This window comes from Leptodactylus fuscus, chromosome 4 (assembly GCF_031893055.1).
Source record: "Leptodactylus fuscus isolate aLepFus1 chromosome 4, aLepFus1.hap2, whole genome shotgun sequence".
NCBI classification, from domain to species: domain Eukaryota; kingdom Metazoa; phylum Chordata; class Amphibia; order Anura; family Leptodactylidae; genus Leptodactylus; species Leptodactylus fuscus.
In genome coordinates, this window is record NC_134268.1 from 102,194,002 (window position 1) to 102,482,359 (window position 288,358).

Genomic DNA, 288,358 nt, shown 5'->3' on the forward strand with positions numbered 1-288,358 from the left:
GAGTCTTAATGCTTAGGCAGTTAGGGATCCACAGTTGGCTGATCAATAGATATAAGAGTGTTGTTTTTAAAGGGGTTGGTCACTTTAAGACCAATATTGAGAGACAAGTGTTATGGTTCATGTAATGAAAAGTTATACAATTTTCCAATACACTTTCTGTATTAGTTCCTTAAATGTTCTAGATCTCTGCTTGCTTTTATTCATTCTGCTGACTTCCAGTTCATAAAAATCAGTCCATGGTCATGTGATGTACAGTCCATGGTCATGTGATGAACACACAGGTGCACAGCTTGTTGTAGTCACAGCACAGTAATCAGACATTTGCCTGGTAACGACCTGTGCACCTGTGTGCTCATCACATGACCATGGACTGTACATCACATGACCATGGACTGATTTTTTATCAACTGGATGTAAGCAGAATGGATAACAGCAGGCAGAGATCTAGAAAACCATGAGGAATCCATGGTCAAAATTGCAATTCAGCGTTTCCAAATGTAAGATAATGCACTCAGGGAGATGGAACTCTCTATCTGAGTATTGTATTGGTAGTTCTGTGTTAGTCAGAAGAAAAATCTAGGGTTCCTGATATCTGACAACCTAAAGATTATAATCTTTTTATAATTAGTGTACAGTGCAGCCAGACAACATGGAAGGCATGTTTGACACTTGGCTGGATAGCTAGAGGCAGGGTCTGTTTTTGTAAGAAGATCAATAAACACATACAGATAATTTAATTTCCCCCTTTACTTCCCCCCAGGAGTGCCCCTGCCTTGTCAGACACCAATATTAAATAAGAAAAAACAAAGAATACTTCCCTAAGACCTGGTTCACATCTGCATTTGGTATTCCGTTTGGGAAGTCCACTTGGGAACCCCCAAACGCAAATCTATACACATAGAAAAGTGGTTACCTGGGAAAACACGTGGACCCCATAGACTATAATGTGGTTTCCACACGAAACATGCAGAGAGAAAAGTGCTGCTATAAGATACACTCTGAGATGAAGAATGAAACATGGTGCATTGACTTTATGAGCTTATATTTATAGATAACAGTAATTCTGAACAGTAGAGCTGCAATATGTGGAATGGGAGAGGGACAAGGCAGGAGACAGAGCCTCTATCAGAAGACACTAGGTGTGTTTCAAGCTACTTCAAACTCCCATTAGACAATGTGCTAAACCAGTGGTTCCCAAAGTTTCTGAAGACATGACCCACCTTTGTACAAGAATTTTTCTGAGACCCGCCTCTACCATACTTGACACATTTGACAAATAAATGTCCCTGCCTGTATGTGCTCCTTATTCTGCTGTATTCTTCCCCTTATTGTGTGTTTCACCACTGTAGTCTATAGACTATAGTCTTATTTTACTGTAATCTTTCTCTTATTCTGACTTTTAGCACTATATTCTGTCTTTTATTCTATTCTGCTAACAGGAAGTTTGGGGCCTCAAAGCGGCAAAATTTGTGGGCCTCCTTCCGGATGGATCCTATAGTTTTCTGTTCTGTGGCTTCCACACAGTATATATAATAATCCCCTCTGCTCCTTGCACAGTATAATGCTCCAGTGTCTCTACACAATATAATGCTCAACACTGGTCCCGCACAGTACATTGCTCCAGAGCAGCCCCACATGGTATAAAATGCTCCTGAGCTGCCTTGCAGTATTATGCCTCACAATGTCCGACACAGTATAATACCCCACAGTGGCCCTACACAGTACAACCTTTTCCGCACAGTCCCTACAGTAGAATCTTTCACAGTGTCTTCACATAGTCTAGTAAAGGATATAATGCTTCATAGTGTCTCCACAGTACATTGCTCTCGAGCAGCCCCACATGCTCCTGAGCTGCCTCACAGTATAATGTGTAATGGCGCCTCCACACAGTACAATGCTCCACTTTGTGTCCCACACTATAATGCTCCAGAGCAGCCCCATATGGTATAAAATGCTCCTGATGTTATGTCATCAGCACATCCCATGATCACTGAGGTCCAATTACAGGCCTGAATGGTGACCCCAACATGCATGACATCAGCATGACAATGCCAGATTCCCAGGAGAGGTGATTTTAACTATTTGTTATCCATAATTCACCTCCCCTGGGTCCACCATTAACCATTGTGCAGTGCTCTGCAACCGATACAGCTGCTGATTTCTTTGAGAAACATTTTACTAGGCTATGAGCATAGCTTAGACCTAATTTAGCAAAGCTATAAAGTAACCAATACTGAAAAAAATGGCACCTACAAATTTATACATACATTTGTAGACCATGGCTGGACATTTACTTAGTACCAAAGTGAATGCTTATAACCTAAAAATATACAGATCAGTAACTAACACCAAGGTTTCTAGACATTGCAATTGTAATATTATTTAACAGAGGTACAAAAAATGCAATATCTGCCAATTAATTCCCTTGTCCAGAACTCTCCAAGTTATGAAGACCAGAGAACAGCATGGATTCACATTTCCAGGTTTAGATTTGTAAAAGAATTTGCGTCTGCAGAAATAATCAGTGACAGTTTTTTGAAGTAAAGCTCAGACACACCATTGCCTTCTTAAAAGAATAGTGTTTTAAACAAGCAGGAAAAACAGCGAAGCACAAATTAAAACTTTAAGAAAAAAAAGTGCAAGTAATTGGCAGCGAGACGCTAGTTATCTCCAGAATAAAGGAAAGAAAGGCAGTGGGCTGGTTCTGCAAACTGTCATCCTGCCAGGCGAAAAAAGCAGCAATGCACATCTGCAGTGGGGTTCTTGCATAGTCTGAATCTGTGTGACAGGTATTTTCTTATCCAATAGATACATTGTGTGCCAGACAAGGAGCACACATTATAAATAGCACAACTTGGAGGTTGTGGTTTAATATTCCTACAATTGTGTTGTGTTAATTAAGATTTACACACTTCCTGTTATTTAGATCTTGGCTGTTCTATTCCATCTTGTCCCCTCCAATAAAGAATGCTATGTGCCTGATACATTTCCTATTATCGATTAAAAGCAGATAATAACCACGCTGTAATTAGAAATGCTAAGAATTACATACACTTAGACACTTCTGTGAGACGGTAAGCACTAGACTGAATCGGTGTAATTTACAATGACTAGATTACTAGAATGATTGATCCTACGATGTACTGTGAGTGACACGTCTGGAATCAGGAAGGAATTTGGTTCCCCTAAGATGAAGATAATTGGCTTATTCCTCATGGGATGTTTTGTCTTCCACTACATCAATAATATTGCAGAACAATATGTTGAACAAAGTGGACATATATTTTTTTCAACTTTACATACTAGAGATGGACAACTCACGCTTCATGCTACCTCATAACACCAAATACCGTAGAATGAATAGGATGATGCTGTATCTTCATATATATCATCACTCCTGCATCAGTGTTTGCTTACTGTATACAATAAGTGATTCTATTCTTACACATTCTTACTTGCTGAGACAATTTCTATTTTTTATACATCAATGAGTTTTGTACATCTGGCACTACTACATGTCATTCCTGGCTCCTAGACATTGCTAAAGTCTGATGATAGTCATGTGTCAGGATGTTGCAGTTTTATCCTTTTCCATTATTACTAGAGTTGAGCGAGTTGAGCCAATCTTGAAATTTCAGGATCGTTTTTAAAATCCGATTTCCGATCATTTTCCAATTCGAACCTGATCCTGATCCTAATGCAAGTCAATGGGATTTTTTTTTAAATAATCGAAGATCGGATTTTAAAAACGATCTTATTCACTACACAGCATGGAATCGAAAAATGGTTTAAATTTTTTGACTCCATGCTGTGTAGAGATTAAAAAAAATTCCCCGGCTACTTAGCCCCCCTGGTGTCAGCTTACTTGCACAGACTCACTGCAGTTGCCCATTGTTCGTGGGCTCTGGTCTTCTCTCATTGACATGCCTTCAGAGCGCCGTGCGCGCCCCCACCTCCCTAGGCTAGTGTTAGAGATGATGGGAGTAGGCGGGGCTGGTTGTGGCTTGGGAGAGTGTGGGCGGGGAGATGTGAGTGCATCATTCATTGTGGGAAAAGCTATTGTATCAGATGAGCGAATTAATAATGGAATTTGTCTAGCAACACCTGGTTTCGATTTACCCTCCTAATTCCTATAGAATTGGCAAGAGTTTGTATGTATTTTCCGATGTATGGGGCCATGAGCAAAACTCAGGACAGATCCTGTTCTTGTCTGTTTTGTGAACCATGTTCACTGACCCCAAAGAATGAGGACATTGAAGCATGTGTATGCCACTCTTATTAATAATAATAATACATTTTATTTATATAGCTCCAACATATTCCGCAGCGCTGTACAATTTGTAGGGTTCAAATACAGACAGAAAGATACATTACATAGAAAGTTATTTCACACAATGGGACTGAGGGCCCTGCTCGCAAGAGCTTACAATCTATGAGGTAGACGGGGTGACATAAGAGGTAGCAGGGGTGGCATTGCTTATACAGAGGTCAGATGACTGCGCATGCCCACAGGCCACAAGAAAAATGGCCGCTTACTTACTGTGTAAGTGGCCATTTTTCTTGTGGCCTCGGGCATGCACAGTCGGCTCTGCCCGAGGCCTACAAGTTTGACCGCCTGTACGGGAAGAAGACATTCCTGAAGAAGATGGAGGCGTCGCTGGAGAGTTCTCTCGCAGCATTGGGGACGCCCCCACTGCTGTTTGAGCACTGGGGTCCGGCCCCCAGTGCTGCGAGAGAACTCATTTGCATACCGATGAAAATCGGGATTTCTATGGAATGGCGACGCGGAGAAGACATCTAAAGGTAGGAGAAGAATAGCCTTTCTTAAAGGGGTATTCCTATGAACATAATCATTTCTATATTTGTAGATAATTAAAAATTAAACATTTTTGCAAATATAAATGGTTAAAAATTCTGCAGCATTTTAAAGATTTCCTTCAACCATCTTAGTGCTGACAGTCTGTTGTCTTGATCGCTTGCCATGGATACGACCACTAATGCAGAAACTTTCTATGGTCTGGGACTTGTCAGGAACCCAGCTATGATTTTTTTATTGTACCTGGGTCATCAGGCGGGGACACTACATGTATAAGAGATATCTCGGCTACAATAAGGAAATCATGGCTGATTTTCTGACCTTAGAAAGTTCCTGCATTCATGGTTGTATCCATTGGCAACCAATCAAGACAACAAAAACCTGTGATCACAAAATATTTAGAGAAAATCTTTAAAACTCTGCAAAATGTGTAATTAATTATATTTGGAAAAATGTTTAACTTTTAATTATCTACAAATTTAAAAATAGTTATAAACATGGGAATACCCCTTTAAGGCTATTCCTACTTGTCAACCAGAAAAAAAAAGTGTTTTAACGGTAGAATCCCTTTAAGCCCCCATAAGGCTCTGTGAACGCAAAAATTTAAACATTCTGGCTCTGGAAAGGCAGAGGATCAAAAATGGAAATGAAAAGGGAAAGAACGAAAGATTGTGAATGACAATCTGTTTTCCCTTAGCCCAAACAGCAGCACAACTGGGGTAATCCTGCCCCTATGAGCTGTTAGGACAGGTGGAATATTTAATTACCTAACAGCAATTAACCCCTATAAGAGGTCAGAGGACCAACTCCCCTTTGTGTTAGTAGCAAGTAAAGTTTTAGACATCTATTTAACAGAAGTAATATGACATCCAAACAAATAGTACAATTACAGCATAGGGAGGGAGCCTTGTGCTGCTGTTTGGGCTAAGGGAAAACAGATTGTCATTCACAATCTTTCGTTCCCCCTACGCCCAACAGCAGCACAACTGGGGATTTAGCAAGTATCGCTTTCCCTTAGGGCGGGTGATTCTGGCAAGCTGATGCCAATACCGAATGTCCAAATGCTGTGGACTCCCTTGTTCGCCACTCAAGTCTATAATGTTTGGCGAAAGTTAGCTGAGAACTCCAAGAAGCCGCTGCACATATCTGTTCCAAGGAAAGAAAACGTCTCTCGGCCCATGATGTCGCCACTGCTCGGGTGGCATGGGCACGGATAAGGTCTGGTACCGGGAGGTCCTGAGCACGTAGGGAGCAGATAATGGCTTCTCTAATCCATCTTGATAGAGTTGGTTTGGATGCTTTGGTCCCTTTGGTGTGGCCAAACACATTGATCAGCAAATTCTCTGACTTCCGAAAGGACGCAGTCCGCTCTAGATAAATCTGCAATGCTCTCACCAAGTCCAACTTGTGCATCCTTTCCTCCCACTCAGAGGTGGGAGAGGGAAAAAACGCTGGTAAGACGATTGCCTGGTTAACATTCTGAGGCGTGGGTACCTTTGGCAAGAATCCTGGGACAAACCTCAGTTGCACTCTGTCTGGAAAGAAGGTTATAAATGGCTCAGAGGCCGCTAGGGCTTGTAGCTCACCGACCCTCTTGGCGGAGGTTATTGCCAACAGGAAAGTTATCTTGTATGCTAGGTACTTCAAATCCACCTCAGATAGGGGCTCAAAGGGGGGCGCACAGAGCCCTTGCAAAACTGCGGCCAGGTCCCAGATCGGGACCGGTGGCTGCACCTGAGGACGGAGTCTAGTAGCCCCTCTTAAAAATTGCTTAATCAGAGGATCTAGTGCTAGCCGGGTCTCCAGGAGTGCGGACAGAGCTGAGACTTGGACTTTCAAGGTAGCAGGTGCTAGCCCCTTCTCCAGGCCGTCTTGTAGGAACTCCAAGACTGCATTCCTATCAGGGTCGCGCTGGTTACTCGAACACCAGTTCTGAAAGATTCGGGCGACCCTCTGGTAGCTCTGGTTAGTTGACTCTGCTCTTGAGTGCGCCAAAGTTCTTAGCACTCCCTGGGATAATCCTCTTCTGCCAGCTAAAGGCTGGCTGACCTCCAGGCAGTGAGGTTGCATCTGTTCAGGCCTTGATAGGGCCGGCTGTTCCGGGTTACCAGAGTTTACACTGGTGGAAGCCTCCAGGTGTTCCTCCGTCTCATGAGAGTGAGGACGGTGAACCATGCCCTTTTTAACCAGCATGGCGATCTCCTTGCCAAGTTCCGGTTCTGCCTGCGTTTTGTCAATACCTTCCGAATCCTCAGTTGACGAGGGTAGACGCACTTCCGTCTGATCCTCCCTGGTATTGACAGGGCATACAGCGCTGGAGGATTGTCTTCCCGAACTGGGGAGCGACGTCCCTATATTGCAGCGCCGTTTGAGGTGGCCATCAGATCCACCTCGGGGAGACCTCATCCTTTGATAGGATAGTGGAGAGCATCCTGGTCTGGGGATGACCTGGCTAAGGTCCTCCGCATTTTGGTGAGTCAGTCCCACCGACTGTAACCTGGAATTTGAACCGCTGGCCGCTGGGGAATACATAGATCCAAATAGATGAGGATCCTGGCGTCTGGTGACGTGGAGAGGGTTCTCGTCCTCTGTCCGGGATGACCGTAAACGGCTGTGAACAGGCTGTCCGTCCTGGTTCTTTACTCCCGAATTTGTGGAGTCCACGTCAGAAGCTTCACCTGAGCTCTGGTAATTTCTTGCCAGCTGGGTAAGCGCGTTCTCTTCAGGTAACGCCAGGTGCTCTGTACCAGGGTCTCCCCCAGATGAGCTCCCCTGGACCGGGAGGCATCTGTGGTCAACAGGGTCTAGGTAAACCTGACCGAGGACCTGCCATCGTGAAGATGGGTCTGCCGGGCCAATCATGGCTGGGCACTGATGGTTCACTGGATAGGCTCTTTTAGTCCCTACAGCGATTCCGGACTCGCAGCTTCTTGACATAGAGAAGGTGCCTCCAGGTAGGAGAGTCCCTGGTGAATCCCCGGAACTGGATTCGATTTGATGGAATCGTGAAAAATCTTAACGGGTCTTCTTTGATCCTGGCTCTGAGAGGCCTTCTGTCCCCCTAAAGGGCTCCCCAGCCCTACTAGGGAGCTGGGGGAAGACCCGTGGATACTACTCCCCTGGAGATAGGGGGGGCTGAAATTCTGCCATCTGGGAGGGTGGAAACTTGAAGACAAGGTTTTCCATCTGGGTGTTCGTCCCATTGATCTAAGGTCCTGGGCCGAGCTGTGAGAGATCCTGCGAGTGTACCTGGCCTGAAGGTTCCCTAAGGAAGCCGCATCCCGAGACGGAAGCGGTCTATGTCAAAGATGAACCTGAGTCCTTCGCCCAAGATTCTGGAAACCACGAAGCCTGGAGGGAGATCCTTCTGGACGGGTACTCAAAGATGAAGTTGTTTGGGGCCCTAAAAAGGGCAAGATGTTCTCTCGGCCGGTGGAGCCTAGATGTAGCCAAGGACCCTGGGACCTTTGCGTCGGGGCCCTAGATGGACGGGCCCGCTTTCTCCCAGGATGGCAGACCACTAATGGGTCAGGGATCCTTCTTACGGTCACGGAAAGTACCGCGTCCTCTACCTCGGCCCTGGGGAGCGGAGCGTCCACGCCCCCTGAAACCTCTGGTGGAGGACCCTCGGCCTCGAAAGGCAGTTCTTCTCCTTTCTGGCGGCTGCGGCAGATTTTTAGTTTTAGTGTCCGCCAGATCCTCCATGATTTTGTCCAGGGCTTTGCCAAAGAGCCTACCGGGCTCAAAGGGCAGGGTACAAAGCCCTAGTCTGGAGGAGTTGTCCACCCTCCATGGTTTAACCCACAACGGTCGCCTGGCCACAGTGGTGAGGGCCATAGATTTGGAGGCGAGTCTTAGTTGCGACCTGGAGGATTCAGCCAAGTGGTCCACCAATAAATTAATATCGGACATAGCCGATAGGAGGTCGTCCCGGTGGACCCCCGTGTCTATATCCCTAGCAAGGGAAGATAGTTCGGCCTGTAGGGCAGAGACCACCTCATTAGCCGATATGGCCACGGAGGCCTGCGACGAGGCGACAGAGTATGCCCGCCTCAGGGACCCCTCTACGCGGCGGTCCAACGGGTCCTGCAGACTTGAGCCGTCCTCGGCTGGCAGGACTGTGCGGCGGGATAGTTTGGCAACTGCCACGTCTACTTTTGGCGGTGGTCCCCAGGCCCCCTGCTGGGACTCAGATATAGGAAAAAGTGCCCTGAACCTAGCGGAAGGTGTAAATGCTTTCTCGGGACGCCTCCACTCGCCTTCCATTACCTGGACCAGGTCCGCACTAGCTTTAAAGGACTTTGCCCTCCTGCTTGGCCCTTCCCCTGCCTCCCGATCACATGATCTGAGGACTCTGAAAAGTCTACCCATCTTTTCGAGGGGAAACACCTCCTTCTCCACCACCACCGGGTCTTCCTCTGAAGACTCAACCTCCCCGATGTGAAGGCGTTCTAGGGGCGGGAGGGAGGGCTCAGAAGGCTCCAACCGAGGCCTCTTGGCGAGGTGGGAAATGGTCTCATCCACTTTCCTCATGGACTGGGACACGAAGTCCTTAACCCAGGAGACCATCTCTCTGATTGGGGTAGCTTCGGAGGGAGGCGCTCTACATCCCTGGCAGTACCTGTATTCACAGGCGTCAGGGAGGGGGATATTACATCGGGCACAAGACAGATGTCTCCTCTTCGCAGTGGTTTTCCTCCGAGGGAGGGTCGAAGAGGATGAGGAGGACATACTAGGAGGAAAGAAGCAGCATAAAACAGAAAATCCGGACCTCAGCAACAACAGTAGCCACAACAGCAGCAGCCCCTCCCCCCAGCACCACCACCACCAACCTTGATAACACGCAGTTGAACTTCCAGCTCTTGAGCTTCTCCTGAGGCAGCAATGCTTCAGAAGTACCTGCAACCGGAGCGACAGGTACCATACTGTGGTGGAGGGGGGGTTTAAATAGGTCGGCTGGGGGAGGGACAGGGGAGGAGCCACGCCCCCTTCACCTGGGTCCGAGCTCCACCTAATTTCATAACAACTCGCCCCCCCCTTCGAGCAAGCGGGGGGGGGGAGGGAAGACACACTAACAGCAGTTGCTTACCTGCTGTTCATTGTTTCCTATGATCCTGCGCAGCCTGCCGCGGCACATACCTTAGTCGCGCGGCCTGCGCATGCGTGGTTTCCCCGGAAGCAGTCCCCAGCTCGGACGGAACCTGGGAGCTGAGAAGTAGTTCCCAGCCCCCGCCGGCAGACAAAAGGTTCCTACCTGCCGGAACCTGCAGCGCCCGGACGTCCGCGATGCCGCCTGCAGAGCGGAGGATTAGATACAATGGTCATCACCCAGGATACTGGAAGCAGAAGATCCCGGGGACCATCAGGTGACACCCACTTGCTCCAGCAGGGAACCCGGACCGGCGCAGGGAGAGAGCCACGCAGCAAGGTACAATCTTTAGGGGGGGAGAGGGGACCCCTATAGGAGGCCAAAGCACCTCTCCCCCGTCCACCTGTCCTGTCCCACAGGACAGAAAAAAACACAAAGGGGAGTTGGTCCTCTGACCTCTTATAGGGGTTAATTGCTGTTAGGTAATTAAATATTCCACCTGTCCTAACAGCTCATAGGGGCAGGATTACCCCAGTTGTGCTGCTGTTGGGCGTAGGGGGAAAGGGGAATGTAATTGGACAATGTCGTGTCAGGGATTGGTGAGTATGCCTTTCTTTTTTTTTTTGTTTGTTTTTATACTCCCCTTGGTTACCCCTGAGTTTAGCCCAAGTTGTGAACAACCTCTTTATGCTAATACAAGTGTCTGTTTTGTGCGCATATCATTTGGTCAATGTAACCATCATCAAGATTAACACAATTAACCCTTCCCAATACAAAAGAAATAACTCACAATTTTCTTTTTAGAAATGTTGTTTATTCTGAGACAGAATTCTCTTTAATATAGGAAGTAATATAGGAATTTTTTGTAGCCAGTGAAAATATAAAGTAATTTACAGAATTATCACTTACAAATATATTAATTGTAATATGTTTTAATTTTTCATTAAAGCTTTAAAAACAAAAATTGCTCTTACAGATGAAAATGAGATATTAAATTACATTAATTCAATATTATTATCTTGTATAATAGTATGCAGGAGATTACAGCATATTTAGTCCAGTTCCATAAATTTGATGCAAAAAATGTTTTATTTAGTCCACTGGTGCTAAGTTTAATAGTTTAATTTGAACTATAGAGCTCAATCCAATGCCAAACAATAAAAAAAATAAAAAATCAAACAACCTGTAATCTATAAATTGTCTTTAGATATTTATTTTTATTACTTATTTGTATTTATTTCTTTATATATGTAGTCCTATTCCAGTTCAGTTACCAATACTGGTTTAAGCAACTCTACCATAAAATATTTAGCTGTAAAGAGAATGTCCTAATCAATATCAGTGCACTGCTCCCTTTCTTCTAGTCTATGTAGCTGTCTGCTTGCTCTTTGCTGTTGTTCCTTTAGTTCAGTATAGGAACGAGAAAATGTGTGAAATATGGAGGTGACGGGAAATGCCATAAGTAATATTCCACTAAGTATGCTGCTCAGTGCCACGACCTGTCCCGGAATGCTTCGTGGAACCATGTCACCATAGCCTACCGTGGTCATTGAGATTACTGCCCACCAGTAACTTCCAGGGATACTGGTAAACTCTTGCTTGGCACCAAGTTCATTCTCTGCCAAATAAACAAGAGGAGAAAACAAGGCCATAGCAACACACAAAAAAAGGAGGAGGAGTCCAAATTCTCTAGTGCACCTTCTTACTGTGAGGCCCAGTGTCTGTAATCCAAGAGAATGCCTAGCTAGCCTCATGACATACAAGATGCGCAGAGCTCGGAGCACACGAAGGACCAGGCCCACCTTCTCCAAGTAGTTGTTTCCTGTTCCTCCAGATTTTTCAGTAGAAAGTGAATCCACTATTAGAGTTATGTAGTAAGGCAAGATGGCCATCATGTCAATGATGTTGAGTGGCGTTCTTAAGAATACACACTTGCTCTCAGCCTGGATAAAGCGTAGGACGAATTCAAGGGAAAACCAAGCCACACAAACTGTCTCTAGTACAAAAATATTGTAGCACTTCTGTGAACATTCTCCCTGAAAAACAGACAAAAAAGAGAACTTAGTGTTTCTGAACCGTAATAACCCCACACAATACAATCTTTACATCATTGGTAAATATTCAAATTGGTTCCCATCCTAGAATTTATATGGCAGTTTTTGTGTAAATATATTTCCATTCCAAAACTAAGAGCTAGGCAATCTTTTGTTTTCCTCTTCACGTCTCCAGGATTTTTCTTTTACTTTATCCTTTGGTTAATAGGTATAAACAGTTTTGTTTTTTAGTTTTATGTTTCACTATGTAGGTTAACGCATTTTATTTACTGTTTGGCAAGTACTTCAGTTTTCTGGTCACAAAACACCCACAAGACTGTGCCCCTCCTTTGGCCATCATTGTGGGACTCTCTATTGCCAGCCTTCTTAATGCCTGACTAAATCCATGCCGGGAACTACAAAGGTCAGGATTGTGTATTGTCTTAAAGTAAAACTCCACCTTTCATCCCTAGGCTGGCTGATTAACCTTTTCTATGCATAGGGTTGTGTCAACAAAAAGAAAAAGAGTTCCATACACTAGGATCTTAACCTGCACTACTTAGATTTGGTTAGACTACATGGTGGCCAGGAGTGGACATTCATGGGGTTAGAACTATGGTACAAATTTCGAACTGGTCCCCACAGAGGAAACCTTATTTCGGCTGTCTCCAAACCTTCAATATATGCACTTATCTGTGCTCTCCAGCTGTTATACTCCTATTCTAGAGCAGTTTGAGAGATATAAATGTCATGCCATGGATGTAAGGTGAAGTAAATGGATGTCATCAGCAGAAGGTAGTTCTAGTAGAATATCTTACATGTACTTTATGGTGGTTGCATTGGTACAGACAGAAGCTGTGTACAGTCACCATGAGAGCTCAGCTGTCAGTCATTGTTAAAAATAAACAGAAAAAAAACACCCTCCACATATTTGTTTTTTTCATCCAAACTATAAAGCTATTTAACATGCTAAGGTTATTTAACCTACCACAATTGTGTTTTTTGCTTATTACGATACCCCAAATTGTAATAAACAGTTGTATGTACTCTAGAATGGTATTAATAAAAATTACCATTTGTCCTAAAAAAAAAAAAAAACCCCAAGACGTCACACAGTACAGTTTACAGACATAACTCAATCAATCCTTTTTAAAGTCTTTTTACTGTGGAAAAATATCCTGATCCAAACAAGAAAATGACCATGTCAATTATGTAGCAAGGTTATGTTATCCAGGACATCAGGTAGTGAAGGTCCTAATTCTGAAGCAGTGTCTCCTGGCATCTCTGGAGTTTACTCTCCTGCAATCTGGTAAGAGCAGCTCAGGACCTTGGGGAGGAGACAGAGGCAGTTTATAACCACTGTCTCTTCCTTTACCCACTATATAGCAGTGTGTTGTGTGACTGCCGCTATTGGACCTGACAATCATGTGAACGTCAGGCACATCTCGAAGTAGTAGAATTGCTGAATCTTAGTAGACCCAAATCATAGAATACAAATGGAGTAAAAAATGATAGGCTACACGTTTTGACGCTGGTCAACCCTCCTCCCGCCACTCCTCCCATTCAAACAACTAACACGGTGCTGATTCCTCCCATCAGCACATCCACCACCATCACACAGTTTTTCACCACCAGCCGACGCATATCTACAAAAAGAAAACCCGACTGCGAGGATGTAAGGGAGGACGAAACAAACGTACAAGCATAATGCAGGAACCAGGGGCGTAACTACCGTGGTAGCAGCAGTAGCAGCTGCCACAGGGCCCGGGCCATTAGGGGGCCCGGTGACAGCCGCTACCGCTGCGGTTTTTTTCAATAGGCAGTTACGGGCCCTATTCACTTGCTGGGCCGGGATCGGCAAGTGACACCGCGGGCCCCACAGAGGCTATCATTATACTCGGGGGTCTTTGCAGATCGGGAGAGGTAATAAACATAAAAAACTGTTACTTACCTCTCCGCGATCCTGCCAGGCCTCCGTCCTACTGCTGTCTGACGTCTCTGACGTCACATGAACCCGGCATGCTTCCCGGGTCATGTGACGTCCGACGTCATTAACGAAGGACGCGAGAGGAGGACAGTACAGCACAGGAGCCGGGGAACAGGTAAGAAGCAACAGTGGGTTTTTTTTTTTTTAATGTTTTTATTCCCGATTTAGTCTCCGATTATTATACTCTGGGGTCTGAAAAGACCCCAGAGTATAATAATTGTTTATGGGTGTCCACAGAGGGACACTATTGGGGTTAACACTGTGTGTGCAGGGGACACTATAGGGGTTAACACTGTGTGTGCAGGGGACACTATAGGGGTTAACACTGTGTGTGCAGGGGACACTATAGGGGTTAACACTGTGTGTGCAGGGGACACTATAGGGGTTAACACTGTGTGTGCAGGGGACACTATAGGGGTTAACACTGTGTGTGCAGGGGACACTATAGGGGTTAACACTGTGTGTGCATGGGACACTATAGGGGTTAACACTGTGTGTGCAGGGGACACTATAGGGGTTAACACTGTGTGTGCAGGGGACACTATAGGGGTTAACACTGTGTGTGCATGGGACACTATAGGGGTTAACACTGTGTGTGCAGGGGACACTATAGGGGTTAACACTGTGTGTGCAGGGGACACTATTGGGGTTAATACTGTGTGTGCAGGGGACACTATTGGGGTTAATACTGTGTGTGCAGGGGACACTATTGGGGTTAATACTGTGTGCAGGGGCAAGTAAGTAAGGGACATAATAGAGTGCGGAGGAGGGGGTCAGTCGAGGTCTTCGGCGTCAGTTGGGATGGGGGGGGGGGCCCATGTCAAAAGTTCGCCACGGGGCCCCGCCATTCCTAGTTACGCCACTGGCAGGAACCTACCATAAACACACCACAACCCACCACCGAGGTATTCAACCTCTCCACCCATTCCCTTAGTTCCGCTCAAATCAGTTTACTCAGCAAAGGACTCTCCTTTTGCCCCACAGCCAGACCTGATGACTCAACTTTTTTTTGGATCTAAATACATTTACATGGCAACTTACTTTACTGCGACATTTTAACCTTAATCCTAATAACCCTGAAACCATACCTTCTATCATCAATCCCACTGAAGCATCCCATCCCTTGCCTATATCTGTGGACGTACACCCAGTCTCAGATTTCAATCCCACTCACTCCAAGGGCCCAGCGATAGAGACCTTTTTCTCTCTAGTACATAAAGACCTACAAAACCTAGCCAATAATCACCAACCAGTCGATCAGAATCTCACGCCATCTGAACTTAAAGCTCTAAAAGAACTAATATCTAACTGTGATATAGTTATCTGTCCCACCAATAAGGGGGGCGGAATAGTCATTCAAAACAGGGAAACTATACTGCAGAAGCACTACGACTACTAGAAGACCCTGTATTTTACAAGTGTCTTTCTACTAACCCCCTTCACAGCTACAATATGGAATACAGACTTTTAATATTCGGAGCCAGGGACCATAATTTACTAAATAAAAAAAGAAGTCAAGTTCCTACACATTATGGAACCACCACTTCCATTCTTCTACCACCTTCCCAAAATCCACAAATCACTCACATGCCTCCGTGACTGTCCTATAATTTCGGGAATAGGTTCACTCACCAGCAATCTATCCCACTTCATTGATCTCCACCTTCAGCCTCTAGTCACCAGTCTCCCCTCCTAGCTGAAAGATTCAACTCAACTAATCAAAGAACTTCATAACTTGAACAGCCAACATTCCCCAGATACCCACTGGACCCTGCTAACTGCAGATGTGTCAGCTCTTTACACTAATATTCCACATAACAAAGGCCTAACTACTATTGACTATTTTCTATCCGCCAACCAAAAAATGCCCATAGACCCAAAAACAATTCCTTCTAGATAGCATAGACTTTATTCCAACCACAATATCTTTTCATTTCAAAACAAAAACTATAAGCAGATAAGGGGACGCAATTTGCGCCCTCATATGCCAACCTCTATATGGGACTTTTTGAAAAAACTTACATTTATGAATCAGCTTATTTCAAAACTCACATTATTCTGTTTAAACGCTACATTGATGACCTCTTTTTTATTTGGAAAGGGAATGAATCATCAGCTCTGGAATTCTTCAGTACACTTAACTACAACGATTTTGGTCTTTCATTTACCCATCAATTTTCTACCACCTCAATAGAATTTTTAGACTTACTTATCTCTTTTACCCTCACCGGCACACTTTCCACATCCACATTTTTTATTTAAGCTATCTAGAATTTGACAGTGCTCATTACGGTCCCTGGCTCTGCAACATACCCTACAGCCAGTTCAAAAGGGTTCGTAATAACTGTGATAATGACTCTGTTTTCCATGAACAAGCCGTTATTTTAAAGAACAGACTCAAAGACAAAAAATATCCAAAAACTCTAGTTCAGAACACCTATCTGCGAGCATCACAACTTACTCAATCTATGTGTCTTCATGACACACCAAAGGTCCCCTCACTTCCAAATAAACCTCAAGAAGCGCACAGGAACCTCATTACTACTCTCAGTTCTGAACACCAACAGATCAAAAGATTCTGTCCAAACATTGGAATATACTTCACAGTGATCCCATTTTTACATACCATTCTTCCTAATTGCCCAAAAGGGCTACAACCTTAAGAAATATATTGTTGCCCAGTAGACTCCGGGAACTGACACACCCCACTGAGCCTACACCTACGGTTACACCGGGAGTGTTTAGATGTGGCCATGCCCAATGTTTAAGTTGTAAAACCATTTGTCACAAGGCCACTACTTTTGAATCTAATGTCACAAAAGAAAAATTCAATATATTCACAAGGCTAGACTGTACTACCAACTATGTGATTTATTTACTTGAGTGTCCCTGCAAACTGCAGTATGTTGGACGTACTATCCAACGATTCCACTGCAGGATCAATGGTCACAGGGCTAACATTAACAAAGGTTATCAAAAACACACCGTTTCGACCCATTACAGTACTGCACATAACTGCAATTATAATGGTACCAAAATCATGCCAATAGAACATCTCTAGTGACGTTCCCAACAGATTTCTTCACCTGCGACAAAGGGAGTCATTTTGGATTTACTGTCTTACTACATTATACCCCCATGGGCTCAATGATGTAATCGAATCCTCTTTCTAACCCAGGGGTGGGCAATTAATTTTCCCATGGGGCCGTATAAGAAATTGAAACTATGCTAGAGGGCCGTGCCACTGCAAATTTAGCTCCACCCACTTCTACGTTGATTCCGCCCATTCCCAATCATTTTTCCATGTGCTCCCACACAGTATAATCCTCCTACAGTCACCCGTACATTATATGTCCCCACATTATAATGTTCCCTTCCAACTGCCCCACAGTATTAAGTCCCTCTCCTGGTGCCCCAGTATAAACTGGGAGAAACTAGAGGGGACATGAAACTGGAGCAGCTGGAGGGGGACATTAAACAGTGGGGGTAGTTGGAGAGGGGTAATAAATTGACAGCTGGAGCGGGACATGAAACGGGGGGCAACTAGAGGGGGACATTAAAATCGGGAAGCTGGAAGCAGACATTAAACCGTAGGGGTAGCTGGAGGGTGACATTAAACTGGGGGCAACTAGAGGCAGACAGGTCCCCCTACAGCTTCCTCCACAGTTTAATGTCCCCCCAGTCTGTGCCCTCTTCATCTACCCCCAGTTTCATGTCCCCCCCTCCATTTCTCCCTCAGTTTCATATCCCCCTTTATTTTCCCCATTTCATGTCCCCCCCTCCATCTCTTCCCCAGTTTTATGTCCCCCCCTCCAACTACCATCTCTGCCCTAGTATAACATTCCCCTTCCATCTCTGCCCCTAGATTACTGAGACACACACACACACACACACACACACACACATAGACACAGACAGACAGACATAGACACACACACATATAGACAGGCACACATATAGACACACACACATACAGACACATATAGACAGACACACACACATATAGACACACACACATATACACACACACATATATACACACACACACACACACACACATACTCTCCACCCTGCAGCTCACCTTACATCTCTCAGTACTTTATGACACGCTCCACATCTCCATCTTCGGCCGGCACTAAGACACGCCCCCTAGACACGCCCCCCTAGACACGCCTCCCTAGTCAAAGATGTGCGGGTCGGACTGAATCAGTCAGAGGGCCGGATATGGCCCGGGGGCCGGACTTTGCCCAGGTCTGTTCTAACCCGTCATCTTCAGTTTTACAACACTCACAATACATACATTTATCATTTACATCACCACTTCGGTCTGTCATACCACATTATTCATATTACCATTTCCGCTTTCGCTACAACACAGCACTCATAGATTTATTAATTCTGGATTTGTGTGCATATGTATGTATATATGTATGTATGCAGTTATAGGCTTGTGTGTGTGTATATATACTGTACTTTTGGTACACACTTTACCGTCATTAAAAATGAAAAATTAGTACCATTAAAACAAAATATGCACAAACGCACTAACATGTATCTGGTGATTAACCCCTTAGCGACCCTTGACGTAACTGTACGTCATGGGTCGCATGGGGATGTATAGAGCGAGCTCACACGCTGAGCTCGCTCCATACACGGCAGATGCCGGCTGTATAATACAGCCAGGACCTGCCAATAACAGCAGCGGTCGGTGCCCGAGCCGATCGCTGCTGTTAACCCTTTACACACTGCGGTCAAACGCGACCGCAGCGTGTAAACAGCGCAGGCGGCATGGGCGCCGCCATGTTTCCCCGATCGCCGCCCTCCTGAACGTCACAAGAGGGCGGTGATCGGTTGCTATGACAGCCGGAAGCCTATTGAAGGCTTCCAGGCTTGTCTCTGCACTAGATCTATTAGACGATGCCAGAGGCATCGTCTAATAGAAGTGCTGCGATTTTCCTATTCACTGCAATACTGTAGTATTGCAGTGAATAGTATGAGCGATCAGACCCCCTAGGTTTCAAGGTACCTAAGGGGTCTGATCATAAATGTAACAGAAGAAAAAAAAAAGTTTTTAAAAGTATTAAAAAAATAAAAAAAATATAAAAGTTCAAATCACCCCCCTTTCCCTAGATCAGCTATAAAAGTAATTAAAGAACATTAAACATAAACATATTAGGTATCCCCACGCTCCAAAATGCCCGAACTATTAGAATATTAAAACATTTATCCCGTACTGCGAACGGCGTAGCGGCAAAAAAAATAAAAACAGCCAAAAAGCGTTTTTTTCAACACTTTGCCTCCTATAAAAAATTGAATAAAAAGTGATCAAACCATCAGATCTTTCCCCAAATGGTATCAATAGAAACGTCATCTTGTCCCGCATAAAAAGACACCACAACCAGCTCCATACATGGAAATATGAAAAAGTTACAGGTGTTAGAACATGATGACACATAAATTTTGTTCTATTTTGCAAAGTTTATCATTTTTTTAAAAGTATCAAAACATTTCAAATACTATATAAATTTGGTATCACCGCGTTCGTACTGACACGTAGAACACAGGTAACATGTCATTTGTACCAAACAGTGAACGCTGTAAAAATTAAACCCATAAGAAAATGGCGCAAATGCATTTTTTCTCCAATTGCACCTCATTCTGAATTTTTTTCCAGCTTCCCAGTACATTGCACAGCATATTGAATGATGCCATTACAAAGTACAATTTGTCCCGCAAACAATAAGCCATCATGTGACTCTGTGAACTGAAAAATGAAAAAGTTATGGCTCTTGAAATGTGAGGAGGGAAAAACGAAAATGCGAAACCAAAAAATGGCCTGGTCCTTAAGGGGTTAAGTGAAAGACAGAATTGCAGAATCTTATCTCCTCTCCCACAAAAAAGAATACTGGAAAGTGATTAAATGACCTTAAATCCCTTACACAGATATGTCAGCAGAAAACCAATAATGTTATTGCTCTTTCAAAGGTAACTGATTTTAACAGGTCTAAGGATAAGGCCCCACATGGCGGAACGCAGCAGAAAAAAACAACATGTTTTTCTTCCCTTATTACATCTATAGGGGATAAATGAGCGTTTCCGCCGATAAAACTTGCAATGCTGCCTTTTTCACAACGTTTTTTTTTTTTTCCCCAGAAATGTGGATGATTAGCCAGAATCTCTTTCATTTTGCAGTCTCTGTAAAATTCAGCGTTTTTTCTGCAGCTTTTCCACAAAATGAAAAACGCTGCATTCTGTAACGTGGGGCCTTGGCTAAAGGTCTTGCCAGAGAAAGCATAAGGACAATATGGTTTAGTAGGTGAGTAGATAGTTTGATTTGGTAACATAAATGTACACATATAAAGCTATTACATTACGTGTGCTGCATTGAGAACGGATTATGGGTTATGAATATTTATAATGACTTCCACATTTGCAATTAGAAAGGATTTTTTCTTGTAGAAAGAGACAATTGGCAACTATCTCATAGAGACTGACTCCAAACTGCAGTATGAAAACTAGGGATAAATGGACTCTCTCTTGTTTTCCAATGTTACTATGAAATATGGCATTTTTGAGTTCCAAAGTAACTGCTAGTTTGACAGAAGTCAATGGAGAATGCAGTCTATGTGCCGACTAGGTGTGTTATGTTGTGTTACCAAGTATGTAAGAAGCAGAGATTTCTTAAATGCTGCCATTTTTTTATTTATTTCAAAGTGTTAATTTCTTTCTTGGATTTTTATATTATCGACCAAATAGAAACTTTACAACTAAAGAAAAATGTGCAGCACCTTTTTTCCATAATAAGTACAAATAAAAATGGTGGGCTTGCATTTTTTCTCTCTCTGTCCTCAAAATGTCAGCTTTGTTCTTTATACACTCTGAGTTAAAGTACTATATCTAGAACCAAAAATGTCACACGTCAGGCTTAAATGTGACCTAACAGTTTTGAGTTTAGAAAACTAAGGTGAGTCTTGAAGCTGATGAAAATTGGTAAGACGGAGAAGGTCACAAAAAAAAATCACTGATATACACCGTGTATGGAATAAAAGTCTCGTTGCTGCAGTATATCAGTATTGCTTTTACACACTGCACAGAGCTGATAAATATATAGTGAAACCAAATGAATAATCTGTCATCCTGACACTGACTTGATGAGCTGGATACAGTCAGCTATGATGTGGGGAGTCTCAGCGCACACTTCTGGTACTGAAGCCTATACTTCTATATGGAAAATTGGCCACTCAAATAACGCACTGCCCTTCAACAACCCTGCGGTACCCAAATGTGTAGAGTTATTTTTCAATTTTAGCCATTTCACACAGGAAAAAAGCAGTAAAAAAATCAATAAACAATTTTTTTCAACCCACCATGGGACAACCATGTGATAGTTTGACTGCTTCTACTGTATAATACAGCGCCTGTCATTGAATACTAAAAGGAATTCTATTTGGCCGTGTATTTTGCTGATATGGGTGACAAGGACATAGTTATGCCTCTATACAAATCACTGGTACGGCCACACTTAGAATATTGTGCGCAATTTTGTGTTCCAGTATACAAGACAGACATAATCAAACTAGAAAAAGTGCAAAGAAGGACAACCAAAATGATTAGGGGAATGGGTGGATTGCAGTACAATGATGGATTAACAAACTTGGGGTTATTCAGTTTAGAGAAAAGACGTCTATGGGGAGATCTAATAACAATGTACAAATACATGAACGGTAGAGATGAGCGAGTAGTACTCGATCGAATAGTATCACTCGCTATTCGAATGGAAAAGTTCGATGCAGTACCAGCATTGATTGGCCGAATGCTATACAGTCGGCCAATCAACGCTGGTTCTTCTCCTACCTTTAGAAGTCTTCTCCGTGCAGCCTCCCCGCGGCGTCTTCTGGCTCTGAATTCACTCTGCCAGGCATCGGGTCTGGGCAAAGCCGAATGCGCATGCCTGCTTGTAGTGGGGGCATGCGCAGTCGGCTCTGCCCAGGCCCGATGCCTGGCAGAGTGAATGAAGAGCCGGAAGATGCCGCGGGGACGCTGCACGGAGAAGACTTCTCAGAGGATCCAGCCCGACCCTCACTCGTGGACTTGGTAAGTATAATTTGATCGAATGTTGCCTACCCCTGAAACAAGCATTTTCCCCCCACAGAGTATATTAGGATTCGATATTTGATTCGAGTAGTCGAATATTGAGGGGCTACAAGAAACGAATATCGAATCTCGAACTCCTAGGCCAGTGACAGTGGCAAGGGAACATCCTCTATGTCTGGAGGAGAGGAAGTTTCACCAGCAACATAGAAGGGGATTCTTTAAGAACAGTGAGGCTCTGGGACTCTCTTAACCAGGAAGTGGTGATGGCGGATTCATTGAACAAATTCAAAGAGGGCCTGGATGCCTTTCTCAAAGAGAAGTATATGACGGGTTATGGACTCTAGATTTTAAGGACACGTTGATCCAGGGTTTTTATACTGACTGCCAGATTAGAGTCAGGAAAGAATTTTTCCCCCTGAAATGGGACAACTGGCATAAGCTCATGGGGTTTTTTGCCTTCCCCTGGATCAACACTGTAGGGATTGTAGGGTTATAGGTTGAACTTGATAGACTGATGTCTTCATACAACCTCACCTACTATGTAACTACTGTATGTATTGAAACCTAGTGGCACCCTTTGGTTACATCACTAGAGCACCAACAGGTATACACCGCTAGAAAGTAGACAGTGTGCTGGATTCAGCGCACTGTTAGCTTTCCCGGTATGTGCCCTGCTGGAGGAGATATTAGTGCCATTAGTTTCTGCACTGATATCTCTCCACTGTAAGAAGGACGTTGCACATAACTCAGTTTCATTGCTGGGCTGTAAGGACCCCCCCCCCCCATTTGTACTTTAACATAGCCTTGTACTGTCAGAGGGGGCATTCCTAACCCCCCAGCAATGACACTAAACTGTGAGGAACAGTGATGATGCTAGGTGGTAAGGAATGCTCTTCTGACAGTGGGGAGATATCTAACTAATGGTACTGATATCTCCTCCCCCTGGGGCACATACCGGAAAAGCCGAAAACCGAATTCAGTGCACTGTTGGCTTTCTAGCAGTATATAAAACCACATATTCGTGAGGATATGAAAGGTCCTCTTTAAATACTATAAATACTAGAGTTGCTATTGACAACAGCATCTTAGGCGGTTAAATACTGGGATTGCAGGTAGCTTTGATCCTTACCATTGCAGCAGGCTGTCAGATGTGTGTAACAGTGGAGATGCTCCTGATGATGTAGACATACATCAATGATACTTCATGTTATGTAGAAGCTCCCAGTAACTGAATGTACAGCACCGGTTGAAAGGGGGCTGAAGCACCAAAATACTTATCCAGTTTCACAGTAAGTATATTTTAGTTATATCTGGAATCTCAACAGCCTAAATAAGTGTGTATGTATATTGTTACATTTTTTTTATTTTTTTTATTTCACAGGTAACATGTGGCTTAGAATATGAGTCCATAGTGAATATTTATAAGTAAGGAAACCTAATTCAATGACAAGGCTACCTGTTCTGATTTGTGTTTCTCTAAGACCACAAATCTTACTTTGGTACAGCAGTAAAGACATTGCCCTGATACAATGAAGATACAATTGTTCATCACGGCAGTTCTAATAAATTCGATACCAGTATATCTACTCCACCTGTAGGGCTTGTGTAAAGTTCCAGTAACATCACATTTTGATCATTCGATTGACAGGTCTATACGTCTAACAGGTATGCTAAATACAGCCACAAACTAATAGCAATGGAAGAGCATTACTTTATATAGATTTTAATGTTGACAAGGGAATGTTAGGGCTCGTTCACATCTGCGCCCGGTCTCCGTTCATGCAGGTTTCCGTTTCCTGCACAAAACTGAGCAGGAGACGGAAACCTGCAGGACTCTCATACCCATTCATTTGAATGGGTTTGAAAGATGTCCGGCCGTGAGCGCCGGTGAGCGTTTTATGCTCTCCGCCACGAAACCGTTTTTTTAAAATCGGACACAGAGTCGGACATGCAGTACTCTGTGTCCGATTTGAAAAAACCGGTTTCGCGGTGGAGAGCATAAAACACTCACCGGCACTCACGGCCGGACCCGGTCTGACAGATTTCCGTCTTCTGCATGCAGAACGGACTCCGGGTGCTAGTGTGAACCTAGCGTTATCTGTTTTTTTTTGTTTGACACAAATGCATAGGAGACTACAGTTTTTGGGTATGGCAAAGAAACAGGGCAAAACAGATCCATAGTTTTTTCATGCCTCATACGCCTATTTTATTCTAACTGAACCCTATGTTTTATGCCACACGTAAGATTTATCTCATCTTTGGACATTATTTTGAAGGCAGTTAGGGTGCCTTCACATGAATTAACGCTCCGCGCATTTTGCTACATTTTACATGTGTAAAAATACATGTGTAAAATGTAGTTAGCCATTGAGTTCAATGTTTTTTTTCATATAATGCACATCTTTTTGCGTGCGCAAAAAGACGCGCGTTAAAAAAAAAGCCATTGAACTCAATGGCTAACTACATTTTATACGTGTATAATAGACAAAAAGCATGGAGCGTAGGGGCCACACGGTGGCTCAGTGGTTAGCACTGCAGCCTTGCAGCGCTGGAGTCATGGTGTTCAAATCCCACCAAGGGCAAAAAGCCATCTGCAAGGAGTTTGTATGTTCTCCGCGTGTTTGCATGTATTTCCATCCCATATTCCAAAGACATACTGATAAGGAAAAAAATGTACATTGTGAGCTCTATTTGGGGCTCACAATCTACATTTAAAAAAAAAAAAAGCATGGAGCGTAACTCCGTCTGAAGGCACCTTTACACAAGAGACTGTTTTTACGGATGGGAAAGGGGGTGTGGCTTATCTGTGCTATCATTTTACACTGCATTTATGATGCGCCTGAACTCCACTATATGGACAGAGTAAACAAAACCCAAAATATCTGATAGCAATGGAATCACAATTTCAAGATTTATTACAACCTTGCACCATTTCAGTAAATCAAGTGCATAGAAATACACTTTAAAGGGATCCTATCAGACAGACACAATTTTTTCTAGGTACCACGTTGGAATAGCCTTAAGAAAGACTATTCTTCTACTACCTTTCATCATCTTCTCTGCGCCGCCGTTCGCCTACAATCCCGGTTCTTGTCGGTATGGAAATTAGCTCTCTCGCAGCACTGGGGGCGGGCCCCAGCGCTCAAACAGTGCTGCAAGAGAACTCTCTCCCGCGCTGCCTCTATCTTCGTCAGCAGTGTCCTCTCCAGCCTCTTCTTCTGGCGGTGGCTTGTAACTTCTAGGCCAAGGACCCTGGGCAGAGCAGACTGCGCATGCCCACAGGCCACAAGAAAATGGCTGCTTGCACAGTATTGTAAGAGAGCTAATTTGCATACCAACAAGAATCGGGATTGTAGGCGAACGGTGGCGTGGAGAATGCGTCGAAAGGTAGGAGAAGAATAGCCTTTCTTAAGGCTATTCCGACGTGGTACCTAGAAAAAAAATTGTGTTTGACTGATAGAATCCCTTTAAAAAAAATAGGTGGACACAGCTAAAAAGGGGCAAATAATAAATTCCCCACTATATATGGATGTCTGTTCATTGGCATCTGTTTTTAGCATATCTGTTAAATGGATCTGCTAAATAGAAAGTCGAAATGTAAAATGTCATTTTATTAGGGAGTTCACTAAATTTTTCATAGAAAATAGCCTCGAACATATCCTCCTAGGAACTCTCTGACTGAGAATTGGCAAGGAAAATCTGTGTTTATTGTGTACTATACACACTATGCTATGTGAGGAGGGTGAACTCTGAGAAGTCTTCTGTTCACTGCAATACAACCTGGTTATAAAAGCAATGTACAGCCTATCTAATCTTGGGAAGATCTATGAAAAGTATAGAATCTGTGTCAACCCCATGCAAGGGAGGAAAGATTCTGGAGAAGTCAGCAGCCGCGACTCGGAACCAACTATTAAGACAAAAGGGGATACCGAGCCGATCCTCATGTAATATGTCAAGGGCAATATGATCAATTGGATAGACAGATGTCTGCGCACCTGTAAGAGTTGTGAGCAGTGGCGTAACTACCACAGTAGCAGTGGTAGCAGCTGCCACAGAGCCTGACACCTTAGAGGGCCTGAGCCCCCTCACTAGTTAATATGATTAAAAAAAAAAAAGAAATAAAAAATAAAGTTTACTTTCTGAGGCCAGAGGCTACCTACGGTGATGTCGGGTTCTGGGCGGGGAAGACTCAGCGTGTGCCCTGAGAATGGGAGAGCGGCGGAGACATTGTGCAGGAAGAAGATAGTGCCGGGGGATTCATCTTATAGAGTGAGCAGCGCTGAGTCCTTTTGGAGAGTGGAGACTGGTGAAGTTAACCCATGCATGCAAGGTAGGCTATACAGCCTGCTGCAATTTCTCCTAATAATTAATTATAAGTGTGCTGTCTGGGGAAGAAGGGGTTACAAGTGCCACATTCAGTGTCTGTGAAGAGTGTTTTAAGTGAGAACACCCTTCACTGACACTGAATGTGGCACTTGTAACCCCTTCTTCCCCAGGCAGCAAACTAATTACAGTATTATGTATAACAGTACATAATACTGTGTACAGAGGCCACTATAGGGTATAATACTGTGTGCATGGGCCACTATAGGGCATCATAGTGTGTACAGGGATAACTATGGGGCTTGATACTGTGTGCAGGAGCCACTATAGGGAATAATACTGTGTACAGGGGCCATTATAGGACATAATAGTGCGGGCAGGGATGCAGGGGAGAAGGGGCAGTCGGTCGCGGTCTTTGGGGGGGCCCCACCATTTCTAGTTATGCCACTGGTTGTGAGGCAGTCGCAACAACCCAAGGGCATCAATAAAGAAGGATCCTGGGAAGTTGAAGCAGGGAGAAGGCAGCAGCTGATGTACGTCCCAGAGACGTGGAAGATACCAGCAGGAAATGGACCAACCCGAGCCGGATTAAGGCCAAAGGACAGTGCTCACCCAGAGTATTCAGATAAACTTCTTTATTAAATAGCAGAGAATGGATGTTTGGTCCTTTGTCAAGTGCAAAATAATTCTCTTGGACCTGAGGTCTACAGTGTGATCACAGGGCAAACTACCTCCCTCGTACCTGGAACAGGTCTACAGTTTGAACACAGGGTGAGTAGGGTTCAAAGCACACTCTACTAGCCTCTTGAGGAAGCCCTATGTGGCGAAACGTGTAGGAGTGGCTTTGTCTGCATGTCCTTTCCATCACTCCGGGTCTGTTAACTATTTAAAGCATGGCTGCAGGTAACCCATGCTTATTTGAGTGTTTATAACTTTGGCTGCATGACTCTATATCTGGCTTTTTTTTTACATCTAAGCCCTGCTGTATTATTAATTTTGGTTTTAATCTGGATTACCAATAAATTTATACTTTTATAGAATGTAATTTGTGTGATAGAGATTTCTTTCAGACCGATACTTTTTCCAGTTTTGTCTTTACATATAGCTGGGTCAGTTTTTGTATTTGAGAGCCATTTACATTTAGCATCACCCTACAAATGTTACCTCACTCTGCTACCAGTCATGTACATTTACCACTAATTTCCAGTTACACATGTACTTACATTGCTTTTAATGGAAAACTACAGGTGTACCAAGACAAATAGAAATAAACGCACATGACTGGGAGCACAGTAGGACAGCACCCCTATATTACGTTTTGTGCTATATGACTTGAGTACAGGGGTCATCAGCCTTACAATTATTTTGCAGCACTTTGAGGACCTCATCTTTGATTCTTTAATTTAAATCGGCATGCCAAACAAAAAAGGTTGCTTACCCCTGCATTAGACCTATAGGAGAAACAAGCCCTTTACGAGACGGTGAAATATAAAATGACATTTATTGGTAACTAAATAGTTTGGATTTAAACAGAACCTTCAAAACTATTCTGTGCAAAATATTTTATGGCAGAAGTGGATTTTCGAGCAGTAGTATCTTTTTCATAATATGACAAGTAGGAACAGAACTAATGACATTTTCCTTATGTAACATTATTTTTGTAATGGAGTCTAAAGTAAGCTTTTCCCTTCTCTATCCAGACTTTGTATCTAGCTAGCTACAGACCATTAATATTTTGTTTGATGTTGAACTGTTGCCTGAATCTCTTTTATGAGATGGCTATTTTTTTTCTTTTACCATATAAGTGAACATGCCTGAGAGAAGAATTAACACTGTTGTAAATCTATAAAGAACCATAGGAACCACAAACATTTTATTAGTTACAATTCTTCTCATGCATAAAAGATAAAAACGGATGATAAGATTTTTACATTTTACTGGGAACACATGTATCTGCAGGATATTTAACCCAAGAGCGAGATGTGAGATCCTCTGCTTTGATATTTAACTTCCTGGTTATGGCGGTAAGGTAGAAAGAAATAGCAAGTCAGTGTAGGAAGAAATTCTGCCTCATGGTACTAGAATGAATGACAGTATTGCATTATCATAATAGGAGCACTTTGGCCATTGGCTGCTTCATATAGTGTAATCTAAGGAGCATATTCTTGCAGCTTGGCAACACAGTCAAGGAATATTTTTCTTCATTATTATAATGGAATTGTCTTCCATAAAAGAAAAATGAATGACTCATGTTTAATTTACATCTATCTATCCTTCCACATGGGTGCCACATAGCCTTCCATATTAACTTATAATTAATATTCAATTGGTGGTTACTGTTAGGGTATAATACGATTATTTGAGATGAACTGACAGATCAAGATGGTGGCAGGCAGCCATCTCTCCAGATACGGCAGGTCTGATATTTACATCCCCCAGTACAGTATTGCAGTCCAATTAACCTTTATTAATCCATAACTGTCATAAGTCTGACCTCTCCGTATGCTGATTACGGCGTGCAATGCAATATTCACAACAGGCACTTAGGGGAGTAGCTAATATTATTCTACCACACTGTCTCTGAAAATACAAAGAAAATCTCTAGGGCAAAATAACAAGGCCAACTAATCCTGACTGACTGTAGATAACTGGAAGAATGTAATATTATCGTGTAATTTAGAGGCACAACAAAAGTAACACTACACACCAGAGACTACAAGCAGGATATACACATTCTCCTCTTATTTTTCCTGCTAGCAAATGTTATATTATGGACTCTACTGAATAATCAACAGATCCATTATCTTTATACTGTGCTTACATTCTGCATTACTGAGCAATAGCAGAGCATCTTGCAATTCGCTAAGAACAGCCTCAAGAAGAAAGAATTTGGAGAGAGACAATACTTGTCGGCTCCACGGCTTCTTATCTGAAGTCCATATGTGTGCATTCACACGGAGTAATGCGGCACTGATTCTGGCACAATAACTCACGTAACAATCAGTGCTACAAAACAGAATCCCATTGACTTCAATGGGTTCCGTTTAACGTGCGTAACACATTGAAATCAATGGGAGGCTTTTTAACCCATTGATTTCAATGTGTTATGCGCGTTAAACGGAATCCATTGAAGTCAATGGGATCTTGTTTTGCAGCGCTGATTCTTACGCGAGTTATCGTGCAAGAATCAGTGCCACGTTACATCATGTGAATGCCCCCTAATGTCTAGCAGCTGCTATCAGGTATCCCCTATAGTAACTTTGACTAGCTTCATTCTGAGGATAGTCAAGCTGTTTACAAAATCATATTCTGCACATTTCATATCTTAGTGCTTACTCCAATAATTGGTTGCCCATGTGAGAAATTTCGCATTTGCTTCATTAATAATTATGGATGTGTTGAATAGTAGACCTTCAGCAAGTTTGATTCTTGTCTTTATATTTTCATTGCTTTCTGCTTTCATTTCTAAAGTGTCTCTAAATAATGTCCACATTAGAGATGAGCGAACAGTGTTCTATCGAACTCATGTTCGATCGGATATTAGGCTGTTCGGCATGTTCGAATCGAATCGAACACCGCGTGGTAAAGTGCGCCATTACTCGATTCCCCTCCCACCTTCCCTGGCGCCTTTTTTGCTCCAATAACAGCGCAGGGTAGGTGGGACAGGAACTACGACACCGGTGACGTTGAAAAAAGTAGGCAAAACCCATTGGCTGCCGAAAACATGTGACCTCTAATTTAAAAGAACAGCGACGCCCAGCTTCGCGTCATTCTGAGCTTGCAATTCACCGAGGACGGAGGTTTCCGTCCAGCTAGCTAGGGCTTAGATTCTGGGTAGGCAGGGACAGGCTAGGATAGGAAGGAGAAGACAACCAACAGCTCTTATAAGAGCTAAATTCCAGGGAGAAGCTTGTCAGTGTAACGTGGCACTGACGGGCTCAATCGCCGCAACCCAGCTTTCCCAGGATCCTGAATGGAATACACTGTCAGTGTATTCCCGTATACCCGATATATACCCCGATACCCGTTCCAACGGTGTGCCCCCCCACCTTCACCCCAGAAATACCCTGCAAGTCCCCTAGCAATAGAATTGGGGCTATATACACCCACAATTTTTACTACTGGTATACAGTGCCATTGTCTGACTGGGAATTCAAAGAATATATTGGGAATACAAATACCTCATTTCTTGCTACTGCCATATAGTGCCAGTGTCTGACTGGGAATTCTAAGAATATATTGGGGTTACGTGCACCCACAATTTTTACTACTGGTATACAGTGCCATTGTCTGACTGGGAATTCAAAGAATATATTGGGAATACAAATACCCTCATTTCTTGCTACTGCCATATAGTGCCAGTGTCTGACTGGGAATTCAAAGAATATATTGGGGTTACGTGCACCCACAATTTTTACTACTGGTATACAGTGCCATTGTCTGACTGGGAATTCAAAGAATATATTGGGGTTATAAATACCCTCATTTCTTGCTACTGCCATATAGTGCCAGTTTCTGACTGGTAATTCAAAGAATATATTGGGGTTACGTGCACCCACAATTTTTACTACTGGTATACAGTGCCATTGTCTGACTGGGAATTCAAAGAATATATTGGGGTTATAAATACCCTCATTTCTTGCTACTGCCATATAGTGCCAGTTTCTGACTGGTAATTCAAAGAATATATTGGGGTTACGTGCACCCACAATTTTTACTACTGGTATACAGTGCCATTGTCTGACTGGGAATTCAAAGAATATATTGGGGTTATAAATACCCTCATTTCTTGCTACTGCCATATAGTGCCATTGTCTGACTGGGAATTCAAAGAATATATTGGGGTTACGTGCACCCACAATTTTTACTACTGGTATACAGTGCCATTGTCTGACTGGGAATTCAAAGAGTATATTGGGAATACAAATACCCTCATTTCTTGCTACTGCCATATAGTGCCAGTGTCTGTCTGGTAATTCAAAGAATATATTGGGGTTACGTGCACCCACAATTTTTACTACTGGTATACAGTGCCATTGTCTGACTGGGAATTCAAAGAGTATATTGGGAATACAAATACCCTCATTTCTTGCTACTGCCATATAGTGCCAGTGTCTGACTGGTAATTCAAAGAATATATTGGGGTTACGTGCACCCACAATTTTTACTACTGGTATACAGTGCCATTGTCTGACTGGGAATTCAAAGAGTATATTGGGAATACAAATACCCTCATTTCTTGCTACTGCCATATAGTGCCAGTTTCTGACTGGTAATTCAAAGAATATATTGGGGTTACGTGCACCCACAATTTTTACTACTGGTATACAGTGCCATTGTCTGACTGGGAATTCAAAGAATATATTGGGGTTACGTGCACCCACAATTTTTACTACTGGTATACAGTGCCATTGTCTGACTGGGAATTCAAAGAATATATTGGGGTTATAAATACCCTCATTTCTTGCTACTGCCATATAGTGCCATTGTCTGACTGGGAATTCAAAGAATATATTGGGGTTACGTGCACCCACAATTTTTACTACTGGTATACAGTGCCATTGTCTGACTGGGAATTCAAAGAGTATATTGGGAATACAAATACCCTCATTTCTTGCTACTGCCATATAGTGCCAGTTTCTGACTGGTAATTCAAAGAATATATTGGGGTTACGTGCACCCACAATTTTTACTACTGGTATACAGTGCCATTGTCTGACTGGGAATTCAAAGAATATATTGGGGTTACGTGCACCCACAATTTTTACTACTGGTATACAGTGCCATTGTCTGACTGGGAATTCAAAGAATATATTGGGGTTACGTGCACCCACAATTTTTACTACTGGTATACAGTGCCATTGTCTGACTGGGAATTCAAAGAGTATATTGGGAATACAAATACCCTCATTTCTTGCTACTGCCATATAGTGCCAGTGTCTGACTGGTAATTCAAAGAATATATTGGGGTTACGTGCACCCACAATTTTTACTACTGGTATACAGTGCCATTGTCTGACTGGGAATTCAAAGAATATATTGGGGTTATAAATACCCTCATTTCTTGCTACTGCCATATAGTGCCAGTTTCTGACTGGTAATTCAAAGAATATATTGGGGTTACGTGCACCCACAATTTTTACTACTGGTATACAGTGCCATTGTCTGACTGGGAATTCAAAGAATATATTGGGGTTACGTGCACCCACAATTTTTACTACTGGTATACAGTGCCATTGTCTGACTGGGAATTCAAAGAATATATTGGGGTTATAAATACCCTCATTTCTTGCTACTGCCATATAGTGCCATTGTCTGACTGGGAATTCAAAGAATATATTGGGGTTACGTGCACCCACAATTTCTACTACTGGTATACAGTGCCATTGTCTGACTGGGAATTCAAAGAGTATATTGGGAATACAAATACCCTCATTTCTTGCTACTGCCATATAGTGCCAGTGTCTGTCTGGTAATTCAAAGAATATATTGGGGTTACGTGCACCCACAATTTTTACTACTGGTATACAGTGCCATTGTCTGACTGGGAATTCAAAGAGTATATTGGGAATACAAATACCCTCATTTCTTGCTACTGCCATATAGTGCCAGTGTCTGACTGGTAATTCAAAGAATATATTGGGGTTACGTGCACCCACAATTTTTACTACTGGTATACAGTGCCATTGTCTGACTGGGAATTCAAAGAGTATATTGGGAATACAAATACCCTCATTTCTTGCTACTGCCATATAGTGCCAGTTTCTGACTGGTAATTCAAAGAATATATTGGGGTTACGTGCACCCACAATTTTTACTACTGGTATACAGTGCCATTGTCTGACTGGGAATTCAAAGAATATATTGGGGTTACGTGCACCCACAATTTTTACTACTGGTATACAGTGCCATTGTCTGACTGGGAATTCAAAGAATATATTGGGGTTATAAATACCCTCATTTCTTGCTACTGCCATATAGTGCCATTGTCTGACTGGGAATTCAAAGAATATATTGGGGTTACGTGCACCCACAATTTTTACTACTGGTATACAGTGCCATTGTCTGACTGGGAATTCAAAGAGTATATTGGGAATACAAATACCCTCATTTCTTGCTACTGCCATATAGTGCCAGTTTCTGACTGGTAATTCAAAGAATATATTGGGGTTACGTGCACCCACAATTTTTACTACTGGTATACAGTGCCATTGTCTGACTGGGAATTCAAAGAATATATTGGGGTTACGTGCACCCACAATTTTTACTACTGGTATACAGTGCCATTGTCTGACTGGGAATTCAAAGAATATATTGGGGTTATAAATACCCTCATTTCTTGCTACTGCCATATAGTGCCATTGTCTGACTGGGAATTCAAAGAATATATTGGGGTTACGTGCACCCACAATTTTTACTACTGGTATACAGTGCCATTGTCTGACTGGGAATTCAAAGAGTATATTGGGAATACAAATACCCTCATTTCTTGCTACTGCCATATAGTGCCAGTTTCTGACTGGGAATTCAAAGAATATATTGGGGTTACGTGCACCCACAATTTTTACTACTGGTATACAGTGCCATTGTCTGACTGGGAATTCAAAGAGTATATTGGGAATACAAATACCCTCATTTCTTGCTACTGCCATATAGTGCCAGTGTCTGACTGGTAATTCAAAGAATATATTGGGGTTACGTGCACCCACAATTTTTACTACTGGTATACAGTGCCATTGTCTGACTGGGAATTCAAAGAGTATATTGGGAATACAAATACCCTCATTTCTTGCTACTGCCATATAGTGCCAGTTTCTGACTGGGAATTCAAAGAATATATTGGGGTTACGTGCACCCACAATTTTTACTACTGGTATACAGTGCCATTGTCTGACTGGGAATTCAAAGAATATATTGGGGTTACGTGCACCCACAATTTTTACTACTGGTATACAGTGCCATTGTCTGACTGGGAATTCAAAGAGTATATTGGGAATACAAATACCCTCATTTCTTGCTACTGCCATATAGTGCCAGTGTCTGACTGGTAATTCAAAGAATATATTGGGGTTACGTGCACCCACAATTTTTACTACTGGTATACAGTGCCATTGTCTGACTGGGAATTCAAAGAATATATTGGGGTTATAAATACCCTCATTTCTTGCTACTGCCATATAGTGCCAGTTTCTGACTGGTAATTCAAAGAATATATTGGGGTTACGTGCACCCACAATTTTTACTACTGGTATACAGTGCCATTGTCTGACTGGGAATTCAAAGAATATATTGGGGTTACGTGCACCCACAATTTTTACTACTGGTATACAGTGCCATTGTCTGACTGGGAATTCAAAGAATATATTGGGGTTATAAATACCCTCATTTCTTGCTACTGCCATATAGTGCCATTGTCTGACTGGGAATTCAAAGAATATATTGGGGTTACGTGCACCCACAATTTTTACTACTGGTATACAGTGCCATTGTCTGACTGGGAATTCAAAAAGTATATTGGGAATACAAATACCCTCATTTCTTGCTACTGCCATATAGTGCCAGTGTCTGTCTGGTAATTCAAAGAATATATTGGGGTTACGTGCACCCACAATTTTTACTACTGGTATACAGTGCCATTGTCTGACTGGGAATTCAAAGAGTATATTGGGAATACAAATACCCTCATTTCTTGCTACTGCCATATAGTGCCAGTGTCTGACTGGTAATTCAAAGAATATATTGGGGTTACGTGCACCCACAATTTTTACTACTGGTATACAGTGCCATTGTCTGACTGGGAATTCAAAGAGTATATTGGGAATACAAATACCCTCATTTCTTGCTACTGCCATATAGTGCCAGTTTCTGACTGGTAATTCAAAGAATATATTGGGGTTACGTGCACCCACAATTTTTACTACTGGTATACAGTGCCATTGTCTGACTGGGAATTCAAAGAATATATTGGGGTTATAAATACCCTCATTTCTTGCTACTGCCATATAGTGCCATTGTCTGACTGGGAATTCAAAGAATATATTGGGGTTACGTGCACCCACAATTTTTACTACTGGTATACAGTGCCATTGTCTGACTGGGAATTCAAAGAGTATATTGGGAATACAAATACCCTCATTTCTTGCTACTGCCATATAGTGCCAGTTTCTGACTGGTAATTCAAAGAATATATTGGGGTTACGTGCACCCACAATTTTTACTACTGGTATACAGTGCCATTGTCTGACTGGGAATTCAAAGAATATATTGGGGTTACGTGCACCCACAATTTTTACTACTGGTATACAGTGCCATTGTCTGACTGGGAATTCAAAGAATATATTGGGGTTATAAATACCCTCATTTCTTGCTACTGCCATATAGTGCCATTGTCTGACTGGGAATTCAAAGAATATATTGGGGTTACGTGCACCCACAAATTTTACTACTGGTATACAGTGCCATTGTCTGACTGGGAATTCAAAGAGTATATTGGGAATACAAATACCCTCATTTCTTGCTACTGCCATATAGTGCCAGTGTCTGACTGGTAATTCAAAGAATATATTGGGGTTACGTGCACCCACAATTTTTACTACTGGTATACAGTGCCATTGTCTGACTGGGAATTCAAAGAGTATATTGGGAATACAAATACCCTCATTTCTTGCTACTGCCATATAGTGCCAGTTTCTGACTGGGAATTCAAAGAATATATTGGGGTTACGTGCACCCACAATTTTTACTACTGGTATACAGTGCCATTGTCTGACTGGGAATTCAAAGAATATATTGGGGTTATAAATACCCTCATTTCTTGCTACTGCCATATAGTGCCAGTTTCTGACTGGTAATTCAAAGAATATATTGGGGTTACGTGCACCCACAATTTTTACTACTGGTATACAGTGCCATTGTCTGACTGGGAATTCAAAGAATATATTGGGGTTACGTGCACCCACAATTTTTACTACTGGTATACAGTGCCATTGTCTGACTGGGAATTCAAAGAATATATTGGGGTTACGTGCACCCACAATTTTTACTACTGGTATACAGTGCCATTGTCTGACTGGGAATTCAAAGAATATATTGGGGTTATAAATACCCTCATTTCTTGCTACTGCCATATAGTGCCAGTTTCTGACTGGTAATTCAAAGAATATATTGGGGTTACGTGCACCCACAATTTTTACTACTGGTATACAGTGCCAATTTCTAACTAGGAATTCAAAATGCGCAAGGCTCCCGGAAAGGGACGTGGACGAGGCCGTGGGCGAGGTCGGGGGAATGGTTCTGGGGAGCAAGGTAGCGGTGAAGCCACAGGGCGTCCCGTGCCTACTCCTGTGGGGCAGCAAGCATTGCGCCACTCCACAGTGCCAGGGTTGCTTGCCACATTAACTAAACTGCAGGGTACAAACCTTAGTAGGCCCGAGAACCAGGAACAGGTCTTGCAATGGCTGTCAGAGAACGCTTACAGCACATTGTCCAGCAGCCAGTCAGACTCTGCCTCCTCTCCTCCTATTACCCAACAGTCTTGTCTTCCTTCCTCCCAAAATTCCGAAGCTTTACAGAACAATAACCCAAACTGTCCCTGCTCCCCAGAGCTGTTCTCCGCTCCTTTCATTGTCCCTCAACCTGCCTCTCCACGTCACGATTCCACGAACCTAACAGAGGAGCATCTGTGTCCAGATGCTCAAACACTAGAGTCTCCTCCATCTCCGTTCGATTTGGTGGTGGATGACCAGCAACCCACCCTCATCGACGATGATGTGACGCAGTTGCCGTCAGGGCATCCAGTTGACCGGCGCATTGTGCGGGAGGAGGAGATGAGACAGGAGTTGGAAGAGGAAGTGGTGGATGATGAGGACACTGACCCGACCTGGACAGGGGGGATGTCAAGCGGGGAAAGTAGTGTGGATGTTGAGGCAGGTGCAGCACCAAAAAGGGTAGCTAGAGGCAGAGGCAGAGGTCAGCAGCTTAGGCGAAGCCAGGCCACACCCGGAATCTCCCAAGATGTTCCAGTTCGTACCCAGCCCCGAAAAACTCCCACCTCGAGGGCACGTTTCTCGAAGGTGTGGAGTTTTTTCAAGGAATGCGCCGAGGACAGATATAGTGTTGTCTGCACAATTTGCCTCTCGAAATTGATTAGGGGCTCTGAGAAGAGCAACCTGTCCACCACTTCAATGCGCCGTCATTTGGAATCCAAGCACTGGAATCAGTGGCAGGCAGCAACGGCAGGACAAAGGCCGCCTGCCGTTCACGCCACTGCCACTGCCTCTGCCACTGCCACTGCTGACTGTGCTGGCGATGCACTCCAGAGGACGAGCCAGGACACCACTTCATCTGCCTCCGCCACTTTGTTGACTTCTACCTCATCCTCCCCTGGTCCTGTCTTATCTCCTTCTCCTGCACCATCAAAGGCACCATCAGGCGTTTCTTTACAACAACCCACCATCTCTCAGACATTGGAGCGGCGGCAGAAATACACTGCTAACCACCCACACGCGCAAGCCTTGAACGCCAACATCGCTAAACTGCTGGCCCAGGAGATGTTGGCGTTCCGGCTTGTTGAAACTCCCGCCTTCCTGGACCTGATGGCAACTGCGGCACCTCGCTATGCCATCCCTAGCCGTCACTACTTCTCCCGGTGTGCCGTCCCCGCCTTGCACCAGCACGTGTCACTCAACATCAGGCGGGCCCTTAGTTCCGCGCTTTGCACAAAGGTCCACTTGACCACCGACGCGTGGACAAGTGCATGCGGACAGGGACGCTACATTTCACTGACGGCACACTGGGTGAATGTAGTTGAGGCTGGGACTGCTTCCCAAACTGGCCCGGTGTACCTCGTCTCCCCGCCTAACATTCCTGGCAGGGACACGAGAAGAACACCCCCCTCCTCCTCCTCCTCTACCGCCTCCTCCTCCGCCACCGCCTCCTCCTCCGCCACCGCCTCCTCCTCCGCTGTTAGATTGACCCCAGCTACGAGTTGGAAACGTTGCAGCACTGGCGTTGGTAGACGTCAGCAGGCTGTGCTGAAGCTGATCAGCTTGGGGGACAGACAGCACACTGCCTCCGAGGTGAGGGATGCCCTCCTCGATGAGACGGCAATATGGTTTGAGCCGCTGCACCTGGGCCCAGGCATGGTCGTTTGTGATAACGGCCGGAACCTGGTAGCAGCTCTGGAGCTTGCCGGACTCCAACATGTTCCATGCCTGGCCCACGTCTTCAACCTAGTGGTGCAACGTTTCCTAAAGAGCTACCCCAATGTTCCAGAGCTACTGGTGAAAGTGCGGCGCATGTGCGCCCACTTTCGCAAGTCGACAGTAGCCGCTGCTAGCTTAAAATCTCTCCAGCAACGCCTGCATGTGCCACAACACCGGCTTTTGTGCGACGTCCCCACACGCTGGAACTCAACGTTTCAGATGTTGAATAGAGTGGTTGAGCAGCAGAGACCTTTGATGGAATACCAGCTACAAAACCCTAGGGTGCCACAAAGTCAGCTGCCTCAGTTTCACATCCATGAGTGGCCATGGATGAGAGACCTTTGTGACATCCTACGGGTCTTTGAGGAGTCCACAAGGAGGGTGAGCTCTGAGGATGCGATGGTGAGCCTTACAATCCCGCTCTTGTGTGTTCTGAGAGAATCCCTGATTGACATCAGGGATAACTCAGATCACACAGAGGAGTTAGGGATAGCATCCGATCCGTCACAGCTGGAGAGTAGGTCCACACATCTGTCCGCTTCACTGCGTTTAATGGAGGAGGAGGAGGAGGAGGAAGAAGAGTTGTCCGATGATGTGATGGTGATACAGGAGGCTTCCGGGCAACTTCGAATCGTCCCATTGTTGCAGCGCGGATGGGTAGACATGGAGGATGAGGAGGAAATGGAGATTGAACTTTCCGGTGGGGCCAGAGGAGTCATGCCAACTAACACTGTGGCAGACATGGCTGAGTTCATGTTGGGGTGCTTTACAACCGACAAGCGTATTGTCAAAATCATGGAGGACAACCAGTACTGGATCTTTGCTATCCTTGACCCCCGGTATAAAAACAACATCTCGTCTTTTATTCCGGTAGAGGGGAGGGCCAATCGCATCAATGCTTGCCACAGGCAATTGGTGCAGAATATGATGGAGATGTTTCCAGCATGTGACGTTGGCGGCAGGGAGGGCAGTTCCTCCAGTAGGCAACCAAGTTCTCACCGGTCCACACAAACGAGGGGCACACTGTCTAAGGTCTGGGACACCTTGATGGCACCCCCTCGCCAAAGTGCCGCCACGGAGGGTCCTAGTGTCACCAGGCGTGAGAAGTATAGGCGCATGTTGCGGGAATACCTTTCCGACCACAGCCCTGTCCTCTCCGACCCCTCTGCGCCCTACACGTATTGGGTGTCGAAGTTGGACCTGTGGCTTGAACTTGCCCTATATGCCTTGGAGGTGCTGTCCTGTCCTGCCGCCAGCGTCCTATCTGAGAGGGTGTTCAGTGCAGCCGGTGGCATCATCACTGACAAGCGCACCCGTCTGTCAGCTGAGAGTGCCGACCGGCTCACTTTGATAAAAATGAACCACCACTGGGTAGAGCCGTCATTTTTGTGCCCACCTGTGTAAAGCACCCCAACATGAAACTCCATGTCTGTACTCAACCTCTCCAATTCCTCCGCATCCTCATACTCATCCACCATAAGCGTTGCACAATTCTGCTAATACTAGGCTCCCTCCACCCTGATTTCCCCCAACTCTGCTGGTTAGAGGCTCCCTCCACCCTGATTTCCACCAACTCTGCTGGTTAGAGGCTCCCTCCACCATGAATTTGCCCAAACTGGGCTGTTTAGAGGCTCCCTCCACCATGAATTGGTCCAAACTGGGTTTTTTAGAGGCTCCCTCCACCATTAATTGGTCCAAACTGGGCTGGTTAGAGGCTCCCTCCACCATGAATTGGTCCAAACTGGGCTGGTTAGAGGCTCCCTCCACCATGAATTTGCCCAAACTGGGCTGTTTAGAGGCTCCCTCCACCATGAATTTGCCCAAACTGGGCTGTTTAGAGGCTCCCTCCACCATGAATTGGTCCAAACTGGGCTGGTTAGAGGCTCCCTCCACCATTAATTGGTCCAAACTGGGCTGGTTAGAGGCTCCCTCCACCATTAATTGGTCCAAACTGGGCTGGTTAGAGGCTCCCTCCACCATGAATTGGTCCAAACTGGGTTTTTTAGAGGCTCCCTCCACCATGAATTGGTCCAAACTTGGCTGTTTAGAGGCTCCCTCCACCATGAATTGGTCCAAACTGGGCTGGTTAGAGGCTCCCTCCACCATGAATTGGTCCAAACTGAGTTTTTTAGAGGCTCCCTCCACCATGAATTGGTCCAAACTGGGCTGGTTAGAGGCTCCCTCCACCATTAATTGGTCCAAACTGGGGTGGTTAGAGGCTCCCTCCACCATTAATTGGTCCAAACTGGGCTGGTTAGAGGCTCCCTCCACCATTAATTGGTCCAAACTGGGCTGGTTAGAGGCTCCCTCCACCATGAATTGGTCCAAACTGGGCTGGTTAGAGGCTCCCTCCACCATGAATTTGCCCAAACTGGGCTGTTTAGAGGCTCCCTCCACCATGAATTTGCCCAAACTGGGCTGTTTAGAGGCTCCCTCCACCATGAATTGGTCCAAACTGGGTTTTTTAGAGGCTCCCTCCACCATGAATTGGTCCAAACTGGGCTGGTTAGAGGCTCCCTCCACCATTAATTGGTCCAAACTGGGGTGGTTAGAGGCTCCCTCCACCATTAATTGGTCCAAACTGGGCTGGTTAGAGGCTCCCTCCACCATTAATTGGTCCAAACTGGGCTGGTTAGAGGCTCCCTCCACCATTAATTGGTCCAAACTGGGCTGTTTAGAGGCTCCCTCCACCATTAATTGGTCCAAACTGGGCTGTTTAGAGGCTCCCTCCACCATGAATTGGTCCAAACTGGGTTTTTTAGAGGCTCCCTCCACCATGAATTTGCCCAAACTGGGCTGGTTAGAGGCTCCCTCCACCATGAATTGGTCCAAGCTGGGTTTTTTAGAGGCTCCCTCCACCATGAATTTGCCCAAACTGGGCTGGTTAGAGGCTCCCTCCACCATGAATTGGTCCAAGCTGGGTTTTTTAGAGGCTCCCTCCACCATGAATTTGCCCAAACTGGGCTGGTTAGAGGCTCCCTCCACCATGAATTGGTCCAAACTGGGTTTTTTAGAGGCTCCCTCCACCATGAATTGGTCCAAACTTGGCTGTTTAGAGGCTCCCTCCACCATGAATTTGCCCAAACTGGGCTGTTTAGAGGCTCCCTCCACCATTAATTGGTCCAAACTGGGCTGGTTAGAGGCTTCCTCCACCATGAATTTGCCCAAACTGGGCTGTTTAGAGGCTCCCTCCACCATGAATTGGTCCAAACTGGGTTTTTTAGAGGCTCCCTCCACCATGAATTTGCCCAAACTGGGCTGTTTAGAGGCTCCCTCCACCATGAATTGGTCCAAACTGGGCTGGTTAGAGGCTCCCTCCACCATGAATTGGTCCAAACTGGGCTGGTTAGAGGCTCCCTCCACCATGAATTGGTCCAAACTGGGCTGGTTAGAGGCTCCCTCCACCATGAATTTGCCCAAACTGGGCTGTTTAGAGGCTCCCTCCACCATTAATTGGTCCAAACTGGGCTGGTTAGAGGCTTCCTCCACCATGAATTTGCCCAAACTGGGCTGTTTAGAGGCTCCCTCCACCATGAATTGGTCCAAACTGGGTTTTTTAGAGGCTCCCTCCACCATGAATTTGCCCAAACTGGGCTGTTTAGAGGCTCCCTCCACCATGAATTGGTCCAAACTGGGCTGGTTAGAGGCTCCCTCCACCATGAATTGGTCCAAACTGGGCTGGTTAGAGGCTCCCTCCACCATTAATTGGTCCAAACTGGGCTGGTTAGAGGCTCCCTCCACCATGAATTGGTCCAAACTGGGTTTTTTAGAGGCTCCCTCCACCATGAATTTGCCCAAACTGGGCTGTTTAGAGGCTCCCTCCACCATGAATTGGTCCAAACTGGGCTGGTTAGAGGCTCCCTCCACCATTAATTGGTCCAAACTGGGCTGGTTAGAGGCTCCCTCCACCATGAATTGGTCCAAACTGGGCTGGTTAGAGGCTCCCTCCACCATGAATTTGCCCAAACTGGGCTGTTTAGAGGCTCCCTCCACCATTAATTGGTCCAAACTGGGCTGGTTAGAGGCTCCCTCCACCATGAATTTGCCCAAACTGGGCTGTTTAGAGGCTCCCTCCACCATGAATTGGTCCAAACTGGGTTTTTTAGAGGCTCCCTCCACCATTAATTGGTCCAAACTGGGCTGGTTAGAGGCTCCCTCCACCATGAATTGGTCCAAACTGGGCTGGTTAGAGGCTCCCTCCACCATGAATTTGCCCAAACTGGGCTGTTTAGAGGCTCCCTCCACCATTAATTGGTCCAAACTGGGCTGGTTAGAGGCTCCCTCCACCATGAATTTGCCCAAACTGGGCTGTTTAGAGGCTCCCTCCACCATGAATTGGTCCAAACTGGGTTTTTTAGAGGCTCCCTCCACCATGAATTGGTCCAAACTGGGCTGGTTAGAGGCTCCCTCCACCATGAATTTCCCAAAACTTGGCTGTTTAGAGGCTCCCTCCACCATGAATTGGTCCAAACTGGGCTGGTTAGAGGCTCCCTCCACCATGAATTTCCCAAAACTTGGCTGTTTAGAGGCTCCCTCCACCATGAATTGGTCCAAACTGGGCTGGTTAGAGGCTCCCTCCACCATTAATTGGTCCAAACTGGGCTGGTTAGAGGCTCCCTCCACCATGAATTGGTCCAAACTGGGGTTTTTAGAGGCTCCCTCCACCATGAATTTGCCCAAACTGGGGTGTTTAGAGGCTCCCTCCACCATGAATTTGCCCAAACTCTGCTGGTTAGAGGCTCAATCCACCCTGATTTTCAAAACAAATGTTGGTGCCAACCTCAACTTACTACAAGGGCCAAATTCACTGCTGGTGACAAGCTCTCCTCACTGCAAGTGCCAAATACACATGTTTCAAGGTGTTTTCCTACTGTCAGAGAGGTGGTATTGAGTGTGTAAAGTGTGTAGTTGTTAGGCTGTGATGTTGGGGTAATAGAGGGTCTTTGGTGTGTTAGATGCCCCCAGACATGCTTCCCCTGCTGTCCCAGTGTCATTCCAGAGGTGTTGGCATCATTTCCTGGGGTGTCATAGTGGACTTGGTGACCCTCCAGACACGGATTTGGGTTTCCCCCTTAACGAGTATCTGTTCCCCATAGACTATAATGGGGTTCGAAACCCGTTCGAACACACGAACATTGAGCGGCTGTTCGAATCGAATTTCGAACCTCGAACATTTTAGTGTTCGCTCATCTCTAGTCCACATTAGTTCCTGTGGCCCTATCTATATAGTTCTTTAACCAAGAGGGGGACACAATTGAAAATTTAGTAAAAGTACTGGTATGTGATTATTCATATCACCACCACTAAACAGCAACTAAGAGATTACCATAATGTCTCTGCATGTACTGGACAGCAGTCAAGTCACAAGACAAATGGCTGCATATTGAATCTATTAACATAATGAATGAACCCATCTAGCATTTGTGGTAGTGAGCTGTCCACATCAACATCATCTGTGTGATTTATGTAGTTGCTTATGTTTTTTTTTATATCATTAGTCTCCCGTTATAGTATATATGTGATTATAGCCAACAATTCATTTTTGTGTGGTTTCTGTATTTCTAAAATATCATTTTCTGTATCACAGGTGTAAATGACTGCAGTATTTCTCCCAGCTGGAGCTGCACCATGTTGAGATCCCTTCATAGAGAAGCTTGTATATCATTTTCTGATACCAATGTCCTGTTGAAGTTCCATAGCTAACTTGCTTTTGGGTTCTGTACTGTGCAAATGTTAGTGACACTGTAATACAGCAATAAAACGGCAAAGTATAATAATAACAGATATTGCTGGGATTGTAGAAAATAACAGGCTGAAGAACAGAATACACAACACTGTCACTCATGAATGTCTCAGCATTACTGGTACTGGGGTACCAATGAGTCAGTATTGCGCTGTTCTTTTTAATATATCTGTTAAATACTTTTACAAAATGTTTTCAAACAAAAAAAACCTCATGTTCAGATTATAATAAACTATGTCACCATAAAAGAGGGTAATAATATATTAAAGGAGGATTTGGATAAGTTGGATGCAGGGGCATAACTTGAGGGGGTGCAGGAGCACCGGGGCCCAGGAGCCTTAGGGGGCCCATAAGCACTGGCATCAGTTTTGAGATTTCAGCTTCCATCTGGTTCCCTAACTACACTAAGGTTAATGAAACTTCTTAGCACCTGTAACCATCACTATCAAGAATTCACTGAAGAGATGAGGTAGGGGGCCCCGGACTAAAGATAGCACCAGGGCCCACAAGACTTTAGTTACACCACTGGTTGGATGGTTGGACAGAAAAGAGGCAAATGAGGTTATGCATGTTGGAAATTATGTCAAATGGCCACCTTTAAATAATACATGATAGTGGATAAAAGAGAAAATATTGGGTAAAATTGATATGAAAGCTGACTTGGGGGGGATACATATGGGCAAAAACTGAAATGCAAAAAGCAGTAACAGGTAGCTGATGCGAAAGCAAATAAGATCATGTAATGCTTCAAAAAGCACATATAGGAACATAATGAGAACAATTTTTTTTTAGTTCTATGAAAAAATAATTTGTCAGCACATTAAATGTTGTGTAGTTTTGGGCACTAGTAAAAAAGCAGCAGCTAGCAAAGGAGGAGCAGGTTTGGAGGTGGGCAATTAGGTTTAGACAACGAAAGAAAGTTTTACCATTATCAGATGATTTTATTATACATACAGAACATTGAGACTATGGACCTTTGTGTTAAATATAACCAACAATACATTAAAATTAGAGATGAGCGAACAGTGAAATATTTGAGATTCAATATTCGTTTCGAGTAGAGACTCAATATTCGAATATCGAATCCCATTATGGTCTATGGGAAAAAATGCTCATTTCAGGGGAAACCACTATTCGACTAAAGGAGAGTCACCAAGTCCACGAATAGCAGGAGAGTGTTTCGGAGGAGCGCTGTGCAGTTAAAGTGCACGGACCCCATTATAGTCTATATATATATATATATATATATATATATATATATATATATATATAGTTTAACTGCACAGCGCTTGCAGTTGCGCTTATAAAAAGTCAGCTCCCTCGTAACAGCAAGCAAATCAACGCTGGTTCTGCAGCAGGCTTGTCCTTGCTAGTCAGGAGAGCTGGCAGCTTGCTGTTACGAGGGAGTTGACTTTTTTGTCATAGGAATGCATTGACCAGCGTTGATTGGCTAGTGTTTAGCATTCGGCCAATCAACGCTGGTTCTGCTGGAGGCTCGTCTGTGAAGAGGCGGAGTCTAAGATCGGACCACAATGTAGACTGCTGTGGTCCGATCTTAGACTCCGCCTCCTCACAGACGAGCCTCCGGCAGAACCAGCGTTGATTGGCCGAATGCTTTACACTGGCCAATCAACGCTGGTCAATACATTCCTATGAGAAAAAGTAAGCTCCCTCATAACAGCAAGCTGCCAGCTCTCCCGACTAGCAAGGACGAGCCTACTGCAGAACCAGCATTGATTTGCCGAATGCATACACTGTATAGCATTCGGCCAATCAACGCTGGTTCTGAATCGAATATTTACTGCGAATAGCTAGTAGTATTCGATCGAGTATGAATATTTCGAATACCATTGTATTTGATCGAATACCTACACGATCAAATTCTACTCGCTAATCTCTAGTTAAAATATTATAATTTATGGGTAATAGCTGACTGGGCAGCAGTTCATGGATTCAAAGATTGACTGCCATAGTTCAACTTTAAGCCCTAAAATAAGAAAAATTGTCCATCAAATCACTGTCTCACAGGGGTTGTTATGCATTCTCCTGGATTACCTTGACGCTAGGTTCACACCTGCGTTCAGCTGTCCGTTCTGTGGTTTCCGTCTTCTGCATGCCAGAAGACGGAAAGCACAGACCGGGTCTGGCCGTGAGCGGCGGTGAGCGTTTTATGCTCTCCGCCATGAAACCGTTTTTTTTTAATCCGGACACAGAGTACTGCATGTCCGACTCTGTGTCAGGATTATAAAACCCGGTTTTGCGGCGGAGAGCATAAAACGCTCACTGCCGCACATCTTTCTCACCCATTCAAATGAATGGGTGAGAAAGAGTCTTGCAGGTTTCCGTATCCTGCTCTGTTTTATGCAGGAAACGGAAACCTGAAGTACGGAGTGCCGGGCTCAGATGTGAACGAGCCCTGACATAAAGGGGTTGTCTGGTTTAGAAACTTAATGTTCAAATATTCTGCTAAGGAATTTTAAGTTAATGAAGAAAGATCTCCCATTCAGGACATTCATCTAGTGCAGGGAATTGCAACCTTCAGCGCTCTGGCTGTTGTAAAACTGCAACTCCCAGCATGCTCCAGTGACTTCTGTGAGAGTTCTGAGAATTATCTCCCACTTAGACTACACTCTTCTCCATTGCCTCCCTGCAAATACTCTCGCTCCCTTCCAGTCCAACTTAAACTGTGCTGCTCGCTTATTACACCTCTCTCCCCATTCTTCATCAGCCTCTGCTCTCTGCCAATCCCTTCTTGTTACCCATTGTCAAGCGAATAGAGTTCAAAACACTAACGCTGACGTACAAAGCCATCCACAACCTGTCCCCTCCGTATATCTCTGACCTAATCTCCCGCTACCTGCCCGCATGTAACCTCCGATCCTCCAAAGACCTTCTACTCTGCTCTGCACTAATCCGCTCTTCGCACAACCGTCTCCAAAATTTCTCCTGTGAATCCACCATACTCTGGAGCTCATTACCAAGACACATAAGACTGACCCCCACGATTACAGGCTTCAAGAAGGCCCTGAAGACTCACTTATTCAGGAAGGCCTACAACCTCCAATAACACTATCACCACACCACTACCTGAACATTCTCCCCCTCACCTTCTGTCTCTATCCCTCTTCCCTCATAGATTGTAAGCCCTCGCGGGCAGGGCCCTCTATCCCACTGTAACAGTTGGTCATTGTTAGTATCATATCTGTTTGTACATTTTGTGTACGATATATAAACCCTCAAATGTAAAGCACCATGGAATTAATGGTGCTATGTAAATAATAACTAACAGTAGTGCAAGTATGCAAGCTGGGCACTGCAGTTTCACAATAGCTGGAGTGTTGAAAGTTACTAATCCTTGATGAAGTGAGTAAAGTAGGGCAACTACAGAGAGCATATCTGTCTCTAGAGGTTCCACCTTGTCTATCTTTTACACAGACAGTCCATGGATTTCAGTTACAATCATATAATGTCTGTTCCCTCTGGGGGGCACAGCAAGACAATTGAGCATTTGCTAATCAGTTTCCTCATTGATTAAAAATGAAAACTGGGGTCCCAGTGCCAACACAACACGTCATCAACTTATCAATCACAAGGCCATCCAAGATAAAGATATGGCAAAAATAGGAACACTTACAATAACAGAATTATTTTTACTATGTAATATTTTACTTCCTGTTCTTCACATAAGAAAATGAAACAATAGCCTGTATCAAAAAGTTCTCTATTTTTATTTTCTTTCAATTTCTCCATACAAGTTCCCCTTCAAAACAGATGTTCTGCTTACCAGGAACGGAACATTTGTGGGATGTACGTACAGCACATGATAAATCTTCATTGTGGTAAAACTTCTTTAATCAAAAATCAGAAAATAACAAACTTTTTTTTTTTTTTTTTTACAAACGTATTCACTGTTCTCGTCGTGCTATTGGCCTAATAATTACATGCCAACACCAAAATGGAACTTTCTAGTTTGTATTCATCATAACATGAAGAGTCACTCCTAATGTCAACTTATAAAGTTATCTATAAGCAAGATCTCTCAGATATATTTCATGTATATCTGAGGCTAGGTTCACATCAGTTGGAGACAATGCCACTGAAAATTGGCAGAAAGAAACGTTCTGCATGCAGGACTTTTCTCTGTGCCAGAGTCGGTATAAAAACGGCGGACACCCAATGGACTCCTGTGGGGTCCTCGGGTAACTGCTGTTTTAGTGACCCGAACAACAACTCAAGTGTGAACCTAGCCTGAAAGTAAAGGCAGAGGCTAAACTGCACACAGTACATTTCTGGACTAGAAATTGTTTTATACCCTTTCAGTTATCTAACAAATTAAAGTCAAATTCTAAAGGTCATTTCTATAATACAATGGATGTGGACCCAAAGTGCCACTACATGAATTTTACTTAGGCCTACAACTAAAGGCCTAGTCTAAGTTTTCCTCATGTGCAGTTGTTCATCCTCTAACCTCTGTATAGAGATTTGGACAGCAGGAAAACCAAGGGTTCACTATATGTTGGAGTTTTCTGTGGACATTAACAGCTGACCCACATATGTTGAGATGCCAATGCATGGCACCAAAAGAGGTAGGCAAAGATATGGAACAGGCTGAGGTTACAGAAGTCATAATGCTAATACAGGCATTATGTCAAGACAGACAGCACTAGTTTGGATTCATGTAAAAGGACATAGGTCAAATCTAAGAACCAACATTGCTTGGGCACCTTCCTATTGGGAAAGGTCTCTTATATTGAGTGTGAGATGATTGGTGCATAATGACCTAGGTTTGCTGGATAAGAGGTGGGAGCCAAACTTATCTACCAGAGGAAAGTGTAGAGTTGACTTAAGTCTCTACTCATTCTTCTTCATACAAGCATCTGCTTGGATTCAGGATTTTAAAGAAATGTCCATGACCAGAAAAGAGGCAACTAAGACACTCCGAGGGTCCGATCACATGATGTAACGCGCCGTTGATTCTGACACGTAAACTCATGTCAGAGTCAGCGCTGCAAAACAGAATCCCATCGACTTCAATGGGTTCCGTTTAGTGCGTGTAACACATTGAAATCAATGGGAGGCTTTTTAACCCATTGATTTCAATGTGTTACGCGTGCTAAACGGAACCCATTGAAGTCAATTGGATTCTGTTTTGCAGCGCTGACTCTGACGCGAGTTCATGTGTCAGAATCAACGGCGCGTTACATCGTGTGAATGGACCCTGAATAAGCAGAGGAGAAAATTGAAACAGGTGAAGAAAAGTGACCACCTGGCCTGAAGTGGTTGTAGAGCCTGTGCCATCTGCAAATATGCCAAGTTCTTAAAGTTGTGTAGATGATGACTGAATGCATGGCTTCCTAAAAGGAACATTTTCACTCCTCCAAAGAAAACTTAATGGCCAGAAACTCACAATACCCAATAGAAATGTTTCTCTTTGCTGAGAAGAACTAAAATTGAAAAAATTACACAGGTCTGATTTTTTAACCCATATAATTGCTCTAGCTCCAATGAAAGAGGCATCAACCTCTAAGAAGAGCTGATTCAAAAGACTGCAGGATTGTAAAAAGGCTCTTTTTAGTTCTTGAAAGGACACTTAAGCTCAAGACTTCCAGTTCTTGGCATTCCTCCACCTCTCAGTAAGAGCAGAAATGGGAACAGTCAAAAAAAAGAGAAATCAGGAATAATTTGCCAGTAGAAGTTGGTGAAGCTCAAAATCCTGGATGGCACAGACTTTGAAAATAAGGCTACACAAGTACTGCAGAAAGGTTTTGTGGGTCCATCTGTAATACTTAGTCAGAGATGATATAGTTAAGTAATGGCAAGTGGGAGATCTCAAACATGCACTTCTCAAGCTTGGTGTAACATCTAATATTCCAACCATTGTAACCAACATGCTTGTGATGAGACATAAGGTCAGGCAAATACATCAAAATGTCATCCGCTATATCTATATAGGAGATCGCAAAACATGTTGTTCATAAAGTCTTGAAATATGCTGCTAATAAGCTTGAAGATCAATTGCAGCGAATTTTCATTCTTTACTGTCTTCTTCTCTGAACCACTACAATCTATGAAAGGAGGAAGATCCATTCCTATGCTGAACAAAGGAGAACCCATGTGAGGAAAACTTCCATGTAAATCCTCTATTTCTTTCATAAACACAGACATAGCTTAAGTCTCCACCATGGACAATGGGTATACATGACCCTCGGCGAGGCAAGGTTCTAGGAAGCAAGTCAATTGGACAGTCATATTGCCAAAGGGGTAATAGAGGCTCAGCCTCTTTTATCTAAGAAGCTATCGTATTGAGGAAGCAATTCTGATAACGTCTATAAGACTGTAGATTTAGGCTGGTGTTACACGACTGTATTGATTTTACGGTCTGCAAGTTACTGATCAGCAACACTAGTTGCTGATCAGCAACATAAGACACCGTAGACGCCCGTGTCCTGCCGCTCTCGCCCATAGAGTTCTATGGGCGAGTCTGTGCACTGTGCTGTGAATTCACAGCCTTTGTGGACCTGCTCTATAAAGTGCAGACCTCGGTCACAGCCCGGCACACCACGGATAAATATCCAGTGGTGTAAGAGGCCGCTCTGTATATAATGTGTCCGCAAATAGTCCACAATTGAAAATCCTCAATTGCAGAACATTTGCAGACTTACATTATGGCCGTGTAAGACCAGGCTTAGATACAGGACAAACTCTGGGGAGAAAGTGGCAATGATTTTAAGATCCACATAGGATATTCTGTTCAGTGTTACAGCTGATGACTGGGGCATGCCGTCATAACCACGGTAAACCCAGGAACAAATAGCAGAAAACAAAGATATATTCTTCTACACAAATGTAATGAAGAACCTTAGGTTCTGTGGAATATTGGATAAACTCAGGAAGGTGTACTCCATTGACAGAAGTCAATGGAGGACTTCTCCAAATGTACACGTGAATCCAAGAAATGATAATGTTCTGATGTATAAAGCTGCCAGCAACACCAGTCCAAGGCGGCCTTTTTTTTTTTTTTTTTTTTTAGTGGATGTTTTTACAGGAAAGTCAGTTTTGGAAAATGCTTTGCATCAACTAGGATAGGATCTACTAAGATTCAGCTAAGCCTAGGTGTTAAGGATTTCCCACCTTGAGGGATAATTCTTAGAATAATGTGCCTTACCGCTGCTGTAGAGGAACAGATGTTAAAACTGCTATATTAATGTTTCTCCTCCGAAAGTTTTATTTGGTCTTGTTGCATGGACTCCTCTGAAGATGCAAATACGGTTCTAGAAGTGGCTAGATCAGGATGTCCTTTTCTCCCAAGAGGCCTCTTTAAGATGTTCTCTGAATCACAGGTCAATATGGGTGACCAGAGAGGTCAGGTATTCCAGAGTGTCCAGAAAGACTCAGCTGTCAAGTTTGTCTTTAATCTGCTCAGTCAAGCCTTCTTACAAAGTTGCCACAAAGGCTTCATTGTTCTAGGTGTGCTCAGAGGCAAGAGTGCAGAACTAGATAGCATTCTGGTTCATAGTCATAATACCCTGGCAGAGACAGCAGTGAGGATGCAACAGAAGAGTCATGACCAGGTTCCACAATGACTACAGAAGGTTGCCAGGAATGCCTGAAGATTGTCCTTCACAGGATCAGCGTGATCCCAAAGCGATGTGGCCCAAGCCAAAGCTTCTCCAAACCAGAGCGGCACAATAAATATTACCTTGACATAGTATGAAACAAACTGATGCAGTTGCAGATCAAAGTGGAAGTGCATTGGCTGATAATAGGCAGGACTTGGGATCACTGTTGTAGTAAGGCAGAAATAGCAACCACAAACTGGTACGACTAGAGCAACTGGTCCTGGTTATTTTGCTGGCATTTAATCTCCTTGCCTAAAACTTGCAACCCAAGCTTGATGGTGCCAGCGTAGTCTGTGGTCTGAGTAGTTAGTAATACAGAGGGTGTGTCACTATGGGGGATGCTCCTTCCTGGAAGCACTGGAACTTTTCGGAAGAAGACTGAAGTGGTCTGATGCCTTTACATGGCGGTTGGAAGCCAAAAGGTTTACTAAATCATAAAAAAAAATAAAAAAAAATAAATAAAAAAACACACATATTGGCTATTGCCGCACCCAAAAGAATCAAAGCATTACAACTGTAATGTTATTTTACCCGTAAGCTGAATGGTGAAAAAAAAAAATTATACCAGAATTGCCATTTTTTATCTGTTGGCCACAGAAAAAGCGTTATAAAAAGTATTGAAAAAAGCGTTACTTTCCCCAAAATGGCATAAAAAAACCCACTACGTCTTCCGACAAAGAGTAAGACCTTTCTAAAAACAAAACAAAAAAGAAAAAACTTGTGGGTTTTGCAATGTACTCATAGAAAAAAATTATTACAAAGAGGGTTTTTACTTTGCAAAAATAATAATACTTAAAGAAAAAAATAACCCAAAATTTGGTGTCACTTTAATCACATAATTTATCACGTTATTTAAACTGTACAGTGAAAAAGTTAACATAAAAGTTAACCAATGGGGTATGTGTGCCCAAAAATAGCATCAATACCCACCACCATGTCTCGCAAAAAGCCATGCCCTCATACAGTTACATTGGTATGAGACAATGAAAAATGGAAAAACATGGATGGGTCATCAAGACCTAGAAGAGGCCGGTCAGGAAGTCAGTACATCAAAAACACCACTGAGGAGTCTAGCTAAGTTAGGAACCAAAATTGCTCAGACACCTTCTTTTATTTCATGCTTCTTATATAACGCCATTTTTTTAAAATTATTTTTCTCATTAATTGTTTGTATAATAAAGAAAATTATAGAGATTATAACTAGTTCAATAGTTTATAATAGCATACAATGTATACCATCAGTGCATCACAAATGGCTTAGAACGATGCAAAAAGCAAAGGTCTTCACAGCGAACCATTACAAATAGAGGCTGGCTCAGATTGTGCATAGACTCTGTCTGATGTTATATTGTAAAAGCATTTTCCTTTTAATGTGATCGCCCTATGACTGGGATACCTTTTAAGCAGCATGTTGTGATAGCTTGGCAAGTAATATCCATTTGTTTTATGCCTTCACTATTTACATTCCTGTATTAATAGAAAGAAACCTGGACTCGTAAGCACTTATTATAAAAACATGATTTATAGTCCCATCCATTTTGATTATCTCTTCTCTAGCTTCGTCTTACATCTCTTCGGCTATACACGGTCAAGTATATACCACTGCCAGCAAATAGTCTGCCAAATAACCTTTCTTGAATCTTTCCGACTCATTGACATTACTACTCTGAATAATATGAGAAAACTGAAATGTTAGTTCTTGTGGGCTTTTATTTGATTGAATTGAGGGAATTTATAATAAAAGGTCTATAATGTGTTGTATATGCGGTAAATATGTAGAACTGCCATACAGCCTGCAGCTCCGGCCATCCTCACCAGGTCATCAACCTACCCTTTCCATCAATGGTGGAGTTATCACCCTGTCACTTTCATCAATGGATTTTTCCAATATAATCTGCTTTGGAGAGGGGTAAATAAAGTGTGTAATTTAAGTCAATGGCATGTGATTGAAATGAATAATGTGTTGGTTATTTTAATAGTGGTCCACAGACAGAGAATCAAGGCACGGGGTTGTTAATGGATTTTCTGGGAAGTGAGAATGGGCATTGGTGTCTAAAAGATTATTTGTACTCCACTCTAAAGCTCCACAAAGAGAATGGATTTGGATGTGATTTTATTTGATAGAATAAAAAGGTCATTAGCCCAGAATCCTATTTGTTAGCAGCTGTCAAGAAATGTTGGGGATCATAAGTAGAGAACCATAAAAACAGCAGAGTCTGGGCCTGTACCTGGTGGTCAACAGACAGATGGTGGACCCACTGGGTTGTTAATGGGTTTGTTGTTGGAAGAGACTGCGTAGTGGTGTCTAAGAGATTATCTGTTCTCTACTCTTAAGCCCTCACAGAGTTATAGCCTTTCTTAAGGGGAATCTGAAGTCTGCAATTGTAAAATTGTTCTTATCAGCATCTGCCATGAAGACAGGCTGGGGATAGTTAGCAAAGTACCAGGATGACAGAGGAGCAGCTGTAGGGTAGGGTCTGGTGGAACCAGGCACAGGGTCATTGCAGACAGTTTACAAAGGCCAGGCACAGTGTGTCCTGCCACAACTATTTTGATGGTGGCAACAAGGAGAGAAGTTGGGCACAGCAAAGACCATTATATACAGATGTGTTAGAATTCCTGGTCACTAGGCTCCAAAATCAGTGGACATCCAGGGGATGGACATTGAGATAGTCAACACATATTAGCACCTGTATCTGGGTGTGCTCCTCAATAATAACACTTTCAGCGTATCATTTGCGGGCTCTGTTTCCTCCCCTCTTTCCCTTGCTGTTGGGGTTCCTCAGGGCTCGGTCCTAGGCCCCCTGCTCTTTTCTCTCTACACAGCCCCCATTGGACAAACCATCGCCAGATTTGGCTTCAGGTACCATCTTTATGCTGATGACACCCAATTATACACATCTTCCCATGACATCACCCCCGCACTCATACAGAACACTAGTGACTGTCTCTTTGCTGTCTCTAATATGTCCTCGCTCTATCTGAAACTAAATCTCTCTAAGACTGAACTACTACTGTTTCCACCATCTAACAGATCTGTCCCTGATATATCCATTGCAGTCTCAGGCCTTACTATAACTCCTAGGCAGCAGGCCCGCTGCCTCGGGGTCATTTTTGACGCAGACCTTTCTTTCACCCCTCATATTGAATCACTCGCACGTTCATGTCACCTCCACTTCAAAAATATCTCCAGAATACGTCCTTTCCTTACCAGAGATACACTAAAGACACTTATTGTCTCTCTGATTCATTCTCGCCTTGACTACTGTAACTCCTTACTAATCGGTCTTCCCCTCACTAAACTCTCCCCTCTACAATCTATTCTGAATGCAGCGGCCAGGCTCATCTACCAGGCTAGACGCTACAGCGATGCCTCCGGTCTGTGCCAGTCGCTACATTGGCTGCCCATTCAATATAGAATAAAATATAAAGTTATCACCCTCATCCACAAGGCTCTCCATAATGCCGCACCTCCCTACATTTCCTCCCTCATCTCTGTCTACCGCCCAACCCGTGTTCTCCGCTCACTCAATGACCTAACACTTACATCCTCTATTATCAGAACCTTCCACGCTCGTATACAAGACTTCTCCCGAGCTGCACCACTTCTCTGGAATGCTCTACCCCGGACAATCAGATTAACTCCCAATTTCTACAGTTTCAAACGCAAACTAAAGACGCATTTTTTCAGACAGGCCTATCACAATTCCTAATGCAAACCCTTCTTGATGCCTTTTCAGCCTAACATATTTGTCCATGCTCTATCCACATGTTAAAGGACACTACTAGTGACGGCCCATAAAGCTTTGTTTGTGTAATGGCTGCAACCTCTATTACAAAATTGTCTGAACACTGTATAAGAAATGCCGCCCCTCCTACCTCTTGTGTCATCCCCTCTACCTCATAGATTGTAAGCTCTTGTGAGCAGGGCCCTCAGTCCCATTGTGTGAAATGACGTTCTTTGTTTTGTATCTGTCTGTATCTGAACCCTACAAATTGTACAGCGCTGCGGAATATGTTGGCGCTATATAAATAAAATTTATTATTATTATTAATAATAAGCTTGACTGGGCAGATCACATGGACGCACTACACAGAAACAGCCAGATCAGGCCTTTGGAGTCCAGGGGGCACTTCTTAGGGCCTTTTTCAACTCTGTAGTGGCATCAGCCATCTTCTCCAGTGTGGCCTTCTGGGGTAGTAGCATATCAGCCAGGTATAGGAAACAACTCGACAACTGATTAGAAGGACCAGCTCTGTCCTGTAGAGCCCCCTGGACCCAGCACAGGTGGTGGGTGACAGAAGGATACTGTCCATGGTGATCTCCATGCTGGAGATTAACTCCCATTCCATGCATGAAACTGTGATAGCACTGGGCAATACAGTCAGTGACTGACTGCTTCACCTTAACTGTCAGAAGTAGCACTATTGGAAGTCTTTCCTCCCGACTGCGGTTAGGCTGTACAACCAACAACGAGCTTAGCGGAGATCATTCCATACAGAGAGCTGAAAGAACTTTAAGCTGTGATATCCCTTCTACTATTTTTTTTTTACCGTTACCTTTTTATCTGTAGCTACAGTCACTGTAATACCTCTACCATGGAGCTTTTGTATTTTGTATTATTATTGTATTATCTATGCTGCTGTAACACACTCAATTTCCCCATGGTGGGACTATTAAAGGATTATCTCTTTCTTTTCTTTCTAGAATCCATCCCATGAAATGTACTCTACAAAATGTGGATCCCTAAAACATTATTCACTAGGGAGTCTAAAATATTATTACACAAAAAGGAAGTGATTGTAGGACTTTTTTTCTTCAAGAAAATAGACAAAGCAAAGACGTGATACTATTTATGTACAGTGTTTTTCTTCATGCCTCAGTGTAGATCGATACCAACTATTTCTGTTTTTGGCTAATAATCCACTAGAAGAGTTTGCGCCACTGGCCATGACTACTGATAGGGGGATTACTATTGGAGTACAATTATACAGTTGGGATACATAAACATTTATGAGTCGGTATAAAGTGCTATGAAAATGTTACTTTGTGAATATTGTGGGATAAACATGCTCTAGCACTGTCAATATCTTCCATGTAATCACACTATGCATGTACATTTTATTTTACTCTTCCTTCAAGCGTTTGCCATCACATTAATGTATCGTATCATTATCTCCTGCAGCTCCATGTAAGCTAATTTAATATCTATTTTCATACAGTTTTATCACTGCCTATCACAGCATAGCCTTGATTCTTTTTTTCTCTTATGTAATTCTATTTCCACTTTTTCTGTGACTTTTGATCATATACCACTGGGGTTGAGCCGATCTTGACTTTTCAGGATCGATTTTGAAATCCGATTTTTTATTAATCCTCTGGCTACTTAGTCCCCCCTGGTGTCCACTTACCTGCAGAGATGGCTGGTCCGGTGCCCGGTGTTCTCGTTCTTCTTCGCTTCGCTGCCCCCCAGGTTGGGAGAGTGTGGGCGAGTACTGGAAGGGGAGACGTCACGTCTCCCTGCCCTGTACCCGCCCACACTCTCCTAAGCCACAAGCCCAGCCTTCTTGCTAGCTCTAACACTAACCTGGGAGGCAGGGGCAGTGAGGCGAAGAAGAACGAGAACACCGGGCACCGGACCAGCCATCTCTGCAGGTAAGTAGCGACTAGAGATGTTAGCTAGTCTCCCATTAGAATGAATGGATGGATGGATGCAGCTGGCACGCAGGGGGTTAAGGCTGTGTGCCAGCTGCTTCCATTCATTCCTATGGAACCGCAGTGGAGCCTTCACACTGAGTATACAATACTCAGTGTGAAGGCTAACATTGTTAGCTTTTCCCACAATGCTTGGCCAGTAGCAAAGCATTGTGGGAAATAATCACCAATCTTGATCTCACCTAAAAAGATTGTGTTCGGAATTCCGATTGCGATCGTGAAATTTTCTCGATCACTGATCGGAATTCAATTTTTTCCGAACACGATCGCTCAACCCTATACACCACATTTTTAGTTGCATTTCAGAAGAGGCTTAAAGAACTTAATCTGTATAGCCTTGAAGAAAGGGGGAACATTGCTGAAACCTTTAAATATGTTAAAAGTATAAATAAGGTTCAAGAGGGAAGTGTTTTTAACCCTTCTCGATGGTGTATTATACAGTGGACATCATTATCCGACAAAGCCAGCATGCACTCTGGAAGTCTCTGTGAGCACACTCTGCTGTGTGTGAGAGCAGGGAAGGCTGATGAGTTATCAGCAGCAGCAGCCCACCTGCTCTCACACACACACAGTGCTCACTGAGACTTCCAGTGCTCGTTGCTGGCTAATTAGCATATGAATAAAAGCAGGCTCATTCAAAAACTACTGAGGCCATTTACATACAAAAGGTAGGTGTGGAATAGCCTTTCTAAAGGCTATGCAAGTATAGGTTTAGTTAAAAATGAGTTTTCCCAAAGATAGAGCCCCTTTAAATGGTACTATGTTAAATTAGATAAGGCTGCTTACACTGTGCCTTCTTCTTTTTTACCCTGATACCAAGGCTTTCAGTACACTTAGATATCGAGTGCCTAAGTAGGTATACAGAGGCTTTGTGCAAACCCATTATCTTGCTTTCATTTGTATTGGTTTTATGTTTACTGTGGATTTTGCAGTACTTATCTGAGCCCTAACCACAGATGAGCGTAAAACTAGAGATTTAGTTGTCAGGAAGTGTTTGTTTGCTTTACTGAGTGCATAAAATGTTTTTATTCTTGCTTTCCATTTACACTCAAAGTAATTAGAGTTATATTGACTTAATTATGTCATTTGCACATTGTGAATAATAGGAGGAGGTAGGTAAGTGCTTTTTTTTTTTTCTAAATGCATTATAAAAAAAGAATGTCTGTTTGTACAATAGCTAAGAGAAAGATGTACAATAACAAGTATTTAGTATACTTAGGCTGTACAGGGAAACAAAGGATTGGCAGACTGTGTCCTTGTACTGAATGCAATAATCTATCTGCTGGAAAAAGCTCCGTGTACTCTGCATTCCAGTTCCCGGGTTCTATAGATACATTAATGCATCTCTCCTCTGCCGGCTTTGGCCACTCAGCTTCACACTGGGCATGGATCGCTGCAGGAATTTGGCAATTAAAGGTTGTTGTGAGACAAGCAGCTATAGTTTTCTTGGCAAACAATATAAAGAACATTTTATACAGGTGAATATAGAACTGCAATTACAATTATATTCCCTGCAATGAACAAAAACCTTATTTTATAAAGTTAATTTTATACCACTTTTCTCTGTATATTACTCACAGAGGACTAAAGGAGGTGAGCTTAGCATTCAGAAACCGCATCTCAAGAAATTGTAGAGACATATTTTCAACTTTCTACTATCATTTCACATATGTTATTATACACTGTTCTACACTATAATGCTATACTATGTTATGTGCGTTTTGTAAAATTTTAGGGGGCGTTCACACTTGCGCCTGTGTTTGCCCGCCAGGTCTCCGTCCCCAGAGAAACTGCATAGGGGGCGGCTTCCTGGCGGTCAGTTTTAAAACCCATTAATTTGAATGGACTTTAAAAGCAAACCACCGGTATCCGTATGCAGCCTCTCCACAGGGAATACATTTTTTTTGGCCGGACACAAAGTCGGACATGCAGTTTCTCTGGGAATACGACGAGACGCAGCGGGCGGACACAGGCGCAAATGTGAACGCCCCCTTATTTTCTTAGTCTGTAAAAGTCAACTTAATTACTTGAGATTAATTTTTCTTGATGAGACAACCTGTATAAAAGGTATCTGTGTCAGAGTCTCTGTTGCACTGTCTGTTGAAAATCACTGGATGGAAAGTCTCCTTCAGCCGGGCACCTGGAAATGGACCAGGCAGACCACCTTTGTCTGGCTGGTGAACAAGAAAACTGGAAGCCGGTTGTTCTTGTTGGCAGATCAAATAATATTTTCTACTTTTGGTCTGTCTGTGCCATCCACAACCTTTTTGTCATGTATGCGTGTCATCATTTAATGCCAACACCTCCCAACAACTAAGTCAGAATGTCCTACAATGGTGGAAATTTGTCAAAACAACCATTCTACTTCTCTCAGACCAATAAAGCGCACATCAAAGTTAGTGAACGGGGAAAAATGTCATTCAGTGCATTGTAGAAATATGGCTAGTGGTCAATTTCTCACCAGAGGTACACTACCCAAAATAAGCCTCTGAGAAGAGGGCAGTGGGGGAAGCACTTTTATGCCCTCTAGTGGCAAAGCCCAGTGCCTAATCAGGCCACACCTGTAAGAATTTACACATCTGCCTGAGACACAGCTGCATGCCAAGTTTTGAAAATCTAACATTTCTGTCCGGGCTTATGTATCTTTTTTTGACAATAAATTCTTATGTGTGTGTTTGCTACTCTCAAATTGCAGACTAGGAATCACAACCCCCACCCCTTAGATAAACTCTATATAACAGTGCGAGGAAATTAACATCCATGTTCTCTTCAAGATTGTTTGCTCTAAGAACAAGCAGAGAATCTTGCAAGCTGATATTGTGGATACATTTTGGTTTCTGCTTACTTTTATCACTGAAATGGGTTATCTGGTTTCTAACACTAATGGCCTATCCTTAGGATAGCATATCAATATTAGATCTTCATGGGTCTGATGCCCAGGACTCCTGCAGATCACTGCAACAGCGCGACTTGCAATATTGTTTACATATCACAAGTCGCACCGGTCACACGTTATACAAACTGTAGTGGTGAGTGTACTGTACTGCAGGGCTGCCCCATAGATTTTAGTCAGGCCATCAATGTTAGAAACCAGATAACCCCTTTAATTTCCTGATTTAGTGCTCTTTTAATAAGATGCCTATGAAATTGTGGCTGATGCTTCAACTAATTCTTTCTTATGACACAAATGGACTCTCTTTACTCATTTTTGTTGAACATTGATTTTACAAAGCTAAACTACATATACAGGCATAAAAAAAACCTTTTAATAGCTATAGAAAAGTTTCCAGAAGTATTGAAATATTCTCTGTTCTGTTCATCTATGCTCTTTACTTTCCTGCTCTTTGAAGAATATGCAAAACTTTGAATCAAATACAAAGGATGATACCATGAGATATTAGAAGCATATAAAGCATTGTATAATCTTATTGTCTTATATTGTTGCATCAATTCAAGAAGTCACATCTGTTAGAAGCAGATAAAAAGCAATTTCTATACAAACGGCATATATAAAGAGAGGATAGTCTTAGAATCCCAGACAATACTCGGAGTGCTAGAAGATGTCTTCTTGAATTGCTATGCATTTCATTTATAAACTGATCGCTCTTGGGGAAAGAATAAATAGCCTTTAGATAAAGGACATAGAAGTTTCATAATAGTGCCTATGACATGGATAATCCTAAAGAAATCCAGAACAGTGGTCAATGTCTAGAGACTCAATAGCAGAAAAGTACAAACTTATATTCATATATTCTTCACATATATCACTAAAAAGCATCCCAATGGCTTTCATTCTCTGTATGATAGAATCATAGTTAATGTGGATCCAGTTCACATGAACAATCTATTAGCAATTATGTGTTACAAGATGCACACTGAAATCATAGGGCCTTCTATGTAATACATGGATTTAATTGGCTCTTTCAGACAAAGAGCTTCTCCTTTTATTGGCTTTCCACTTTTGACCCCCCCCCCTTCCCCTCAATACATTCACATGTTCTACAAGTGAACTGGATAAGTTTTGCTACTGATATACTTTGCACACCTGACTATGCTCTACTCTATGGATATGGAATAAAGTCGAGCACGGTAGAGCGCTGCGGTGGAGGCAGCACAAATTCTAAAATGTTTTTTTTAAATTGTAGTTTTTTAGTATTTAAAAATGGATACCAAAATAAATTATGAAAATGGATTCCCTATTTTGTTTCGGTCAATTTGATACCTATTACACAGTTTCAGATACGCCCACAGACATGGTGTAGCTAGCAAAGATTGGGTTCCAATCTTTGGACTTGGGTTCTACCCAACGCATTGCATCCCCTTTCCTGCGTTCCACACAGTATAACGACTATTTATGTAAACTATAATGTCTCAAAGTGGCCTACTGACAATATAATATCCCATAGCGTCCCCTCCTCACAGTATAATGTCCCATAGTGTCGCCTCCTCACAGTATAATGTCCCATAGCGTCCCCTCCTCACAGTATAATGTCCCATAGCGTCCCCTCCTCACAGTATAATGTCCCATAGCGTCCCCTCCTCACAGTATAATGTCCCATAGTGGCTTCTCCACACATATATTGTCATATAGCAGACCCTCCACATAGTATAATGTTCCATAGTGACCCCTCCAAACAGTATTATATCCTATAGTGGCCCCTCAGTGTTTGTTGCAAATATTGCAAAAATTTTGCCAGAACCTGAAATTTTTGGGGTACATCACCATTGAACTATAATTATACTCTGTGGTCTTTTCAGACCCCAAAGTATAATGATGATGAGGCCCAGGGGAGGTGAAAAATATTAAAAACAGTGACACCGGTCTCATTCCCTGCTGTTTTCAGCCCCATTCAATGACGCCATAGACATGGGTTAAACTAGCATCATTATGTGTCGTGAAGCCGGCCTGACCCACGTGAGGTCTATGACATCATTATAGAGGCCAAAGACAGCATGGAGTTGTGTTCAGAAAGGTGGGTAACACTAGATTTTATGTTCACTTACCTCCCCTGAGCCTCTGATCATTATACTCTGAAGAGACCTCAGAGTATAATAATAGCAGTATTTGTTCAGGCTCACTCGCTTTATTTAGGTATTTTGTAATAATGATGAAATAAAGATTACATCTCATTTTCTAATTATAAAAGTGGCCATTCATTTGTTGTTTTTGTGTATTTAGTTGTTGCAGGAGGAATCTTATGATCTGTGGGAGAATTTATTTTGTTATATGGCTTGTATGATAAATTAGGGGCGTCTTTCAACATTTCTGCCAATTGGCAATTTCTGCCGTTATTCTGCAAATAAAGCTACAGCCACCAAACCACCATTTGTACAGCCTGTCCCCTCACCGTCTGTCTCGGTCCCTCTTCCCTTCTAGACTGTAAGCCCTTACGGGCAGGATCCTCTATCCCACTGTTAGTATTAGATTTGTATATTTTGTGTACCGTATGTAAACCATCAAATGTACAGCACCATGGAATTAATGGTGCTATATAAATACACAATCAAAAAAATTAAATTTTTGAGACATTTGTCTCAAATTGCTGAAACTTAGGCCATGCCAACTTGCTGAATGCAATGTAAAAAAGGGTTTTTTTCTGTTTATTTTTTCAACACAATCTGTTCTAGAATTTATGTACATGAATATGAACGTGATCGCGGGCAAACCTAGAGCCCTGCGATTGTGCCTAAGAAAAATGTGTGAAACTTCTGTTCCAATTATATTGTAAACTTAATCTACTGTATATATAGGCATCACAACTCTGCAAATGCAATGATACATTTAGTACACTGCAGGAGATTGTATAATGTCATGTGCATGTGATAACGCAAAGACTCAGGTGCAATAAAAGCGGATTTAGTGCCTGCAATACAGACAGTGATGTTACATTTAAAGGTCAGGTCTGACTCCTGTCACTTTTGCTTTGTAGGTGCGGGGTATTTGAACTCCAGGATATTGTTAAATAAGAATGAATCAGGGCGGATCAATAAGGCAAATATAATGAACTGGTTTATTGCTAACATGATATTACAGATGTCCCAGTGCTTGCATGTAAGTAAAATCATCTTAACCATTATGTGTGGTGCAGCCATCATTAATTGTGTGACTTTCAGTGTTAAGTGACATACAAAACAATAGTAAGACATTTCAGACTTTTTAGCACAAATGTATTGATGGGTCTTGACATGAAACAGAGTCGATTTCCCAGTTAGACACCACTTAATTGGCATTGTTCATTTCGCCATGTGCTCTTTTAGTATTTCCTCCTGAACTATGGCCCTCTGTGGTAGACACAAACCTTGTGAAAAGCAATAATTCAACAGTAGAGATGAGCGAACAGCGTTCCATCGAGTACATGTTCGATCGGACATCACGCTGTTTGCAATGTTCGATTCAATACGAACACAGTGTTGCAAATGCACTTAAAAGTTAGATTCCCCTCCCACCTTCCCTGGCGCTTTTTCTGCACCAATAACAGCGCAGGGGAGGTGGGACAGGAACTTAGCTCAACTAAGTTAAAGGGCCTAAAACTCTGCTAGTAAGAGGCTGAAGTAACCTAAAGGGCCTCAATCTCTGCTGGTAACTCAGCTTAAGGGCCTCTAACTTAATTTGAAAGGGCTCACGTTAAGGGCCAGAAAAGTGAATTTTGGAAGGTCTTACCACATCTCACACCCACCCACACACATCCACACTGACAGTTAAGGGTGGGTACTGTTGGATTTCCCATTGCCTATTCCATCTGTGGTTGTCATGGGCAACGTGATTTAAAGGGGTGCTTGTTAAGGTTTCATTAGAGTAAAATTTGGGTTTCTGTCCATTCAATTGGGGAGGAAAGAAGGTTTCCAGGTATTTTTCCACTTTCATAGTGGGTTTTTTGAGTGTGGAAAGTGTGTAGTTGATAGGCTGTGATGGTTTGGTAAAACTGTGACTTGGGCTTGTTAGATGCCCCCAGACATGCTTCCCCTGCTGTCCCAGTTGCATTCCAGAGGTGCTGTCATCATTTGCTGAGGTGTCATAGTGGACTTGGGGACCCTCCTGAGTCGAATATTGGTTTCCCCCTAAATGAGTATTTATTCCCCTATAATGGGGTTCGATGTTCGATTGAACAGTCGAGTATTGAGCGGCTACTCAAATCGAACATTTCACCGTTCGCTCATCCCTATTCATCAGTAAAGAGGTGAAATATATCATGCGAAGTGTTGTTTTTGAAGATATTATATCTATGCTTTGAATTATTTACCTCTCCTTAGGATGAAGCCTCAAGCTGTGAAAATTAACTCTTTATGCTGCTGCGGAAATGTTGGCAAAATGATTTCTGGCTAATCTCATCCACACATTGCAGAAACAAATGTGCAGCAGGGATAGTTGTATTTTGTAATACGTGTATTTGAAAATCTCAGCATGTCAATTATACCTGAGGAAATATTGGTGGTTCCCATATAGGGTAAAAAGTACACAGAGGAAAGCTCAACAAAAACGCATCTTAGTGGTGAAAGTCTTTTGTCTTGTTTAGTCGCCAATGGATACAAGCATGAATGAAGGAACTTTCTATGCTCTGAAACCCAGTCAATATTTCCTTATTGTGGCGAGGTTATCTTACCATTATCATTACTGGGTTTCTGACAAGTGCCAGAGGATAGTAAGTTTCAAAGTTGTGTCCTCTGGCAACCAATCAAGACAGAAATTACTATTGACCGTGGCATCTCAGGGGTTAAACGTCCATGATCAGTGGGTAAATTGCAGCACAAACTTTTATATTACCTTCTACTAAAATATGATGCTGTGGTTTGTGTTATAAAAATAGATTAGATAGATATGCCATTTATCAAATTATGTATTTTACACTTTAGCTAAAAAATATGAAATTCTGTTTAGCAGACTTACCCGATCTTCCTCGTCTCTGAAATCTGGCATGGTGCTAATACAGAGGCTTACTGCTGTGATTGCCACAAAAGAAACAGACAAACAGGCAAAAATCTTGCCAGGAATCCCTGAGTGAGGGTTCTCCACCATGTCCCTGAGATGCTTCATACACTGAGCCAAACGCCCACTATCCTGTAAGGCACTTTGCGAATTCTCCTTGGAGGTGCCATATTCCCCTTCATACATCTTAGCCTCAGCTAATTCCTCCTCCTTTTGCTGCAGCTTTCTAAGACAGCACCACTCCAATTGTTCTTCCTCTATCCCCCAGTAAATAAGTTCTTCCTGGAAAGAAAGGGCACACATCTCTCTCAGTATTCTTAGTTTCCCAGCTGCCAAGAAAGTCATAATAGTCCTAAAGGCACACGGGTTACGATCAAAGAAGAACTCATTGCAATTGATGTCATAATCGTCACAAACATCCATGATTTCATCATAATTGTTACAAGCTTTAAGTTTTCCCAGCCGTGTCAATGGACAGTCTTCTAGTGTGGTCCATGGGATCCGGTACTTTATGCCCCCTACATTGATGATGACATGTCGCATTCTATCCTCCACTTGGCCTCTATAACATCTTTCCTCTCCAGGCCGAAGGAGCTTAGCTGTTTTGTAGAATACCCCTTTCCGGGTCCGCACTTCACATAAGTTCTCCAAGTTCTTAAACCTAAAGGAGGTGAAGTCGGCCTCTGCTTTCCCTGCCAGTAATGCCATTTCCTGATACATTGGCTTTCTTCATTTAGGCACCTACTCTTTCCAGAAGAAACAGCAAATGCTCTTTCGAGCAAAACAGCTCCAGATCTGTGAGAAAAGAAGAAGAGATTGTAATCTTTGTATTGTGAAATTAATGTATACAAGACATGGAACAGAACATCTAAAAGCAATAAACATCAGATGCAGTTCAGCGTGGCATGTGTTCACAAAACTCATGATGGCTACACTAGGGAATGATCACAATTTGTGGCTCAGACAATATAAGAGTGGAACTACTCCAAAATTAGATCAGCATTTCAGACACTTTCAGCAGATCTTGTGTCAGCGCTAACATTGCTATGGTACATTCTTGAATATTTGTGATTAAAGTGGTTATGGAGCTGAATTACTTTTAATTAGACCTATGTCTTTCATGTTATTGATAGACACACGCAGCATAGGAAAGGAAAGGTAGCAAAATATGACTAAGGTAAATACAAGAAGCTATCTTCACATGACCATGTCTACTTCTTGGCCGTTTTTTTATTCCCTGTTCGTTTCTCCATTTCTGATGGCCAAGTATCGTCTGTTTTTCATCCCTTTTTAGAAAAATGGATCAATTTTATTGGTTATTTATTTCTAACTCAACTGATCTGTTTTTCATGAACGTAACTCAATCTGTTTCTATGTTCATTGCAGATGGACCCATCGATTTCTTTTGGGTCTGTGTGTCCATCAAATTGACCAAACATAGAATGTCCATATAACGTTTATAGTCATTATTTTAAGAACGGCCATTTTTCAATGTCATATGAATAAACCCTAAGAAAAAATGGGTTACATAAGTTATTGTGAGATATCAATATGCCACAAAGTGTAGTGTCCTTAGCAGGACTTTTGATATAGCACTGGCATAGCCTATTGAATTAGGGTGCATTCACACCAGGTTTGGTTTTTTTTACATCCGTTTAATAGATCCATTTGTCAGATGCAAACAGATGACCATTCATTTACATTGTTCATAAAAAACCCTGATCTGTTCCTGTCCATTTTTTGGAAGAACATGGAGCTATTTTTTTTTCCCACACATTGTTTTCTATATAAACAGATAGCCATAAGCTTATAAAACAATGAGATTGCACCCTTAGAAAGAATTCAAAGCTTGTTCTTTTTGTTTTATCTCTTTGCATGGAAATGTTAAACTTCAATGTAGATTAATAGAAGAGTTGAACAGAATTCTGCAACAAATCTGCGTTGTGTAAATACATACTTACAGTATTGCAAGTTTGATTCTAATTTTTGCAGTAGGCTTATGTACAATTTTTAACCCTGATAGGCCTGTTTCACATCTGCATTGGGGTCATTCCGTTCCCCTCTCTGCAAGCAGCACTTTTCTCTGCATTTTTCATGTGGAAACCACAAAGACCCCATTATAGTCTATAGGGTCTGTGGGTTTCCTAAGGTAACCGCTTTTTTATGTGGATTAGGTTTCCATTCAGGGGGGGGAGGGGGTCCACAAGAAGACTCCCCAAACGGAAACCCATGCACTGATGTGAACTGGGTCTTAGCACAGAAATTTACGGCTACAGTCTTTCCAGTATGAGATCAATATAACGAAACAATATAGTTCAGCACAACAGATGGAAATATACATAGCTCAAAAATATACTATATATATATATATATATATATATATATATATATATATATATCTTATATACATTTATGATCACTCACATTGACTAATGACTACAATGGACTTTACAAATTAATTCCTCAAAGCCAAAAATGACAGTAATTGGAAATTTTGTTGAAAAAATTTCTGCAAGTGAAAATCTGTTCCATTCATCTGAATGGCACATGCAGCAGTCCATGTGCTTGCAACCAAAATCAATCCCATTATGATGAATGGACCTGATTTACAGTTGCAGTAGTTTCTGCAGCACAATGTACAGCATATGAAGTCGTCCTATTGCTAAATTTGAGCTGATATATTTGAACAGTACGGATCACAAATATGTTCCAGTTAGTAAATTGGTGTTTAGCGTATACTATTCTGCGAATATTGAACTCACTATTTAATGAATTGTGATATCTGGTCTTAGTATAATACAGATCTGTAAGCTGTATGGCAGCTTAGTAAGAGAACACCACTGATTCCTAATCTTCTTAGGGAATTACTGTATGTATTTTGTGTATCTTACTGTATATTTCTGCTTGTTACACATCAGTATTTTGAACATTTCCATATATTTACACCAGTGTTTTATAATTCAGTATGTGCATAAAGAAATAACAGGGTACTAGGTCATATCCTTTAAGAAAAAAAAAAGACCAAACTGTAATAAAATGCAAACCATAAACCATCCATTAGGAAAATAAGTGACACTTTATCACCTTACGTTGTACTTTTTTATATTAAGGTCATACATTAAAGGTACATTTATCCACTATACCATTTTTCAGTACTATAGCTATGCTAAATGTGCAAATTCACTTCAAAGACCCATACATAACAATGTAACTAATATTTGCTCCACACTCAGGCGGTATTTTATGCATAATCTCTCGATACACCAGTTAACACAAGTAGCAGAGATGACAGAATATGAATCGGAGCTCTAACAATATAGGGATGCAAATACATTATATGTGTCAGGCCGAGAACCTGATTTTTTATGCAGTTCTTACAACTACTCATGTTATATTTTATCATGAATAAACTTGACTTAAATTACACTGTATTTCACTAAATCTATAGCCCTTTTGGTCATGATAGGTATCAACAGAAAAAAACAGTGATTCCATAAACAGAATAATATGTACATTTATATTTTTCATTTATTTTATATTTATGACATTGTATTTTTGGCATCTTTGAATCTGAATCAGATATTGCAGAAAATATCTGCTAGAAGCATTTCTGGCAGATGTTACATCCCAAACAATGCTTGTGAATGTTGAATATAAGTTGGTACCATGGCAATCGCGCTATTATAAAGTACCATTGAAAGCCACTTTTATAAAGAGAGATTTTTTTTCCATATAAAATGAAATTGCTGATGCTAAGACAGGAACAATGTCTAGTGGTTAGCACGGTAGAAAGGAGGTCAAGGGTTTGATTAACCCCTTCAGGACATGATCATTTTGAAAATATTTCATTTTTCATCAATTTTCAAGGAGTCATAACTGTCTGTTTGTTTTCTGTCAACATGAACCATAAAATGTCATTTTGTTTTGCAGGAGAAGTTGCAAACAGTAAAAAAATAAAATGTGGATGCAATCTGTAAAAACACCCCACAATTCTGCCATTGTTTTTTGGATGTTGGCATTTACTGTGCAGTAAAAATTACATGTGCCCTTCATGTGCAGGTCAGCATGACTAAAGGGGGGCTGAACATGGGATCATTTTATTGTCTATACAATATAATGCAATATTTCTGTATTGCATATGTTATCAATTTACCTGTGTATTATATGACGTTTAGGAATCTTCAATATACCACTGGCTATCTAGACAAATTATTAGCGCCCTGTTATAATGTTGTGAGTCACAAATCTGTTTAACCCCTTCAAACTGCAGCCAATTTTGTTTTTTTGCATTCGCATTTTTTACTCCCTGCCTTTCGAGAGCCATAAAATTTTTAAATTTTTCCATTCAAAGAGTTGTATAATGGCTGGTCTCTTCTCTTACACTATACACTGCTGTACTGCAGTCTATGCTAAAATTGCTATTATTATTGTGTTCTACTATAGGCATATCCTTAATAGCAGTAACATAGCACTAGCAGGCCTGGAAGCTCTCAGACGGATCCCAACTACCTTGGTAATGGGACTACTTGAGTGACCTTGCTATTGCAGAATAGTTCCATTGTTGATATTACTCATTACTCCGATATGACCATGGCATCTGAATGGTCACTTTCGCTGTCAGTTTAGAAAGGGGTTAATGGAGTTCATGATTAGACCTGGTGGCTGTGGCGCCCACTCAGCTCAGAAAATGAGTGACTTACCCTTATACATTCAATCTGCATTACACCATTGGAGAGACCAGCACAAGTTTTACCCCTGCGATTTCCACTGAACCCAAAAATAGAGTATATATGGTAACATTCCAATGGGAAAATTACCAAAGAACTAGACCAGTGAATGAAGATTTCACTTTTCATAGCCTGTGTGCTAAGTTATAAGATAGCCTTAAAAAATTTTTTCTATAAAAAGAAGTCCTATAGTGATAAGAACCTGATGCTCGCTGCTTTTTACAATGTGCCCCTTTTGATTAATTTGCCCCCCACTGTTATCTAAGCAAACCCTCTTTCTGGTGTTTTTAATTTGTGTCTCTTGCTGCTAATTCTAATGTTAGCGTTAGTTTCCATCAATGCAGTATACAGACGGGTTACTCTGGCTTTGAGTCACTTGAGCATGTAAAAAGCGTCTGGGCACTTGTACTTCAGCACAGCCTGGAGCCTGCTCTTATTTATTGCTAATATATTTTCAAAACACTTTTTTCCTGAAAACTGTTGAGTCTAAGAGAAGATGTAAACCAAATCTGGTTAATTGTGTTATTAATGAACAGGATTTAAAGCTTGGCTTCTGGAAATTTCCTTACTAAGATATGCAGTAAAGTGCCAAAGCGCATATCATCTCACCTATAGTAATGTGTATAGGGTACTATGAGACATCTTTACTTTAGCAACTTGTTTCTTCAGGTTACTAGGTACTATAACTAAATTAAATGAATGTAAGAGCTAATATACACAGATATGTAAGAAGTATCCATGAGCAGACATTTTTGTAGATCACAGAGTCATTTTGGCAGAGTCGACATTTTTGAAATATTTAAACGAGAACAAACATTTTCCTTAAACCTTTTGTTGTAATGAAGGTTAACAACTTGTATACTATGTCATATAGTCTTGCAATCATATGTAAGAACAGTGGTTCCATTTATGAAATCTATCCACACTCCTGGGCTGTCAATCTATGCTTTTGGTTTGAAAACAAGTTTAGGCTAAGGCCTCACTTCGTGAGTCACAGTGAAAAAGCGATGCGGAAAAGATTGCAGTGGAAATGCATTGTGTTTTTTTCCCGCAGTGCTTTACACAGAAAGTCCACAGACTTTTCTTCTGTCCCTATTATACCTATACAGAAAATGCAAGTGTTTCCAAAGATATAATGGACATGCTGCCACTTCCAAAAATCCAACGTTTTTTGAAATCGCAGCATTTCCGCTACAGAGTTTTTTCTGCAATATGTGGATGTATTAGCCAGAATCCCATGTACTGCAGGTACTGTAATATGTGTGTATTTAAGCTACATGGAGCCCCATGCTATGTTCATATCAGAAGCTCCGTTCTGACATAAAAACCGCAGAAAGGTAGACCAGGACATTTCCTTTTTTTAGTCCACTGAACAAATAGCCATCATTGAAAACAATAGGAGACAAATTTGGGATGGCTTTTGGAGAAGAACACTGCATCTATTTCCTCTTCAAATTCTATCATGTGAATGTACACTCATACTGTGGTTTTTGAAATAAGAAAAAGCACAGAGCACTACGAAATAACATTCAGAAGTTGTGTATATATATGCTTAACAAAGGTAGATCAGTATGTCTTTCAGTAGGGAAGATAAAGATTTTACAGGAAAACTAAATAAAGTGAACAAAGTCAAAAGTGGTTATACTCAGGTCTCCATGTGTAGACATGCAAAACAGAGGGAGCCCAGGACATCACAGCAGACCTGCTGATTTTTTTTTTTCTTTTTTTTAAATAAGCCGTTAGCTGTTGGAGTAACTCCAATAGGTAACGGGTTCTATTTACTGCAGCACCGTTTGATGATGGATGTGACGGCACCTGGTCCATCCTCCCCAGTCCATCTTTTAACAGTAATGAAGCCAGCAATTGCTGGCTTCACTACTTTACCCAAGCAGGAGCTGCCTGCTGTCAGGGCCCCTGTCTCCTGGCACTTGTCATGATGACATGGGGCAGGAGAAACTTCTATCTCCTGCCCGCTGTTCCCAAGCCCTGATACCTTATGCTGGCATCTATCCTAATGGGCTACAGGACCTTTGATGAGTGTCATGATGTCATCAAAGGTCCTTTAGCCTGCTAAGATATGATCAGAGTCTTGTAATAGTGGAGCTATTCCGGATTGTACAGGTCAGTGTAGAATGGGGGGAATGGGTTGCAGGCTGCCTGTGAGTAAGAGGGGGTGCAGACTGTGAGCAAGAGGAGGGAATGGAGGTGCAGACTGTGAATAAGAGGATGACATTGGGGGGTCCAGACTGTGAGCAAGAGGAGGGAATGGGGGGCTGCTGACTGTGAGCAAGAGGGGCACATGGGTGTGCAGGCTGTGTGTGGGAAAGAGGAGGGAATGGGGGGTGCAGGCTGTGTGTGAGCAAAAAGGGTGACATGGGGGCGCAGGCTGTGTGTGAGAAAGAGGGGGGTATGGGTGGTGCAGGCTGTGAGTCGGCAAGAGTGTGGTGAAATGGGGGGTTCCCCCCTCCACATTACCCTCTTGCTTGCATACAGCCTGCACCCACATTCCCCCCTTGCTTGCACACATTCTGCACCTCCATTCCTCCCTCTTGCTCGCACACAGCTTGCACCTCCATTCCCCCTCTTGCTCATACACACGTTGCACCCCATGTTACCCTCTTGTTCACATACAACCTGCAGACCCAAGTACACCTCCTGGGGAAGGGGGGTCATGTCAAAGGTTCGCCACAGAGCCCCACCATTCCTAGTTATGCCACTGACGCAAAAATTCTAGCAATGGGCAGAAGTATGTTCGCCTCAAAATGCAGACTTTTTTTTTAAAAAAAATACATCATCCTATTAACTCTGTACCTTACTGACATGAATGACACATTAGCAGATTTATAACTTCTAGTAAGCTGCACCTTTTCAACCATGCAGATATGTTAGGAAAGCTTACACTGCTGAATTACAGAGATCAGAGGCTTCAGCCTATGCTGTTAAAGAAAAGTTAGCTATATAGACTATCTGAAAAAAGTACCATATTTTGATTTTTATTGTCTGCATCCATTATGCATAGTGCATGTCATGAAATTTCATGAGCTGTGTCTCGAACACTGCCAAGTCTAAGGACAGTATGAGTAAAAACAGTCCTATAACCTAGCAACACTGATAATCAGGATCCTCAATACTGTTGTACTGCAGCAACCCACCTGTGCCAAATTATCAGACTAATCACAATAACGAATAATACCCAATAACACGATAAAAGCCATATAATTTAGCAACTAAATTGATATTATTTATCATATAAAATGTTCATAAAACAAACAGAACAAAATATCTACTATGTAAAAGAATAAACAAAGACGTGTGTGATATTGGGAGACAGTATGAGCCTAACGCAGAGAGGATACAGATGTCATCTGCTTTCTGCTCAAAATTGGTCGATTCATTTGTCATGTATGTCAAAAACGCATGAACAACATTACCACACTGGAGAACACTGACTGCACATGTATGTAAATAACAGATGTGTGAAAGAGGAGTAACTGTTGGCAAAGACATTTTCTTTAGGGTGAACACAACCAATCTGATTATTGTATTCCTATCTATTATTAGCATTTTAGGTGAGTGCAAGTTACATTATGTGGAAATAGGAGGAATTAATTTGACTCCTGGAGTGCTCTTAAACAGACCAAACTTGCTGTACCGTATCCATATTTGTTAACAACAGGATGAAATGGTTGCGTGCTTTTATTTATTTATCGTTGCCTGTAATAATGTAGTTGTCAAGGTGAAAGCTCTGAACATACTTCTGTCTGGAGAATAACTGATGATGGATCTGAATCTGATACAGTGTTTTCTTCCTAATGAAAATTGTGCTAGACTTCAGCTGACAATGAATGATTATTGCTACCAGAGGGGAACTTATCTTGTACATGGAAGGCTCCAACTGCTTGTATTAGTTCATTATTATTGCAAGCAAGACAGATGCTACACTCAGAGTCTTTCACTGTGGTCACAAAATAACGTGCTCATATAATCCTCTGTACAACAATTGATACACAACTTATTTTATGTTCCAGTTTGACAGTCTTTATAAGGCATTAGTTCAGTTTCCTTGCTATATTTACAATGATTGTGAATTTAGAAGAAGCTACTGCTGCCAGGGCTAGGAGACAACTTAATCTTTTCTTTATTAGTATTCTGATTAATTTCTGATGCATTGTTTTGAAAATCATTCCAATTATGTTTTCTTTAGAGTCCTAGCATAGTTCATTTTAATTCTTGGATGGCTTCGCTCTGTACACAATTTCCAAGGTTTGTACTTTGAATATCAAAACAAGAATAAGAAATTACATACAAAAGATTCAAGCAGTAAGAATGTACTAATATTAAATATTAAAGGTCTGCATGGCCAGACTGCATGATTTGAGGGGGTTTCAGAATTCTTTGGGTTGTTACTAGAAACAGTCAAGAAGCATGTCTGCAAGCATACCCTTAATGTAAAGGAAGAGTTTGTTTTGGAGGCTACTGTACAATACTTAAAGACTTCTCAGATCAAGAAAAGTCAAGAGTGTTTAGTAGAGATGAGCGAACAGTGTTCTATCGAACTCATGTTCGATCGGATATTAGGCTGTTCGGCATGTTCGAATCGAATCGAACACCGCGTGGTAAAGTGCGCCATTACTCGATTCCCCTCCCACCTTCCCTGGCGCCTTTTTTGCTCCAATAACAGCGCAGGGTAGGTGGGACAGGAACTACGACACCGGTGACGTTGAGAAAAGTAGGCAAAACCCATTGGCTGCCGAAAACATGTGACCTCTAATTTAAAAGAACAGCGCCGCCCAGGTTCGCGTCATTCTGAGCTTGCAATTCACCGAGGACGGAGGTTTCCGTCCAGCTAGCTAGGGCTTAGATTCTGGGTAGGCAGGGACAGGCTAGGATAGGAAGGAGAAGACAACCACAACAGCTCTTGTAAGAGCTAAATTCCAGGGAGAAGCTTGTCAGTGTAACGTGGCACTGACGGGCTCAATCGCCGCAACCCAGCTTTCCCAGGATCCTGAATGGAATACACTGTCAGTGTATTCCCGTATACCCGATATATACCCCCGATACCCGTTCCAACGGTGTGCCCCCCCACCTTCACCCCAGAAATACCCTGCAAGTCCCCTAGCAATAGAATTGGGGCTATATACACCCACTATTTTTGCTACTGCCATATAGTGCCATTGTCTGACTGGGAATTCAAAGAATATATTGGGGTTACGTGCACCCACAATTTTTACTACTGGTATACAGTGCCAGTTTCTGACTGGGAATTCAAAGAATATATTGGGGTTATAAATACCCTCATTTCTTGCTACTGCCATATAGTGCCAGTTTCTGACTGGTAATTCAAAGAATATATTGGGGTTATAAATACCCTCATTTCTTGCTACTGGTATATAGTGTCATTGTCTGACTGGGAATTCAAAGAATATATTGGGGTTACGTGCACCCACAATTTTTACTACTGGTATACAGTGCCAGTTTCTGACTGGGAATTCAAAGAATATATTGGGGTTATAAATACCCTCATTTCTTGCTACTGGTATATAGTGCCATTGTCTGACTGGGAATTCAAAGAATATATTGGGGTTACGTGCACCCACAATTTTTACTACTGGTATACAGTGCCATTGTCTGACTGGGAATTCAAAGAATATATTGGGGTTATAAATACCCTCATTTCTTGCTACTGGTATATAGTGCCATTGTCTGACTGGGAATTCAAAGAATATATTGGGGTTACGTGCACCCACAATTTTTACTACTGGTATACAGTGCCAGTTTCTGACTGGGAATTCAAAGAATATATTGGGGTTACAAATACCCTCATTTCTTGCTACTGCCATATAGTGCCAGTTTCTGACTGGTAATTCAAAGAATATATTGGGGTTACGTGCACCCACAATTTTTACTACTGGTATACAGTGCCATTGTCTGACTGGGAATTCAAAGAATATATTGGGGTTATAAATACCCTCATTTCTTGCTACTGCCATATAGTGCCAGTTTCTGACTGGGAATTCAAAGAATATATTGGGGTTACGTGCACCCACAATTTTTACTACTGGTATACAGTGCCATTGTCTGACTGGGAATTCAAAGAATATATTGGGGTTATAAATACCCTCATTTCTTGCTACTGGTATATAGTGCCATTGTCTGACTGGGAATTCAAAGAATATATTAGGGTTACGTGCACCCACAATTTTTACTACTGGTATACAGTGCCAGTTTCTGACTGGGAATTCAAACAATATATTGGGGTTATAAATACCCTCATTTCTTGCTACTGCCATATAGTGCCAGTTTCTGACTGGGAATTCAAAGAATATATTGGGGTTACGTGCACCCACAATTTTTACTACTGGTATACAGTGCCATTGTCTGACTGGGAATTCAAAGAATATATTGGGGTTATAAATACCCTCATTTCTTGCTACTGGTATATAGTGCCATTGTCTGACTGAGAATTCAAAGAATATATTGGGGTTACGTGCACCCACAATTTTTACTACTGGTATACAGTGCCAGTTTCTGACTGGGAATTCAAAGAATATATTGGGGTTACAAATACCCTCATTTCTTGCTACTGCCATATAGTGCCAGTGTCTGACTGGGAATTCAAAGAATATATTGGGGTTACGTGCACCCACAATTTTTACTACTGGTATACAGTGCCATTGTCTGACTGGGAATTCAAAGAATATATTGGGGTTATAAATACCCTCATTTCTTGCTACTGCCATATAGTGCCAGTTTCTGACTGGGAATTCAAAGAATATATTGGGGTTATGTGCACCCACAATTTTTACTACTGGTATACAGTGCCATTGTCTGACTGGGAATTCAAAGAATATATTGGGGTTATAAATACCCTCATTTCTTGCTACTGGTATATAGTGCCATTGTCTGACTGGGAATTCAAAGAATATATTGGGGTTACGTGCACCCACAATTTTTACTACTGGTATACAGTGCCAGTTTCTGACTGGGAATTCAAAGAATATATTGGGGTTACAAATACCCTCATTTCTTGCTACTGCCATATAGTGCCAGTTTCTGACTGGTAATTCAAAGAATATATTGGGGTTACGTGCACCCACAATTTTTACTACTGGTATACAGTGCCATTGTCTGACTGGGAATTCAAAGAATATATTGGGGTTATAAATACCCTCATTTCTTGCTACTGCCATATAGTGCCAGTTTCTGACTGGGAATTCAAAGAATATATTGGGGTTACGTGCACCCACAATTTTTACTACTGGTATACAGTGCCATTGTCTGACTGGGAATTCAAAGAATATATTGGGGTTATAAATACCCTCATTTCTTGCTACTGGTATATAGTGCCATTGTCTGACTGGGAATTCAAAGAATATATTGGGGTTACGTGCACCCACAATTTTTACTACTGGTATACAGTGCCAGTTTCTGACTGGGAATTCAAAGAATATATTGGGGTTACAAATACCCTCATTTCTTGCTACTGCCATATAGTGCCAGTTTCTGACTGGTAATTCAAAGAATATATTGGGGTTACGTGCACCCACAATTTTTACTACTGGTATACAGTGCCATTGTCTGACTGGGAATTCAAAGAATATATTGGGGTTATAAATACCCTCATTTCTTGCTACTGCCATATAGTGCCAGTTTCTGACTGGGAATTCAAAGAATATATTGGGGTTACGTGCACCCACAATTTTTACTACTGGTATACAGTGCCATTGTCTGACTGGGAATTCAAAGAATATATTGGGGTTATAAATACCCTCATTTCTTGCTACTGGTATATAGTGCCATTGTCTGACTGGGAATTCAAAGAATATATTGGGGTTACGTGCACCCACAATTTTTACTACTGGTATACAGTGCCAGTTTCTGACTGGGAATTCAAAGAATATATTGGGGTTACAAATACCCTCATTTCTTGCTACTGCCATATAGTGCCAGTTTCTGACTGGTAATTCAAAGAATATATTGGGGATACGTGCACCCACAATTTTTACTACTGGTATACAGTGCCATTGTCTGACTGGGAATTCAAAGAATATATTGGGGTTATAAATACCCTCATTTCTTGCTACTGCCATATAGTGCCAGTTTCTGACTGGGAATTCAAAGAATATATTGGGGTTATAAATACCCTCATTTCTTGCTACTGGTATATAGTGCCATTGTCTGACTGGGAATTCAAAGAATATATTGGGGTTACGTGCACCCACAATTTTTACTACTGGTATACAGTGCCATTGTCTGACTGGGAATTCAAAGAATATATTGGGGTTATAAATACCCTCATTTCTTGCTACTGCCATATAGTGCCAGTTTCTGACTGGGAATTCAAAGAATATATTGGGGTTACGTGCACCCACAATTTTTACTACTGGTATACAGTGCCATTGTCTGACTGAAAATTCAAAGAATATATTGGGGTTATAAATACCCTCATTTCTTGCTACTGGTATATAGTGCCATTGTCTGACTGGGAATTCAAAGAATATATTGGGGTTACGTGCACCCACAATTTTTACTACTGGTATACAGTGCCAGTTTCTGACTGGGAATTCAAAGAATATATTGGGGTTACAAATACCCTCATTTCTTGCTACTGCCATATAGTGCCAGTTTCTGACTGGTAATTCAAAGAATATATTGGGGATACGTGCACCCACAATTTTTACTACTGGTATACAGTGCCATTGTCTGACTGGGAATTCAAAGAATATATTGGGGTTATAAATACCCTCATTTCTTGCTACTGCCATATAGTGCCAGTTTCTGACTGGGAATTCAAAGAATATATTGGGGTTACGTGCACCCACAATTTTTACTACTGGTATACAGTGCCATTGTCTGACTGGGAATTCAAAGAATATATTGGGGTTATAAATACCCTCATTTCTTGCTACTGGTATATAGTGCCATTGTCTGACTGGGAATTCAAAGAATATATTGGGGTTACGTGCACCCACAATTTTTACTACTGGTATACAGTGCCAGTTTCTGACTGGGAATTCAAAGAATATATTGGGGTTACAAATACCCTCATTTCTTGCTACTGCCATATAGTGCCAGTTTCTGACTGGTAATTCAAAGAATATATTGGGGATACGTGCACCCACAATTTTTACTACTGGTATACAGTGCCATTGTCTGACTGGGAATTCAAAGAATATATTGGGGTTATAAATACCCTCATTTCTTGCTACTGCCATATAGTGCCAGTTTCTGACTGGGAATTCAAAGAATATATTGGGGTTATAAATACCCTCATTTCTTGCTACTGGTATATAGTGCCATTGTCTGACTGGGAATTCAAAGAATATATTGGGGTTACGTGCACCCACAATTTTTGCTACTGGTATATAGTGCCAATTTCTAACTGGGAATTCAAAATGCGCAAGGCTCCCGGAAAGGGACGTGGACGAGGCCGTGGGCGAGGTCGGGGGAATGGTTCTGGGGAGCAAGGTAGCAGTGAAGCCACAGGGCGTCCCGTGCCTACTCCTGTGGGGCAGCAAGCATTGCGCCACTCCACAGTGCCAGGGTTGCTTGCCACATTAACTAAACTGCAGGGTACAAACCTTAGTAGGCCCGAGAACCAGGAACAGGTCTTGCAATGGCTGTCAGAGAACGCTTACAGCACATTGTCCAGCAGCCAGTCAGACTCTGCCTCCTCTCCTCCTATTACCCAACAGTCTTGTCCTCCTTCCTCCCAAAATTCCCAAGCTTCACAGAACAATAACCCCAACTGTCCCTGCTCCCCAGAGCTGTTCTCCGCTCCTTTCATTGTCCCTCAACCTGCCTCTCCACGTCACGATTCCACGAACCTAACAGAGGAGCATCTGTGTCCAGATGCTCAAACACTAGAGTCTCCTCCATCTCTGTTCGATTTGGTGGTGGATGACCAGCAACCCACCCTCATCGACGATGATGTGACGCAGTTGCCGTCAGGGCATCCAGTTGACCGGCGCATTGTGCGGGAGGAGGAGATGAGACAGGAGTTGGAAGAGGAAGTGGTGGATGATGAGGACACTGACCCGACCTGGACAGGGGGGATGTCAAGCGGGGAAAGTAGTGTGGATGTTGAGGCAAGTGCAGCACCAAAAAGGGTAGCTAGAGGCAGAGGCAGAGGTCAGCAGCTTAGGCGAAGCCAGGCCACACCCGGAATCTTCCAAGATGTTCCAGTTCGTACCCAGCCCCGAAAAACTCCCACCTCGAGGGCACGTTTCTCGAAGGTGTGGAGTTTTTTCAAGGAATGCGCCGAGGACAGATATAGTGTTGTCTGCACAATTTGCCTCTCGAAATTGATTAGGGGCTCTGAGAAGAGCAACCTGTCCACCACTTCAATGCGCCGTCATTTGGAATCCAAGCACTGGAATCAGTGGCAGGCAGCAACGGCAGGACAAAGGCCGCCTGCCGTTCACGCCACTGCCACTGCCTCTGCCACTGCCTCTGCCACTGCCACTGCTGACTGTGCTGGCGATGCACTCCAGAGGACGAGCCAGGACACCACTTCATCTGCCTCCGCCACTTTGTTGACTTCTCCCTCATCCTCCCCTGTTCCTGTCTTATCTCCTTCTCCTGCACCATCAAAGGCACCATCAGGCGCTTCTTTACAACAACCCACCATCTCTCAGACATTGGAGCGGCGGCAGAAATACACTGCTAACCACCCACACGCGCAAGCCTTGAACGCCAACATCGCTAAACTGCTGGCCCAGGAGATGTTGGCGTTCCGGCTTGTTGAAACTCCCGCCTTCCTGGACCTGATGGCAACTGCGGCACCTCGCTATGCCGTCCCTAGCCGTCACTACTTCTCCCGGTGTGCCGTCCCCGCCTTGCACCAGCACGTGTCACTCAACATCAGGCGGGCCCTTAGTTCCGCGCTTTGCACAAAGGTCCACTTGACCACCGACGCGTGGACAAGTGCATGCGGACAGGGACGCTACATTTCACTGACGGCACACTGGGTGAATGTAGTTGAGGCTGGGACTGCTTCCCAAACTGGCCCGGTGTACCTCGTCTCCCCGCCTAACATTCCTGGCAGGGACACGAGAAGAACACCCCCCTCCTCCTCCTCCTCTACCGCCTCCTCCTCCGCCACCGCCTCCTCCTCTGCCACCGCCTCCTCCTCCGCTGTTAGATTGACCCCAGCTACGAGTTGGAAACGTTGCAGCACTGGCGTTGGTAGACGTCAGCAGGCTGTGCTGAAGCTGATCAGCTTGGGGGACAGACAGCACACTGCCTCCGAGGTGAGGGATGCCCTCCTCGATGAGACGGCAATATGGTTTGAGCCGCTGCACCTGGGCCCAGGCATGGTCGTTTGTGATAACGGCCGGAACCTGGTAGCAGCTCTGGAGCTTGCCGGACTCCAACATGTTCCATGCCTGGCCCACGTCTTCAACCTAGTGGTGCAACGTTTCCTAAAGAGCTACCCCAATGTTCCAGAGCTACTGGTGAAAGTGCGGTGCATGTGCGCCCACTTTCGCAAGTCGACAGTAGCCGCTGCTAGCTTAAAATCTCTCCAGCAACGCCTGCATGTGCCACAACACCGGCTTTTGTGCGACGTCCCCACACGCTGGAACTCAACGTTTCAGATGTTGAATAGAGTGGTTGAGCAGCAGAGACCTTTGATGGAATACCAGCTACAAAACCCTAGGGTGCCACAAAGTCAGCTGCCTCAGTTTCACATCCATGAGTGGCCATGGATGAGAGACCTTTGTGACATCCTACGGGTCTTTGAGGAGTCCACAAGGAGGGTGAGCTCTGAGGATGCGATGGTGAGCCTTACAATCCCGCTCTTGTGTGTTCTGAGAGAATCCCTGATTGACATCAGGGATAACTCAGATCACACAGAGGAGTTAGGGATAGCATCCGATCCGTCACAGCTGGAGAGTAGGTCCACACATCTGTCCGCTTCACTGCGTTTAATGGAGGAGGAGGAGGAGGAGGAGGAAGAAGAGTTGTCCGATGATGTGATGGTGATACAGGAGGCTTCCGGGCAACTTCGAATCGTCCCATTGTTGCAGCGCGGATGGGTAGACATGGAGGATGAGGAGGAAATGGAGATTGAACTTTCCGGTGGGGCCAGAGGAGTCATGCCAACTAACACGGTGGCAGACATGGCTGAGTTCATGTTGGGGTGCTTTACAACCGACAAGCGTATTGTCAAAATCATGGAGGACAACCAGTACTGGATCTTTGCTATCCTTGACCCCCGGTATAAAAACAACATCTCGTCTTTTATTCCGGTAGAGGGGAGGGCCAATCGCATCAATGCTTGCCACAGGCAATTGGTGCAGAATATGATGGAGATGTTTCCAGCATATGACGTTGGCGGCAGGGAGGGCAGTTCCTCCAGTAGGCAACCAAGTTCTCACCGGTCCACACAAACGAGGGGCACACTGTCTAAGGTCTGGGACACCTTGATGGCACCCCCTCGCCAAAGTGCCGCCACGGAGGGTCCTAGTGTCACCAGGCGTGAGAAGTATAGGCGCATGTTGCGGGAATACCTTTCCGACCACAGCCCTGTCCTCTCCGACCCCTCTGCGCCCTACACGTATTGGGTGTCGAAGTTGGACCTGTGGCTTGAACTTGCCCTATATGCCTTGGAGGTGCTGTCCTGTCCTGCCGCCAGCGTCCTATCTGAGAGGGTGTTCAGTGCAGCCGGTGGCATCATCACTGACAAGCGCACCCGTCTGTCAGCTGAGAGTGCCGACCGGCTCACTTTGATAAAAATGAACCACCACTGGATAGAGCCTTCATTTTTGTGCCCACCTGTGTAAAGCACCCCAACATGAAACTCCATGTCTGTACTCAACCTCTCCAATTCCTCCGCATCCTCATACTCATCCACCATAAGCGTTGCACAATTCTGCTAATACTAGGCTCCCTCCACCCTGATTTCCCCCAACTCTGCTGGTTAGAGGCTCCCTCCACCCTGATTTCCACCAACTCTGCTGGTTAGAGGCTCCCTCCACCCTGCTTTCCCACAACTCTGCTGGTTAGAGGCTCCCTCCACCCTGCTTTCCCACAACTCTGCTGGTTAGAGGCTCCCTCCACCCTGCTTTCCCACAACTCTGCTGGTTAGAGGCTCCCTCCACCCTGCTTTCCCACAACTCTGCTGGTTAGAGGCTCCCTCCACCCTGATTTCCACCAACTCTGCTGGTTAGAGGCTCCCTCCACCCTGCTTTCCCACAACTCTGCTGGTTAGAGGCTCCCTCCACCCTGATTTCCACCAACTCTGCTGGTTAGAGGCTCCCTCCACCATGAATTGGTCCAAACTGGGGTTTTTAGAGGCTCCCTCCACCATGAATTGGTCCAAACTGGGCTGTTTAGAGGCTCCCTCCACCATGAATTGGTCCAAACTGGGGTTTTTAGAGGCTCCCTCCACCATGAATTGGTCCAAACTGGGCTGGTTAGAGGCTCCCTCCACCATGAATTTGCCCAAACTGGCCTGTTTAGAGGCTCCCTCCACCATGAATTTGCCCAAACTGGCCTGTTTAGAGGCTCCCTCCACCATGAATTGGTCCAAACTGGGGTTTTTAGAGGCTCTCTCCACCATGAATTGGTCCAAACTGGGCTGTTTAGAGGCTCCCTCCATCATGAATTGGTCCAAACTGGGGTTTTTAGAGGCTCCCTCCACCATGAATTGGTCCAAACTGGGGTTTTTAGAGGCTCCCTCCACCATGAATTGGTCCAATCTGGGCTGTTTAGAGGCTCCCTCCACCATGAATTGGTCCAAACTGGGGTTTTTAGAGGCTCCCTCCACCATGAATTGGTCCAAACTGGGCTGTTTAGAGGCTCCCTCCACCATGAATTGGTCCAAACTGGGGTTTTTAGAGGCTCCCTCCACCATGAATTGGTCCAAACTGGGCTGGTTAGAGGCTCCCTCCACCATGAATTTGCCCAAACTGGGCTGTTTAGAGGCTCCCTCCACCATGAATTTGCCCAAACTGGCCTGTTTAGAGGCTCCCTCCACCATGAATTGGTCCAAACTGGGGTTTTTAGAGGCTCTCTCCATCATGAATTGGTCCAAACTGGGCTGTTTAGAGGCTCCCTCCATCATGAATTGGTCCAAACTGGGGTTTTTAGAGGCTCCCTCCACCATGAATTGGTCCAAACTGGGGTTTTTAGAGGCTCCCTCCACCATGAATTGGTCCAAACTGGGGTTTTTAGAGGCTCCCTCCACCATGAATTTGCCCAAACTGGGCTGTTTAGAAGCTCCCTCCACCATGAATTTGCCCAAACTGGGCTGTTTAGAGGCTCCCTCCACCATGAATTGGTCCAAACTGGGGTTTTTAGAGGCTCCCTCCACCATGAATTGGTCCAAACTGGGCTGTTTAGAGGCTCCCTCCACCATGAATTGGTCCAAACTGGGGTTTTTAGAGGCTCCCTCCACCATGAATTGGTCCAAACTGGGCTGGTTAGAGGCTCCCTCCACCATGAATTTGCCCAAACTGGCCTGTTTAGAGGCTCCCTCCACCATGAATTTGCCCAAACTGGCCTGTTTAGAGGCTCCCTCCACCATGAATTGGTCCAAACTGGGGTTTTTAGAGGCTCTCTCCACCATGAATTGGTCCAAACTGGGCTGTTTAGAGGCTCCCTCCATCATGAATTGGTCCAAACTGGGGTTTTTAGAGGCTCCCTCCACCATGAATTGGTCCAAACTGGGGTTTTTAGAGGCTCCCTCCACCATGAATTGGTCCAATCTGGGCTGTTTAGAGGCTCCCTCCACCATGAATTGGTCCAAACTGGGGTTTTTAGAGGCTCCCTCCACCATGAATTGGTCCAAACTGGGCTGTTTAGAGGCTCCCTCCACCATGAATTGGTCCAAACTGGGGTTTTTAGAGGCTCCCTCCACCATGAATTGGTCCAAACTGGGCTGGTTAGAGGCTCCCTCCACCATGAATTTGCCCAAACTGGGCTGTTTAGAGGCTCCCTCCACCATGAATTTGCCCAAAATGGCCTGTTTAGAGGCTCCCTCCACCATGAATTGGTCCAAACTGGGGTTTTTAGAGGCTCTCTCCATCATGAATTGGTCCAAACTGGGCTGTTTAGAGGCTCCCTCCATCATGAATTGGTCCAAACTGGGGTTTTTAGAGGCTCCCTCCACCATGAATTGGTCCAAACTGGGGTTTTTAGAGGCTCCCTCCACCATGAATTGGTCCAAACTGGGGTTTTTAGAGGCTCCCTCCACCATGAATTTGCCCAAACTGGGCTGTTTAGAAGCTCCCTCCACCATGAATTTGCCCAAACTGGGCTGTTTAGAGGCTCCCTCCACCATGAATTGGTCCAAACTGGGGTTTTTAGAGGCTCCCTCCACCATGAATTGGTCCAAACTGGGCTGTTTAGAGGCTCCCTCCACCATGAATTGGTCCAAACTGGGGTTTTTAGAGGCTCCCTCCACCATGAATTGGTCCAAACTGGGCTGGTTAGAGGCTCCCTCCACCATGAATTTGCCCAAACTGGCCTGTTTAGAGGCTCCCTCCACCATGAATTTGCCCAAACTGGCCTGTTTAGAGGCTCCCTCCACCATGAATTGGTCCAAACTGGGGTTTTTAGAGGCTCTCTCCACCATGAATTGGTCCAAACTGGGTTGTTTAGAGGCTCCCTCCATCATGAATTGGTCCAAACTGGGGTTTTTAGAGGCTCCCTCCACCATGAATTGGTCCAAACTGGGGTTTTTAGAGGCTCCCTCCACCATGAATTGGTCCAATCTGGGCTGTTTAGAGGCTCCCTCCACCATGAATTTGCCCAAACTGGGCTGTTTAGAGGCTCCCTCCACCATGAATTGGTCCAAACTGGGGTTTTTAGAGGCTCCCTCCACCATGAATTGGTCCAAACTGGGCTGGTTAGAGGCTCCCTCCACCATGAATTTGCCCAAACTGGCCTGTTTAGAGGCTCCCTCCACCATGAATTTGCCCAAACTGGCCTGTTTAGAGGCTCCCTCCACCATGAATTGGTCCAAACTGGGGTTTTTAGAGGCTCTCTCCACCATGAATTGGTCCAAACTGGGCTGTTTAGAGGCTCCCTCCATCATGAATTGGTCCAAACTGGGGTTTTTAGAGGCTCCCTCCACCATGAATTGGTCCAAACTGGGGTTTTTAGAGGCTCCCTCCACCATGAATTGGTCCAAACTGGGGTTTTTAGAGGCTCCCTCCACCATGAATTTGCCCAAACTGGGCTGTTTAGAGGCTCCCTCCACCATGAATTTGCCCAAACTGGGCTATTTAGAGGCTCCCTCCACCATGAATTGGTCCAAACTGGGGTTTTTAGAGGCTCCCTCCACCATGAATTGGTCAAAACTGGGGGTTTTTAGAGGCTCCCTCACCATGAATTTGCCCAAACTGGGCTGTTTAGAGGCTCCCTCCACCATGAATTGGTCCAAACTGGGGTTTTTAGAGGCTCCCTCCACCATGAATTGGTCCAAACTGGGGTTTTTAGAGGCTCCCTCCACCATGAATTGGTCCAAACTGGGCTGTTTAGAGGCTCCCTCCACCATGAATTGGTCCAAACTGGGGTTTTTAGAGGCTCCCTCCACCATGAATTGGTCCAAACTGGGGGTTTTTAGAGGCTCCCTCCACCATGAATTTGCCCAAACTGGGCTGTTTAGAGGCTCCCTCCACCATGAATTGGTCCAAACTGGGGTTTTTAGAGGCTCCCTCCACCATGAATTGGTCCAAACTGGGGTTTTTAGAGGCTCCCTCCACCATGAATTGGTCCAAACTGGGCTGTTTAGAGGCTCCCTCCACCATGAATTTGCCCAAACTGGGCTGTTTAGAGGCTCCCTCCATCATGAATTGGTCCAAACTGGGGTTTTTAGAGGCTCCCTCCACCATGAATTGGTCCAAACTGGGGTTTTTAGAGGCTCCCTCCACCATGAATTGGTCCAAACTGGGGTTTTTAGAGGCTCCCTCCACCATGAATTGGTCCAAACTGGGGTTTTTAGAGGCTCCCTCCACCATGAATTGGTCCAAACTGGGCTGTTTAGAGGCTCCCTCCACCATGAATTGGTCCAAACTGGGGTTTTTAGAGGCTCCCTCCACCATGAATTGGTCCAAACTGGGCTGTTTAGAGGCTCCCTCCACCATGAATTTGCCCAAACTGGGCTGTTTAGAGGCTCCCTCCATCATGAATTGGTCCAAACTGGGGTTTTTAGAGGCTCCCTCCACCATGAATTGGTCCAAACTGGGGTTTTTAGAGGCTCCCTCCACCATGAATTGGTCCAAACTGGGGTTTTTAGAGGCTCCCTCCACCATGAATTTGCCCAAACTGAGCTGTTTAGAGGCTCCCTCCACCATGAATTGGTCCAAACTGGGGTTTTTAGAGGCTCCCTCCACCATGAATTGGTCCAAACTGGGGGGTTTTAGAGGCTCCCTCCACCATGAATTTGCCCAAACTGGGCTGTTTAGAGGCTCCCTCCATCATGAATTGGTCCAAACTGGGGTTTTTAGAGGCTCCCTCCACCATGAATTGGTCCAAACTGGGGTTTTTAGAGGCTCCCTCCACCATGAATTGGTCCAAACTGGGCTGTTTAGAGGCTCCCTCCACCATGAATTGGTCCAAACTGGGGTTTTTAGAGGCTCCCTCCACCATGAATTGGTCCAAACTGGGCTGTTTAGAGGCTCCCTCCACCATGAATTGGTCCAAACTGGGGTTTTTAGAGGCTCCCTCCACCATGAATTGGTCCAAACTGGGGTTTTTAGAGGCTCCCTCCACCATGAATTGGTCCAAACTGGGGTTTTTTAGAGGCTCCCTCCACCATGAATTTGCCCAAACTCTGCTGGTTAGAGGCTCAATCCACCCTGATTTTCAAAACAAATGTTGGTGCCAACCTCAACTTACTACAAGGGCCAAATTCACTGCTGGTGACAAGCTCTCCTCACTGCAAGTGCCAAATACACATGTTTCAAGGTGTTTTCCTACTGCCAGAGAGGTGGTATTGAGTGTGTAAAGTGTGTAGTTGTTAGGCTGTGATGTTGGGGTAATAGAGGGTCTTTGGTGTGTTAGATGCCCCCAGACATGCTTCCCCTGCTGTCCCAGTGTCATTCCAGAGGTGTTGGCATCATTTCCTGGGTTGTCATAGTGGACTTGGTGACCCTCCAGACACGGATTTGGGTTTCCCCCTTAACGAGTATCTGTTCCCCATAGACTATAATGGGGTTCGAAACCCGTTCGAACACACGAACATTGAGCGGCTGTTCGAATCGAATTTCGAACCTCGAACATTTTAGTGTTCGCTCATCTCTAGTGTTTAGTACTAAAGCCAACATCTTTATAAATGCAGATCTTGACTGTAACCTTTGATAAAACTTGGGATCAATACAAGATTTTCAAATCAGTGGACCAGATTTACTAAGCCTGTCTGATAAATTTGATGCACCTATAGAGTGCCCGGTCACTGACTAAGTATTAAAGTGGCTTACATAGTATGGCATGGTACAGTGTTATCTAATGTTATACCACCTCAGGGGCATAACAAGCATAGTCTAGGCCGCATAGCAAACATTTGACTTGGCCCCCCAACCCCACATGACATATTGCTCTCTTTCCTGACATCACACAGTAAAATGCCACCTTTACAGGCCCCCACATGGTAAAACACTCCTTTTACTGCTCTCCACACATTTATATACAATATAGTGTCCCACAGTGGTCCATCCACACAGTATCATGTCCCATAGTGGCCACATACAGTATAAGGTCCCATAGTGGCCACTCCATGCATTATAACGTCCCCCAGTGGCCCCTCCACACGGTATAATGTCCCATACTGATCTCAATACAGTATAATGTCCTACAAATGCCCCTACAGTGTTCGTTACAAATTTTGCAAACGACCCTGAAATTTTTTGGTTCACCAACCACAAACATTATATTGTAAAATGTATAGCAGGTGGAGGCCCATGGAAGGTGATGAAACATAAAAAAAAACCTGTGTTACTCACTTCTCCTAGGCTTCAGTGTGGATCTTTGGTCCTCTTCAATGATGTCACATGACGCCATAGTGATCCACATGACTACTGAGGTCCAATTACAGGCCTCAGTGATCTCTGTTGTCATGAAAGAGGCTCAAAGACCCGCAATTGTGTCCAGGAGAGGTGAGTAACACTGTTTTTTTTAATGTTTAATCACCTTCCTTGGACCTCTGATCATGATACTCTAGGGTCCAGTCATAATAATTGCAGCTTCTTTATGGACATGTTTGGTTCAAATGAAATCGCTGGGAGAACAGGTTCACCAAACAAATAGTCCAAGTGCTGCGGCCTTACTTTACCCTGTCTCAGATAGTTATCTGTACTATGGGGGCTGACAGACTATAGTAAAGCCAGCTCACATAGCTCGCATATTTATGACATTTGCATTGTTGTCATTTTTGAATAAGAAATTGCACAAAATATCTGCTAAAAGTTGGTACCATGACAATCGCACTATAATAAATAACCATTGAAATCCACTTTTATAAAGAGAGATTTTTTTCATATACAATGAAATTGCTGATGTTAAGGCAAGAAAATTGTCTAGTGGTTAGCACTGTAGAAAGGGGGCCAAGGGTTTGATTAACCCCTTAAGGACATGAACATTTTTCATCCGCTTTCAAAGAGTCATTACTGGGTTTTTTTTCCATCAACGGGAAAATGGGAAAGGAGGAGAAGGCGGAGATAGGGATGGGTGCTGGTTCTGTTCACATGACTTGCAGTTGAAACCAGCCTGGAATCCCCAGGCCTAGCATAAACCCCCCACTCTCAGAGTTAGGTAGATAAGACTCCCTGCAGAACCCCTTTAAGTCATGTCTCCTCTCAGCTAAGCCTTCCTTATTGAGCAAGACAAGTGAGAAAGCGTGTTGGCACATTTACTTGAGTAGATTTCCTCAAATGTGTTTACAAAGCTACTCAATTTGGTGACATATAATCAATGTGGATATGGTTAAAGAATCCTCTGAGCATACCATTGCATGTTGTGATATCATAGGAACAGTAATGTCAGGGATATCACATGAAATGTCTTCTTTAAGCCCCCCAAATGGGTGAGGATGTCACAGGAAAGGGGTATTACAAAAGATACACCCTGGAACCTGCAGATGCTGACTTCATTTTCCAGGGGACTTCATTGGGAGGGGAATTTTATCATCACGGTTTCTTTTAGGTTTCCACAAAAGTATGTGGTGTGGTGAAATAACAGTAGGAAATTTCAGTGGCATAATTAACATATTCCCTGAAAAATAAAACTTCAACTGTATAAATCATGGCAGACAGTGGACCAAATACTTTGCTATCTCTTAGAGCCCTGTTTTTTCCCCCCTAAAACTAGCCCGGACATCACAATAGAGACATACATTATCTTTGGTCAAGTACAGAGCATATGTCTTTCTCCTAAGGTTGTCTAACAATATATACCAGCTTACCCAATGTTTTTGGGCTAGCAGAAAAGATAGAGCTATATATGGTTAGTGGATGTTCAATAATTTTGTCAATTGTGTCGTGATTAAAAGTTGGCTGCACAGATTGCTCATTTATCTTCATTGCACTCAACCAACACTATCATTGTTTTGATATAGGAAACAGTTATCCTAACATCTGTACAATATATACACATTTTATAGATGAACACTCCTGTGAATACTGAATAACTGAAAATTATAGCTTCATGCAAAATAAGAGATTTTGTGACTTTAGAGCTTAATCTGGAAACCACTTGATCAAGGGATTATTTCATAGAAAAGAGAAACATCACTACTTTCAGTCATCAGATAGGCCATTGGTAAGAAAGACACTTTTTGCTGAGACCCCACGTAACAGACCATGGTAGAAATGTGCTGCAGTTTTTCCCACACCATTTTTCTGGCCATTTTCCACACAAAGTCTTCAGAAATTTCCTCTGCGGACTTTCTGCCCCAATTATACCTATTGACATTCTAGGACTTTCAAAAACACGGCTTTTCCACTGTGGATATTTTTGCTGCAACACGTGGATGGGATTAATCAGATTCCTATCCACTTGCAGTTACAGCATTTTTTTCCCACGGCATTTCTGACTTTGTTTCTAATTAGTGATATCTCAGGTTCTGTTACAGCTATATCAAATGGCTCCAGATTTATACCAGCTAGAAAAACGGTTCTAGTATCACAGATTGAAGAATCTGTGATAGCAGAATCATTTTTCTACCTGGTGTAAATCTGGAGTTATTTGAAGTGACCATCCCTACTTTTGGTAAATGCATCAGCTCTACATGTTGCACTGAGTATGGCTGTACAGACAGTCTCTCCCTAGCAATGTTTAGTTGGAGCCTGTTTTCTAGTAAAACTAAGCAAAAAATAAAAAATAAAATGCGAGTTATACTTCCAAGGATTAACCACATTGACTGATAGTCACATACAGTCCTATGAAAAAGTTTGGGCACCCCTATTAATCTTAATCATTTTTTGTTCTAAATATTTTGGTATTTGCAACAGCCATTTCAGTTTGATATATCTAATAACTGATGGACACAGTAATATTTCAGGATTGAAATGAGGTTTATTGTACTAACAGAAAATGTGCAATATGCATTAAACCAAAATTTGACCGGTGCAAAAGTATGGGCACCTCAACAGAAAAGTGACATTAATATTTAGTAGATCCTCCTTTTGCAAAGATAACAGCCTCTAGTCGCTTCCTGTAGCTTTTAATCAGTTCCTGGATCCTGGATAAAGGTATTTTGGACAAACAATTCAAGTTCAGTTAAGTTAGATGGTCGCCGAGCATGGACAGCCCGCTTCATATCATCCCACAGATGTTCAATGATATTCAGGTCTGGGGACTGGGATGGCCATTCCAGAACATTGTAATTGTTCCTCTGCATGAATGCCTGAGGATTTGGAGCGGTGTTTTGGATCATTGTCTTGCTGAAATATCCATCCCCGGCGTAACTTCAACTTCGTCACTGATTCTTGAACATTATTCTCAAGAATCTGCTGATACTGAGTGGAATCCATGCGACCCTCAACTTTAACAAGATTCCCGATGCCGGCATTGTCCACACAGCCCCAAAGCATGATGGAACCTCCACCAAATTTTACAGTGGGTAGCATGTGTTTTTCTTGGAATGCTGTTTCTTTTTGGACGCCATGCATAACGCCTTTTTTTATAACCAAACAACTCAATTTTTATTTCCAAAATGAAGCTGCCTTGTCCAAATGTGCTTTTTCATACCTCAGGCAACTCTATTTGTGGCGTACGTGCAGAAACGGCTTCTTTCTCATTACTCTCCCATACAGCTTCTATTTGTGCAAAGTGCGCTGTATAGTTGACCGATGCACAGTGACACCATCTGCAGCAAGATGATGCTGCAGCTCTTTGGAGGTGGTCTGTGGATTGTCCTTGACTGTTCTCACCATTCTTCTTCTCTGCCTTTCTGATATTTTTCTTGGCCTGCCACTTCTGGGCTTAACAAGAACTGTCCCTGTGGTCTTCCATTTCCTTACTATGTTCCTCACAGTGGAAACTGACAGGTTAAATCTCTGAGACAACTTTTTGTATCCTTCCCCTGAACAACTATGTTGAACAATCTTTGTTTTCAGATCATTTGAGAGTTGTTTTGAGTAGCCCATGATGCCACTCTTCAGAGGAGATTCAAATAGGAGATCAACTTGCAATTGGCCACCTTAAATACCTTTTCTTATGATTGGATACATCTGGCTATGAAGTTCAAAGCTCACTGAGGTTACAAAACCAATTTTGTGCTTCAGTAAGTCAGTAAAAAGTAGTTAGGGGAATTCAAATCAATAAAATGATAAGGGTGCCCATACTTTTGCACCAGTCAAATTTTGGTTTAATGCATATTGCACATTTTCTGTTAGTACAATAAACCTAATTTCAATCCTGAAATATTACTGTGTCCATCAGTTATTAGATATATCAAACTGAAATGGCTGTTGCAAACACCAAAATATTTAGAACAAAAAATGATTAAGATTAATAGGGGTGCCCAAACTTTTTCATAGGACTGTATATAGACAGATAGAAAGGCATCCAAATGGCAGCACTCCAAAATAAGTGAAATAAAAGAGAGTGGGTGCTTATTCAACCAAAAAAAAAGGGCCTTTCTCAAGTCATCTACTATTTTAACACTAATTATGGAAAGCTACCCGATTCATTGTTTGGATTACTACTGAGACTGTTGTCTGTACTCTGGGGCTGGCAACCTGCTTATTTAGCTACTGTTGTGGACAGAACAGGGACCGTAGGTCTGTAAACAAGGTATCCGCACTCACTGGTTGGGGAGTAGGAAGAAGTCCCAGCATCTGGCCTGATGGTAGCTGTTAATTGCACTTGATGAAGGGCCCAAAAAGCCCAAAACGCATCATGCCACTCTGCTGTTTATGTTTCCAAAACAAAAAGGTTTTCCACTTGAACCTTCTGGACTTCTTCCTAATCCCCAACCACTGAGCATGGATACCTTGTTTACGGACCTACAGTCCCTGTTCTGTCCACTGCAATTCCCAGGTTCCTCAGTACCTACAGGTTGTCCCGCCGCCACTCTCACTTGGGAATTCTGGTTACACACACTCTACAGGGTTGTGACTGCTTCACAACCCAAGCAGGTGAGAAGCCATCTTTGAATTACACAAACTGCAAAAAAATCAATGGTACAGCACACTCTAAAATTATATGTGGTGCTAGCGAAAAAAGGTCCTTCGACCCAAATATATTAGTGAAAATAGATTTTGCTGCACACACTGTTTTGTGATCAAAGGAATATAGAGATTTATTTTACAATATAGTTAACGCCTTTTGACACAATGCAAAATATTGGCATAGAAAGACAGGCTAGATCAATTGGATATGACGTTTTGGTCCTTAGACCTTCATCAGACGCGATCTAGTGTGGTAGCAGGATCAGTATAAGTGTCAAGGCATGACACTTATATTGATCCTGCTACCACACTAGATCGCGTCTGATGAAGGTCTAAGTAGCAAAAAAGTCAATGGTACTGCACACTCTAAAATTATATGTGGTGCTAGCGAAAAAAGGTCCTTCGACCCAAATATACTAGTGAAAATAGATTTTGCTGCACACACTGTTTTGTGATCAAAGGAATATAGAGATTTATTTTACAATATAGTTAACGCCTTTTGACACAATGCAAAATATTGGCATAGAAAGACAGGCTAGATCAATTGGATATGACGTTTCGGTCCTTAGACCTTCATCAGACGCGATCTAGTGTGGTAGCAGGATCAGTATAAGTGTCAAGGCATGTCAAATGAATGGGTGAGACAGACTCCTGCAGGTTTCCGTATCCTGCTCTGTTTTATGCAGGAAACGGAAACCTGCACAACGGAGAGGGAAACGCAGATGTGAACGAGCCCTTACTTGGGCATGGTGAGTTGCCTTCGGATCAGCCCCTGCAGCCTCCTGGCTGTCCCAAGTATATTTTCTTAAAGTAGACCAAGCTGCCGTCTGACATTCTGATGTTCACCTCACTGCACTGTTTGTCTGGCCTTTTCTCAGACTATAATCGACAGTGTGCAAAGAGGAGTCTAAAAACGCATCGAATATTCGATGTGCTTAACCCCTTGGTGTTCGGCCACTTACACGAATACCTATGGCGGGGAGGTAGTTGATCGAATACTACTCACTCATGTCTAGTTTTCTGTGATAAGATATTACAATATAGTAGTTTAATCAATTGCAGAAATTCAGGTAAACTCTGCGACATCTGTATTTCCACTTGATGCCCTTAATTCTAGAGAAATTAATATTTTGTAACAAAAGATACTCAGAATATTTATGTGAATGTTTATCTGTGTTTACATGTATAAAATGTCTGGAACCGTCTGCTATTTTGTGATTAAGAATTCTGAGATATATCTGAGCTCTGCTGAAGGTGGGCTTCATTTTGTCTAAATTATCAGCCTCTCTACCTACAATCATTGTTAATCTTGAAATGTTTTGTATGGAGTGTTCCAGCACAGTAGTGTGTGTGAATGTACAGATATAGGTAATGTAATATACTAACGCTTCAATGTGTCCATGAATACACACTGACATACATAGACCTGTATCCAAACCTGCAATATGGATTTGTGTTTGATGTTTTCAATAAGAAAAGTCTGAAAAGTCAACCAACCCATTGCACCATAAATTAAGTATATGTTCCATTAATAGACCATTGATTTATGATCAATGTTTGGATTCTCTTAATTCTAATGGCTTCTGAGTATATCAGTTTTTATTATAGTGCAATATTATCAGCTTGCCAAGATTTGAAACAGTAAAATAGCCTATACTAGCGCTACTAACACCTTTTTGTCAGTGGTTATGATGGTCTTATATACCTTGTTCCAAATTACTATGCAAATTATATTTTTCTCTGATTTTCCTAATGGTCGATGCAAATGATAGCCAGTATAATGTTCCTATCTTCAACCGTTAGAGTGCAAATCAAATTTTATTGAACAAACCTCCCAATGATTCATCAGTAGGGTTAAGCGATCGGGATCGGAAAAGATCGGACTCCGATCGGCGATCGAGCAAATTTCACAGCTGGAAAATGATTGGAAATCGGATTTTAAAATCGATCTTGAAATCTCAAGAGCCATCAGTCATCAGTCTTGAGTCATGAGTCATCAGTCTTTCCTGCTCTCATCTCCGTTTACACATAGCACACAGTGCTCAGTGAACTTCCAGAGTTCTCCGAGTTGGCTAATTAACATATCGATAAAAGTGGACTAATTCAAAAACAGCTGGGAGAATTAATGAATAAAATGTCTAGAATAGCCTTTCTAAAAGCTATGCAAATATATGCTTAGATAAAAAATCACTAGAGACAATGATAGATTCCCTTTAACCCATTAATAGCACTAAAATACATTAAAAAAAAAAAAAAAAGTTTTTTTTTTTTGCTCGGAAAACCCCTTTAAAGTTTTTGTGAAATATCTAATATTTTCATACCTTGTCCAAAGCATTGCACTATTTAACACTTTTTGGCAGCAGGCCACAAGAAAATGGCTGCGGGCATGTGCAGTCAGCTCTGCCCGAAGCCCGACGGCAGAGCTGACTGCGCATGCATAGGAGTTTGAAGCCAGTGCTGGAAGAAGACATGGAGAGAGGCCGTTCCAGACAAAGATGGAGGCGTCGCTGGAGAGTTCTCTCGCAGCATTGGGGACGCCCCCAGTGCTGGAAGAGAACTCATTTGCATACCGAGGAAAACCGGGATACCGAACGGCAGCGTTGAGAAGACATCTAAAGGTAGGAGAAGAATAGCCTTTCTTAAGGCTATTCCTACATGTCAATGAGAAAAAAATTGCAATTTAACCCCTTCCCGACATGCGCCGTAATAGTACGGCGCATGTCGGGTCTGTAACTATGACGACCACCCGGTAGCCGGGCGGCTGCCATAGCCGCCGGGTGTCTACTGCTTTCAGCAGTAGACAACCGGCTCTAATGCCTCCGATCGGTCCCTGGACCGATCAGAGGCATTAACCCCTCCAGCGCCACGGTCAAAGGCGCCACTTTCCCGGCGGCGAATGGGCGCCGCCATTTTGCCCGGGATCGCTGGCTCCTGGAGCATGCTCCAGGGCTGACCCCCCGTTGCCATGACAGCCGGGAGCCTGAACAAGGCTCCCAGGCTTCTCTGCAAAGCCTCTCTTTTGCAGGCTGGTGTATACAGCCTGCAAAAGAAAGGATGATTTTTTGCAATGTATTACAATGCATTAGCATTGTAATGCATTGCATTAGTGATCAGACCCCCTGGGGTTCAACACCCCTAGGGGTCTAATAAATGCAAAAAATAAATAAATAAAAAAAAAAAGTAAAAAAAAATATAAAAAGTATTAAAAGTTCAAATCACCCCCCTTTCCCTAGAACACATATAAAAGTAGTTAAAAACTGTGAAACACATACATGTTAGGTATCCCCGCGTCCGAAATCGCCCGCTCTACAAATCTATAAAAATATTTTTCCTGTTCGGTAAACGCTGTAGCGGGAAAAATAGTCGAAAGTGCCAAACCGCCGTTTTTTCACTGTTTTGATTCTGATAAAAATTTGAATAAAAAGTGATCAAAGCAATAACATTTCCCGAAAATGGTAGAACTAAAAAGTACACCCGGCCCCGCAAAAAAAAACGCTCTATGCATCCCTGTAAACTTACGTATAAAAAAGTTACGGCCGTCGGAATATGGCGACTTTTAGAAAAAAAATTTTTTAACACAGTTTTGGAATTTTTTTTAGGGGTCAAAATGTAAATAAAACCATATAAATTTGGTATCCCTGGAACCGTACCAAAACACAGAATATAGGGGACATGTCATTTTGGCTGCACAGTGAACGCCGTAAAACCAAAGCCCGTAAGAAAGTTGCAGAAATGCATTTTTTCTTCAAATCCAACCCATTCTGAATTTTTTTCCTGCTTCCCAGTACATTATATAGAATAATTAATGGTAGCATCATGAAGAAAAATTTGTCGCGCAAACATTAAGACCTCATATGGCTCTGGGAGCGGAGAAATAAAAAAGTTATGGGGTTTAGAAGGAGGGGAGTCAAAAACGAAAAACGAAAATCAAAAAATGCCATCGGCGGGAAGGGGTTAATGATAAAATCCCTTTAAGGCTAAAGCCTCACGTAGCAAAACACATAAAAAAAAAACGTAGAAACGCATTGAGGTTTTTTCCACAGAGTTTTCCTCTGTGAAATTTCTGCCCCTATTATACCGAAATATCTAGCCCTTATAGGATTATCTGTAAGGAAGGAAATAGAATTCAAAAGATTGGTAAAAAGTATTACCATAAAAAGAGATTGAAATACTAATAACTGTAAACACTGTGCTTTATCTTATACTTTCACGTGTATTTTAGTGAGAGAAAAGAATACAAAGTAACATACACATGGTACATTATGACACTCCAGAACGATGTACTATCTAACAAAGTTTGATAAGTGTCATAAACTTGTTTGAAGACATTAAGTCCAAACCAGTGCACTCTGTGCAATCTACATGTAACATGGGACTGCTTACTTCAGTTACAATAATACAAAAGTAGCAATGTTTTTCCAAGTGGAAATCGTATACAGTAAATGGCACTAGGAAGCTCTATTCCAGAGAATGAACCAGTAATAAAGTTGTACCTGAGATCATTTACTGTATACCGTAATTTGGATCAATGTCTGTAATAATGTTTACATTGCTTGCTCTTGTTTAAGCATATGTTGTTTTTTGGGCAGTTCTGGGAGCAGATGGCAACTTTGCTTGAGCAGAACATTTTTCTTTTCATTGAATCTTTCTAATAGCAACAGCCAGGCCAGATACTGTATGTAAAATGTATTTTAATTGATGGCCAAACTTGCAAACAGCTATAACTTTCCCTCTACTGTACAGTCAGCCACTGCATATTGTAGTGAATAGTTCATCATTATCATGTCACTGGTTGCACACGTGACTAGGCCCCAAAGCCAGTGGGGCTCACAATGCCCCCTTCCCACATTATCACTGTCCTAAATGTAACAGCTACCTTCACCCTATACAGTAGTGATGCGGCATTTCTTGTATCTCCTCCTGCCTACAGATTGAACTTTATGGTGCGGCTGGTTCTTAGAGTAGGAGACGGGAAGACTATAGAAGATACACACTGCTGCATGTCACCATTTGTAGAAAGTAGTTCTATAATTCAACACAAAATACAGTGGTAGTGTAGCAATGAGGGCCTGGATGGTATGTGAGGAAGGGGTATTTGTACCTGTTGGGAACAATTACCTATGGGGTGGGAACTATTAACATGTAAAGGACACAACTTGTGGGGGATTAAAGGGTGCCCCTGGCTGTTAATACTGCATCAATACAAAGATGCAATGGGTCACCTAAGAAATGCAATGCGTTCCACAATTAGTAAGCTATGTACTGTATATGTGAAAGTTGATATTTGCTATTGTGAGAACATTAAGTAACTTAAGCATAGAGAGCATTTAGATGACAGATGTTAATGGGAGCCTGTCACATACAAAATACAGTCTAACCTGAAGCGAGAATTTTATAGAGCAGGTGGAGCTGCGCATATTGATATAAAGTTTTGTGTGGAAAAAATTATTAAAACAAGAAATGTATGTCTTCAAACAACTGCTTATTCTGGAGATAGGAGTCTAGAGGGCAATTGGCAACCTTCCTCATTGCTGTCACTGGGCAGGGCCTCCCATTGCATAAGCAGAGGTTTGAATAAATACATTTCTTGATCTACTTAATCTTCTCCCACAAAACTATACACAAAGGAATAACTTAAAGCACCTGGGCCTCAAGTGCAAAATCTGTATTCGAGCCCCTAAATACTATGCGCTATTTAGTATGTGAACCTTTGGGGTGCCTTCAGGTTCCAGGACCTGGTAGTGCATGTTAGCTCAGCACCCATATTAGCTACGCCCCTGACTATATATCAGTCTGCTCAGCTCTTTTTAATCTACAAACATGTTGCCTACAGATTAAACTGCATTTTTTAATATTTTTGTTCCTTTTATAAGACTTTATGTGACATACAAGCTCCATACACATGGGAATCATGAATCTGTGCAGAACTCTTCCTTTCTACTGGCACCACATTATTAGCAAATCAGTAAGAGGAACCGCCTATCTTTTCTTCAAGGGATGTGAAATGGGATAGAACATATGCCAGAATCTTCTTAAATTTTACTCTGGGGACACCTCTACATACACCTCTGATAACAATTAACCCTTTATTCTTATCCACCTTGGTTATTTGAGGACTGTACGTGAATTTCAAAGTCTGATAATTTGTTTCTCTATTTTGTACAGAGACACAAGATAACTTGCTACTTGATTTAAATAGCATTGTGTGGATTTATGATGCTGTTATTGATAGGGCAGTCAATTATATGACAAAGGAACCTGCACCTAACACACTGGTCACTCTGCTTACATGTGTCAGAGAGCACTAGTGAATTATGAGTACTTCCTCACTGACATGTGTGATCACAAGCCTTATAGAGTGAAGAAGCAGTGTGTTTCATCTCTGACCCGATACTGGTACTTGCTTTCATCTTCTCCTGTGTAAGCTTCTTGAGCAAACATTACAAGCAGGGGCAGAAAGCCAAATCCAATTTTAAATGCTTCTTGTAACCCTTTTATATGTCTATTATTTATAGGCAAAATTGTTATGGCACTATATATAACCACTAATCTACTATATGAATGGGATGAATCATGAAACATCTGCTTTCTAAATTCTACATTCAGAGCTGCAAGTTGTACTGAAACATGCTGAAACTACAGTTCAAGGAGGGGTTCTAAAACAATGCATCTGGAATTTCAGAAAAAAATGATCCAGAAAAATTACAGATTTTGTATTACGAGACATAGACTGCACCTTTAATCTAGAGATCCAAGCAACTCCCTGATGTACGTTGCATGATCTAAAATGATAATGCTACATCAAGTACTAATGCTACATTGAGGGGGGGGGGGATGGATTATATTTTGTTTTTTAAACGCAAAATCTAAAAAAAATAAATAATGCATGAAGTGAGATTCTTTTCGTATTTCTTTTTGTGAAAATGTTTCACATATGCAGAACATAGTCATAGAAACCCAATTAACCTTGACAGTAGGCAAATTGGTGTCCTATTGGCCCATTATCTGACGGCATACATTTTACTGTGTAGAAAATCATAATCAGCTACATATTACTATGTAGGGACAGCCATTAGTATAATGTATTTAGCACTATATATCTATTATATATATATATTTATGTTTGTTTTAACATGGAAGCCAATAAGTGACAAATGCATATACAATGAGATTACTACCTTTGATTTAAAATATATAGAACAGTTTTTCCTAATAGAATAAATAGGCAATGGTATATAAAATAAAATTCTGTTTTCTATATTTTACTTGCTTTCCTGCAAAACAATTTTCCCAATGTCCTGTTTCTAGTCATTTTGTCGGTAATGATAATATTAGTGTTCTCAAAGGCAATAGCTCTTATCAGAGAATATGTTACAATAAAAGTGACAATGCAATTGTGCCTGAATTGGTTTGATTGTTATCATATGTAGATTTGTCTCATATTTTCAAGAAAATGGAAAACAATGGCAAAGGAAAGAAGATGAGTGCCGTTTCATGGAGAACGGAGCAAGGAACGCTCTGTGCTTTGTTTGTTCCATGTGACTCAACTTTCTTTATAACTGAAGCTATTATGAAGTGTGTTTCTGACAGTATCACTCACTTATCTCTATGGGAATGCACATTAAATTGCAGAACTCCCAAGATTTAAGCATACAAGTAGAAATTTTATTGTGAAATTAATGGAATTCAGTCTAACCTGAGGTGTGGAGTCTAAGGGAGCCTTCACACGGAGTAAACGCTCCGCTCATTCTGAACGTAAACTCATTCAGAGTGAGTGGCGTTAAAACAGATCCCATTGATTTCTATGGGTGCCAGCATATGCACGTATCACATTGAAAGCAATAGGGGAAAAAAAGCCTCCATTGATTTCAATGGGGAGCGCGCGTATGCTGACACCCATAGAAATCAATGGGATCTGTTTTAACGCCCTCACGCTGAATGAGTTTTACGTTCAGAATGAGCGAGCGTTTACTCCGTGTGAAGGCTCCCTAAGGGTAAGTTTGCACAGAGGATTTTGCCATGGATTTGTGGGCACATTCTACCTCCCATTGTTTTCAATTGGAAAAAAAATAAGAGTCTCGCTTAATCTTGCCCCGGATGCCACAGCTGATTCAGCCAGAGATTTCTCGAGACTCCCTGTTGATTAGGCCCATTCATCTGCATAATCATCTGTTGTGGATTGGCTGTGGTGCAAAATGAAGTGGGATTCCTCTTCATTTTCCACCGTGTGAAATTACCCTTAGGTGTCTTCTGTTCTTCAACCTCAACTCCAAGATGAAGTTATTAACTTTGCTACCAAGGTATCAATTCCCAGAACAGTCTCCAGAAGATGGGTGGATAGCTGATAGTGGGCTGACCTAAAGGCCTACTACAGTCATGACAGATCAAGCAAACATAAATAATCACAGAAATCTGAACAAGAAAATAGCCCGGATCTCCATAGGCCTAATAACCAAATGGTGAAAGGGAAGCAGTTCCTTTTTAAGGTCTTCAGAGAGTAATGACTTATGCGATGCCAGGTGTTCATACTGTGCATTGCAAGTACAGAAGAGCCCAGATGTTACCTTAGCAATTCGGAGACCAACATCTTTTCACTAACTGAATTCACTCAATTCAGTGCATGCTCGAAGCAAAATACACTCAAATAACAAAAACAATAATACACAAAGGAATAACTTAAAGCACCTAGGCCCCAAGAGAAAAATCTGTAATAGAGCCCCTAAATACTATGTGCCATTTAGTATAGTAGCATATATATTTGAACTTTTGGGGGTCCCTTCGGGTTCCAGGACCTGGTAGCGCATGTTAGCTCAGCACCCATAATAGCTACGCCCCTGACTATTTATTTATCAGTCTGCTCAGCTCTTCTTAATCTACAAACATGTTGCCTACAGATTAAACTGCATTTTTAATATTACAGATTCCATTTAACACTTATTTAAGACTTTACTTGAGGAGGCCTCATGGTGAGTACTTCAATCCCTCTTTTGCTGTGGAGAGACATATAGCTAAGTGATATATGAAGGACATTCTGTAGCCACATGTCTTGTCTATTATGATAGGACTTCCAACTGGCATTTTTCAGCACAATAATGCTTACCTGGTCGCCAAATATATTGCTAATAGAGCATTTATAAGAGCAGCTGGCATACCAGCTTCAGAAACCTATGAGTGTGCAGGATCTTCAGGCCCAGCTGCATCAGTGAGCAAATGTGCCACAGGATACCATACAGAGCCTTATATCTAGGCTACTGGAGGCTCAACAGGGTACTACAGCCTTCTGTACAGTTTTCCCCAATAAATGTATCCTTTTTCTCTAATAGTGTAATCACTTACAAATATTTTATCACATTCACACATATAAAGTTGAAGTCAATTCCTAAAACTCTTTCTTTGGTGCGTTATTTCCATATCAATGAGTGCATTTTCTATTACAAATAGCATCAGTATCTCAAATCTGAAGTTCACACAGGGGAGACAGAGGGGGCGGATTATGGCGCGAAATCCACATCATAATCCACCCCCTCACAATAGTGGTCTATGGAAACCGCTAGCGTTCGCCCAGCGATGAAGCTGAGCTGTGAGACCAGCCCCTCTGACAGCACAATGGTATTGGTATCCAAAACTAACAGCACCAATATCTCTGGGACACACTGGAAAATTAAACTTTGCAACTATGTACAACACTTCCAACCTTAAAGGATATGAAAAATACTCTTATGGCTTTGTAGGACACTGTGATCAGTATTATCATGAATCCTTTTCGATAACATATATTTCATATTCATTCTACCTATGTACCAACGCATTTTTACTTTTTTCTTATCCAGCCTTACTTTCCACAATTCATCCATTAATTTCCTTTCTTTATTTCCCATTTCAATTCCTGCCTCCACCGCTCCAGGTTTCTTTTGTCTGTAAGGAGAGACTTTCTCATTGAAGATTAAGAAATAAGTGTGTGTGAAGTTCACTGCAAGGCTCCAAGCCTCCAGCATTTGCTAGTATCGCAGAATGTGGATTAGATTTAATGTGTACAATGTCATATACAATAGGTATTTTCATTACTACTTAAGAAATAATCTTGAAAGAGCAACAAATACATAATTTCATCCCAAACCTCCAACCTCAAAACCCCACACTTGTAAAAGTCTTGGGAAAAAATCAATTTCTGGGGTGCTGTGAAATACAGTATTTTTTGCACTTAGTCTTTTTATATCAGCAGTAAGCATGGTATAGAATTGATGCTAATAATAATAGCAATAATGCAAGTGCAGATAACACTTAACTGCTTTGCTGGTGCACTGACCTGCAAGACAGGGAGAGGTAATTTATATTACAACCCCACAGGGAAGAGGTGAGGGAGCACACAGCCTAGCATAAAGCGCAATTATAGGTACCGCAGCCTGAACAACACGCAAATAGATTTTAAAGGCACAGCTAGAATTAAATTGAATTTCTTGCAATATATGCATAGCCAATCAATCACTTCCATGAAAGCAATATATTCCAAGAGTGCAGTGCAGAACATTGTATTCAGCACATCAGTCCTTGTCCCAGTGCCGCTCACAATCTCATTTACCTGCTAAAAACATACAAACATGTATACTGACCACCCAGGTTTCAAACATGTATCCTATAATATTCCTCAGTTGAGAGCAGACTCCCTCTTTTTTCTCCCATGTTAATATTTATAACATCTGTTTTTATCTCTAGGTATCAGTATATACAGTATATACTGCAGTCACATTTAATTTTCAAAGATCATGTTTATAGTTTAATCTGCAGAAATACCAATAGATCACAAAGACGTGAAGTATCATTTCAAAAATGTTTTATTCATATAATATATGATCTTATTTTCTAAATTAGGAAAGGTTTTCTAATTGAAAATAGAATAATCAAAACCAGAATTCTGGGTCAAAGTGTTTTAGGCACTCTCTGAGCCATCCTCCACAAGGGGATGTAGCTTGGCAGGAAATGGTGTGTCACGTCATAATTAGAGATGAGCGAACACTAAAATGTTCGAGGTTCGAAATTCGAATCGAACAGCCGCTCACTGTTCGTGTGTTCGAACGGGTTTCGAACCCCATTATAGTCTATGGGGAACATATACTCGTTAAGGGGGAAACCCAAATCCGTGTCTGGAGGGTCACCAAGTCCACTATGACACCACAGGAATTGATGCCAACACCTCTGGAATGACACTGGGACAGCAGGGGAAGCATGTCTGGGGGCATCTAACACACCAAAGACCATCACATCATCGGACAACTCTTCTTCCTCCTCCTCCTCCATTAAACACGATGAAGCGGACAGATGTGTGGACCTACTCTCCAGCTGTGACGGATCGGATGCTATCCCTGACTCCTCTGCGTGATCTGAGTTATCCCTGATGTCAATCAGGGATTCTCTCAGAACACACAAGAGCGGGATTGTAAGGCTCACCATCGCATCCTCAGAGCTCACCCTCCTTGTGGACTCCTCAAACACCCGTAGGATGTCACAAAGGTCTCTCATCCATGGCCACTCATGGATGAGAAACTGAGGCAGCTGACTTTGTGGCACCCTAGGGTTTTGTAGCTGGTATTCCATCAAAGGTCTCTGCTGCTCAACCACTCTATTCAACATCTGAAACGTTGAGTTCCAGCGTGTGGGGACGTCGCACAAAAGCCGGTGTTGTGGCACATGCAGGCGTTGCTGGAGAGATTTTAAGCTAGCAGCGGCTACTGTCGACTTGCGAAAGTGGGCGCACATGCGCCGCACTTTCACCAGTAGCTCTGGAACATTGGGGTAGCTCTTTAGGAAACGTTGCACCACTAGGTTGAAGACGTGGGCCAGGCATGGAACATGTTGGAGTCCGGCAAGCTCCAGAGCTGCTACCAGGTTCCGGCCGTTATCACAAACGACCATGCCTGGGCCCAGGTGCAGCGGCTCAAACCATATTGCCGTCTCATCGAGGAGGGCATCCCTCACCTCGGAGGCAGTGTGCTGTCTGTCCCCCAAGCTGATCAGCTTCAGCACAGCCTGCTGACGTCTACCAACGCCAGTGCTGCAACGTTTCCAACTCGTAGCTGGGGTCAATCTAACAGCGGAGGAGGAGGCGGTGGCGGAGGAGGAGGCGGTGGCGGAGGAGGAGGCGGTAGAGGAGGAGGAGGAGGGGGGTGTTCTTCTCGTGTCCCTGCCAGGAATGTTAGGCGGGGAGACGAGGTACACCGGGCCAGTTTGGGAAGCAGTCCCAGCCTCAACTACATTCACCCAGTGTGCCGTCAGTGAAATGTAGCGTCCCTGTCCGCATGCACTTGTCCACGCGTCGGTGGTCAAGTGGACCTTTGTGCAAAGCGCGGAACTAAGGGCCCGCCTGATGTTGAGTGACACGTGCTGGTGCAAGGCGGGGACGGCACACCGGGAGAAGTAGTGACGGCTAGGGACGGCATAGCGAGGTGCCGCAGTTGCCATCAGGTCCAGGAAGGCGGGAGTTTCAACAAGCCGGAACGCCAACATCTCCTGGGCCAGCAGTTTAGCGATGTTGGCGTTCAAGGCTTGCGCGTGTGGGTGGTTAGCAGTGTATTTCTGCCGCCGCTCCAATGTCTGAGAGATGGTGGGTTGTTGTAAAGAAGCGCCTGATGGTGCCTTTGATGGTGCAGGAAAAGGAGATAAGACAGGAACAGGGGAGGATGAGGGAGAAGTCAACAAAGTGGCGGAGGCAGATGAAGTGGTGTCCTGGCTCGTCCTCTGGAGTGCATCGCCAGCACAGTCAGCAGTGGCAGTGGCAGAGGCAGAGGCAGTGGCAGTGGCGTGAACGGCAGGCGGCCTTTGTCCTGCCGTTGCTGCCTGCCACTGATTCCAGTGCTTGGATTCCAAATGACGGCGCATTGAAGTGGTGGACAGGTTGCTCTTCTCAGAGCCCCTAATCAATTTCGAGAGGCAAATTGTGCAGACAACACTATATCTGTCCTCGGCGCATTCCTTGAAAAAACTCCACACCTTCGAGAAACGTGCCCTCGAGGTGGGAGTTTTTCGGGGCTGGGTACGAACTGGAACATCTTGGGAGATTCCGGGTGTGGCCTGGCTTCGCCTAAGCTGCTGACCTCTGCCTCTGCCTCTAGCTACTAGAGATGAGCGAACAGTGTTCTATCGAACTCATGTTCGATCGGATATTAGGCTGTTCGGCATGTTCGAATCGAATCGAACACCGCGTGGTAAAGTGCGCCATTACTCGATTCCCCTCCCACCTTCCCTGGCGCCTTTTTTGCTCCAATAACAGCGCAGGGTAGGTGGGACAGGAACTACGACACCGGTGACGTTGAGAAAAGTAGGCAAAACCCATTGGCTGCCGAAAACATGTGACCTCTAATTTAAAAGAACAGCGCCGCCCAGGTTCGCGTCATTCTGAGCTTGCAATTCACCGAGGACAGAGGTTTCCGTCCAGCTAGCTAGGGCTTAGATTCTGGGTAGGCAGGGACAGGCTAGGATAGGAAGGAGAAGACAACCAACAGCTCTTATAAGAGCTAAATTCCAGGGAGAAGCTTGTCAGTGTAACGTGGCACTGACGGGCTCAATCGCCGCAACCCAGCTTTCCCAGGATCCTGAATGGAATACACTGTCAGTGTATTCCCGTATACCCGATATATACCCCGATACCCGTTCCAACGGTGTGCCCCCCCACCTTCACCCCAGAAATACCCTGCAAGTCCCCTAGCAATAGAATTGGGGCTATATACACCCACAATTTTTACTACTGGTATACAGTGCCATTGTCTGACTGGGAATTCAAAGAATATATTGGGAATACAAATACCTCATTTCTTGCTACTGCCATATAGTGCCAGTGTCTGACTGGGAATTCTAAGAATATATTGGGGTTACGTGCACCCACAATTTTTACTACTGGTATACAGTGCCATTGTCTGACTGGGAATTCAAAGAATATATTGGGAATACAAATACCCTCATTTCTTGCTACTGCCATATAGTGCCAGTGTCTGACTGGGAATTCAAAGAATATATTGGGGTTACGTGCACCCACAATTTTTACTACTGGTATACAGTGCCATTGTCTGACTGGGAATTCAAAGAATATATTGGGAATACAAATACCCTCATTTCTTGCTACTGCCATATAGTGCCAGTGTCTGACTGGGAATTCAAAGATAATATTGGGGTTACGTGCACCCACAATTTTTACTACTGGTATACAGTGCCATTGTCTGACTGGGAATTCAAAGAATATATTGGGAATACAAATACCCTCATTTCTTGCTACTGCCATATAGTGCCAGTGTCTGACTGGGAATTCAAAGAATATATTGGGGTTACGTGCACCCACAATTTTTACTACTGGTATACAGTGCCATTGTCTGACTGGGAATTCAAAGAATATATTGGGAATACAAATACCCTCATTTCTTGCTACTGCCATATAGTGCCAGTGTCTGACTGGGAATTCAAAGAATATATTGGGGTTACGTGCACCCACAATTTTTACTACTGGTATACAGTGCCATTGTCTGACTGGGAATTCAAAGAATATATTGGGAATACAAATACCCTCATTTCTTGCTACTGCCATATAGTGCCAGTGTCTGACTGGGAATTCAAAGAATATATTGGGGTTACGTGCACCCACAATTTTTACTACTGGTATACAGTGCCATTGTCTGACTGGGAATTCAAAGAATATATTGGGAATACAAATACCCTCATTTCTTGCTACTGCCATATAGTGCCAGTGTCTGACTGGGAATTCAAAGAATATATTGGGGTTACGTGCACCCACAATTTTTACTACTGGTATACAGTGCCATTGTCTGACTGGGAATTCAAAGAATATATTGGGGTTATAAATACCCTCATTTCTTGCTACTGCCATATAGTGCCAGTTTCTGACTGGTAATTCAAAGAATATATTGGGGTTACGTGCACCCACAATTTTTACTACTGGTATACAGTGCCATTGTCTGACTGGGAATTCAAAGAATATATTGGGGTTATAAATACCCTCATTTCTTGCTACTGCCATATAGTGCCAGTGTCTGACTGGGAATTCAAAGAATATATTGGGGTTACGTGCACCCACAATTTTTACTACTGGTATACAGTGCCATTGTCTGACTGGGAATTCAAAGAATATATTGGGAATACAAATACCCTCATTTCTTGCTACTGCCATATAGTGCCAGTGTCTGACTGGGAATTCAAAGAATATATTGGGGTTACGTGCACCCACAATTTTTACTACTGGTATACAGTGCCATTGTCTGACTGGGAATTCAAAGAATATATTGGGAATACAAATACCCTCATTTCTTGCTACTGCCATATAGTGCCAGTGTCTGACTGGGAATTCAAAGAATATATTGGGAATACAAATACCCTCATTTCTTGCTACTGCCATATAGTGCCAGTTTCTGACTGGTAATTCAAAGAATATATTGGGGTTACGTGCACCCACAATTTTTACTACTGGTATACAGTGCCATTGTCTGACTGGGAATTCAAAGAATATATTGGGGTTATAAATACCCTCATTTCTTGCTACTGCCATATAGTGCCAGTTTCTGACTGGTAATTCAAAGAATATATTGGGGTTACGTGCACCCACAATTTTTACTACTGGTATACAGTGCCATTGTCTGACTGGGAATTCAAAGAATATATTGGGGTTATAAATACCCTCATTTCTTGCTACTGCCATATAGTGCCAGTTTCTGACTGGTAATTCAAAGAATATATTGTGGTTACGTGCACCCACAATTTTTACTACTGGTATACAGTGCCATTGTCTGACTGGGAATTCAAAGAATATATTGGGAATACAAATACCCTCATTTCTTGCTACTACCATATAGTGCCAGTGTCTGACTGGGAATTCAAAGAATATATTGGGGTTACGTGCACCCACAATTTTTACTACTGGTATACAGTGCCATTGTCTGACTGGGAATTCAAAGAATATATTGGGAATACAAATACCCTCATTTCTTGCTACTGCCATATAGTGCCAGTGTCTGACTGGGAATTCAAAGAATATATTGGGGTTACGTGCACCCACAATTTTTACTACTGGTATACAGTGCCATTGTCTGACTGGGAATTCAAAGAATATATTGGGAATACAAATACCCTCATTTCTTGCTACTGCCATATAGTGCCAGTGTCTGACTGGGAATTCAAAGAATATATTGGGGTTACGTGCACCCACAATTTTTACTACTGGTATGCAGTGCCATTGTCTGACTGGGAATTCAAAGAATATATTGGGAATACAAATACCCTCATTTCTTGCTACTGCCATATAGTGCCAGTGTCTGACTGGGAATTCAAAGAATATATTGGGGTTACGTGCACCCACAATTTTTACTACTGGTATACAGTGCCATTGTCTGACTGGGAATTCAAAGAATATATTGGGAATACAAATACCCTCATTTCTTGCTACTGCCATATAGTGCCAGTGTCTGACTGGGAATTCAAAGAATATATTGGGGTTACGTGCACCCACAATTTTTACTACTGGTATACAGTGCCATTGTCTGACTGGGAATTCAAAGAATATATTGGGAATACAAATACCCTCATTTCTTGCTACTGCCATATAGTGCCAGTGTCTGACTGGGAATTCAAAGAATATATTGGGGTTACGTGCACCCACAATTTTTACTACTGGTATACAGTGCCATTGTCTGACTGGGAATTCAAAGAATATATTGGGAATACAAATACCCTCATTTCTTGCTACTGCCATATAGTGCCAGTGTCTGACTGGGAATTCAAAGAATATATTGGGAATACAAATACCCTCATTTCTTGCTACTGCCATATAGTGCCAGTTTCTGACTGGTAATTCAAAGAATATATTGGGGTTACGTGCACCCACAATTTTTACTACTGGTATACAGTGCCATTGTCTGACTGGGAATTCAAAGAATATATTGGGGTTATAAATACCCTCATTTCTTGCTACTGCCATATAGTGCCAGTTTCTGACTGGTAATTCAAAGAATATATTGTGGTTACGTGCACCCACAATTTTTACTACTGGTATACAGTGCCATTGTCTGACTGGGAATTCAAAGAATATATTGGGAATACAAATACCCTCATTTCTTGCTACTGCCATATAGTGCCAGTGTCTGACTGGGAATTCAAAGAATATATTGGGAATACAAATACCCTCATTTCTTGCTACTGCCATATAGTGCCAGTTTCTGACTGGTAATTCAAAGAATATATTGGGGTTACGTGCACCCACAATTTTTACTACTGGTATACAGTGCCATTGTCTGACTGGGAATTCAAAGAATATATTGGGAATACAAATACCCTCATTTCTTGCTACTGCCATATAGTGCCAGTGTCTGACTGGGAATTCAAAGAATATATTGGGGTTACGTGCACCCACAATTTTTACTACTGGTATACAGTGCCAATTTCTAACTAGGAATTCAAAATGCGCAAGGCTCCCGGAAAGGGACGTGGACGAGGCCCGTGGGCGAGGTCGGGGGAATGGTTCTGGGGAGCAAGGTAGCAGTGAAGCCACAGGGCGTCCCGTGCCTACTCCTGTGGGGCAGCAAGCATTGCGCCACTCCACAGTGCCAGGGTTGCTTGCCACATTAACTAAACTGCAGGGTACAAACCTTAGTAGGCCCGAGAACCAGGAACAGGTCTTGCAATGGCTGTCAGAGAACGCCTACAGCACATTGTCCAGCAGCCAGTCAGACTCTGCCTCCTCTCCTCCTATTACCCAACAGTCTTGTCTTCCTTCCTCCCAAAATTCCGAAGCTTTACAGAACAATAACCCAAACTGTCCCTGCTCCCCAGAGCTGTTCTCCGCTCCTTTCATTGTCCCTCAACCTGCCTCTCCACGTCACGATTCCACGAACCTAACAGAGGAGCATCTGTGTCCAGATGCTCAAACACTAGAGTCTCCTCCATCTCCGTTCGATTTGGTGGTGGATGACCAGCAACCCACCCTCATCGACGATGATGTGACGCAGTTGCCGTCAGGGCATCCAGTTGACCGGCGCATTGTGCGGGAGGAGGAGATGAGACAGGAGTTGGAAGAGGAAGTGGTGGATGATGAGGACACTGACCCGACCTGGACAGGGGGGATGTCAAGCGGGGAAAGTAGTGTGGATGTTGAGGCAGGTGCAGCACCAAAAAGGGTAGCTAGAGGCAGAGGCAGAGGTCAGCAGCTTAGGCGAAGCCAGGCCACACCCGGAATCTCCCAAGATGTTCCAGTTCGTACCCAGCCCCGAAAAACTCCCACCTCGAGGGCACGTTTCTCGAAGGTGTGGAGTTTTTTCAAGGAATGCGCCGAGGACAGATATAGTGTTGTCTGCACAATTTGCCTCTCGAAATTGATTAGGGGCTCTGAGAAGAGCAACCTGTCCACCACTTCAATGCGCCGTCATTTGGAATCCAAGCACTGGAATCAGTGGCAGGCAGCAACGGCAGGACAAAGGCCGCCTGCCGTTCACGCCACTGCCACTGCCACTGCCTCTGCCTCTGCCACTGCCACTGCTGACTGTGCTGGCGATGCACTCCAGAGGACGAGCCAGGACACCACTTCATCTGCCTCCGCCACTTTGTTGACTTCTACCTCATCCTCCCCTGGTCCTGTCTTATCTCCTTCTCCTGCACCATCAAAGGCACCATCAGGCGTTTCTTTACAACAACCCACCATCTCTCAGACATTGGAGCGGCGGCAGAAATACACTGCTAACCACCCACACGCGCAAGCCTTGAACGCCAACATCGCTAAACTGCTGGCCCAGGAGATGTTGGCGTTCCGGCTTGTTGAAACTCCCGCCTTCCTGGACCTGATGGCAACTGCGGCACCTCGCTATGCCGTCCCTAGCCGTCACTACTTCTCCCGGTGTGCCGTCCCCGCCTTGCACCAGCACGTGTCACTCAACATCAGGCGGGCCCTTAGTTCCGCGCTTTGCACAAAGGTCCACTTGACCACCGACGCGTGGACAAGTGCATGCGGACAGGGACGCTACATTTCACTGACGGCACACTGGGTGAATGTAGTTGAGGCTGGGACTGCTTCCCAAACTGGCCCGGTGTACCTCGTCTCCCCGCCTAACATTCCTGGCAGGGACACGAGAAGAACACCCCCCTCCTCCTCCTCCTCTACCGCCTCCTCCTCCGCCACCGCCTCCTCCTCCGCCACCGCCTCCTCCTCCGCTGTTAGATTGACCCCAGCTACGAGTTGGAAACGTTGCAGCACTGGCGTTGGTAGACGTCAGCAGGCTGTGCTGAAGCTGATCAGCTTGGGGGACAGACAGCACACTGCCTCCGAGGTGAGGGATGCCCTCCTCGATGAGACGGCAATATGGTTTGAGCCGCTGCACCTGGGCCCAGGCATGGTCGTTTGTGATAACGGCCGGAACCTGGTAGCAGCTCTGGAGCTTGCCGGACTCCAACATGTTCCATGCCTGGCCCACGTCTTCAACCTAGTGGTGCAACGTTTCCTAAAGAGCTACCCCAATGTTCCAGAGCTACTGGTGAAAGTGCGGCGCATGTGCGCCCACTTTCGCAAGTCGACAGTAGCCGCTGCTAGCTTAAAATCTCTCCAGCAACGCCTGCATGTGCCACAACACCGGCTTTTGTGCGACGTCCCCACACGCTGGAACTCAACGTTTCAGATGTTGAATAGAGTGGTTGAGCAGCAGAGACCTTTGATGGAATACCAGCTACAAAACCCTAGGGTGCCACAAAGTCAGCTGCCTCAGTTTCACATCCATGAGTGGCCATGGATGAGAGACCTTTGTGACATCCTACGGGTCTTTGAGGAGTCCACAAGGAGGGTGAGCTCTGAGGATGCGATGGTGAGCCTTACAATCCCGCTCTTGTGTGTTCTGAGAGAATCCCTGATTGACATCAGGGATAACTCAGATCACACAGAGGAGTTAGGGATAGCATCCGATCCGTCACAGCTGGAGAGTAGGTCCACACATCTGTCCGCTTCACTGCGTTTAATGGAGGAGGAGGAGGAGGAGGAGGAGGAAGAAGAGTTGTCCGATGATGTGATGGTGATACAGGAGGCTTCCGGGCAACTTCGAATCGTCCCATTGTTGCAGCGCGGATGGGTAGACATGGAGGATGAGGAGGAAATGGAGATTGAACTTTCCGGTGGGGCCAGAGGAGTCATGCCAACTAACACTGTGGCAGACATGGCTGAGTTCATGTTGGGGTGCTTTACAACCGACAAGCGTATTGTCAAAATCATGGAGGACAACCAGTACTGGATCTTTGCTATCCTTGACCCCCGGTATAAAAACAACATCTCATCTTTTATTCCGGTAGAGGGGAGGGCCAATCGCATCAATGCTTGCCACAGGCAATTGGTGCAGAATATGATGGAGATGTTTCCAGCATGTGACGTTGGCGGCAGGGAGGGCAGTTCCTCCAGTAGGCAACCAAGTTCTCACCGGTCCACACAAACGAGGGGCACACTGTCTAAGGTCTGGGACACCTTGATGGCACCCCCTCGCCAAAGTGCCGCCACGGAGGGTCCTAGTGTCACCAGGCGTGAGAAGTATAGGCGCATGTTGCGGGAATACCTTTCCGACCACAGCCCTGTCCTCTCCGACCCCTCTGCGCCCTACACGTATTGGGTGTCGAAGTTGGACCTGTGGCTTGAACTTGCCCTATATGCCTTGGAGGTGCTGTCCTGTCCTGCCGCCAGCGTCCTATCTGAGAGGGTGTTCAGTGCAGCCGGTGGCATCATCACTGACAAGCGCACCCGTCTGTCAGCTGAGAGTGCCGACCGGCTCACTTTGATAAAAATGAACCACCACTGGATAGAGCCTTCATTTTTGTGCCCACCTGTGTAAAGCACCCCAACATGAAACTCCATGTCTGTACTCAACCTCTCCAATTCCTCCGCATCCTCATACTCATCCACCATAAGCGTTGCACAATTCTGCTAATACTAGGCTCCCTCCAACATGATTTCCCCCAACTCTGCTGGTTAGAGGCTCCCTCCACCCTGATTTCCACCAACTCTGCTGGTTAGAGGCTCCCTCCACCCTGCTTTCCCACAACTCTGCTGGTTAGAGGCTCCCTCCACCATGAATTTGCCCAAACTGGGCTGTTTAGAGGCTCCCTCCACCATGAATTGGTCCAAACTGGGGTTTTTAGAGGCTCCCTCCACCATGAATTGGTCCAAACTTGGCTGTTTAGAGGCTCCCTCCACCATGAATTGGTCCAAACTGGGGTGGTTAGAGGCTCCCTCCACCATTAATTGGTCCAAACTGGGCTGGTTAGAGGCTCCCTCCACCATTAATTGGTCCAAACTGGGCTGGTTAGAGGCTCCCTCCACCATGAATTGGTCCAAACTGGGGTTTTTAGAGGCTCCCTCCACCATGAATTGGTCCAAACTTGGCTGTTTAGAGGCTCCCTCCACCATTAATTGGTCCAAACTGGGCTGGTTAGAGGCTCCCTCCACCATGAATTGGTCCAAACTGGGTTTTTAGAGGCTCCCTCCACCATGAATTGGTCCAAACTGGGGTTTTTAGAGGCTCCCTCCACCATGAATTGGTCCAAACTGGGCTGTTTAGCGGCTCCCTCCACCATTAATTGGTCCAAACTGGGCTGGTTAGAGGCTCCCTCCACCATGAATTTGCCCAAACTGGGCTGTTTAGAGGCTCCCTCCACCATGAATTTGCCCAAACTGGGCTGGTTAGAGGCTCCCTCCACCATGAATTGGTCCAAACTGGGGTTTTTAGAGGCTCCCTCCACCATGAATTGGTCCAAACTTGGCTGTTTAGAGGCTCCCTCCACCATTAATTGGTCCAAACTGGGCTGGTTAGAGGCTCCTTCCACCATGAATTGGTCCAAACTGGGTTTTTTAGAGGCTCCCTCCACCATGAATTTGCCCAAACTGGGCTGTTTAGAGGCTCCCTCCACCATGAATTGGTCCAAACTGGGCTGGTTAGAGGCTCCCTCCACCATGAATTTCCCAAAACTTGGCTGTTTAGAGGCTCCCTCCACCATTAATTGGTCCAAACTGGGCTGGTTAGAGGCTCCCTCCACCATGAATTTGCCCAAACTGGGCTGTTTAGAGGCTCCCTCCACCATGAATTTGCCCAAACTGGGCTGTTTAGCGGCTCCCTCCACCATTAATTGGTCCAAACTGGGCTGGTTAGAGGCTCCCTCCACCATGAATTTGCCCAAACTGGGCTGTTTAGAGGCTCCCTCCACCATGAATTTGCCCAAACTGGGCTGGTTAGAGGCTCCCTCCACCATGAATTGGTCCAAACTGGGGTTTTTAGAGGCTCCCTCCACCATGAATTGGTCCAAACTTGGCTGTTTAGAGGCTCCTTCCACCATGAATTGGTCCAAACTGGGGTGGTTAGAGGCTCCCTCCACCATTAATTGGTCCAAACTGGGCTGGTTAGAGGCTCCCTCCACCATTAATTGGTCCAAACTGGGCTGGTTAGAGGCTCCCTCCACCATGAATTTGCCCAAACTGGGCTGTTTAGAGGCTCCCTCCACCATGAATTTGCCCAAACTGGGCTGGTTAGAGGCTCCCTCCACCATGAATTGGTCCAAACTGGGGTTTTTAGAGGCTCCCTCCACCATGAATTGGTCCAAACTTGGCTGTTTAGAGGCTCCCTCCACCATTAATTGGTCCAAACTGGGCTGGTTAGAGGCTCCCTCCACCATGAATTGGTCCAAACTGGGGTTTTTAGAGGCTCCCTCCACCATGAATTGGTCCAAACTTGGCTGTTTAGAGGCTCCCTCCACCATTAATTGGTCCAAACTGGGCTGGTTAGAGGCTCCCTCCACCATGAATTGGTCCAAACTGGGTTTTTTAGAGGCTCCCTACACCATGAATTTGCCCAAACTGGGCTGTTTAGAGGCTCCCTCCACCATGAATTGGTCCAAACTGGGCTGGTTAGAGGCTCCCTCCACCATGAATTTCCCAAAACTTGGCTGTTTAGAGGCTCCCTCCACCATTAATTGGTCCAAACTGGGCTGGTTAGAGGCTCCCTCCACCATGAATTTGCCCAAACTGGGCTGTTTATAGGCTCCCTCCACCATGAATTTGCCCAAACTGGGCTGTTTAGCGGCTCCCTCCACCATTAATTGGTCCAAACTGGGCTGGTTAGAGGCTCCCTCCACCATGAATTTGCCCAAACTGGGCTGTTTAGAGGCTCCCTCCACCATGAATTTGCCCAAACTGGGCTGGTTAGAGGCTCCCTCCACCATGAATTGGTCCAAACTGGGGTTTTTAGAGGCTCCCTCCACCATGAATTGGTCCAAACTTGGCTGTTTAGAGGCTCCCTCCACCATGAATTGGTCCAAACTGGGGTGGTTAGAGGCTCCCTCCACCATTAATTGGTCCAAACTGGGCTGGTTAGAGGCTCCCTCCACCATTAATTGGTCCAAACTGGGCTGGTTAGAGGCTCCCTCCACCATGAATTTGCCCAAACTGGGCTGTTTAGAGGCTCCCTCCACCATGAATTTGCCCAAACTGGGCTGTTTAGAGGCTCCCTCCACCATGAATTTGCCCAAACTGGGCTGGTTAGAGGCTCCCTCCACCATGAATTGGTCCAAACTGGGGTTTTTAGAGGCTCCCTCCACCATGAATTGGTCCAAACTTGGCTGTTTAGAGGCTCCCTCCACCATGAATTGGTCCAAACTGGGCTGGTTAGAGGCTCCCTCCACCATGAATTGGTCCAAACTGGGTTTTTTAGAGGCTCCCTCCACCATGAATTTGCCCAAACTGGGCTGTTTAGAGGCTCCCTCCACCATGAATTGGTCCAAACTGGGCTGGTTAGAGGCTCCCTCCACCATGAATTTCCCAAAACTTGGCTGTTTAGAGGCTCCCTCCACCATTAATTGGTCCAAACTGGGCTGGTTAGAGGCTCCCTCCACCATGAATTTGCCCAAACTGGGCTGTTTAGAGGCTCCCTCCACCACGAATTTGCCCAAACTGGGCTGTTTAGCGGCTCCCTCCACCATTAATTGGTCCAAACTGGGCTGGTTAGAGGCTCCCTCCACCATGAATTTGCCCAAACTGGGCTGTTTAGAGGCTCCCTCCACCATGAATTTGCCCAAACTGGGCTGGTTAGAGGCTCCCTCCACCATGAATTGGTCCAAACTGGGGTTTTTAGAGGCTCCATCCACCATGAATTGGTCCAAACTTGGCTGTTTAGAGGCTCCCTCCACCATGAATTGGTCCAAACTGGGGTGGTTAGAGGCTCCCTCCACCATTAATTGGTCCAAACTGGGCTGGTTAGAGGCTCCCTCCACCATTAATTGGTCCAAACTGGGCTGGTTAGAGGCTCCCTCCACCATGAATTTGCCCAAACTGGGCTGTTTAGAGGCTCCCTCCACCATGAATTTGCCCAAACTGGGCTGGTTAGAGGCTCCCTCCACCATGAATTGGTCCAAACTGGGGTTTTTAGAGGCTCCCTCCACCATGAATTGGTCCAAACTTGGCTGTTTAGAGGCTCCCTCCACCATTAATTGGTCCAAACTGGGCTGGTTAGAGGCTCCCTCCACCATGAATTGGTCCAAACTGGGGTTTTTAGAGGCTCCCTCCACCATGAATTGGTCCAAACTTGGCTGTTTAGAGGCTCCCTCCACCATTAATTGGTCCAAACTGGGCTGGTTAGAGGCTCCCTCCACCATGAATTGGTCCAAACTGGGTTTTTTAGAGGCTCCCTCCACCATGAATTTGCCCAAACTGGGCTGTTTAGAGGCTCCCTCCACCATGAATTGGTCCAAACTGGGCTGGTTAGAGGCTCCCTCCACCATGAATTTCCCAAAACTTGGCTGTTTAGAGGCTCCCTCCACCATTAATTGGTCCAAACTGGGCTGGTTAGAGGCTCCCTCCACCATGAATTTGCCCAAACTAGGCTGTTTAGAGGCTCCCTCCACCATGAATTTGCCCAAACTGGGCTGTTTAGCGGCTCCCTCCACCATTAATTGGTCCAAACTGGGCTGGTTAGAGGCTCCCTCCACCATGAATTTGCCCAAACTGGGCTGTTTAGAGGCTCCCTCCACCATGAATTTGCCCAAACTGGGCTGGTTAGAGGCTCCCTCCACCATGAATTGGTCCAAACTGGGGTTTTTAGAGGCTCCCTCCACCATGAATTGGTCCAAACTTGGCTGTTTAGAGGCTCCCTCCACCATGAATTGGTCCAAACTGGGGTGGTTAGAGGCTCCCTCCACCATTAATTGGTCCAAACTGGGCTGGTTAGAGGCTCCCTCCACCATTAATTGGTCCAAACTGGGCTGGTTAGAGGCTCCCTCCACCATGAATTTGCCCAAACTGGGCTGTTTAGAGGCTCCCTCCACCATGAATTTGCCCAAACTGGGCTGGTTAGAGGCTCCCTCCACCATGAATTGGTCCAAACTGGGGTTTTTAGAGGCTCCCTCCACCATGAATTGGTCCAAACTTGGCTGTTTAGAGGCTCCCTCCACCATTAATTGGTCCAAACTGGGCTGGTTAGAGGCTCCCTCCACCATGAATTGGTCCAAACTGGGTTTTTTAGAGGCTCCCTCCACCATGAATTTGCCCAAACTGGGCTGTTTAGAGGCTCCCTCCACCATGAATTGGTCCAAACTGGGCTGGTTAGAGGCTCCCTCCACCATGAATTTCCCAAAACTTGGCTGTTTAGAGGCTCCCTCCACCATTAATTGGTCCAAACTGGGCTGGTTAGAGGCTCCCTCCACCATGAATTTGCCCAAACTGGGCTGTTTAGAGGCTCCCTCCACCATGAATTTGCCCAAACTGGGCTGTTTAGAGGCTCCCTTCACCATGAATTGGTCCAAACTGGGTTTTTTAGAGGCTCCCTCCACCATGAATTGGTCCAAACTGGGCTGTTTAGAGGCTCCCTCCACCATGAATTTGCCCAAACTGGGCTGTTTAGCGGCTCCCTCCACCATTAATTGGTCCAAACTGGGCTGGTTAGAGGCTCCCTCCACCATTAATTGGTCCAAACTGGGCTGGTTAGAGGCTCCCTCCACCATGAATTTGCCCAAACTGGGCTGTTTAGAGGCTCCCTCCACCATGAATTTGCCCAAACTGGGCTGGTTAGAGGCTCCCTCCACCATGAATTGGTCCAAACTGGGGGTTTTAGAGGCTCCCTCCACCATGAATTGGTCCAAACTTGGCTGTTTAGAGGCTCCCTCCACCATTAATTGGTCCAAACTGGGCTGGTTAGAGGCTCCCTCCACCATGAATTGGTCCAAACTGGGTTTTTTAGAGGCTCCCTCCACCATGAATTTGCCCAAACTGGGCTGTTTAGAGGCTCCCTCCACCATGAATTGGTCCAAACTGGGCTGGTTAGAGGCTCCCTCCACCATGAATTTCCCAAAACTTGGCTGTTTAGAGGCTCCCTCCACCATTAATTGGTCCAAACTGGGCTGGTTAGAGGCTCCCTCCACCATGAATTTGCCCAAACTGGGCTGTTTAGAGGCTCCCTCCACCATGAATTTGCCCAAACTGGGCTGTTTAGAGGCTCCCTCCACCATGAATTGGTCCAAACTGGGTTTTTTAGAGGCTCCCTCCACCATGAATTGGTCCAAACTGGGCTGTTTAGAGGCTCCCTCCACCATGAATTTGCCCAAACTGGGCTGTTTAGCGGCTCCCTCCACCATTAATTGGTCCAAACTGGGCTGGTTAGAGGCTCCCTCCACCATGAATTTGCCCAAACTGGGCTGGTTAGAGGCTCCCTCCACCATGAATTGGTCCAAACTGGGGTTTTTAGAGGCTCCCTCCACCATGAATTGGTCCAAACTTGGCTGTTTAGAGGCTCCCTCCACCATGAATTGGTCCAAACTGGGGTGGTTAGAGGCTCCCTCCACCATTAATTGGTCCAAACTGGGCTGGTTAGAGGCTCCCTCCACCATTAATTGGTCCAAACTGGGCTGGTTAGAGGCTCCCTCCACCATTAATTGGTCCAAACTGGGCTGGTTAGAGGCTCCCTCCACCATTAATTGGTCCAAACTGGGCTGGTTAGAGGCTCCCTCCACCATGAATTGGTCCAAACTGGGCTGTTTAGAGGCTCCCTCCACCATGAATTTGCCCAAACTGGGCTGGTTAGAGGCTCCCTCCACCATGAATTGGTCCAAACTGGGGTTTTTAGAGGCTCCCTCCACCATGAATTGGTCCAAACTTGGCTGTTTAGAGGCTCCCTCCACCATGAATTGGTCCAAACTGGGGTGGTTAGAGGCTCCCTCCACCATTAATTGGTCCAAACTGGGCTGGTTAGAGGCTCCCTCCACCATTAATTGGTCCAAACTGGGCTGGTTAGAGGCTCCCTCCACCATGAATTTGCCCAAACTGGGCTGGTTAGAGGCTCCCTCCACCATGAATTTGCCCAAACTGGGCTGGTTAGAGGCTCCCTCCACCATGAATTGGTCCAAACTGGGGTTTTTAGAGGCTCCCTCCACCATGAATTTGCCCAAACTGGGCTGTTTAGAGGCTCCCTCCACCATGAATTTGCCCAAACTCTGCTGGTTAGAGGCTCAATCCACCCTGATTTTCAAAACAAATGTTGGTGCCAACCTCAACTTACTACAAGGGCCAAATTCACTGCTGGTGACAAGCTCTCCTCACTGCAAGTGCCAAATACACTTTTTCCTACTGTCAGAGAGGTGGTATTGAGTGTGTAAAGTGTGTAGTTGTTAGGCTGTGATGTTGGGGTAATAGAGGGTCTTTGGTGTGTTAGATGCCCCCAGACATGCTTCCCCTGCTGTCCCAGTGTCATTCCAGAGGTGTTGGCATCATTTCCTGGGGTGTCATAGTGGACTTGGTGACCCTCCAGACACGGATTTGGGTTTCCCCCTTAACGAGTATCTGTTCCCCATAGACTATAATGGGGTTCGAAACCCGTTCGAACACACGAACATTGAGCGGCTGTTCGAATCGAATTTCGAACCTCGAACATTTTAGTGTTCGCTCATCTCTACTAGCTACCCTTTTTGGTGCTGCACTTGCCTCAACATCCACACTACTTTCCCCGCTTGACATCCCCCCTGTCCAGGTCGGGTCAGTGTCCTCATCATCCACCACTTCCTCTTCCAACTCCTGTCTCATCTCCTCCTCCCGCACAATGCGCCGGTCAACTGGATGCCCTGACGGCAACTGCGTCACATCATCGTCGATGAGGGTGGGTTGCTGGTCATCCACCACCAAATCGAACGGAGATGGAGGAGACTCTAGTGTTTGAGCATCTGGACACAGATGCTCCTCTGTTAGGTTCGTGGAATCGTGACGTGGAGAGGCAGGTTGAGGGACAATGAAAGGAGCGGAGAACAGCTCTGGGGAGCAGGGACAGTTGGGGTTATTGTTCTGTGAAGCTTGGGAATTTTGGGAGGAAGGAGGACAAGACTGTTGGGTAATAGGAGGAGAGGAGGCAGAGTCTGACTGGCTGCTGGACAATGTGCTGTAAGCGTTCTCTGACAGCCATTGCAAGACCTGTTCCTGGTTCTCGGGCCTACTAAGGTTTGTACCCTGCAGTTTAGTTAATGTGGCAAGCAACCCTGGCACTGTGGAGTGGCGCAATGCTTGCTGCCCCACAGGAGTAGGCACGGGACGCCCTGTGGCTTCACTGCTACCTTGCTCCCCAGAACCATTCCCCCGACCTCGCCCACGGCCTCGTCCACGTCCCTTTCCGGGAGCCTTGCGCATTTTGAATTCCCAGTTAGAAATTGGCACTATATACCAGTAGCAAAAATTGTGGGTGCACGTAACCCCAATATATTCTTTGAATTCCCAGTCAGACAATGGCACTATATACCAGTAGCAAGAAATGAGGGTATTTATAACCCCAATATATTCTTTGAATTACCAGTCAGAAACTGGCACTATATGGCAGTAGCAAGAAATGAGGGTATTTATAACCCCAATATATTCTTTGAATTCCCAGTCAGACAATGGCACTGTATACCAGTAGTAAAAATTGTGGGTGCACGTAACCCCAATATATTCTTTGAATTACCAGTCAGAAACTGGCACTATATGGCAGTAGCAAGAAATGAGGGTATTTGTAACCCCAATATATTCTTTGAATTCCCAGTCAGAAACTGGCACTGTATACCAGTAGTAAAAATTGTGGGTGCACGTAACCCCAATATATTCTTTGAATTCCCAGTCAGATAATGGCACTATATGGCAGTAGCAAGAAATGAGGGTATTTATAACCCCAATATATTCTTTGAATTCCCAGTCAGAAACTGGCACTATATGGCAGTAGCAAGAAATGAGGGTATTTATAACCCCAATATATTCTTTGAATTCCCAGTCAGACAATGGCACTGTATACCAGTAGTAAAAATTGTGGGTGCACGTAACCCCAATATATTCTTTGAATTACCAGTCAGAAACTGGCACTATATGGCAGTAGCAAGAAATGAGGGTATTTGTAACCCCAATATATTCTTTGAATTCCCAGTCAGAAACTGGCACTGTATACCAGTAGTAAAAATTGTGGGTGCACGTAACCCCAATATATTCTTTGAATTCCCAGTCAGACAATGGCACTATATACCAGTAGCAAGAAATGAGGGTATTTATAACCCCAATATATTCTTTGAATTACCAGTCAGAAACTGGCACTATATGGCAGTAGCAAGAAATGAGGGTATTTGTAACCCCAATATATTCTTTGAATTCCCAGTCAGAAACTGGCACTGTATACCAGTAGTAAAAATTGTGGGTGCACGTAACCCCAATATATTCTTTGAATTACCAGTCAGAAACTGGCACTATATGGCAGTAGCAAGAAATGAGGGTATTTGTAACCCCAATATATTCTTTGAATTCCCAGTCAGAAACTGGCACTGTATACCAGTAGTAAAAATTGTGGGTGCACGTAACCCCAATATATTCTTTGAATTCCCAGTCAGACAATGGCACTATATACCAGTAGCAAGAAATGAGGGTATTTATAACCCCAATATATTCTTTGAATTCCCAGTCAGACAATGGCACTGTATACCAGTAGTAAAAATTGTGGGTGCACGTAACCCCAATATATTCTTTGAATTACCAGTCAGAAACTGGCACTATATGGCAGTAGCAAGAAATGAGGGTATTTATAACCCTAATATATTCTTTGAATTCCCAGTCAGACAATGGCACTGTATACCAGTAGTAAAAATTGTGGGTGCACGTAACCCCAATATATTCTTTGAATTACCAGTCAGAAACTGGCACTATATGGCAGTAGCAAGAAATGAGGGTATTTGTAACCCCAATATATTCTTTGAATTCCCAGTCAGAAACTGGCACTGTATACCAGTAGTAAAAATTGTGGGTGCACGTAACCCCAATATATTCTTTGAATTCCCAGTCAGACAATGGCACTATATACCAGTAGCAAGAAATGAGGGTATTTATAACCCCAATATATTCTTTGAATTCCCAGTCAGACAATGGCACTGTATACCAGTAGTAAAAATTGTGGGTGCACGTAACCCCAATATATTCTTTGAATTACCAGTCAGAAACTGGCACTATATGGCAGTAGCAAGAAATGAGGGTATTTATAACCCTAATATATTCTTTGAATTCCCAGTCAGACAATGGCACTGTATACCAGTAGTAAAAATTGTGGGTGCACGTAACCCCAATATATTCTTTGAATTCCCAGTCAGACAATGGCACTATATACCAGTAGCAAGAAATGAGGGTATTTATAACCCCAATATATTCTTTGAATTCCCAGTCAGACAATGGCACTGTATACCAGTAGTAAAAATTGTGGGTGCACGTAACCCCAATATATTCTTTGAATTCCCAGTCAGACAATGGCACTATATACCAGTAGCAAGAAATGAGGGTATTTATAACCCCAATATATTCTTTGAATTACCAGTCAGAAACTGGCACTATATGGCAGTAGCAAGAAATGAGGGTATTTATAACCCCAATATATTCTTTGAATTCCCAGTCAGAAACTGGCACTGTATACCAGTAGTAAAAATTGTGGGTGCACGTAACCCCAATATATTCTTTGAATTCCCAGTCAGACAATGGCACTATATGGCAGTAGCAAAAATAGTGGGTGTATATAGCCCCAATTCTATTGCTAGGGGACTTGCAGGGTATTTCTGGGGTGAAGGTGGGGGGGCACACCGTTGGAACGGGTATCGGGGGTATATATCGGGTATACGGGAATACACTGACAGTGTATTCCATTCAGGATCCTGGGAAAGCTGGGTTGCGGCGATTGAGCCCGTCAGTGCCACGTTACACTGACAAGCTTCTCCCTGGAATTTAGCTCTTACAAGAGCTGTTGTGGTTGTCTTCTCCTTCCTATCCTAGCCTGTCCCTGCCTACCCAGAATCTAAGCCCTAGCTAGCTGGACGGAAACCTCCGTCCTCGGTGAATTGCAAGCTCAGAATGACGCGAACCTGGGCGGCGCTGTTCTTTTAAATTAGAGGTCACATGTTTTCGGCAGCCAATGGGTTTTGCCTACTTTTCTCAACGTCACCGGTGTCGTAGTTCCTGTCCCACCTACCCTGCGCTGTTATTGGAGCAAAAAAGGCGCCAGGGAAGGTGGGAGGGGAATCGAGTAATGGCGCACTTTACCACGCGGTGTTCGATTCGATTCGAACATGCCGAACAGCCTAATATCCGATCGAACATGAGTTCGATAGAACACTGTTCGCTCATCTCTAGTCATAATCACAATAGTAAGGCTACATGCATAGTCTGCGGGTCAGTAAAGACGGTGATGATTACAAATCAATTGGTATCTGTGTGTCATTCTTGGTTTTCACTGACCCATACATTGAAAATGAAATGACAGAGCAGAAATAGTACCTGTTCTATATTTTGCAGCTCCTCAATTTGGTCCAGACACTCATTCGTAAGTATGGGTTCATACTGTTATCTGCAATTGTGGTTAAAAAGTGTGGTTGTGTGTATGATGGTGTTTGTTTGCAGGAACATTTCACATGTTTCAGTATGCTAGTGTAACATTATGAGACCCAGCAATGGATCAGAGCCATAAACTATTTCATATGATTTGTCAGTCTGACACTGGGTTCACACCAGCGCCTGAACTCCGTTTTCAGGTTTCTGTCTTCTGCATGCAGAAGACGGAAACCTGTCATGCAGAGTCCTGCCGTGAGCGCCGGTGAGAGTTTTATGCATTCGGTGACGAAACCGTTTTTTTTTTAAATCGGACACAGAGTACTGCATGTCCGACTCTGTGTCCGGTTTTTAAAAAAAATTGTTTCGCCGCGGAGCGCATAAAACACTCACCAGCGCACATGGCCGGAGATTTTTCAAGCCCATTCAAATGAATGGGCTCGAAACATGCCGGCAGGTTTCTGTCTCCTGCCCCTGTTTTGTGCAAGAAATGGAAACCTGCAGAACGGAGTACAGGCCCAGATGTGAACCAGCCCTGAGCTGACCAGTCAGAAATAGTAATTCTTACACCAGTACTGTCATCATCTTCTTCCTACGAGTTGCACTTCCGCTGCTTTCTAGAGGTATATAATACCATATATTGATGAGAACATAAAAGGTACTCTTTAAACTTGCTCTCAATTTCTCTGTAGGATCACCAGATTGCTCCAGACTGATATCTTTGCGTTACTGTGTCAGTCATTTCTGTATCATTATTTGATCATCAGGAAAAAGAAGTTACTTAGATACTGAATGTGCCATACACAATGGGGGAAATTCATCATTCCTTCTACACCAGTTTCCCCACAGAGTTCTCTGTAGCTCTTCTCCTCTTGCCTCTGGCTTGATACAGCAGGCCTTCACCAAACTGCAGACATTCTAGCAGCTACCTGAATGGTAGAGCAGAAAGCCAAAGTCTTCATGCATTACCATTTTATTCACTGTATGGCTGCAGTGAACATCAATGGAGTCAGCATAATAGCTGTGCTAGTTACAAATGATGCCAAGACTAAAATATTCTAGCGCTAATTGCAAATTCTTAGTCCATTTTGGCTGCCATCTGGAGTCTTGAAAGACTTGAATTTTATAGAAGTCCATTATTCTGACAGCGGGGCAGAGAAATTAACACTCTCTAAGACAAAGTTAAATTGGACAGTCTTAAACTTCACCAAATTTTCAAAGTGTCTAATGTAATTTCCAAATCTGCCATCATTTTAGACTGTCTAGTCTAACTTTACACCGCTTATCATTTGGCTAATTTTACGGCAGAATGTTGGCGCATTTTCCAGAATTTTGGGGACATTTCTCTTGCATTTTCAGTTCTGGTGGAAATTACACCGGAATCCTGTTGCATATTTATTAGTTTATCTGCTTCATTACATTTATACTTTGGATTAAAATATAATGAGTCATCTTTTTTCTAATACCAATAGATTCAGTGGTTAGTTCATACTGATCCTGAAATACATCTATTGAACTCTAGTGGGATCCTAATGCAGTTTGACAGGAAAATAATTAATGAAGAAGGTTCGGCTGAACTTTAAGAACCTTGTCTTTTTTACACTTAACAAGTATGCATGTCGTATTGAGAGGCATCACTGCTCTTCACCACCAGTAAGATTTATCTACTTACTAGATCCATGGAGCCTGTCAGTTTCTGCATCTTATGTATTAATAAGGCTTAAAGGAACATTCCTGACAGGGCAGCAAAATTGGTGATGTGATATATTTGTGCTTCTGAGATGAAAAAATATTTCTATTGCAGTGGAATACTCTAATTTTCACAGCAGTACCTGTTATATATTTAATTGTACCTCCAAATATTAACCAACTTTTCATAAATGAACAGTGCAGGTGAATAGAATAAACTTTGCGATAGATCTTATCAAATAAATATATTTACTTCTTCACTTATTAGACTGAGCTGAAAAACTTGGGAGAAGCCAAAAAAAGTGCTTGGCAATCTCTGGCAATTAACCCTAGAACGCATACCTGGGGCCTCGCAGGCCTGCCAGGTTACTTGTTTTCTATTTTCTGTAAAAGTACTTTAGTTTGAATTTTGAAAATCTAGGTAATCCTCAGGTTTATAGTTGTTAGTAATTTCCAGTTATTCATATATTTTTATGTTACAGACATTTTAGGCCTGTTTACAATTATCATGGAATAACTAAAGAAAAATACTTTTCAAAGTTTATTGCAAAGTAAGGATGCATTCCCACTAGTGCTGGGGTCCGCCAGGACGGGATTCCGTAATGGATCTGACCTCCTGGTGACCCCAGCTAAGGCTGGCGGATGCATACCTGGGGCCTCGCAGGCCTGCCAGGTTACCTGTTTTCTATTTTCTGTAAAATTACTTTAGTTAGATTTTTGAAACTCTAGGTATTCCTCAGGTATATAGTTGTTAGTAATTTCCAGTTGTTCATATATTTTTATGTTACAGGCATTTCGGTATAACAACCTTTAATTGGGACTACCCCATATTCACGCACCAGGGGCCTTTTAGGCCTGTACTAGGTTTACATGTGATACTCAGTCTTTTTGTCTGTATTGTTGCTGGGGAAGAACTTTTATGACTCTGCTATTGCTGGGAAGAGTGTGGGGGGAGGGAGGAGCCTGTAAAACAAGATCCAAGGGAATGCAGCTCAGAAAACAGACATCATAACTTCATAAGGAAGATTATTCTTTTAGATATTGAAGTAACAGCTAAGGAAATAATTTTTCATCTTTAAAGTAAACCCAGCCTTTCAACAAGCTGGGCATAAATCGACAGTATGGTATATGTACATTAATAGTAAAACTAATTCTGATTATTATATGCCTTACATTTTGCAATATTTAGCAGTATGGACGATTAGCTTCAGCATCAGATTATCGTGGTTTCACATGGGCACACTCTGTCTGTGAAATACAGACCAGATGTCAGCTGTATTTCCAGGACCAAACACTGAGCATTTATGATGCTAGAAGCCCCCACCTCTCCATTGTCTTGTACTATAAGGCTGGATTCACGCTACCGTTGTTCATGTGCATTGCTGTCATCCATCATAGGATAACGACATACATTAACTGACACAGACAGAGCCCATCACTCTGTATACATTCCCACTGACATTAATAATCAACATGATAGATGCTGTGCATCAGAAAAAAAAACAAACAAAAAAAACCTTTATTCCTCCATGATTTTTACATTGGGGTGAATGCAAATGGACATTTGATGGAGGGGACTTCATCTGCAATTGACATTAACAACAGTAGTGTGCACCCACCCTAATCATGATTTCAGTATGGGATAGTAGGGAGGCCTCCTAGCATTATAGACCACTTTGATTCAAGGTATACTATACGCCTATGTAAAGCAGGCCTAAGCCTCCCTTTCTTGTTTTCTGCACATCCTGCTCGCTCCTCAACTCCTTTCTCCTTAGAATTCTAAAGACGAGTAATTCAAGTCATGTGGTCTGGCTCAGGATGGATATAGCAGGGATTTTCACAGTGAAAGTTATTTTAGCAAAGTTTTACATAGTTTCTTATAACCACCTGTACTATTTATTTATGCTGATAAGTCATTCATTCGATATTGGTGAACCTAATTGAATATTCATTCCTTAATAGATTCTTTAAATTAGTGATACATTTTAAAGTTTACTATGAACCTAAAATAGTAAAATTATAACGTTTTCTTATATACTTCTTATTGAATATTCAGCTTCAAAAGCTCAATCATAATGCAACATATCAGCATTCCAGACCTCAAGCAATGCGACAACACAGAGTTGGTAAACTAGATATTTTTCCAATATGCAACATTTTACTATTTTAGGCCCCCAGGAAACTTTAGAATAATACATAGCTCTACAAATATAATATAATATTCTTATAATAGTGAAGAAATAATAATATTTTTGCAGCAAGAAGAATATTTAGTACACCTGAAGAAGTTACAGGCTGATTTTCTTATAATATGTTTCTTAAAGTTGTCCTACAAACATTAAAATATGGCTGGTTAGAACAATATTTAAAGTTTGTGCTCTGAGGTTAGTAAAAGGTATAGTATGGTCTGTATTAGCGCTCTATTACACAATCTAGTTTTACTAACCGACTCTATCCACAATGTTCTGGTCAATGGAAGTGTCAGAAACAGGCAGGAGTTGCACAAATTTTCCTTGGCAGCTAAGAAAGCAAGTGCCTTCCCAGACACTCCCCAAGGACAGATATTCAAAGCATGTTCTGCTGACACAAGCCAGGCATGGTCCTGAGAGGAAACAAACATCATTTTTGTAACATTTTCATCAAGCACAACATGAGCTTACCTCTAGATGGAAGGTCATATTTTAAGTTGGGGCTTGGTCCAGGACACTTGTGTACGACAATATGCATTATTTAATGTGGCCCACTAAATGTCAGAGCCTGAGGACATGACAGCTTCCTTAAAAATGTAAACCAAACAAGATGGGAAACTATTTCACTCCATATCGCAGCTGCCAGTCAATGCTACAACAGAGATAACATGAAAAGATCAACTTTGTGAGAATAAAAAAACAATAAAAGAAAGTAGTGAAAAGTAAACTTTGTTCAGCTGCATTTGCTATCTGTCATTATGAGCAGTCACCACCCCCAGACAGAACTCAGCAGAAAATAATCCATATATTTCAATTGGGAAGGGGGCATTTAGCTGTAAAAAAAAATCATTCAATTGTGTCCACAATTAGCTCAAATTTAAGGCCTCATTCACTTATGTGCTGAAATTTCCATTTGGAGTTGCCCCAAGCAAAGTCTGGCAGGGATCCAGAGTGAAAGGGTCCTGTGAGACCAAGTTTTTTATCGGTTGATGTTGGTTATAAAATAATGCAGACCCCATTATAGTTCATTGTTATCTTTTGCTATCCAGCATTTGACAGACCCTTATTAAGTTCTACTGGTCCTGCAGAGAACCGCAGAATGCTACATGTGTGAACATAGTATAAGGCCTTCAATTTCTTATGAAACCAATTAAATATTGAACATACATACTAGAAAAGCCCATAACATACAGCAATTCACAGCACAACCACTCGGTGGCAGCAGCTAGACACATATAGGATAGGCATCATGTGACAGAATATCACACCCTCACGCACTGGGGCTTCCTTCACTTAGCGGACACAAAGACTTTCACACTGCCATTCTCCTAATTATTGGGGGTCCCAGTGGTTGGACCCCTCGTGTTCTCACACTGGATAGAAGTGTCTTTGATGACATATTAGAGCCTCCTTTCAATTGTACAGTTTTTCCCAGTAAACATAGCATTTCACTCAAATGCTCTAGACACACGTACCATTATTATGTTCACACCTATAAAGTTTTATTCCATTCCAAAAACTGCTCCTTGGCACATTATTTTTTTTTTTGTCCATGAGTGCAAATACAAGCTTTGCTTAGACTATGTATTACAAATAGAGATGAGCGAACACTAAAATGTTCGAGGTTCGAAATTCGATTCGAACAGCCGCTCAATGTTCGTGTGTTCGAACGGGTTTCGAACCCCATTATAGTCTATGGGGAACAGATACTCGTTAAGGGGGAAACCCAAATCCGTGTCTGGAGGGTCACCAAGTCCACTATGACACCCCAGGAAATGATGCCAACACCTCTGGAATGACACTGGGACAGCAGGGGAAGCATGTCTGGGGGCATCTAACACACCAAAGACCCTCTATTACCCCAACATCACAGCCTAACAACTACACACTTTACACACTCAATACCACCTCTCTGACAGTAGGAAAACACCTTGAAACATGTGTATTTGGCACTTGCAGTGAGGAGAGCTTGTCACCAGCAGTGAATTTGGCCCTTGTAGTAAGTTGAGGTTGGCACCAACATTTGTTTTGAAAATCAGGGTGGATTGAGCCTCTAACCAGCAGAGTTTGGGCAAATTCATGGTGGAGGGAGCCTCTAAACACCCCAGTTTGGGCAAATTCATGGTGGAGGGAGCCTCTAAAAACCCCAGTTTGGACCAATTCATGGTGGAGGGAGCCTCTAACCAGCCCAGTTTGGACCAATTAATGGTGGAGGGAGCCTCTAACCAGCCCAGTTTGGACCAATTCATGGTGGAGGGAGCCTCTAAACAGCCAAGTTTTGGGAAATTCATGGTGGAGGGAGCCTCTAACCAGCCCAGTTTGGACCAATTCATGGTGGAGGGAGCCTCTAAACAGCCAAGTTTTGGGAAATTCATGGTGGAGGGAGCCTCTAACCAGCCCAGTTTGGACCAATTCATGGTGGAGGGAGCCTCTAAAAAACCCAGTTTGGACCAATTCATGGTGGAGGGAGCCTCTAAACAGCCCAGTTTGGGCAAATTCATGGTGGAGGGAGCCTCTAACCAGCCCAGTTTGGACCAATTAATGGTGGAGGGAGCCTCTAAACAGCCCAGTTTGGGCAAATTCATGGTGGAGGGAGCCTCTAACCAGCCCAGTTTGGACCAATTCATGGTGGAGGGAGCCTCTAACCAGCCCAGTTTGGACCAATTAATGGTGGAGGGAGCCTCTAAAAAACCCAGTTTGGACCAATTCATGGTGGAGGGAGCCTCTAAACAGCCCAGTTTGGGCAAATTCATGGTGGAGGGAGCCTCTAACCAGCCCAGTTTGGACCAATTAATGGTGGAGGGAGCCTCTAAACAGCCCAGTTTGGGCAAATTCATGGTGGAGGGAGCCTCTAACCAGCCCAGTTTGGACCAATTCATGGTGGAGGGAGCCTCTAACCAGCCCAGTTTGGACCAATTAATGGTGGAGGGAGCCTCTAACCAGCCCAGATTGGACCAATTCATGGTGGAGGGAGCCTCTAAACAGCCCAGTTTGGGCAAATTCATGGTGGAGGGAGCCTCTAAAAAACCCAGTTTGGACCAATTCATGGTGGAGGGAGCCTCTAAACAGCCCAGTTTGGACCAATTAATGGTGGAGGGAGCCTCTAACCAGCCCAGTTTGGACCAATTCATGGTGGAGGGAGCCTCTAACCAGCCCAGTTTGGACCAATTCATGGTGGAGGGAGCCTCTAAACAGCCCAGTTTGGGCAAATTCATGGTGGAGGGAGCCTCTAAAAAACCCAGTTTGGACCAATTCATGGTGGAGGGAGCCTCTAAACAGCCCAGTTTGGGCAAATTCATGGTGGAGGAAGCCTCTAACCAGCCCAGTTTGGACCAATTAATGGTGGAGGGAGCCTCTAAACAGCCCAGTTTGGGCAAATTCATGGTGGAGGGAGCCTCTAACCAGCCCAGTTTGGACCAATTCATGGTGGAGGGAGCCTCTAACCAGCCCAGTTTGGACCAATTCATGGTGGAGGGAGCCTCTAACCAGCCCAGTTTGGACCAATTCATGGTGGAGGGAGCCTCTAAACAGCCCAGTTTGGGCAAATTCATGGTGGAGGGAGCCTCTAAAAAACCCAGTTTGGACCAATTCATGGTGGAGGGAGCCTCTAAACAGCCCAGTTTGGGCAAATTCATGGTGGAGGAAGCCTCTAACCAGCCCAGTTTGGACCAATTAATGGTGGAGGGAGCCTCTAAACAGCCCAGTTTGGGCAAATTCATGGTGGAGGGAGCCTCTAACCAGCCCAGTTTGGACCAATTCATGGTGGAGGGAGCCTCTAACCAGCCCAGTTTGGGCAAATTCATGGTGGAGGGAGCCTCTAAAAAACCCAGCTTGGACCAATTCATGGTGGAGGGAGCCTCTAACCAGCCCAGTTTGGGCAAATTCATGGTGGAGGGAGCCTCTAAAAAACCCAGCTTGGACCAATTCATGGTGGAGGGAGCCTCTAACCAGCCCAGTTTGGGCAAATTCATGGTGGAGGGAGCCTCTAAAAACCCAGTTTGGACCAATTCATGGTGGAGGGAGCCTCTAAACAGCCCAGTTTGGACCAATTAATGGTGGAGGGAGCCTCTAAACAGCCCAGTTTGGACCAATTAATGGTGGAGGGAGCCTCTAACCAGCCCAGTTTGGACCAATTAATGGTGGAGGGAGCCTCTAACCAGCCCAGTTTGGACCAATTAATGGTGGAGGGAGCCTCTAACCACCCCAGTTTGGACCAATTAATGGTGGAGGGAGCCTCTAACCAGCCCAGTTTGGACCAATTCATGGTGGAGGGAGCCTCTAAAAAACCCAGTTTGGACCAATTCATGGTGGAGGGAGCCTCTAAACAGCCCAGTTTGGGCAAATTCATGGTGGAGGGAGCCTCTAAACAGCCCAGTTTGGGCAAATTCATGGTGGAGGGAGCCTCTAACCAGCCCAGTTTGGACCAATTCATGGTGGAGGGAGCCTCTAACCAGCCCAGTTTGGACCAATTAATGGTGGAGGGAGCCTCTAACCAGCCCAGTTTGGACCAATTAATGGTGGAGGGAGCCTCTAACCACCCCAGTTTGGACCAATTAATGGTGGAGGGAGCCTCTAACCAGCCCAGTTTGGACCAATTCATGGTGGAGGGAGCCTCTAAAAAACCCAGTTTGGACCAATTCATGGTGGAGGGAGCCTCTAACCAGCCCAGTTTGGACCAATTAATGGTGGAGGGAGCCTCTAACCAGCCCAGTTTGGACCAATTAATGGTGGAGGGAGCCTCTAACCAGCCCAGTTTGGACCAATTAATGGTGGAGGGAGCCTCTAACCACCCCAGTTTGGACCAATTAATGGTGGAGGGAGCCTCTAACCAGCCCAGTTTGGACCAATTCATGGTGGAGGGAGCCTCTAAAAAACCCAGTTTGGACCAATTCATGGTGGAGGGAGCCTCTAAACAGCCCAGTTTGGGCAAATTCATGGTGGAGGGAGCCTCTAAACAGCCCAGTTTAGGCAAATTCATGGTGGAGGGAGCCTCTAACCAGCCCAGTTTGGACCAATTAATGGTGGAGGGAGCCTCTAACCAGCCCAGTTTGGACCAATTCATGGTGGAGGGAGCCTCTAAACAGCCAAGTTTGGACCAATTCATGGTGGAGGGAGCCTCTAAAAAACCCAGTTTGGACCAATTCATGGTGGAGGGAGCCTCTAACCAGCCCAGTTTGGACCAATTAATGGTGGAGGGAGCCTCTAACCAGCCCAGTTTGGACCAATTAATGGTGGAGGGAGCCTCTAACCAGCCCAGTTTGGACCAATTCATGGTGGAGGGAGCCTCTAAACAGCCCAGTTTGGGCAAATTCATGGTGGAGGGAGCCTCTAAACAGCCCAGTTTGGGCAAATTCATGGTGGAGGGAGCCTCTAACCAGCCCAGTTTGGACCAATTCATGGTGGAGGGAGCCTCTAACCAGCCCAGTTTGGACCAATTAATGGTGGAGGGAGCCTCTAAAAAACCCAGTTTGGACCAATTCATGGTGGAGGGAGCCTCTAAACAGCCCAGTTTGGGCAAATTCATGGTGGAGGGAGCCTCTAACCAGCAGAGTTGGTGGAAATCAGGGTGGAGGGAGCCTCTAACCAGCCCAGTTTGGACCAATTAATGGTGGAGGGAGCCTCTAACCAGCCCAGTTTGGACCAATTCATGGTGGAGGGAGCCTCTAACCAGCCCAGTTTGGACCAATTCATGGTGGAGGGAGCCTCTAAACAGCCCAGTTTGGGCAAATTCATGGTGGAGGGAGCCTCTAAAAAACCCAGTTTGGACCAATTCATGGTGGAGGGAGCCTCTAAACAGCCCAGTTTGGGCAAATTCATGGTGGAGGAAGCCTCTAACCAGCCCAGTTTGGACCAATTAATGGTGGAGGGAGCCTCTAAACAGCCCAGTTTGGGCAAATTCATGGTGGAGGGAGCCTCTAACCAGCCCAGTTTGGACCAATTCATGGTGGAGGGAGCCTCTAACCAGCCCAGTTTGGACCAATTCATGGTGGAGGGAGCCTCTAACCAGCCCAGTTTGGACCAATTCATGGTGGAGGGAGCCTCTAAACAGCCCGGTTTGGGCAAATTCATGGTGGAGGGAGCCTCTAAAAAACCCAGTTTGGACCAATTCATGGTGGAGGAAGCCTCTAACCAGCCCAGTTTGGACCAATTAATGGTGGAGGGAGCCTCTAAACAGCCCAGTTTGGGCAAATTCATGGTGGAGGGAGCCTCTAACCAGCCCAGTTTGGACCAATTCATGGTGGAGGGAGCCTCTAACCAGCCCAGTTTGGACCAATTAATGGTGGAGGGAGCCTCTAAAAAACCCAGTTTGGACCAATTCATGGTGGAGGGAGCCTCTAAACAGCCCAGTTTGGGCAAATTCATGGTGGAGGGAGCCTCTAAACAGCCCAGTTTGGGCAAATTCATGGTGGAGGGAGCCTCTAACCAGCCCAGTTTGGACCAATTCATGGTGGAGGGAGCCTCTAACCAGCCCAGTTTGGACCAATTAATGGTGGAGGGAGCCTCTAACCAGCCCAGTTTGGACCAATTAATGGTGGAGGGAGCCTCTAACCACCCCAGTTTGGACCAATTAATGGTGGAGGGAGCCTCTAACCAGCCCAGTTTGGACCAATTCATGGTGGAGGGAGCCTCTAAAAAACCCAGTTTGGACCAATTCATGGTGGAGGGAGCCTCTAACCAGCCCAGTTTGGACCAATTAATGGTGGAGGGAGCCTCTAACCAGCCCAGTTTGGACCAATTAATGGTGGAGGGAGCCTCTAACCAGCCCAGTTTGGACCAATTAATGGTGGAGGGAGCCTCTAACCACCCCAGTTTGGACCAATTAATGGTGGAGGGAGCCTCTAACCAGCCCAGTTTGGACCAATTCATGGTGGAGGGAGCCTCTAAAAAACCCAGTTTGGACCAATTCATGGTGGAGGGAGCCTCTAAACAGCCCAGTTTGGGCAAATTCATGGTGGAGGGAGCCTCTAAACAGCCCAGTTTAGGCAAATTCATGGTGGAGGGAGCCTCTAACCAGCCCAGTTTGGACCAATTAATGGTGGAGGGAGCCTCTAACCAGCCCAGTTTGGACCAATTCATGGTGGAGGGAGCCTCTAAACAGCAAAGTTTGGACCAATTCATGGTGGAGGGAGCCTCTAAAAAACCCAGTTTGGACCAATTCATGGTGGAGGGAGCCTCTAACCAGCCCAGTTTGGACCAATTAATGGTGGAGGGAGCCTCTAACCAGCCCAGTTTGGACCAATTAATGGTGGAGGGAGCCTCTAACCAGCCCAGTTTGGACCAATTCATGGTGGAGGGAGCCTCTAAACAGCCCAGTTTGGGCAAATTCATGGTGGAGGGAGCCTCTAAACAGCCCAGTTTGGGCAAATTCATGGTGGAGGGAGCCTCTAACCAGCCCAGTTTGGACCAATTCAAGGTGGAGGGAGCCTCTAACCAGCCCAGTTTGGACCAATTAATGGTGGAGGGAGCCTCTAAAAAACCCAGTTTGGACCAATTCATGGTGGAGGGAGCCTCTAAACAGCCCAGTTTGGGCAAATTCATGGTGGAGGGAGCCTCTAACCAGCAGAGTTGGTGGAAATCAGGGTGGAGGGAGCCTCTAACCAGCCCAGTTTGGACCAATTAATGGTGGAGGGAGCCTCTAACCAGCCCAGTTTGGACCAATTCATGGTGGAGGGAGCCTCTAACCAGCCCAGTTTGGACCAATTCATGGTGGAGGGAGCCTCTAAACAGCCCAGTTTGGGCAAATTCATGGTGGAGGGAGCCTCTAAAAAACCCAGTTTGGACCAATTCATGGTGGAGGGAGCCTCTAAACAGCCCAGTTTGGGCAAATTCATGGTGGAGGAAGCCTCTAACCAGCCCAGTTTGGACCAATTAATGGTGGAGGGAGCCTCTAAACAGCCCAGTTTGGGCAAATTCATGGTGGAGGGAGCCTCTAACCAGCCCAGTTTGGACCAATTCATGGTGGAGGGAGCCTCTAACCAGCCCAGTTTGGACCAATTCATGGTGGAGGGAGCCTCTAACCAGCCCAGTTTGGACCAATTCATGGTGGAGGGAGCCTCTAAACAGCCCAGTTTGGGCAAATTCATGGTGGAGGGAGCCTCTAAAAAACCCAGTTTGGACCAATTCATGGTGGAGGGAGCCTCTAAACAGCCCAGTTTGGGCAAATTCATGGTGGAGGAAGCCTCTAACCAGCCCAGTTTGGACCAATTAATGGTGGAGGGAGCCTCTAAACAGCCCAGTTTGGGCAAATTCATGGTGGAGGGAGCCTCTAACCAGCCCAGTTTGGACCAATTCATGGTGGAGGGAGCCTCTAACCAGCCCAGTTTGGGCAAATTCATGGTGGAGGGAGCCTCTAAAAAACCCAGCTTGGACCAATTCATGGTGGAGGGAGCCTCTAACCAGCCCAGTTTGGGCAAATTCATGGTGGAGGGAGCCTCTAAAAAACCCAGCTTGGACCAATTCATGGTGGAGGGAGCCTCTAACCAGCCCAGTTTGGGCAAATTCATGGTGGAGGGAGCCTCTAAAAAACCCAGTTTGGACCAATTCATGGTGGAGGGAGCCTCTAAACAGCCCAGTTTGGACCAATTAATGGTGGAGGGAGCCTCTAAACAGCCCAGTTTGGACCAATTAATGGTGGAGGGAGCCTCTAACCAGCCCAGTTTGGACCAATTAATGGTGGAGGGAGCCTCTAACCAGCCCAGTTTGGACCAATTAATGGTGGAGGGAGCCTCTAACCACCCCAGTTTGGACCAATTAATGGTGGAGGGAGCCTCTAACCAGCCCAGTTTGGACCAATTCATGGTGGAGGGAGCCTCTAAAAAACCCAGTTTGGACCAATTCATGGTGGAGGGAGCCTCTAAACAGCCCAGTTTGGGCAAATTCATGGTGGAGGGAGCCTCTAAACAGCCCAGTTTGGGCAAATTCATGGTGGAGGGAGCCTCTAACCAGCCCAGTTTGGACCAATTCATGGTGGAGGGAGCCTCTAACCAGCCCAGTTTGGACCAATTAATGGTGGAGGGAGCCTCTAACCAGCCCAGTTTGGACCAATAAATGGTGGAGGGAGCCTCTAACCACCCCAGTTTGGACCAATTAATGGTGGAGGGAGCCTCTAACCAGCCCAGTTTGGACCAATTCATGGTGGAGGGAGCCTCTAAAAAACCCAGTTTGGACCAATTCATGGTGGAGGGAGCCTCTAACCAGCCCAGTTTGGACCAATTAATGGTGGAGGGAGCCTCTAACCAGCCCAGTTTGGACCAATTAATGGTGGAGGGAGCCTCTAACCAGCCCAGTTTGGACCAATTAATGGTGGAGGGAGCCTCTAACCACCCCAGTTTGGACCAATTAATGGTGGAGGGAGCCTCTAACCAGCCCAGTTTGGACCAATTCATGGTGGAGGGAGCCTCTAAAAAACCCAGTTTGGACCAATTCATGGTGGAGGGAGCCTCTAAACAGCCCAGTTTGGGCAAATTCATGGTGGAGGGAGCCTCTAAACAGCCCAGTTTAGGCAAATTCATGGTGGAGGGAGCCTCTAACCAGCCCAGTTTGGACCAATTAATGGTGGAGGGAGCCTCTAACCAGCCCAGTTTGGACCAATTCATGGTGGAGGGAGCCTCTAAACAGCCAAGTTTGGACCAATTCATGGTGGAGGGAGCCTCTAAAAAACCCAGTTTGGACCAATTCATGGTGGAGGGAGCCTCTAACCAGCCCAGTTTGGACCAATTAATGGTGGAGGGAGCCTCTAACCAGCCCAGTTTGGACCAATTAATGGTGGAGGGAGCCTCTAACCAGCCCAGTTTGGACCAATTCATGGTGGAGGGAGCCTCTAAACAGCCCAGTTTGGGCAAATTCATGGTGGAGGGAGCCTCTAAACAGCCCAGTTTGGGCAAATTCATGGTGGAGGGAGCCTCTAACCAGCCCAGTTTGGACCAATTCATGGTGGAGGGAGCCTCTAACCAGCCCAGTTTGGACCAATTAATGGTGGAGGGAGCCTCTAAAAAACCCAGTTTGGACCAATTCATGGTGGAGGGAGCCTCTAAACAGCCCAGTTTGGGCAAATTCATGGTGGAGGGAGCCTCTAACCAGCAGAGTTGGTGGAAATCAGGGTGGAGGGAGCCTCTAACCAGCAGAGTTGGGGGAAATCAGGGTGGAGGGAGCCTAGTATTAGCAGAATTGTGCAACGCTTATGGTGGATGAGTATGAGGATGCGGAGGAATTGGAGAGGTTGAGTACAGACATGGAGTTTCATGTTGGGGTGCTTTACACAGGTGGGCACAAAAATGACGGCTCTACCCAGTGGTGGTTCATTTTTATCAAAGTGAGCCGGTCGGCACTCTCAGCTGACAGACGGGTGCGCTTGTCAGTGATGATGCCACCGGCTGCACTGAACACCCTCTCAGATAGGACGCTGGCGGCAGGACAGGACAGCACCTCCAAGGCATATAGGGCAAGTTCAAGCCACAGGTCCAACTTCGACACCCAATACGTGTAGGGCGCAGAGGGGTCGGAGAGGACAGGGCTGTGGTCGGAAAGGTATTCCCGCAACATGCGCCTATACTTCTCACGCCTGGTGACACTAGGACCCTCCGTGGCGGCACTTTGGCGAGGGGGTGCCATCAAGGTGTCCCAGACCTTAGACAGTGTGCCCCTCGTTTGTGTGGACCGGTGAGAACTTGGTTGCCTACTGGAGGAACTGCCCTCCCTGCCGCCAACGTCACATGCTGGAAACATCTCCATCATATTCTGCACCAATTGCCTGTGGCAAGCATTGATGCGATTGGCCCTCCCCTCTACCGGAATAAAAGACGAGATGTTGTTTTTATACCGGGGGTCAAGGATAGCAAAGATCCAGTACTGGTTGTCCTCCATGATTTTGACAATACGCTTGTCGGTTGTAAAGCACCCCAACATGAACTCAGCCATGTCTGCCACAGTGTTAGTTGGCATGACTCCTCTGGCCCCACCGGAAAGTTCAATCTCCATTTCCTCCTCATCCTCCATGTCTACCCATCCGCGCTGCAACAATGGGACGATTCGAAGTTGCCCGGAAGCCTCCTGTATCACCATCACATCATCGGACAACTCTTCTTCCTCCTCCTCCTCCTCCTCCTCCTCCATTAAACGCAGTGAAGCGGACAGATGTGTGGACCTACTCTCCAGCTGTGACGGATCGGATGCTATCCCTAACTCCTCTGTGTGATCTGAGTTATCCCTGATGTCAATCAGGGATTCTCTCAGAACACACAAGAGCGGGATTGTAAGGCTCACCATCGCATCCTCAGAGCTCACCCTCCTTGTGGACTCCTCAAAGACCCGTAGGATGTCACAAAGGTCTCTCATCCATGGCCACTCATGGATGTGAAACTGAGGCAGCTGACTTTGTGGCACCCTAGGGTTTTGTAGCTGGTATTCCATCAAAGGTCTCTGCTGCTCAACCACTCTATTCAACGTCTGAAACGTTGAGTTCCAGCGTGTGGGGACGTCGCACAAAAGCCGGTGTTGTGGCACATGCAGGCGTTGCTGGAGAGATTTTAAGCTAGCAGCGGCTACTGTCGACTTGCGAAAGTGGGCGCACATGCGCCGCACTTTCACCAGTAGCTCTGGAACATTGGGGTAGCTCTTTAGGAAACGTTGCACCACTAGGTTGAAGACGTGGGCCAGGCATGGAACATGTTGGAGTCCGGCAAGCTCCAGAGCTGCTACCAGGTTCCGGCCGTTATCACAAACGACCATGCCTGGGCCCAGGTGCAGCGGCTCAAACCATATTGCCGTCTCATCGAGGAGGGCATCCCTCACCTCGGAGGCAGTGTGCTGTCTGTCCCCCAAGCTGATCAGCTTCAGCACAGCCTGCTGACGTCTACCAACGCCAGTGCTGCAACGTTTCCAACTCGTAGCTGGGGTCAATCTAACAGCGGAGGAGGAGGCGGTGGCGGAGGAGGAGGCGGTGGCGGAGGAGGAGGCGGTAGAGGAGGAGGAGGAGGGGGGTGTTCTTCTCGTGTCCCTGCCAGGAATGTTAGGCGGGGAGACGAGGTACACCGGGCCAGTTTGGGAAGCAGTCCCAGCCTCAACTACATTCACCCAGTGTGCCGTCAGTGAAATGTAGCGTCCCTGTCCGCATGCACTTGTCCACGCGTCGGTGGTCAAGTGGACCTTTGTGCAAAGCGCGGAACTAAGGGCCCGCCTGATGTTGAGTGACACGTGCTGGTGCAAGGCGGGGACGGCACACCGGGAGAAGTAGTGACGGCTAGGGACGGCATAGCGAGGTGCCGCAGTTGCCATCAGGTCCAGGAAGGCGGGAGTTTCAACAAGCCGGAACGCCAACATCTCCTGGGCCAGCAGTTTAGCGATGTTGGCGTTCAAGGCTTGCGCGTGTGGGTGGTTAGCAGTGTATTTCTGCCGCCGCTCCAATGTCTGAGAGATGGTGGGTTGTTGTAAAGAAACGCCTGATGGTGCCTTTGATGGTGCAGGAGAAGGAGATAAGACAGGACCAGGGGAGGATGAGGTAGAAGTCAACAAAGTGGCGGAGGCAGATGAAGTGGTGTCCTGGCTCGTCCTCTGGAGTGCATCGCCAGCACAGTCAGCAGTGGCAGTGGCAGAGGCAGTGGCAGAGGCAGTGGCAGTGGCGTGAACGGCAGGCGGCCTTTGTCCTGCCGTTGCTGCCTGCCACTGATTCCAGTGCTTGGATTCCAAATGACGGCGCATTGAAGTGGTGGACAGGTTGCTCTTCTCAGAGCCCCTAATCAATTTCGAGAGGCAAATTGTGCAGACAACACTATATCTGTCCTCGGCGCATTCCTTGAAAAAACTCCACACCTTCGAGAAACGTGCCCTCGAGGTGGGAGTTTTTCGGGGCTGGGTACGAACTGGAACATCTTGGGAGATTCCGGGTGTGGCCTGGCTTCGCCTAAGCTGCTGACCTCTGCCTCTGCCTCTAGCTACCCTTTTTGGTGCTGCACCTGCCTCAACATCCACACTACTTTCCCCGCTTGACATCCCCCCTGTCCAGGTCGGGTCAGTGTCCTCATCATCCACCACTTCCTCTTCCAACTCCTGTCTCATCTCCTCCTCCCGCACAATGCGCCGGTTAACTGGATGCCCTGACGGCAACTGCGTCACATCATCGTCGATGAGGGTGGGTTGCTGGTCATCCACCACCAAATCGAACGGAGATGGAGGAGACTCTAGTGTTTGAGCATCTGGACACAGATGCTCCTCTGTTAGGTTCGTGGAATCGTGACGTGGAGAGGCAGGTTGAGGGACAATGAAAGGAGCGGAGAACAGCTCTGGGGAGCAGGGACAGTTTGGGTTATTGTTCTGTAAAGCTTCGGAATTTTGGGAGGAAGGAAGACAAGACTGTTGGGTAATAGGAGGAGAGGAGGCAGAGTCTGACTGGCTGCTGGACAATGTGCTGTAAGCGTTCTCTGACAGCCATTGCAAGACCTGTTCCTGGTTCTCGGGCCTACTAAGGTTTGTACCCTGCAGTTTAGTTAATGTGGCAAGCAACCCTGGCACTGTGGAGTGGCGCAATGCTTGCTGCCCCACAGGAGTAGGCACGGGACGCCCTGTGGCTTCACTGCTACCTTGCTCCCCAGAACCATTCCCCCGACCTCGCCCACGGCCTCGTCCACGTCCCTTTCCGGGAGCCTTGCGCATTTTGAATTCCTAGTTAGAAATTGGCACTGTATACCAGTAGTAAAAATTGTGGGTGCACGTAACCCCAATATATTCTTTGAATTACCAGTCAGAAACTGGCACTATATGGCAGTAGCAAGAAATGAGGGTATTTATAACCCCAATATATTCTTTGAATTCCCAGTCAGACAATGGCACTGTATACCAGTAGTAAAAATTGTGGGTGCACGTAACCCCAATATATTCTTTGAATTCCCAGTCAGACAATGGCACTGTATACCAGTAGTAAAAATTGTGGGTGCACGTAACCCCAATATATTCTTTGAATTCCCAGTCAGACAATGGCACTGTATACCAGTAGTAAAAATTGTGGGTGCACGTAACCCCAATATATTGTTTGAATTACCAGTCAGAAACTGGCACTATATGGCAGTAGCAAGAAATGAGGGTATTTATAACCCCAATATATTCTTTGAATTCCCAGTCAGACAATGGCACTGTATACCAGTAGTAAAAATTGTGGGTGCACGTAACCCCAATATATTCTTTGAATTCCCAGTCAGAAACTGGCACTATATGGCAGTAGCAAGAAATGAGGGTATTTGTATTCCCAATATACTCTTTGAATTCCCAGTCAGACAATGGCACTGTATACCAGTAGTAAAAATTGTGGGTGCACGTAACCCCAATATATTCTTTGAATTACCAGTCAGACACTGGCACTATATGGCAGTAGCAAGAAATGAGGGTATTTGTATTCCCAATATACTCTTTGAATTCCCAGTCAGACAATGGCACTGTATACCAGTAGTAAAAATTGTGGGTGCACGTAACCCCAATATATTCTTTGAATTCCCAGTCAGACAATGGCACTATATGGCAGTAGCAAGAAATGAGGGTATTTATAACCCCAATATATTCTTTGAATTCCCAGTCAGACAATGGCACTGTATACCAGTAGTAAAAATTGTGGGTGCACGTAACCCCAATATATTCTTTGAATTCCCAGTCAGACAATGGCACTGTATACCAGTAGTAAAAATTGTGGGTGCACGTAACCCCAATATATTCTTTGAATTACCAGTCAGAAACTGGCACTATATGGCAGTAGCAAGAAATGAGGGTATTTGTATTCCCAATATACTCTTTGAATTCCCAGTCAGACAATGGCACTGTATACCAGTAGTAAAAATTGTGGGTGCACGTAACCCCAATATATTCTTTGAATTCCCAGTCAGACAATGGCACTATATGGCAGTAGTAAAAATTGTGGGTGCACGTAACCCCAATATATTCTTTGAATTCCCAGTCAGACAATGGCACTGTATACCAGTAGTAAAAATTGTGGGTGCACGTAACCCCAATATATTCTTTGAATTACCAGTCAGAAACTGGCACTATATGGCAGTAGCAAGAAATGAGGGTATTTGTATTCCCAATATACTCTTTGAATTCCCAGTCAGACAATGGCACTGTATACCAGTAGTAAAAATTGTGGGTGCACATAACCCCAATATATTCTTTGAATTACCAGTCAGACACTGGCACTATATGGCAGTAGCAAGAAATGAGGGTATTTGTATTCCCAATATACTCTTTGAATTCCCAGTCAGACAATGGCACTGTATACCAGTAGTAAAAATTGTGGGTGCACGTAACCCCAATATATTCTTTGAATTACCAGTCAGACAATGGCACTATATGGCAGTAGCAAGAAATGAGGGTATTTATAACCCCAATATATTCTTTGAATTCCCAGTCAGACAATGGCACTGTATACCAGTAGTAAAAATTGTGGGTGCACGTAACCCCAATATATTCTTTGAATTCCCAGTCAGACAATGGCACTGTATACCAGTAGTAAAAATTGTGGGTGCACGTAACCCCAATATATTCTTTGAATTACCAGTCAGAAACTGGCACTATATGGCAGTAGCAAGAAATGAGGGTATTTATAACCCCAATATATTCTTTGAATTCCCAGTCAGACAATGGCACTGTATACCAGTAGTAAAAATTGTGGGTGCACGTAACCCCAATATATTCTTTGAATTACCAGTCAGACACTGGCACTATATGGCAGTAGCAAGAAATGAGGGTATTTGTATTCCCAATATACTCTTTGAATTCCCAGTCAGACAATGGCACTGTATACCAGTAGTAAAAATTGTGGGTGCACGTAACCCCAATATATTCTTTGAATTCCCAGTCAGACAATGGCACTGTATACCAGTAGTAAAAATTGTGGGTGCACGTAACCCCAATATATTCTTTGAATTCCCAGTCAGAAACTGGCACTATATGGCAGTAGCAAGAAATGAGGGTATTTGTATTCCCAATATACTCTTTGAATTCCCAGTCAGACAATGGCACTGTATACCAGTAGTAAAAATTGTGGGTGCACGTAACCCCAATATATTCTTTGAATTACCAGTCAGACACTGGCACTATATGGCAGTAGCAAGAAATGAGGGTATTTGTATTCCCAATATACTCTTTGAATTCCCAGTCAGACAATGGCACTGTATACCAGTAGTAAAAATTGTGGGTGCACGTAACCCCAATATATTCTTTGAATTCCCAGTCAGAAACTGGCACTATATGGCAGTAGCAAGAAATGAGGGTATTTGTATTCCCAATATACTCTTTGAATTCCCAGTCAGACAATGGCACTGTATACCAGTAGTAAAAATTGTGGGTGCACGTAACCCCAATATATTCTTTGAATTACCAGTCAGACACTGGCACTATATGGCAGTAGCAAGAAATGAGGGTATTTGTATTCCCAATATACTCTTTGAATTCCCAGTCAGACAATGGCACTGTATACCAGTAGTAAAAATTGTGGGTGCACGTAACCCCAATATATTCTTTGAATTCCCAGTCAGACAATGGCACTATATGGCAGTAGCAAGAAATGAGGGTATTTATAACCCCAATATATTCTTTGAATTCCCAGTCAGACAATGGCACTGTATACCAGTAGTAAAAATTGTGGGTGCACGTAACCCCAATATATTCTTTGAATTCCCAGTCAGACAATGGCACTGTATACCAGTAGTAAAAATTGTGGGTGCACGTAACCCCAATATATTCTTTGAATTACCAGTCAGAAACTGGCACTATATGGCAGTAGCAAGAAATGAGGGTATTTGTATTCCCAATATACTCTTTGAATTCCCAGTCAGACAATGGCACTGTATACCAGTAGTAAAAATTGTGGGTGCACGTAACCCCAATATATTCTTTGAATTCCCAGTCAGACAATGGCACTATATGGCAGTAGCAAGAAATGAGGGTATTTATAACCCCAATATATTCTTTGAATTCCCAGTCAGACAATGGCACTGTATACCAGTAGTAAAAATTGTGGGTGCACGTAACCCCAATATATTCTTTGAATTCCCAGTCAGACAATGGCACTGTATACCAGTAGTAAAAATTGTGGGTGCACGTAACCCCAATATATTGTTTGAATTACCAGTCAGAAACTGGCACTATATGGCAGTAGCAAGAAATGAGGGTATTTGTATTCCCAATATACTCTTTGAATTCCCAGTCAGACAATGGCACTGTATACCAGTAGTAAAAATTGTGGGTGCACGTAACCCCAATATATTCTTTGAATTACCAGTCAGACACTGGCACTATATGGCAGTAGCAAGAAATGAGGGTATTTGTATTCCCAATATACTCTTTGAATTCCCAGTCAGACAATGGCACTGTATACCAGTAGTAAAAATTGTGGGTGCACGTAACCCCAATATATTCTTTGAATTACCAGACAGACACTGGCACTATATGGCAGTAGCAAGAAATGAGGGTATTTGTATTCCCAATATACTCTTTGAATTCCCAGTCAGACAATGGCACTGTATACCAGTAGTAAAAATTGTGGGTGCACGTAACCCCAATATATTCTTTGAATTCCCAGTCAGACAATGGCACTATATGGCAGTAGCAAGAAATGAGGGTATTTATAACCCCAATATATTCTTTGAATTCCCAGTCAGACAATGGCACTGTATACCAGTAGTAAAAATTGTGGGTGCACGTAACCCCAATATATTCTTTGAATTCCCAGTCAGACAATGGCACTGTATACCAGTAGTAAAAATTGTGGGTGCACGTAACCCCAATATATTCTTTGAATTACCAGTCAGAAACTGGCACTATATGGCAGTAGCAAGAAATGAGGGTATTTATAACCCCAATATATTCTTTGAATTCCCAGTCAGACAATGGCACTGTATACCAGTAGTAAAAATTGTGGGTGCACGTAACCCCAATATATTCTTTGAATTACCAGTCAGACACTGGCACTATATGGCAGTAGCAAGAAATGAGGGTATTTGTATTCCCAATATACTCTTTGAATTCCCAGTCAGACAATGGCACTGTATACCAGTAGTAAAAATTGTGGGTGCACGTAACCCCAATATCTTCTTTGAATTCCCAGTCAGACAATGGCACTGTATACCAGTAGTAAAAATTGTGGGTGCACGTAACCCCAATATATTCTTTGAATTACCAGTCAGAAACTGGCACTATATGGCAGTAGCAAGAAATGAGGGTATTTGTATTCCCAATATACTCTTTGAATTCCCAGTCAGACAATGGCACTGTATACCAGTAGTAAAAATTGTGGGTGCACGTAACCCCAATATATTCTTTGAATTCCCAGTCAGACAATGGCACTATATGGCAGTAGCAAGAAATGAGGGTATTTATAACCCCAATATATTCTTTGAATTCCCAGTCAGACAATGGCACTGTATACCAGTAGTAAAAATTGTGGGTGCACGTAACCCCAATATATTCTTTGAATTCCCAGTCAGACAATGGCACTGTATACCAGTAGTAAAAATTGTGGGTGCACGTAACCCCAATATATTCTTTGAATTACCAGTCAGAAACTGGCACTATATGGCAGTAGCAAGAAATGAGGGTATTTGTATTCCCAATATACTCTTTGAATTCCCAGTCAGACAATGGCACTGTATACCAGTAGTAAAAATTGTGGGTGCACGTAACCCCAATATATTCTTTGAATTACCAGTCAGACACTGGCACTATATGGCAGTAGCAAGAAATGAGGGTATTTGTATTCCCAATATACTCTTTGAATTCCCAGTCAGACAATGGCACTGTATACCAGTAGTAAAAATTGTGGGTGCACGTAACCCCAATATATTCTTTGAATTACCAGACAGACACTGGCACTATATGGCAGTAGCAAGAAATGAGGGTATTTGTATTCCCAATATACTCTTTGAATTCCCAGTCAGACAATGGCACTGTATACCAGTAGTAAAAATTGTGGGTGCACGTAACCCCAATATATTCTTTGAATTCCCAGTCAGACAATGGCACTATATGGCAGTAGCAAGAAATGAGGGTATTTATAACCCCAATATATTCTTTGAATTCCCAGTCAGACAATGGCACTGTATACCAGTAGTAAAAATTGTGGGTGCACGTAACCCCAATATATTCTTTGAATTACCAGTCAGAAACTGGCACTATATGGCAGTAGCAAGAAATGAGGGTATTTATAACCCCAATATATTCTTTGAATTCCCAGTCAGACAATGGCACTGTATACCAGTAGTAAAAATTGTGGGTGCACGTAACCCCAATATATTCTTTGAATTACCAGTCAGAAACTGGCACTATATGGCAGTAGCAAGAAATGAGGGTATTTATAACCCCAATATATTCTTTGAATTCCCAGTCAGACAATGGCACTGTATACCAGTAGTAAAAATTGTGGGTGCACGTAACCCCAATATATTCTTTGAATTCCCAGTCAGACACTGGCACTATATGGCAGTAGCAAGAAATGAGGGTATTTGTATTCCCAATATATTCTTTGAATTCCCAGTCAGACAATGGCACTGTATACCAGTAGTAAAAATTGTGGGTGCACGTAACCCCAATATATTCTTTGAATTCCCAGTCAGACACTGGCACTATATGGCAGTAGCAAGAAATGAGGGTATTTGTATTCCCAATATATTCTTTGAATTCCCAGTCAGACAATGGCACTGTATACCAGTAGTAAAAATTGTGGGTGCACGTAACCCCAATATATTCTTTGAATTCCCAGTCAGACACTGGCACTATATGGCAGTAGCAAGAAATGAGGGTATTTGTATTCCCAATATATTCTTTGAATTCCCAGTCAGACAATGGCACTGTATACCAGTAGTAAAAATTGTGGGTGTATATAGCCCCAATTCTATTGCTAGGGGACTTGCAGGGTATTTCTGGGGTGAAGGTGGGGGGGCACACCGTTGGAACGGGTATCGGGGTATATATCGGGTATACGGGAATACACTGACAGTGTATTCCATTCAGGATCCTGGGAAAGCTGGGTTGCGGCGATTGAGCCCGTCAGTGCCACGTTACACTGACAAGCTTTTCCCTGGAATTTAGCTCTTATAAGAGCTGTTGGTTGTCTTCTCCTTCCTATCCTAGCCTGTCCCTGCCTACCCAGAATCTAAGCCCTAGCTAGCTGGACGGAAACCTCCGTCCTCGGTGAATTGCAAGCTCAGAATGACGCGAAGCTGGGCGTCGCTGTTCTTTTAAATTAGAGGTCACATGTTTTCGGCAGCCAATGGGTTTTGCCTACTTTTTTCAACGTCACCGGTGTCGTAGTTCCTGTCCCACCTACCCTGCGCTGTTATTGGAGCAAAAAAGGCGCCAGGGAAGGTGGGAGGGGAATCGAGTAATGGCGCACTTTACCACGCGGTGTTCGATTCGATTCGAACATGCCGAACAGCCTAATATCCGATCGAACATGAGTTCGATAGAACACTGTTCGCTCATCTCTAATTACAAAGACTATTACATTATAAACAAGTTAACACAGATGGTTCTAGATACAAAATATAATTCTAAACCTACAAGCACCCCGACCAAACACAGTAACACTGCAGACCAGTGAAGCCATCAGTAAAGGGGGAGGAACTGGTCGGAGTTTACTTACAAGAAATACTTACAACAAGACAAAGCACTTGCTGGTTTTAGGACCACCCTTGGGATACTTGCAATCTTATTATCTATCTACAGTGTCTTGCGAAAGTATTTGGCCTCCTTGAACTTTTCAACCTTTTGCTACATTTCAGGCTTCAAACAAAGATATAAAATTTTAATTTTTTGAAGAAGAATCAACAAGTGGGACACAATTGTGAAATGGTACGAAATTTATTGGATATTTTAAACTAACAAATAAAAAAAAAACAACTTAAAAATGGGGCGTGCAAAATTATTCGGCCCCTTTACTTTCAGTGCAGCAAACTGACTTCAGAAGTTTAGTGAGGATCTCTGAATGATCCAATGTTGTCCTAAATGACTGATGATGATAAATAGAATCCACCTGTGTGATCAAGTCTCCGTATAAATGCACCTGCTCTGTGATAGCCTCAGGATTCTGTTTAAAGCGCAGAGAGCATCATGAAGACCAAGGAACACACCAGGCAGGTCCGAGATACTGTTGTGGAGAAGTTTAAAGCTGGATTTGGATACAAAAAGATTTCCCAAGCTTTAAACATCCCAAGGAGCATATGCAAGCAATCATATTGAAATGGAAGGAGTATCAGACCACTGCAAATCTACCAAGACCCAGTCGTCTCTCTAAACTATCATCTCAAACAAGGAGAAGCCTGATCAGAGATGCAGCCAAGAGGCCCATGATCACTCTGGATGAACTTCAGAGGAGGGAGAGTCTGTCCATAGGACAACAATCAGTCGTACACGGCACAAATCTGGCATTTATGGAAGAGAGGCAAGAAGAAAGCCATTTCTCAAAGATATGCATAAAAAGTCTCGTTTAAAAAAAAGCCACCATAAAAAAGCCACCTGGGAGACACCAAACATGTGGAAAAAGGTGCTCTGGTCAGATGAAACCAAAATGGAACTTTTTGGCCACAATGCAAAACTATATGTGTTTGGTGTAAAAGCAACACAGCTCATCACCCTGAACACACCATACTCACAATCAAACATGGTGGTGGCAGCATCATGGTTTGGGCCTGATTTTCTTCAGCAGGGACAGGGAAGATGGTTAAAATTGATGGGAAGATGGATGAAGCCAAATACAGGACCATGTTTTAAGAAAATCTGTTGAAGTCTGCAAAAGACCTGAGACTGGGACACAGACTTATCTTCCAACAAGACAATGATCCAAAACATAAAGCAAAATCTATAATGGAATGGTTCACAAATAAACATATCCAGGTATTAGAATGGCCAAGTCAAAGTCCAGACCTGAATCCAATCGAGAATTTGTGGAAATAGCTGAAAACTGCTGTTCACAAACGCTCTCCATCCAACCTCACTGAGCTCCAGCTGTTTTGCAAAGAAGAATGGGCAAGAATTTCAGTCTCTCGATGTGCAAAACTTATAGAGATATACCCCAAGTGACTTGCAGCTGTAACAGCAGCAAAAGGTGGTGCTACAAAGTAACGCAAGGGGGCCGAATAATTTTGCACACCCCACTTTTCAGTTTTTTATTTGTTAAAAAAGTTTAAAACATCCAATAGATTTCGTTCCACTTCTCAATTGTGTCCCACTTGTTGATTCTTTCCCAAAAAATTTAAATTTGATATCCTTATGTTTGAATTCTGAAATATGGCAAAAGGTTGAAAAGTTCAAGGGGGCCGAATACTTTCGCAAGTCACTGTATATGTGGTTACAAAGGTTTACAAGTCTTTAAGTCCCCTATTCGGCAGCATTAGTTTAGGCTAGGTTCACATCTGCGTTCAGGGATTCGGTTTCCCTCTCTGCATGAAAAATGTGGAGAGAGAAGTGCTGCAAGCAGCACTTTTCTCTCTGCATTTTTCATGCAGAGACCCCATTATAGTCTATGGGGTCAGTGGGTTTCCTAAGGTAACCGCTTTTTTATGCGGATTGAACGCAGATGTGAATCAAGCCTTAGTAGCCATAAGCCATCTGCAATACTCTTAAATAGAGATGAGCGAACAGTGTTCTATCGAACACATGTTCGATCGGATATCAGGGTGTTCGCCATGTTCGAATCGAATCGAACACCACGTGGTAAAGTGCGCCAAAATTCGATTCCCCTCCCACCTTCCCTGGCGCCTTTTTTGCACCAATAACAGCGCAGGGGAGGTGGGACAGGAACTACGACACTGGGGGCATTGAAAAAAATTGGAAAAAGTCATTGGCTGCCGAAATCAGGTGACCTCCATTTTAGACGAATAGTGGATTTCAAATCCGGGTCATATGAGAATGTGAACTTTGTGACTATGAGACAGGGATAGCTGTACAGGCAGGGATAGCTAGGGATAACCTTTATTTAGGGGGGAATGTTATTAAAAATAACTTTTTGGGGCTCTATCGGGTGTGTAATTGTGATTTTTGTGAGATAAACTTTTTCCCATAGGGATGCATTGGCCAGCGCTGATTGGCCGAATTCCGTACTCTGGCCAATCAGTGCTGGCCAATGCATTCTATTAGCTTGATGAAGCAGAGTGTGCACAAGGGTTCAAGCGCACCCTCGGCTCTGATGTAGGAGAGCCGAGGGTGCACTTGAACCCTTGTGCACCCTCAGCTCTGCTACATCAGAGCCGAGGGTGCGCTTGAACCCTTGTGCACACTCTGCTTCATCAAGCTAATAGAATGCATTGGCCAGCGCTGATTGGCCAATGTATTCTATTAGCCTGATGAAGTAGAGCTGAATGTGTGTGCTAAGCACACACATTCAGCTCTACTTCATCGGGCTAATAGAATGCATTGGCCAGCGCTGATTGGCCAGAGTACGGAACTCGACCAATCAGCGCTGGCTCTGCTGGAGGAGGCGGAGTCTAAGATCGCTCCACACCAGTCTCCATTCAGGTCCGACCTTAGACTCCGCCTCCTCCGGCAGAGCCAGCGCTGATTGGCCGAAGGCTGGCCAATGCATTCCTATGCGAATGCAGAGACTTAGCAGTGCTGAGTCAGTTTTGCTCAACTACACATCTGATGCACACTCGGCACTGCTACATCAGATGTAGCAATCTGATGTAGCAGAGCCGAGGGTGCACTAGAACCCCTGTGCAAACTCAGTTCACGCTAATAGAATGCATTGGCCAGCGCTGATTGGCCAATGCATTCTATTAGCCCGATGAAGTAGAGCTGAATGTGTGTGCTAAGCACACACATTCAGCACTGCTTCATCACGCCAATACAATGCATTAGCCAGTGCTGATTGGCCAGAGTACGGAATTCGGCCAATCAGCGCTGGCTCTGCTGGAGGAGGCGGAGTCTAAGATCGCTCCACACCAGTCTCCATTCAGGTCCGACCTTAGACTCCGCCTCCTCCAGCAGAGCCAGCGCTGATTGGCCGAATTCCGTACTCTGGCCAATCAGCACTGGCTAATGCATTGTATTGGCTTGATGAAGCAGTGCTGAATGTGTGTGCTTAGCACACACATTCAGCTCTACTTCATCGGGCTAATAGAATGCATTGGCCAGCGCTGATTGGCCGAATTCCGTACTCTGGCCAATCAGCACTGGCTAATGCATTGTATTGGCTTGATGAAGCAGTGCTGAATGTGTGTGCTTAGCACACACATTCAGCTCTACTTCATCGGGCTAATAGAATGCATTGGCCAATCAGCGCTGGCCAATGCATTCTATTAGCGTGAACTGAGTTTGCACAGGGGTTCTAGTGCACCCTCGGCTCTGCTACATCAGATTGCTACATCTGATGTAGCAGTGCCGAGTGTGCATCAGATGTGTAGTTGAGCAAAACTGACTCAGCACTGCTAAGTCTGCATTCGCATAGGAATGCATTGGCCAGCCTTCGGCCAATCAGCGCTGGCTCTGCCGGAGGAGGCGGAGTCTAAGGTCGGACCTGAATGGAGACTGGTGTGGAGCGATCTTAGACTCCGCCTCCTCCAGCAGAGCCAGCGCTGATTGGCCGAATTCCGTACTCTGGCCAATCAGCACTGGCTAATGCATTGTATTGGCTTGATGAAGCAGTGTTGAATGTGTGTGCTTAGCACACACATTCAGCTCTACTTCATCGGGCTAATAGAATGCATTGGCCAGCGCTGATTGGCCGAATTCCGTACTCTGGCCAATCAGCACTGGCTAATGCATTGTATTGGCTTGATGAAGCAGTGCTGAATGTGTGTGCTTAGCACACACATTCAGCTCTACTTCATCGGGCTAATAGAATGCATTGGCCAATCAGCGCTGGCCAATGCATTCTATTAGCGTGAACTGAGTTTGCACAGGGGTTCTAGTGCACCCTCGGCTCTGCTACATCAGATTGCTACATCTGATGTAGCAGTGCCGAGTGTGCATCAGATGTGTAGTTGAGCAAAACTGACTCAGCACTGCTAAGTCTGCATTCGCATAGGAATGCATTGGCCAGCCTTCGGCCAATCAGCGCTGGCTCTGCCGGAGGAGGCGGAGTCTAAGGTCGGACCTGAATGGAGACTGGTGTGGAGCGATCTTAGACTCCGCCTCCTCCAGCAGAGCCAGCGCTGATTGGCCGAATTCCGTACTCTGGCCAATCAGCACTGGCTAATGCATTGTATTGGCTTGATGAAGCAGTGCTGAATGTGTGTGCTTAGCACACACATTCAGCTCTACTTCATCGGGCTAATAGAATGCATTGGCCAGCGCTGATTGGCCGAATTCCGTACTCTGGCCAATCAGCACTGGCTAATGCATTGTATTGGCTTGATGAAGCAGTGCTGAATGTGTGTGCTTAGCACACACATTCAGCTCTACTTCATCGGGCTAATAGAATGCATTGGCCAATCAGCGCTGGCCAATGCATTCTATTAGCGTGAACTGAGTTTGCACAGGGGTTCTAGTGCACCCTCGGCTCTGCTACATCAGATTGCTACATCTGATGTAGCAGTGCCGAGTGTGCATCAGATGTGTAGTTGAGCAAAACTGACTCAGCACTGCTAAGTCTGCATTCGCATAGGAATGCATTGGCCAGCCTTCGGCCAATCAGCGCTGGCTCTGCCGGAGGAGGCGGAGTCTAAGGTCGGACCTGAATGGAGACTGGTGTGGAGCGATCTTAGACTCCGCCTCCTCCAGCAGAGCCAGCGCTGATTGGCCGAATTCCGTACTCTGGCCAATCAGCACTGGCTAATGCATTGTATTGGCTTGATGAAGCAGTGCTGAATGTGTGTGCTTAGCACACACATTCAGCTCTACTTCATCGGGCTAATAGAATGCATTGGCCAATCAGCGCTGGCCAATGCATTCTATTAGCGTGAACTGAGTTTGCACAGGGGTTCTAGTGCACCCTCGGCTCTGCTACATCAGATTGCTACATCTGATGTAGCAGTGCCGAGTGTGCATCAGATGTGTAGTTGAGCAAAACTGACTCAGCACTGCTAAGTCTGCATTCGCATAGGAATGCATTGGCCAGCCTTCGGCCAATCAGCGCTGGCTCTGCCGGAGGAGGCGGAGTCTAAGGTCGGACCTGAATGGAGACTGGTGTGGAGCTATCTTAGACTCCGCCTCCTCCAGCAGAGCCAACGCTGATTGGTCGAGTTCCGTACTCTGGCCAATCAGCACTGGCCAATGCATTTCTATGGGGAAAAGTTAGCTTGCGAAAATCGCAAACTGACAGGGATTTCCATGAAATAAAGTGACTTTTATGCCCCCAGACATGCTTCCCCTGCTGTCCCAGTGTCATTCCAGGGTGTTGGTATCATTTCCTGGGGTGTCATAGTGGACTTGGTGACCCTCCAGACACGAATTTGGGTTTCCCCCTTAACGAGTTTATGTTCCCCATAGACTATAATGGGGTTCGAAACCCATTCGAACACTCGAACAGTGAGCGGCTGTTCGAATCGAATTTCGAACCTCGAACATTTTAGTGTTCGCTCATCTCTACTCTTAAACACTTAATTCAAGAATAAGGATTTATAAAGAGACCAAACATAGCAAACACAAATATCCAGTTTTAACTTTCCTACATAGTCTTAAGATTATGAGAAAAAATTGGATGTAGTGTTCACTAACCATTATGCTTTACATAACAGACCCAAATGAATGAAGAGAGCAGTGAATATTCTGGAGTCCAAGGGCCCAATGTCTCCCCAAATGAGATGCAGATGGTATTGTTATGAATCAATATTTGTAACTCATTAATAATTATTAGAGATGAGCGAACACTAAAATGTTCGAGGTTCGAAATTCGATTCGAACAGCCGCTCACTGTTCGAGTGTTCGAATGGGTTTCGAACCCCATTATAGTCTATGGGGAACATAAACTCGTTAAGGGGGAAACCCAAATTCGTGTCTGGAGGGTCACCAAGTCCACTATGACACCCCAGGAAATGATACCAACACCCTGGAATGACACTGGGACAGCAGGGGAAGCATGTCTGGGGGCATAAAAGTCACTTTATTTCATGGAAATCCCTGTCAGTTTGCGATTTTCGCAAGCTAACTTTTCCCCATAGAAATGCATTGGCCAGTGCTGATTGGCCAGAGTACGGAACTCGACCAATCAGCGCTGGCTCTGCTGGAGGAGGCGGAGTCTAAGATAGCTCCACACCAGTCTCCATTCAGGTCCGACCTTAGACTCCGCCTCCTCCGGCAGAGCCAGCGCTGATTGGCCGAAGGCTGGCCAATGCATTCCTATGCGAATGCAGACTTAGCAGTGCTGAGTCAGTTTTGCTCAACTACACATCTGATGCACACTCGGCACTGCTACATCAGATGTAGCAATCTGATGTAGCAGAGCCGAGGGTGCACTAGAACCCCTGTGCAAACTCAGTTCACGCTAATAGAATGCATTGGCCAGCGCTGATTGGCCAATGCATTCTATTAGCCCGATGAAGTAGAGCTGAATGTGTGTGCTAAGCACACACATTCAGCACTGCTTCATCAAGCCAATACAATGCATTAGCCAGTGCTGATTGGCCAGAGTACGGAATTCGGCCAATCAGCGCTGGCTCTGCTGGAGGAGGCGGAGTCTAAGATCGCTCCACACCAGTCTCCATTCAGGTCCGACCTTAGACTCCGCCTCCTCCGGCAGAGCCAGCGCTGATTGGCCGAAGGCTGGCCAATGCATTCCTATGCGAATGCAGACTTAGCAGTGCTGAGTCAGTTTTGCTCAACTACACATCTGATGCACACTCGGCACTGCTACATCAGATGTAGCAATCTGATGTAGCAGAGCCGAGGGTGCACTAGAACCCCTGTGCAAACTCAGTTCACGCTAATAGAATGCATTGGCCAGCGCTGATTGGCCAATGCATTCTATTAGCCCGATGAAGTAGAGCTGAATGTGTGTGCTAAGCACACACATTCAGCACTGCTTCATCAAGCCAATACAATGCATTAGCCAGTGCTGATTGGCCAGAGTACGGAATTCGGCCAATCAGCGCTGGCCAATGCATTCTATTAGCCCGATGAAGTAGAGCTGAATGTGTGTGCTAAGCACACACATTCAGCACTGCTTCATCAAGCCAATACAATGCATTAGCCAGTGCTGATTGGCCAGAGTACGGAATTCGGCCAATCAGCGCTGGCTCTGCTGGAGGAGGCGGAGTCTAAGATCGCTCCACACCAGTCTCCATTCAGGTCCGACCTTAGACTCCGCCTCCTCCGGCAGAGCCAGCGCTGATTGGCCGAAGGCTGGCCAATGCATTCCTATGCGAATGCAGACTTAGCAGTGCTGAGTCAGTTTTGCTCAACTACACATCTGATGCACACTCGGCACTGCTACATCAGATGTAGCAATCTGATGTAGCAGAGCCGAGGGTGCACTAGAACCCCTGTGCAAACTCAGTTCACGCTAATAGAATGCATTGGCCAGCGCTGATTGGCCAATGCATTCTATTAGCCCGATGAAGTAGAGCTGAATGTGTGTGCTAAGCACACACATTCAGCACTGCTTCATCAAGCCAATACAATGCATTAGCCAGTGCTGATTGGCCAGAGTACGGAATTCGGCCAATCAGCGCTGGCCAATGCATTCTATTAGCCCGATGAAGTAGAGCTGAATGTGTGTGCTAAGCACACACATTCAACACTGCTTCATCAAGCCAATACAATGCATTAGCCAGTGCTGATTGGCCAGAGTACGGAATTCGGCCAATCAGCGCTGGCTCTGCTGGAGGAGGCGGAGTCTAAGATCGCTCCACACCAGTCTCCATTCAGGTCCGACCTTAGACTCCGCCTCCTCCGGCAGAGCCAGCGCTGATTGGCCGAAGGCTGGCCAATGCATTCCTATGCGAATGCAGACTTAGCAGTGCTGAGTCAGTTTTGCTCAACTACACATCTGATGCACACTCGGCACTGCTACATCAGATGTAGCAATCTGATGTAGCAGAGCCGAGGGTGCACTAGAACCCCTGTGCAAACTCAGTTCACGCTAATAGAATGCATTGGCCAGCGCTGATTGGCCAATGCATTCTATTAGCCCGATGAAGTAGAGCTGAATGTGTGTGCTAAGCACACACATTCAGCACTGCTTCATCAAGCCAATACAATGCATTAGCCAGTGCTGATTGGCCAGAGTACGGAATTCGGCCAATCAGCGCTGGCCAATGCATTCTATTAGCCCGATGAAGTAGAGCTGAATGTGTGTGCTAAGCACACACATTCAGCACTGCTTCATCAAGCCAATACAATGCATTAGCCAGTGCTGATTGGCCAGAGTACGGAATTCGGCCAATCAGCGCTGGCTCTGCTGGAGGAGGCGGAGTCTAAGGTCGGACCTGAATGGAGACTGGTGTGGAGCGATCTTAGACTCCGCCTCCTCCAGCAGAGCCAGCGCTGATTGGCCGAATTCCGTACTCTGGCCAATCAGCACTGGCTAATGCATTGTATTGGCGTGATGAAGCAGTGCTGAATGTGTGTGCTTAGCACACACATTCAGCTCTACTTCATCGGGCTAATAGAATGCATTGGCCAATCAGCGCTGGCCAATGCATTCTATTAGCGTGAACTGAGTTTGCACAGGGGTTCTAGTGCACCCTCGGCTCTGCTACATCAGATTGCTACATCTGATGTAGCAGTGCCGAGTGTGCATCAGATGTGTAGTTGAGCAAAACTGACTCAGCACTGCTAAGTCTCTGCATTCGCATAGGAATGCATTGGCCAGCCTTCGGCCAATCAGCGCTGGCTCTGCCGGAGGAGGCGGAGTCTAAGGTCGGACCTGAATGGAGACTGGTGTGGAGCGATCTTAGACTCCGCCTCCTCCAGCAGAGCCAGCGCTGATTGGTCGAGTTCCGTACTCTGGCCAATCAGCGCTGGCCAATGCATTCTATTAGCCCGATGAAGTAGAGCTGAATGTGTGTGCTTAGCACACACATTCAGCTCTACTTCATCAGGCTAATAGAATACATTGGCCAATCAGCGCTGGCCAATGCATTCTATTAGCTTGATGAAGCAGAGTGTGCACAAGGGTTCAAGCGCACCCTCGGCTCTGATGTAGCAGAGCTGAGGGTGGACAAGGGTTCAAGTGCACCCTCGGCTCTCCTACATCAGAGCCGAGGGTGCGCTTGAACCCTTGTGCACACTCTGCTTCATCAAGCTAATAGAATGCATTGGCCAGCACTGATTGGCCAGAGTACGGAATTCGGCCAATCAGCGCTGGCCAATGCATCCCTATGGGAAAAAGTTTATCTCACAAAAATCACAATTACACACCCGATAGAGCCCCAAAAAGTTATTTTTAATAACATTCCCCCCTAAATAAAGGTTATCCCTAGCTATCCCTGCCTGTACAGCTATCCCTGTCTCATAGTCACAAAGTTCACATTCTCATATGACCCGGATTTGAAATCCACTATTCGTCTAAAATGGAGGTCACCTGATTTCGGCAGCCAATGACTTTTTCCAATTTTTTTCAATGCCCCCAGTGTCGTAGTTCCTGTCCCACCTCCCCTGCGCTGTTATTGGTGCAAAAAAGGCGCCAGGGAAGGTGGGAGGGGAATCGAATTTTGGCGCACTTTACCACGTGGTGTTCGATTCGATTCGAACATGGCGAACACCCTGATATCCGATCGAACATGTGTTCGATAGAACACTGTTCGCTCATCTCTAATAATTATATGTAGTCAGTAAACTGGGACAGATTGTCAAATTGCTTTAAAGTACAAAGTCATTATCTCAGGATTAATAGAAGTGATTTGAGTGCACAATTCTGCTAGTACTTACTAGAAAAATACTTGTAAAATAAAAATAACAAGAAGACCGGACTACAAAGTACAGAACATGTGAGAACAGCAGGCTTGTCCATTAAGAAAAGCTTAGACACAGAAGACATTAATAAACGTGTCCATGGATTTGATCCTTGTAAATCTTGCATAGATTAGATGTTTCTAAGGAAAGATCACGGTTAAATGAAAGGATCTGTGTATTTAGCAGCAGGATTGTGTACTTTACTTAAAGGGAACCTGTCACCATGGAAATACAGTGCAGTCTGCAGGAGACATGTCACAGACCAGAGGGAGTTGAGCTTATTAATATCTAGTTTTATGGCCAAAGATTCTGTATAAATTATATACTGGGACGTAGCTATAAGGGCACAGCTGTATCAGTCGCTACCTGGCCCTGGACCCTGAGGGGGCCCCAAAGGTCCCTCATTACAAAACATATACCCCTATTCTAAATGGCACAAAATAGGTAAGGGCCCCATCACAGAGTTTGCATTGCGGCCCAGCTTCTGCTTCTGAAGTCACAAGAATGTGCATATTAGGCTTTTTTTATTGGCTTAGAAAAGAACACTATGAAGTTAATTTGCCATTTTGGTGGCTTTTTATTATACAGACTACTGTATAATATCTAACAAGCGTTTTTTCATATACAGTGGGGCAAAAAAGTATTTAGTCAGTCACCAATAGTGCAAGTTCCACCACTTAAAAAGATGAGAGGCGTCTGTAATTTACATCATAGGTAGACCTCAACTATGAGAGACAAAATGAGAAAACAAATCCAGAAAATCACATTGTCTGATTTTGTAAGAATTTATTTGCAAATTATGGTGGAAAATAAGTATTTGGTCAGTAACAAAATTTCATCTCAATACTTTGTTATATATCCTTTGTTGGCAATGACAGAGGTCAAACGTTTTCTGTAAGTCTTCACAAGGTTGGCACACACTGTTGTTGGTATGTTGGCCCATTCCTCCATGCAGATCTCCTCTAGAACAGTGATGTTTTGGGGCTGCCACTTGGCAACACGGACTTTCAACTCCCTCCAAAGGTTTTCTATAGGGTTGAGATCTGGAGACTGGCTAGGCCACTCCAGGACCTTGAAATGCTTCTTACAAAGCCACTCCTTTGTTTCCCTGGCGGTGTGCTTTGGATCATTGTCATGCTGAAAGACCCAGCCACGTTTCATCTTCAATGTCCTTGCTGATGGAAGGAGGTTTGCACTCAAAATCTCACGATACATGGCTCCATTCATTCTTTCATGTACCCGGATCAGTCATCCTGGCCCCTTTGCAGAGAAACAGCCCCAAAGCATGATGTTTCCACCCCCATGCTTTACAGTAGGTATGGTGTTTGATTGTTAAATATCTTGTATTTGCCGGTGAGACTTGTGTCCACTGTTAAATATCCGGACCTGGCCTTGTCCACGATAGGAAGAAGTCAGCTTGTTATAAATCAGTGTAGAGGTTTATTAATATCTTGAAGGAAAACACAGGAACAGGGAAAATGTCCAAATAACACAAATATCAGTCAATTGTCAATAGCTTACATCTTCAGAGAAGTTAAATCATCTGGATATCTTGTAGTTACAGCTTGGTTCATGCTTGTCATCTGGTTGGTGGACTTGGGCTGGTTACGACGTCCATGGATGTCCATCTGCCTGGACCACCCACCCTGGTGTTCCCAAAGACAGACCTCCTGGTCTTCCCCTGGTCTTCCCAAAGACAGACCCAGACATGTGTATTTCTTACTCATTTATATTCATGAGAGTGGGTGTTACCTTTCATCTTGTAGCTATGTAAGGAGATTTCTAAAATGGTCTACTCTAACCGCACCCATGCACCCAAAATATAAGACTATGATGTCAGTAGAGTGTTAACCCCATGTCTGCTAGAGAATATTGTAAATATATAATATTTAACATTGATGGATGCAACTCAGTATTCTTTTTCCTCCAAACACGAAAAGTTGTGTTTCTACCAAACAGTTCCAGTTTGGTTTCATCAGACCATAGGACATTCTCCCAATACTCTTCTGGATCATCCAAATGCTCTCTAGCAAACTTCAGACGGGCCCGGACATGTACTGGCTTAAGCAGTGGGACACGTCTGGCACTGCAGGATCTGAGTCCCTGGCGGCGTAGTGTGTTACTGATGGTAGGCTTTGTTACATTGGTCCCAGCTCTCTGCAGTTCATTCACTAGGTCCCCCCGCGTGGTTCTAGGATTTTTGCTCATCGTTCTTGTGATGATTTTGACCCCACGGGGTGAGATTTTGCGTGGAGCCCCAGATCGAGGGAGATTATCAGTGGTCTTGTATGTCTTCCATTTTCTAATTATTGCTCCCACAGTTGATTTCTTCAATCCAAGCTGGTTGTCTATTGCAGATTCAGTCTTCCCAGCCTGGTGCAGGGCTACAATTTTGTTTCTGGTGTCCTTTGACAGCTTTTTGGTCTTCACCATAGTGGAGTTTGGAGTCTGACTGTTTGAGGGTGTGCACAGGTGTCTTTTTATACTGATAACAAGTTTAAACAGGTGCCATTACTACAGGTAATGAGTGGAGGAAAGAGGAGACTCTTAAAGAAGAAGTTACAGGTCTGTGAGAGCCAGAAATCTTGATTGTTTGAAGGTGACCAAATACTTATTTTCCACCATAATTTGCAAATAAATTCTTACAAAATCAGACAATGTGATTTTCTGGATTTGTTTTCTCATTTTGTCTCTCATAGTTGAGGTCTATCTATGATGTAAATTACAGACGCCTCTCATCTTTTTAAGTGGTGGAACTTGCACTATTGGTGACTGACTAAATACTTTTTTGCCCCACTGTATTTTATTTTAGAGACGGCTATGGAAAAATGCATTATAAAATCACTGACCCAGAAAATACAGCAGCAGATCAGAAAAACCACCACAAAAGTTCATTTCATACTTGTCAAATGACTAAAGCTTTATTCACAAGACCTTTTTTATTGATCATTTTTAGAACATCTTGAAGTTAAGGTGTTTATTCACATGGCCTTTTTTTTTTTAAAGGACCAGTAAGGGACAAATAGTAAGTGGCAGCTGTTTAGGGCAGCAGTGCCAAGTTAGGAAACTAGGGACATCTAGACACCCTGTATGAGGGCTTTATAGGAACAGTATGGTCTTCCATTTAATATAGCCAATTTATTATTCATTGCAACCACACTGTATAACCCAATCACACACTGTTTGAAGAACCAGGTCTGGATTTAGGATCTCTTTTTCTAATCCATTTTTTATGCAGATTGTGAGCCCCACATAGGGATCACAATGTACATTTTTTTTCCTATCAGTATGTCCTTGTAGAATGGGTGGAAATCCATGCAAGCACGAGGAGAACATACAAACTCCTTGCAGATGTCTTTCCTGGCTATTGATCTTTGAAAAAAAGCATGGATGATATCTATTGGAACCATGGACAAACTATAGAAAAATGAACCAAAAAGATTTGACCTGCTTTTCATCAACGTGAAAAGTGCACCAACCATGGACAGCGTGCCACCCACAAATGAGTAAAATGAGGCGCTGTCCATGAATGAGTTTATTTGAGATCAGAGGAAAAGTTTCTATATCTACTTCATTCCGTTTCTAGCGATTTGTTCACATTATCTTCTTCCCTAGACCTGACACTAACAGAGGAAAGACTAATGCTTGATAATTTTTACATTTACTTCATCTTTAAAATTCTTATTAATTTGGAACCGGCTGCAATTTTTAAAGTTTGTCTTAAAATCTTAAGCCATATACAAATTTAAACCATTCCATAGAAAGAAATATATTGTTGATGAAAACATGGCATGTCAATGGTAGAACTCTCAATATATGTTTTTTTTATATTCCACACTGTATAACTAAGAAAGTTTGGGAAACAAATACTATACAGTTAGAAAAGTGAGAATACCCTTTGGTCAGCCTGTCCCTGCTGATCCAATATCATCTGCTGATGCTGAGTTTAGTAGAAATCCTTGTATCCCCCTGTGAATCGGTGCCTTGTATAATCAGTCTGTTCTAAGCACTACCTTCACCCTGACACCTTGACATGTAATTATAAATGGGAGTAAATAACCATCTCTGCAAAGAACCAAAATGCTAAATAACGTTCTCTCCCCCTAGAGATTAACTGCAGTGTAAATGAAAATGTTGTGTTCAACACCTGTGGATGGATGTTTGTTAGATTCCAATTGATTTCTTTTTTTAAGGATGGTAGCAACCTTGCTGTTAAAGAAAATAACAAATGTCAAACTCATGCCCGGCTGGCTACATACACTAGAAGAACAGGGAATAAAATGGCTTTTCAGATCTCTGAAAACATAATGGGTACAGATATATTATAATGGGTACAGATCTACAAATACAGTGAGATTGGTGCATGTTTTCCATCACTGCTAACTTATTTTGTAATAAACTACGCGTGATAGACATCCATTCTTTCTGCTTAGAAAAGCAGATTTATGAACAAAAATTCAAGATGATAAATAAAAAGGGATTTTCAAATTAAACACTTATAAAATGGGCATCAAACCATGAAAATGTAACCGAAGGCCATACCACATCCTGGAGCACAGCTGATCTTCAGCTGCAGACCTCACCCACGGTTTATACCTTCCTGAAATCCTTCATGCTACTATTACAGTGGATGTCGGGTCTTTAAATATGGTGGCTCAGGAGCTCAGTGGCCTCCATAGTTATTGGGTCTCTGATGTACAGTAGACTTATGCAGCCCCGTACATGGAAATACAAAAAAGTTACGAGTCTCAGTATATGGCGACTCCACTTTTTTCAAAGTTTTCGGATTTTTTGTGAAAGATTAAAATGTACCAAAAAACTATAATAATTTCAAAATTGTGCCAACCCACAGAATGCAGGTAACATGTCACTTTGGCTGTAAAATGAATGCCGTAAAAAAAGAAGCCCAGTATATTGTACAATATATTAAATTGTATCACTACAAAGTAAAATTTGTCCTGTAAAAGTTACTGAAAAATAAAAAAGTCATGGCTTTTAGAAGGTGGGAGTAAAAAATGAAAAATGGTTGCAGAGGGAAACTTATTTTATTCTCATAAATTTTGTTCCCATAAATCCATAGTGCAGGTAAAGATAACAAACTTTGTAATATACTTTAGATTTGAAAAGTGCCTGTTTCTTTGCTTATTTGTCTCCGCTTGCCACCAATCAATTCTGTACCATAGAGAACTCTATGACGAGAGTGAGAGGAAAAGGAGATCTCCTCATATCAGAGAGGCATCTGCACTATAGAAACACAATTGTCTTTCACATCCCAGCTGGGTTATCATGCATTACTATATGACTAATTTACTGTTATAGATGGCCTCATATCTGTCTCTCCTTCTCCCCTTCTCCATAGAACACACTGTAAACTGATATGCTTTGTGTATGGGAGTACAAGACAAAACAACTATGATAAGAAGTAATACAGTAGTAAAGGAATAAAAAAAGACACAGGCACTTTTCTTTAGTGCAGCGGTTCTCAACCTGTGGGTAGCGACCCCAGCGGGGGTCGAACGACCAAAACACAGGGGTCGCCTAAAGCATACCTCCCAACCGTCCCGGTCGGTGGGAGGTATGTCCCATTTTCAACTGATCGGCGCCCGGAGGACGCCGATGAGTTGAACACACAGGCGATTAAAGGGGCTCTATCAGCAAAGTCATGCTGATAGAGCCCCACATATGCGTGAATAGCCTTTAAAAAGGCTATTCAGGCACCGTAAAAGTTATATTAAACTACCCCCCAGTTTTAAAATAAACTTACCGAACGTGCACGCTAGGCGGGCATTCAGGGTGTGTCTTCTTCTTCATCCGGAGCTCACGAACAGACATTGCTTAAAAAAAATGGCCTGGGCGCATGCGCAGTAGCATGCTGCTTCTACTACGGCTACTGCGCATGCGCCCAGGCCATTTCTTTTTAAGCAATGTCCGTTCGCGAGCGCCGGTGGAAGACGGGACCCGAGGACATCGCAGGAAGAGGAGGTGTGGATGAAGAAGACGGCGCACCTTGAATGCCCGCCCAGCGTGCACGTTCGGTAAGTTTATCACATTCTGTTTTAGGGTTTTATTTTAAAACTGGGGGGTAGTTTAATATAACATTTACGGTGCCTGAATAGCCTTTTTAAAGGCTATTCACGCATATGTGGGGCTCTATCAGAATGATTTTGCTGATAGAGCCCCTTTAAAGCAGGAGCTGTCACAGCCAGCTCCTGCTTTAACGCTGTGCTGAAGCTTCTGTATGCGTAGCCGCGATGTGATGACATCACATCGCGCCTACAACTGTATGAGTGAGCGAGACTGCGGAGAGAGTGGCGGAACATAATGAAGGGGAAGATGAAGGGGGGGACGGCATGACACTGGGGACAGAGATGGAGGGACATGAAACTCTGGGTAGATGAAGGGGGGGATGGCATGACACTGGGGGCAGAGATGGAGGGACATGAAACTGTGGCCAGATGAAAGGGGGGGGGGACGGCATGACACTGGGGGCAGAGATGGAGGGACATGAAATTGTGGAAAGATGAAGGGGGGGGGGACAGCATGACACTGGGGACAGAGATGGAGGGACATGAAACTGTGGACAGAAGAAGGGGGGGCAGTATGACACTGGGGACAGAGATGGAGGGACATGAAACTGGGCAGATGAAGGGGGGGCATGACACTGGGGGCAGAGATGGAGGGACATGAAGCTCTGGGCAGAGATGGGGAACATGAAACTGGGGAACAGATGGGGACATGAAACTGGGGGAACAGATGGGGGGACATGAAACTGTGGGCAGATGAAGGGGTCGTACGGCATGACACTGGAGGCAGAGATGGGGGACATGAAACTGGGGAAGAGATGGGGGACATCAAACTGGGGGCAGAGATGGGGGGACATGAAACTGAGGGCAGAGATGGAGGGGCGACATTAAACTGGGGGCAGATGAAGGGGTTATATGAAACTGGGGGAGAGATGGCGAGGGGACATATAATGTACGGGTGACTGTAGGAGGATTATACTGTGTGGGAGCACATGAAAAATGAATGAGAATGGGCAGAGTCAACATAAAAGTGGGCGGAGCTAAATTTGCCGCAGCGCGCTGCATATTTTGTCCCTCTTTCTAATCTTCAAAAGTTGGGAGGTATGCCTAAAGCCATCAGAAAATACATATTTCCGATGGCTTTAGCAACTGAGAAGCCGCCTTACTGTCTGCAGCAGCGCTATTCAGCTGGAACGCATGCCGTTATGGACGCGTGTTCCAAACTGAATGGGGTCACCACAACATGAGGAACTGTATTGCGGGGTCACGGCATTAGAAAGGTTGAGAACCACTGCTTTAGTGAGATATATTGCAAAGTTTATTCACTTCACTTGCACTACAGATTTATGAAATAATTAATAAAAGTTTACTTGAGCCTTTAGTTACACTCCTGACTATAATATCCATTTTATAGATAAGGCACATCATCTGTAACCATGATACTATTTTACTTAAAAACTTAATGACTGACAGTTTTCTTGCTTCTTCTCCGAGTCTGTCAGCTTCCTTAAATAAATAGAAATCCCAAGTTTGCATTATTAGCTGCTCAGGTGGACATGGGCTGTCATGTGGGTTTTCCTAATGTAAGAATCTTTTTCTTTTGTCTACTAAGTCAAGTATGCACAGAAGGCATAGTGATGTTATTATCGGCATGAAGACTGTCAGAAATGGAGAGAAGGGGGAGGGAGAGAAAGAAAAGGAGTATGTATGCATGCTGAGTGACTAAAGAGCTCTCCATACCCTCCAAAAGTGCTGACAATAACTGTACAAACTGCTGCCCTAACACATTAAAAACTGTGCTATGAAAACATATACGGCTGTGCTCAACTCTACGTTCCGAGTCTCAGCCTACCTCTACCTTCCTTAGGTTTTTGATGCTTGCAGTGCTATTTTTCCCAACAAAAAATTGAACACCTGAATGGAGGAGGGGGAGGGGGACACCTAAACAGCAAGTCTTCACCCACTAGCTTAAGGACAACTGATAACGCTTGTAGAAACCTGCTGAAAATGCATAATACAAGTTATATAATGGCAAAAATAACGAACCCATGTACATATACACAAGTCATCTGAAAGTTTAGTTATGACTTAAAAATTATATACAGTCATTTGATTTGGTTTTAATTGTAAAGTCCAATTCTATTTGGTTTTACACACAGGGACAGATTTACTAATTCTAATAGTTATATAAGCATAGACTAAACTTTCTAAAAGTGAGCTAGATTTATCATATGATAATAAATCTGGCATATCCTTACACGGTTTAGTCCAAGTTTACACCACCTATTTTTTGGCTTAATTTTAGACAAAATTGTGTCAATGTGACACAATGTGGCAATCCATGCCAGTATTCTGCAAAGTCATCCTTGTTTTTGATAAGCCAAGCCTCGTCATGAAGGTACAAAAAGGTCTCCAAGGCTGGAGAAGGAACACACTGCAGACTTTTTGCGAAAAGTGATGTGGAAAAAACAGTGATTCGTTTCTGTCACAGTCTTTTCCACAGTGCTTGGCTAAGGCTCGCTAGTGGGGCCCTAGACTAAAATGTGAGCTCAGTGGCCACAGGAAAGCCTCAGTGGTAATATGTGCCACAGGACTTCCACCGACAAAGGCATGGTGCATGCTGGACACGAGACTGCTGGACACAGGAGAGTGTTGTTGTTTTTTTAATCTCCTTCCTCAGCCTTTTCTATATACTAAAATTTGTGGACAGCCCTTTAAAATGCCAGAATAAGAACTCTTTCACACATCCATGCATACTACTCATGGATAGCACCCCACCAGGTTTATTTGCACATGACGTGCTGTTCATGGTTGATCTGCTTTTTAAGTGAGAAGCAGATTAACATATGTTTCCGGGTCCATAAAAACAGATGAGACATAGATGCCATCTTTTTTTTTAACAGACCCATAAACTTTCATTTATCAGCATTGACGTCTCAATAAACATGTTAAAATGAGTGGGTAAAAAAAATTAATAAGAAGGCCTACACAAAATATCCAATGAGTAACCACATTCATCCAACACGGTTCTGTTAATGTTGACATATCTTAAGAATAGGTCATCAACAGTAAAGTCCCTAAAACTCATTTAAAGGGATTCTACCACTAAATCGCTTTTTTTTTTTTTTTTTTTTTTTGCTTTAGACGTCGGAATAGCCTGTAGAAAGGCTATTCGTCTCTTACCTTTAGATGTGGTCTCCGTGGCGCCGTTCCTTAGAAATACCGGTTTTAACCGGTATGCAAATGAGTTCTCCACAGCGATGGGGGTGTTCTCACTGCTGCCAGAGAGCGCTCTCCAGCGACGCCTCTATCTTCAGCTGCAACCCCGCCTCTTCTGTATTCCGTCTCGGTCCAACCTCCGATGCTTGCGCAGTACGCTCCTGTATTGAACTACAAGAGCAAGAGCGGCCTCCCAAAAATAGCCGCATTTGAGCGCTGGGGCCCTCCCCCATTGCTGCAGAGAACTCATTTGTATACCGGCCATTTTGGGGTGGCCTCTCTATGCTTCTGTATAGAACTACAAGAGCAAGAGAAGCCAGAAGAGGCGGAGTTGCTGCAGAAGAAGGAGGCGGTGCAGGAAAGAGCTCTCGGGCAGCAATGGGGATGTGCTCATCGGCCTTTCAGCGCTGGGGCCCGCCCTCATTGCTGCGGAGAACTCTTTTGCATACCGGTTAAAACCGGTATTTCTACAGAACGGCGCGGCGGAGACCACGTCTAAAGGTAGGAGACGAACAGCCTTTCTTAAGGCTATTCCGTCGTGTTTATTAGAAAAAAAAAGGTAGTTTAATGGTAGAATCCCTTTAAAAAAAAAAACAAAAAAGAAAAAACAGCATACATTCTTCAAAAAGACATGCAGTTTTCCTTGCATGATGCTAATGATAAAGCATTCACATCTTTTGCACGTTGCTCTCCTAATGCATCTACCATGTTGCTGATCCGACTGTCCATAAAATCCTTCCGGCCACTCACGGAAGAATGCCTAACTGATGGAGACAGGGGAGCGGCTAGAATAATGTGTTTGTCTATCTGACGCTGGGTTCACACTAGCGCCCGGACTCCGTTCTGAGCTTTCCGTCTTCTGCATGCAGAAGATGGAAAGCTGTCAGACCGGGTCTGGCCGTGAGCGACGGTGAGCGTTTTCTGCTCTCCGACGCAAAACCTTTTTTTTTTAAAAAAACTGGACACAGAGTACTGCATGTCCGACTCTGTGTCCGTTAAAAAAAAAAAAAAAAACGGTTTTGCCGCGGAGAGCATTAAACGCTCACCGGCGCTCACGGCCGGACACCTTTCAAACCCATTCAAATGAATGGGTTTGAAAGAGTCCTGCACCTTTCCATCTCCTGCTCTGTTTTGTGCAGGAAACGGTAACCTGTATGAACGGAGGCCAGCCACAGATATGAACGACCTTAAATGCTGCTTCTGATTCTAATCACTGCTGTGATCATACACTCACCGGCCACTTTATTAGGTACACCATGCTAGTAACGGGTTGGACCCCCTTTTGCCTTCAGAACTGCCTCAATTCTTCGTGGCATAGATTCAACAAGGTGCTGGAAGCATTCCTCAGAGATTTTGGTCCATATTGACATGATGGCATCACACAGTTGCCGCAGATTTGTCGGCTGCACATCCATGATGCGAATCTCCCGTTCCACCACATCCCAAAGATGCTCTATTGGATTGAGATCTGGTGACTGTGGAGGCCATTGGAGTACAGTGAACTCATTGTCATGTTCAAGAAACCAGTCTGAGATGATTCCAGCTTTATGACATGGCGCATTATCCTGCTGAAAGTAGCCATCAGATGTTGGGTACATTGTGGTCATAAAGGGATGGACATGGTCAGCAACAATACTCAGGTAGGCTTTGGCGTTGCAACGATGCTCAATTGGTACCAAGGGGCCCAAAGAGTGCCAAGAAAATATTCCCCACACCATGACACCACCACCACCAGCCTGAACCGTTGATACAAGGCAGGATGGATCCATGCTTTCATGTTGTTGACGCCAAATTCTGACCCTACCATCCGAATGTCGCAGCAGAAATCGAGACTCATCAGACCAGGCAACGTTTTTCCAATCTTCAATTGTCCAATTTCGATGAGCTTGTGCAAATTGTAGCCTCAGTTTCCTGTTCTTAGCTGAAAGGAGTGGCACCCGGTGTGGTCTTCTGCTGCTGTAGCCCATCTGCCTCAAAGTTCGACGTACTGTGGGTTCAGAGATGCTCTTCTGGCTACCTTGGTTGTAACGGGTGGCTATTTGAGTCACTGTTGCCTTTCTATCAGCTCGAACCAGTCTGGCCATTCTCCTCTGACCTCTGGCATCAACAACGCATTTCCGCCCACAGAACTGCCGCTCACTGGATGTTTTTTCTTTTTCGGACCATTCTCTGTAAACCCTAGAGATGGTTGTGCGTGAAAATCCTAGTAGATCAGCAGTTTCTGAAATACTCAGACCAGCCCTTCTGGCACCAACAACCATGCCACGTTCAAAGGCACTCAAATCACCTTTCTTCCCCATACTGATGCTCGGTTTGAACTGCAGGAGATTGTCTTGACCATGTCTACATGCCTAAATGCACTGAGTTGCCGCCATGTGATTGGCTGATTAGAAATTAAGTGTTAACAAGCAGTTGGACAGGTGTACCTAATAAAGTGGCCGGTGAGTGTATGTGTGAATCAGGTGCTGGCTTGTCTGATGATCTGGACCAGCCCCCACCTCCTCCTGACTACTCTGGCAGTCAATAATGTTTCCATGAATGCTGCTTTCATCAGTGATGAAATAACACTTATGGTAGGTGTGGCTAACAACTGAAGAAATGAATGGCACATGATCAGGATCAGTAAGGAAGTGATTTTAATAGAGATGGTGTTTCTCACAAATCTCTCCAAATATGTTCCATATCATATATAAAGAGTAATCTCTTTATATCTCTGCAACGGACTTGTGTGGTGAGTAATCAGCAACAGATTTTGCAAACTGATGTGCAAGTTCCATGAAGACACACCTTTGGCACGGAATCATACATCCAGTTTTTAATTCTGTTTTTAGATGCATCAGAAATGTCAGTCTTTTCTTTATATATTCACTTATTTTTTGACCCACTCCTGATTTAGCTTTAATAAAATGCCACAAAAAGTGCCAAAAAGTTATGTGTGTGATTTCAGGTTAAAGTTGGCATCTAGCATTAACTTCTAGTCATTATTTTACTTACTTTATCTCACATTATATTGCAATACTGTACTAGAAAGACATAAAATATCAAACCTTTTGGATTATTGAATGCTGAATTTCGGTTCTGTTCAGATAGACAGATCTGGGCAGAGAAAAAAAACGGTCTGCTTGTTGATCGCATTTCTAGACGGAATTGTGGCTTGCCTCAACTGAACTAGTACCATAGTGATTTATGATGCTGTGAACTCCAGAACTACTGTCCCATGCTGCGAGAATGGGATAGTAGAGCTGTGGTAGTCATAAATCTCTTGAATACAGCTGTCTGTATGGGCCCCAAATCCAGCATTTGATAAACCCCAGGGAATATTCCCTAAAGGGATTTAAAAGTGGCCTGCTAAAAAGCAAATTAGAAATCAAGACCAAATAAATACAGAGGGAGAAAAAAAGTAAAGTGAATTTATATAATAGAATGTCAAGTAAAGAAAAAAAAAAAAAGAAGCAAAGCTCTGCACGCCGCAACAAAATTTAGCCCCGCCTACATTTCTGTTGACTCCACCCATTCTCATTCATTTTTCATGTCCTCCCACACAGTATAATACTCCTACAGTCACCTGTAAATTATATGCCTCCCCTCCATCTCTCCCCCAGTTTCATATACACCCTTCCTCTGCCCCCAGTTTCATGTCCCCCCCTCCATCTCTGTCCCCAGTTTCATGCTGTTCTCCCCCTTTCAACTGCACACAGTTTCATGTCCCCCCGTCTCTGCCCCATTGTCATGCCGTTCCCCCCCTCATCTGCCCCAGTGTCATGCCATTCTCCCCCCTTCATCTTCCTCAGTGTCATGCCATTCTGCCCCAGTGTCATGCCATTTCCCCCCTTCATCTGCCCCAATGTCATGCCGTTCCCGCCCTTCATCTGCCCCAGTGTCGTGCCATTCCCCCCTTCACCTGCCCCAGTGTCATGCCGTTCTCTCCCCACCCCCTTCATCTGCCTCAGTGTCATGCCGTTCTCTCCCCACCCCCCTCATCTGCCCCAGTGTCATGCCGTTCTCTCCCCACCCCCTTCATCTGCCCCAGTGTCATGCCATTCTCACCCCCTTCATCTGCCCCAGTGTCATGCCATTCTCCCCCCCTTCATCTGCCCCAGTGTCATGCTATTCTCCCCCCCCTTCATCTGCCCCAGTGTCATGCCGTTCCCCCCCTCCCCTTCATTTGCCCCCAGTTTCATGAGCCCCTTCATTATGTTCCATCTTAATGTTAAACACAAAACAAACACTTACCTCTTCCATCGCTCCCCCGACGCTCCTCTCTCTGCTCACTCCACTGACGTAATTGTAGGCGCGATGTGATGACGTCATCGCGCCTACACACGCCGAAGCCGGGAAGCAGCGTTTAAAGCAGGAGCTGAGCTGTCACAGCTCCTGCTTTAATCGCGTATGTATTCAGCTCATCGGCGTCCGTCGGACGCCGATGAGCTGAAATCGGGACCGGCAAGTGCTGGGGCGGGCAAGTGCCGGGGGGCCCCCAGAGGCTCTGTGGACCCCGGCACTTGCCCGACTATGCCCTGTGCTGACGCTGGCCCTGAATGACTGCTGCGGGCGCAAGGGGGCCGGCACATGGTGGCGGGCCAAAACTGGGCCCCCTCCATTTTTCAATTTTGCCGGGCCCCTGACGCCAGTACCAGTAGTACTGGCCTATCGGCGGCCCTGCATACACATATAAAAGTATAGCCCTCTTCCCTGTTTTCCTCAGAATTTATTTGGACAAGAGAACAAAAAGACCAGCACTGAGCTTCATATAGTGTGATACCATTAAAAAACAGTACCAATTTGCAGAGTAGGTATAACTCATCTCAAAGGGATCCTATCTTTCCAACACATTTTTTTCTAACACGTCGGAATAGCCTTAAGAATGTCTATTCATCTCCTACCTTTCGTTGTCTTCTCTGCGCCGCCGGGAAACCTGCTAGATTGGCCCGTTCGACCATCACACTACTGACACAGTGGGGCGGTCTGGGGCTCCCTGACCCTTGTAGATACTACGAGGCCTCCATGCTCCAAAGAGTGCTGGACTGGTCCTGTCACCTTTCCCTCAAGCAGTAGGTCTCCCTGGAATATGCTTTCTCTAGCACGCCCCTCGCTGCACTCCCAGTGCACTGCGGCTCTGAGAGCCCACCCCACCATAGGTCCTACGCTCTGGATATGTAAGACTTCCCAAGGGAGTAAATATTCCTCTCCCCTTCTCCGATTTTCCCTATACCAGGAAACCTGGGCTTCCTGGCGGGACTGTCTTCTCGACCTTTCCAGCAGTGGCGCAAGGTGAGTAGCCAGAGAACCGTGCACTTCCGATCGGGTGGCCACTGGCTGTCCCATTGTGATCTACTTTCTGACCCGAACCTCCCCTCGCTGAGTCAGTGGTGAATTCTCTAACTCACGCAAATTCTAGCTTTGCTGCCTGACTCCCCGGGCTACGACAGACCACTCTCACAGTTCGAGGGAGCCTGTTCCGGGTCTGACTCGGTCAGACACTCGCTTTATTTGCTGTTGATCTCCTCTCCTCCGGACTACAAGCCTTCCTACTTGTCTAAGTGGGAGGCTGATCTTAAGAAGACCTTTTCTAAGCCAAAGTGCTCTAGTATCCTCAAATTTGCCCACAACAGCTCCATAGTAAGTAAATATCAATAAGCATAGTATAAACTTCTGACCAGATAGTACCAAGTCCTGTCTAAATTGCATAAATTCTTCCCACCTCTCCGAGGTGTTAGCGCTGTGGCACGGAGGAGGGTACACTACTGCATGTCTTTTGAGAGTGCTCCTGGGCTGAGAGACGTTTGAGAGGGAGTCCATCAAGTGATCTGTAAATTTTCCAAGTTACGCCTCTTTCCAGACCAACTTTCTTCCTACTCCACCTCTTTGACTACTTCCTCCACACTTACTGTAAATCCTCTTCACAGTACATGGTTAACGTTGCCAGAACATGCATTCCTGTGCTCTGAAAGTTGCAGAGTGCACCTTTCCTCCTCCATTGGATTCATAGGGTTGGGAATATCCAGGGAATGAAATGCATCTCTTCGGGACATACATGGGGCTTTCATCGATGCTTGGACACCTTGGATCTTCTTTCAGACTACCCAGGATTAGAGAGATCTGGTGAGTTGAATCTCACCTGACAGTTCCTGCTTTCCTGTAATGGTTGCTGGGGCTCCTGGTTTGTGGCCTATCCTGATCTCCCCCCTCCCCCCCCCCCTTTTTGTTACCCATTTCTTTGGTTTAATTTCATTTTCTTCCTTAGTCATATTATGGTAATTGTACCTTGGCTCTACTGTATTGCTTTACTGTACCACATTGTATCTATTCTCAATTGTTTGAGATGTTTGTTTTTGGCCCTTGTTGTTTAGGGTTTGCTTTCGTGTTTTTATATTGTGTGCTTCTTTATTTTGATCATTGTAAATTAAGAATTTATAAAAATAAAAAAATTTTCATGGTAAAGGCAATGTCTAAATCTACAACGTCTATCAGTCATGTCTATCAAACAGTCAAAGCTCGCCAACCAGCTTGTTGAAGCATACAGGAAGTGTGAAAAAGACAGAGCAGGCAAACACTAACTGCAGTTTTAACAAAAGAATTGCTTTATCCATCTAGCTATATTTGTAAGATACTTCTGATTATTTCTCCTTCGTATGGACAGCCTGTTGCCTAAGTTACTAGCTGCCTCTGCTATCTACCAGCAGTGGTTGGAATTCTGACCACAATCCTTGGTCACTGTAATGGGACTGTTGGCTGGGTTTAAGTTTCCTCTGTTCTTTGCTTTTCACTGTAATTGGCCTGTAGTGGAGTCATATGTCAGCTCTGCAAAGTGAACTTAGCTGCTGAGACCTGATATGGACTAGAACAAGGCTTGATCACTGCTTCTGTTATCTCTGTATGAAAATATACATATAACAGCATGCAATTTGGAACAAGCACACTGTTAGTGTGCCCAGTCTCAGAGCCACGCTTCTGGCCTAAGCTGTCCATCACATGGGCAAAGCCTGTCCACCAATTTCTCAAGGAAACCAGGAAGTGGACGAGAAAAGGAGAGTAACTGAAATCTTTAAATGGGAAAACTCCTTTAACTCAGTATTGGGATTGGACTTCCTAATTTGAATCTTTATCACTTGTCACCAACCATGGTTTTTCAGTAGTGACTAGCATAACACTTTAAAATAGAATTATTTCACAATTTTTGCTGTATGGTAAAGTGAAATCATTTGAAACATTTGCTATTAAAATTTTATGTACCTGGCAAGCTAACAACAATGGAACAAAAAAGATTTAATGAGTAAAAAAACAAAAAACAGGCATTCAATTGTGTGCAGCTGGCATAACTAACTTGACAATTGAAAACTTTGTAAAAATAATTTTTACCTTTATTTTAAACCACCCCTCGTCACTATTAACATGAAAGGGAAACCTTGCTGACACCTCTAAAACACGAGTGGACAAGCAAAAGCCACAATTAGTGAAGTTACTCATCAGCTACTGCCCACCCATTCCATCCCAAATTAGCAGGCCATAAGAGGGGCTACTGGGAAACAGAAACTAGGGTATTATTATTATTATTATTATTGTTTTACCCATGACCTTTATTAATTCCTTAATAACTGTCCAGTCAGGTGACCTGGATAGCCCCTTAAAAGTCTCCTATGCTATATAGACATCATTGACTATACCACAAATACATCAAAGATTTGTTTAAAAATGTTTATTTACGGCAGTTCCATAACCTTCAGCAAACTTTGCCTAAGAAAAACAGTCATTTTTAATAAATAACTCACACAAAAAATGGAAAAATAAATAAAAAGACATAGAAAGACTTTTTACTTGTGAAAGCAGCTGTAGCCAAAAGATTCTGACACCCCAAGAGACTTTTCCCAGTAACATTTCCAGTACTTTCTGCCAGCACAAACTTTAGCCTGACAGTTCTCCTGTCTTGTATGAAGGGTTTTTCATGTATATTATGTACAAGCAGCTGAATAGCAGTCTATCTCTAGTTACCTATTCCATAAACCAGGTGCACACATTAAGGCTGTATGCTAGATGCTAAAACACAACAGAACACAAGAAGAAACACTGCACAAACAACATCAATAGTAGTTTGTTTTTTTTTGCATTTAAAACTTTCAAAAGGTTTTGCCATCATACACCTATATTGCATACCAACTAGATACAGTGTTGGCCAAAAGTATTGGCACCCCTGCAATTCTGTCAGATAATACGTATTTTCAAATGAAAATTTTAAAATGATTGCAAGCACAAACTCTTTGGTATTAATATCTTTATTTATTTTGCTTGCAATGAAAAAACACAAAAAAAAAAAAAAAAACAAACAAACCCATGACCTCTGAGGGAGACCCAGCTTTCTAAAACTGGGCCCTACATTATTACTAATATCACCGGATCTAGGAGCACCAAAAATTTATATATTCAAATAAGGGGTGTCCTCAAGACAAACGTTAAAACTTAACTTTTATTATAAAATCAAGTAAAAGGTCAGAGCAGGCGGCCCCTATTGTTTTAAATACAATATTTTTTTAGGAGTGTGATATACATTCCAAACACTAGGGAATCTGAGTGTAGTCCCCTTATTCTGGGATTAAGACTGCCTAGTGAGTATATATTCAATTAACTTCTAGACACCTAATGTTATTGATAACAAATAAAACTACTGTGTACCATAGCCTAGCAATCTTAGCTCTGATACACTGTCTCCTAGGCTAGTAGTGCTCCAGTGTTCCAATAGATTAACCCTTCTATTCTCAGATCCACTCCCCCACTGATACCTAAGGGAGATTGAGAGCCATCTGTTTTCATCCCCCACCCATCTCCTACATGGGGTTAACAATGAGTGTTCCTAGGTGCTAGAAGGACTCCAAAATCTAATCTCAGAGTCTGTTTATGATAAACTGATATGGTGATATTGTTCCTCCCACCATTCTCTATATATTTGTCTCAACGCGTTTCTTTAACTAAAAATCATCAGGAGACAACAAAGTTCTTGATAGCACACGATGTGGTGGGTCCCAATACTTCCAGGAGGTCGACGCGAGCCGCTGTTAGGTCCGCACTGATATAGACTGTAGGTGGACCCTATTACCCCGCCCCAACCCGATAGCCAATCACACGAGGCCACTATCTCGCAAGGTATCGGTTAGTGTGTCGGGGGGGCGGATTCATCACGTTTGAATTCCTTGAAGAGCCATACTGGAATTTCTTCTGCTACTAGTGTGAATGGTGACCTAACAAGCACATACTTGTGATACACAATGTCCAGTAACAAATTCAATTGTCCCGGGTTTTTAAGTTGCAATAAAACATGTGATGATCCGCTAATGGCGACATCCAAACGCAAAGTAATGGTTGACACCTGTCTGGGCACACTGTGGATGAAATAACTGAACACCAAGGGTTAATAAAATAGTATAAAGATGTTTTCCCTGATACATTTACCTTTGATGCGATTACTGAGTTCGGCACCTGACCGCGCGTGATGAATCCGCCCCCCCGACACACTAACCAATACCTTGCGAGATAGTGGCCTCGCGTGATTGGCTTTCGGGTTGGGGCGGGGTAATAGGGTCCACCTACAGTCTATATCAGTGCGGACCTAACAGCGGCTCGCGTCGACCTCCTTTTTGAAGTGTGTTTTGGGTCATTGTCCTGCTGGAAGACCCATGACCTCTGAGCGAGACCCAGCTTTCTCACACTGGGCCCTACATTATGCTGCAAAATTTGTTGGTAGTCTTCAGTCTTCATAATGCCATGCACACGGTCAAGCAGTCCAGTGCCAGAGGCAGCAAAGCAACCCCAAAACATCAGGGAACCTCCGCCATGTTTGACTGTAGGGACTGTGTTCTTTTCTTTGAAGGCCTCTTTTTTTTCCCTGTAAACTCTATGTTGATGCCTTTTCCCCAAAAAGCTCTACCCCATGTGGACTCCCCCGGATGAAATACCAACAGTGATGTGAACGAGGCTTTAGTTAGTAGACAGCAGTTCTATGACACTGATATATCACTTTCTGCCATTAGTAGCAGAGAAAGTGCAGCATGACGAGAATTTCCTCTTCTAAGTCTCTTGAAAGCCAAACAGATATAAAACAGGTGTATGTAACACCACACACGTCATACACAAGAGTCTCTACATTATCACTTAATAGTAGTCTATGTTGCACTATGATGAAGAAAAAAAAAAGCTGGAGCCCTTAAAGATTTTTTTTTTTTTCACCTAAGAGGCCTCTCCTAATTGGAAAATGCGAGGGAAGGAATCATTAGATGGTTTGTGTTTTTAAGAAAATTAAAAGAAATAATAAAAATAAATTGCAACTGATTGCAACCATAGCAGTTAGCCATTCGTCATCCTTTAAAGAGATCCTATCATACAAATTCTTTTTTTTTCTCATTAACAAGTCAGAATAGCCTTAAGAAAGGCTATTTTTCTCCTACCTTTTGTTATCTTCTCCGCGCCGCCGTTCTGTAGGAATTTCGTTTTTTGTCGGTATGCAAATGAGTTCTCTCGCAGCACGTGGATGCTTACACAGTATTGTAAGTGGCCATTTTCTCGTGGCCTGTGGGCATGCGCAGTCTACTCTGCCCATGGACTAGAAGTCTGAAACCTGTGCTGAAAGAAGAGGAAATTGCTGACAAAGATGGAGGCGGCGCTGGAGAGAGTTCTCTTGCAGCATTGGGGACGCCCCCAGTGCTGCGAGAGAACTCATTTGCATATCGACATAAACTGGGATTCCTATGGAACGGTGGCGCGGAGAAGACAAAGAAAGGTGGGAGAAAAAAAGTGTGTTTGTATGATAGGATCCCTTTAATGTCATTTTCTTACAGATTTGTGTCCATCTAGTATGATTTGCAATTTCTCATAAAAAGTGGACTTGGCCTGCTGAAAAATTAAATTTAACAATTGTGCCCAATACCCTAAAACCCCGGCATAAACATATAAAAAGTCGCATTACACATTTGTTACTACTTTGGCATCCTTTTTTAAATTGCGCCACATTTATCAAGCATTTTCGACTATTTGATATATGTCTCAATCTGTGTGATTTTCTTAATAGTATTTTGGTACATTAATTCATTCCTAGGCACATCTCATGAATGCCCCTGTGTGTTCTATACTGAGCATTCTTTATATATTAGTTAGATGATTTCACTTGTGAGTAATAAAGCTGTTCATAGAACATTAAAACATTTTGCCAAGCACTAAACTGAAAAACAAATACATAGGGCAATTAAGTACAGTACAAAAGGTATAAGCAAACAACTGAAAAACAAAGAAGTGAAAGTCAATATAAACACTGGTCAACAAGCAGGTCAGCTCTGTCAGTAAATGAATAATTCATCCTATTGACAATGTACCATAAATATTAGGGCAGTGTCATTTAACATTATTTCATAGTAACCTGACAAATGGATTTTGAAGCTTTATGATTTCTAAACAACAATAAAAAAGTCACAACAAAGCAAATGTCCTACACTGTATTATGTCACAGAATGATGAAATAAATCTACAAATACACAATAAATTTATATATATATCTGCAATCATATCTCACCTGTTTATGAATTTTTAGATCTTGAGAATTCATGACAATATATTGGATCATGTTTATTTATTACTAGGTATTATAATGTATATGGTTATGATCATTGATTTGTTTATATGAACTTTTGATATATTTATTATTGTCAAATCTGAATTATGACATTTTATTTATTGGCATAGTGGTGAGTAGGTTGGAAATCTCCATCTCTTCATGTTTTATTGGATTTCTTTTTAATAATAATAAAAATGTATATATTTTAATGTATTTTGTGATTATTTTGTGGTTGTGTTTGTAGGGCTTCTATTATTGTGTTTGGCTGTAGCTCAGTTTTTCCTGGTAGCTGATGGAAACTCTTGTAGGTAATAACAGTCTACACAGGTTCCAGAGACTTAGGCCGGTTACAGACGACCGTGGCCGAACAGCCGGCTGTTGATTAAAGGCACAGGCTGCACACGGGACACACACGGGTGTCTCCCGTGTGCTGCCTGTGTGCCAGCCGTGCTTATGTGGCCCCTTTCATTAAATAAATAGGAATCACGGAAGCAGGGCCGCAAAATCAGACAGTAATAGGACCTGTTTAATATTTTGCGGCCCAGACTGTCAGCTCACAATTGACCATGTAATTCACGGTCATGTGTACAGGCCCATGGTAATGAATGGGTCAGTGTGCAATCCGGGAAAAACACGGATAGAAGACTGATCTCGGCCATGGTCGTCTGCAACCGGCCTTAGACAAGGCAGGAAAGTTGTGCTAGGATAAAAATGAGAGTGGCAGAACAATTGAGCTATGTTCACACTACTGTCATCTGTAGGTTGTTCTGATCCAGTGGATCAGAACAAAATAAACTAAAGCTATATTCACACAACAGTGAATAATGGTCGTTTTTATAACGGACATCATACAGCAGCCTTAAATTTAATGCAAGCGAGTGGTATTAATAGAAATAGTATTAATTCTAATACCAATACTGCAAGAAAATCTAAAGTTGTCTGAAAGTTTAGTTACACTGTAATAAATTCTCCCCATTGTTGGATATGTAGCATATAGATAGAGAAGAGAGAGAGAGAGAGAGAGAGAGAGAGAGAGAGAGAGAGTGTGAAGCTGTGGAAAGCATAAAAGCATTCTTTGCTTACTTTATGATGCCTTCAGAAAACTAGGAAGATTTGCAAAATTTTAAATATTTTTAAAGTATATTTTCTCTTTTTGCTCCTAAGCAGCTTTCATAAAAACATGTGCAGACCCATTAAAGTGTACCGAAATTTTCAAACAACTTTTGATTTTCTGCCAACATTTTTGTTATTAAGAATTTTTGTAATTTACTGTATTAATGAATTTGGGCTCCTTCTGTGAAATTGGGCACTGAATTTCATTTTCTTTTCCTATTTCCATATTGGCCTTAGAAATCTTCATAGCCTCTGGCAGGTAATGATACAGAAATGCTGATGGAGGGGAGGGGTGTCATTTATATCTCAGGCATTACAAAATGTAGCTTCTGCTGCTTCCAGTTTGATACGAAACATGAGATTCTCCACGTTTTATGTGTATTATTTTATGGAGATCTCACCAGTGGATTATTTTGTCAATAATGGAGCTGGCATAATGGAACTACATTTTTTTAGGCTGTACAGAAACAGCAATTTTAATAAAATGTCTTTTTCTATTGTGCATAAATTCAGTGTGGGTTAAACATTGAAATAATTTAATAGTTGGGGCAAGGGATGTGGTGATACCAATTATGTGAACTTTTTGTTTATTTTTTGCTTGCAATAAAAAAATTTTTCATTAATTATTTAGTTTTTTTTTATGGGGGGGGTATCAACACATTATGCCCCTATGATTCAGTTGTGGGGTGTATACTGGGGTGTCAGTGTCTCCAACAAACGTATTGTACATCAGTCTTAATAAGCAAACTCTTTGAAGAGGCTCCAGCCTCGTCATAAATCTCTATGATATTTCTGAACCAGAATATCAGAAAATCAGATACCAAGTAGGAGCTGCTCCCATACAAAGAAGTGTTTTTTTCTTTATTAAATTCAAAGAAGTTTATCCTTTAGCAAAACATTGCTGACACTCCGAATTGTGCTAAGTAAAATATTTTACTACACTTTTTACAAAAAGTGCATCATAGTGTCTGGTACAATGTTTTTAACCTTCATTTTCTGTTTAGTTCTACGCTCAAGGCATTACCAAAGTTTATACCATCTTTGCTCCTTCTAAAAAAACATGCATAGAAATAATACAGTATTATGGGGAAACACGGTGGCTCAGTGGTTAGCACTGCAGCCTTGCAGCGCTGAAGTCCTGGGTTTGAATCCCGCCAGGAACAACATCTGCAAGGAGATTGTATGTTCTCCCCGTGTTTGCGTGGATTTCATCCCATTCTACAAAGACATACTGATAGGAAAATAAATGTACATTGTGATCCCTATATGGGGCTCACAATCCACATTAAAAAAAAAAAAAAAATAAAAAAAAAATAATGCATTAGTATGTTATGCACACAGTGCATGCTTTCTCAATGCACGCACGTAAAAGGAATAGTAATAGTAAAATTTCAGGACATCAAGTTCTTGAGTTGTTTCTGAAGTTTCTGCTTCTGGGGCTGTAATTCAGATTCCTCCACACCATTAATTTGTTACGTTTTATCTTCAATTGCATTCTGAATGGAATGAATGCTACTATTTTATCTAACGCTTTTCAGCTAATCTTTAAGACGTCTTGTGTCGACATCATTAATGAGATTGATTGTGGTATGAGCTAATGGAGACACCAGGGGAGGTAGAGTTCCATTACACAGTTCTGACACAAATGAGAGCCAAGTCCTTTAATAATAAAAAGCAATAACGTTACGATTCATTGCAAAAGGCGATATTCAGAGAATTCTCTTATGCTCATCGTGGGTCAGTTCTGGTAAAGTACAGATTAGTTTTCAGAATTTCACTGTATGGAATCTGATGAGCATTAAGCTGTACTGTGTGTCATTAAAAATGTTAACCTGTTTTCTGACGTATTTATTGCAATGGGCATGATCACATTTGGATGCTGCAGGAAGAGTACACGTTCAGGTATCTCATGACAATTGTTGCTTTCCTTTTTGTAAAAGCTACAATTTTATCCTTATCCTGGAGGGTCACTTGAAATTTTAGCCACTTTTATCAGTGTAGCCACATCCACTGTAGTCTCACTGTCAAAAAGCAAAGCGTGAACCTGAAAATGCCAGGCTCACATAACAAAATCTAAATCTGTCCTTGCCAGTCAATCTATCATGATGCAAGCATCATCAACAGAGAAATATTACCAAAAAGTGCAGAGCACATAATATTCATAATAACAACAAATGCCATATTGGAGCATAAAATACCTCTCACAGCAGCTGGAAATACCAGCTTCTAGCACAAAGTATGTCCCCAGACATGACAATATCATTGTGCAGCACAAAATACCTATGAAGAAGCGCCAAACACCACAGTAAAGCATAACTGGAAACAACAATGTCCTCCAACTTTACTATATTCTAATGTCCAGTACAGATTCCACCTTGCCCACTGCAGCAATATGCTCCCCAGATAAAACTACAAACTTGAAGCAATTTCAACTCTCCCACACGGTTGGGAGCATCCCTACAAAAGAGATGGAATATACCTAGTTCTTGTACCAGTCTAGGATGCCTCTGTCTCTAGATTTGGCTTGCAGACTACAGCTTTATTGCTCCGAGTAAAGCACTTAAGATAAGATAACTCTTTAATAGTCCCACCTTGGATAAATTCAAAACACATACAAGCTCAGAATAGCAGGTAGAAAAGATACTAGGAGTTATAGCAACCAAAAAGAAAAAGAAGAACTCAGGACCATTTAGTTCTCTGTGTGGAGTGATCTTCGCTTAGCCTGATGTTGATTACACAGCCTGACTGCAGTTGGGAGGAAGGACCTCCGATAGAGCTCCTTCTCACACTTGGGATGAAGCAGTCGGTCACCGACAGTACTGCCCAGTGCTGTCACGGTCTCATACATGGGATTGGAGTTGTTCTCCAGCATGGAGCCCAGGTGGCTCCCCAGGACAGAGCTGGCCTTTCTAACCAGCCTGTCAAGTCTATCGGTGATGATGCACAGCTGGGATTATCAATGCAGTTTCTGCTTTAAAGTCCCTGCTTTGTACAAAAGCTTATATTAACAGGGACCTGTCCCTCCCCAGACAGTAAGCCACACCTCACTAGTGAGTTCCCACCTCACAGTTTGAGACGCATTTATCTAAATAAGGCTGGGTTCATATCTCCATCGTAGTCTTCATTGGAAACTCAGTTGCAGACACCAGCGAACATTACCAGAGAAAAAAAATTCTGCAGGGAGACCCCAATGGGGTCCATTGGTCTCCATGTGTAACCACTGTTGTATCAGTCCAGGTCTTCCTTGTTGAGGTCCATGAATGACGGAGAACCCGGTGCTAGTGTGACCTTAGTGTAATGCTGTTTTCCATTGAACACATAATACTGCCATTCAGTGCTCAGAGGCAGTGTATAATTGTCTGCTTTTCTCAACAACTCATTGTGAACCCGTTTAAGATTCAGCCATCAAAAATTAGTCTTGGAAGGGACTTGGACACCACCCTAATCCCAGCCTACTGGATGGAGTGTTGCACGTTCATTAGCAAGGGCAGTTGGCAGGTCACCTTTATGGAGCCCTCTTCATAGAACCTATTTGGTTCACTATAGATTGCATAGTTTTTACTGAGTTTATCTCTCTGTTTTCAGGGCTGTGCTCCTTCTGGCGACACCCTCCACATCTAGTGAACTTGCCCTCTAAATGCCGCTTTTGGATTGAAGATATAGAAACATCAGCCTAATAAGCATTTGACAGCTATTGAGCTAAGAAGCTAGAAATAATAGTTGGATACCATCTTATCTTCATTACCAGCCAAAGCCTGAATTTGTATTTCAATGTAATTTCCAGGACAATGGAGTAAGTAGGTCAAAATACCAACTCAGATTCCTCTATTTTTCCATAGCTACACACCTCCTTGAACCGTAGATTGGGAGGAGTTTTGTCCGGTTTTATAAAAAGTTGTACTACTTAGTTACTGCTACACCTCTCATTTACTCATCTTTATGCATGAAGCAGTTAATAAATTCATCAAAGTTCTACATGAGTAAACCACTACAGTCACAGTAAACAATGTAAAGAAAAGATTTAAGGATGAAATATGAAACAATATTTTTGACACACACAAGTACGGTTTTTGTCAGCTCCTTATGAGGTCATACATTAAAGGATAATTGGGTAGAATGTAACATTATCTAGAAAATCTTAAAAGCCTATCCACCAAGTGGTTAGGTTATAAAGTCTTACGTGTTCCCAAGAAAAGGTTATTGTTAAATATTAAAGGGCATTAGAGGTTTGCAATGCATTGTTTGCTTTCAGACATTTCATGTTTTTATGGGCTTTGATGACTTGTACATTATATTGAGATACTAGGCCAGGGGTCGGCAACCCCTGGCACACGTGCCAAGAGTGGCACGCGAGGTATATTTTGCTGGCACGGCAGGCAGCCTGCAACTTTCATTCATTAAATTAAGAGAGAGAGAGCGTCCTTTCAGTGCTCTGGTAGAGCTGCGGTGTAGGACACGCCCCCTTCTCTCCCTGCCACTAATCAGAGGTGAGCCTCTCACTGCACAGGATAAGGGCTCCCTGGACCTGCTGCTACACGTGAGGAGGAGCTCCTGCCGTCTGCAGCCCTGAATAGGAGAGGAGGAGAGGACTCAAAGTGAAAGTAAAAACACCAGGTACGTGTGTGTTACTAACCATTCTTATTAATGTCAGGCATTTGGTTTTATTAATTTAGTTTTAGTAACTCCATGTATCTCACATTAATAGCAGTTAACCCCATCATGTCCCTCACATTAACATAAGGGTTACTGAGGTGTGAGACATATGGAAGTACTAATAAAGGACCTATATAATGAAGATGTTCACTTATTACCTCCATATGTCTCACATATCAGTGTCCCTTATGTAAAGCACACAGGGGGTTAATGTGAGGGACATGATGGGGTTAACTGCTATCAATATGAGGCACATTGAGTTGTAACCTGCAATGCACATGACCAACTGTGGATAAAAGTACAGACCTATATATTTCAATTGACCCATATATACAGCCATTCTTTTTGTGGCTGTGTATCTGGGCCAAATTGAAGAGCTGAAAACTATTGAGCAGGTCCTATATGTGTCCTATACATTCCCTATATGTGTCCTATACATCCCCTATATCTGTCTGCATTTGCAGCCCTGTCAATTCATTTTTAATGTATAGGTCAGTGAGAACCACATCCGTGCCACTTGTATGCAGGAGGCGCAAGGCTGAGGCCCCACGTTGCAGAAACGCAGCGTTTTTGTTGCAGATTTTCATGCGGTTTATTTCAACCAAAGCTACAGATGGAATGGGAAATATATAGGGAGCTTCTTATACGTTTCCCTTCTGCTCAATCCACTCCTGGCTTAGGCCCAGAAAAACACAGCAAAATATGTAACAAAAAAAGCTGTGTTCCCTGCGCCTCAGCCTTAGGCTAAAGCCCCACGTTGCAGAAACAGCTTTTTTTCGTTGCAGATTTTGCTGGGTTTTTTTTAGCTGAAGCCAGGAGTAGATTGAGCAGGAGGGAGACATATAAGAATCTTCCTATATATTTCCCATTCGTTTTCTAGCCATTCTTGGCTTTGACGGAAAAAAAAAAAAACGCAGCTAAATCTGCAATAAAAAAGCTGCGTTTTTGTAATGTGGGGCCTCAGCCTTAGTGTGATTCTATTGGGTGGTGACACTGTAACCAGATGCAATTATAGCCAAATCCAGTTCCTGGGCACCAGTGCGGCCACTTTGTTGAAAGTGTGACACCCATTAATTCCTGGCTGGGGTTTTGCTGTTACTGCACCGCCAGGTGACAAAAATTAATCTGTGTTTCACTTAGGGAGCGTTCACACTACCGTCTGTGTCCAACAGCTAGTGTCCGCTGCTAATGTCTGTTCAAAATCTTGTGCGGACATTAGCAGCGGACACTAGCTGTCGGACACCGACGGTAGTGTGAACGCTCCCTTACAGAATACTGAAGTTACTAACAGCCGAGGACTGGATGGAGCATACAGGTACATTGTGTGTCAGCTCTTTACAGGTATGACCTCACTCTGCTCCCAGTCACATACATTACAACTAATTGTGGGTTACGAATGTACTTACATTGCTTCTAATGGAAAAGAACATGTGTATCGAGGCAAATAGTGGTAAGCGCCTGTGGCTTGGATCACAGTATGACAGCACCCCTGTGCTATATGACTTTAGTGTAGATGTCGTCGGCTTTACAATTATTGCCCGGCACTCCAAGGACCTCATCTTTGATTTTTTAATTTAAACCGGCACGCCGAACAAAAAAGGTTGCCTACCCCTGTACTAGGCTGTTTTTGAAGCATGACCAGATCCATAACATGCTGCTTGTCTGGAAGAGAAAACAGCAGTCAACAGGAGCTTGGCAGTTCCTATCAAGTCCACTAATGTTCAGCAGTATCGGCAGGATACTTCTGCTAATGGTCTTGGATTTTTTCCTACCAACTTTATACTGTAAACTTGTGGTTAAATGTAACCTAGTAAAACAACTAAAATATAAATATATAAGTCTGAAAATGTCCTAACTAGTGTTGAGCGAATAGTATTCGTTGAATACCTCGCTGGCAAAGGAATGCATGTAATCGGCCGAACACCAAGAGGTTAAACACTTCGGAGATTAACCCCTTGGTGTTCAGCCGACTACACGCATTCCTATGCCGGCGAGGTATTCGACGAATACTATTCGCTCAAAATCAGTCCTAACCATAAGACAGTTCAATCATTATATTAGCCAATGATCATTTTTTTTATTTTACTATTTCAGGGGAAATACCTTTGATTTCTGAGGAAAGGTTGAAAAGTTACTAAAATGAAAATTATATCGAAAAGAGAATGTTAAATGTTTTAAAATGATGCTTCAACTTTTTTCCCCATTTAGCATATAGTAAGTAAATGTAAAATCTTGTATCTTATACTATTTTTCAGTTTTTGCTTATGGTTCAGCAACCTTTCGCTGTCTGGAAACGACTGTGTACAGTAAGGTAATCTCTGATAATGAATCCTATTATAGTTTTAATTTTATTCTGATTATGACTTGTGCTCCTTGTTATAGTTCTTCACTACCTTACCACCCCTAAATATATTCAATTTCTTATCAGGACATTATTTCCCATAGTTAGCAAGCACACTTACTTTGGTTTTATCATTAAATGTATTGTTTTAAAGGGGTTTTCCAGGCAGAAAATCTTTTTCTTATAAAGGTGTGTTAGTGCTAGTGAGGAGTTGATAAATAAACCCATGTACCTTTAGCAGTTATTGGAGTGATTTCTAGGCGTCTCTGGTTGCTGTATCCTCCATCTTTGTTTACATGCCATCACCTTTCTGCTGTGTAGACTTCCTGTGTAGCTGCTGCACTAACTCTCTCTCACTCAGCCCCTCCTGCTCTCTCACTCCATTACAAAACTCTACGACTCACTAGCCTAATCCCTCTGACGCTAGGTTCGAACCTGCGTTCAGCAGTCCGTTCTGTGGTTTCCGTCTTCTGCATGCAAGAAGACGGAAACCACAGACCGGGTCCGGCCGTGGGCGGCGGTGAGCGTTTTATGCTCTCCGCCGTGAAACCGTTTTTTAAAATCCGGACACAGGGTACTGCATGTCCGACTCTGTATCCGGATTAAAAAACCCGGTTTTGCGGCGGAGAGCATAAAACGCTCACCGCCGCACATCTTTCTCACCCATTCAAATGAATGGGTGGGAAAGAATCCTGCAGGCTTCCGTCTCCTGCTCTGTTTTATGCAGGAAATGGAAACCTGCATAACGGAGTGCCGGGCGCAGATGTAAACGAGCCCTGACCCTGCCTGTGTCACTAAGGCTTGGTTCACACATTAGTATGCCATCCGTCCGTTTGAATTCAGTTTGACACTTTAAAACGGACTGATACACATACTGATACCTTTTTATGCTGATAGCAAACGCTGTCAGTCCCCTAGAGGACAGAAAAGGGGATTAAAAGTAGAAAATTGTAAACAGTAGAGATAAGGACATTTATTATATGTAGAGATAAGGACATTTATTATATGTCCTTATCTCTATTCTGTTACAATTGCTACTTTTAATCCCCTTATCTGTCCTCTAGGGGACTGACAGCGTTTGCTATCAGCATAAAAAGGTATCAGTATGTGCATCAGTCCATTTTAATGTGTCAAACTGAATTCAAATGGACGGATGGATGGCATACTGATGTGTGAACCAAGCATAAGCCTAGCTTCTCCCACTCTCACTGACTAGCAATCCCACCCATTTACTAGCCCCTCCCACCATCGCAAGCTTACTAAGTTTATTGATCCCGCCCATTACTAGCCCCTCCCACTCCCCATCTGCCAGGCTAAGCTATTTCAACCACTATCAGAAGACAGAAGAGAGGGAGATGCCGTTCCCCAGACACAAGAAGGCTGGCAAGTATTGCAGGGGATAGGGGAGGGGGAAGATGATAGAGACAGAAGTTGTAAAACAGAATGTCACCGAATTATCAGAAAGTGTCCCTGGAGAGGTCACATGACCGCTCCAGGGATATGGGTAATTATAGATTTTTTTTTAATTGGTGTAAATTAGAAGTTAGGTGGGGGCAGGGAGTTTAGCTTAGGAGTTATCAGTTTATCCTGCACAACCCCTTTAAGTTTTGTAAAACAATGTACAACAGAAGAGTAAGAAGTGGGAAAAGTTTCCATAACAGTAGTAAGGTGTTTGTGTGTGGAGGGGAAATGGGATCACAGTACATAGGGAGGATAGGTAAGGTACAAGTGGTAAGAGGGGAGGTAAGGGCATAAGGCTCTGATGCAGCAAAGCTATAAATAACCAAATCCAATACAGAGAATAACTGATTCCAATACAAATAAGGCCCAAGTCACATCTGCACATGGATTTCCGTATTCCGATTTTCTATAATGGGGTTCGTGTGGTTTCTGCACGAAAAATGCAGAGAGATAAGTGCTGCTTGTGGCACTTTTCTCTTCGCATTTTTCATGTGGAGAGGGGAACGTAATGACCCGAACACAGATGTGAACCGGGACCAAGGAGGAGTTCAAACTATTGTTACTAAAGTCTGTTGCTGTCTTCTGTAATAGGTTGACTGCAACGAACTTTAGCTGTCGCAGGGAACAGTCACAGGCTGATTCTGTGTTATTCCCATTGACACTAATGTAAACCACATGACGGAAGCAAGCACGACTTTATCTTCTATTACATAAGTAAAGAAACATGACAGAAGCTAGCAACCATCATGTGGCATATATTAGTTTCAATGGGAGCGGACACAGAATCAGTCTGTGACAGCTAAATTCTGTTGCTGTCATTCTATGAGGGAAGACAGCAATGGACTTTAGTAAGGGTACTGTGAACTCTCCTTAAGAATTAACAAAGTGAAGAGCCAATCTCCTAGTAAAACACATGGGTGCTAGTATGCACCTAACATGGGAGTAGAAACAACTGTAGCAGCAGAAGGAGGTGAAAATCAAAATAAAGGAAGGTAGGTGAAAGTTAGAGGAGTATAATGGAAGAATTGGGAGGAAGAGGTGAAAAAGGTTGCAAGGAAGTTGGCAGAGTAATAAAATGTGTTCCATAAGAGCCACACTTTTTGATGTGAATCATCATCTGGGCTGAGTTCTGTTACCATGTCTTCTATACGACGGAGGTACAAGATCTCTTGGAGCCAAAGTGCCAAATAATGTGTATTTGGAGCTTGTGGTAAAAATAGATAGGTGGAAATAGGCTGGATGATCCTTCAATGCATTGCCTGTGACTTCTTTGATAGATACAAAAAGAGACAGTTCCACCAGATATGTAGCATTGTGCCCTGAGCTGCGGCACACCTCCAACAACAATCATCAGTTCACTTACTTGGGTTTTAACATAATACTATGGAAGAGCTGAACCTACCCTTAAAGTGGACTTGTCACCATATACAAAATGCCATAGCTCATTTGATTGCCATGGTGCTCCAGAACAATTTGGCGTTTTTTTATTTTTTTTTTAAATCCGTCCACCCAGACAAAAGCTATCACCATGGTAGTGTTAGAGTTAAGTCCTCCATCTTTGTATTTTGGCAGCCATCTTGTACTCTTTCACATATAAACTGTATAAGTATGTATTTTTCTGCTTAAGTCAAGGAGGCTCCTTGTTAGACTTTAAGGGCTAGTTCACACGTGGGCAAAGGGGAGGTTTTTGACAGCGGAATTCGCTTCAAAAACCTCTCCTTTAACATGGTGGTCTATGTAGACCACTAGCTTTTTTTTTCCTCCTAGCGTTTTCCACCTGAAGAAGCGACATGACCTTTCTTCAGGCGGAAAACGCCTGAAGAATTGCATAGAAGTGAATGGGAGGCGAAAACCGCGCGGTAAAAAACCGCGCGGTTTTTTGCACAGAAAACCGCGCGGTTTTTTGCAAAAAACCGCGCGGTTTTCGCCTGCAGTTTCTATAGCACATATAGGAAAAAAAAACCCTAGCGAAAACCGCGTCAAAAACCTCGTCAAAAACCGCGTGGAATGCAAAAAACAGCGTCGAAAAAACTCCCCGAGGTTTTTTACCTCGCACAAATAAGCTAGGCGGTTTTCACGTGTGAACTGACCCTAAGGAATGTGATAATGAACGTTAATGCATAGGTTGCTAATCCTTATCTCTCAAGGGCCTCATTTTGAGAAGATGCAGCTGACTTTGTATATCTCATATCTCCTTTACATGATGTATGGACACATAACCAACAAAAGTATTAATCTTATGGTATCTGGGCACTCTGTCATATTTTATGGTATATGAAGGTCACTTAGTGTGTGTATAGACACAGAGTCTATGGAACGTGTCATCTTATCTCTTTTGCCATGATATATACATATAGACATAGTCTGGGATGTTAGCTCACACATAAGTATTTTGAATCCTTCTTTGTTTCATGGGAAAGTCCATCCCAGTGTGTAAAGCTATAATGAGATGCAGATTATAATGAGCCTCAGCCAATAGCCATGTGCCAGGCTTGTCTTATATCTCTATAACCAATCATGATTGTATTGATTAGAATAGCCAAGCCAGCTCTTTGTCTGTAATGTATTTAAACTACCTTTTTCTTACAATAAAATCAGAACTCTTTTGATACACTACCATCTTGTGTCTTAATCAGTTCTCCAGGCCTAAAAGAAAGATGGCTGCAGTCCATCTAGGCCTGTTAATTAATTATCTAATTAGGACCTCTACAACATACGGAGGGATCCATATGTCCCTATCATACCTGGCGTCACTGGGTGGGCTTGAGAGATAAGGAGAAGGTTTGCTGATCTCCCGGACGACCAGTGATTACAGAAGTTCCTGGGACCACAGATCCAAAGTCAGCAGCTGCAAGGTAAGAGCTTTTATCTTACCAATTTGATCTGTGTTTCTAAGGACTTTTTGTACTCCTGTCCGAGTGTGAGGTAAACACATATGTTCCTTATATAAATATCTCAAGCTTTTTGCAAGAACCTAAGAGCAGTATGTTGTATGGGTGTTAAGTAGATGGAAACTTGGGCTGAAATTGTTCTGCTGACTTGTTGTGGTTGTGCATTCATTGTATTCATTTGTGTTCTGTGGAAAGTAAGTAGTCACGTGACAAAGGGACATAGTGATCCCTAAAACCCTCCATCTGACCTTAATTAGTCACTTTTGATTTAGATACAGTATATATAGTGTGCTGTATCTTGGAAAAAAAGGACAGAAGGGAAGGAGGGAATCCTCTAACTGATCTTTAAAGTCTCCATTGAATAAGATACAGTATATGTTGTACTGAGGAAGTCTTATAGGAATTTGGGGCAGGATAAGACAGTGGGAAGGAGGAGAGAAAAGAATTCACACAGAACAGAATGGGAGGGATACAGAGTCAGTCAGTTTGTAAATAAGCTCAAAAGATAGTAGAGGAGATAGAAGTAGAGCTGTGGAGAAAGGCTGTAGCAAATTGTTGAATTCAGAATGTTTTTGTACTGGACTTCTGAATAGTAGTCATTGGTCAGGAACTGGCTCCACTCATGGATAGTTGCATTAAATTAAGTAAGGATGGTTTCAGAAATAAGGTATTAAGTGTTTGTATATTTTCCTTAGTATAAGGGACTGCATAGTGAGCACCCACTCACAGTCCAGCTAAAGGGTTAATGTGGTCTGCATTGTGTTAGCAGCTATATATGAGTGGTAACTAGATAAAGATATAGGGAGAGTCCGCTGAAGTATATTGTGGCGGACCACTCACCAAGGTAGTAGATTCTGGGTGAAATCAGGTCTATAATGCTTTGAAAATCACCATGATTGTTGAAGCATTTATGCAAGGGAAAGAATGTCTGGAAAGATCAGAAGCTCCTGTGTGTCTCTAATTGAGGTCTGCTATGGAAATATTTAAAAACTGCACAGAAATATTAATATGTAATGTTGGTGTCAGTATTGGCTGTTTAAATCATATTTAATGTCTTTAGAATTGGATTAATGGCATAAATTTTAGATAATCATTATTATGTTTATTTTCCAGTGATATACACATTGATAAGAAGACGAAGCCATCTAATGACATGTTTTGTTTATTTTTCTTCAATATTCAGCTGTGCAGGAATTATAACTAACTGTATGGGTCTCAGCTCATGAAGCTGAACTAGAAGCCATCACTGAGACAGGGTACAAGGCCTGAGGGTAGGTGTTTGATATAGTAGGACTATGGTCCAATCTGGAGAGCGAGAGCTTTCTGTAGGGTTAATGTTAAGCTTAAAAGGATTTCCAGGCTATTCAGATAGTGATGGACCCTGCTGCTGCCCCCACACAGGTGGGTATAGTCAGAAGTTAAGGCACACACCAAGGCTGATATGAAAGAAAGTAGAGGTAACATGTGGGCAGACACTGCCACTAACCCAGCTGCAAAGGCCTAGGGGATATGCTTTACTGATGATTGGTCATTATACTAGGCCCAAACCCATTTTAGCTCTCTTTTCAGGTTTTACAACACTGAGGCACGAAAATGGTTTAGGAGGAAAGAAGCTTTGGAAATAACAAGGATCAAAAGAGGATGAATAACTCCTGGTGTCTGGTGGTAAGAGAGTATGTACTGAGAGCATCGTCCCCACTGATGGCATAAGCAGATTATTATTAAGTGCACTGTTTAGTAGTAGCCATGTGTGACCTGGTGAGCAGAGGATGGGCGGCTGCAGGATTTAGCATCACTATGGTGTGAGCCTGCATGACGTGTTAAGCACAATATAGACCAAAAAGTGAAAAGTTTCTGTGAGCCATGCCCGGAGCCCTTGTACCTGTTCCAGAGATTGCAGGTTAACTATATGATATAACTATAACTTTAGTAACTACTAAAGGTGAGACGGTATAAGTACGTGCTTGTGTGTATAGTTATTTCTCTTCAGGATGGCCCGGGGCATATCTGGTGAAGAAAGCTATCATAAACAGGGCTGCAGATAGACGGCTACTAAAGAAGTAGTGTGTCACTTGTCACTTGAATTGGTTTTAGCCCATATCAAACTTTCTTTGGGTCAGCCCCTAGGTTAGAGTTGTATTATGGTGTACTGACTGACTATGTGATGTCTTGGCAAAAACATTTGACTAATGTATAGTTTTGAGTTTTCTCCTCCCTCTCAGATTTTAAGTTAGTGGACGGGACCTATTCGTTTGAGACAAGAGATTGATGGTGATGAAGAGACACATGAGAAAAACCTTGGACCCAAGAGTTGATGGTCCTTCCAAGTGCTGCTGATAACCAGTATTTCTATGGAACTTGAAGGAAAACCTAACTGTATCCATGCTTCACATTGCAAGGAAGAATCTACACAAAAAGTGATGAAGATTCTCCTGATGTTACTGTTACAGATGGTCCTGGCAATAAGCCTGCATAGAACATTTGACAATGAGTGGGACAATAAGTTTCTTAAACATCATACGATCTTGAAGGAAGATTTGAATGTGTCAGATTGTAGGATATGTACTCATAGCCCCATATTAGCTTCAGTCATGTTATATATAGCTGTTTTCATGACACAACAGGAAATGTTTGAAGTATGTAGTTAAGAAGATACCACCTTATATTTTAGGAATGATACATAGTATCAGCAAGTCGCAGTAATAATCCTATGTTTCTTTTGCTTGTTTAAACTATTACAGTGTTTATGCAACCGGATGAAAAAATACAAAACTTGAGAGGCCAGACCCCTAAGAAGGATTTTTTGAGATAAAGGTTGAAATGCAGAAAAATACATGTAGGGAATCTGGGAAATCCCGCAGTGGACATTAGGTCACTGAAGTACTTACATGTTAATTTCTGTATTCAACCATCTCAAAATGGGGGAAATGTTAGAGTTAAGTCCTCCATCTTTGTATTTTGGCAGCCATCTTGTGCTCTTTCACATATAAACTGTATAAGTATGTATTTTTCTGCTTAAGTCAAGGAGGCCCCTTGTTAGACTTTAAGGAATGTGATAATGAACGTTAATGCATAGGTTGCTAATCCTTATCTCTCAAGGGCCTCATTTTGAGAAGATGCAGCTGACTTTGTATATCTCATATCTCCTTTACATGATGTATGGACACATAACCAACAAAAGTATTAATCTTATGGTATCTGGGCACTCTGTCATATTTTATGGTATATGAAGGTCACTTAGTGTGTGTATAGACACAGAGTCTATGGAACGTGTCATCTTATCTCTTTTGCCATGATATATACATATAGACATAGTCTGGGATGTTAGCTCACACATAAGTATTTTGAATCCTTCTTTGTTTCATGGGAAAGTCCATCCCAGTGTGTAAAGCTATAATGAGATGCAGATTATAATGAGCCTCAGCCAATAGCCATGTGCCAGGCTTGTCTTATATCTCTATAACCAATCATGATTGTACTGATTAGAATAGCCAAGCCAGCTCTTTGTCTGTAATGTATTTAAACTACCTTTTTCTTACAATAAAATCAGAACTCTTTTGATACACTACCATCTTGTGTCTTAATCAGTTCTCCAGGCCTAAAAGAAAGATGGCTGCAGTCCATCTAGGCCTGTTAATTAATTATCTAATTAGGACCTCTACAACATACGGAGGGATCCATATGTCCCTATCATACCTGGCGTCACTGGGTGGGCTTGAGAGATAAGGAGAAGGTTTGCTGATCTCCCGGACGACCAGTGATTACAGAAGTTCCTGGGACCACAGATCCAAAGTCAGCAGCTGCAAGGTAAGAGCTTTTATCTTACCAATTTGATCTGTGTTTCTAAGGACTTTTTGTACTCCTGTCCGAGTGTGAGGTAAACACATATGTTCCTTATATAAATATCTCAAGCTTTTTGCAAGAACCTAAGAGCAGTATGTTGTATGGGTGTTAAGTAGATGGAAACTTGGGCTGAAATTGTTCTGCTGACTTGTTGTGGTTGTGCATTCATTGTATTCATTTGTGTTCTGTGGAAAGTAAGTAGTCACGTGACAAAGGGACATAGTGATCCCTAAAACCCTCCATCTGACCTTAATTAGTCACTTTTGATTTAGATACAGTATATATAGTGTGCTGTATCTTGGAAAAAAAAGGACAGAAGGGAAGGAGGGAATCCTCTAACTGATCTTTAAAGTCTCCATTGAATAAGATACAGTATATGTTGTACTGAGGAAGTCTTATAGGAATTTGGGGCAGGATAAGACAGTGGGAAGGAGGAGAGAAAAGAATTCACACAGAACAGAATGGGAGGGATACAGAGTCAGTCAGTTTGTAAATAAGCTCAAAAGATAGTAGAGGAGATAGAAGTAGAGCTGTGGAGAAAGGCTGTAGCAAATTGTTGAATTCAGAATGTTGTTGTACTGGACTTCTGAATAGTAGTCATTGGTCAGGAACTGGCTCCACTCATGGATAGTTGCATTAAATTAAGTAAGGATGGTTTCAGAAATAAGGTATTAAGTGTTTGTATATTTTCCTTAGTATAAGGGACTGCATAGTGAGCACCCACTCACAGTCCAGCTAAAGGGTTAATGTGGTCTGCATTGTGTTAGCAGCTATATATGAGTGGTAACTAGATAAAGATATAGGGAGAGTCCGCTGAAGTATATTGTGGCGGACCACTCACCAAGGTAGTAGATTCTGGGTGAAATCAGGTCTATAATGCTTTGAAAATCACCATGATTGTTGAAGCATTTATGCAAGGGAAAGAATGTCTGGAAAGATCAGAAGCTCCTGTGTGTCTCTAATTGAGGTCTGCTATGGAAATATTTAAAAACTGCACAGAAATATTAATATGTAATGTTGGTGTCAGTATTGGCTGTTTAAATCATATTTAATGTCTTTAGAATTGGATTAATGGCATAAATTTTAGATAATCATTATTATGTTTATTTTCCAGTGATATACACATTGATAAGAAGACGAAGCCATCTAATGACATGTTTTGTTTATTTTTCTTCAATATTCAGCTGTGCAGGAATTATAACTAACTGTATGGGTCTCAGCTCATGAAGCTGAACTAGAAGCCATCACTGAGACAGGGTACAAGGCCTGAGGGTAGGTGTTTGATATAGTAGGACTATGGTCCAATCTGGAGAGCGAGAGCTTTCTGTAGGGTTAATGTTAAGCTTAAAAGGATTTCCAGGCTATTCAGATAGTGATGGACCCTGCTGCTGCCCCCACACAGGTGGGTATAGTCAGAAGTTAAGGCACACACCAAGGCTGATATGAAAGAAAGTAGAGGTAACATGTGGGCAGACACTGCCACTAACCCAGCTGCAAAGGCCTAGGGGATATGCTTTACTGATGATTGGTCATTATACTAGGCCCAAACCCATTTTAGCTCTCTTTTCAGGTTTTACAACACTGAGGCACGAAAATGGTTTAGGAGGAAAGAAGCTTTGGAAATAACAAGGATCAAAAGAGGATGAATAACTCCTGGTGTCTGGTGGTAAGAGAGTATGTACTGAGAGCATCGTCCCCACTGATGGCATAAGCAGATTATTATTAAGTGCACTGTTTAGTAGTAGCCATGTGTGACCTGGTGAGCAGAGGATGGGCGGCTGCAGGATTTAGCATCACTATGGTGTGAGCCTGCATGACGTGTTAAGCACAATATAGACCAAAAAGTGAAAAGTTTCTGTGAGCCATGCCCGGAGCCCTTGTACCTGTTCCAGAGATTGCAGGTTAACTATATGATATAACTATAACTTTAGTAACTACTAAAGGTGAGACGGTATAAGTACGTGCTTGTGTGTATAGTTATTTCTCTTCAGGATGGCCCGGGGCATATCTGGTGAAGAAAGCTATCATAAACAGGGCTGCAGATAGACGGCTACTAAAGAAGTAGTGTGTCACTTGTCACTTGAATTGGTTTTAGCCCATATCAAACTTTCTTTGGGTCAGCCCCTAGGTTAGAGTTGTATTATGGTGTACTGACTGACTATGTGATGTCTTGGCAAAAACATTTGACTAATGTATAGTTTTGAGTTTTCTCCTCCCTCTCAGATTTTAAGTTAGTGGACGGGACCTATTCGTTTGAGACAAGAGATTGATGGTGATGAAGAGACACATGAGAAAAACCTTGGACCCAAGAGTTGATGGTCCTTCCAAGTGCTGCTGATAACCAGTATTTCTATGGAACTTGAAGGAAAACCTAACTGTATCCATGCTTCACATTGCAAGGAAGAATCTACACAAAAAGTGATGAAGATTCTCCTGATGTTACTGTTACAGATGGTCCTGGCAATAAGCCTGCATAGAACATTTGACAATGAGTGGGACAATAAGTTTCTTAAACATCATACGATCTTGAAGGAAGATTTGAATGTGTCAGATTGTAGGATATGTACTCATAGCCCCATATTAGCTTCAGTCATGTTATATATAGCTGTTTTCATGACACAACAGGAAATGTTTGAAGTATGTAGTTAAGAAGATACCACCTTATATTTTAGGAATGATACATAGTATCAGCAAGTCGCAGTAATAATCCTATGTTTCTTTTGCTTGTTTAAACTATTACAGTGTTTATGCAACCGGATGAAAAAATACAAAACTTGAGAGGCCAGACCCCTAAGAAGGATTTTTTGAGATAAAGGTTGAAATGCAGAAAAATACATGTAGGGAATCTGGGAAATCCCGCAGTGGACATTAGGTCACTGAAGTACTTACATGTTAATTTCTGTATTCAACCATCTCAAAATGGGGGAAATGTTAGAGTTAAGTCCTCCATCTTTGTATTTTGGCAGCCATCTTGTGCTCTTTCACATATAAACTGTATAAGTATGTATTTTTCTGCTTAAGTCAAGGAGGCCCCTTGTTAGACTTTAAGGAATGTGATAATGAACGTTAATGCATAGGTTGCTAATCCTTATCTCTCAAGGGCCTCATTTTGAGAAGATGCAGCTGACTTTGTATATCTCATATCTCCTTTACATGATGTATGGACACATAACCAACAAAAGTATTAATCTTATGGTATCTGGGCACTCTGTCATATTTTATGGTATATGAAGGTCACTTAGTGTGTGTATAGACACAGAGTCTATGGAACGTGTCATCTTATCTCTTTTGCCATGATATATACATATAGACATAGTCTGGGATGTTAGCTCACACATAAGTATTTTGAATCCTTCTTTGTTTCATGGGAAAGTCCATCCCAGTGTGGAAAGCTATAATGAGATGCAGATTATAATGAGCCTCAGCCAATAGCCATGTGCCAGGCTTGTCTTATATCTCTATAACCAATCATGATTGTACTGATTAGAATAGCCAAGCCAGCTCTTTGTCTGTAATGTATTTAAACTACCTTTTTCTTACAATAAAATCAGAACTCTTTTGATACACTACCATCTTGTGTCTTAATCAGTTCTCCAGGCCTAAAAGAAAGATGGCTGCAGTCCATCTAGGCCTGTTAATTAATTATCTAATTAGGACCTCTACAACATACGGAGGGATCCATATGTCCCTATCAGTAGGTTATATGTAAACTAGCTCTGAAGCTCCAATTGGGCGGTGACCTTTCATTTTCTCAGAGAAAAAAAATTGAGAATCAAAGACGTTTTTCAATGGCACCATTTCAGGTACCACATAATCTACTGCAAAAAAAAATTTCTGTGGGGTAGAATGAAAAAAACCCACACACTTACAATTAGATGTAACTGCTTAAATGCCCTACTATTGTCGCATCATCTAAAGAGTTAAATAGTCGGTATAGGATACACCATGGGGAGAAATTAAGAGCACAGCGCCTGCGCCCATGCCATGCAGTCACTCTGTACACATCCACAATAAAAACAAATGGCTCCAACAGGTCAGAGGGGTTGTCTTTGATGAAACCTGCCATTAAAGGGGTTAAATGACTAGACAGTGATACATAATAAGATAGTTTCAGCACCAGTAGTTTGTTGAGATTCTCTAGGCAGCAGCACGACATTTATTTCTACAGTGTACTGAGTGAATACAGTATAAACACATACAGATCCAGATTTCCTAATAGATAGACAGTGCAAACACCAGTCTGAAAATGCACCAGATTTATCAAAGGGGCTGAGACTGGATGATAAATCAGGTGCATCTTTAGACTGTGAGACCTGAATTGCACAACCTTTTTGGTGGTTTACGGTTCATTTACACACAGGATGGCGGACGCTAGGAAGCCACAGCTACAGTTGTATTGAAGTGTATGGGACATGCAATCAAAAGATTGCAGGCTCAAGCCCCCATGGGGGGGGCTCATGAAATAGTTAAAACCACAAAAACCATTTTTAATATATTTAAAAAAATTATATTTACAGTCCTATGAAAAAGTTTGGGCACCCCTATTAATCTTAATCATTTTTAGTTCTAAATATTTTGGTGTTTGCAGCAGCCATTTCAGTTTGATATATCTAATAACTGATGGACACAGTAATATTTCAGGATTGAAATGAGGTTTATTGTACTAACAGAAAATGTGCAATATGCATTAAACCAAAATTTGACCGGTGCAAAAGTATGGGCACCTCAACAGAAAAGTGACATTAATATTTAGTAGATCCTCCTTTTGCAAAGATAACAGCCTCTAGTTGCTTCCTGTAGCTTTTAATCAGTTCCTGGATCCTGGATAAAGGTATTTTGGACAAACAATTCAAGTTCAGTTAAGTTAGATGGTCGCCGAGCATGGACAGCCCGCTTCAAATCATCCCACAGATGTTCAATGATATTCAGGTCTGGGGACTGGGATGGCCATTCCAGAACATTGTAATTGTTCCTCTGCATGAATGCCTGAGGATTTGGAGCGGTGTTTTGGATCATTGACTTGCTGAAATATCCATCCCCGGCGTAACTTCAACTTCGTCACTGATTCTTGAACATTATTCTCAAGAATCTGCTGATACTGAGTGGAATCCATGCGACCCTCAACTTTAACAAGATTCCCGGTGCCGGCATTGGCCACACAGCCCCAAAGCATGATGGAACCTCCACCAAATTTTACAGTGGGTAGCAAGTGTTTTTCTTGGAATGCTGTTTCTTTTTGGACGCCATGCATAACGCCTTTTTTTATAACCAAACAACTCAATCTTTGTTTCCAAAATGAAGTTGGCTTCTCCAAATGTGCTTTTGCATACCTCAGGCAACTCTATTTGTGGCGTACGTGCAGAAACAGCTTCTTTCTCATCACTCTCCCATACAGCTTCTCCTTGTGCAAAGTGCGCTGTATTGCTGACTGATGCACAGTGACACCATCTGCAGCAAGATGATGCTGCAGCTCTTTGGAGGTGGTCTGTGGATTGTCCTTGACTGTTCTCACCATTCTTCTTCTCTGCCTTTCTGATATTTTTCTTGGCCTGCCACTTCTGGGCTTAACAAGAACTGTCCCTGTGGTCTTTCATTTCCTTACTATGTTCCTCACAGTGGAAACTGACAGGTTAAATCTCTGAGACAACGTTTTGTATCCTTCCCCTGAACAACTATGTTGAACAATCTTTGTTTTCAGATCATTTGAGAGCGGGCTGTCCATGTTCGGCGACCATCAAACTTAACTGAACTTGAATTGTTTTGTAGAAAGAAATGGTCCAAAATCCCTTCATCCAGGATCCAGGAACTGATTAAAAGCTACAGGAAGCAACTAGAGGCTGTTATCTTTGCAAAAGGAGGATCTACTAAATATTAATGTCACTTTTCTGTTGAGGTGCCCATATTTTTGCACCGGTCAAATTTTGGTTTAATGCATATTGCGCATTTTCTGTTAGTACAATAAACCTCATTTCAATCCTGAAATATTACTGTGTCCATCAGTTATTAGATATATCAAACTGAAATGGCTGTTGCAAACACCAAAATATTTAGAACTAAAAATGATTAAGATTAATAGGGGTGCCCAAACTTTTTCATAGGACTATATATATATATATATATATATATATATAAAAAAAATCCCCCTTTCGCTAGATTTGAAATAAAAATAAACAAACATATTATACATGTAATATTACACATAATTTATAGTGGTTAAAAGTGTACCAACCCATAGAATACAGGTGACATGTCATTTTAGCTTAATAAAGCCCATAAGAAAGTCACAGAAATGCAGTTTCTCCAATTTCACCCGATTCTGAATTTGTTTCCAGTTTCCTAGTACATGGTACAGAATACTAAATGGTACCGGGTTCGAATCCCGCCAGGAACAACATCTGCAACGAGTTTGAATGTTCTCCCCGTGCTTGTGTGGATTTCCTCCCTTTCTACAAAGACATACTAATAGGGGGAAAAAAAATTGTACATTGTGATCCCTATATGGGGCTCACAATCCACATTTAAAAAAAAACAACCCAAAAACTAAATGCTACCACTACAAAGTACAATTTTTCCTGCAAACAATAAGCTCTCATATGGCCCTCTGAACAGAAAATTAATAAAGTTATTGAGTTTGGAAGGCAGGGAGTCAAAAACAAAAATTGAAAATAGAAAAATTACTGCTGCGGGAAGGGGTTAACGGTCCGTGTGAAGATTTAAACAAAAATAGAAGGAGCTATTTCTCTGGACTTTTTCATGGATCTCTCAATTTTGGACCATCTTTGGTGTATTGTGGCACACTAAAGCCAGGCCCATTTTTCTAAGAATTCACAACCGCATGTCTAGCAAGTTAAAAATATTTTGCCCAAAACTAGATACACCAAATACTGACCATGTGAAAGTTGTGCACAACATATATGCAATAGTTCTAAAGGGGCGTTCACACTTGTGCCGGTGTCCACCCTTTGGGTCTCTGTCCTGTTCCCCAGAGAAACTGCATAGGGGACGGCTTTTCAGCGGTCACTTTTAAAACCCATTCATTTGAATGGGTTTTAAAAGCAAACCACCAGTTTGGCCGCTTCCCCCGCAGAAAGGCTGCATTTGGACACCGGCAGTTTCCTTTTAAAACCCATTCAAATGAATGGGCTTTAAAACTGACTAGAGATGAGCGAACACCATTCGATCGAATACATATTCAATCGAATATCAGGCCGTTCGAGGTGTTCGATTCCAATCGAACACCACGAGGCAAACGCAGTAAAATTGTTTATCCCCTCCCACCTTCCCTGGCGCGTTTTTTGCACCAATAACTGCGCAGGGGAGGTGGGACAGGAACTACGACAACGTAGTTGTCTACGACAATTTTTTTTAAAAAAAATCAAGTGACCTCCAATTTAGACGAATGGTAGATTTAACATTCGATTAATTTGGGACTGTGAACTATGTGACTGTGAGACAGGGACAGATCTACAGGCAGGGTTAGCTAGGGATTACCTTTATTTAGGGGGGGAATGTTACTCACCCAGCTCTTTGGAGCGCTATCTGGTTGGGATCCCTGTCAGCTTGCGATATGCGCGAGCTGACTTTTTCCCATAGGAATGCATTGACCAGCGTTGATTGGCCAGTGTGCAGCATTCGGCCAATCAACGCTGGTTCTGCTGGAGGAGGCGGAGTCTAAAATTGGTCCACAGCAGTTTCCATTGTGGTCCGATCTCAGATGTAGCAGTGCTGACACAGTACTGTACATCGGAGATGAAGCAGAGCTGGGCATGCACTCTGCTTGGCTGCATCTGCCAGCTTTGCTACATCTGGCTATGCGCTCAGCTCAACTACTCCGGAGTAGTTGAGCTGAGTGTGCAGTATCGTCTGCAGAGTGTAGTTGAGCTGAGTGTGCAGTATCGTCTGCAGAGTGTAGTTGAGCTGAGTGTGCAGTATCGTCTGCAGAGTGTAGTTGAGCTGAGTGTGCAGTATTATCTGCAGAGTGTTTCAATTTTTGGACACCACACTGTGTAGTGATTAACCCCCTCCCCCGCCCACACTCTCCTAAGCCCCGCCTTCGTTATAATACTAGTTGGGGGATAGGGGGGCAGGGCGCTCTGAAGACCAGACAGAGGACCGGACCGGACCTAGAAGAACAGGGAGCTTCAGGTAAGCAGACACCGGTGGGGGGGAGGGGGTTAATCACTACACAGCGTGGGGTCAAAAAACTGTAAACAATTTTTGGACTACATACTGTGTAGTGAATAGGATCGTAAAATCCCAGCTCTGCTTCATCTCCCATGTAGTCCGATACGATACTGCACACTCAGCCCAACTACTCCAGAGTAGTTGAGCTGAGCGCACGGCCCGGTGTAGGAGAGCTGGCAGATGTAGCAGTCCGATGCAGCAGACTAACACACTCAGCTCTGCTGCATCGGATTGCTAACATCGGCCAGCTCTGCTACATCTCTGGTGTAGCAGCTCTGCACTACTCCCAATCATCCCTCCATCTACTCCTCTTGTCACACACATCTCATGTGTAGCAGAGCTCAGCACACACTTAGCTCTACAACAGAGTGTAGAGATGTAGCAGAGCTGAGTGTGTGCTGAGCTCTATTACACCAGAGATGTGTGTGACAGGAGGAGTAGCTGGAGGGATGGTTGGGAGTAGCCAGGCTAATCACACGGCTAGCTCTGCTTCATCTCGCCATAGGAATGCATTGACCAGCGTTGATTGGCCAGTGTACAGCATTCGGCCAATCAACGCTGGTTCTGCCGGAGGAGGCGGAGTCTAAAATTGGACCAGAATGGAAACTGCTGTGGACCGATTTTAGACTCCGCCTCCTCCAGCAGAACCAGCGTTGATTGGCAGAATGCTGTACACTGGCCAATCAACACTGGTCAATGCATTCCTATGGGAAAAAGTCAGCTCCGGCATATCACAAGCTGACAGGGATCCTGACATAATAAAGGTACTTGATGCCCCCAGACATGCTTCCCCTGCTGTCCCAGTTGCATTCCAGGGTGTTGGCATCATTTCCTGGGGTGTGGTAGTGGACTTGGTGACTCTCCTGAGTCGAATGGTGGGATCCTCTGTAGCGAAGCATTTTCTCCCATTGACTATAATGGGGTTCGATATTTGTTCGAATAGTCGAATATTGAGCGGCTATTCGAAATGAATATTGAACATTTTACTGTTCGCTCATCTCTAAAACTGACTGCTGAGAAGCCATCCACTATGCAGTTTCTCTGTGGAATAGGACAGAAACCCGGCAAGCAGACACGAGCACAAGTGTGAATGCCCCCTAATACAACATTATACAGTATGTCACCCTACACATGCAGCCACGGCTGCAAAACATCTCTGTACACTTACACCAAATTATGCTGTGCAACTGGTTTTACCCAAATTATCGCTGTTTTTCAATGTGGTTTTTGGCTACATTTCAGCTGTACAAGCTGTGCCTCCAAAACCCGGCACCTTCATGACAGCACAATAATTAGCATTTCTTTCTAAAGTCTTTGAGACATCCTCTTTTGATATGTTGTAAAATGTCAACTGCTTTTTTTTATTATAGTTATATATGTTTCTTGGAAAGCTAAGATAGAACTAACATTGACACTGAGGGCTCTCAGATTTTCTGAAAAGTGAATGGAAAATCTTCCTATGCATGCAGCATAACCCAGCAGAGATAACTTGGCAGATTTGCCATTCAGGGAACTGACATTGTATGGCCCCATCTTTAAAGGGATTGTTCCAAGACTGAAATTTATCACCTATCTACTGGACAGGACATGGCTGCAACTATTAAAATTCTATGAGACTGACAAACATAGCCAAGAACAGCACTGCTTGACGGCTGCTCCATTTATATGGGGGACACAAAACTTAACTTTTTGTGATCATTGGGGTTCCCTATGGTTGGACCCCCACATATCAGACATTTATCATCTATCCAGTGGATAGCTGAACAGCTTAAATCTTGAAACAACCCATTTTAATGTGGTCTACATGGGTCGCTCTCTTAAAGAAGGCAGAGTCACATAGAATATAAGGGAACTAACATAAATTTGGCATGAATGGGGTTGGCTCACTACAACAAATCACAGACTATTTACTATAGAATTTTGAGTTCCCTGTTCTATTGCTTGGATTCCCAATGTTTGGACCCCCAGAGATCTGACACGTATCCACTATCCTGTGGATAATGGACAAATGTTTTTGTGCCATAACCCATTTAATTTTCTCAACAACAAGATTGTACTTTGACACAAAAAGTTTTTTCATTATGCCACTAAGGGCTCATTCACATCTGTGCCCCGGTCTCCATTTTGCAGGTTTCCCGAAACTGGTCAGGAAACGGAAACCTGTAGTCATTTTTCAAACCCATTCATTTGAATGGGTTGAAAAGTGTCCGGCCTTGAGCGCCTGTGAGCGTTTTGTGCTCTCCGCTGTGAAACAGTTTTTTTTTTTAACCGGATCCAAAGTCAGACATGCAGGACTTTGTGTCCGGTTAAAAAAAAAAAAAAAAAAATGGTTTCACCGTGGAGAGCACAAAACGCTCACAGGCGCTCACGGTCTGACAGGTTTCTGTTTGCAGAAGATGGAAACCTGAGAACGGAGACCAAGGCGCTGGTGTGAACCCAGTGTAACAGCCCCTATAACTGCATATCAGTGGTTTAGAAGTGATTTTGGTAGTTGATGCCATTTAAAATGGTTCCCTGCTTTGACAAATCCCTACCTGCTAGCAGGGTGTATGAAGCTAATCACAATGTCATCTCCCTCCTCCTATCAGTCAATTGTAATCTGTTGGGAAACCTGGTAGCACCGGGGAAATGTGGCATCAAATACTTCACATATCAATAGGTTGTCTGTGTAATGTAGGCAGGTCCTCCAAAGTGAGATACATTCCTAATAACTACTCTATTCTCTGGTCAAGAGATCAGGGGATAATTCAGACCTCTAACAGAGTATATGAAAAATGAGTTTTCACAAGCAGACAATTCCTACAAAGTTACAAAATTAAGCTAAAAGTGTTCTTTCAATTTAGATGTCACATGAATGCTCAGCCAAGAGAGAGGGAAATAACCCCCCTAAGAATAAAGTACCTGACAAGTTAAAACCCTTCCGTGCCTAAGCCTTTCTTTTTCCCTGACATGTTCCCTCAGTGGAGTTGGGACACCCCATACACATTAGCTGGTTGGCTGATCACACATGATGTATAGACAGCTGTAAGATCAGGATTTCTGCCATTTTGACAAATGTTTTAATGGTCACTGGGGGAATTTATTATTAGATTCCACTGCCGTCAGATATTTCCGGTTTCTTTATGCTGCCCATGTACTGGCGTGACATTGCCATAAATGCATCATAAAATGTTACTCCAAATAAACCACATTCTAAACCACAAAATAGCCAAATAATAAGCCTGGTGTAAAAGCCTTCAAAACGGGCACAAACAGATGATAAATCTTGCACAAACAGCACAAAACTTCAAAAAAAGGATAGATTAAAAAAATAAATAAATAAATAAATGTTCCCCACTGTGTCTAATCTGATAATATCTTACTCTAGGCTTAGTCATTGTAAGGATTATTCTTTATAAGACACGCATACCGATTATTGTAGGAAAATGCTTATCATTAAAAGAACATAGCATGGAAATTATTGGCCGATGAAGTAGATTTCCATCAGTTTTGAAACAATGATTTTATACTACTTTAGATGCAATAATTAGGAAATAAATCATAATTGTGAAGTTTTTTTTGTAAAGCAATATATTTATCTTTACAATTCTCAGATCTTCCTATCTATTGTGCAGCATATTAATGTGGGTGTAATAAATCTGCAGGTTGCTCCGCCACCTTCATCCTGTGCACTGTGGTGCTTATGAATCACAATTGACTCACCGAACAGATTATTTCAATGCCCGAGCCCACCCTGAGTTCTAGATATGTAGCCACACATGGTGATATCCCATCAACAAACTTTTACTAGTGATAATACTATTCCCTATCTCACCGGACAGTTGGCGAGTACCATCCAGCACAGCAGCATCCATTCCATCGATGATGCCTATGACAGATCTAAACAGTACAACTGTAGTATCACACGTAATGGATATTGCTGACTACTGTATATCAGATTATCAATTGAAGTACATCATGTAATTAGTTCATTACCAACTAATGCTTATATCCCTACTGGGAATATCATTCATGTAATTGTGGAAAGGGAATTCATTATAAAGGGATGTAATAATGAAGTCTATGGCTTGTTTGCTATTCCTGAAAATCATTCTCCTGTGTGAATCTTCACCTCCGCGACCATTCGGGTGACATTACAACAAACCACATTAAACTATAACTTTTTATTAAAAACTTAATGGGCTCTTAGGTCAGTAATAAAGTTGACGTATGATCAGTATAGAGGACATCCAGATCCAGCAATGTTACGCTTGTATCCACAGAATCTGCATATTACTAGGGGGAAAAAAACGAAGCTACATCTCCAGTAAATATGGCAGCATTATAACCAGATGCCAGGGTGCTAAAGGGCAGGACAGAATGAGGCACAAACAGGCTCAGCCACACTAGAGAGACTACTAAGTGCCCTTTATGACTGACTGCTGTGGTGAAGCAGAGCTGGATTTGTCATTTGGCTCACTAGGGCTGGGTAGTTGGTGATACAATAATGCAGTAGGTCTCCCTGCAATCCCAGTTTGATATTATGTGTTTTATACCAGAAAATTCTGCATATGACAAAGTCAGCACAGCTACAACTAGGCAGCAGAACTTGTCCTGTCCCGTCCAGCGCACTGGATACAGCAGCCCCATGTAATAAAGCTGACCCTATATAAGGATGCATTGTTAGGGTCACAGTGTAATATAGGGTGCCAGTATTTCTCCGGTATACATGGTGAGACATAGTATAGAGCTGAGGCAGCTACTCACCAGCGGCAGCAGACGATCAGTCCAGTCCTCCACTACTACTTGCACATCCTCAGCTCCTGTCCCACAAGCTGGTCCCTCCGCAGCCTGGAGCACTGAGGCAAGTGACGAGCTCCACACCCTCCAGCCCTGTACATGCTACCCACAGTGTGGAGAGGATTCCCGCCCACAGCACCGCCCATGTGAGGGAAGCCTGTACAGAGGTGCCGGGCTGAAGTCCTGTAGTTACCTCATAGCAGGGACAAGATCCGCTGCACTGCACACTAGAGATTACCTGGTGAGCAGCACACGACTACTAAGTGCCCTTTATGACTGACTGCTGTGGTGAAGCAGAGCTGAATTTGTCATTTGGCTCTCTAGGGCTGGGTAGTTGGTGTTACAATAATGCAGTAGGTCTCCCTGCAATCCCATGCAAATACAGTTTGATATTATGTGTTTTATACCAGAAAATTCTGCATATGACAAAGTCAGCACAGCTACAACTAGGCAGCAGAACTTATCCTGTCCCGTCCAGCGCACTGGATACAGCAGCCCCATGTAATAAAGCTGACCTTATATAAGGATGCATTGTTAGGGTCATATAGGGTGTCAGTATTTCTCCGGTATACATGGTGAGACATAGTATAGAGCTGAGGCAGCTACTCACCAGCAGCAGCTGACGATCAGTCCGGTCCTCCACTACTACTTGCACATCCTCAGCTCCTGTCCCACTGCAGCCAGGAACACTGAGGCAAGTGACGAGCTCCACACCCTCCAGCCCTGTACATGCTACCCACAGTGTGGAGAGGATTCCCGCCCACAACACCGCCCATGTACAGAGGTGCCGGGCTGAAGTCCTGTACTTACCTCATAGCAGATCCGCTGCACTGCACACCTATGTACTGAGAGCAAAGCGCCATGCAGCGGAGTATGTGTCAGGCTGAGGTGATGTGCGCTCCATGGTGATGGCTGTAGTAAGAGTGAGTAGCGCTCCTCAGAGGCTCTGCTCCTCCTCAGTGTCCTTACTGTAGCGCTGCCTCTTATCATGCTGACTAGGAACCGGCTTTCTAGAACTTTATGGGGCGCTTATACATAGTAAGTCGCCTGGGTGCAATGTCTGCTGTAACCTTAAAGGGGTTGGCCACTTTCAGACCAATATTGACTAACAAATGTGCAATAAAAAGATATACAATTTTCCAATATACTTTCTGTATCAATTCCTCGCGGTATAATTGTATCTCTTGTTATTGTACATTTGTTTGTCAATATTGGTCTGAAAGTGGCCAACCCCTTTAAGTGCTGAAGCTGCTAGTGAACAATGCCTGGCTCACATGTCTCCAGGTGGCCCCATAAAAGAGGAAGAACAGGAGCCTGCCTTGTACTGTATATTACCTGCTGTTTGGATGATGTGTAGGGATGCATTCACACAGTGATTTTGCACACATTAGTTTTGGCAAGGTGCAATTTAGGCTGAGACCACACGTTGCCCAAAAACTGCTCTTTTTTTGCTGCAGTTTTTTTTAAAGTTTTTTTTTTTCTTTTTCAAACCACTCCTGACTTTGATCTAAAAACGCAGCAAAATCTGCAAGAGAAAAAGCAGTTAAGGCTAAGGCACCACGTAGTAGGCCACAGCAAAAAGCACTGCGGTAAAAACCGCGGTGGAAACACATTGTGGTTTAACCACAGCGCTTTTCACAGAAAGGATGCATGGGTTTCCTCTGCAGGCTTTCTACTTAAATTATACCTAAAGGGAAACCGCCAGTGTTTTTGTAGATATAATTGACATGCTGTAATTTTCATAATATGTGGAAATGCTATAAATATAAATAAATATATATATATCTGAGATTCTGTTGGTCAGCTTTACCAGTAAGGCTGGGTTGACATCTGCAGCGGAGTGTTTCTGTTTCAAAACTCCATTGCAGCGACCACTGAAAATTTCTGCAAGTTTTACTTTTTTGTCCGAAGGTTTCAATTTAAAACAACTGATACCAGAAGATCCCATTTTAGTCAATGGGGTCCATCAGGCACTGTTGGTGTCTACGTTTTAGGGGTCCATGTGTACATTCTTCTGGTACTCTAACAGACCAGAACAATGGACAGCCTTGTGTAGATGTGAACATGGCGTCATATATGAGGTTGGTCTACTAACTTGCCACTTGAGTGAGGCAAAGCCCAGCTCAGATGTGTACAGCAGCGTCTTGTAGTCCTAAGGCTCAGAAGTGCACCAGTCAGATATCCTATCCTACTAATATTATAAATGTGAAAATTTGTGTGTTTTTGTATGTTTGTTACTCAATCACGCAAAAACAGCTGAACAGATTTGATCATTTGTAACCTTGATTAAAACGTAGGCTACTTTTTATCCCGGTAAATGACATGCCTTCACGACTGTTATGAATTTATGTTCACATACTATATCAAACTAATCATGGCAGCAGACTGATAAGCCAGGTCTGTTATCTGTGTATGTAAACACACAGCTAACCCTCAGTCCATTGTGTACATGTATTTGCATATTATCTGATCTGCTCAAGGCAGCATACTGACACACTGGATGGAAAACACCTTTAATCCAAATTGGCAGCTACTTTTAAACATGTCGGGAAAAAGAAAATCTAATTAGTTGCAAAATTCTAAAACAAAGAGAACTATGAAGGTAGCCAGAAGTCAACGGAGTTCTCCTCAAGCGAAGCTGAGGGAGATCATCGTTGCCAACAGCACACTCATTATATGGCTTCCCAGCGAGCTGCTGAGATGCCGGAACAATCACTGGCACAGCGCGAGGAACGAGTTCAACGACAGGCCAGCTTGACAGCTGCTGAAACGCCAGAGCAGGCGGATCATCAACGCTAATAACACGCTCATTATATGGTATCCTAGCGAGCTGCTGAGATGCCGAAACAATCACAGGCACAGCACGAGGAATGAACTCAGCTGCAGGCCAGCTTGGTAGCTGCCGAAACGCCGGAGCAGGCGGATCATCAACGTCAACTACACGCTCAATATATGGCGTCCCAGCGAGCTGCTGAGATGCCGGAACAATCACATGCACGGTGCAAGGAACAAGTTCAGCGGCAGGCCAGCTTGAGAGCTGCCGAAACACTGGAGCATGTGGATCATCAACACCAACAACACGCTCATTATATGGCTTCCCAGCGAGCTGCTGAGATGCCAGAACAATCACAGATACAGAGCAAGGAATGAGTTCAGTGGCAGGCCAGCTTGACAGCTGCTGAAACGCGCGTATCACATTGAAACCAATAGGGAAAAAAGCAGCCCATTCATTTCAATGGGGAGCGCTCGTATGCCGGCTCCCATTGAAATGAATGGGATCTGCTTTGTACGCGTTGATTCTGAACGTGTTTTACGTTCAGAATCAGCTCAGCGTATCCGAAGTGTGAATGCACCCTTACATAGTTTAATATGTGTACCACTTCCTTGAAAAAGCTGCTTTTAAAAACTTGCTACTTAGATTTAAGTGAAGTTGGAGCTTTCAACACACATCCAAAGGTTCTGTCTCTAGTTGTATATCTCTGCCCCTGTATACTTGACAAACTTTTCCTATGCTACAGCTATGAAGCTGCTTGTTGATTTCCCACACGTGGCTGCTATTTCCTGTCTGGAGCCCTTGGAGGCTGTGACACACCTGTTTGCACTTGAGACTGATTTGCATATTTCTGAAAACAAGTCTGAAATCTAGTGGACTAAACCAGTGATGGTGAACCTTTTAGAGACTGAGTGATCAAACTGCAGCCCAAAACCCACTAATTTATCGCAATGTACCAACACGGCAATTTAACCTTAATACTGTGTGGACCTACAATTGTAGACTCGCAAAATATGGTTGTATGAATGGGGCTTTACAGAATTTTCAATGATAGAAAACTACCTTGTAATGAAAGGTAATTGTTTGCATTTGGCATCATTTTTAACAATTAATGTTCACTATTTACATCGTGCAGGATCTATTTTATAGTTATCATGCAATGTTATTAGAACCTGAAATATTATCACTTGTCTGCTATAAAATAGATACTGTGTGATATAAATAATGAGGGGACCCACACAGTATAATCTTCTCCACAGTGACCCCCACACAGTACAATTTGCTCCACAGTGATTCCCACACAGTATAATCTGTTCCATGGGTACCCAAAGAGGGGTCTCTGAGTGCCACCTCTGGCAAGCGTGCCATAGGTTCGCCACCACGGGACTAAACTCTCTGAAGGTACGATGGTGTTCAGCATAAAAGTACAAATTATAATGATCACAAATACAAGATCACATTCTTTCCTGACTTGTAATATGTACTGGGAAGTTTTATGTTCCATAATCCTTACCTCACGACCTGAAACTATGCGTTAGGATTGGGTCCTGCAGGGTTCACACTCTGCGCACAGCGCCACCTGCAGGTCAATCTAACCCTCGGCCTCATGTATTGAGGTGTCTGGAGTGTAAGTCCAGCTTTCGGCCTACTGAGCATGCTCAGACCTATTGGAGCCACTCACAGGCTAAGTGCCATTTCTCACCCACTGGGCATGAGCGGTGAGGTCACTACCACTGGCCCTACTGGGCGGGGACTTCCCTTTAAAAAGTGTGAGCCAACGCCCGCCCGGCGCTCACACTTTGAATCAGAATCACTGAGGTTGTTAAAGACAGTAGTTCAGGGCTAGCTGCAGTTTTCAGGCAGGTGCCAGACTAGGCCTCTGTGTGGGGTTTTCCTTGCCACTATCCACTCTGTTGTTCAGTACCTGTAAAATCCTGAACTATCAGCCCTACTCCAGGCTAGGAGCCGTGGACTCTGTACCAGCCTGAGGCGCTGATAGCAGGTGTGGTTTCTCAGATAGCTTCCTTTACTGTCTAACTACCTTTGTTACTCTTGGCTGTTGCTGGAGCTGCTGTGGTTGCTGACCTGGGGTGAGTTAACCCTTGGCAGCCTTGTTTGTTTTCAGCTGTACTGTGCACCTGGCCAGTGAAGTTAACTGGCCGGGCACTGTTGCAGCTTGTTCACATTGTACCGCGCCGCATGTCTGCCAGTGCAGCTTAACTGGTAGCACACTATTCAGACGTACAGCCACCCATCATTGGGCCTGTGGACCTCGCTGCAATGCCTTGCAGACTAGGTTATGTCGTTTAAAAATATTATTTTTTAATAAATACACAGAACTGTAACATAAGTGTGAGCCAAGGTCTTGCTGTCATGTCTGAACAGGCGCAGTTACAGCGCTATGTGCAGCAGTTGAAGGCGCGCCTCCTATCGCTGGAGCAGCGACCACCAACTACTGGGGACGCCTCCCTCACTGCACAGTGATAGCGCAAGCCCTAGCTCTTACACCATCAGCTACTGGGCAAAACCCCCGTTTGGCTCTCCCCAATAAACCCCCGTTTGGCTCTCCCCAATAAATTTTCTGGTGAGTCAAGGGAATGTAGGGGGTTTATAAATCAATGCTCTATTCACTTTGAGGTGCAAGCAGCCGCATTCCCCACTGAAAGGAGTAAGGTGGGGTTTGTAATATCCCTCTTAGCAGACTGGGCATTAGAATGGGCTATGCTTTTATGGGATCGTGGCGATCCGGTCCGCACTCGCGCCACAGCCTTCCTAGGAGCCCTGAAACAAGCCTTCTTAGGTCCACGGGTCACCTTTGATTCATCCCTGCAGCTACTAGACCTAAGCCAGGGTTAAGGCACTGTCAGCACATATGCAGTGCAGTTCAGGACACTGGCATCCAAAATTGACTGGCCGGATAAAACCTTGGTGCCAGTGTTTTGGAAAGGTTTAGCTCCTCACGTCAAGGATGCTTTGGCAACCCGTGAAGTTCCTAGTACCCTAGAAACTTTAATTGCCCTAGCTACTCGCATTGATTTGCGGCATGGTGCGCGAGAGCTGGAGATAGCGGCTAGCCGGTCCCATACTCGATTGGCTCCCGTATTCCCTTCCTCCAATTCCTCTGCACTGCCAGTAGAGGTCGCACCTGAGCCTATGGACATTTCTCCTGGCATCCAAAGCAAGATTCTGTATGTTTCTCCTGTCAGCTGCCAGGGCATCTCTGCGCTCACTGCCCTAGGAAGCAGGGAAACATCAGCCGTTAGTAACCATTGGCAGTGCAGCACTAGCTATGCCACCTCTCTCCCAAGTATGGGGGCCACCAGATAGAATTTTTTGTACCACCCAATGGGCGCCGGGAGATGCTCGCCCGGACGCACGCCTCATGCATTGGGGAACACTTTAGTGGCAGGAGAACGCAAAAACTCCTTAGTAAATCCTATTTCTGGCCTGGTATGGGTCGTGATGTCAGAGAGTTTGTGCGGGCATGTGGGTCATGCGCCCGTGATAACCCTGCAGTAAGGGAATGGCCTGCGGCTGACGCTCACTGCCGTTCTGACTCCGCTTCCCAGCCCAAGAATCGGTCTGGGGTGCACACTGTAAATATTGTTGCACCAGACCTTGTGGAGGCTTTTGAAGGGGGGGGGGGGGGCCCTAAGACGGGGGGGGTGATGTTAGGATTGGATCCTGCAGGGTTCACACTCTGCGCACAGCGCCACCTGCAGGTCAATCTAACTGGTAGCACACTATTCAGACGTACAGTCACCCATCTTTGGACCTGTGGACCTCGCTGCAGTGCCTTGCAGACTAGGTTCTGTCGTTTAAAATATTATTTTTTAATAAATACACAAAACCGTAACACTATGCTTGAACACCACAGTGCCAAAATCATCTCTACAGGGCTGCTTCACTTTGTAAATCTCTGACTGTTAGAAAAGAATCTAAATAATATGCAAATATTACTGTGTCCCTAGCAGAAATATGCAATATGTTGGAAAACTCAGAAGTAAGTATTAAAGGATTTATCCAAATTAGCAAATTTAATGTCCTATCAATTTTAGATTGTAGGGGTCTGACGAATGGCTCCCCCACAGATTAGTTTCAGTGCTTGTGTGAGCTGCAATGCTCATATGCCATACTTGAAATAGCTGCATACTTGAGTACTGCAGCGACTGTCTGATGCAAGTCAATGGCACAGCCCCTTAAATAGCTGCACCCCAAACCTATGAGAAGAACTTTCTAACTCAGGTTTTTTGAAATGGAGTTTTTGCCATGCATTCTCTATTGATCGCCAGCGTGGTGAAACAGCTGATCTGTGGAGGTCCCAGCAGATGAACCTCCGACAGTCTAAAATTGTTGTCCTCATCACATGAATAGGACAAAAGTTTTGAAAACCTGGATAACCTCTTTAAGGTGAACAGGGAACCCCAATAAATTAACCCAGAATTCCCTAGTAGGATATATGAAAATGGGTTATGTGACTTTGGACAACCCCTTTAAAGTCAGAGCAAGTTACTCTCATTTAAGGCCCCTGGCATACAACTGTGTGCAAGTTCAGTGTGCTATCTGTTTTTTCCTGGATAGCACACTGACCCATTCATTTCTGTCAGCCCATGCACATGACCGTGTATTATGCCGATAAGTGTGCAGGTCGTCAGTCCGAGTTGAAAAACTCAGGACAGGTCCTATTCCTGTCTGTTTTGTGGCTATGCTTCCGTTGACCCCATTCATTGAATGGATGGGGCCATGGAAGCATGGCCGGCACACGGATGACATCTGTGTGCTACCCGTGCACCGGCGGTGCCGTTCAGTCATAGCTGGTGGCTTGCACGTGGTTGTGTGCAATGGGCCTAAAAGACTCAACTACTGGAAAATCTCAGTGATCATGAGAACGGAGGTGGTTTGCACTTCGGTTTTGAATGTAGCAGGACAAATAGTACATCCAGTGCGTCCAATTAAAATGAATGGGGTAGCATACACTACATTCAAAACTGAGGTTAAAGCACCCTAGATCTGGTTGGGTTAGGGATCCCAGGAGACTTGTTGACAGGGGGTAACTTGCTCCGAATAGAATACCCCTTTAAGATCTTAATGGAAAATTGGTAAAGCTCACAGACATGTAATCCAAAGCACGACTCTACATCGCACTGTGAAACAGTCATAAGTTATCACAAGGCTCCAGCTCTGAAAGATATTTTTAATCATTTCAGATGTTCAGAATAATTCTCTAAATGACACAAACCATGAGATGAGATGTGATTATCATGTGCTGAATAGGATGCAGTACAATAGAGAATCTCATTTGACTATTAAATTACAGCTACACATTAATGACTAATAATAAAATAAAATATGCAATCATGCTGAGTCAGTACTAGCATCAAAATTTCAATTCTCATTTATCTTTAAATGCTATATAGCAACCAAAGATGGCCACGTCATAGCTCAGGCAGTAGTAAGTGGGGGGCTGAAATGAGATAAAAATGTATAAAAATAAACAGATTTTTAAAATCTTTGTCTGAAATGATAAAATTAAAGTGGCATACCTATCTTATAAATTGATGTCCTATTTCTAAGATATGCAATCACTTTTTGGTCAATGGGGGGTTCAACCTCTGTGTCTCCCACCAGTCTTGATAATGAAGGAGCCACAGCTCTGATTTAGTGTAGTATCCTCTTCTAAGTTTTCTCTTACAGTATGGTGTTTTTGACCTACCAGCTGTCTAGCAAAATGCAGCTAGCCTCTTCACTGGGAATCTGCTACAGCCCCCTGCATAGTGGATGGCTAAGGTGTTGCTCTGCACAGTGTAATAATGCAGTGCATGGAGGTATAAACTAGTATAGTGGCACCTTCAATCTCAGGTTCAATGGGGGTCCCAGAGGTCCGGCCCTCAGGAGTCATAAAGTGACGGCATTTCTTAGCAGTAGTATAACTACTGAACGGTATTGATGATGTGCTCCTCCCCTTCCCCTCTCCATAGACTTTTATGGATTGCTTATATAGGTGTTATGGTCAGCAGGGTTTATTAAAAAAAAACAACTTAAATGAAAACCCTACGGAGCCCTCTGGGCCATTACTGCAACCAACCTGGTGTGAATACAGACTAACAGTTCCTGTCACTGCCAGCTAAATTAAATGACCAGGTGCGCTCTGTTAATATTCACAGAGCTCTGTGCAGTCAAAGCAGCCGCACAAATAAACAAGCTGGCTAGCCTGAACTCCAGGACTAGCCAGAGACCAAGTAACCCTGTGTGTGGTAGTTCCACCCAACCACCCAGGCAACTATTGCCAAGCCCACTCCCAGTCACCCTGTCTGGGAATTACTGCTAGCTGACCCTACTGACTTTTACCACAAACACACGCATACAGGGCAGCATGCTGCCTGACAAACAGTGGCATTGCTATCTCAAGGGTCTTTTGCTAACTAGGGCAATGTTTACAGGCTGGAACCCAAACATACATATACACACACATCATTTCGGGTTTGGAATGCGATCATAGAGCACCGGGCGTCCAGACCAGCCCCCTTATATAGGCAAGGGGCGGTCACCAGCAAATAGCCCAGCTGCCCAATCCGAGCGTCCATTGGTTGATACACATGTCGATCAACCAGTCGACCACGCCCGGCTGTTGCAAGGCAGGTTAACCCTTGCAACCCTGGATTTTGCAGAGGAACAGACAGCGACGCCCATATCATGGCCGCAGTCTCTGCATAATCCTAACAATAGGTTGCTAAAGTAGAGATTTTCCATGAAGCTGAACTTCACTGTGAAACCAAAACTACTAATATTTTGAGTCTTCTAATTTGTTAGTCTTCAGCGTCCAGTCTCTGAGTTAAACCTGGGATACATAGGAAGATTGTTCTAGCGCAACTGATGGCATAATACATAATATTATATGCAATGAAACATATTCATGAGGACTGTAACTGTAACTCAAGCATCAAAGCACATAACCTATGTAAATAATCTCATCTCTTATTGGGCTGTATTGGAAATTCCTCTAATATCCTATTACTCTCCTCTTTCATAATTTTGACTAGAAAGCTCTCCCCTCTTCTATAAAATATATCAGAATTATTAAAGTCAGCAAATAATAAATCCATTTTCCCAATTGTTACTCTCTTCACTCCCTCTATTACCTCTTTAACCCCTTCCCAGCCGGGCTGGGCGGCTGCCATAGCCACCGGGTGTCTACTGTTTTATACAGTAGAAACCCAGAGCTAATGCTCCCAGTCGGTGCCCGCACTGATCAGGGGCATTAACCCCTCCGGCGCCTCGGTCAAAGCTGACCGAGGCGCCATTTTCCTGGTGGCGCATGGGCGCCACCATTTTGCCTGTGGTTGCGTTGTCATGACAGTGGGGAGCCTTTTGGGGAGCCTGCAATAGAAGAGCCAGGTTTTTGCAATGCATTGCAATGCATTAGCATTGTATTACATTGCATTACTGATCAGACTCCCTGGAGATCAAGACCCCTAGGTCGGAAGAAGACACGTAAAGAGGATGTTACTGAAGAAGATGGAGGTGTCGCTGGAGAGTTCTCTCGCAGTATTGGGGATGCCCCCAGTGCTGTTTGAGCACTGGGGACCACCCCCAGTGCTGTGAGAGAACTCGTTTGTATACCATTAAAAACTGGGATTCCTACGGAACGGCGGCGCGGAGAAGACAACGAAAGGTAGGAGAAGAATAGCCTTTCTTAAGGCTATTTCGACATTTGTATGATAGGATCCCTTTAAAATGTACCTTTACAAGCAGCAAACATTGGTTTTGGAGAGGACTGCTTTAGCATATCTAATAAACTTGTTAAGGTTTAAAAGTTGTTCATTTACTTTTGCTCAATTAATAACAATCCACAAAGAGTCTAGTACAAAGTGATTTAAAAATGGGGAAAATAAATAATAGGAAAAATGGTTACTGATTCATTGTGCATTCAGGTGACAATAATACAACTCCATGTGGGACCTGTACACTTAGAGCCAAAAATATGATCAGATCCTGTCACGTGTAATAAGGAAAGCCTTTCTCAACATTATGTGAACTAACAGGAAAAGCACCATAAAAAAGCAATGAATGGGGCATACCGCCATATCAAACAAAAACAGCGCTATCATGCCATAAAATCAACAGGGAGGCCTTACTTGAATGAGAATTTGTGTCTCCAGTTAATATTCAAGAATGATGCAGACATTTTCTATTTGATAATCCTCTTTCTAATGAAAACCAGGATTTCTACGAAATGGCGGCACGGAGAAGACATCTAAAGGTAGGAGAAGAATAGCCTTTTAAGGCTATTCCTACGTGTCAACCAGAAAAAAGTGTCTTTAAAGTAAACATGCCAAATTATACCTTTTTACTCCGGGATTGTCAATCCTTCTTCCTTAAAAGACCTAAAATGCTTTGTCAATGAGTGTCTTCTGAACTGAGTAAATATACCTTATATTCTCCTCTTCTGATTTTGAATCCAGCAAATGACCCATACTCAGTTATACATCCTATAATTCTTCCTAGTGACGATCACCAATGCAAAGTATAATGCCATCTACAAATAAATTAATCTTAATCAAAATCATGCTGATAGAGCCCCACATATGCGAGAATAGCCTTTAAAAAGGCTATTCAGGCACCGTAAATGTTATATTAAATCCCGGTCCCGTTTTTAAATAAAATCATTAAAACATATATGCTAATCTTACCTGAACGTGCACCATAGGCGGGGATAAACGATGCGACGTCAGCTTCGGGCACGCCTGCCTATTCTGTCTTCTTGTAGTGACACCCTCTGGTTCCATGTCTTCCGGCATCTTCTCTTCAAATCCTGTACCTGCGTAATAGCGCTTCCCTCCGGAGAGCTACTGTGCAGGCTCACTCGCCATTTTACTTAATGACAGTTCGCGAGTGAGCCTGCACAGTAGCGTTCCGGAGGGAAGCGCTACTACGCAGTCGCGGGATTTGAAGAGAAGAAGCCGGAAGAAGACACAGAACCGGAGGGCATTACTACAAGAAGACAGAAGAGGCAGGCGTGCCTGAAGCTGACATCATATTGTGCATCCCCGCCCATGGTGCACATTCGGTAAGATTAGCATATATGTTTTAATGCTTTTATTTAAAAACAGGACCGAGATTTAATATAACATTTACGGTGCCTGAATAGCCGTATATGTGGGGCTCTATCAGCATGATTTTGCTGATAGAGCCCCTTTAATCTATAAAGAAGACAATTGAGAGCAATCCTGTTTGTGGCTAAAACTGGTCATAAAGTTCACATAACCTTTGGCTGATGTGTGTGGCCTGCTTTTCTTAACTAATATATATATATTTGCCTCTTACTCAACAACATTTTACCCAGTCTCTACAGCACATATTAAAGTTGTCCAATTTTTGATAGTAATGATGATTATTATAATGCGGCTGATGTTTGACACCCTAAAGACTAGGATAAGATAGAGTGGTTAATCTGACAGCTGAAAAATGATAAAAACAGCATTTTAGTACACAAAAAGTCTTTCACTTATAAAGTGTATAGGAACATAATAAAGTTGACAATATAATATATAGATGTAGATATATAGATAAATACAAAACAGTAGGTACATTTGAGACATTAAGGGTATGTTCATACAGGAAAATCTGGCGTTGATATTCTAAATAATAATTGTACTGTTTGAGCTTGCCAAGATGTCCTCCTCAAATTCCTCTTCATTTTCAGTCATGTGAACAGCCCCTAAAAGAACAAATGTTGCAAGAGAAAATAAATGTAATATGATGTATTTATTAATTTAATATACATTATTTATCATGTTCTTAGCACTACATACCTCAGATTAAAAACCTATACTTTGCAATAGATTCAGTACATTAAAATCCAGAAGAAATTTGCTATAATATATTCACTATAATCTAATCACTGGCTTCTCAAACCACTGAAAAAAAAACAAATAAAAATGAGAACCATATGCAATTAATAAACAATATGATAGTGGCAGCTCTAGGATCTGAGCCACTGGTGCATTTGTAATGAGACAGGAGCCATCCTTTACAGGAAGAGCGCTTTGTACGTTTTATTTTTGCATGCTGAAATCTAAATTAAGCATATAGAAGAAGGAAACAATATCATTTTTTCCTCCTGTCTCTTTAGTATTCTAACCTGAAATGTGGAAATCATAACAGAAACATTAAGTTTATTTGATTATTATTTATTGTTAAATGGGTAATCCACTCTCACAGCCAGTGTATATATATATTGCATTTATTCTACAGTATCAGAATACTTTTGTATTGCCATTTTCTGCAGTTTTTTAAGATCTTGAATTGCAGTCATTTATTGGGATCATATAACTGTACTGTGAATGTAATGAGCCGTGTACCTGAGTTTTCATTACACGAGCAGGGCAGAGTTCTGCAGGAAGTATACAATGAAAGTTCCTATTGCATTCAGACATGTTGAAAACAGTAAGAATAGATATACAACAGGGGTAGGCAACCTTTTTGCTTGGAGTGCATATTTAAATAAAAAAAAAAATCACAGATGAAGTCCTCGGAGTGCCGCACAATAATTGTAATGCTGACGACCCCTATGCAAAGGCATATAACACAAACCATAACACAGCAGCGCTGCCACAAGACACATGCATTTACTGCTATTTACTGGGATGCACCTGTCCATGTGCAGCCCAATAATTAGTGGTAAATGTATGTGTCCAGGAGCACCGTATGGCCGTATACTTATGATGGAAACACACAATGTATCTGGATGCAAAAACACACCTTTATACCGAATAATGTCCCATAGCAGCCCCTGCACACAGTATTATGTCTGATAGCTGCCCCTGTAAACAGTCTTATGCCCCATAGTGGCCCCTCCACATATTATAATAATCCACCTTTAATAATATTCCAATTTTTGACATTCACTAACTATTATTATACTGTGGGCTCTCTTCAGACCCCAGAGTATAATAAGCAGAGCCCCAGGAGAGGTGATGAAACCTAAAAAATAATGTTACTCACCTTCCCTGCGCTCTGGAGCTCTCGGCGCTTCTGCCTGAAATCAGCGACCGCTGATTGGGTCTCAGGGGTCACGTATTCTTAAGGGCGCCGACTTGACCCCTGTGGCCCAACCTGCGGTCTCTTACATCGGGAAGAAGTGCCAAAGAAAATGGAGCGACTCTGGAGTAATGCTTGAACAGCTTGTCTTTGAAGTCTTTAAATCCTCTGTAGCAAGAATACCTGATCCTTGCAGAGTTCAAGATGTTCAGTGACACAGAAAACCCACATTCTTTCATCAGAGTGAATTCTTATTTATATCTATTACCGGAAACAATAACGGCTCATGAGTTCTCTATGCAAGTTTCTAGTTCATTTATTTTGTACAGAAAATGCCTTGGATTTTGAAACAAATATTACATTTGGACAACATGATCATTATATTATTCTGGGTAAGATGACAAATATACGGATAATCATAGCTTCTCTACAAGTGTTAGCAAAAGGAAGACAAATAACCATTCATTATAACTGCATGGTTTTTAGCAATAAAAATAGATCACAATTAGAAAGAGGATTATCAAATAGAAAATGTCTGCATCATTCTTGAATATTAACTGGAGACACAAATTCTCATTCAAGTAAGGCCTCCCTGTTGATTTTATGGCATGATACCGCTGTTTTTGTTTGATATGGCGGTATGCCCCATTCATTGCTTTTTTATGGTGCTTTTCTAGTTGATTCACATAATGTTGAGAAAGGCTTTCCTTACTACACGTGACAGGATCTGATCATGTTTTTGGCTCTAAGTGTACTGGTCCCACATGGAGTTGTATTATTGTCACCTGAATGCACAATGAATCAGTAACCATTTTTTCTTTTTCTTCTCCTCATTTTTAAATCACTTTGTACTAGACTCTTTGTGGATTGTTATTAATTGATCAAAAGTAAATGAACAACTTTTAAAATAATTAAATTTTTCAACCTTAATAGGTGTACTAGGTATGCAAAAGCAGTCCTCTCCAAAAGCAATGTTTGCTGCTTGTAAAGTACATTTTACACCTACATTACTTAGAACCACCACAAGCAACAGAATTCTTTGGATCTGGTCCATTTTGCAATGCAGCATCGGAGGTAAAGTGGTGGACTACGTGTATATCTTGCCTGGTTTTCCTCAGCCAAGTGAGATAAAGGAAACCCAGCGAGATAATTTCTGCTCAGCAGGACATACCGTATTTTACGGACTATAAGGCGCACTGGACTATAAGCCGCATTGACCATGAGCACCTTATAGTCCGTCTCGGTTCATATATAAGGCGCACCGGACTATAAGCCGCAGTCCGGTGCGCATTATATGTTATTGAAAGCGGCGGCAGGCAGACTTTGCCAGCGGCCGCTTAACCCCCCGCGTGCCAGCCGCTTCTATTGGAAGCGCTCGGCAGGCGAGGAGGGGCTCTATCAGCAAAATCATGCTGATAGAGCCCAACCGTAAAAGTTAGATTAAACTCCCCCCCCCCCTGTTTTAAAATAAAAGCCTGAAACAGAATGTGAAACTTACCGAGCGGTGCAGGGTGGGCGGGCATTCAGGCCTCCTCTTCCTCCGATGTTCCGTCCTCCTCCTCCGCCGCTCGCTAACTGAGAATGGCCTGGGCGCATGCGCAGTAGCCGTAGTAGAAGCATTATGATATTGCGCATGCGCCCAGGCCATTAGTTCGCGAGCGCCGGAGGAAGTGGTCAGGACATTGGAGGAAGAGGAGGCTTGAATGCCCGCCCGCCCTGCACTGCTCGGTAAGTTTCACGTTCTGTTTCAGGCCGGCGTGACAGCAGGGCTGCCGGACACTTCCCATTCATTTCTATGGGAGCCGGCATGCGAGCGCTCCCCATAGAAATGAATGGACTGCTTTTTTCCATTCATTTCTATGGGGAGCGCTCGCATGCCGGCTCCCATAGAAATGAATGGGAAGTGTCTGTCCATTCATTTCTATGGGGAGCGCTCGCATGCCGGCTCCCATAGAAATGAATAGGAAGTGTCCGGCAGCCCTGCTGTAATGCCGGCATGTACGGCTGTGATACACGCCGGCGTTCGGTAGTGTGAATACACCCTTACAGTGCCTTTTATGTATGTATGGAAGCGGCACGCAGACTTTGCCGCCGCTTCCATCCATATATAAGGCGCACCGGACTATAAGCCACACTTACGATTTCTGAGGAAATCGTAGGTTTTTATGTGCGCCTTATAGTCCGGAAAATACGGTAGTCTGCCAGGGCTGTTTTGGTTTCCATAGCATGCAGGGCCGGCGTCAGCACACGGCATAGTCGGGCAAGTGCCGGGGCCCACAGAGCCTCTGGGGGCCCCCCGGCACTTGCCCGCCCCAGCATTTGCCTGTCACGATTTCAGCTCATCAGCGTCCGTCGGCCGCAGCTTTAAAGCAGGAGCTGAGCTCACAGCTCCTTCTTTAATTGCCTATGTGAATGGAGTGGGAGAGCGGAGAGAGGAGCGTCGGGGGAGTGATGGAAGGTGAGTGTAAGTGTTTGTTTTGTATTAAATATTAAGGTGGAACATAATGAAGGGGGGCAAATGAAGGGGAGGGGGGGAACGGCATGACACTGGGGCAGAGATGGGGGACATGAAACTGTGAGCAGATGAAGGGGGAGAATGTGATGAAACTGGGGACAGAGATGGAGGGAGGGACATGAAACTGGGGGCAGAGGAAGGGTGTATATGAAACTGGGGGAGAGATGGAGGGGGGGCATATAATTTACGGGTGACTGTAGAAGGATTATACTGTGTGGGAGCACATGATAAATAAATGAGTGGGCGGAGTCAACATAAAAGTGGGTGGAGCCAAACTTGCCACGGCGCGCAGAGCGCGCCGCACATTTTACCCCTTTCTACTCTTTAAAAATTGGAAGGTATGGCGTTGGTGACGACACACTCCTGCGTGATGTCACTCACTTCATCTGCGACGCACAGTGTCTCAACTCCCCCACCTCCTTTACAAGGGGGTCCACTGATGCTCTGTCGCCCAAGGGCCCATAAAAACCTGGAGCCGGCCCTGATAGCATGGGCTGGTTTTTCTGGACTGGAGGGCAGGTTGGTAGTGGGAGCCTTCCAGTCCACACCCCTATTCCACCACGGGTTTTTCCCTTTGTCCCAGGTGATCACAGGTGAGGCTTCCTCATGGCCATTACTGGGGAAGGAAGTCTGGAGAAAGGAGGGCTGACAGTGTTTTGCAGCCAGAGTGAGACAAAGCACTACTGGGATGGTATGTACCTTTTTTGGTCACTGCATTGGATGATATGTTTGACCTGCTCTAGCATAGAAAGGTATGCTGATGTTCAGTTAAAGCTGGACAGGCTTAGGTTTTGTTTTGCTGACAGTGTTTTATGCTGAAGATACTAAAATAAAACACTCTGGATTTTAAACCTACTGCCTGTCTGACCTGTGTCACTGCCATACCCCAACCGTGTGAGCTGGACCCTCTTACATCATATAAAGTTAGCCTGAAACAGCATCATCTCGTGTGGGGTAATGTGGGAGCATGAACAGAGGAAGGTCCATTTTAGGGTTTCTAATTGCATTACTGTGTCTTACTTGCAGAATTGCTGGGTAGTTGTGCCATTGCTGTGTTGTCTACCCATGTACTGTCTGGCTCTAATAGCTTTTGTATACTGATTTATTCTCTAGATTAATCAGTGCTGTATAAGGCTACATGCACATGACAGTGTTCATTTACAGGTTTATGATAAAACAGAACAGACAGCACACAGATGTGCTTTCCATGGACCCATACATTTAACCCCTTCTCAACATCCATGGTAATACTACAGCGAATATCGGGTATTTAAATATGGCATCCACTCAGGAGCTGAGCAGCCGCCATAGCCACCAGGTGTCTGCTATATTATACCCCCTCTACGTCTCTATTAACCCCCTCTACGCCTTGGTCAAAGCTGACTGAGGCACCATTTTACCGGGGACCGTTGACACCAGGAACAAGCTATGGGGCTGTCGTCCCAGTACCATGACACCATGATAGCTGGGAGCCTTATGAAAGCTCCCATGCCTGTCTGTAATTTCTTTCTATTGAGAGCTGCTCTCTGTAGCCCACAATAGAAGTGACGGTAATTTGCAATGTATTAGCATTGTAACGCATTGCTTAAGTGATCAGACCTCCTGGTGATCAAGACCGCTAGGGAGTCTAATAAATGCAAAAAAATAAATAAAAATAAAATAAATTTAGAATATAGAACACATATCAAAGTACTTACATTGAAACACATACACATTATGTATCCCTGTGTCCAAAAATGCACAATCTACAAATATATATATAAACAAAACAATTCCCACATGGTAAATGCTGTAGCTGGGAAAAAAAATCTAAAGTGCCAAGTGCTGTTTTTCACTATTTCACCTCTGATAAAAATTTGAATGACAAATTATAAAAGCAATAGACATTCCCAAAATGGTATAATTAAAAAGTACACCTGGCCCCGCAAAAAAAAAAAGACTCCCTATACACGGAAGTATAAAAAGTTATAGGTGGCAGAATATGGTGACTTTTAGAGAAAAAAAAAAATAGTTTTTTTTGCTCCGTTTTAGGGGTTAAAATGTAAATAAAATCATATAAATTTGGCATCCCTGGAATTGTACTGAAACTTTCTATGGTCTGGGACTTGTCAGGAACCCAGCCATGATTTTCTAATTGTACCTGGGTTATCAGGCAGGGACACTACATGTATGAGAAGATAGTTCGGCCACAATAAAGAAATCATGGCTGATTTTCTGACTTTCCTTAGAAAGTTTCTGCATTGGTGGTCGTATCCATGGCAACCGATCAAGATAATAGACTGTCACCAAAGTTAGAGAAAATCTTTAAAACTCTGCAGAATTTTTAATGACTTATATTTGCAAAAATGTTTAACTTTTAATCATCTACAAATTAAAAAATAATTATGTAGATGGGAATACCCCTTTAAGACAACTTGCAGCTTACTGTGAATTTGCAGATATAGACAAGGAAATTCTGATGCAAATCATACAAGGATGTGTGTCATTTAAGTATAGGAGAGTCAGAGATCCCACCATGACTTTAGCAAAGCTACTGGACATTGCACGTATCCATGATGCAGCAGAGAATTAAGCTAAGCTTATAGTGAACACAGACTGTATACCAGAGCAGCCATCTTCTGTAGCAAAGCTCACTCAGAAGCCACATGTGCCTCACACACAGGCTGCAACCTGCTACAACTGTGGAGGTCCTTATCCTCATCAAAAACCTTGCCCAGCAAAGGGAGTAACTTGTCATAACTGTGGGAAACAAAATCACTTTGCAAAAGTCTGCAGATCAAAATCACTATCTTCATTCTCTGCTAAACAAGCCATGCCACAGAAAGTTCAGGCGGTGCAGTCGGTATTCCCTGCGGATGAGCCCAGCAGCACCTACTTATTCTCAGTGGCTGAAGAAGGGTCTCACAATGTGCATGCAATGTCTAATCCCAAACAAGTCATCTTAATAAAGGGCACTCTGATACAGGGGCGTCTGTCAACGTTATTAGTCATGCCACTTATAACCAGCTAAAGAATAAATCTGCTTTGCAAGGTACTAACCTGAAGATATATCCTTATGGTTCAGCTACTGCATTACCCCTATATGGCAAATTTCAGGCATTTCTAACGGCTGATGGGAAAACTATCGCGGACACTTTCTATGTAGTGGAGTGTTCTGCAGACACTCGTCTCAGCTGCAATAGTGTGGTATCTCTGGGCCTAATGAAACTGGCAAACAGCGTAACACACTCTTCTGTCCAAAATGTTATGCAGAAATATCCTCAACTCTTTCAAGGCCTAGGAAAGCTGAAAGACTTTCAAGTGTAATTACACATTGACCAGTCAGTTCAACCTCACAGGCGCATCCCATTCCATGTCCGCAAGCTGGTGGAGAAAGAGCTGCAAGACTTGGAGACATCTGATGTCATTGAACGTGTCGAGGGCCCAACTCCATGGGTCTCACCAAGTGTTGTTGCACCTAAACCTAAGCAGCCTGGTAAAATCAAGTTATGTGTGGATATGCAACATGCCAATCGAGCCATTTACTTATAAGACATAAAGTCTTTTTAAAATCTGCTCTGCCTTTGTCACTTTCCCAGAGCATATTTACTATCATTTAGTCAGAAAACTGATGTAAATGATGAGGGAAATGTACGCCAACTGCAAGCTATCTTTGTCCTCAGGTGCACAGCATGGCAGAGGGTGCATCTCATATATGAAGAAGCGTGCTCCTTGTAATATTAGACTAGCATGAGTAACGCCAGTCTGTTACATCACATCCATTCTTGTCCATACACTCCTGTAGACGTTGTGAGAAGTTGTCCATACTCCTCTGAATCGGTCCGACATGCGAAGAGCACAAGCATGCCGAACGTCGAGGGCTGGCTTCATCAACTGTTTGACGCACCCTATTGATGTTTTCCGGTGTCCGTGCCATTCAGTCACCTCCTCGTGCAGTTCCGGGTCTCAAAGAACCTGTTCGTTGAAAGTTATTCACTCACTTCATTATTGTGTCAAACTTCAGAACACGACCATGACGGCCAATGTTGAAATGATTCAAGAAACGTCTCTGTGTTTGAATGACAGAACAGCCCATTTCAATAAAGGTGTTGTACACGAACACACAATGCTCTATTGACCACGTCTCCATTGCTACTAAAATGGCGGCTCCTGATGAGCAGATACCTTCACTCTTTATCCACCAAGGTTATCATCACCTTGCGTGGCACCCCGTTCAAATCATCCGTACCTCCCTGCCTAACCCTATCCGTAGGAGAATTGACAGAGTAGATTAACCTGTGTGCCCCAACGGCACAAATATAAAATGCTTCACTGTTACCCATATTATTCTATAACCACTCTCAGTACAGTGAAGGGGAAAAACGTCTACAGCAGCTCAAAGCACAGTATAAGAGGAAAATTGTACGCAGTGTGAGAAGGTGAAAGGCAAAGTGCTGGAGTACTGAAAAAAGAATCGAGGAGAGCTGAATTTGGGCTATATTCATTAAAAAAAAAAATCAATATGTGCAAATTAGATGTCTTTCTAAGAAAGAAAGCTATATCACTAGCAACTTTTGTTGGAAGGCAGCAATCCCATAAATCAGTACCTAACCCAATAAACATGCAATGCAGATCATATTACAAGATCTGTTTAAAGGGGTTTTCTGGCCCCAAACTGATTTTTCATGCTGATGACCTATCTGCAAGATGGAGATGCAGCACCAGTCCGCCAGAGAAGCTCTTTGTCCAGTTAGATTACAACCACTTTCTGCTCTTCTTTTGAACGTGCATCTGATACAGCATCGGAGCGGCCCAGCCAAATCACTAATGGAAAGGGGCCCGGCTGACTGGTGACATGTAAGTTATGTACATGCCAACAGGCCCCTTCCCAGTACAATCCTGTACAGGGGAGGTGAATAATCATAAGAAACACTTATACTTTCCTCTCCTAGCTGGCTGGTGGTTCCCAGCGTCCTCTTGTTATCTGGAGACCAGAGAGTACAATAACAGCACAGTAAGGATCTGGAGGGCTAAACCTCACAAATATTTGAATATCTTGGGTAGGTTTCATTATTCACATACATGCTACATGTGAAATTATCAGATTGTTTGTTCCTTTGTATTTTTTTGTCGTATGTGTATCTGATATGGCGTTTTGCTATTCTCCACTTGTGATTCCTTTATGGTCATTTTGTGGTTTAACTTTCATATGTTGGTAGTATTTTCAGTATCCGTTTCCTACTCCTGTTTTCCATGTTGCATGATGTTTTTTGGAGATTAATAAGTTCATTTATGTATTAATTTTATTAAGTTCGTCGGATTTGTTTATATGGTTTACTTTAAGTATTATTTCCTACGTATGTTTTTGATTATTGACCTGTCTTGTATATTGACTCACAAAACTGCTTTTCCAGAAGTGGCTTGAGGTTTCCAGAGCATATTATACTGGGGGGTATGGGGGGAGGCTCTTGGGACATTATATACTGTACGGAACCACTGTGGGGGATTATACTGTGAGGGGTTGGGGGGGGGGGGGGCTCTGAGGAGTATATTATACTGTGTGGGGCCACAGTGCAACATTATACTGTGGACTTGCTGTGGAGAGCATATTATACTTTGTGGGGCCACTGTGGAGCATTATACTGTGCGGAGCCACTGTGGAGCATTATACTGGGGGACCTCAAGGGGGGGGGGAGTATTATACTGTGCTTGGGGATCATTTTAAACCATATGGGGCCACAATGGAAAATTTTATACTATGTGGAGCATAATGATGTGGTGGTGGGAAGCTTTATACTATGTGGAGAGCACTGGGGAACACTACATATACTGTGTGGGTGCCACAGGACAGGAAACTGTAAGATACAGACAGTATTGTGTATGCACTAGCCACAGGGCTATTGGGACATGCACAGTATAGGGGATGACGATACAGGGGAAATAGTCAGTAATACACAGTGCTGGTTGCTGGGTGGTCAGCACATATACAAGATTTTAGTGAAGGGGACATGATGTAGGCTACTGCCAGGAAGTTGTTCGGTGGACCCCTAAAACAAGTTCCTCTGGTGGGCCCTAGGCACTTCGGTTCAACACTGATCTGACATCAGTTCTTTTTTTTTTTTCTCTAAATGTGGATTGTGAGCCCCATATAGGGATAACAATGCACCTTTTTTTTTTTTTTTTTTTTAAGTATGTCTTTGTAGAATGGGAGCAAATCCACGCAAACACGGGAACATACAAACTCCTTGCAGTTGTTGTTCCTGGTAGGATTGGAACCCAGGACTCCAGTGCTGCAAGGCTGCAGTACTAACCGCTGAGCCACCGTGTTGCCCCAAGCTGACATCAGTTCTGTGCTTCATCATTTATTAGCCACATCATAGCATACCTAAGGGGAAGACCATTTACAGCAGCTCAAACCACAGTATAAGAAGGAGGATTGTCAACAGTGGCTCACAGACCGCTTACAACACAATGTTTGAGGAGATGAAGATTGTCCAAGGCAGGTCACAACAGTATGTGAAGTTAACCACTTCCGGACCGCCCATAGACTATAAACATCCGGAAAGTGGTTGCCTTGTTCTGACAGGACGTGCCAGTAAGTCCAGTCAGAACACAGTAGCTGCACAAAATTATGCAGCTGCTGAAGCTGGGAGCCGCCTGTAACTTCAGCCATAGCTCCCAGAGAGAAGGCAGGGAAGGTTTATGCCCTTCCCTGCCTTCTCGATCGCTCTGTATAAGGCGCTCAATGAGCGCTGTATACACGGCTATGGGCACCGCCATGATGTCACCACCCTCTGACCCGGTGTCAGAGTCTTACAAGAGCTGCTGGGTCCTACAGGACCCAGATCAGCTCTATAAGTGTAAAGAACAGTGTGCAGGAGGCTGTATTCCTCCTGCATTTGAGGCTAAATGTAGCAGCCTCCGTTATAGGGGAAATCAGTCTCCCTAACAAAAAAAAATGTGATCAGATGTCCCCAAAGGTCTCTTATGAGATTATGGGGACACAATCAGAAAAAAAATTAAATAAAAATATAATAAAAAAAAGTTAAAACGTAAATAAAATAATTTTAAAAAATAATAAAATAATACACTAATAAAATTCTGTTATTAAAGGTTATAGCCCCACCCCCGACAACTCCATACAAAATAAAAATTACCGTAGCGGAAAAACTATTTTATAATATATTAAGTTTTTCAGTAGCACTTTGTGTTATTAAATAAAAAAAAAAAAATAGTGAAAACCAGAAACAATTTTCCTCTTATGTTTATATTTTCCTGGATATGAAAAAAATTAAAACACATTCGAAAATAAAAACAACATAAAAATAAAGCCCTATGGGTCCCCGAAAAAAGATGCAGAAATTAGTTGAATGAGACATACGAGAAAAATGTTATAGCCCTCAAAACCGCACAAACAAAAAAATCCCAAAAATGTGTCTGGTCCTGGACCACAAATTGGCTCAGTACTGAAGTGGTTAAAGGGGTTTTCTGGGCAGAAAATCTTCTTTTTTTTAGAAAAGTCTGTTATTGCTAGTGATGGGTTAATATGTACACCCATACACCTTTCGAAGTGTTTGGAGTGATTTCTGAGTGTCTCTGGCAGCTGCTGACATTTTCTCCCTTTGTTTACTGGTGTTAGCTTCCTGCTGTGCAGCTTCCTGTGTAGCTGCTTCACTAACGCCCTCTCACTCAGCCCCTCCCCCTCACTCCGTTACAAAACCCTCCGTCTTACTAAGCTTAGCCCCTACCACCCTCACTGTCTCACTAAGCCTAGCCCCTCCCACTCTCACTAACTAGCAATCCTGCCTATTACTAGCCCCTCCCACTCTCACTGACTGCAATCCCGCCCTTTACTAGCCTTCCCACTCCCCTTTTTCCCCCTCCCGTCTCCATGGTTAACCTATTCCGCCCACTGCTAGAAGACGGGGAGAAGCCGTCCCCAGAAACAGAAAGGCTTGGTAAGTATTCATGGGGATAGGGATAAGTAATGGTGATGTTCCATTTCGGATGTGCTGAAACGGAACGTCACCGAATTATCAGAAAGTGTTCTTGGGGTTATAACTAGAGATGAGCGAACACTAAAATGTTCGAGGTTCGAAATTCGATTCGAACAGCCGCTCACTGTTCGAGTGTTCGAACGGGTTTCGAACCCCATTATAGTCTATGGGGAACATATACTCGTTAAGGGGGAAACCCAAATCCGTGTATGGAGGGTCACCAAGTCCACTATGACACCCCAGGAAATGATACCAACACCCTGGAATGACACTGGGACAGCAGGGGAAGCATGTCTGGGAGCATAAAAGTCACTTTATTTCATGGAAATCCCTGTCAGCTTGCGATTTTCGCAAGCTAACTTTTTCCCATAGGAATGCATTGGACAGCGCTGATTGGCCAGAGTATGGAATTCGACCAATCAGCGTTGGCTCTGCTGGAGGAGGCGGAGTCTAAGATCGCTCCACACCAGTCTCCATTCAGGTCCGACCTTAGACTCTGCCTCCTCCGGCAGAGCCAGTGCTGATTGGCCCAAGGCTGGCCAATGCATTCCTATGGGTATGCAGAGACTTAGCAGAGCTGAGCCAGTTCTGCTCAACTACACCGTGTGCCGGTCAGCCCATCTGATGTAGCAGAGCCGAGTGTGCATAAGGGTTCTAGTGCACCCTCGGCTCTGCTACATCTGATGTAGCAGAGCCGAGTGTGCATAAGGGTTCTAGTGCACCCTCGGCTCTGCTACATCTGATGGGCTGACGGCACATGGTGTATTTGAGCAGAACTGGCTCAGCACTGCTAAGTCTCTGCATTCCCATAGGAATGCATTGGCCAGCCTTCGGCCAATCAGCGCTGGCTCTGCCAGAGGAGGCGGAGTCTAAGGTCGGACCTGAATGGAGACTGGTGTGGAGCGATCTTAGACTCCGCCTCCTCCAGCAGAGCCAGCGCTGATTGGTCGAATTCCGTACTCTGGCCAATCAGCGCTGTCCAATGCATTCCTATGGGAAAAAGTTTGTCACAAAAATCACAATTACACCCCCGATAGAGCCCCAAAAAGTTATTTTTAATAACATTCCTACCTAAATAAAGGTTATCCCTAGCTATCCCTGCCTGTACAGCTATCCCTGTCTAATAGTCACAAATTTCACATTCTCATATGACCCGGATTTGAAATCCACTATTCGTCTAAAATGGAGGTCACCTGATTTCGGCAGCCAATGACTTTTTCCAATTTTTTTCGATGCCTCCGGTGTTGTAGTTCCTGTCCCACCTCCCCTGCGCTGTTATTGGTGCAAAAAAAAGTGCCAGGGAAGGTGGGAGGGGAATCAAATTTTTTTGGAGTTTGCCACGTGATGTTCGAATCGAACACATCGAACAGCCTGATATCCGATCGAACATGTGTTCGATAGAACACTGTTCGCTCATCTCTAGTTATAACATGACTGCTCCAGGAATATGAGTAATTATAGTTTTTTATCAATAGAAGTAAATTTGACGTTAGGGGAGGGGGTTTAGTTTAGGGGTTAAATGTCAGTTTATCCTGGACAATCCCTTTAAAAGGATTCTCTCATTAAAATGACATTTTTTTTGTCCCTAACATGTAGGAATAGCCTTAAGAAAGGCTATTCTTCTCCTAACTTTAGATGTCTTCTCCGCGCCACCATTCGGTAGAAATCCCGGTTTTCTTCAGTATGCAAATTAGTTCTCTCGCAGCACTGGGGGCGGTCCCCAGCGCTCAAACAGCACTGGGGCGTCCCCAATGCTGCAAAAGAAATCTGGAGTGCCGCCTCCAACTTCGTCTGGAATGGCCTCTCTCTGCATCTTCTTCCGGCGCTGGGGTCAAACTTCTACACAAGCGCAGTCGGGCCTCGGGCAGAGTCGACAGCACATGCCCGAGGCCATTTTTTTTGTGTATTTGAGCGCTGTGGACTGCCCCCAGTGCTACGAGAGAACTAATTTGCATACTGAAGAAAACCGGGATTTGCACCGAATGGCGGCGCATAGAAGACATCTAAAAGTAGGAGAAGAATAGCCTTTAAGGTTATTCCTACGTGTTAGGGACAAAAAAATGTGATTTTAATGATAGAATCCCTTCAAAATCATACAATACAACCCACGTCCAGGTCACAGCACAGGGGAGGATTAGCTTCACAACTAATGGCTGTTGGCCAGTGTGAGAATGTGGATCTGCAAAACAGCTACTGAGAAAGGAGAATTGATGAAAAGAGCTGAACTAATTTGGGTTATATTAATGAAAAATCAATGTATGCAAATTAGATCTCTTTCTAAAAAAAGAGGTGCTAGTGACGCAGCTTTCTTTTTGGAAGGCAGCAATCCTATAAATCAATATATGACCCTTTAAACATGCCAGTTTAGATCATGCTCCAAGGCTTGTTTAAAGTGTTTTCTGACTTCAAACAGAATTTTCTTATTGATAACCTATTCTCACAAGGAGGTATGGGCCTCGTAAATCGTGAGGTGCACCTTCCTCTGGTGATGGAGTTATGAACACTGGCATTGATAATGCCAGTCTTCATAAATCTTGCAGATTATGTCTTCATGGCATTCTCCTGAAGGAGAAAGAGTACCCCCATGAAAAATCACAACACCCAGAGAAGATAATATATGACCAATGCTATGGAATACCATCAGATCCAGATGCCTGATTGTAAAGGGTTACAGAATACATAAGAAGGGAAGCTTAAAGGTAAAAAAAAATCCAGATACATACAACTACAGGAACTTGGTAACATACATGTTTGTCACAAAATTGTCATTAGTCTTTAAGTGCTGTCTGTGGAACCCTGTTTTTTGGAAATTAGGGTTCGGAAACACTGCGTTATACAAATAGGAACATTAAAAAAGTTTTATTGATTCATTTATTTGAGACATATGTAACATGTCATTTCTCTAAAAACCAGCTTGTCTAAGTGAATAGAATATGGCTGAATGAAAGTATCATCAGGTACGCTGTGGTATAAAACAACTATCACCTAATGATAGAGCTTCAGCAACTATAGTGTAAGCAATATGCAGTTAGCTTTATTGGCTTTGAATAAAGGTAGAATTAAAAAAAAAAAAAAAAAAAAAAAATCAGTTCTATCACAGTGGCCTAAATACTTAGCATCAAAGAAAGCAATACTATGAAATGGTTGTGTCCTTTATGTTAAACCATTTATTCCAAGAAATTGTATTCAAGCTTGTACCAGTGCTGCATGATGCCAAGCTAAAATTCAGTGGAGCTTAATATTATACACTAGATCAGGGGTCGGCAACCCCTGGCACGCGTGCCAAGACTGGCACGCGAGGCATATTATGCTGGCACGGCAGCCAGCCTGCGACTTCACACTAAATTTAGAGAGAGAGAGAGCGTCCTTTTAGTGCTCTGGTAGAGCTGCGGTGTAGGACACGCCCCCTTCTCTCCCTGCCACCAATCAGAGGTGAGCCTCTCGCTGCACAGGATAAGGGCTCCCTGGACCTGCTGCTACATGTGAGGAGGAGCTCCTGCCGTCTGCAGCCCTGAGGAGGAGAGGAAGCAAAGTGAAAGTAAAAACACCAGGTACGTGTGTTACTAACTATGCTTATTAATGTCAGGCATTTGGTTTTATTAATTTAGTTTTAGTAACTCCATGTGCCTCACATTAATAGCAGTTAACCCCATCATGTCCCTCACATTAACATAAGGGTTACTGAGGTGTGAGACATATGGAAGTACTAATAAAGGACCTATATAATGAAGATATTCACTTATTATCTCCATATGTCTCACATATCAGTGTCCCTTATGTAAAGTACACAGGGGGTTAATGTGAGGGACATGATGGGGTTAACTGCTATTTATGAGGCACATTGAGTTGTAACCTGCAATGCACATGACCAGACTCTATCTACAACTGTGGATAAAGTACAGACCTATATATTTCAATTGACCCATGTACTGTATACAGCCATTCTTTTTGTGGCTGTGTATCTGGGCCAAATTGAAGAACTGAAAAATATGGAGCAGGTCCTATATGTGTCCTATACATCCCCTATATCTGTCCTATACATCCCCTATATCTGTCTGCATTTGCAGCCCTGTCAATTCATTTTTAATGTCAGTCAGTGAAAACCACATCCGTGCCATTTGTATGCTGGAGGCGTAAGGCTGAGGCCCCACATTGCAGAAATGCAGCATTTTTGTTGCAGATTTTGATGCGGTTTATTTCAACCAAAGCTAAAAATGGCTACAGAAGGAATGGGAAATATATAGGGAGCTTCTTATACGTCTCCCTTCTGCTCAATCCACTCCTGTCTTAGGCTCAGAAAAACACAGCAAAATATGTAACAAAAAAAAGCTGTGTTCCAACAAGCCTTAGGCTAAAGCCCCACGTTGCAGAAACAGCTTTTTTTCGTTGCAGATTTTGCTGTTTTTTGTGAGCCGAAGCCAGGAGTAGATTGTGCAGGAGGGAGACATATAAGAAGCTTCCTATATATTTCCCATTCGTTTTCTAGCCATTCTTGGTTTTGACGGAAAGAAAAACGCAGCCAAATCTGCAATAAAAAAGCTGCATTTTTGTAATGTGGGGCCTCAGCCTTAGTGTGATTTCTATTGGGTGGTGACACTGTAACCAGATGCAATTCTAGCCAAATCCAGTTCCTGGGCACCAGTGCGGTCACTTTGGTGTAAGTGTGACACCCATTTATTCCTGGCTGGGGTTTTGCTGTTACTGCACCACCAGGAACTAAAAGTGACAAATTAATCTGCGTTTCCAACAGCTGTGTCCAACAGCTAGTGTCCGCTGCTAATGTCTGTTCAAAATCTTGTGTGGACATTAGCAGCGGACACTAGCTGTGTCTGTGACATTTTGCATTGATTTAAATGGACACCGGGTGCGTTAGTTTACTGTTCGTAGGTGTCCTTAAGTGTCCGTTCCCAAAGATGTCCGACTTTTCAAGCGGACAGAAAAACCTACATGTCGGGTTTTGCTGTCCACTTGAAAAGTCGGACATCTTTGTGAACGGACAGTTAAGGACAGGCACGGACAGTAAAAGAACGCACCCGGTGTCCGTTTAAATCAATGCAAAATGTCACGGACACAGCTAGTGTCCGATGCTAATATCCGCACAAGATTTTGAACGGACATTAGCAGCGGACACTAGCTGTCGGACACCGACGGTAGTGTGAACACTCCCTTACAGAAAACTGAAGTTACTAACGGCCAAGGACTGGATGGAGCATCCAGGTACATTGTGTGTCAGCGCTTTACAGGTATGACCTTACTCTGCTCCCAGTCACATACATTACCACTAATTGTGGGTTACACATGTACTTACATTGCTTCTAAAGGAAAAGAACATGTGTATCCAGGCAAATAGTGGTAAGTGCATGTGGCTGGGAGCACAGTATGACAGCACCCCTATGTTGCGGTTTGTGCTATATGACTTTAGTGTAGGTGTCGTCAGCTTTACAATTATTGCCGGGCACTCCGAGGACCTTATCTTTGATTTTTTTAATTTAAATCGGCACGCCGAATAGAAAAGGTTGCCTACCCCTGCACTAGATGGTGAAATCCTGACATCAATATATTTAAGTATTTCCAATATTTTTACTTATTTCTATTTAATGATATTCTTGAAACAGTTTTCTTTCTAAACATTTTAGAGGAAAAGTTCAACTAAAGTTTTCCACATGATCTGTCAAGTAATTACATTTATTAGTCTGATTTGTGTTATTTTCTTCATTCTTTTATCACTTGATATCAGGTGTACTAAACACAGTCATTGCTTAGTCTGTATGAGACTCCTCACTTTATCTCATATATATATATATATATATATATATATATATATATATATATATATATAATTATATTTTGTGAGAGAGTGAAGGGTGTAGTCTGGGAAGATAGGTATATTCCAGCCAGGCACCTAAAGGGTGTATGGTGAGACCCACACCAGAGAGGTTAGCTGACTAATCAAGGCCTGATAATAGTCTGAGTGTGAAGACCAGGAGTGTGGCACCACACTGGCAGAGCTGACCTGTCCAGACTGGACCTCCAAAGCAGGTACTGTGCCACCCGTTGTTGTTGCCAAGGTGGGAGACTGGTAGCCAGTCTCCTGTATAGTCAGGGAAAAGTTTCCTTATGTTTAAGTTAGTTTCTCAGCCAAGAAGGGTTTTGTTTGGTTTATCCTGTGCCTTTGCAAAAGCAGTGTATGTGTTACATGTGAATAAAGCCTGAACCTGTGTGCAATCCAGTGTCTGTGTCTCTGTTTCCTGCACTGCTACAAGCATCTACCTGAGTGATTCCCTACAATATATATACTGGTAGCCCTCAACTTACGACGTTGATCCATTCTTACACGGTGTCGTAAACCGAATTTCGACGTAAGTCGGAAACATACCATATGATGCCATGTAGGAACAGATCAACGTGATTTAGTGTGCAGCGGCTCGGAACGGAGGAAGACCGTACCATATACAGTACAGTCTAGTCTTCATCTGTTCCGAGCCGCTGCACACTAAATCACGTACTGTACAGGGAGAGCTGGCAGCTTGCATTTATTTGGGAGCTTACTTTTTCTCATAGGAATGCATTGGCCAGCGTTGATTGGCCAGTGTACAGCATTCAAGTTTAATATTGGACCACAATGGAGACTGCTGTGGTCCGATCTTAGACTCCGCCTCCTCACAGAAGAGCCTCCGGCAGAACCAGCATTGATTGACCGAATGCTGTACACTGGCCAATCAACGCTGGTCAATTCATTCCTATGAGAAAAAGTAAGCTCCCTTGTAACAGCAAGCTGCCAGCTCTCTTCCGACTAGCAAGAATGAGCTTGCTGCAGGCTCGTCCATGCTAGTCGGGAATGCTGGCAGCTTTCTGTTACGAGGGAGCTTACTTTTTAGCTCATCTCTAGTCGTAAGCCCAGGACTACCTGTATATATATAAAACATGTCACAATGTTCATTAATAAGAAACGCTTTTATACCGGCTAAAATCCACCCTTTCACTTTGTGTACTTACTTTCTGGACACTATATATAATCTGTGGTATTCAACATACGGAACCTACAAACCCATTAAAAATACAAGTAATGTTTTGAAAGCCTAAAATAGTCTGTGCTGTAAAGGGGTTCAGTACAATCATGTTTTGTATTAATGTAAGTTTTAAAAAGACATTAAAGTTATAATTTAAAATAACTTTAATCCTATGCAAATAGATTCACATATTTTGGAGAACATCTTTAAAAGTTTAGGGAGATTTGTCATAGCGTTCAGGTGACAGCACTTTTAATACTATAACTCCTTTTAATCCTACAGGTTATGCATGTGGATATTTTAAGAAGGCACATGGGAATTTTGTCATTCCTAAGTGTACTATTTCTTTGATCACTGAATGTTCTTCTTGTTAAAAGCTAGTTAGATACAGTTGAGTGATCCAGTTTTACGTGCACAAAGTATTATTCCACCTGTGTAGTTACATCCATAGTATAGGTACAGTCATTTCTGTATAATATTTGCACGTTACATTCCTATTCTTATCTGCTCATGCAGCACTCTAGAAAGTGTCTATTCATATTGGTTTACGTGAGTTTTCTCTGTTATTTCATGTTATTAACAGAAAGGGAGTGTTCACACATAGGAATCTGACACTGGCTTTGAATTCAGGAATTTGAAGCAGGTTGTTTTTTTTTTTTTTTTTTTTTTTGCTTTACACTGGTGCATATTTTGACACTGAATTGCAATGGAATTTAGAGAAGACCGCCACTGTACTCTCTATATCAGTCTTTCTCAAAGTGGGCGATAACGCCCCCTTGTGGGCGCTGGAGGCCTATAGGGGGGCAGTAAAGGGCACAGAGAAGATTGGGGGCATTGAAGCGGTTTAGGGGGGCGATGGCTAATTTAAAGGGGTGGTATCATAACAATGATTCTATCTATACTGCTTGTTAATGTGGATTTAAGACTTTTCCTAAATACACTGCTTCAGCAAAACTGCTTTGTTTGTCCACTATCTTACTTTATTCACTTCATTATGGACACTAGCACCTGGCCCCCTGCTCATTGCTGAGGGAGCCACATGACGTATCTCCCTGCTGTGTGGGGGGAGAGAGGGGGGGGGCTGAGTGTACGGAGCCAGCCTGTGTCTGCACCACACATACATATCACATACACATCACCTAGCTCTCTGCTGTGAGATAGAGGGGGGGGTGGGGTGGAAGAAGTGCTGCTTTCTTATATAAAGCAGTCTAAATCCTACTGGGCTAAAGGACCTGGTCTCTCTGTTCACTAGGATAAAGCTTTATTATATAGAGCAGGCTGCTAGTGGGCAGAGGAGCCAGGTCCTTTAGAAAACTCCGTACAAGGTAAATCCAAGTCTACAGGACCTTTTGATGACATCACAGGACCTTCAGTCATCCCATAGGATCATGCTATGTGGTGGGCGGAGCTACACGTTAATTTGGGGGCGGGGCTAATTGACGCGAGCAAACAGGAAGAAAGAAGATTTTTAGGCAGCTTAGAAGGCAGATCAAGCTTCATGAGGCTACCCCTTTAAAATTGTTTTTTTGCTTTTAACACAAACTTTACCTAATATTACAAAATGGTGTTTTACATTACCCTCATCAGAAAGTCTTATTTTCACATGACACACATAATTTAATTATTAACATAATGACTGCGATTGTGATTCTTAAGATGTAGTAAAGTAAAAAAATTTGGGGGGCGCTAGAAAATAATTAATTCTCGAAGTGGGCGGTAGACAAAATAAGTTTGAGAACCTCTGCTCTATATGCTTCCTTTATTGACAGAGTGAAATTTCAAAATCTGCAAGTAAGTTTAAAGAGAACCTTTCACCATTTTCCCCAAAGGCAGTTCTATATACTGCCGGAAAGCTGACAGTGCGCTGAGTTCAGCGCACTGTTGGCTTTCCCGATCTGTGCCCGGTGTGAAGAGCTTACGGTCCGGTACCGTAGCTCTTCTATGGTCAGAAGGGCGTTTCTGACAGTTAGCCAGAGACGTCCTTCTTCACAGCACAGCCAATCGCGCTGTGCTGTGAGAGCCGGGAGGAACGCCCCCTCCCTCTGCTCGCAGTACTCGTCCATAGACGAGTATTATCAGGAGGGGAGGGGGCGTTCCTCCCCGCTCCACAGTACAGCGCGATTGGCGCCGCGAGGCAGAAGGACGTCTCTGGCTAACTGTCAGAAACGCCCTTCTGACCATAGAAGAGCTACGGTACTGGACCGTAAGCTATTCACACCGGGCACAGATCGGGAAAGCCGACAGTGCACTGCACTGAACGTCAGCTTTCCGGCAGTATATAGAACTGCCTTTGGGAAAAATGGTGAAAGGTCCTCTTTAAGTACCAAAGATATCATAATACACAGTGTAGAGAGGGAAATAATTTTGTAAACCCGAAGCAAGTATACCCACGGTATATACAACTAAGTAAAAAGAGAACACTTGACTCCTAAGTTAATAATGCTATTGCAAAAACTGACCATCAGGTCAGAAGTAGATATATAAAGTATAAACAGAGTATAAACACCTACCCTACACTGGTATATATCGTACGATGTGCTTTCACTGTATACAAAAGCTTTGTCCAGGGACAACTGAACTGTGCGCACAGCAGGTATATAAATAACAAGGATCCAATGAGAATTCAAACACACAGGTGCCCATAATATCATATAACGCAGGACTCAGGGAAAATGGACATTGGATTGAGTACTGCGCATGCATGAGATAACCTAATCATGTGATACCAAGATTGAAGAAAGAAGGCCACCGTATTAAACACTGCGTGTGTGTACAAAGCCATTAAATTGCGCAATGCCCCGAAAAGTATCTAATGAGCATGCGTAAGTCAGAACACAGCTGCCACCACTTCCCAGCTCAGCTCTCCAGGAGGCCCCATTGTTTCCATATCCGGGCACTGGTCAGGGTCATAACAGGGGTGTAGGTAGCAAAGACAGGTCCCCCACAGCTAACTTTTGACCTGGGCCTCCCAACCCCCGCACAACATAGCGCCAATTTTCCTGGCCCATACACATTATAATGCCACATTTCCACACTCTATAATGTCTCATAGCGGCCCCTCCACACAGTATAATGTCTTATAGCGGCTCCGCCACACCATATGATGTACCATAGTGACCCCTCCACACAATATAATGTCTCATACCAGCCCCTCCACACGGTATAATGTCCTATAGTGGCCCCTTTACACATTATAATGTCCCATAAGATGTTTATTGCAAATATTGTTCAGCACATACAAGATATTATTATACTCTGGAGTCTTTTCTAGACCCCAGGTTATAATGATCGTAAGCCCTGGGGAGGTGGTCATACAAGATTTGTCTCACAAAGTTCCCCTGGCAGTTTTGTTTGGCTCGAATTCATCAGAACTGAAACTGATATTATTATACTGTGGGGTATGTTCAGACCTCAGAGTATAATGATTGGAGACCCAGAGGAGGTGATCAAACATAAAAAACAGTGTTACTCACCTCTCCTGGGTTCCAGCACCATTCTCTGAGTGGGTTACGCTGGTGCCATTAAGCATTGGGATGTTGGCATGACCCATGTGACGTCTGTGACAAGGAGAGGTGAGAACACCTTTTTTTTTTTATAGTGTCCACTTTATTTGACCATAACATATTCACAATTCAAATTTTTAAACATTTGACAAAATATCTCTTATTTGTTAGACGAGTGTACTGAATTTATCTTTTGGTTTTTTTTGAATGTTTGTTAGTGCAAAACTATTGAATCTAGAGAATACAGTTTTGTGAGTTGCATATTGAACATACCGAGCCAAAGAAATAAATTGCTTTAAGTGCACTTCAACTGTAGTGTATGCCTAGAACATGTGCTTTGAACTTTAATCAAGAATACTATCCCTTAGAATGATGCCAATTTCTATCTTTATTTGAAGTCAGGCTTACTAATTTACCCTTTCTTGGCAAGTCATTTTGTTCAATTTTTGAATGTTAGCGCTCTATCTCTTTAACCAGTTACAGTGAGTCTTCAGCAGAATTTCATCCCGTTATCCAGAGTAGATTTCCCTTCCTCTGACAGATTTACAGTTGGGGCCAATGTCACAACATAATGAACATGTTTACCACCCATGGCACTGTAGCTAATCTCCCTGGACGTGGATGGAAGAGAGAAATTGGTGAAAGACTGTAAGCAGTTCCAATCAAGGACAGCACAGTGACTCAGTGTTTAGTATTGCAACCTTGGTCTTGGGTTCAAATCCTACCACAGACAGGATCTGCAATGAGTTTAATGTTCTCCCTGTGCTTGGATTTCCTCCTACACTGAAAAGACATACTGATAAGGAATAGAGATTGTGAACCCTATATTAACATAGACTGCAATGTCTGTAAAAGTGCTGTGGAATATGATGTCACTATACAAGTAGGCTAAATAAATAATACAGTGGCCTTGGTGCCTTGACTGTGTGCAAGGCATCATGAAATCTGAATATCGCCAAAGGATTTAGGTTACAATGTAGCACGCAGTGTCAGTAAGCTGGGCTTGCGTCCGAGGTCATGGGTCTTCCAGTAGTACAATGACCCTAAATATACTTCAAAAAGCACCCATAAATGAATGGTACAAAGTGCTGGAGAGTTCTGAAATGACCAGCAATGAGTCCGGATCTAAATCCAATTGAACACCGTGAAGAAATCTTAAAATTGTTGTTGGGAAAAGGCACCCTTCAAATATGAGAGAACTGGAGCAATTTTCAAAAGAAGAGTGGTCCAAAATGTCAGATCAGAGATGCATTTTTTCCAAAGGGTGTGAAACCAAATATTAAGTGGAGGTTAGCAGTAATTTTGTCATATTTTTGGCTTTTTTTCCCTGCTTTTTGTGTTGTTCCAATACACACAAAGGAAATATACATGTGTATAACAAAACGTGCGATTGCGATAATTTTATGGGAGAAATATTTCATTTTCTGGAAAAATTTCAGGGGTGCCAACACTTACATACTGAATATCTGTGCCACTTTAACCATAGGGCAAACGGTTCACTTGCACTGGGCCCTATTAAAACGGGGGCCCCGATGGGATAGCTGGACAATCCTGCATATACTATCCCGCCATTCCAGGCTGCCCCAACTTCAGCTCATGGATGTCCTTAGGACGACAATGAGTTGCTTACAATGATGAAGCAGGGGAGCCGTCCACTCCATTCATCCCCTCTTTTCCCCTGAAGTTGCAGGTGCGATGTGATGACAGAATCTCATCTTTAAAATAATATCAAGATTATAATGATAGTCTTTACAGAGAACAATGTTTGCCATTGAGATCTCACTGCAGATCTCAATTCCCAACAATGTTCCGACATCTTTAAAATGAATTCAAGCTCATCTTCACAGCCCTAATGGATCCTGAGATATTGGGCTCTAAAATGCCCTCCCCTCCAGCCTCAGGCAACATCTTGGAGCTACATGAAGGAAGGAGAAGGAGCAGAGATACAGAATGCAGAGACCAAGATAAATCATGATTGTCTGTGCATAACTTGTATGTAACCCCAGTGGGGTAACATGGACTGTCCATGTTATTCTTCCCTAGGAATCAGAGAGCATAATATATACTTTTATGTTCTGATTGTCACATAGATGGATAATGAGAGATAATGAGACCTTTATGCTCGAACCCGATTGGTGTCAGCTCCCAAACAGAACTTGGATTTGTTGTCAAAGACGATACGGTTCCAGTCCGTATCAATGGTGGCTGGCTGTGAATGGAGGGCCACATAATGAGTGCTGCGAGACCAAATTTCCTTATGCTAAGAGCCTAGAAATGGTCCATGCAGAGACAGGACCAATTTTTTAGATGAAAATCCTGTTTCTCTCAGTCCAGGAATGTGCCACCTCTCAAACGCCGTCAATTGAGCAAAATGTTTCAGAACTTGATAAAGGCATGTCTATCAGTCCGTGATTTATTACAAAGAGGTCCACTACCCATAAGTATCCACTGAGAGCTTTTATAGGGCAGCAGGAGAAGCACTCTTATGCCATCTTGTGGCAAGAACCAGGGTCTAATGTGACCACTGCTGTTATCATTTCCATATCTGCAGCAATCTGACACTTCTTTCTCTGTGCATTTTTTGTGACTGTATACAGCCTTATGTGAGCAAAAGTGAAAGTGACAACCCAACAAAGTATTTCTCGCATTACTAATGACAAAAATGATGATGGCTCAGTTTATCCACAAGTATCCTGATTTTAATGTAAATGCAATGAAAGATACATTTTAGGATTACTATTATTCAGTGATCCATTTAATGGCAATCACAATACAAAATACGTATTGCAGTCTATACAACATTGTATAACATTGTATGGTACAAACAGATTTTAACTATATGCAGGTAACCTAGGGAACATTTTTCTGCTTACCTTACCTTCTCAAAATAGCTCCATTTAGTGAATTTAATAAAGCCCTTAAATTATTTTTGTGGTTTTAAAGACATGCTTTGGAAGAGTCATAAATCAGTCACATTGTACACGTTCTGCTTTATAAGGCATGGCATTGTTAAATAAGACTTATGCCTTTATATTGACATGTTCATCATTTTCATTATATTACTAGTCACAGAACGTCTTGCTATCCCCAGGAAGCACTATAGGTTATTGTAAGTCAAAGCATGAAAGCTTTAACTAGTTTGCTGCTCTGCATTATGTGCCTGATCTGTGCTGTCCATATGTATTCTCTAATAAATACATTTAATTCATCCTGCAAGAACTCCCACTGGTTACTTCTTCATATCTTATCTGCACTGTATGCTGTAAGCTTTTGAAAAATCTTGTGCCCAAGTGAGGTTCTATCCAGAAAGTTACTAGGTAGGCCAGTTACAATTTACTCATGTAAAAAGAAACATCGCTTTTCCAGGAAAATTAGAATAGGCCGTAGATTCAGCCATCCAATCTAGCATAGCATCAGTGTACTTTATTCAATATTCTTGATGTAATGAGCAGCACACTTTTCAGACAAATATTTTCATCAAAATGAATAAAATATGTAATTTTAATGAAAAGAGAAGGCCTCATGATCGCCACTGTCATAGAGATAATGGAAGCACCATATGGCTGAATATGGAGTGCTCGTGTTTTACATTAGATTGAGAACAATCAGTGATCCACAAGGGTGTTCATAAATAGCAGTGTAAACTTATAGGACTATGCACAGACCAAGATTCCTTAGGCCTTTCACTTGAGATGCCTGTTGCTGAATGGTCGTTTGATGGACAGCTCTCTCTCTCTCCAGATTCTTCCATATACATCAACATCCGATTTGGCCAAGCATGCCTGGGAGAATGACTTTGCTAGATATCTGTGGTGGTGGTTTATCCATCGGAGAACGAAAAGATCAGGTATGTTGTAGTGCTGCAAAATCTGCAATCGGGGTAAAGTTGGGAGGTCCACACGTCCATATTGATGGATATGCATCTTATGTGTATGGCCAATTTTTTTTTTTTTTTAACTTGTTTTATTGAAAGTTATACAACATTGCAAATAATACAGATGATAATATACCACAACGCCACCCCACCCGAGTCTCAACACACCCACCATATCAATAGCACAGAGGAGGGGAGCTCCTCAACCAAAGCATTATCGAAGGGGAACCCAGACAGAAGGCATAAACAGTGTATGGCCAATTTAAGATGATATATTCCTGTAGATGCTCATTTTATAATTTTAAAAACCTGCAATTCTAACATGTGTAACATTATCTTACAACAGTGTATCAGATAAGAAAACAGAAAGATTGTCTGTTGGAACATATTGAACATCTGTAAACTTCACTTGTATAAAGGAATATTAACCCCTTCCCGCCGATGGCATTTTTTGATTTTCGTTTTTAGTTTTTGACTCCCCTCCTTCTAAACCCCATAACTTTTTTTTTATTTCTCCGCTCCCAGAGCCATATGAGGTCTTAATTTTTGCGGGACAAATTTTTCTTCATGATGCCATCATTAATTATTCTATATAATGTACTGGGAAGCAGGAAAAAAATTCAGAATGGGGTGGATTTGAAGAAAAAATGCATTTCTGCGACTTTCTTATGGACTTTGGTTTTACGGCGTTCACTGTGCAGCCAAAATGACATGTCCCCTATATTCTGTGTTTCGGTACGGTTCCAGAGATACCAAATTTATATGGTTTTATTTACATTTTGACCCCTTAAAAAAAATCCAAAACTGTGTTAAGTTTTTTTTCTAAAAGTCGCCATATTCCGATGGCCGTAACTTTTTTCTACGTAAGTGTACGGGGATGCATAGGGTGTCTTTTCTTGCGGGGACAGGTGTACTTTTTAGTTCCAAGCAAATAAATAAAGAAAAAAGTTTTTGGAGCTCATCATGTATGTAATGGAACTCTTCAGGGTGCACGAGACTTCTCCCTCGGACTCTGAGGGCTTCTACTCCTTCCTGCGTACTTTTTAGTTCTACCATTTTCGGGAAATGTTATTGCTTTGATCACTTTTTATTCAAATTTATATCAGAATCAAAACAGTGAAAAAACGGCGGTTTGGCACTTTTGACGATTTTTCCCGCTACAGCGTTTACTGAACAGGAAAAATATTTTTATAGATTTGTAGAGCGGGCGATTTCGGACACGGGGATACCTAACATCTATATGTTTCACAGTTTTTAACTACTTTTATATGTGTTCTAGGGAAAGGGGGGTGATTTGAACTTTTAATACTTTTTATATTTTTTTATATTTTTTTTTTTGCATTTATTAGACCCCCTAGGGGTGTTGAACCCCAGGGGGTCTGATCACTAATGCAATGCATTACAATGCTAATTCATTGCAATGCATTGCAAAAAATCATCCTTTCTTTTGCAGGCTGGATAGACCAGCCTGCAAAAGAGAGAATTTGCAGACAAGCCTGGGAGCCTTGTAAAGGCTCCCGGCTGTCATGGCAACATGACGTCGGCCCTGGAGCATGCTCCAGGAGCCGGCGATCCCGGGCAAAATGGCGACGCCCATGCGCCACCGGGAAAATGGCGCCTCCGGCGCCTTTGGCCGTGGCGCCGGAGGGGTTAATGCCTCCGATTGGTCCGGGGACCGATCAGAGGCATTAGAGCCGGTTGTCTACAGCTTAAAGCAGTAGACACCCGGCGGCTATGGCAGCCGCCCGGCTCCACGGGCGGTCGCCATAGTTACAGACCCGACATGCGCCGTGCTATTACGGCGCATGTTGGGAAGGGGTTAAAACTTTTTTGCCATTTTTCTCTGTTCACACAATTAAGGTAATTGCAATTGTAACTGTAACTTTACTTGCTTTTTTTCCTGGGTTGTCATTAAAAGTTATTGGTTTGTTTCCAAAACATATTACTTCATTGTAAATACATGGTTTGGTATTGTTTGGACTATGTGCTGTGTATTGTACATTCACTGTAAGAGCACAGCAGATAGAGGTAGTCCTTGACTTACAACATTGATTCGTTCTTACGCGGCGTCGTAAACCGAATTTCGACGTAGGTTGGAAACATACCATATGACGCCACGTAGGAACGGATCAACGTGATTTAGTGTGCAGCGGCTCGGAACCGAGGAAGACTGTACCATATACAGTACAGTACAGTCTTCCTCCGTTCGCTGCACAGTAAATCACGTACTGTGCAGGGAGAGCTGGCAGTTTGCTGTTACGAGGTAGCTTACTTTTTCTCATAGGAATGCATTGGCCAGCATTGATAGGCCAGTGTACAGCAATTGGCCAATCAATGCTGGTTCTGCCGGAGGCTCATCTGTGAGGAGGCAGAGTCTAATATTGGACCACAGCAGTCTCCATTGTGGTCCGATCTTAGACTCTGCCTCCTCACAGACGAGCCTCCGGCAGAACCAGCGTTGATTGGCCAATTGCTGTACACTGGCCAATCAACGCTGGCCAATGCATTGCTATGAGAAAAAGTAAGCTCCCGCATAAATGCAAGCTGCCAGCTCTCCCAACTAGCAAGGACTTACTCACTCATCTCTAGTCATAACCACGAAACATCGTAGCTCGAGACCGTCGTAACCCGAGGACTACCTGTATATCAGCGAATACAGACCTACTGTGTCTGCTAACATGCAGTAGTAGTGTAGATGTTCACACTGTCATTATAAATGTCTGTTGCTCTCATCCATCATTTTATATGTATGGTAACCATTATATAGTACATATCAGCAACCCTCTCTAATAATATAATAACAACAGAGTGCTGCTCCTCATGGTACCAGTAAATAGATCATGATAGATCTCTTTGGAAGACAGATCTCTATTTTTTTTTACATAACTTCAAACAGCTGTATTTCATATGATTCATCTATGATGTAAACCTACCTCTTTGTAACACTTAGCATTCTAGTTTTTGTCACTTCTGTTTATGATTGTTAATAAATTTTATTACTGATGGTTTGGGGCTAATTTTTTTTGCTTTCAGGCAGTTTTTTTTAACCGGTTAAGGACCGCCGTACGTAAAATTACGGCCTGCGGTCCAGGTACCTAAAGACCGGACTATTGTAAAAATACGTCCTGTCTTTAGGTACCTATTTCGCGGGGGGATGGGTGCGGGGAGGACGGGGGTTAGGTGTTACTAACACCTAACCCCTTCCTCAATAACGTCCAGTCGGAACTGAGTCCGACTGGACGTTTTAACCCTTTCGATCGCGCCGTGAAACATCACGGCGCGATCGAAAGGCATCCGCCGACAATTGAATCAGATCGGCACCCCCCGCGGCGAGATCGGAGGGTGCCGATAGCAGTAAAAGGTAGTCTGGGGTCTGGCCAGTGACCCCAGACTGCCCGAAGCCCCCACATACCTGGTGATCCTGCCAGGACCTTCTGATGTCAGGCTGTGCGTCTACACAGCCTGACATCCTGCTACGGAATGCCATGTGGGACACCTGCAGGCTGTGTCTCACATGGCATTCTATATCAGCAAAGTATTGCTGATTGAAGTGTCCTAAATGGACACATGAAAAAGTAAAAAAAAATGTAAAAAAAATAAAATGAAGTGTATGAAAAAAATTAATAAATTTATAAAGCCCAAAAATCCCTTTTTCTCAATAGAAAATGAATTATATAAAAAAAGAACTAAAAAGTAATAAAAACAATGCATATTTGGTATTGTCGCGTCCGTAACAATCTGTACAATAAAACTGAAATAATATTTAATGTACACGGCGAACGCCAGAAAAAAAAACCGGAAAAAACTCGCCGGAAGTAATGATTTTTCGCCATCTCACCATACAAAATATGCTATAAAAAGTGATCAAAAAGTCATATGCATCCGACAACAGTACCAATAAAAAGCGCAGGTTGTCCCGCAAAAAATAAGCCCTCAACCAACTCTGTCAACCGAAAAATAAAAATGTTACGCCTCTTAGAAGATGCGATGCAAAAAACATTGATTTATGTCCCCAAATGTGTTTTTCCTCTGCAGAACTAGTAACACATAAAAAAATACTATAAATGAGGTATCGCCGTAACCGTACCGACCCGCAGAATAAAGGGAACATGTTACTTATACTGTACGCTGCATGGCGCAAAATTAAAAAAGTAAAACTCAATGCCAGGATTGTTTTTTTTTTTTTAAATCCAGCAAAAAAGGGTTAATAAAATGTATTCAATAAGATGTAGACACCCAAAAATGGTGTCATTACGAAATGCATCTCATCCCGCAAAGAATAAGCCCTTATATGGCCGCGTCACCAGAAACATAAAGAAAATATAGCATCTCACAATGTGAAGACAAAAACCCTCAAAAATCGCCAAATTATTAGAACACAACTGGGTGCGTCATGTAGGGAATATATAAGCTGTGTGAGCGGATATCAGGGGACACCCCAGATTTACAGCTTATGAGGGAACAGACACCAGAAGTGACCCCTAAAGTGACCCCCAGAGTGACTCCCCCAATCATAGGAGCTACGGGGACATAGTAGGGAATTTGGTGTTTGCAATGTCCTCCGCACAGCTTATACATTCCCTCTTCGCCATCCGCTGTGCAGTCACGTCCGGGATACTAATACTCACTACACCCCCTGATAAATTCTTTGAGGGGTGCAGTTTTCAAAATGGGGTCACTCCTGGTACCCCATGGAATCCACTTTTCTGGTACCTTACAGGCTCTACAAACATGACATGGCGTCCAGATACCAAACATCTGAATCTGTGCTCCAAAAGCCGCATAGCGCTCCTTCCCTTCTGCACCCTGCTGTACGTCCAAACTGCAGTTTATGACACATGTATGACACATGTATGACACTGGTGTACCCCCGGATAACGGACATAATGTCATATGTGGGTATAAACTGATACTAGGGCACAGCCGGACACAGAAGGGAAGAAGGGTCATTTGGTTTTTGGAGCACAGACGGTTTGGTTTTTGGATGCCATGACACTTTTGTAGAGCTGAAACGCCAGTAATTTGGAATCCCCTGATAAATTACCTTATTTTGGAAACTACACCCCTGAAGGATTTATCCAGGGGTACAGACAGCATTTTTAACCCCCAAGTGTTGCTATAACTTTATATATATAACTATAACTGTAGTGGATTGTGAGAGGTGAAAATGACCATTTTTCCAGGAATACGTCCTTTCAGTGCGTAATATGTTGTGCCCACCTTGTATCAGAGATGAACGCTCTAAAAGCTGTTGTGCCTGGGATACCCGTTTAACAGTTTTTGGAGTGTCTCTGCTGACATAAGTCGGGCACAACATGTTGCACACTGAAATGGCAAATCTGTAAAATTTTCATTTTTAACTTCTCTATCAGTTGCGATTTCATTTCTGGAAACTAAATAAATGCAACACTCAAGGGTTAAAAATTCTCGCTACACCACTTGATAAATCCCATCAGTGGGGTAGTGTCCAAAATAGGGTGACATGTCTGCGGATTCCACTTTATTGGCAATTCAGGGGCTTTGCAAAAGTGGCAAAAAAAACCAAACTGTGCTCCAAAAACCAAAATAGCGCTCCTTCCCTTCTGTCCCCGGTTGTGCCCAAACAGCCGATTCTACCCACATATGGCATTAAGTACGTTATCCGGGGTACACCAGTGTCATACATGTGGGCATACACTGCTATTTGGGTACCCAGCAGGGTGCAGATGTGAAGGAGCAATATGTGCTTTTGGAGTGCAGATTTAGATTCTTCGTTTTTGGACACCACGTCACATTTGCAGAGACCCTAAAATTGCCCCTACAAAATGGGGTCACTTCTTGGTGAATTCCAGTTTACTGGAACCTCCAGGGCTCTGCAAAAACATCATGGCGCCCAGAGGGTCCCTCTAAATCTGTATCCCAAAAGCTAAAACGCACAGTGGTCCTTCCCTTCTGAGCCCTGCTGTGTGCCCAAGCAGCAGTTTACACCCACATATATAATTTTTTGACCCCCGGGATGGCCCACTTAATAGTTTTAGGAGTGCAGGTCTCTGACAACACAAAGTGGGTGCAACGTATTGGGCACCGAAATGGCATATTTTTAAAAATTTCAATTTTCATTTTGTACATTAATTTTTGGGAAGCATTTTAGGCTCAAAATGATAATACCCCTTGATACATTCCTTGACAGGTGTAGTTTCTAAAATGGGGTCACTTTTGAGGGGTTTCCATTGTATTGATACTTTAGGGGCTCTGCAAATGCGACATGGCACCTGAAAACTATTCCAGCAACATCTGCCCTCCAAAATCCAAATAGCGCTCTTTCCATTCTGAGCCCCAGCATGTACCCATACAGCAGATTTTGGCCACATATGGGGTATTGCCGTGTTCAGAAGAAATTGTGTAACAAACTGTGGGGGGCTTTTAATTCTTAAACTATTTGCAAAATTAAAACTATGGCGCTAAATGGACAATTTATTGGGAAAAAAAGTAATTTTTCATTTTCACGTCCCAATGTTAATAAAATCTGTGAAACACCTGTGAGGCCAAAATACTCACTCTACCCCTAGACAAATTCTATGAGGGGTGTAGTTTCCAAAATGGGGTCACTTATAGGGGGTTTCCACTGTATTGGTACTTTAGGGGCTCTGCAAATGCGACATGGGACCTGAAAAATATTCCAGCAAAATCTGCCCTCCAAAAGCCAAATAGCCCTCTTTCCATTCTGAGCCCCGCCATGTTCCCATACAGCAGATTATGACCACATATGGGGCATTTCTGTGTTCAGCAGAATTTGTGTAACGAACTTTATGGAGCTTTTTCTCCTTTATCCTCTTGTGAAAATTAAAAATTTGGGGCTAAATTGACAGTTTGTTGAAAAAAAAGTAATTTTTCATTTTCATGGCCCAATGTTAATAAAATCTGTGAAACAGCTGTAGGGTCAAAATGCTCACTCTACCCTTTAATATGTTCTGTGGGGGGTATAGTTTCCCAAATGGGGTCACTTTTAGGGGGTTTCCACTGTATTGGTACTCTAGGGGCTCTGCTAATGAGACATGGCACCTAAAATTATTCCAGCAAAATCTGCCATCCAAAAGCCAAATAGCGCTCCTTCCATTCTGAGCCCCGCCATGTTCCCATACAGCAGATTATAGCCACATATGGGGTATTGCCGTGTTCAGGAGAAATTGTTTAACAAACTGTGGGGGGCTTTTACTCCTTTAACCCCTTGTGAAAATGAAAACTTTGGAGATAAAGTGACATTTTAGTAATTTTTCATTTACACATCCCAATGTTAGTAAAATCTGTGAAACAACTGTAGGGTCTAAATGCTGACTATACCCCTTGATGAATTCTGTGAGGGGTGTGGATTCTAAAATGGGGTCACTTTTGGGGGGTTTCCATTGTTTTGGTACTCTAGGGTCTCTGCAAATAAGGCATGGCGCTGAAAATTATTCCAGCAAAATCTGCTGTTCAAACACCCAGTGTCGCTCCTTCCCTTCCATGCACTGCCGTGTGCCCAAAAATCAGTTTACACCCACATGTGGGGTATTTCTGTGCACGGGAGAAATTGCACAATAAACTGTCAGATGCATTTTCTCCTTCAACCCTTTGTGAATGTGTTAATTTTGGGTCTAAATGAATGTATTAGTGAAAAAAAATGAAATGTCTAAATTTCACTGCCATATTATTTTTATTCTTATGAAATGCTTAAAGGGTTAACAAACATCCCAAATGCTGTTTTGAATAATTTGAGGGGTGCAGTTTTGAAAATGGGGTAATTTATGGGGGTTTCTATTATACAGGCCTTTATAATTACTTTCAAAACTGAAGTGGTCCCTAAAAAATTGGTTTGGAGAATTTTCTTGTAAATCTGGAAAATTGCTGTTACACTTGTAAGCCTTGTGACGTCCAAAATAAATTAAAATACAATCAAAAGATGATGCCAATATAAAGCAGAGATATGGGAGATAATATTTATTTATTCATGTATTTGGATGGTATGACTATCCGCCTGAAAAGCAGAGAATTTCACATTTTGAAAATTGCAATTTTTTTCAAATTTCCATCAAATTTCCTAGTTTTTTTATAAATAAATGCAAAAATATTGATTAGTGTTTACCACTAACATGAAGTATAATGTGTTACAAGAAAACCATCTCAAATTCATTTGTGTAAGTTAAAGCGTCTCAAAGTTATTGCCATTTAAAGTGACACATGTCAGTTTTGAAAAAAGAGGCCTGGTCTTTAACATACTTTTGGGCCTGGTCCTTAACCGGTTAAATTTATTTTTCTTTGAGTTTAAATTTACCATTTTGCATTTTTCTCTCTATATATTCAAGGCAAGTAGCAGTTTTGACACCCCTGGTCAAAATGATATATTTTACATTTTCAAAATAAAAAAATTGAAAATGACCCGATGAAAAAATTTGGGCACCCTGCATGGTTAGTACCTAGTAGCATCCCCTTTGGCAAGTATCACTGTTTGTAAACGCTTTATGTAGCGAGTCAAGAATATTTGAATCCTTGTTTGAGGGATTTTCATCCATTCCTCCATGGAAGTCTTCCGGTGAGATTCCTGGGTCGTCTTGCATGCAATGCTCTTTTGAGATCTAGCCACAGATTTTCAATTATGTTCAGATTAGGGGACTGTGAGGGCCATGGTAAAACTTTCAGCTTGCACCTTTTTAGGTAGTCTATGGTGGATTTTGATATATATATAGGATCATTATCCATCTGTAGAAGCCACTGAGGATAGCTCAATAGTAGCAGCAGAGCAGATCCAAACAGTCAGAGACAAGGACCCAAAACTTGGTGAAAACGTGTTTTGCCCCGCTATGTTTATTTTGAAAAAACAAACAGAGAAATAAAATAAAGCCTTAACTGCAGGCAAAACACAAATTGTCTGAGCTCCAACTAATACAAATCCATTCTTAACTATACATGTGGCTTCCTTCAGCTACATGAACAAAACAAAATAGTACATAGATCTCTCCCGACTATAGTAACTCCAGGACAGACCCAGGAGTCTCCACTCTCGCCCTGAAATGAGGGCTCTTACAACTGAGCTGAGGCATTTCCCATACCTGCCCAGGAACATATATAGGTGAGGAATCTTGGGGAAAGATACACACCCTCCAGCACCCTGCCTATCCCATCTATCTATCTATCTATCTATCTATCTATCTATCTATCTATCTATCTATCTATCTATCTATCTATCTATCTATCTATCCAATCTGTGTATATATATATTACACATACATTTCTACAGGTCTTTGCCTTTGGATCCTAGCCACAGGTTCAATAAATCTAGCCTTATGCTACCACATAGTTCTACTCGTACAGTTAACCTACAACAATAATGAAATAAATATATGCTTCACTGTGAATGACTGAAAATATTACATAAAATGCCATATTCACAATGAATGATTGAAAAAAATATTTTTGCTCAGTTGTTATTGTATATACAAGAGCAGTCTCTGAACAGCAAGGACAATAATATCTGACAGCTATCTTCAACATATTCTCCATGAGATTTCATAAGAATGCGTAAATAGTACCTCTGGTAGACCATGCTGTCAAAAACAGGCTTAAGCATTGCTGAATATTTGCCGATATCTGAAATTCATTCGTGTATAAGTTTATAAAAGAACGTGTTTATTCTGAAGAGCTTGGCATGATATTAAAGATACAGCTGTGAGGAAGATGTTCAGGCAAGTTGTCTAGTAGGACATTTAGATACATAAAAGGAGGGGAAGAATTGTGAGACTTGACAGACAACCATATCGCTACAGGGTGTACTGCACCATCCAGCCTCTTTGCTAAAAACAGCTAAACAGCATTGATATATTTACTGCGCTTTTTAACCAGCGTAGTTTTTAATTAATTCCCTAGGTAGGACAGCAGAAATGAAAATCTAGCTCTCATGAGGTGCCAAGAAGAAGTCATTAAAAAAAAAGCTAAAATGTATCATTCTATTGGAATTGCATATTTTGCACTGTTTATTGGGGAATACTGTTTACTTGATGGAAGATGCTTTACAATACATGTCTGGTATATTTATTAAGTGTTGCACAGCTGATGATAAATGTATGTGATGAAATATCTGCTCAAGTTTTGGTTGTAAAGTTTGCTACTATACATAAGTGTTAGCTTATGTTTCAGCCTGGACCCTGGGCAGTTTAGCTAAAAAATGATAACCTAAACTGAATACAATGGTAACAATCCCTCCATTGTTAGAGGAATTAGTCTATACAGACTTAGTTACTGCATGTTAGCAAGAATATTCCCTTTGATAGTCTACAATTGCTGAACTTGAACAATGGACTTGAAAAACAACATACTGTATATTAGAAGACTTATATCACTTTACATGTCAGCAAAGACACACAATCATTCATTGTTGTATATTTTAGCAATATTTTCAGACCCCAGAGTATAATAATCGGAGACCTGGGGGAATAAAAACATAAAAAATTACTGTTTCTTACCTGTCCCCCGGCTACTATGCTGTCTTCTCCGCTGCCGTCCTTATGAAATGACGTCAGACGTCACATGACCCGGGACGTCAGGAAGGAGGCCTGGCAGGATCGTGGAGAGGTAAGTAACAGTGTTTCTTACGTTCCCTTACCTCTCCCGGGCCTCCGATCATTATACTCGGGGGTCTGCAAAGTGAATAGGGCCCGTAACGGCCTATTAAAAAAAACAACAAAAAAAAAAACGCAGTGGTAGCGGCTGTCACCGGGCCCCCTAATGGCCCGGGCCCTGTGGCAGCCGCCTCCGCTGCCTCTACGGTAGTTACGCCCCTGGTCACATCATTCAACCTAAGATCACATACAGGTCGGGCGTCTTGACAACAATGTGTAAATAATAGGAGGAATAATTTCACATACTAGGCAAATGGAGAAGCATTGCTAAAGCAATGTATGTAGGAAAACCCTTGAATTTACATAAGCTAGCAGTATAGATGGGATCCTCGAGATGGGAATACCCCTTTAATGATACCATCCTTGCTGATATAAGTAAGAATGTGGTAATATTAACATTCTTGCTGTTACAAAGATATGAATGAGTTAATGTTAATATTCCTGTTGATCTAGGGTAATGAGCAGGTTAAAGGGGTTGTCCAGTGTCAGTAAATAAATGTTATTGTTTGTATAATGAAAAGTTGTGCAATTTCTCAATATAATTTGTGTATGTACTCCTCAGTTTCCTAGATCTCTACTTGCGAATATTCACTCTGCATTAGAGTGGATAAGAACCAGTCCATGGTCATGTGATGGATACAGGTGCACAGCTCCTTACAAGACATATGTCTGATTACTGTGCTGTGCCCCTGTGTGTCCACCAAGAAAACTGTGAGGAATTCACATAGAAGGTTTATGATAAAATTCTGTAACCAGGACATCACAGGTGACATATGTTAATGATGTCCTGGCTCCTTTCCTTAGGCAGCTGAGGCCACTGGAAATGCCCCCGAGCGGTGCTAGAGCAGTCAGCAGCCTGGGACACTGGAGTGGCGGGGACAGGGGAGTACGGACTTTTTTTTCCCACCTGTAATTCTGTAATTCCTGGACATCCTCTTTAAATACTGACCTCATAGTACATAGATGCAGTTGTAGCAGGCCGAAGACTGCATTATCGCAAAATGTATTAAGGGGCAATTGGTAGCAGGTTCTGGGTGGCCACCTGCAGTCTGTGCTACTGTTCACACAGCTGCCTGGCACTGACTCAGTGACTGTGATCTTATCTCTGTCAGATAGCAGCTGTGTTCCTTCAAACATCCTTGCTTCATCAGAGGCAGCAGAGCTTATGCTGTGTGCATCTGCTAGGTCAGTTGTTCGCTAATAGTGTGACTATACATTGTTGTAAAAGAAAAATGTTTGTTCTCGTACTGTGTTAGCCAGTGGGTAGAAAATATAAAACAAAACAAAAAATTTGCTAGTTTTCAGTAGTTGATACCTTTTTAATGACTAACTAATAATGATGACAGATTACAATGTTTCGGAACTCTAGGCTCTACTTGAGAAAGGAGCCTAGAGTTCTGAAACGTTGTAATCTGTCATCATTATTAGTTAGCCATTAAAAAGGTATCAACTACTGAAGACTATCAAGTTTTTTTTTTTTTTTATATATACATTGTTGTGCTATATAGTTCAGTCACACTGTCTGTGAATAGCTAACTTGGCTGACAAACAAAACATGCTCTGTTCAGCCTCAGAGGATTGCAGATACAACTCATCAGTCAGAGATATGGTGTTGCAACTTCCATCACCAGATACAGGAAACTGATTACGCTAGGTTCACACCATGCGTTCAGGGTCTCCGTTCTGTGGTTTCCGTCTTCTGCATGCCAGAAGACGGAAACCACAGACTGGGTCCGGCTGTGAGCGGCGGTGAGCGTTTTATGCTCTCCGCCGCGAAACCGGTTTTTTTAATCCGGACACAGAGTGCGACAGATGTGAACGAGCCCTTAGAGGTGGATGACATTTGCCTGCTGTCACCTGTTACCATATGCATAAGGGATCTCTCCTGCGGACAAGATAGACTAGCTTCGCACCTGCTCCCAAATTCTGTTCCCCATTCTGCTTGAATGGAAACCCAAATGCAAGTGGAAACCCGAACGCAGGTGTGAACCTAGCATTACCCTACTTTCTTCCCAGCCCATCTTGTAAGGGAGCGTTCACACTACCGTCATTGTCCGACAGGTAGTGTCCGCTGCTAGTGTCCGTTCAAAATCTTGCATGGACATTAGCAGCGGACACTAGCTGTGTCCGTGACATTTTTCATTCATTTAAATGGCGATCGGGTGCGTTCTTTTGCACTCCGTGCCCGTCCTTAACTGTCCGTTCCTAAAGATGTCCGACTTTTCAAGCGGACAGAAAAACCTGGCATGTAGTTAGTAAATTCCAACTAAAGTGATTAGGGGCCCTTACACGTGTTACACATTGAAATCAATGGGAGGCTTTTTAACCCATTGATTTCAATGTGTAGCGTGCGTAAGACTGCACCCATTGAAGTCAATGGCATTCTGTTTTACAGCGGTCACTCTGACACGTGTCAGAATGAGTGGAGCATTACTCAGTGTGAAAGCAGCCTAAATGCTTCATCCCTAGTTTTACCTAAAATGTATAGCAGGAAAATGCAAACTGTGAACAGTCACAACATTAATTTTAACATTTTCTTATTCTCACTTATACTTGTCCTTCGAGGTACTTTTTTTTTTTTTTTTTTTTTTTACACATAGTAAAGAAAAGATGCCCATACATTATTAACATAATGTATAAAAGATGTATCTCACTGAGCGATATATTTTACTGAGTGATAAAAATATAAAACTACCTCTGTTCGACTCAAGATTATGGGAACAGTGGTTCGGTTCCCAAAATCACAAGTCAAATGCAGGTGTAGTTTTATATCTTTACTTTAATGTAAAAGACTGATTCCATTTCATTGATGAGTTTTAAACTAAGAAGAAGCACAGTTGGAGGTACACATCTTTCTCTATTATGTGCTGAACAATATACTGTGTGTATATATATATATATATATATATATATATATATATATATATATATATATATATATAATTTCTTTGAGTTTTACTTGTTTTCAATTGCTGTCAAAGCAGTAGGGAAAAGTTGTAACTACCTCGCAGCCAGAAATGATCTATGCCATAAATCTATTCTTCACTTAGTCTAGACACCTCCTGACTAAGCTGACACGTTGATGCAGGGCCAGGCAGTGACTATTTATGTATTTCTAGTAAGTACAGGCTCCTCTATTGGGTCTATAATCTTTGTTACTTGCAGCATGCCATTGTCAATAGTGATGGCACTTGTTTCCAATTGTTTCTGTTAATTCTAGTGCAGAGGATATAAAGATGCATACTACACACCAGCCCCTTTGGGGGTTCTAAATATTTTAAACACTATGGTTTGTTACAAAATGGCATGTGTAATTTCTATGCCTGTTCGAGTCTCTGCGCCACCCGTGCTGAGGCGCAGGTGGCAAGTTCAGTTTGATTCCTTACTTAGTGTTTTTCATTGCATTGTGTGAACACTGCTCTATCTCTGTAATGGAACTTCCACCACACCTATCTCCTGCACCTTGTTCCCTATGTCCATCAAATAGTTAATTCTAGCCTTCCCTGTGTGTTTGACATCCTGTCTTCCATCGAGCCTAGAGCGGGTCTTGGGCTTCCTGTATACTGGAGATTAGCCCTCACAGGCTTGCTGGCTATTGTGACTTTGTCCCTGCTAAGCTACTCTTCTGCTACTCTTGTATTGCTGACCTCTGACCTCTGGCTTCCCCTCTGACTACTCTCTTGGATTTTAATTCTGTATTCCGTTGCTCAACTGTTACTGGACCCTTGGCTAGCTGACCTCCCTTTGTTGTTGTTTATCTTGTCTTCATTCTGTGTTGTCACATATGGGAAAGGCCTGTCGACCAGTTGCCAGTTGCTTAGGATAGAACTGGCAAGCAGGAAGGGGCAGTGGTGGAATTCAGTTTAGGGCTCACTGTCTATTGTGCCCTCCCCCCAGGGTTCACCAGCAGCTACTGGTGAATTGCTGCTCTAGAAATTCCCTTACAGCATGGTTATGTATATAGACTTTAGATTTGAGGCTAGAAGAGATTTGTTTGGAAATAAAATACTGTTCGATGTGATATATACAGTGCTATACAGTGCTGATTTTTTTCTAAACATTTATTCCATTTTGTATGTGAAGTTTTCTGTACAATTTTTTTTTTTTTTTTAATAAGACTAGCACTTTGTGATATATTTTTGGTAGGTATGTATGGTATGTATGTCCTGCTTGGTGCTCTCTAAGGTGTTTCAGCAAAAAAACACCCGGAATCATGAGGTTTTTGCTGCAGTTCACCTGAAAGTTTCGCTGTGCTACCCTTCCACCCCAGCCTTTCATTTACTTCTGTCTGGATATGTTTATGTAGCTATAGCAGGGTGGTATCTGTACATACATTACACTATGGCAATCAATCACTGGTCTCAATTGTCTCTTGCGGCATACTCCGGGGTCCGACTGATAACTGCTTCTTCCCAGTTCTGCTGGGGTAGAGCTCCCTGAAATACCACTTTATGACTTTATGACTAGAAGGCTACAAGCTACCTTAGGTTCATTAATCACCTCTCTGCTCCATGCTCCGTCACACTGTTACCTCCAGAGCAGAAAAAGAGTGGGTCTGGGGAACATAGTGGTGAGTAGTGAACTGATACTCACCACACACTCCCACGAGTGTGGGGACAGTGGAGGGGTCATTATACTCTGTAGGGCACTGTCTGAAGCATTAAACTGTGTGGGGGCACTGAGAGGCACTAAGAGGGCATTTTAACTGTGTTGGGGCAGTGAGGGACCATTAGACTGTGTGAAGCACTGAGGGGAGCCATGAAACTGTTTGGGGGCACTAAGAGGGGTATTATCCTATGTGGGACTTTTGGGGTGAATATTACCAAAGAATTAGTCAGTCATTACTGTCATTTGGTTGTTCACTTCCTAGTTGCTAATAACCGTCACAGTATTTTTAATATATTGCTTTGGTCTGTTTTGATCTGTTTTTAGCAGGGTAGTTAGATTTTTACAATTTTACTTGGTGTTAATATTTTTATGCCCTCTCTGATCACATTAGCTAGAAGAATTGTACTGACAATGATATATATATTTAATATTTATTTCTGGAACTTTTACTTGGTTTCAATTGCTGTCGAAAGCATTAGCGAAAGGTTGTGACTACCTTGCAGCCAGGAATATCCTATGCAATAAATCTATTGTTCACTTAATCTAAACTCAGGAGAGGGAGCAGGGAAAGTGAAATGAATGCTTCAACTAAACTATAGAACAAATAAAAAGAAAGTTGTTTCTTCTTTTTATTTTCAGAAAGCTATGTAAGGCCAAGGCCCTACGTTGTGGAAAGGCAGCTTTTTTTTTTTTGTTGCCGATTTTTTTTTTTTTTTTTCTGGTTTTTTGAGGCAAAGCCAAGAATGGCTTCTAAAGGAATGAGCAATATATTAGAAGCTCTGTCTTCTGCTCAATCCACTCCTAGCTTCGGCTCAAAAACCAGCAACAAAATCTGCTACAAAAAAGCTGCTTTTCCTCAATGTGGGGCCTTAGCCTAAGGCTAAGGCCCCACATTGTGGAATAGCTGCTTTTTCGTTGCAGATTTTCTTGCTGGTTTTTGAGCCAAAGCTAGGAGTGGATTGAGCAGAAGGTAGAAGTACATGAGCTGTAGTCATAGTTGGCTTTGGCAACAAAAGAAGATGCATTTCCACAACATGAATCCTTACCCTAAGGCTGGGGCCCCAAGTTGTGAAAACGCTGCATTTTATAGTATATGTAAAGTGGATGGGATTCTAACTAATACCATCCACACTTTGCAGGAAAAAAAATCTGCAGTGGAAAAGCTACATTTCCATAATCGCTCACAGTTTTGAAAATCGCAGCATGTCACTTATACCTACGGAAATGTTGGAATTTTCTGTATAGGAATAATAGGGGCAGAAAGTCCACAGAGGAAAACTATGTAGACTTTTTGTGAAAATGTTGCGGAAAAAAACATGATGCATTTCTGTTGCGTTTTTTTCCCCAGCATTTTTTTTTTTTGCTGTGTCTTGCTACAGGAGGCCTTAGCCTAAAACAGAACATGATTAAGTGAAATGATGATGTTAAGATTTTCTAGGATGGTTTCTTCCAGCCACAGTATTTGTTTTTTATTTTGTTCGTAGTCATTTGAATTCTATGGTTTTATGTATCAGGACATAATACAACATCTTGTTGAAAAGTCTGCAAATTAGGTAAATACAAACCCAAATGAGCAAAAAAAAAAAAGTCAAATTTTAATAAGTACAGGCTCAATTATCAGTTTTATAATCTTTGTTACAGCATGCAACTTGAATACTGATGACACTTTGTTCCTCTTGTTTCTGTTAATTCTAGTGTCGATGATGTAGAGATGCATACTGCACACCAGCCCCATTGGGATTCATAACTGTGTTTTATACTATAGTTTATTATTTAAATGGTGTAGTTTGTAGTTATGCGTATGGAGTTTTGATTTCTGGCTAGCAGGGAGTTGTTTGGAAATAAAATACTGTTCGATGTGATATATACATTGCTATACAGTGCTGTTACTTTTTCTAAACATTTACTCCATTTTGTATGTGAAGTCTTTTTAAGGCTAAGGCCCCACATAGCGGTGTTTCCCGCAGCACTTTTCACAGAAAGTCCACCCTGATGTTTCCATAGGTATAATTGACATGCTGTAATTCTCAAAACTGCAACTGTTTTGGAAATCGCAGTGTGTCCGCAATGCATATTTTTTTTTCGCAAGGGGTGGATGGGATTCTCTGGAATCCCATCCACCTGGTAGTGACTATAAAATGCCACATGGGGCCCCGGCCTAACAATTTTTTTTTTAATAAGACTAGCACTCTGTGATATATTTTTTGTTTGGTTTGTATTTCCTGCTAGTAGCTCTGCAATGTGTTGCAACAAAAAACACCAAAAATCATGAGGTTTTTACTGTAGTTCACCTGAAGGTTTGACCTGGCTACCCCCAGCTTTGATTACATGGCTGGAGCAGGGTGGTATCTGTACATACAATACACATCACCATTGCAAGCAATCACAGTGTAATGGACTATCTTAGCCCAACCATCTGGTTAGAAAGCCTGCAAATGAGATAAATATAACCCTAAATGAACAAAACAAATGTCAGATTACACTGTATTTTTTTAAGAAAAGTTATGTAAAAATGCAGAAGCAGTGGATGAAATAGTAACTACACCTTTATTTCATTCCTAGCAATTAAAAAGGTAAGTAGGTGCCAGGAAAAATGTCCTTGGTTAATTGATCATCTCCTCTATAAAGACATCAGCAATGATATCAGAATAAATTGTTGCTGCCTATCAATCTGGAAAGGGTTTTAACATAATGTCCAAGCACAAGCAGAAACATTTGAGATCATTAAAAATCTCCCAAGGAGTGGACATCCTTGGAAATTTATCTGAAGGTCAGACAGTGCAATGCTCAGAGGAAAAAACAGGAGCTCTATGTAAGACATGCGTCATTTAGCATGTTAAGAGTATTTTTGTTTCACCCATGATGGTAGAGCTCATCAAAAGTCTTAGATCATCTTATTTTTTTCCAGTTTTTACTGATATTTACAGTTTAGTGTCTCAAATGTACTTTAAAAGAAAAGTATAGAAGAGTAAACAATAAACAAGTTAAGATGCAGTAAAATAATGGATTAAATTTGCATCAACAAATATAATCACTGAGTGGGGTTAGTAGGGGGTATTATTATAGAGGACCATGTCACGTTTGCAGAGATTCTAAAACTGCCTCTACAAAATGGGGTCTCCTCTTGGAGAATTACAATTTACTGGCACTGGGCTCTGCAAAAACAACATTGAGTCCAGAATGTCCCTCTAAATCTATATTCTAAAGCTAAAAAGCACAATGTTCCATCCCTTCTGAGCCTTGCTGTGAGTACAAGCAGCAGTTTACATCTAAAAATACAACTTTTTTGGGATAGCCCACTTTATAGTTTTAGGATTGCATGTCTCTGATGACACAAAGTGGGCACAACATATTGGGCACTGAAATGGAATATTTCTATAAAAATTTTAAATTTAACTTTGTACTTTTGGCTCAAAATAATAATACCTTTTAAGAAATTCATTGAAGGGTGTAGTTTTTAAAATGGGTCACTTTCTGAGGCTCACCATTGTACTGGTACTTCAGGGCTCTTCAAATGCGACATGGCACCTGAAAACTATCGCAGCAAAATCTGGCCTCCGAAAGCCAAAGCCAAGTGCTTTTTCTATTCTGAGATCCACCATGTACTCATACAGCAGTTGCCAACCACATATTGGATATTGTCATGTTTCCTTTTTTTATCCATTGTTAAAATGAATAATTTGGGGCTAAATGTACAGTTTATTGGAAAAAAGTAATTTTTCATTTTTTACGTCCCAATTTTGATAAAATCTGTGAAACAGCTATGGGATCAGAATGCTCACTATACCCCTTGATATGTTCTGTGAAGGGTGTAGTGTCCAAATCAGGGTCACTTTTGGGGGTTGGGGGGTGTCACTTTTTTTCTTTATATGCTGCGACGGTTTTGAAATTGCAGTGTGTCCACTGCATGTATTTTTCTACAAGATGGGAATGGGAATTGCTAAAACCCCATCCACCTTGCAGTGACTGTAAAACGCTGTGTTTTTTCCGCGGCATTTCCACCACAGCCAAACCGTGTTGTTTGTGCCTTAATGTCAAAAATAACTAGAAAAATCGAGGTATTCTAAAACTTTTAGGCTGAGGCCCCACGTTCAGAAATGCAGCTTTTTTTTTGTTGCAGCTTTTCTTGCGGATTTTTGAGCCAAGGTCAGAAGTGGATTCAGCAGAAGTACAAGAACTTCCTATATATTTCCCATTCCTTTTGTAGCCACTCCCAGGTTTGGCTCAAAATCACGGCCGCAAAATAACGCGGCGTATATGATCCTAACTCCCATTGAAATCAATGGGAGCGTTTACGGTGCGCAAACTATCACACGCCGTATACGTGCCACATCACGCAGCATGTTACAGGCCCTCCTGATCAGCCTGTCAAGTCTATTTCTGTCCCTGGTTGATATACCGCTCCCCCAGCAGGCCACACCAAAAAAAGATGGCTGAAGCAACCACAGAGTTGAAAAAGGCCCTAAGAAGTGTCCCCTGGACTCCGAAGGCCCTCAGCCTCCTGAGCAGGTAGAGTCTGCTGTGGCCCTTTCTGTGCAGCGCCTCCAGGTGATCAGCCCAGTCTAGTTTATTGTTGAGGAGCATACCCAGGTACTTATAGGTCCTGACTATCTCAATACATGTCCCTTGGATCTCCACCGGGGTCGGGGCACTTCTCTCTTTACTAAAGTCCACCACCATCTCCTTGGTCTTCCCAGCATTAATCCTGAAGTGATTCTGGTTTAAGTCTCTGTATTCCCTATCGTCGCCATCAGTGATAAGGCCTACTATAGCACAGTCATCGGAGTACTTCTGTAAGTAACAGCTGGATGAGTTGTGCCTAAAGTCTGTACCTTGTGGTGCCCCTGTACTACAGATCACAGTGTCAGACACAAAGTCCCGGGCTCTCACATACTGAGGGCGGTTTGTCAGGTAGTCTAGGATCCAGTTGGACAGGTGATGGTCCACTCCACCAAGGTTCAGCTTCTCCCTCAGTAGCCCTGGCTGAATGGTGTTGAAAGCACTGGAGAAGTCAAAGAACATTATTCTCACAGTGTTCCCGGGTTTCTCTAGGTGAGAGAGAGCTCTGTGAAGAAGGTGGATGATGGCGTCATCTACCCCAATGCCCGGTCCAACTGGAAGGGGTCCAGAGCGGGGCTCACTAGGGGGTGTAGGTATGTCAGGACCAGTCTCTAACCTATTAATAGCACTAACAGACCTTTTTTAAAAAAATAAATAAATAGATAAAATTTTTCCTGGAAAAACCCACGTATTTAGTCACGTATTTACTAAGGTTCTAGCATCTTTAATAATTCAGGGACATTGCATTAGGGACTGTTATAGGTTTCAGCTTTAACTTGAGCCAGTTTTCTGATGTAAGATACATTAATTGGCTTTATATCAAAAAGTATCAAGGCTATATGAACAAGGCCTAAACAGTATCAAACAGAGATCAAAAACAGTATTAAGTTCATCAGCTACAAGAAAGCAGTTCTTAACTTTGGCAATATCTTTGGGTGATTTATCTTAAGAAATTTAGCTGCACCTGGTATATTTTCTGCTGAATCGCAGTGATAACAATTCTTTACGTTATCGCTCCCAAGTATCTTATTTCCTAAAAGATTGAGTTGTAGTTTGTTATATAAAATGAGTTAATCTTCCCTAGATGTCTCTTACTACATTACTTCGTGCCAGAGTAAGCGGGGGACAATATAAACCGATGGTAGATAAATGGCATTGTGCTGACATAGCACATAAGAACACAATAGACATGTTAGCTTTAATAAAACTAATCAGAAACTACAAACTCCTGTGAGTGTATTTCTGATAGTCTACAGGGCTGGGATTAATGACTAAGGGCTCGTTCACATCTGCGGCCCGGCACTCCGTACTTAGGTTTCCGTTTCCTGCCTAAAACACAGGCAGGATACGGAAACCTGCAGGAGTCTCTCTCACCCAGTCATTTGAATGGGTGAGAGAGATGTCCGGCTGTGAGCGGCGGTGAGCGTTTTGCGCTCTCCGCCGCGAAACCGGGTTTTATAATCCGGACACAGAGTCGGACATGCAGTACTCTGTGTCCGGATAAAAAAAATCCGGTTTCACGGCGGAGAGCCTAAAACGCAGAAGACGGAAACCATAGAACGGAGACCCCAAACGCAGGTGTGAACCCAGCGTCAGATCACTGAAAGTCTTAAAACTAATATCAAATAAAAGATGCTAGAAAAGTATACACACAGTTCACACAGACACAGTTCATATCAGATGGAAGCCAACAATGCACTTGTGCTGTTAGGAACCATGGAAGTATGTATCACGTTTTTTATAATTAGACATAAATGGAGGCCATCCATTTTCCTTGTGGAGAAATGGAAATACGTGAATAGGCTGGTAAATTGCCACAGGCTCACTATTCCACACTAAAATGTGTCATTACCAGCGAAATACAACAGCTGACATAACATGTACTATTACTCAATTCTGAAAACTTGCTGCTTACAGCTCTCTAAATGAGTTTTTTTTTCTGCTACACACACACACACACACACACACACACACACACACACACACACACACACACACACACACACACATATCCTATTAATATTATAAAGGTGAAAGTTTGTGTGTTTGGATGTTTAGATGTTTGTTACTCAATCACGCAAAACCTGCTCGACCGATTTGGCTGAAATTTTCCACAAACATAGTCACTACACTCGATTGCGCAATAGGCTACTTTTCGTCACAATAGCGCACACGTTTTTCCCAGGACCCCCACAAAACCCAAACTCACATCACTATCTCTGCAATCTCACACTTTGGACCATAGCAAGTTTACCCTCTACAGCAGAGGTCAGCAACCCCTGGCACACGTGCCAAGAGTGGCACTCCTGCCATATTTCACTGGCACACCAGCAGCACAGGACCTGCAAGAGTTAAATGAAGTCCGAGTCTCTTCAGTGGGCTGCTAGAGCTGAGGCATAAGGCCACTCCCCTTTGAGAGGGGTGCAGGAAACCCAGGGGGTGGAGCTTAATCGCTCAGGTCTGTGCCTCCCTGCTATAGTGGTCTGCATCCTGCAAACATTCCCCGAGGAGAAGAGGAAGCTGCTAGCAAAGTGAAACTGAAAAACACACAGGTACATAGGATTACTGTTCTCATTAATGTCAGGCATTTGGGGTTATTAGTTTAGTCTTAGTAACTCCATGGGCCTCACATTAATAGGAATAAACCCCATCATGTCCCTCATATTAACCCCTTTGTGCCTCATATAAAGGTTACTACTATGTGAGACATATGGAGGTAATAATAAAAGACCTCAATAATGAAGATACTTAATTATTACCTCCAAGTCTCTCACATATCAGTAACTCTTACACAAGGGTTAATGTGAGGGACATGATGGGGTTAATTGCTATTAATAAGAGGCACATGGAGTTACTAAGCTGTCATGCACAGGGACAGACTTTATGTTGCTTGCTCAAGAGTATCCTGTGCCCAAAAGTTACATGTACTGGCGGAAAATAACAAAGCATACAATGTCGTATATCGAAGTATATTCACTTGAAATACCTCTGTCCCAAAGACACTATGTACAGTTTCTCAGAACACCATATAGCAGCTGAAATACAAATTACATTCATCACAAAAGTCTCACGTATTCTCAGAATTACAGCAAAAACAAGATACAAAGTTACATTTCATATCCCATACCTTATACACAGTACGAAAACCTTACCAAGCTAGTATACATATATATATATATATATATATATATATATATATATATATATATATATATATAGGGCCGTCGATAGGCCAGTACTACTGCTACTGGCGTCAGGGGCCCGGCCAAATTTAAAAATGGGGGGGCCCGGTTTTGGCCCGCCACCGTGTGCCGGCCCCTGGCGCCGGCAGCAGTCATTGTATGTCCTGTTTCAACTCAGATCTGCGTCCAGAGGAGTTGAACACATACGCGGCCAAAGCGAGGAGCTGACACAGGTCAGCTCCTCGCTTCGCCGCTGCGCGCCTCTCTCGCTGACACATATGCGGCTGAAGCGAGGAGCTGACCTGTGTCAGCTCCTCGCTTCGCCGCTGCCGCCTCTCTCGCTGACACAGCCTCTCTCGCTGACACATATGCGGCTGAGCCGGAACCCGGCTCAGCCGCATATGTGTCAGCGAGAGAGGCGGCAGCGGCAAAGTGAGGAGCTGACACAGGTCAGCTCCTCGCTTCACCGCTGCCGCCGGCTACCCGGCAGTGTAGACGCGATGTGATGACGTCACATCGCGTCTACAACTGTGCGCCAGTAAGAGAGAGGCGCGCAGAGATCAGCGGGGGAACGAAGGAGAAGGTAAGTGTAATGTGGAACGTGAAACTGGGGGCATATGAAGGAGAGGACGGCATGACACTGGGGGCAGAGATGGAGGGACATGAATCTGGGGGGCAGAGATGGAGGGGACATGAATCTGTGGGCAGAAATGGAGGGGACATGGATCTGGGGGCAGAGATGGAGGGGACATTAATCTGGGGGCAGAGATGGGGGGACATGAATCTGGGGGCAGAGATGGAGGGACATGAATCTGGGGGCAGAGATGTGGGGACATGAATCTGTGGGCAGAAATGGAGGGGACATGAATCTGGGGGCAGATATGGAGGGGACATGAATCTGGGGGCAGATGAAGGGTGTATATGAAGCTGGGGGAGAGACGGAGGGGGGACATATAATTTACGGGTGACTGTAGGAGGATTATACAGTGAGCGGGCAAATGGAAAATTAATGAGTGGGCGGAGTCAACATAACAGTGGGTGGGGCTAAATTTCCCGCGGCGCGCAAATTTCCCGCACATTTTATCCCTCTTTTGGTTCTTCAAAAGTTGGGAGGTATGGGTACAGGGGGCAATGGAAAGATGTTAGAAGGTGGACGGGGGGGGGGGGGATTGTTGGGACATCGGGTATGCGGCACTGCGGAGAGGGAACTGGGGCTATAATATATACGTTTTTAGCTGGAGAACTACAAGGCACACAATACCTCCAAAGGTATGTGTACTTTGTATTAATAATGATGTACTAGCATAGCAGCCTGTTTGGGGGTGGGACTTTCACTTTAAAGGGGTGTTCACATTGTGTTTTTGGCCTCCCTTGCCGGGATCCATTGGTAACCAGTCACAATCAGCTCCCCACTTATCCCTGCACGGAGAACTGCAGGCCCCCCTTTTTTTTTAATGGCCAGTTCTTCGAGCAGGGATAAGTTGACAGCTGATTCTGACTAGTTACCAACGGATCCCGGCAAGGGAGGCCAAAAACGCAATGTGAATAAGCCCTGAGGATTTATTAGGAGGGCTCTTTATAAATGGTGCTGGCTCTCTATAGGCGCTGTCACACGTAGCAGATTTTACCTGCAAATAGAATCTGATTAAGCCTTGTAATGCTGCTAAATAAAGGGAAATGTAATACAGAATTGGTATGACGCAAAATAAGGTAGTTTTAAAATGGAGGGGGGGGGGCCCAGACACTTAGGCTGTATGGGGCCCCAAAATTCCTGATGGTGGCCCTATATATATATATATATATATATATATATATATATATATATATATATATATATAATGAAGTTAGCTCAGTAGAAGCAGTGGTGCGGACCCAAACAGTCAAGACAGGGACACAAAATGTGCTGCAAACTGGTTTATTTAGAAAAAAAACAGGAAAAGAAGTAAACCTTCACTTTAGGCACAAAATGAGCAAAACAAAATACAGCCTTAACTTCTGGCAAAAACGAAATTAAAAACCTGCTTGTCTGAGCCACTAATTAAACAAAACAGATAACCTAACTATACGTGTGGCTTACTTAATGAACAAAACAAGCACAATATTGTCTCACTGGACTCCGGGTTACAGGACAGAACCAGACACCTCCTTTCACTTCATGGAACTGCCATGAACTGCAGGATCTGCAGCCTTTTCTGGCCCATTAATGAGCCAAGGATCTACACCTGGGCTGAGGCCTACTCCAGATCCGCCCTGGTCCACAAATATGTCAGAAACCTGGGGCTGATATATCTGGACTCCAGCACTTTGCCTGTCACCGTCTCACAATATATACGAGTATATATATACACAAGCGAGCAAGAAAGTAAGAAACTGATTTGCTTCTATGTATTCAACAGGTATAAACAGGAGAATTAGTGAATTTCTGTCCAGAATTTTGGGGTGAATCTATGGTTATAAGGAACAGTTTCAGATAATTTAAAGCATTCAAATATCGCTTGACATGATAACTCACACTTAGGGGATGCTCACATGATCATTATTAATGTCCATCATAGGATGACAGCAACAGACATTATTGGCAATAGAGTGTCTGATACAAACAGACAGACCCTCCTTTGCTCCTTTGTCTGTGTCCGTTCCCATTGACTCTAAATTAAAAAACACTAGCTGGTACCCGCGACTTCGTCTGCGGTGATTGTGAAAGTGGGTATATACAGGCGCGGGTAAGGTTTTCGTACTGTGTATAAGGTATGGGATATGAAATGTAACTTTGTATCTTGTTTTTGCTGTAATTCTGAGAATACGTGAGACTTTTGTGATGAATGTAATTTGTATTTCAGCTGCTATACGGTGTTCTGAGAAACTGTACATAGTGTCTTTGGGACAGAGGTATTTCAAGTGAATATACTTCGATATACGACATTGTATGCTTTGTTATTTTCCACCAGTACATGTAACTTTTGGGCACAGGATACTCTTGAGCAAGCAACATAAAGTCTGTCCCTGTGCATGACAGTTTAGTAACTCCATGTGCCTCTTATTAATAGCAATTAACCCCATCATGTCCCTCACATTAACCCTTGTGTAAGAGTTACTGATATGTGAGAGACTTGGAGGTAATAATTAAGTATCTTCATTATTGAGGTCTTTTATTATTACCTCCATATGTCTCACATAGTAGTAACCTTTATATGAGGCATACAGGGGTTAATATGAGGGACATGATGGGGTTTATTCCTATTAATGTGAGGCCCATGGAGTTACTAAGACTAAACTAATAACCCCAAATGCCTGACATTAATGAGAACAGTAATCCTATGTACCTGCGTGTTTTTCAGTTTCACTTTGCTAGCAGCTTCCTCTTCTCCTCGGGGAATGTTTGCAGGATGCAGACCACTATAGCAGGGAGGCACAGACCTGAGCGATTAAGCTCCACCCCCTGGGTTTCCTGCACCCCTCTCAAAGGGGAGTGGCCTTATGCCTCAGCTCTAGCAGCCCACTGAAGAGACTCGGACTTCATTTAACTCTTGCAGGTCCTGTGCTGCTGGTGTGCCAGTGAAATATGGCAGGAGTGCCACTCTTGGCACGTGTGCCAGGGGTTGCTGACCTCTGCTGTAGAGGGTAAACTTGCTATGGTCCAAAGTGTGTGAGATTGCAGAGATAGTGATGTGAGTTTGGGTTTTGTGGGGGTCCTGGGAAAAACGTATGTGCGCTATTGTGACGAAAAGTAGCCTATTGCGCAATCGAGTGTAGTGACTATGTTTGTAGAAAATTTCAGCCAAATCGGTCGAGCGGGTTTTGCGTGATTGAGTAACAAACATCTAAATATCCAAACATCCAAACACACAAACCCACAAACATCCAAACTCACAAACTTTCACCTTTATAATATTAATAGGATGACAGAAGCTTTTTTTGTAAGTAAAGAGTCCTGCATGCATGACTTTCTTCCGTCTGAAAATTAACAAACATAACATGATGTTTTTCATATCAGAGTCAATGGGAATGGACACAGATGGAGAAGGCGCAATTTGCATCAGTCTGTTTCCATTAATGTTCGTTGCTCTTGTCCTACATAAGTAAGTTTGTCGGGTATATTACAGATTTTATCTTGAAAACATAAGGAACTGCTCTATATAGATGAAAATATCTTTAAAAGTCACTGGCAAAGAAATACCCAAAAGAGTAAGTTGTTTAAATTTTATATTTATATTTCACTATGATGAAACATGGATTACAATTTGTGAAACTCTAGACCTGGGAGAGGTCAATCCATTAGAAATAGTAATGAAAGAAATATGAAGAGATAAAATGAAACAAATGTATTCACATACACAAGTGCTATAAAAACACACACATTATGTATATGCATATAAAATGTCACCAAAGAATGCCCAGCTGCTACACCATTTAAAGTACACAATGAACATAGGAACAAAGGTAAAAACACATAAAAGCACTAACTGCTTGGGGTCATAGCTCTTTAGAAAAGGAGGTACATAATGAAAAAATAATGAATCCTCAGTGAGGAAAATTAAATCTAAGATTTGTGTCTATGTTCACAGAACACACAAGGCATATCAACTATGTAATGGATCATCAGTCACGTCTCACAAACACTGCTCTAATAGAAAAAGCATCAAACTGCATAACACCGAACAAAAATATTACAGCTCTGTGTGCTACAAAATTATTTGCACAATTCTTAGTTTGGAGCAAACTGTCCATAGCAGAACATGAAATGACTTTCAGATTTATAGGGTTAGTTTTGCAGAAAATTGTTTGTGTTACATTTTATGTATTCCATGTCTTCCATTCTTTGTATTCCATGTCTTACAATGACCAGTATACTATGTAGAGTTAAACGATAACAAGAATATGATACATGCAACTCACTACTGGCATTATATGGTTTAGAAGAAGTAGAAAGTAATATGTAGTCTAGGTTATGACATCTACTAATGTTAATAATTAGGGTCTATATTAAATGTTGCTAACATTTTGTGCCTTCATTCAGTTATATCAGGTGATACTACATTTAAAGGGGTGTCCATCTTTTCAACCATTCTATAAGATGTGCTTGGGATTTCCATTCCTGAAGGTGAAGCCAGGAGACAAGTATTGTGGACATATCATGCTTTCTCTAATGTACATATGTATCAGATGCACCCATGTTTGCCATAATATTCTGGAGTGTTGATAAAGGTGGTTTAGAATCAGAGAGATTTAATAGCGGTATGTGATGACAGGGAAATCACAAATAAATTATCAAAGGTTTTGGTTGAACCAACTTTCCTCAATTGCAATATGAGGGTCTGATGGTACCTGGAGTGCTGGTGCAATCCTTGAAATTCCATTTTTTAGGTAGTTACAAAATTGTCAGACTGTTGTCCCCTGGTAATGCCTGACTTAAAATACACTAAGGCCTGGTTCACATCTGTGTTTGGTATTCTGTTTGGGGAGTCTGGTGTCGGAAAACACACGGACCCCATTATAGTGTAGCTTGCATTACTCACTGGTTGTCAATGCATTCAGTATTTTATTCGGGGGGTCCCCAAATGAATTCCCTGAACGGAATACCGAACCCAGATGTGAATCAGGCCTCAATGAAGAATTCTGTGAACTATTTTGTTGACATTTAGATGCTTAGTTGTGAAACATGTCAAATGTTCATTAAGAATGTTATTACTTGATTATTTCTGGACAGCTGCCAATATCCTATTTGTGATTCTATTACTATTATTATAGCACACTAAACTTCTGAAAAGAGTTTCTGTTTATACTCAGCAGTTGTAAGAAATGACTGTGAGGGAACTAATAAAATGTATTTTTTTCTGTTAAGAACTGCATAATTTACCATATTTTTAAAGATGATTTAAATTGGATTGGAAACCCGAAGACCCATAAGACAGCAATGATGACACACATTGAATATGAGTTAATTGGTATGGGAATGTATTCCTTTGTATGCATATAGAAGCAATAGTAACTGGCTACACTTCACTCTAAATGAATCCCTATGACCTGGGAACTATTTCTTCAGCCAATCAGACAACAATCCAAGAAGAACAAAATGGCATCTAAAACATAACCTTTAATAATCAAGGATAAAAAACATGTACTCTAAACAGTAATAACAACAATGTGCGTCCCACCAGGGTCAGGTATTAGAAAAATTGCATATGCACTCACGGTGCTCCCAAAACACAGTATATATATATATATATATATATATATATATATATATATATATATATGTGTATATATATATATATATATATATATATATATATATATATATAAAAAACACAGGACACAGCGGTCCTAGAAATAAAACCAGCGGGTCTTAGTGTGTCCAATTTGAAGAGGCGCCAAATGAGTGCAAAAATGTATGGATAGGGACCAGCCCAGACTAGGCTGCAGGAATGACACGATAAGGGAGAAAAAGGGATAGAAGAAAGCTGTATAGAGGAAAAACCGCTTAGACTCTAATTGTAGGGGAAGAGGACAAGCAATACCCTAAATCCTACCCAGAGTCACCGCCCTAGTAAGCGTGTGCCCTGTCTGGAACCTATCCCTAATCTGGATATACTAAACACTGACCCTAAAACAAAAAAGAAACAAAAACAAAAAGTGTCAGAAATGTGACAAATAAAAAAAAATGTTTAAAACACATACCATGCACCACCTGACATGTATGTTTCGTTGGTGTACATTCAACTACACACAACACATCAGGGGATTAGGCATAATTTGTCGCAAACACTTGTTACACATACTCAAGCAGTCTGAAGCATAGTGTTAGCCAACTTGCGTATAATAGAGAGTAAAACCCATACACATAACTCACTACCAGTCACCACTGTTATCAGTCAACAGGAGTCAGGTCAGATAAAGAGATTAAGTGAGGGTGATAAACCAGCGCCCCTTGTTTATGGCATACAAAAGTGCTGAATACGCTTAAATCTGCTGGAGTGCCAGCAATACAGTCACTCAGCGTGTACTCACAAATGCATAAACATACTCATAACACCAGGGACGAGGAAGAAGAGCTTGTTGCATGTAACAGCTGATGTAGGGGCTCAGGGCCCAAGGGAAGCTCATTTATACTCCAAATACCAGGCCCGAGACTCTTCAGTGTTCCTGTGTTTAATGGATGGGACACAAGGAAAGCAATTATAAAAGCCAGAGGTGGTGCAGCAAAGTACTAGTGATGTGTTGGAGTCTTATTTTGTTTGATTGTTTTTCATGATTCCATATTTTTTTCCTCAGAATTGAGTGATTCCATAATTTATTCCCTGTGCTTGTTCTAAAAATCTAACTGTTACTGGCTACCACAATAATTTTTTTTTTTATTTCTTTTAGTGTTTCTTAAAACCTGAAAGTTGCCATATGCCTTTAGTTTTTTTTTTATGGCTGTGATCTGCTTTTTTTTTTTTTACAAAATTAAACAACTGAAGGAACATCCTCAGGGGTTGTAGCAATGACTATACACCAGGCAAGACTACAGCTCACTAAATATATTAAACCTGGTTTCATGCAGAAAAACTGAACCTTTTTCTGTTGGTTATTGAGGTAATTGTCACATGTTCCATCTGTTTCCAAATGTATCAAGGTATTTTACTATAGAAAGGAGAATACAACACCTTAAAGAGTATACAGCGATACACTTGATCCCTCTTGAGAAGGTTATTTCTAATTTTGCCTTCTTTTATTTTGAATAGGCAAATTAGAGCTTTTTGGGTTTGCAAATTTGGAAAAGTTGAGTGAGACGTTTTTTGGTCAAACTTTTTTTTAATCTGGTGTAGTACCTAAACATAGTGAAGCATTTAAAGTTTATCTTTAAAAAGGCTTTTCGGTACTATACTATTGATAACCTATCATTACAATAAATCATTAAAATTTGATCAGTGGGTATATGATACCTGGGACTGCCACTGATCAGCTGTTTGAAGAGACTACATCATTGCAGCTTCTTCACTGTATTCCACGCATAGTGCTATACATTGTGTAGGGGAAGTGCTTGCTACTTCACATGAATGGGGGCTATGATGAATGAACATGATGTCACTGGCCAAGGACTGCTGCCACTTTGAGCATCTGATCTGTGGCAGTCTGATGTATCATACCTCCACTGTTAAGATATTGATGATCTATCCTAAGGACCCATTTAAGGCTTGTTTTTGCTTGAAAATGTACCACAAGCAAAATAGATTTTTTCAGTATTTTCATTTATCTAATTTCTTGCTCGCCATCGAACGATTCATCTGATGCAGTTTTCTGTCCTATCTTGTAATTTCTCAAATGAAGTGCTTGCAAAGCAGATGCATCTATGCGAAGACATTTCCAATTCAAACTCAGAAAATACATTTACACTGGTAAAATCCTTACTACGGAGCCGACTTTAATGCCACAGACATTTTTAAGGTGAATATTTTATACATTCAAAGCACAATGTCAGGAAATCTAATGATTAATAAGCATGCATTAATTAAATGAGAAGTTGCTGCGATTGGAAGCCCATTTATCTTGTCCAGATCTATATCCTGTGGCTTTCTGAGAAGACCTGCTATGCACGACATGCTACACCTTGTTAAGATACAACACCATGATCTTTTGAATTCCATAGGAAAATGTTAAGTGTATTAGCATTCTGTGTGAAAGGAAATGAAAGTGTCTTGCAAGCCTCACAGCACTTTCATTAAGCCACTTTACATATTTTCCATATAAATTGCAGTTGTTTTTTTTTTAGCCGCCATTTGTTTATTAGCGGAAAATGTGACATATTTACCTAGTATAATTGCATTGTGGAGAAACATAAAAGTTAATATGCACATAAATAACTGAAATATTTACGCATGAAAGAAGTATTTTGTGTTCTATAATGTTGTTAGTGTGAAATAATCATTTGTCTAGGACAATTTTTCCCTGATTAACTTAGAGAAAAACACGAGCCCTGATTCCACTTGACACAAAGCTATTATTTTCCTGGCAAATGTTCAGTGTCAAAAATAAGGTTTTGAAACTATTATTTGTAAATTAAGTTTGCTAGATGAATTATACTTACGTCATACTTTATTATTCCTCAGCAGACTGAGGTCTATATTGTGGGAAGCCATGTGGGTTACTTCTCAACCACATGGCCAAAATCTGGCCACAGTGGTGACCATCTGGCAACTGACAGAGTGGTCGCTTTTCCATGTCATCTGGGGCCAGGAAGCACAAAGATCAATGGGAGACACAAGAAGTATTGGAATGGGAGTGAGAGAAGGTCAGTTTCATTTATTATTCTGGGAATTTTCTAAAATAATTTAAGTTTCAGGAAAAACCCTTAGAAGAGATCTTCTGTGACTATCAAATTGTTCAATGCTTACTCAGTAGAGGGTTTAGACTCTTGACCCTACGATCCCATGATTATCAGAATGAAGTGTGATGGTTCCTTCATCTATTCCCCATTCACAGTGGTTAATCTGTACATGAATTTACTTTGTTCTGGTGATAGACAAGGGGTCCTAGGGTCACTCCCTGACAATTAAATACCGATGACCTATCCTAATAATGGATCATCAGTGCTTTTTTCATTGTAACCCTTTCAACCCCTTAATGAAGAACCTAATGCATTCATTGTACTAGTGACTACAGTATAGTCATGTATGGTGCAGGGAGTCATACATACCAAGAATGATACAGTCAACCTCTGAATTACAGCTAACACTTTGCTGGAATGTGTCCATGCCAAAAAAGAAAAAAAAATACTGTTTTTGCCCATTCTGCTTTCAAAAAAGGATAAAAGTGGAGACACTCTCTGTGTCTTATGGACTTGCCCCCTTGTCTGCCACTTCTGGCTGTCCATTCACAGGATGGTTTAATGGCTTCTGGGCCAAACGGTACCTCTAACTATCCTGGTCTTCCTGCAAGGCCCTAAACCAGCTCGCCTCCAATATGCTTCCTATAAATTACTACAATATATTTTTATGTTCACCAGAATTCATATAACATCCAAATGGAGGACATCAAGCCTTTCAATATTAGAAGTCCCTAGACTCAATTGTGTTGATTCAATTATGCTGTTTGAGAAGATCAAAGCTATCATATCTGAGATTCAGATACACTTCGATAAGGCCTGGTCTCCTTAATATAGCCAACATCCTGGGCTTGCTTTACTGTCTTCAATTAAAATTCTCTGATTAAATGAATTGATTTTGTCAGTCCCCTTTGGCAGAGGCCCTTACTATAGGAAGCAGCTCTATACTTTTTTACCATCCTTGGCTCCTCCCTCGATTTTCGATTTTGACTTCCCACCTTCTGAACCCCATAACTATGTTATTTTTCAGTTCACAGAGCCATACAAGAGATTAATGTTTTGGAGGCAAATTGTTCTTTGTAATGGCAAAAATTCAGAATGGGGTAGAATCGGAGAAAAACTGTGTACGTGTATTACCTTTTTTTGTGGGTTTGTTGCTGCTTTGTTCACTGTTGTATTGTGTATTAACTGTACATGCTGTTTCATTCAATAAATACTTTTAAAACTATAAAAAGAAAACTCGTATTAAGGCTGAGGTTACACATAGCTAAACAAAGCTAAAAAAAAAGGTTCAGAAAACCCCCCAGGGACAAGCAGCAAAAAAAAAAGCAGCAAAATACTTGTGTTTGTCAATGCTTTTCAGCTTTGTTCTTCCAGCTCTAGGCTGTGTTATACAGCCGAGGGCCAGGACCAGCTGCTGGAGTCGGAAGATACCCCGACTCTGGTAGATAAACCCTCTGTATGGGCATCCAAAAGATCTGGGGCAAGATCGCCCCCTCATCACCCCTCGCACTCCCTGCGATAAGATCGCGGGTTCCTACGAGTTGCCATGGCAGACATACCAAACATTGGTACCTATAAACAGTATAATTCGCCCTGCAAATAAAGAGCCTGACATATTTCTATCAACAGTACAGTAAAAAAGTTATAGACATCAGAATATGGTGACCCCAGGAAAATTGTTCATTTTCAAAAAGTAATGTTTTATTTGTAAAAGCGGTAAGACGTAACAAAAAACAATATAAATATGGTATCGCCATAATTGTAATAACCTGCTGGACAAAACTGCCATGTCAGTGAAGGACGTTGCTATATGTGTGCTTTTTTACTTTTTACATGTCCCACAAGGGGACTTGAAGCTCAGAACTCAGATCCCTAGTGCAATGTCCTGCAATAAATAGTACTGCAGAACATCGCACAATAGTTCCTATGGAAATTGTAAATGGGCAGTTAAGAGGCTTTCTGACTGCCATGGTAACCAAAGGGGTTCATTTAAATAAGTGGTATCATTTATATAAGGGGGCATCATTTATATAATGGGTCATTGGAGGTCAGTTGTATTTATGTCAGGAGTCATATTACAAAGGAACAATTAATTTAATTAAGGTGGCACTTGGGTTATATTGAAGGAGTTTTCCAGTTCATTTTTTATTGATCTATCTTCAGACTAGATTATCAATACAAGGTCAGTGGACCCCCCAATGATCAGCTGCTTGAAGGGCTATGGTGCCTTTTTTCATCGCATGCTGACTGTTTTACAATGAGCATGCAATGCAATTACAATCCTGTCGCATAGTGTATAGGACGAGGCAGTAGCTACATTACATGGCTTCTAAGTAAAGAGTGATATCCTGTACGCAGAGAAGGGGTCACAGTGTGCACACAAGTGCTTTGTGATGTGTTTACTATTATGGTTCAGCCCCACTGACTTAAAAAAAAATAGATGCTCTTTTGCAGACTCATACAACCCCTTTAACACCTCTTGCCTAGAAATAAAAAAGAAATGTGGTAGGGTTAAGAACCTCTGCTGCATAGACACTTTCTCTTGTACTACCAGGACATTGCTGTTATTCTGTAAACCCAAAGACATATGACTTTGTTTGTAGAAATCAATCAATTTACTGCACCAAGCAGAACCCTATAACGATGCTGTTGGTGTTTTACAGTCTGATAGTTTATAAATGTGTCCAGAGTTCTATCCTTTGTGCTGTTCTAACCACCTTGTGGCAGAGATATACAGCACCACTTCCTTTGCTTAGAAACCAGAAACAAACTGTAATTGAATTAGAGAGAATCTTTAGTTACAAATAAAAAAGTCATAATATTGCGCCTGTTGTCTGTGCATACAATGCCCAAATGAATGAGCCTCTTGCGGTGTTCACAATTGCTCTTTTCAGTCTTTTCTATTCTTCTAGTCCCATTGAAAATTTATTTTCAGTTAAAAAGCAAAGAAAAAGCATTGTGTTTTATATATGCACTACAATGATTAGCTGTACGTGTTGTCCACTATCAATATCAGACTGGAATGCCTAGGCCCCCCATTAAAGTACATTCTGTGGGCCCACTAGGCAGCTACATGCAAAAATTACCTAATACCCATTGGCAAATTTTGCACTGACTGCTGTCAGGTATAAAACAAATATCCCGTCCTCTTGTAAATGCTATCATTGTATTTGCCAATACTATCTCAAATACATTCGAAAGTGTTAATAACTAGAGATGAGCGAGTACTATTCGGATCAGCCAATCCGAACAGCACGCTCGCATAGAAATGAATGGACGTAGCCGACACGCGGGGGGTTAAGCGCGCCAGCTACGTCCAAGCGGAAGTACCAGGTGCATCCATTCATTTCTATGCGAGCGTGCTGTTCGGATCGGCTGATCCGAATAGTACTCGCTCATCTCTATTAATAACCCTTTCCTATACTGATATTTGCCCTCCATCCACATGTACAAGATGCCTCTTAGCGCTCTGTAAATTTCTCATTACTCTTTGACATGGATTTTTTAAACTGAAAAGAGAAAAATAGTTTACAGTGGATTCACACACATCCAACGGCAGATTTCTAAAAAGTAAAAGCCGTAATATAATAGAAGTGTAATGTATGAGGTTACGAGCTGTAAATCTGGAGTGCCTAAGATGTATTGTTTATTATATGCTCTAAATAAATGTTCTATTCGGTTTGTCAGTTTGTGGTGGTGACAGAGCAGAACAAGAACAATTTATAGTATTAATCTTTCTATTGGAATAAACATTGTCAATCTCTAAAATAGGAAAATTATAGAAGGATGCATTTAGTACGCCTATGAATAGATATGGTTTGTCAGTGTGTTAGTGTAGATCTTACTCCAACACTTGTAATAACTTAGGCCTATTGTGTTATATTTATATTTGTGTTAAAGAGTAAAATTTGATTGGTTGCCCATTGCAAACCCTTAAACACAGATCATATTTACTTGATATAAGGTGACGCACTAGTTCACTGCATAGTATGTGGTATGTGATAGAGGCTGCACAGGTTCATAATACTGATGAATATCATCTCATTGCCTGCAATCCATGAGTAAATGGATTCTTAGCATTCCAAATGTGCACAAACTCACTTTAACCTCCACAAAACACTAGAATATAAAAAATCTATGCAAAAATGCCAAAACCTGTGATTTGGAGACCATCAAACATCAGGCAGCTGACTGATACCCTACCACTTCTGTTCTAACACCTCCATGGCCCCTTTCCGCAGAATGGTGCAATGACCACTTAGTGGCTGACGCCATAACTCACCGCAGTGTGTGATTGGCTGAGCAATTTTTTATTATATATTTTGAGGGACCTAACAATAGAGACCAGCAAAGTATGTAGGAAACATCAAAATGAAAGCAGTGTTGGCTTAGTGAGGAAAGTATTATATTTTTACATTTTTTCCCATTCTGCCTATATTTTACCCACCAGATAATTCATTTGATAATTCATATCTCCTAAAATGTCTTTTTACTTACTGTAAAGTAGTGGAAGGTGTCTTGTGTATTTCATAGTCTGTGTTTAGTTGCAGATCTTGAGAGGCAAAACTGAGGTTCAGTGTCAAATTGCAAAACTACAGTTAGGGCTTTGGAGTAGTATTAGTTAGGAGTAGTATTAATTTGACCAGTGGCATACAGTAGCTATAGGGGTCAAGGCAGGCCCAATTATGACCAGGCCTCTATACCAGGGGAGCTCACAGGCCTGACAAATTGGACTGTTAGTTCTTCCATGATCTTCCCGCATAACCCCCCCCCCTCTCCTGCATCTTGTGTGAGCTCAGAGGGTAAATAAAAAATAAAAAAAATTACCCCACCAAGCAGTTTTCAACCATCCGTTGTCCCATATGTGTCACTTTCACTTTGACATCATTGCGGTTGCGTTTTGCTTGGAGATTTACAAATTGCTTAAAGACAATTTAAGCTATGGTTCGTACCAAACTTATTTGACTCAAAATATATCTTTGGACTGAACTACCTAAACCCAAAACAAAATAAATCTTCGTAGGTTTGCCCATTTCTATTTACTGTAAATCCTTTAAAAAAAACGGAAACTAAAACGGATTACAATAAAATAATACGTAAACCATTACCATGCTATCTCCATTACCACATGCTAGTCTGTTTGTGTTGCATGGATGCGTATTTTAATTATTCGGTTAGTTAATTTCTAATAAATCATATGTTAATTGTTTGGATGATATCATTAAATGTTATATACAGATGGTCATAATGCAATATTGATGTTGAGATCAATTGTTATAGTAAAAACTAATAAGGAAGAACCTTGAGTTTGCTGTTAAATGTGTCATATTCATTTATCAGCATGGAGACATCCTTTGAAATTAGTTCATAATTATTCATAGGAAACTAAGTAGCATAGATACTTAAACTATTCATATCGTCACTGAATTCAGCTATTGTGACAACACTGTTGGATATTACTATTCATTAGCATTAGTCTCATTCAAAGCCATGGATAAACCTTGCAGTTTTTGATACGTTATGTTTTATGTACAAAATACTTACTATCCTAATATTGTTAATGCAATGGGATGCTTGGACCTATATCATTTCTAAATAACAAATTCTTCTAATGATAAGATATTTTAAAGGCATCAGTTATCATCTACTTGTGTATTGGTAAAGGTTATGACTCACAGTAAGATCTCAGTTGTGCCTTATCCTCAAGTGTACCATTCTTTGCTGATGTCCACTCTTAAACACCATTTTTTCAATGTACCGTATATACTCGAGTATAAGCCGACCCAAATATAAGCCGAGGCCCCTAATTTTACCACAAAAAACTGGGAAAACTTATTGACTCGAGTATATGTATTATGTATTCTAGGGAAAGGAGGGATTTAGAACTTTTATTTTTTTATTTTTTTTAAAGCTTCTTTTTTTTCACTATTTTATGGGAGATTCTATACATTGACAATGTGGCTGGTCATAGTGCTGATAAATTCGGCTTATACTCAAGTATATACGGTAAGTACTGTAGGTCCTAAATTTGGTGCTGTTTATATACTAAATGCAATAGTCAAACGGTTCCTAAGATATATGTTGTGATAACTGTAGGCAAGAAAAGTTTTTTTAATTTATATACAGTATCTATGCAGGAACCCTGTAGCTTCAATTGCAACAACAGAACTTTGAACACATTTAGGCCAGGGCCCCACATTGCAAAAATTCAGATTTCCACTGTAGCAAAAACTGTAACATTTTACAATACCTGCAAAGTGGATGGGATTCTGATTAATCCCATCCACACATTGCAGAAAAATATCCGCAGTGGAAAAACTGTGTTTTCAAAAAATGCTGCGTTCTTGTAAATCACAGCATGTCAATTATACCTACAGAAATGCTGGAGTTTTCCATATAGTTATAATAGGGACAGAAGGCCGATAAAGAGCACAACTCTGTGGACTACCTGTGAAAAGCACTGAGATAAAAAAAAAAACACAATGCGTTTCTTCCACAGTCTTTTCTGCAGTGCTTTTTGGCTGTGGCTCGCTACATGGGGTCTTAGCCTAAAAGATATATTAAAAGAATATTCTCATCCCAGAAATCCAAAGGATTTTTCCACAACAGGAGTACCCTTCCCCCCTTCTGACAATAAAAGGAGGGGGGGGGGGTCATGCGTTTGTGACTCTTTCTAGCCTTCCATATGAGTTCTTATGATAGCACTTGCTCGGCTATATTCAGGAATTTCTTATAACTGAATGAAGAGCCCTCTGTCTACTTACATTGGATACACTATTATTGTCTGTAGCGACAATACTCCTTTAAGAATGTTAGACCTAAAAATGATGTGGCGTTAATAGAAAAACATTCAGGC

General features: G+C 43.1%; 1 protein-coding gene across 1 annotated transcript; it reads right to left on the reverse strand.

The window, feature by feature from the left end:
• Positions 1-11,164: 11,164 nt before the first annotated feature.
• On the reverse strand, positions 11,165-210,617 carry KCNG2 (potassium voltage-gated channel modifier subfamily G member 2). Its single transcript, XM_075270943.1, has 3 exons — positions 210,491-210,617; positions 65,509-66,342; positions 11,165-11,941 (listed from the first exon to the last, which is right to left on the reverse strand). The coding sequence occupies exons 2-3, from the start codon at positions 66,265-66,267 to the stop codon at positions 11,234-11,236; spliced, it is 1,467 nt and encodes a 488-aa protein (XP_075127044.1). The 5' UTR covers positions 66,268-66,342; positions 210,491-210,617; the 3' UTR covers positions 11,165-11,233.
• Between the last annotated feature and the right edge of the window lie 77,741 nt (positions 210,618-288,358).

What these genes read in the sequence shown, in the direction of transcription:
- KCNG2 (XM_075270943.1), bottom strand. Translation starts at nt 66,267, where the DNA reads ATGTATCAGGAAATGGCATTACTGGCAGGGAAAGCAGAGGCCGACTTC. An exon ending in TCAGAGACGAGGAAGATCGG is followed by an intron (nt 11,942 to 65,508) that starts GTAAGTCTGCTA and finishes TCTGTTTTTCAG; the next exon opens with GGAGAATGTTCACAGAAGTG.